Source organism: Erythrolamprus reginae, chromosome 2, assembly GCF_031021105.1.
Source record: "Erythrolamprus reginae isolate rEryReg1 chromosome 2, rEryReg1.hap1, whole genome shotgun sequence".
NCBI classification, from domain to species: Eukaryota; Metazoa; Chordata; class Lepidosauria; order Squamata; family Dipsadidae; genus Erythrolamprus; species Erythrolamprus reginae.
In genome coordinates this window covers 286,746,194-287,034,551 of record NC_091951.1, presented here as the reverse complement: position 1 = coordinate 287,034,551, position 288,358 = coordinate 286,746,194, and the positions used below count along the sequence as shown (strand labels likewise).

The window sequence follows — 288,358 nt, the reverse complement described above, 5'->3', positions numbered from 1 at the left end:
CATAAAGAATGTGGGAGAAATAAAACCTAACAGTAAAAATGTAGATTTTTCCCCCCAGTTAGGACTCAAGCTTGTTCTTCATTAATTCTTTCAGCCAAGTTATGTTTGTTTTAAAAAGAGATTTATTTTAGGCGCTTATGGTAAAACAATCCGTCACTCTAGTACTGTTTCACTATTTTCAATGTATTGAATTTATAGTTTGACTGAATTTGTGTCTGAATAAATGCATTTCAGAATTCAGGCCTTTAATGAAATAAATTATAACTTAATATTATATATTATACAATATAACAGTTCTGAATTGGAAACCACTATATTCAATATAAGCTCAAGAAATTTTACGTGACACAACATGACCATTGCAGCATCCCTGCGATCAGATGATCAAAATTCAGAAAGTTGGCAACTGGCATGTATTTATAACAGTTGCAGTGTCATAGGGTCATGTGATTACTTTTTCTGACAAATTAAAGTTAATGAGGAAGCCACGTTCACTTAACCATGTTATTAACTTAACAACTGTGGAAAGAAAGGTCGTAAAATGGGGCAAAACTGTCTTGGCAATGGAAATTTTGGGCTCGATTAAGAGCCTTGGTGGCGCAGTGGTTAGAGTGTAATATCGCAAGCTAATTCTGCTGATCACCTGCTACCAGCAGTTTGGCAGATCGAATCTCAGTAGGCTCAAGGTTGACTCAGCCTTCCATCCTTCCAAGGTCGGTAAAATGAGGACCCAGATTGTTGGGAGCAATATGCTTACTCTCTGTAAACCGCTTAGAGAGGGCTGTAAAGCACTGTGAAGCGGTATATAAGTCTAAATGCTATTGCTGTTTCGATTGTGGTCATAAATTGAGGGCTATGTGTACTAATTTTTTCCACTTGCAACATTTCCTGCCAGCATAATCTGAAAATCTCATGAAAAAAGGACAAAAAGATTCAGTCCTATTCCTGTAGTGATAGCACAGCATCACTAAACAGACCCCTATATAACTCTCCAGAAAGGCAACAGCCTACCTCATCCATCAGTACAATCAAGGCTGAAGCAACTCCAAAATCATGTTTGTTCTAAAATAGGCTTACCAGTAATTAATTAATTCCTTTTCTCCAAGAATCTCTGCTGTGATCTTTTCTGATATCTTCCCCAAATGTTACTTTCAAGATTTTCCTGGCTTCCTTTTAAGATACTACAATATTGCTCCTTCACACACTGATATATCCACAAAATTGGGTCAGCCCTTTGGGCTATTTCTAATTGGAAAAGAGGTTCACAAAGAGCACGTAGTTAGCCTTGACACTGAGTGCTTCAGATATTATCTATACTATTCATATCCTATTCAAAAGGCCAGATGCTGTATCGAACCCTATCTCAATCTGTCTTATAATGACTTATTGTTGAACTGGACAGCACACATCCGCAGTGGATTATTGAGGACTCTGCACCTCAATTATCCAGTCAGATGTCAGTTATCCCAAATCAGAGGAAATGTTTCATTAGATACCCACTTGCGCTACCGTAAAGTTCACTGCTATGAGGTAGCCATTATTTCCAGCAGCCATTTGTTATTTTTGTAGCAAGATCTTATCAGTTAGGCCTTTGCTATTGTTCAGGCTGTTCCATTGTGCACAATTAATTGCCTACTATAGAAAAGTCACAAAAGGCAATCCCAGTAGCAACTGCAGCAAGGGGGGGGCAGGGGTGGTGGTGGAAAGGGATAGAATTACAAAAGCAGTATTGCAACACAAATAACATTTTTTTATATGTGTTTTGTGACATCACCTACAATAAAGCAGGAGAACTTGCAGTTGATACTGCTTTTGGTATTTGCCAAAAGCAACAAGATCTTGTGGATGTTTGTGTTCCTGAGGGATGACCTCAAAAGACAAATTTTACTAGTAAAATAATTTATTTTTCAGAGGAAGATTTTTGTTCCTTACATATGTTCCATCCTACCTTTTTATTTCACTTTTTACCATGCTTCCTACAATTATAGCATTGGAAAGAATGTTAATTGTATAGTCTTTGCCTTAATTGGCATTTAGTTTCTTGCTTTGTTTGTCTCAGGCATATAGACTGAGGAACTTATGCAGAGCTTGCTTTTTGCTAAATTCTCCCAAGATTGTTTGTCAGGGTTTTCTGGCAATATTCCACAGCTTGGGGGGTATTTTTTTTTGTAAGAAATGCTGTAAGACATTCAGAAAGTATCAGGCACTCATCCCATTCCTTGATCTACAAAAAGGTTAACAACATTTCAATTGGTTTGGGAGTTTTGAAAGTATTTAAAATTCTAAGTGGCCTGAGAGCTACAGCATGGCTGGTAGTGTAGCAGTTCCAGAACAGACTGTTCCAATACTGGAATTTTCCATCACAGAATTCTACACTGGAGTATTGGTAGAAGTAATGAAAGTAAAATTAACCAGGAAGTGGTTGAACAAGCTAGGATCATTGAAAGAGTAAAATTGTTTTGTCATCAAACCATGGTTAAAATAAACTCTATCTTAGTACATACAAATACAATGACCTATTACCTTGACTTTTGAATACATATGAGTTTTATTAATTATTTGTTCCCATACATGTTTTGGGAGTTGAATAATTTCCAGTAATTTTAGAATAAATTCTGGCTCTTTAGATATAAAGTTTTTTAGACCAAATGTTTGCTAGCCACACTGAAAAAGATAAGGATGATTGGGTGTGTATGTGTGAAGAAGCTTCATTTCTTCTAGAAATGATAAAATTTCAGGTAAACCGATTTCCGGAAATAAATATTTATATATTGATTGATTGATTGATTGGATTTGTATGCCGCCCCTCTCCGGAGACTCGGGGCGGCTAACAGCAACAATAAAACAGTGTACAATAGTAATTCAATACTAAGAACGATTAAAAACCCATTAATATAAAAACCAAACATACCGGTACATACATACATACATACCATGCATAGAATTGTAAAGGCCTAGGGGGAAAGAGGATCTCAATTCCCCCATGCCTGACGGCAGAGGTGGGTTTTAAGTAGCTTACGAAAGGCAAGGAGGGTGGGGGCGATTCTAATCTTTGGGGGGAGTTGGTTCCAGAGGGCTGGGGCTGCCACAGAGAAGGCTCTTCCCCTGGGTCCCGTCAAGCGACATTGTTTGGAGAAGATCCACTCTGTGGGACCTAACTGGTCACTGGGATTCGTGCAGCAGAAGGCGGTCCCTGAGATAATCTGATCCGGTGCCATGAAGGGCTTTATAGGTCATAACCAACACTTTGAATTGTGACCGGAAACTGATCGGCAACCAATGCAGACTGCGGAGTGTTGATGTAATATGGGCATATTTGGGAAAGCCCATGATTGCTCTCGCAGCTGCATTCTGCACGATCTGAAGTTTCCGAACATTTTTCAAAGGTAGCCCCATGTAGAGAGCATTACAGTAGTCGAGCCTCGAGGTGATGAGGGCATGAGTGACTGTGAGCAGTGATTCCTGGTCCAAGTAGTTTCTTTGGGTTGTCTTTTGATTTGTATCATACTTTACTAAGAAAGGAAAAAGCTATTCCATACCTTTTTATTAGATGCAATGTACTCAACATTTGAAACTCGTCGAATTTGGTACTCAACACAATTTGACATGAAAATTTTGTCTCAATATTTATTTATTTGTTTGTTTTCTCAAGTATGTATTGGTGGTAGACAAAGATATAATATGTATATACATGACACTGGTAAAAGAGAAACATTACGTTACTGTTTACAAAGACTGAGACAAGAATATTCATTGTTTGCTTTGCACAATCTAAAACTTGTCAGTTTTGGCTACCTTGTAACTCACAACATTATTCCTTATGGGAAAATGTTGGTAACCCATTGTTTTTGGTACTCATCGCACCTCCTATAACCAATTAATGATGATTACTGAGGTATCACTGTACATTTTTTTCCTGAGGCAGCATAGTGACTGTAGGATGTACATGTTCAAATAATAAAATTTGTTCCAGTAATCTTATTTATGCTAGTAATGTAAAACAACTCCAGTTAATTTCATTTATGTTTCAGTTATGTTTATATTTTACAAACAAATCTAGAACCAACAATACAATAAACAACAAATCACACAAACAATTTCTTTAACTTGGTATTCTTCCAGTTGGCCTTCAGTAAACTTAGTCACCATTCCCAAATTAATCCATAAAGATTTTGGGGGGAAAAAGATTCTGGAAGCTGAATTGATGAGCCGGGGTGGCACAGCAGGTAGAGTGCTGTACTGCAGGCCACTGAAGCTGACTGTAGATCTGAGGTCAGCGGTTCAAATCTCATCACCGGCTCAAGGTTGACTCAGCCTTCCATCCTTCCGAGGTGGGTAAAATGAGGACCCGGATTGTGGGGGCAATAGCCTAGCTCTGTTAAAAAGTGCTATTGCTAACATGTTGTAAGCCGCCCTGAGTCTAAGGAGAAGGACGGCATAAAAATCGAATAAATAAATAAAATAAATAAATAAATAACACTAGAGACCACCAAATTTGGTGGTAGTGGTTTTAATCAAATAACAAATGAACTATTGAATTTTTGCTTCACAACTACATAGCAAGTCAGCTTTGTAGGGGTTTATTTTCTTGAAGGTTCAGCTTTACATACACACACACACACACACACACACACATACATATTGAAACTCTGGGTTTTCTGTTCTGCTTATTGTTATAATTTATTCTTGCTATTTTTATAATTTGAATAGCTTTAAAATCCTCCCAGAGAGCTTGTCAATGGATAAATTCATAATATAACACAATCAGATATACATGGCTGAAGGGTAGGAAAGCTTTTCTGTTTTGGAAAATGAAACAAAGGAAGGAAACTACATTTACCTCCTTTTGTTAATTTACAAAATAAATTCAAAATAAAGCTTTGTTAATATATATACAGTGATATTTATTACATAATAAAACTAGAAATACTTGAAGATGGCAGGAAACTTTCCAGAAAATTAGGTGCTTGTGATCAGTGGAAGAGAAGTTTATAATGTTTCACACAGAGGTGGGTTCTAACTTAACTTGCCGAGCCAACATAAACATATCCACAATGCAGAAAACCAAGCTTCTGCATATGTACAAAGCAAAAAAAAAAAAAAGCTTCTGCACATGTGCAGTAGTCAAACAATATGGCTCTCCATTTCGGGGGCGTGGCCAACCAGCGATCACTAAAGGTTCGGCGAGTAGGGGAAAATTCCAGCTATCGATTGTATAGAATTACAGTGGTCCCTCGATCATCGTGAGGGTTCCGTTCCAGGACCCCACGCGACGATCGATTTTTCGCGAAGTAGCGGTGCGGAAGTAAAAACACCATCTGCGCATGCGCAGTTGGTGTTTTTACTTCCACCGCAGCAGCGAGGAGCCGAAGATTGGGGTTTCCCCGCTGCCTCGCTGCTGCCGCTTGTCCGCGCGCGCGCCGGCCGGCCTTCCCCCGCCCACCCCGTTGCTCTTATTGCTTCCCAGCTGGGAAGCGGCCCCCGCGCGCGCGCCGCCCGGCCTTCCCCCGCCCACCCCGTTGCTCTTATTGCTTCCCAGCTGGGAAGCGGCCCCCGCGCACGCGCCGCCCGGCCTTCCCCCGCCCACCCCGTTGCTCTTATTGCTTCCCAGCTGGGAAGCGGCCCCCGCGCGCGCGCCGCCCGGCCTTCCCCCGCCCACCCCGTTGCTCTTATTGCTTCCCAGCTGGGAAGCGGCCCCCGCGCGCGCGTCGCCCGGCCTTCCCCCGCCCACCCCGTTGCTCTTATTGCTTCCCAGCTGGGGAAACTCCACCATCTACGCATGCGTGGCCATAGAAAAAAAGGGCACGCATGCGCAGATGGTGTTGTTTACTTCCGGGTTGAAAACTCGCGATATAGCCCTTTCACGATGCTCGAGGACGCGAAACTCGAGGGATCACTGTACTCCGAACTGGGAGAAATCCAACTCTGGTTTTACATCTTCACATATATACAGTACACTTCTTCTTTCCTCTCCCTTATCTTTTAACCTGTAAGATACATACAATTCTGGCAGAAGATTTAAGAGGCAAGTTAGCCTAAGGAGGAGAAAGAAGTTAGTATGGAATTTGGCACAGGAAATGGAAAGCCCGTGACTCCTTATTCATTTAAAACTCTGATTGTTTTGTGCTGTCTGAAGCTTTGTATCTGAATCAGATCAGAGGGAACCCTCTCTAACTAGCACGTAGGAATATCAAAATACCACATCTTAAAATAGAAAAATAAAGATACTGAAACTAGAATGTTACGTATAATGTAACACAGTACAGTGATACCTTGTTTTACAAACTTAATTGGTTCTGGGACGAGGTTCATAAGGTGAAAAGTTTGTAAGATGAAACAATGTTTCCCATAGGAATCAATGGAAAAGTGATTAATGCGTGCAAGCCCAAAATTCACCCCTTTTGCCAGCCGAAGCGCCCGTTTTTGCACTGCTGGGATTCCCCTGAGGCTCCCTTCCATGCGAAACCCTACCTCCGGACTTTCGTGTTTTTGTGATGCTGCAGGGGAATTCCAGCATTGCAAAAATGAGCGCTTCGCTGGCAATGGAAGTCCGGAGGTAGGGTTTCCCAGCGAAGGGAGCCTCAGTGAAATCGCAGTATCGCAAAAACACCGAAGTCCTTGAAACCCCACCTCCGGACCTCTGTGTTTTTGCGATGCTGTGATTTCACTGAGGCTCCCCTCGCTGGAAACCCCACCTCCGGACTTCCGTTGGCAGCGAAGCCCCCGTTTTGCACTCCTGGGATTCCCCTGCAGCATCACAAAAACATGGAAGTCCGGAGGTGGGGTTTCCCATGGAGGGGAGCCTAAGGGTAATCCCAGTAGCCCAAAAACGGGCACTTCGCTGGCAATGGAAGTCCGGAGGCGGGGCATCCCAGCGGCAGCGGTGGGTTTGTAAGGTGAAAATAGAGGCAAAAAAAATCTTAAACCCCGGGTTTGTATCTCGAAAAGTTTGTATGATGAAGCATTTGTAAAACAAGGTATCACTTTATTACAGATTCTGCTCATGCTGTAGTGAGACAATGATATTTCATATCCAAGTCCTGAGGCATTAAAATTTCTGTTGTGGGCAGTGAGAAATCCAATACGTCTCTCTGACATGATAGTCAGTGATAGCCAGTGAAGGGCTACCAAAAGTTTTACTAGCATACTGTGGGCGTGGCTTGTGCAGGGCGCCCTGCATTTTCTTTCAACATCTTTCAGTGCAAATTGGGTGCTCTGGGGTGGAGATCCATTTTCACTACCTCACTGCATTCCCCCCACCCCCATCTGGACAGTAGCCCACCCCTGGTGATAACTAAATTTACTATACTAAACGTAAAGTAAACCTTAGCATTGCAAAAAACCTAGGATGTTAAACTGTTGTTTTTGTTATAAAGCCTATCAAGCCCATGTTAAAAACATATTGAAAATACCTAAATTTAAGTCACTTTTAGTGTGAGGAGGGGTCCCTTGTACATAGCTTGGGCTCTGTGCATAAATGCATAAATAAAATAAATGTAATAGGTTTTTTTAAAAAAAAATGTGTTTTCCCTTCAACTGCACAATTTGTTCCAGGTTCCTACAAAACAAAAATCTCCCATTATTATTATTATTATTATTATTATTATTATTATTATTATTATTATTATTATTATTATTATTATTACAGTGCTGCTGACTTAACCTCGGCAGGCCATGTAAATCTTGCACATGTTATAGCTCTTGCAGTATCACATCTATTCCGAGGCCCTATTGTAAACCACTTGGGTGCCTAGTGAATATGTTTAGAATGAAACATAATTCTAACAGAAAGACTCTTAGAAGGGCCAAAGGGCAGCTGAGAGAAAACAAGATGAGATACCAAAACTTCAGGATGCTACCAATTACAAATGAAATTGTTTTGAGCCCCCAGGACCCTAGGGTTTTTGTTTTTTTTACAGTTAGAGAGATAATAAACTTCTAAAAACGAAACACTTCCTTGATCTGTTGACAGAAGATCTGAAACAATTCAGTAATGTTTCCATAAGTCCTTTTGACTTTCTGACCTCTGCATACTTCTGGCTTCCAAATGCAAATCCGTATGATAGCAGTGCTGTAAAGTTTGGCCAGTCACAAATTATCTGTTATGTTTCTGACCAGCACTTGAAGATAGAGGGTAGTGCAGATCAGATAACAAAATTGTTCTCTACAAATAGCTCCTAAGTTATCTTGTGAAGCTACTCATTTAGATCATAGATATTCCTCTTCTCTTCAATGTTTAAATAAAACAAAAGCCTAGACTTACACATCCAAGTGTTAAGTAATATTTAAATCTCAGGGGGATTTCTAACTCAAAAGTAATAGTGCTGTATTTGATGCAGATTTGTAAATTTTATGAATGAAAATAATAGGCATTACATGAGGTGGGAAACACTTGCCAAATTGATTCATATTATACCGTGCTCACCTTTATTTTTGCAGCAAAGATATAGTAACCCTAGTCAAGGGACTTATGGGTCACTGCCACATTACTATCATAGTATGGAAACTACAAGACAACAAGACTTTCTTTGAAATACTCTGGCATAGTTCATGAACGAACAAACAAAGTGAAATTTATAAACTCCTAAACTGGAAAAACTGAGAACACCTTGTATTGAATTAACAGTGATTATCATTTAGCAAAACTAACCTAAAATGCTACGGATGGAATACATTGTACATTCATATAGAAATGCATGACTGGATCTGACGTAGTTGATTCACAGGAAAAAAATAATATAAAATGAGAACAGGAGTTGAACTCTTTTTCCTTTGGGTTATACATTTGCTAAGGTCATTTTTGTTGAGAAAGTAGATGAGTCAGTAGTGTTATAAACTTATAAATGTTGCAAAACCTGGATAGATATTTTATATGGCAAATGTGACAAATGTGGAATTTTCCAGCGAAACATTACAGGGAGATTCAAAATGGAAAAATGAATCCAATTCTTCTTCGAATACTGATATCTGTCATTTAGATGGATTTAAAATAAATGTGTGCAAATGTATAGAGAACAGCTGAATAAATTCAGAGTAGTGATAAGCTAAATAATTAAAAACCCTAATGATAGCCAATCTTGGAACCAGGTTACTGGACTACAGTGTTTGTTTGTTTGTTTGTTTGTTTGTTTGTTTGTTTACTTACTTACTTACTTACTTACTTACTTACTTACTTACTTATTTACTTACTTACTTACTTACTTACTTACTTACTTACTTATTTATTTATTTATTGGATTTGTATGCCCCCTCCGTGGACTCGGGGCGGCTAACAACAGTGGTAAAAACAGCATGTGACAATCCAATACTAAAACAGCTAAAAACCCTTGTTATAAAACCAATCATACATACAAACATACCATGCATAAATTGTAGAAGCCTAGGGGGAAAGAATATCTCAGTTCCCCCATGCCTGATGGCAGAGGTGGGTTTTAAGGAGCTTACGAAAGGCAAGGAGGATGGGGGCTATTCTAATCTCTGGGGGGAGTTGGTTCCAGAGGGCCGGGGCCGCCACAGAGAAGGCTCTTCCCCTGGGTCCCGCCAAACAACATTGTTTAGTTGATGGGACCCGGAGAAGGCCCACTCTGTGGGACCTAACTGGTCACTAGCATTCGTGTGGCAGAAGGCAGTCTCTCTGATCTAAGCAGCAAATTTATATATGTTCATAAACCTCCAACATCCACTACTTCTTGTTGTGAAGTCAACCTGCATTCACTGTATTCCAAACTGCCAAATTCATGTTAGGCAGAATGATTTACTCACCTCAGCAGACTCCTTCATGCTTTGGATCATTTTTATCTCACCTTTGCTAAACAAGGTTTTGGACCTTCTTTCAAACAGAGAAGGAAGCTACTGGGTTGAGGGTTGCAAAATGTGAGATTTAGCATTTCTTCACAACCTTATAGTTGATGGATTTGGATTTCTCCAGAAAGGGGATGCAGGGAAATATCACTTCAAGAACTGCTTTTATATGTAATGGTGAACCATTTAGCTAGGAATTTACAATTAAGGTTTTTAAAATATATTTTGAAATGTTTGTACGCTGGATATATCATGACTCCGGATAAAACTAATGAGTAGCAAGTAATTTCCACACTTACATATTTTGAATGGTGTTTATGAATTTGGCTATACAGATGTTAAGACATCACTTTTTCCTTGATAAGCTGAAGCTCTATAAATCTAAGCCAGTGTTTCCCAACCTTGGCAACTTGAAGCTATTTGGACTTCAACTCCCAGAATTCCCCAGCCAGCGAATGCTGGCTGGGGAATTCTGGGAGTTGAAGTCCAGATAGCTTCAAGTTGCCAAGGTTGGGAAACACTGATCTAAGCAACAATCAGTAAAACAAGTAAATGGTAGTGGAATAGCACTATCTAGTGATTTAAGTGCTTCATTACACTGTACTTTACTTTTTAGTAAGCTTACCAGTTGCTATTTTTTCATGAATTAGGCAGTTTTCTTTTTAACAAGCATCTGCATTTTTACTTTTAAAAACAAATGCAGCTTTTACACCGTAATTTTAATACAGTTTTGCTTTGTTTATCTCTTGTGAATTTCTCCAAAGGAGAAAGGAAAGAATCATTCTCCCATAGCTGCATCTTGATGGTCATACTACAGAAATTCATTCAATTTTTTTCCTGACTTTTTTCTTTTTAATTTGCCTATAAAGCAAGATAGATTGTATAATTCTTATCTCAGTTGCATCCTGGGATGAGAGGAAGTATACCAGATGAAATAGCTCGAAGCCGCCCGGCCTCCTCCCCATGCTGCATGCCATCTTCTCAGCAAGGGAGAAGCCACCACACAAGCACCGAAGCGAAAGGTAAGGCAGGCAGCAGGGGCCGGAGCACTTGGGCTGCTCACGGCAGAGCCGCCACTCGCAGCAGGGCAGGCGGTGGGCAGGCAAACTGGCAGGGCAGGCCGGGTCGGGGGAGGGGGGTAACTTACCTGATTTTCGCTGTTTTCTGCTTTTTTACTTCTGCGCATTCACGGAAGCAAAAAAAGCCAGAAATCATGCATACTCATGTGAGATTCGGCTTCTGCGCATGCACAGAAGCTGAATCCCGTGCCGTGTGTGCACACATGCTCCCAGCCCCGTTCCAGTGGCATTGGGAATGGTGGCCCATCGCTGATTGCATCATAGTGCCCAGGTCCATTTTGATAGGTAGGATATAATAACTTGCCTGGTCAAACTAACCCTGCAGGCTTTTCTACATTGGGCCCATCTTCAATCATGCTGCCAGCTTAATTCCTTGACCCTTTCACTTTTGCCCGCAGATTAACCAACACCCCGTGCACGTAGCTCCATGGGAAGGTGGGGAATCCCTCCCTCCATTTCCCTTCAATTCTTCACCTTCCTGCACAGGCTCTCAGGAGCATCAACTCCTTGTCTCTATGATGACCCTCCTTCCTTGTTCTTCGGAAACCTTGCTTCTTAAAGAAGCTGCGTCCAAAAGGCTGAATGCTGTGAGACCAATGTCCAGACAAGCACCCTTCAAAAACCCTTTGTTTTGACAAAAGGTGTAAGTTTAACAACTTATACCTTTTGGCCATTGTGGGAGGCTTGTCCTGCATGTGCCGCAGAGCTGGAGGACGGGGACGGATGGACCACACCTCCCATGACAGCCAACCTGGCTCTAGGCAGTGATGGCGAACCTATGGCATGCGTGCCCCAGGTGGCATGCGGACAGTAATGGGCAACCAACATTTTTACTGCCACACTGTGGGTGTGACTTATTTTGTTGGTGTGGCTTAATGGTCATGTGACTGGGTAGGAGTGGCTTGCCGGCATTGTGATCAGGTGGGAGTGGCTTGAACGATCATCATAGTTCAAGTGAAGTGTTAAGTCCTCGACTTACAACCTTACCAGTGTCGTTCGCTGGGGTGACAATGTGCTTCGCGTTTCCCGCACTCTCCTTCCTGATTCGCCCACCTGCCTCAGGATGGGTAGCTAGGCGAACGGATGCTGCCAGAAGCATAAATGCTGCCAGCGCCACTTCCACCTACACCTTCTGCTTGCACCTCAGGTGGGAGGTGGCCGCATGAGGCTGGAGGGGAGCCGGGCAGGAGAGGGGGAGGCTTGTCCGAGGCCAGGAAGGAGGAAAGAGGAAAAAAGCAAGGAGTGCAGATGCAGCAACAGCATCAGGGAAAAAACAGAGAGCTGAGTCGAGACCAGTAATACAAGAAATGACAGCTGCCAATCAGCTGGAGCTGCGCACATGTCTTTATTTCCGCTGGTGGAACTGCATTCCACCTTGTCCTGCCTGCTGCCCACCCCTGCAAGCGGAGCCATATCTGCTGGCACGCGAGCTGTTGCCCTAGCTCAGCTCCAGTGCACATATGCAATGGAAGAAGTCAGCTGACTTTGGCCTCCAGAAGGCCTCTAGGGGAGGCAGGGGGTGGCATTTTCACCCTCCCAAAGTCAGGAAAGAGGAGCAGCGGAATTGTGTGCACATGTGCAGGAATGTGGGGCAACGGGGGCATTGAATTATGAGTTTGGGCATGTGCGTGTGTGTGTGTGATAGCAGGCACCCGCGCACGCTTTTGGCACCCAAGGACAAAAAGGTTCGCCATCATTGCTCTAGGTAAACCAATTGTTAAATTATTTGAATCCCACCACTGATTCATATATAGAAACATAGAAACATAGAAGACTGACGGCAGAAAAAGACCTCATGGTCCATCTAGTCTGCCCTTATACTATTTCCTGTATTTTATCTTACAATGGATATATGTTTATCCCAGGCATGTTTAAATTCATTTACTGTGGATTTATACAGATGTACACATATTTGCAGATGTTAAATTGTCCTTTTACATTAAGGGCATTCATCTTTATTTTTTGTTTACTAATTGTAGTTTGTTGTTTGATTGGATCAGCAATTTGAATCAAACTGTATACCAATAAACAATAATATCACATTATTGTAAGCTGAAATCAATTTACATTATAGCTTTGCATAAACACATCCACAGTTCGGCGGAGTCTCTTGCGGAGGCCTGGAATACGGCTGCTGCGGAGGCTCTCGACCGGATTGCGCCTTTGCGACCTCTCCGTGGCGCTAGACCCCGTAGAGCCCCATGGTTCAACGAGGAGCTCCGGGAGTTGAAACGCCAAAAGAGACGTCTAGAGAAGCGATGGAGGAAGAGTAGGTCTGAATCTGATCGAACACTTGTAAGAGCTTTTATTAAGACTTACAAAGTGGCGCTCAAGGCGGCAAGATGCGCGTACCATGCCGCCTTGATTGCATCAGCGGAATCCCGCCCGGCTGCTCTGTTTAGGGTGACCCGCTCCCTTCTTAACCAGGGGGGAGTTGGGGAGCCCTTGCAGAGTAGTGCCGAGGAGTTTAACACGTTTTTCGCTGATAAAGTCGCTCAGATCCGGGCCGACCTCGACTCCAATTGTAAAACAGAGTCGACTGACAACGAGTCAGTCGAGGTGACTGGGGCACGTACTTGTCCACCTGTCTGGGAAGAGTTTGATCTGGTGACACCTGATGAAGTGGACAAGGCCATTGGAGCTGTGAGTTCCGCCACCTGTTTACTGGATCCGTGTCCCTCCTGGTTGGTCTCGGCCAGCAGGGAGGTGACACGGAGCTGGGCCCAGGAGATTACCAACGCTTCCTTGGGGAGGGGAGTTTTTCCATCACTCTATAAAGAAGCGCTTGTGCGCCCCCTCCTCAAGAAGCCCTCCCTGGACCCAGCAGTACTTAACAACTATCGTCCAGTCTCCAACCTTCCCTTCATGGGGAAGGTTGTCGAGAAGGTGGTGGCACTCCAGCTCCAGCGGTCCTTGGAAGAAGCCGATTATCTAGGTCCCCAGCAGTCGGGCTTCAGGCCCGGTTACAGCACGGAAACCGCTTTGGTCGCGTTGATGGATGATCTCTGGCGGGCCCGGGACAGGGGTTTATCCTCTGTCCTGGTGCTCCTCGATCTCTCAGCGGCTTTCGATACCATCGACCATGGTATCCTTCTGCACCGGTTGGAGGGGTTGGGGGTGGGAGGCACTGTGCTTCAGTGGTTCTCCTCCTACCTCTCTGGCCGGTCGCAGTCGGTGTTAGTGGGGGGTCAGAGGTCGGCTCCGAGGTCTCTCCCTTGTGGGGTGCCTCAGGGGTCGGTCCTCTCCCCCCTGCTATTCAACATCTACATGAAACCGCTGGGTGAGATCATCCAAGGACATGGGGTGAGGTATCATCAATATGCCGATGATACCCAGCTTTACATCTCCACCCCATGCCCAGTCAACGAAGCGGTGGAAGTGATGTGCCGGTGCCTGGAGGCTGTTGGGGCCTGGATGGGTGTCAACAGACTCAAGCTCAACCCGGATAAGACGGAGTGGCTGTGGGTTTTGCCTCCCAAGGACAATCCCATCTGTCCGTCCATTACCCTGGGGGGGGGAATCACTGACCCCCTCAGAGAGGGTCCGCAACTTGGGCGTCCTCCTCGATCCACAGCTCACATTAGAGAACCACCTTTCAGCTGTGGCGAGGGGGGCGTTTGCCCAGGTTCGCCTGGTGCACCAGTTGCGGCCCTATCTGGACCGGGACTCATTGCTCACAGTCACTCATGCCCTCATCACCTCGAGGTTCGACTACTGTAATGCTCTCTACATGGGGCTACCTTTGAAAAGTGTTCAGAAACTACAGATCGTGCAGAATGCAGCTGCGAGAGCAGTCATGGGCTTACCCAGGTATGCCCATGTTTCACCATCACTCCGCAGTCTGCATTGGCTGCCGATCAGTTTCCGGTCACAATTCAAAGTGTTGGTTATGACCTTTAAAGCCCTTCATGGCACTGGACCAGAATATCTCCGAGACCGCCTTCTGCCGCACGAATCCCAGCGACCGATTCGGTCCCACAGAGTGGGCCTCCTCCGGGTCCCGTCAACTAAACAATGCCGGTTGGCGGGCCCCAGGGGGAGAGCCTTCTCTGTGGCGGCACCGGCCCTCTGGAACCAACTCCCCCCGGAGATCAGAACTGCCCCTACTCTTCCTGCCTTCCGTAAACTCCTCAAAACCCACCTTTGCCGTCAGGCATGGGGAAACTAAACATCTCCCCCTGGGCATGTTGAAGTTATATATGGTATGCCTGTATGTGTGTATGTTAGTATAGGGGATTTTCTTAAACTTATAATATTTTAATCAATTGGATTGTATTGGATTGTTTTTCACTTGTTGTGAGCCGCCCCGAGTCTTCGGAGAGGGGCGGCATACAAATCCAAATAATAAATAATAAATAAATAAATAAATGTATTTTAACTGAAAACTGAACAAAATGCTTATTGATTACGGTACCTATTTAAACAATGAAGGATAAAAGGAGAATGAGGAATGTCAGAAGTCTGCTATTTGTTCAAGTTTTATCTGAACATTGTACTTCAAATGACTATCCTTTAATTAAATTATTTCTTATTTTATATGTTTTTTCTTCACCATAGATTAATTAAAATTACAATGTTATAGTATATCTTGAAAAGTTTGTAGTTTGGCATGGTATAAGATAGATCTATCTTAATTTAACCTCATTGTAAATTAGCATTTTTACCCCTTGCTTTAATTACGAAATATTGTATCCATGCGTATAAACCTATACTGTAAATGCATAAAAAAACCACAAACCTATGAATCTATAAATCCTTTTCCTACGTGGAATGTGTCAGTAAAAGAAAAGCAACTGTGTATCTTTCCTTTAAAGGCTGTAAGTATGAAGAATGAATTATGAATAATTTGTTATAGTATATGTTAGAAACTAGCATATGCACAGCATGACTTTGATTTTTTTGCCAGTTGAAAGAACATTTTAATTAATAGTGTGGGGCCTGAAGTATCAAAGGACTCTGAAACTAAATATTAATGAGTGAAAACGCATATCCTTGCATAAATCCAAAAAGACCCAATGCAAAACTACTCCTTCCTTACTGTCTTTTTCCAGCCTCTTTGTGGAAGTTCCATCACCAATTCATCACCTCAGACTGATTGTCTCTAAATTGTATGTCTTACTTTCAAAGATACAGTAATACCTTGTCTTACGAACTTAATTGATTCCAGAAGTAGGTTTGTAAGGCAAAAAGTTCGTAAGACGAAACATTGTTTCCCATAGGAAACAATGTAAAAGCGATTAATGCGTGTAAAAAGAAAAAAAATTGCAAAATGGCATTCCACTGGGTGCCGCCGCCCGGCTGTCATCTTTTAAAACAGCTGGGGGGCTTCTCGGCGTTCTCCCGAACGCCGAACCCGGAAATTTGGGTTCGGGAGGCCAACGAGGATCGCCGCCGCCTGGCTGTCACCTTCTGAAACAGCCAGGGGGCTTCTCGGCGTTCTCCCGAATGCCGAACCTGGAAGTTCGGGTTTGGGTTCTGGAGGCCGCAGAGAAGTGCCTGGCTGTTTCAAAAAGTTACAGCCGGGCAGCGCCGCTCGGCGGAGCGCCGTTTTTGCAATCGGTGGTGGCGTTTTCGGCTGATCTGGAGCCTGGAAAGGAGATGGGGAATCCCAATAGGGAATTCCATGGGCAGAGCTTTGACATCACGATTCGGGAGAACGCCGAGAAGCCCCCTGGCACCCAGCGGAGCGCCATTTTGCGATCTGCGGTGGGTTCGTAAGCCGAAAAAGTTCGTAAGAAGAGGCAAAAAATTTCCGAACCTCGGGTTCGTATCACGAGGGGTTCGTATCACGAGGTACCACTGTACTTTTATGTTAAGGAACACCACTTTTAAACAATCGGTCCTCACTATTATTCTGCCATTGCTTTCACCATTCAACAGAATTCCACTAGATGGCACTTAAATATATAAAATAAGCCGTTTTTCCTTCTTCACTTCCCATTTTTGCTGAATGGTACTTGTCTTTAGATATGAATAACACCATTCCAATCTTACTGCTTATTCCCCTATTCAATCCGACACACAATTTAAACTATTGATGCTTGGGTTTAAAATCTTTTGGCGCAAACTCCATGGTAGTTGTCAGTTCTTCTTTCTCCACAATCTTGTTCATTCTATTCCTGTGACAAAAGCCTTCTTTTGGTTTCTCATATCAGGATCTCTTTCTGTAGGCTTTTTGGGAACTGACCCTATGACTCAAGAGTCAGCTGACTTCCTCCTGTCAGCTTTATAGAACTTTGATGGGCTTTTAAAATAATTTCAGTACTTATTTATTTAGTAGTATGCTATCTGGTGTTTTCATCTTATTATTTAGCTGTCATTTCCAGGTTAACCTGGTTTGAACTGTTATTAGTGTAGATACACACAAGCACCATTGGTTGTTTCAGTGTTAATGTCAGTTCACCTTTAGTGTTATATTTCTGAGCAAATATAACTGTATTTATTTGAAATTATTGTGCTGATGGTGTTTTTTGTTTCATTTTATGCCACACTCTCGTTAAACTGAATAATAAATAAGTATTATTGCTATCACTATACAACAGTGGTTCTCAACCTTTCTAATGCCCCAACCCCTTAATACAGTTCCTCATGTTGTGGTGACCCCCAACCATAAGTCTAAGGCCAATTCTCCCAACAGAGCTTTAAGCTGATTGGCAGAAAGGTCAGAGGGACACCCCCACCATAAACACCTGATTGGTTGGATTGTAAAAATATGTTCCAAGGCACCAGAATAGAAGCTTTCCTACAGGTTAACTCCAACCAGTGAAGGGCTACCAAAATTTTTACTACCACACTGTGGGTGGGACGCCCTGCATTTTCTTTCAACATCTTGTATTTTACATTGTTTTTTACTATTGCTGTGAGCCGCCCCGAGTCTGCGGAGAGGAGCGGCATACAAATTTAATAAATAAATAAATAAATCTTTTGGTGCAAATTGGGTGCTTTGGGGGAGCTCCATTTTCACTACCCCACTGCATTCCCCCGCATCCGGGCAGTAGCCCACCCCTAACTCCAACATGCACATGATATAAGTGCACAGTGATACCTCTACCTAAGAATGCCTCTACTTAAGAATTTTTCTAGATAAGAACCGGGTGTTCAGATTTTTTTGCCTCTTCTTAAGAACCATTTTCTACTTAAGAACCCAAGCCCGGAAAAATTTCCCAGGAAATTTGAGAGGGGCACGAAGGCTCAGTAAGTTTCCTGCCATTCCCTCTTTAATCCTGGCCATCTCGGGCTTTTCTGGTTAACGGAGGAGCCTTTCGGTGGCGCTTAAGGAGGCTTTGACAGTCCAGAATTTTCATTTCTATGGGCGCTTGGAGAGGGAATAAACCTCTGCCAGTGCCCAGAGAAAAGAAACATTCCGTTCGCTCTGGGCAGCAACTGTCCTCCTCCTCTTCTCCCTCCTTCTCCTCCCACCCACATTCCGAACTTTTATTTCTTTCCTAATGGGTTTGCACGCATTATTTGCATTTACATTGATACACTGATTCCTATGGGAAAAATTGCATCTATTTACAAACCTTTCTACTTAAGAACCTGGTCACAGAATGAATTAAGTTCTTAAGTAGAGGTACCACTGTATGTATGTATTTATGTATTTATTTATTTATTTAATTTTTTAAATGCTGCCCTTCTCCTTAGACTCAGGGCAGGTTACAACATGTTAGCAATAGCACTTTTTAACAGAGCCAGCATATTGCCCCCACAATCTGGGTCCTCATTTTACCCACCTCAGAAGGATGGAAGGCTTGGCTCACCTTGAGCCAGTGATGTGATTTGAACCACTGACCTACAGATCTACACTCAGCTTTAGTGGGCTGCAGTACTGCACTCTACCTGCTGCGCCATCTTGGCTCATTGAGTATATTGCTCAAAACTACATGTTGATAGGAGGACTGATTTACCACCAGTTTACCAGGTACGGAGGAGCCAAGGGTGCAGCAACACAAAGAAACAGCAGCCAACAACCTAATAGCCAGCCATCAAAACTCCAAATAACAACTACAAATCCACACACAAACAGGAAGCACACAAATGCTATCTGCAGAATGGTCCATAGCATGTATAGAGGGTGGGCTCCAGTATGAGTCTGAAAGATTGGAAGACTAAATCTCTGATCCTGGTGACTGACTCAGATGGAATCCTGCAACATTATCCTGGAACACATTTGCCTTCATTGTTTACATATAATCTTTGGGTTTTGGCAATAACACACCCCAAACTATCACTCATTGTAAACCACCTGTCTTCTGTTCCTCCCTTTGCTTCTATTCTAGCTATCAGTTAACTAAAGAAGAAAATTTGTACCACCAACAGAGTATTCAGAGAGGGGCGGCATACAAATCTAAGTAATAAATAAATAAATAAATTAGATTAATGATTTATGATCTGAGAGATAAAAACTGGCAAAGAATGATTCACTAAACCTATTCCATCACTAGCATCTCTTGCTTCCTGTTTTCTTCCACTGAAGTCTGGATAGCAGATGTGCCTAGATTACTACAAGAGGAGACCTAACCATGTATTTGAGGATATTGTTTGCCAGGTTAGCTCATTTTCTTCCTCAAAAAATCAGCACTTTCTTCTAAACACAAAAGTCAGACTGCTTCCAGACAGAAGGGAAAAACTGGATTCTATTTCATTGCCAAAAGTTACTCTGGTGTCCAAACGTTATACAAAGAATGAAGATTTGTTTCAGTAGGTTGTAGCATTTCTTTGTCTTTTTGATAATGTTCCAACCTGGGTCTTCATCTTCTATGGTGTTTTGGAATAATCCCAAACTTTTCCTGGCAAAATTTTTCTTTGTTATTGAATGACTTTTTTCAGTAAAGACAAATGCACCGAGAATAAATGTAAAGACGTTTGGAGCATTTTCCATAGTATTTGATAGAGTAAAGCCATCAAAATATTACAGGTAGTCCTCGATTTATGAGCACAATTGAGCCCCAATTTTATGTTATTAAGTTAGAAATTTGTTAAGTGAATCTGGCCCCATTTTATGACTTTTCCCACCATGTTTGTTAAGTGAATCACTATAATTCTTAAATTAGTAACAAGGTGGTTCAGTGAATCTGGTTTCATCATTGACTTTGTTTGTTGGGCAGTTACAAAAGGGGATCACATGAACCTCGGACACTGTGACCGTCATAAATGTGAGTCAATTGTCAAGCATACTTGTCCAAGAGGGGTGGCATACAAATCTAATAAATAAATAAATAAATAAATAAACAAACAAATAAACAAACAAATAAATAAACAAATAAATAAATACTGTACCATTGTAAATCATGTGACCATGGGGACACTGCAATAATCATGTGTGAAAAATGGTCATAAGTCACTTTTTTCAGTGTTGTTCTGTTGTAACTTTGAATAATCACTAAAGGAACTGTTTTAAACTGAGGACTACCTGTACACAGAGTGCAAAGGTGTTTAAAAATAAATCACGCAAAACAGTGATAGATAGGCAGAATATTTTGCACCCAAGCTATGTACTGTACATCAAGGCTTGGATATTGAGATGTAATATTCCAAGAGAAGATAGCACTCAGGTATATTGATGTTTTGTAACCATTTTTAACAAATGGGAAGTTCCCCTCTCAGCAGATATTTTGCAATATCACCAATATGTTCTTAAAAATAAAGCTGCCTTTTGCAATTGGCTGATGATGATTTTATCAGTGCCAATGGGGTTGAATAAGGTGTTTTGGGTTTGCAGCAAAAGAGCCTATTACTGTTGGTGCCATGTTTGCTTTCTTTTGCCACAGTCGTTCTACTTCTATTTATTGTTTGTTTGTTTGTTTATTTATTTGATTTTTTTTATGCCGCCCTTCTGCTTAGATTCAGGGCGCCTTACAACGTTTGCAAGGTTTTGTATTTTGTTATTTTTTTCCAGTTCTTTGTTTCAACTGTTCAATCTGTTTCAACAAATACATTTGAACAATTTATTCAAACAGTAACTTGTTTTAACTCTTACCCTCAAAACGACACTATAGAGCACTGCACGCCAAAAGAACTAGACACAAGAACAGTTTCCCACCAAATGCCATCCCTCTGCTAAACAAATAATTATCTCGCCACTATATGCGTTAATAGAAATTTACAAACTTCAGCCAGCAAGCGAATTCTGGTACCTATTCTACCAGTATTTTATTTTATGAGCTGAGAATTGGGTTGTCTGTTTTATTCTGGTGCTTGACTGAGAATCTTTTCTAGAAGATAGTGTTCTGTCTGGGTGCCCCCAGACTTCAACACCAACTGAAAAAAGCAGCCAGACACGCTGGTAAAAGCAAAGGCACTTTATAGTTGGAAAAACAAACACAGAGAAAAACCTGTTCTTCCCAACAGACAGGCTATGAGGCTTCACAGCAGTCATGACGGCCAGACAATACAGCAGACTTCTTGCTGGCACACACACCACTGTAGAGAATAAGACCCACGTCTTTCCCTCCAAGGTTTCAGCCTTCAGGGCCACAAGCCAGAGTCAGAAACGCCAAAGATCACAGCCAGGTCCCAGGACTCCCAAAGATAATACTCCACAATACAGGAAGGGTGGGTCTGCCTTTTCAGCCTTTCTGGGGAGAACCACACCCAAACCCAGCTGTTGCCTATTTAGGGCTGGAAATACCTGGCTAATTGTCCCCTTCGTTGTGCTGCTCTTCTCTGCCTGAGATCGATGATGGCTTGTGCATTTTCATCCAAGGACTCCAGGCTGCTTGCTGGGAAGAGCTCCACCCCCGGGGACTCAGGCTGTTCTCCCTCTCCCTCGGCCTGATAGTCCTCCTCCCCGTCTGCCTGGGCCTCCTCCTCCTCCTCCTGTTCCTCATCCTCCCCCTCTGAGCATGGAGCTGGCAGAGGTTCAGCCGTTCCCTGAGGAGCCTCAGACGGAATCACAACAGATAGTAGGATAAGATCACTCTCTTTAAAAAGCAATGTTTGCTCCATTTTTTTCTGCCTCGGTTTCTTCTGAACCTTCTGACATATGCTAAATCCACCAGCCAGAATGAGCTCCACTGGTTCATCAAGAATTTAAAATCTTCATTTGTTATCTGCAGCAGGCTTTGGAATGAATGAATATTTACTGGGATGGGCTGGGGAGGAAACAAATGCTTGCTGGCACCTGCTGAGTTGGGTTGGGGAGCCATATGGGGCTGAGATGAGAAGGCAACTGAGCAAATGAATGCTTGCTGGGGCAGGCTGGGGTTTCCTGTGTTATAATAAGCAGCTCCATAGCTGCTTGTCACCCTACAAGATAGGGCAGCAGGGGGCCAAAGCAACATAGATTGGAAGCAAATAAGCAGGTGGGAAGAGCTTAACTGTCCCTGGTCATAAATGTGTAGACCAGTGATGGCAACCCTTTTTTCCCTTGGGTGCCAAAAGAGCATGCACATGTGCTATCATGTAAGTGTGAGTGCCCACTTCCATAATTCAATGACTGGGGAGGGCAAAAATAGCTTCCCCCCCGGAGGCCCTCTGGAGGCTGTAAAAGACCAATTTCCTGACTTCTGGTAGATCCAGTAGGGCCGTGTTTCGCTCTCCCTAGGTTCCAAAGGCTTCCCTTGAACCGGAGGGTTAAAAAACCCTCCCACATCCTCCCGGAGGCTCTCTGGAAGCCAAACAATTCCCTCCCAGAGCCTCTTGCAAGCCAAAAATCAGCTGGCCAGCACAATCAAACATGCACCTTGGAGCTGAGCTAGGGCAACAGCTTGTGTGCCAGCAGATATAGCACCCATGCCATAGGTTCACCATTACTGGTGTAGACTATCAAGCACATGAATTTTGATCATGTGACTGCAGAGGTGTGACAACCACCAAAACCTTTAAGCACAGTTGTAAATGTTACTCAGCCTTCCAAGGTTGGTAAAATGATTGTTGGAACCAATATGCATTGTGATGTATAGTATATGCTATTGCTTAATCATTTTTTTCACCACTGTCAAGTTTATTGCCTTCTAGCTTCTATCGCTATTCCACTTGCCAATGAAAAGGGGGGAGGGGGTGAAATATGTAGGAAGGATTGATGCCATTCAAACCATGAGAGCCTGCACAGCACCAAGGTTACTGCTGCAGGTGCTCGATGGAGAAGTGGACTATTCCCATAACAAAAATAAGTTTTAATAATTGGACTATATGGACACTTGAGGGGTGGGAGAAATCTATTCTTTAACCAAGCAAGCATTCGCATAAGAAAACCAGAGCAGATTCTGCTTCTTCAGTTCCAAGATGGTGTATTCCATAAAGTTTAAATTTTTTGGAGTCAAAGATCCTGAGAGTTGCTGTTTTGGGGTTTGCTAATTGGATAATTGACAGCCCTTTCATAAATTCAAACAGAATGAGCACTTGTGAGATCATCAATAACATCACCAAACAGCTTCTTAGATGTTCGATTTCATTCTCCTTGCAATGTGTCTTCCACTGTATAAAATATAGAAAAATACAGCTCAACGTCTTTGCTTACCTTCCATTTTCTTTCCAGAAGAACAAGAAGGCTAATGCCAGGGTTCCAGGTAACATCCAAACTTAAATCAAAGTCCAAGACAAGGCATCGCTTAAAATTCCAATTTAATTCTGGAACCATCCTCGCACCTCCCTAGGGAAACCCAAATCTGAGCTTCCCACCCAGTTGAAAATTCACATGCCTTAAATTTCTCAAAAGAATGCTTTGTGCCTGCATCCGCTCCCTCATGAATTCACCCCTACCAAGTTAATAATAATAATAATAATAATAATAATAATAATAATAATAATAATAATAATAATATCAATATAACACAGCAAACAAGATCACTATGCTGGATTTCGTATTTCATCACCAGTCAGGCGCTTCCCAAGCACCTAGGACTGCGTGATGTAACGGCGAATTATGTTTTCCAATCCCAGTAAAGCGGCCTTTTGCAATTGACAGATGGAGATTTTGTCAATTCCAATGGTTTTCAAATGTCCGCTGAGATCCTTTGGCACTGCGCCCAGCGTGCCAAGTATCACTGGGACCACTTTCACAGTCGTTGCAGCTCGATTTTTACATCTTCGTATTTCACTAATTTCTCTAGCTGCTTCTCCTCAATTCTGCTGTCTCCTGGGATTGCAATGTCGATGATCCATACTTTCTTTTTCTCCACAATCAGGATGTCTGGTGTGTTATGCTTCAGAATTCGGTCAGTCTGAAGTCCCACAGTAGTTTTGCTTATTCATTTTCGACCAGGTTTATGATCCCACCAGTTCTTTGCCACTGGGAAATGGTAGTTCTGGCACAAGTTCCAATGGATCATCTGTGCCACAGCATCGTGTCTATGCATGTAGTCAGTCTGTGCGATCTTTTTGCAGCAGCTGAGTATGTGATCGATTGTTTCATCTGTTTCTTTACAGAGCCTGCACTTTGGATCGTTTGTTGATTTTTCAATTCTGGCTTTGACAGCATTTGTTCTAATGGCCTGTTCTTGTGCCCCCAGTATTAGTCCTTCTGTCTCCTTTTTGAGTGTTCCACTTGTAAGCCATGACCAGGTCTTTTCTCGGGACGGGAGTTCCCATAAACATCAGGCCTTCTACAGATAGTGTGGCAAGCCATTGATTCATCCCCAACTTGACAGCTAAATGACCCTTTATTCCTTTGCATTCCATTCGCACCCAGATGGTCACAAAAAACAAAATGCAGCCAGTTGGAGACAGAAGACCAGTGGTGAAATCTACTTATGTCCCCTATTGGTTCAGACGTGTATGCTTTGTGTGCCACTGTCATGTGTGCTTTTTCACCCTCTGTGCATGCACAGAAGGCTTTGTGCATACACAGAGGGTTAAAAAAAGAAAATGGCGATGGAAGGTGGCTCCTCCCAGGAAGGTGGGAGGAGCCTCACGCTGCCATCCCTACTGGTTCTCCAAATCACAAGCGTCCACTGCTACCAGGCTGAACTGGTAGCATAAACTGGGCTGAACTGGTAGCACTTCACCCCTGCAGAAGACACTGATTTCCTTTCATTTAACATCTCCCTTGCCTTTTCTTGAGGGAAAAGAATATTGCATAATAATATTGCATAATGTTATATGAAAACATATAAGGGGGAAGGCATAATCATCCAGACCCTATAAAATTCCACGGGTGAGTCAGGAGAATTGCATAATTAAAAACTTGATCTGGAAGTTCTCGGATCTCAGTCTCTGCAGTCTTCTGGCTTACTGACTGGAAATTCTGGAATTTGTTAATCCCAGCACATCTGGAGAGTACCAGGTTGAGGAGGGCTTATGTAAACAGTTCTTAATGCAAATACAACCAAGAGACCTGCGGCTTTTTACAAACTAACAGTTATTATGATAGAGGTTTCTGTGGGCCAGAAACCATATCATTACAGGCATGAATGTCATTCTCAGGGGCAGATTATATACAGTAAGTACAGATGGATATAAAGAAAAGTGGAAGAAAAATGTTGGAGAGAAATGAAATATACTGCTCAAAAAAATGAAGGGAACACTCAAATAATACATCCTAGATCTGAATGAATGAAATATTTCCATTGAATACTTTGTTCTGTACAAAGTTGAATGTGTACAACAGCATGTGAAATTGATTGTCAATCAGTGTTGCTTCCCAAGTGGACAGTTTGATTTCACAGAAGTTTGATTTACTTGGAGTTATATTGTGTTGTTTAAGTGTTCCCTTTATTTTTTTGAGCAGTGTATAAGAAGTTCAAACTCTACAATCACATTAAAGTGTAGATCCATCTGAAATATATACAGAGACCAAGTAGGCATTGTTGAAAAACATTTTGGCAATGAATAGAATAGAATAGTTTTTTTTGTTGGCCACGTGTAATTGGACACACAAGGAATTTGTCTTGGCACATATGCTCTCAGTGGACATAAAAGAAAAGATGGATTAATAACTGAAATGGAATAAAATGCCCTGGAGATAAAACAGAGCATATATATCAAATAATCATCATGATATCACAATTTTTTCATGTTTCAGTTTCTAATACTTTTAAACAGAAATTCACAAGCGTTGTAAAAGTGTCACTGGCAATGTACTGTAATTCCTTTTTCTTTTTGGACATTTTTGCTCCCAAACTGAGACTATTAAATGCATCACTAGGGGGAGCTATTAATTCAACATCCAACTCCCGAGTCTGGAGTTATACAGTGGAACCCCGACATAAGAGCTGCTCTACTTAAGAGCAACTCGAGATAAGAGCTGGGAGGGGAGAGATATTTTTGTTCTACTTACAAGCCCAAATTCGAGATACAAGCGCCAAGGAGCTGTCTCCTGAAGCCAAACGCTAACTTCCACGTTCGGCTTCAGGAGACAGCTGCGAAGCGGCGCACGTGTTTTAAAAGGTTGCAGCCGGCCTGGGGGGCTCGGGGGGGTGCTTGCAGCTTTCTTTCTTGCTCTTTTTCTTTCTCTCTTTTACCTTCCCTTCCTCTATTTCTTCTTTTCTTTCTCCTTCCCACCTTCTTCCCTCCCTCCCTCCTTTCACTCATTCCTCTCTTACTCTCCCCTTTCATAAGTTTCCTTGCTTCCTTCCTCTGTTCCTGTCCCTTCCCCCTTTCTTTCTTTCTTGCTTGCTTTCTTTCTTGCTCTTTTTCTTTCTCTCTTTTACCTTCCCTTCCTCTATTTCTTCTTTTCTTTCTCCTTCCCACCTTCTTCCCTCCCTCCCTCCCTTCACTCATTCCTCTCTTACTCTCCCCTTTCATAAGTTTCCTTGCTTCCTTCCTCTGTTCCTGTCCCTTCCCTCTTTCCTTCCTTCCTTCCCACCCTCCGTCCATTCATTCACCCATTCCTCTCTTGATCGCTTAAAGCCGGTCCCTGGTGCAAAAAGGGTTGGGGACCTCTGTCCTACAGGATTGGGTGGCAGAGAAGTTGAACATATGTAAATTTAAAAGTTTAAGAAAGTTTACAAGTTAAGTGAAAGAAACTTCATTATTCATTTATATGTACATGTACATTTCTTCATTAAAAACATGTCTTTCTGCATAATTTAGACTAACTTTGTGAGTTTTTTGAGGGCTGGAACCAATTAAAATTATTTACATTAATTCCTATGGGGAAAAGTCGTTCGAGATAAGAGCTGCTCGACTTAAGAGCCCAGGTCCGGAACGAATTAAACTCGTATCTCGAGGTACCACTGTACTTCAGACTGTATATACAGTACTGTACTTTAAAGCTCAGCTCTGTAAATTTTGGTTTACAATTAGTATGCAACGAATGATACAAGATAAACCATTGAACCGCAAGTGAAACTAAACCCAAGTTTTGACTAGTCTGCACTGGACTAGGTCCCTCCACTTAATCATTGCATTAGCTATAATATTTTTTTTTAAAGGTTTTGGTTAAGATAATTCTGGATAGATGTTTATGAAATGTGGCAATTACAACAATCACAAAAGCTTACACTAAAAGTTCTGACTAGTCTGCACTGGACTAGGTCCCTCCACTTAATCATTGCATTAGCTATAATTTGTTTTTTTTTAACATTTTGGTTAAGATAATTCTGGATAGATTTTTATGAAATGTGGCAATTACAACAATCACAAAAGCTTACACTAAAATATGCAGAATTTAAATGCAAAATTAAATTGCCATCTGTTGGAAAAGAAACCATTCTTCTTATAAAGAAAACCTCTTTAGATCACCTGATGTGAAACATTGATGCAGAGTCCTCTAACTTTATGCTATGCCAGGGATAGGCAAAGTTGACTCTTCTGTGACTTGTGGACTTCAACTCCCAGAATTCCTGAGCAATCATGCTAGCTCAGGAATTCTGGGAGTTGAAGTCCACATGTCATAGAAGAGCCAATTTGCCTACCCTGTATGCTCACTGGGAATAATTGGGATTGTAGTACAAAGAAGTTATTAGACTGGCTGTGCTTAAGACTATGAAACAGAGCTTCATATTAGAAAAGCAAGTAGCATAGAATAGAGCTATAAAGCAAGTACAAAAATTAGAGGAATAAAACAGAATAGGATCTTGGAGGACTTCTAGTCTAATTCCCTGCTTAAGCAGGACAGGCTATATAATTTCAGACAAGTGACCTTCCAAGTTCTTCTTAAAAACTTCCAGTGATAAAGCACCCACAACTTCTGAAGGCAAGCTATTCCATTGGCTGTTTTCATGGTTAGGAAGTTTCTCCTTAATTCCAGGTTGCTTCTCTCCTTGATTAGTTTCCAACCAGGTGTGGTCTTACTAAGGTTTTATAAAGTGGTAGTAATATTAATTTTATAGTTTATTTATTTATTTATTTTGTCCAATACACAATGAGGGTTTTAGTGGGTATATATATATATACCTAGTAAATATATGATGAAGGTTATAGAGGAGATACTCATAGTAAAATATATCTAAGAAATAATAGAAAAGAAGATAAAGTAATAGAACATATCAATGAAAGAATAGAAGAAGGGATATAGGAATAGAAGAAAGGTATAGGAGATATAGGAAAGCAATAGGACAGGGGACGGAAGGCACTCTAGTGCACTTGTACTCGGCCCTTACTTAGGAATCTGGATAGGTCAACCGTAGATAATCTAAGGTTAAAGTGTTGGGGGTTTGGGGATGACACTATGGAGTCCGGTAATGAGTTCCACGCTTCGACAACTTGGTTACTGAAGTCATATTTTTTACAGTCAAGTTTGGAGCAGTTAATATTAAGTTTAAATCTGTTGTGTGCTCTTGTGTTGTTGTGGTTGAAGCTGAAGTAGTCGCCGACAGGCAGGACGTTGCAGCATATGATCTTGTTTAAGGCGTCTTAGTTCTAAGCTTTCTAGGCCCAGGATTGAAAGTCGTAGGGTATTCTGTTTCAAGTGGAGGAGTGAAGGGCTCTTCTGGTGAAGTATCTTTGGACATTTTCAAGGGTGTTAATGTCTGAGATGCGATATGGGTTCCAAACAGATGAGCTGTATTCGAGGATGGGTCTGGCAAAAGTATTACTTCAGATGATTTTGATTCTACGTCTGTGTATACAACCAAGGATTATATTATCTTTTTTGGCTGCTGCTGCACATTGCTTGCTCATATTCAAGTGATCATCCTCCAGGACTCCCTCTCACAGTGATTGTTTTTAAGCCTGGTTCAAAAATGGAAAGCTAGTCTGTCAGTTTAGAGTAATTCACCGAACAACAAGTTCGACACCTTTAAAGAATAGTAATTTCGGGGAGATCCAAGTTCATATTGGTGATCTTGGGTCACCTGGTTATTCTTTCAATGCAAGTCCACTTGGAAATCCTAGGGATATTGGCTATACAGTATTACAAAAGATGTTTTAACCTTGAAAGCATCTCATATGGCTTTATTGTGATGAAGAATCTCTGGCCGAGAGAGCCAATGCAACCAGCTGGACTTTTCCATCCATCCTTCTATTTAAACCCACCCTCCCACCTATTGCTTTGCCTCCTTTTCATTTTTCCAGAAAAGTTACTAAATGGTCCTAGATCCTAGGATTTTACTCACTCATCTTGGAGAACTGTGTTTTGTCATAAGTAATTCAGTAACTTTTGTTTCTCGGAGGAAAACTCTGGTTTCTTTGGTACTGATGTGCCAAATGCTTCCAATCTAGGCCTTTTGTGGTGGGCTAAACTAGCTTACAAACAACTGTTTGAAAACATTCACAAACTATTGAAATTGATGCCTCCCTAGTATTTCCTTCACATCAGACAGTAGTTTTCAAGAAGCACCTTGGTTATCACCACCAGCTGTCTTTTGTTACTGGAAGGAATTCTGATGTTTCTGTAATGGAACTATGGAAGATTGATGAGGAGATAGTAGTATGGATTCCCTTTTGCCCATAAAAGATTTAGCCAGCTGGGACAATATATCTGTAAGTTAGCAAACTTGCGCTACTACTTTCTCCACACATGTTCTTACAAAGCATTGCTAAGCAAGCTTTGCTGATTGCATCCATGTATTGTAAATCATTCTTACCTGTAAGTCTTTATCTGTATTTCTGCTTGTAACTATTAAGATAAAGAGGATAAAGTAGCTTCTAATCTAAAATCTTCTAAGAGAGAAGGGATGATGGCTTTACACATGTTCCCATACACTGGTCAACACAAAAAAATCATCAGCAAAATATGTCTGTTTTATGGAGTTCGATGCGCTGATTCCAAAAATATGCTTAGTTTTGCTCTATCACATAACGTTTCTGCTATAGAAGAATTTTTGTTATTATGTTATTTCTACATTTTCAATGTATGTGGTCATTACTGTTTTCTTAATATCACCAGTATGTTTCCTATAATAATGATGCTGCTCCTTGGAAAGTATACCTGCTACAGAAAAACTATATACATTTTTGAAATAAAAAAATGATTCAGAAAAGTACAAAGTCAACTGCGATGATTAGAAAAAAAAGGTTTTTTGTAGATCTGTGTTATTACAATAGGGCTGTTTTTGGTTTAGCTCTTCTGTTTTAATTAAAGTAGTCAGGCATCCTTTTGTGTTTTTAAATATAAACTTTATTTTAAACATATAGTCACTTTACATTTGTCAAGTGGATAATAAAAATGAGATAATAAAACTACAAATATTTTTAAAATCACAACAAGGAACTTTTAATAACCCTTCCCTTCCCTAGCCACTAATCACTACAGAATTTGAATATTTTTACTTTTCTTAATATATTGGAGACATATTTTAAAATTGATCTCTTAATTCCTTTTTTTAAAAAAATATTTCAAATATCTAAACCCACCTTGCTGTGTGGTGTGGTGTGATGTAATATATGTAAGGAAACTATTCCTGCTTGAATTTAGTTAAACTTCTGTTACTAATACAGTGGTACCTCTACCTAAGAATGCCTCTATTTATGAACTTTTCTAGATAAGAACCAGGTGTTCAAGATTTTTTTGCCTCTTCTCAAGAACCATTTTTTACTTACAAACACGAGCCTCCGAAACTGTAACTGCAAAAGGCAGGGAGAAGCCTCTGTGGGGCCTCTTTAGGAATCTCCTGGGAGGAAACAGGGCCTCCACCCTCCCTGTGGTTTCCTTAATCGCACGCATTATTTGCTTTTACATTGATTCCTATGGGAATCATTGCTTCTTCTTACAAACTTTTCTACTTAAGAACATGGTCAAGGAATGAATTAAGTTAGTAAGTAGAGGTACCACTGTATATACAGTGTTGTCATTATATTGTGCTCTCTGGTTTTGGCTTTCAGTTTTGAATTGTCAGCAAGGTTTCGCTTTTCCAACCTTGAGCCAAACTAGTTCTTACAGCATCTACTTTATTTCAGTGTTTCCCAACCTTTTTTGAGCCGCGGCAAATTATTCATATTTTCAAAATCCTGGGGAACATTGAAAGGGTGGGTGGGGGGTGGGGGGTGGGCTAAAGAAAAGTTTGGACAAAAAAACCCTCTCTCTTCCTCCCTTTCGCTCTATTTCTCCCTCTTTCTCTCTTTTCCTTCCTTCCCTTCTTTCTCTCTCTCCATCCCTCTTTCTTTCTTCCTCTCTTTTTTGCTCTTTCTCTCTCCCTCCTTCCCTTCCTCTGTCTTTCTCTCTCTCTTGCTATCTCTTTCTTGCTTTTTTCTCTCTTTCTTGCTCTCTCTCTCTTTCACTGTCTCTTGCTATACTGTATGTCTCTTTCTTTGCCTCTCTTGCTATCTCTCTGCCTCTCTTGCTATGTCTCTCTTTCTCTCTTGCTATGTCTCTCTTTCTCTCTCTGCCTCTCTTGCTATGTCTCTCTTTCTCTCTTGCTATGTCTCTCTTTCTTTCTCTTTCTCTCTCTGCCTCTCTTGCTATGTCTCTTTCTTTCTCTTTCTCTCTCTGCCTCTCTTGCTATGTCTCTCTTTCTCTCTTGCTATGTCTCTCTTTCTTTCTCTCTCTCTCTCTCTCTGCCTCTCTTGCTATGTCTCTCTTTCTTTCTCTCTCTCTCTGCCTCTCTTGCTATGTCTCTCTTTCTCTGCCTCTCTTGTGCCTCTCTTTCTCTCTCTGTCTCTTTCTCTGCCTCTCTTGCTGTCTCTCTCTCTGCCTCTCTTATATGTCTCTCTTTCTTTCTCTCTCTCTCTCTCTCAGCTGACTGCAAGCGGGAGCCCTGACGGCAGCTGGACGTGCTGTTGGACGCCGTATATGCCAAGCCCGCAGCGCCAGCAGTACGGCGTCCAGCAGCACGTCCAATCGCCACCGTCAGGGCTCCCACTTGCAGTCAGCTGAGAGAGAGAGAGAGAGAGCTCCCGCCGCCTGGAGCTCCCTCTCGCCGCCGCCATCTCCCCGCGACTGCCTGCGGCCGCTGCAGCCACACACACCCCGCTCCCCCCGCCAGTGCCCTCCCGCCGGGCCCCAAAGGACACTTGCCGCCGACGCCAGGGCCCGGCGGGAGGGCTCTGGCGGGGGGACCGGGGGGGTGTGCGGCTGCAGCTGGGAAAGGCGCAGGGAGGGAAGCAGCCTGCCCGCCTGCCTCGGGGAGACGCGCTTGCAGCCGCAAACCAAAAGGGCAACCCCCGCGCGCTCCCCAGGCCCGGCCCGCCTCTGCGCCCCCGCCCGGCCCGCACTCTCTCCTGTCCTCTCCTGCCCGATGTCGTGGTTTCCGGCGCTCTCCTGCTGGGCCCCAAAGAAGGAAGGCGGGAAAAAGGCGCGAAGAACGAAGCTCTCCTTCTTCTTCCTGCCTTCCTTCTTTGGGGCTCAGCAGGAGAGCGCCGGAAACCGCGGCATCGGGCAGGAGCCGGGGGACAGCTGCGAGCGGGCGCTCCAGGTCAGCACCGGCAGCGCCCCGCCCAGCTGGAGCTTCCGTAGCTCTGCGGCACACCTGGCAGTGTCTCGCGGCACACTACTGTGCCGCGGCACACCGGTTGGGAAACGCTGCTTTATTTGATGGTGATACCTTTCATTTATGCTGTCTAGAATTTTTTTCTAATAAAATTTTTTTTATTTAAAATTTAAATAAAATAAATAAAAAAGTATATTTAATATTTTTTTTCCAATTTGTTTCCCTCCAAATTTTGTATTCTTCTCCAGGGTTTATTTTGTCCAGGAAAGTTCTAGCAGGACAGTCCATTCTAAAATGTCAAAGCCTTTTTCCATGTCTAAGAATATTACTGTTTTTTTTTTGTTGTTATTAATTTATTCACATGCATTTATTATAAAACTTCTGATACTCTATTGATCAACAGGTTCATCAACCTGGTTGCATTGTATGCATGATTTTATAAATGCACTTCCTTTTGTTCATTTGTGTTCATTTGTTCAGCCTATATTGTAAATATTTTATAATCATTCAATACATAAATTGGTCTATTTTTTTCAATGTATATAGCTGCCATGTCAAACATATGACTCTGGGAGGCTTACAAATAGTTAAAATAATATAAAGACATCAGCACAATCCAATTTAAGAACATTTTCAGTTATTTCAAGGGATATGGAGAGTTAATGAAAACATGAAGATACAGCTTCATCTTGTTCCAACGTCAAGATTATTGCCACTGTCCTTTTCCCTTCTCCCCAAAGAAATAAGAACAAGGAAGCTATTATTTGGCGTTAGGAAAAAGCTTCACATATTAACTATTTCATAATTTCTATAACTGGTGGCACAAATTAATTTATTGTTTATTTACTAGGTGTTGTGGTTCAGCCTGAGGCTGCTCAGGGACCAGCTGTGTCTCTGCTGGGTCCATGCCCGGAGGAGGATGACAGCGAAGAGGAGGGGGCTGAGCAGTCGGACGGTGGAGGGGACAGCCAGGAATGGGATGAGGATGAACAGCATGAGAGCCCCGGGGGGCGGGGCCTCTCCCCAGCCAGTAGCTTGGAATCATTAGGGGATGACGCACAAGCTGTCATTGACATGCGACAGAGACGTTCAGAGCAAAGAAAGGAGCAGTTAAAGAAATATTATCACCATTGAATTAGAAACAGCTGGGTTTGGGTGTGGTCCTCATCAGCAGGGTTTAAAAGGCAGGCAAGCCCTTGAAGCCATGTGGAGTGTTATCAATTGGAGTTACGGTGTCCTGCTTTGTTCTTGGCGTCTCTGTTCCTGGCTTGTGGCCCAGCAGTTTGGAAGACCCGTGGGAGGTGTAGGTCTGCTATCTACAGCCTCGGCATGGCAGCAAGAATTCTGTATTGCTGCATGGACTGTTGCCTTCGTGGATATATCTGAACATACAGCATTTTCCTGTTTGTAAGGACATTTTCTGTTACCTGTGTTTTTCTTGAATTTTATAAACTGCCTTTGCCTTTTACCGGTGTGTTTGGCTTCTCTTTTTGGGTTGGTATTGGCTTCCGGAGTGACCCAGACAGAACACTAGGTATTTAGCATAGATAAGGGGAAAAATGCTCCATCCGGTGGGATGATTCCAACATGAGTTTTGCAATAGTTCACATGGCTTTTTAAAATTTTGGATATTTTATTATGAAATTATAGAACCTAGAATATAAATGTAACAATCTTAATGGAATACTGAGCCATAGCACAGCTTTCTATCTTATAACAGTAGCTTACGGCGCTAACAAGATTTCACTGGGAAAAGCAGGTTAACATTAAGAACATGTACATCTCAGTTAAATCTGCAAAGAATTAAAAAGTTAAAACTGCAATCTGCAGCAGAAGAATGGTAAAGTACAGTATATGGCATTACTGAAACAATCTGAATTCTATCAAAACCTTTTTATCCACATTCATTCTGAGTTTAAGACACAGGGAAGGCTGACAGGAGTTCTGAAACATGCATATTATAACTTTTAATCATGTTCTTAAAAATATTTCTTCTTTGTATAATCTGTGCTTAAGAATGCTTCCAATTTTGCATATATTTTTGTTTAAAAGTTTGGAATTTTTTCTCATTCAATTTATGTAAGAAATGTTTAATGGTCCTGCTGGCAACTGTAGAAACCCCTAGTGAATATTTCTCTAAATCAAAACAATAACCAATTCTGATCTAACATTTTCCACATGTTTTATGCCAGTAGAGCTATTTCCCAAAAGGCACTATAGGCACTATGCCTTTACCACTTTGAGTTAATAACTGAATAATGACAATGCCAGTTAAAACCCTGCTGTTCTGTTTAAGAAAAGTAACAAATCTTCTGTTCCCGGGTCACCCTGACCCGGACCGAAAACTCTTCATTTGCAGTGCTTATGTTTGGTCTTTTTGAAAGCTTTTTTCACTTGGAAAGTAGTCTGAACATTTCTGCACACAATGATATGAAAATTGAAATGAAAAAAGTAAATCTTATTGGTTTATTTTGCGGATATAATGCACGCCCCCCCCATTTTTGTGAAAATTTTTTCAATTTATGGATAGTTTTGCTTGCAAAATGCATTCTATTTTACTAAAGTTGGTATGGGATTGGTAGCTTGAACATTTCTGAACATAATGATATGAAAATTGAACTTGAAAAATTGATGCATATTGGTTTATTTTGTTGATGAAATGCATGCCCCCCCGTTTTTTTTAAATAGTCTTCACTTTATGGATAGTTTTGCTAGCAAAATACATTCTATTTTACTAAAGTTTGTGTGGGATTGGTAGCTTGAACATTTCTGAACATAATGATATGAAAATTGAACTGGAAAAATTGATGCATATTGGTTTATTTTGCACATAAATGTATGCCTCCCCCCGTGTTCAATTATTTCAATTTATATAAAAATTATGCTGTTAATTTCAAACTTACATACTTTTTTTTAGTAAAATGGATTTGTTTCATAAAATTAGTCCTCTGGCTACAATGTGGTTGATTTTCAAAAGGATATTCCAAATATTTCTAGACAAATATGTATAAACAGTGACAATAATGGCACATAGCAAGGCCGGGGGTGGGGGGTGGCCTTTTTGTGGCAAAAATAAACCAATAAGAACCATTTTTTTCAGTTCATTTATATTTTTCTTATATTCAGAAATGTTCAATTTAGTATATCAAACCTTTTGGGGGGAAATTCCTTAGGGATTTGTAGCCTTAAAAAAATAGAAATTGACACGAAATTAAAAAAGGATGGGGGGGGAGGGGCTTTTTGATCAAAATAAAAATATAAGTCTCAATTTTTCCAGTTCAATTTTCATATCATTATGTTCATAAATGTTCAAACTAGTTTTCCAGTTGAAAAAGTTTTCAAAAAGATCAAATTCAAGTACCTAAAAAAATTATTTTTGGTCCGGTCATATACGAACAGAAACAGACTCGAAGTTATGATTTTTTTTTGCCCAGAAAACAATTAGCCACCACCCCAAAAATATTTTTTGATGATCAGCATTGTTAAATTGAGTAAATGAATGCCTAAGATTTTAAAGAATATTTCGGATTTGGAGGATAAAAAAATAAAAAGTGAAAATGGTTGCAAGCAGCCGAGGGGGGGGGGAGGCCTTATTTCTGATATTAAAAAACCAATAAGAATCATTTTTTTCAGTTCCTTTATATTTTTCTTATATTCAGAAATGTTCAAGCTACCAATCCCACACCAACTTTAGTAAAATAGAATGCATTTTGCAAGCAAAACTATCCATAAATTGAAAAAAAAATCACAAAAACGGGGGGGCGTGCATTATATCCGCAAAATAAACCAATAAGATTTACTTTTTTCATTTCAATTTTCATATCATTGTGTGCAGAAATGTTCAGACTACTTTCCAAGTGAAAAAAGTTTTCAAATTGACCAAACATAAGCACTTCAAATGAAGAGTTTTCGGTCCGGGTCGTATGTGACCCGAACAGAAGATTTGTAACTTTTTTTGCCCAGCAAAAACTAAGCCCCCCACCCCCCAAAAAAAATTCTCATAGAGAGAACCCCTGAAGTGATGGATAGTCATGAAATTTCAAGTTTCAGATATGCAGGGAAAATTTTTTACAGGGACTCAAACTTGGCTTCGGGTCACATACGACCCGAACAGAACAGCAGGGTTAAGGACTTTGTTGAAAGTAGAATAGAGGAAAACTCCAATTTAAAAAAAAATGAAGTTCACTAAGGGGATAAAACAAGTTACTACCTTGATCACGTTTTAATTTGATCATATTTGTAAATAAATTTAAGCGTAATACCTATAATTTATGATAAATAAACACAATGCAACTTAACATAATGGATGTAGTATGCTCATTCTGGTTTCCATGGCCTATTAATGGGCACCTTCCCCTTTCAATTAAATTAGACAAATGGCTTTTCAAATAAAGGACAATATCAAAGGGAGGATTGGGTGTTTATTTATAATAAAGTAGAATACCACACTTTTTACATGCCCTGTGTATCAATAAACCAACTACAATCCATGCTATGGTAATACACTGAATTCCAAAATGCATTTATTACTTCTGAAGACAATTGCAAAATTTCTGCTAATGCAGAATGGGTGAGAATGGGTGAAAATCAGATGCAATAACCATGTTACATTATTCTTTTCCTGTCTTGCCTAACTTGTGATAAATTTCTGATTTCCAGCACCAATTCAAGTCCATTATGCTTTGATCAAACTGATTACCTGAAATTTAGAAAATAATCATTTTTTCATTAGTATCTAATATTAAAATTTAAAGATAATGATTATTATTCCACTCAAATAGAAAATCATTGTCTGTTTTTCAAATCTTTTAATATTGATTGAATTGATTTTTTTTTACATTTTTAGAGCTAGTATTACAAAACTCTGTTCATTAAGTATCACCAACTACCACATTTAAGTCCTTTTTACAGTAGCATGTAATAAACTGTTTTTACTGACAACTTTGTTCTTGAATACTGGCATTAATGTGCAATGCCATTTCTACAGTAGTAAAATTCTTTAAAAAAAAAAAACAATTAGTTACAAGAAAATTCATCAGAAGGCAACTGATATCTAAGAAGTATCAGAAAAAACAATTGTTACAAAAGATAAAGTTCTTTAAACCTATGGTCCTTATCCTGATTCATAGGTTATCCTGATAACCTATGATTCCAGGCAGGGGAAGACAGTTATGATATCTGTACCTTGAACTACAATGGATGTAAATAATAACCTGTTAAATTTGAAATGTTCTGCTGATTCTTTTGTGTCTGTTTTATCTATAACTACCAGTAGGAGGACTTTCTGTTTGCCTTCTGTTCTGGATTATATGGATCTGTAAATAAAAGCAGTGGTCTTGTGAATTTAAATAACCTGGCAGGATTCACTGGTCAGCATTTTTCCAGTTGACACATGGATTTTACAAAGACCAAAGCTACTCTGGTCTGGTCTGGTGGTTTGAGCTTCAGCTCTTTGGAATTCAACTTTTAAACAAATCGGCAATACTGAAAATTACAGAGTATTAGTACTGTGGAAAAATCTGAGACTGCATAGTGGTATTTGAAGATTTTAAAAGATGCTGTCTTGTAAAAAACTGTTTACTCCCCAATTCTTTTAATTACCTTTTCCTCTTTCATATAACCCAGGAATCTTTGCAATTCTCTCCATTTTTTTTACAGGACATTTCATTACTAGTGAGTTAAAATGGTACTTACCTAACCTGACACAAAAGAACTTTGTTCTTATTGTCAATTTGTATAGGTAATCAGTGATTTACAACCATTCATTTAACAATTCAAAGTTATGAAGGTACTGAAAAAGAAAAACAACTTCCACCCAGTCCTTGCATTTACAAGTGTTGTACCATCTCCACAGTCTTGTGATCAAAATTTGGCCACTTGGTAACCAGCATGTGTTTTTGATCATTGTTGCATCCCAGTGTCATATTTTCACCCTTTGTGACCTTCCCACCTGTCTTCTGACAAGCAAATTCAACAGGAGAAATTGTATTTGCTTAACAGCTGCATGATTCAATTAACAATTCCATCTGTCCGTCCATAACCCTGGGGGGGGATTATTGACCCCCTCAGAGAGGGTCCGCAACTTGGGCGTCCTCCTCGCTCCACAGCTCACATTAGAGAACCATCTTTCAGCTGTGGCGAGGGGAGCGTTTGCCCAGGTTCGCCTGGTGCACCAGTTGTGGCCCTATCTGGACCGGGACTCACTGCTCACAGTCACTCATGCCCTCATCACCTCGAGGTTCGACTACTGTAATGCTCTCTACATGGGGATACCTTTGAAAAGTGTCCGGAAACTTCAGATCGTGCAGAATGCAGCTGCGAGAGCAATCATGGGCTTCCCAAAGTATGCCCATGTTACACCAACACTCCGCAGTCTACATTGGTTGCCGATCAATTTCTGGTCACAATTCAAAGTGTTGGTTATAAAGCCTATAAAGCCTATAAAGCCTTTCATGGCATCGGACCAGAATATCTCCGGGACCGCCTTCTGCCGCACGAATCCCAGCGACCAGTTAGGTCCCACAGAGTTGGCCTTCTCCAGGTCCCGTCGACTAAACAATGTAGTTTGGTGGGTCCCAGGGGAAGAGCCTTCTCTGTGGCGGCCCCGACCCTCTGTTACCAGCTCCCCCCCTGAGATCAGAACTGCCCCCACCCTCCTTGCCTTTCGTAAAGTTCTTAAGACCCATCTCTGCCGTCAGGCATGGGGGAACTGAGACACCTCCCCCGGGCCTATACAGTTTATACATGGTATGTTTGTGTGTATGCTTGCTTTTAATAATGGGGGTCTATGGAGAGGGGTGGCATACAAATCTAATAAATAATAATAGTAGTAGTAGTAGTAATAATAATAATAATAATAATAATAATAATAATAATAACTGCAATGATTCATCATAATAATAATAATAATAATAATAATAATAATAATAATAATAATAACTGCAATGATTCGTTTATCCACCATGGGGGGGAAAAAGTTCTAAGTTTTAACTTATTAACAACTGCCTTGCTTAACAACAGAAATTCTAGTCCCAATTCAGGCCATAAATCAAGGACTATCTGTATCCCATTCCTATTGTCAATTACTGCCAAGTCACCTTATTTTCCCTCTTAAGAAAAAGAATGACAATGCTCCAGATTTGAAATATTTTGAGGCCATCATTGGATACTGTTGGAATTAAGAGTAAAATATTACTTTTTTTTTCTATAACCAGCAATGATTTAAAGCTATTTCACTTATGGGATGGGGTCAGGATGAGGCTGATGTAATGGCGACAAGGGAAAAACTAAGTCCTTTTAGCACAACTCTGCTGTGATGAAATACACATGAGGACAGTAAAGCTCTTTATAATGACAGGGTTAAACATGGGTGGCAGTCATGACTCACATTTCTATTAAATTGATTCATAATTATAATGACTGTTTCAAAAGGATAAAATATTGACTTATATTTAGATTATATATTTTAAAATTAAATTTTAAATTTTAAAAAAGCTTACATAGAATTGGAACTCAGATTTAGGCCCTTTCAGGTCATACAAATTTTAATTTCTCATTTCCCTTTCTATTACAAAAATAATTTAAGACTAGGTCTTTTTCTCATACAACCAGTTCTTGTGATTATGAGAATATTCATATTAATTTTTTCTCATTTTTAAAAATACTCTGTTCTTCTAGATTTCTATATTACAAGCATTCTACTATCTCATTTAGCTTTGCAGGTTTTTCCTTTTTAAAAATCTATCTTTGTTATCCTTGGAGAATTTTCATACTAAGATTATTTTCATGTTACTTATTTTATCTTTCCAATTAATCTCCTACTTTATATTCTACAGTGCTAGTATGCTTTCTCTGCATTTTATTATGAAATGTAATTCTAAGATTATATCAAGTAAATAACTCACCTCATTCATAAATTATAGAAATTCAAGATATTATTATTTTTGGCTTACAACTTCCCAATATTTTCCTGTTGCTCTTTTTGTCTTTTTGTTTCAACAAAGAAGAAAGACTAAGGGAAAGATGGAATAGCTCTAGAGTGCCTTCTAATTACATACTGTTGCGAATTGACTGCTATTTATTTAGGATAAATAAGTAAGTAAATAAATATAAATAAACTGCCCAACTAACTCATAGTAACTCAGGCGGCTTACAGAAATAAGATTACAAATACAAAACCCAATACACCCCACTCTCTCTGGCAGCAACATTCAAACAAGCCACTTGATTGACTGCTGGAAAGACAATGGCAAAACTGTGCTTTTCAGGCTTTTGGGAAGAGTATCAAGAAGGTAGCCAGACTAAGAATAGAAAATATATTTTCTGTTTTGTACATAGCCATGTGGAGAGAAAAAATAAAAAAATAACCTAGGGAAAAATAAGAAGGTAGCCAGACTTATGGGGAAGATATTCCATAAGGAGGCAGCCACCACTGAAAAAAACCCTTCTTCTTGATCCCACTAGAGCAGGATTGTGTTTTCCCAGTTACATCAACCGAACCCATCAGATTGGGAGTCAGATAATGTTATTCTTTCCCTCATTAAGAAGGTTCCTCTAGTGCAGGAGTAGGCAAAGTTGGCTCTTCTATGACTTGTGGACTTCAGCTCCCAGAATTCCTGAGCCAATCATGCTAGCTCAGGAATTCTGGGAGTTGAAGTCCATATGCCATAGATGAGCCAACTTTGCCTACTCCTGCACTAGAGGAACCTTCTTAATGGGGGAAAGAATAACATTATCTGACTCCCAATCTGATGGGTTGGGTTGATGTAACTGGGAAAACATAATTCTTCAGGTAACCCAAATAAATGGAAGCTTTAAAGGTAATAACTAGAATCTTTAATTACATCTGGAAGCAAATTGACTAATGCAGCTTATGCAAAAGAGATGATATATTCTCAAATCTGTACAGATCACTGCATTTTTTGAACCAGCTGAGGTTTCCAGATACTTTTCAAGGGCAGCCCATGCACATCACATTACAGAAGTCATGACAAGAGTGACTTGGACATGGGTGACTATGAGCAAGGTTTGTTGGCCTCAGGAAAGGGTGTAACTAAGGCACAACCTCTTTGTTGTGCAAAGGCCCTCTAGCACAATATTTCCCAACCTTGGCAACTTGAAGATATCTGGTAATTTTTTCTCATTTTTAAAAATACTCTGTTCTTCTAGATTTCTATATTACTATCTCATTTAGCTTTGCATGTTTTTCCTTTTTAAAAATCTATCTTTGTTATCCTTGGAGAATTTTCATACTAAGATTATTTTCATGTTACTTATTTTATCTTTCCAATTAATCTCCTACTTTATATTCTACAGTGCTAGTATTCAATTAATCTCCTACTTTATATTCTACAGTGCCTTATTCAAAAAGGATGAAATTTATCCAACAGGCTGGAATCTAGCAATAGCCTTTTAAGAGGAAGAATCACAGCCCCCTTAAAAGGTGATGACATCATCCCCTCCATCAGAGAAGGGGTGTTGGTCTTACCTGATGCGTGTCTTCTCTGAGTAATGGATATAGCATCCAGGAATGGGTTAAACCTGTCTGCTGTCTCATTGGACTGAGTCTGTCGAAGCTGTTCACTACTGCCCTTGTTACACAAGGCAACAGATTCCAGTGTGCCAATCCCATTAAATAGTCTTCTCAGGCAATCTGAAGCCAACAGTCGGCATTGACTAAAAAAGGTGGGGCTGGATGCTATATTCACTACTCATTTGCAATCCTACAAATGCTTTCCTAAAGCCTGGAATGACACTACCTGAGGTAGACAGAATCTGCCCTCAAGCACTCAGAACGAAGCAACTCACAGTTCACAGATCTATGAAGCAATCCATTTGTAATAGAAGCAAACCACGCACTGTTATTAAACTAATTCAACTCAGGGCTAGCAAGGTGGAATAACAAGCAAGGATAGGTTAATAGCACAGGAGGAAAGATTGGCACAACTGTCCTTACTGAGCGACTGAGTGAAAAAGCTGTCAAGCATAGTAACAAGGATGGGACCTGAACAGCTTTGACAGACTCAGTCCAATCAGAAAGCAGATGGATTTAACCCATTCCTGGATGCTATATCCACCGTGAGGGAGAATCACCAGAACCCACCCACCTGTTATCTCCAGGGAGGCTTTCACAAGCCAAGTGGAACAAAGATCTAAAATACAGCTGATTGTGTTCAAACTTCCTAAGATCCTGTCCAATTCCTCGAAAGCAAGAGGATCAAATCATTCCCAGACAAAAACTTGCCCACATCTCCACCAGATCAGCTAACTGGAAATGAATTTGAGTGACAGCATTCCACAAAAGTGGTGAATGCCCCAGCATGCCCTCTATATCTTCTTTTCCCAGGAGGAAATAGGTCATCTTAAAATTACTGGGTGTTTCCCTGCAGATGCAATTAGTGTGGAGAAGTATTTATGCTTTGCCATCTAATTGCCACAAGATAGGCTTTAGGCTTCCATGTCAGGTTGAGTTTGTTCATCTTCTGCCAACGCCTATCTAAACATCCCTTAAACCAGGGGTGTCAAACTCAAGACCTGGGGGCTGGATCCGGCCCATAGGATTCTTAGATCTGGCTCATGGGGCTGCCGTGGAAACAGCAAAGGACTGGCCCATGGTGCCTCTGCCTTCTCTGTGGCGGCCCCGGCCCTCTGGAACCAACTCCCCCCAGAGATTAGAACTGCCCGTACTCTCCTTGCCTTTCGTAAGCTCCTTAAAACCCACCTTTGTCATCAGGCATGGGGGAACTGAGACATCTCCCCCAGGCATATACAATTTATGAATGGTATGTTTGTATGTATGTTTGTTTAGTAAATGGGGTTTTTAAATATTTTAAACAACAATTTATATTTGTTATGAATTGTTTTATTTTGTTGTGAGCCGCCCTGAGTCTGCGGAGAGGGGCGGCATACAAATCTAAATAATAAATAAATAAATGAAAATAGAGCTCAGGAGGGTTGTGTGCCTTTTGAGTTCCATTTTTGCAGACAGGCGGTTACAGGAGGCTGTTGCAGCCGAAATGGAGATCAGGCCATTTTTGCTTGCAAAGCACTCAGGCCACCACAGGCATCCCCAACATGAGTGAAATTGAGCTGTCCGCGCCCCCCTCCCAAGGTAAAACAACTCTCAATGCTGCCCTCAATGAAACACAACCCTCAATGCTGCCCTCAATGAAACACAACCCTCAATGCAGCCCTCAATGAAATCAAGTTTGACACCCCTGCCTTTAAATCATTTCATTCCTATCAATTCCTCAGTATATCACAGGTGGCAATGAGTTCCATGGGACAAGTCACATGGGTGAAACCCTGTCCAAAGTCCCAGTCATCTCCCTACTCCAGGTGGCGAGCAGGGATTCAGCATGACTACTAGCACCGATGATGTTACCTAATTTGGGTAACGAAACGCCTACAAGAAAACAACCAAGGACATCTCAGCAAATCCTCAACTATAAAGCCCAGCTCCTGAAACCCATTTGGGATCTTTTTGAATGCAAAGCTTCTATGGGCAATATTTGGAAAGCCCAGGTGTGATTCTGTAGTACAAATCCAATCTTAATCTCCCTTTACCCACTGCCATTACAACTACTTATTTCCTATTTAAAGAGTAACCTTTCTGTGGTTTGTATTCCTGCATTATTTCTCTTTTCACTGCTGTTTATCCACTATCACATTGCCTTTTGCCTTAAAGTCTCTGGGGCCCTTAAGATTAGGTTGCTGGACTTTGATGTAACAATTTCCTACTATTTTCTGAGGAAGGAAGATGCACCTTTAAATACATGTAGCATTGGAAAAACTGTGGAACAAATTCAAAATGTTTGAAGTTTACTTTGTACCTTTTAATAATTATATAATATTCCTGCAGCCTTATTATACTTGCATCCTTTGAAAGTTTTTGTCTTTAAAAAAAGGCACCAAGAACAAAAGTAAAAGAACAGATCTAAGTATTGCTGCAACACCCTGTCAATGATTACTTCAGCTCCAACCGCAACAACACAAGAGCACACAACAGATTCAAGCTTAATATTAACCGCGCCAAACTTGACTGTAAAAAATACAACTTTAGCAATCGAGTTGTCGAAATGTATCTAGACTAGACTATCTACGGTCGACCTCACCAGTTTCCTAAGAGGTCAGTAAGGGGCGAACATAAGTGCACCAGAGTGCCTACCGTCCCCTGTCCTATAGTCTCTCCTATATCTCCTATATCTTTGTTTCTATCTCTTCTATCCATTATATCTCTTCTATCTTTTCTGCTATTCTCTATAGTTATATTTACTCCTATATTTTCTCTTTTATACTGTACTCCATTTGATACATTCTACTCATATATATCCTCTATAACCTTCATTGTGTATTATTGTGTATTGGACAAATAAAATAAAATAAAATAAAATAAAAAAGTTCTGTAAGACTGATATTTGATTGTTGTACAGCATCAGTTGCTTAAATTGTTCATAGCAATTTGTCTTGAGGATGATTCTTAGTGAATTAAACAGGAAATTAAATACAAACTGCTTAACTGGACTAAGGCAAACTGTGCCTTAAAATATCCTGCAGTCTGCAAACCCAGCAACTGTCATAGAAATATGTGGTTGGCTTCTGGTTTTAGTAGAACATTAAACATATTTCCTTCCGAGGTGGAAACGAGAAATGCTTATAGCAATCCCCCCATCCCCACCCCCCCAAAATCCCAAAATTTCAGTGCAATGAAAATAATCCTTTTTTTTTACCAAGATCATTTATTTTTATGCCTTGTTATAGCTATTTTTCCCCTACTGTGCTCTCCCACAGGATTTCCACTCTCTAATCCCTCACTGACCAATTTGAAGTTGATCTACAGTCATCTTAATTTCTGCCAACTTTCCACCCACAAAACACAGAGAAGAGATAACAGGAATTAAGACATTCCCTCAGATCTTCTTCCAGACTAAGTCCAACACTTCACTACATTACAAGAGATTTTCTCCTAGATTAGCCCATTTTTCAATTAATTTGCCTTTCACCTGGTCCTTTCATAAGGATGTCTGCAGTATTTCACTGTCCATATCCAGCAGCTAATACATTATTATGCTTTAATTTATAGCTCAGTTGCACATATCCGAAAACCCGTCTTTCTGTATGATTTACAGAATTAATTGCAATCTGTTTTCTTAAGCAGGACATTTGGTTCACTCTACCTCCCAGGCCTCAAAGGGATAGGTCCTGTTCACAGCTCTCCCTTAGAATAACTGCCAGGGGGAGGGATGCATAAGATCAGACAAATATATAGCAGATATCTGTTTAAAAACTATATGAGATGCTAGCATGAATCATGCTAGCTCGGGAATTCTGGGAGTTGAAGTCCCCATGTCATAGAAGAGCCAACTTTGCCTACCCCTGCTCTGGAATATAAATGTCATCACCTGTGAGTTAGATCAAGATCTGTTTTCTTTGGTCAAGGCCATCCAAGAGATGTCATGTGGATGGATCCATGCAATGAATTCATTCTTCACATGGTGATTTAGAGAAGGTGATTGAAAGGACATGGTGTTGCAATTCCAGAGGATCCTGGATTACGTTTTCTGTCTGAGTTCAGGCTTGGATATGAACTGAAAGGACATTGGTCAAGCTTTTAGATCACTGGTGGCAGCGTAATGATGGTGGTTTCAACTGTGGTCATTAGTTGGTGACTACCCACTCTGGGAAGGTAATGGGTGGTTTCTAAATTTAATAAACAAACAAACAAACAATTTTTCCAGGAAGCTAACGTTATGGATTTTTGTTGCTGTAGGATTCGCATTGTTGGGTCACTGATTAAATTACAGGGTTTTTGTACTCTCATTTTAGCTCTCTGGAAGAGTTGCTCTAGTTCAGTCATAGTATGCTCTGCATTCTAATGCCTCCAGTGATGATGATGGTCACACAGCCAGCTTTAAAACATTTGAAAGGCCTCAATAGTGGAAACAATGCAGATGTGTCCCTGACTGATCATCAGAGGGGATGCTCAGATTCTAAATATGTGATGGCCTAAGTTCAACAACTAATTACCAGAATACCTTTACATTCATGTCTCACAAAATAGAAGCTAAACGTCTCAGTGTACATGAGATTTATTTATTTTTATTTATTATTAGAGTTGAAAGGGACCTTACAGGTCATCGAGTCCAGGAAATCCTACAGCACCCCAGCCAAATGGCATGCCAATCTCCTCTTGAAAATGTCCAAAGTTGGGGAGTTGACAACCTCCGCTGGCAGGAAGTTCTTCCCTATCTCCCGGTTGAATCTTTCCTCGGTCAGCTTCCAACCGTTGTTCCTCATCCGGCCCTCTGATGCCCTGGAAAATAGTGTGACCCCCTCCCCTCCATGGCAACCCCTTAAGTACCTGTATACAGCTATCATGTCCCCCCCCCTAGCCCTTCTTTTTACTAGACTATCCATGCCCAGATTGGGGGGCAACAAATCCTACCATTGGGGTTTGAAAACAGAAATATCTAAAAACATCTCCTCTTGGGAGATCTTAAGTTATACCTAAAGGTAGTCCCTTTTTAACAACATTCACACTTACAATAAAAAAGTAACTTTGCGACCAGTATTTGTATTTATAACTTTCACACATCTTTAAAATGAGTCTACGGAGAGGGGCGGCATACAAATCCAATAAATAAAATAAAGGAAAGCTGAGGTGAGGTCATCAGAACAGCCAAGGTTTCACTTAGCAGTTGCCTTGCTTAACAACCGAGATGCAGATCCCACATGTGATTGCTAAACAAGGACCAGAGGTGGGCTGCTAGCCAGAACGCCTAATTGGGCTCACCGCCACGGCTCTGTAGGTACTGTGAGTTCAAGCGGAATTATGCTTCTGTACCTGTGCAGGTAGCAAAATCACGCACGGAGATGCAGGTGCACCTGTGTTCTGGCAAGAGGTTTTTTTGTATGTGCTGAAACAAAAAACCTCGTTGGAAAACAGGCTCACCTGTGTCTCCGTGCACGATTTTGCTACCTGCACGGGTGCAGAAGCATAATTCCGCTCGAACTCACAGTACCTCCAGAGCTGCGGTGGTGAGCCCAATTAAGTGTTCCGGCTAGCACCCCTGACAAGGACACCTGTATAGGAATCAGCATGAGATATTGGGTCAACTTCAGTCTTATACTAATGAATTGTTTGTGCATATTCTACATGTTTTGGGGAAGAATATCATCCATCAGGCACATAACTGGCTTTGATTTTTTCCCCAATAGATTCTCTCCCCCCCCCCCCCCCAAAAAAAACACCCACCCACACACTTTTGGCTTTGTAATTCAGTTTTGCAAAATGAAAATACAAACTATAAATAGTAATTAAATAGAAACACGAACAGTCTGTAAGAATAAAACCAACCAAAAAGGAAAAAAGGTAGTGCCATCCCCTAACCCCCAACTTTTTACCCTTAGACTATCCACGGTTGACCTCTCGAGATTCCTAAGAGGTCAGTAAGGGGCGTGCATAAGTTCACCAGCATGCCTTCCATCCTCTGTCCTATTGTCTCTCTTATATTTCTTTATTTATCTTTCTCCTATATCTTTTCTTCTATTCTTTCATTGATATATCTTATACCTGTATCTTTCCTTCTACTCTTTCATTGATATATTTTACTACGAGCATATCCTCTGTAACCTTCACTATGTTTTGGACCAAACAAACAAATAAATAAATCTGGAAGGAAAGCTACTTAGAGCCCAGCCATTAAAACGCAGGAATATTTAGGGTAAAATGTAGTCCCACTGGACCAAATAATAACTCTTCACACAATGCCTTTTCTATTTATGCTCATTTTAGCCAAACTGGGAAGGCAGCCTGAACAACAAAGAGTGATATCATAAACATAGTCCAATAAGCACTCCTAACACTGTGTAATCCTGAAAGCTCATCACAGGTAATAAGCTGAATTGCTGGAGGGAAAGTGATGTGTGTCATATCTTCCCAGATGAACTGCAGCTTGAGAATAGCAAAACTCTATGCAGCGTCTATTTAAGTGAGTTTTTGCATTGATGAATGGGAAGAGACTCTTCTTACTTGGGGGAAATTCCCCACTCATGTTATTTATGCCATTCATTTTATCCGAATCACTCTTGCTATTCAGATAGAAATCAGTTTTGCTTCAGGGACATCTAAACCTTATGCTATGTAATTCAGGCACAACTGATTTTATTTCCACAAAGTAGACCAAAGCAGTAACAGTTTTCTTCTGTCCTGGCACTGTTCCTTTTAAACAGATGAATGTGAACATTCTGAAGGTATTCTTTTAATGATAACCAGATTTATTTAAATTATTGCTTATAAAACCAGGCAAGGAAGGGTGTGGCTGTGCTGAAGCCACAAACTGCAGTCCTGTTTCACTACTTGTTTTGCCCTTGGCCACTAGGTGAAATGCATCATTATTCCAGTCCCTCCTCCCACACATATCTGATGTTATTATGAGTGGCTGGAATGAGAGTATCTCACAAATTGCTGAATGTTTTATGCACGACGTTGACACTTACCGGTATATTTTATATTTACTGTGAAATTATTATTATTATTATTATTATTATTATTATTATTATTATTATTAATTATTATGTCAATACAACACAGCAAACGAGATCACTATGCTTGATTTTGTATTTCATCACCAGTCGGGCGCTTCCCAAGCACCTAGGACTGCATGATGTAGTGGTGAATTATGTTTGCCGATCCCAGTAAAGCGGCCTTTTGCAATTGACAGATGGAGATTTTGTCAATTCTGATGGTTTTCAAATGTCCACTGAAATCCTTTGGCACTGCGCCCAGCGTCCAAGTACCACTGAGACCACTTTCACTGGCTTATGCCAGTCGTTGCAGCTCGATTTTTAGATCTTCACTAATATTAATTAGTGAAATACTAATATAAATTAGTATTTCACTAATTTCTCTAGCTGCTTCTCCTCAATTCTGCTGTCCCCTGGGATTGCAATGTCGATGATCCATACTTTCTTTTTCTCCACAATCAGGATGTCCGGTGTGTTATGCTTCAGTCTGAAGTCGGAAGTCCCACAGTAGTTTTGCTTGCTCATTTTCGACCACTTTTTCGGGCTTATGATCCCACCAGTTCTTTGCCACTGGTAAATGGTAGTTCTGACACAAGTTCCAGTGGATCATCTGTGTCATAGCATCATGTCTATGCTTGTAGTCAGTCTGTGCGATCTTTTTGTAGCAGCTGAGTATGTAATTGATTGTTTCTTTACAGAGTCTGCACTTTGGATCATCTGTTGATTTTTCAATTCTGGCTTTCACAGCATTTGTTCTAATGGCCTGTTCTTGTGCCGCCAGTATTAGTCCTTATGTCTCCTTTTTGAGTGTTCCACTTGTAAGCCATGACCATATCTTTTCTTTATCCATATGGCATTGAGTTACAGTTTTTCTGTATTGGTCCTTAGTTTGCTTCACCTTGAGAAGTTTCCTATTGTTGACCTCCATTAATGCTGACTCTTTGCTCTCCTTCACATAGCCAGCTAATGCATGCTTCTCTTCTTCTCTTCTTTTGCTTTATTTGCAAAAGTCCTCTGCTGCATTATTATTATTATTATTATTATTATTATTATTATTATTATTATTATTAAATTTTATTTGCAATCTATCTCGCCATGGGGTTACTGACATGTAAGGATAAGTGGATAGAGGCAAATCTCATCTTGTGGGATAAGATGTTCCAAAGGGCAGGTGCTATGGCAGAGAAGGCTCTCTCTGGAATCCTGATAGTCAGAAATTTTTGACCAATGAGATCCACATTCAACCCTCTCTGCTGGCACAAGTGAAGCAGGCCTATCCTAGTGGGATGAGTCATTCATCATATAGCTGGGCCTATGCCATTAAGGGCTTTTTACAGGTCTTAAACAACACTTTGAACTGCACCTAGTTCAGAAACAGAATGAGAGCTACTACAGCTGCTGGAATAGAGGTATAATATGGGCTATACTAGGGGCCCCAATACTTCTGTACCCAATACTTTGGTATTAATACTCCAATACTTCTGTACCAGAAGTACAAGCAGGATTTCAAAAAGGCAAAGGAACTAGAGATCAAATACGCTAAATCAGGAGAAAGCTAGGGAGTTCCAGAAAAATATCTACTTCTGCTTCATTGACTATGCTAAAGCCTTTGATTGGATCACAACAAATTGTGGCAAGTTCTTAAAGAGATGGGAATACCAGACCATCTTATTTGTCTCTTGAAAAACCTATATGAGGGTCAAGAAGAAACAGTGAGAGCTGGACACAGAATTACTGATTGATTCAAAATTGGTAAGGAGTCCATCAACCCTACCTGCCTGAAGATATCTATTATAGTTCCAGTCCCCAAGCAGATGGTAGTGGTGTCCCTTAATGATTATAGACCAATAGCTTTGACATTTGTTGTCATGAAATGTCTTCAGAGATTGGTGTTGAACTATATTAAGGCTAGTCTTCTTTGGACCCTTACCAATTTGCATATTGGAGTAATAGATCAACTGATGATGCTATGTCTATTGTTGGCCATACTGCATTGAATCATTTGGAACAACAGAGAACTTATGTAAGGTTGTTATTTGTGGATTATAGCTCTGCTTTTAACACAATTTTACCCAACAAGTTGTTTCTTAAAATGTCTAATTTGGGTATAAACCAGAAGATTTGTTTTGGGATAAAGGATGTTTTGATAGCTAGGCCGCAGTCAGTAAGATGGGATCACATCATTCTTCCATTCAGATACTAAGCACAGGGAAAAAAAAACCCTCCCCAGGGTTGTGTGCCAAGCCCTTTCCTTTATTCTTTGTACACACATAACTGCATCCCACTCTGTAACACCAACACAATTATTAAATTTGGAGATGATATGACAGTGGTGGGGCTCATTAATAAGCACAATGAGACTGCTTATAGAAATGAAGTACAAGGGCTGACATTGTGGTGTAAAGAAAATAATCTTACACTTAACACCCAAAAAACAAAACAACTGATAATTGACTTCAGGACGAAGAAAGATGTATGCTCACCATTGCACATAAATGGCAAGGAGATGGAGAAGGTTGGTAGTTTCAAATTTCTGGGCACTTATATCTCAGTGGACCTCTCATAGACTATGAATGTCAACATGCTTGTGAAGAAGGCACAAAAGAGGCTGTACTTGCAGCACCATTGAGCGTGTCCTGACATACTGCGTTCTTGCATGGTATGGGAATAGCTCTGTAGTGGTTAAAAAAACTTTACATATAATTATTAAAACTGTCCAGAATATCATTGGGCTCGTTACTCGCCCTGGATATCTTCAGAACTCGCTGTTCTAGGAAGGTACATAACATTCTCAGAGACTCTTCTCATCTTGCTTACAATCATTTTGAAATGTTGCCTTCTGGCAGAAGATGCAGAACAATTAAAATTTGGACCACACGTTTTCTGAATAGTTTTTATTCCAGAGCTATACTTGTGCTTAACAATGAACTAAAGCGTCACCATTAGTGAGCTGTTGGACAATATCACTTGGTTTGTTGTGTAGATGTTTCGGTTGGTTCAAGATGGGGCATTTTTTGGGGGGGATTACTATGTCTGTTGGGACTGGTCTCTAGCATCATGTGACTTTTGTTGTATACTGTGAATACACATACAATGAAAATAAAGTATTTATTTATTTATCACTGCATAGGACGGCAGCCAAGAAATTAAAAGATGCTTGCTCTTGGAGACAACATACTAAAAAGCACAGATATCACCCTCCCAATAAAAGTGGGTATAGTCAAAGTTATGGTTTTCCCAGCTGCAATGTATGGCGTGAAATGTATGGCTGAGAGCCATAGAATTGAGGCCTTTGAATTATGGTGTTAGAGAAGACTTGAACTGTAAAGTGATAAAACCGGTCAGTCCTAGAGGAGATCAACCCTGACTGCTCTTTAGATGGCCAGATCCTGAAGATGAAACTCAAATACTTTGGCCACCTAATGAGAAGGAAGGATTTACTGGAGAAGAGCCTACTGCTGAAAAAGATTGAAGGCAAAAGAACAGGACTACAGAGAATGAGGTGGGTGGATGGAATCACTGATGCAGTAGGTGTGAGCTTAAATGGATCCCAAAGGATGGCAAAGTTAGCTCTTCTATGACACATGGACTTCAACTCCCAGAATTCCTGAGCTACCATGATTGGCTCAGGAATTCTGGGAGTTGAAGTCCACAAGTCATAGAAGAACCAACTTTGCCTATCCCTGGCCAAGAGGAACGTTGTCTATGGGGTTGTGATGGGTCAGACATGATGTCACAACTAACAAGGGGCCCCAAAGACTGCACTCGCTATTGCATTTTCAACCAGCAAAGCTTCCAAATTTTAGCTACAATCTGACATGGAAATGGTCAACCAAGTGACAAAACACTGATGAGGCCACATTCTGTTTTCATGTTAAAAGAAAAAAAAACCCCTCCTAATCATTGTTGTTTAGATAAACTGTTTCAACATGCATTTGCAAAATTATTAATCAAAGTCAATGTGGAAAGTGAAGATGTCAATTTATCTATGGTATATCTGTAACTTGATCTTGTTTATATTAATGAAAATAATATAAGCTGAAGGATGCCTACTGCCAAGTTTTAAGATGCTTACTAAGGATGTATAGGATTACAAGCAAAATCATGTTGAAACAGTTTATCTAAACAACAATGATTAGGAGGGTTTTTTTCTTTTAACATGAAATTCACTTAACAAATGTCTCACTTAACAATAGATTGTGGACTCAAAAGTTGAGGACTCTCTGTACTCTGCTCCAATGCGATTTCCCAGATTCTCCTCCCCAGACAACACTTAAGTCAACAGCCCAGAGTTGTTGGAAACCCACATACATGTTTAATTAAATACCTTTGTGTGTAGCCTAGCAATGTTCAGACAGGTGTCTCTGAAGTATTAAACTACAGTATTTGAAAAGTATCTTAGCCTCAGATAAAGATCATTATATCTTGCATACAGTAGAAGTTGAAATGTTTCCCAAGTTTTCTTCTATTTATTAAAAGTCATTTGAAGAAAACTTGGACTATTTGTAAAAAAAACATTAGAGCTATCCATGGGGAAACAAGCCTTATTGCTCCGTTTTTCGGTACAATGGAAGGAAAAATTGCTTCTCCTTTGTCAGAAAAAAGAACATTTCAGTTCCTAATATGATTTGATTGTTTATGTTTGTTTTTTTATATAGTTTATATATTTATATTCAGCGACAGAGCGATCAATGCCTAGAATGCACTACCTGACTCTGTGGTTTCTTCCCCAACCCCCAAAAACTTTAACATTAAATTGTCTACAGTTGATCTCTCCCTGTTTCTAAGAGGTCTGTAAGGGATGTGCATAAGCGCATCACTGTGCCTACCATCCCTGTCCTACTGTCCTCTTTTAGCATTACTTTTTATTTATGTTATGTTTATGCAAACTACTATCCTATACATGTTTGATAAACAAACAAACAAACAAACAAAACTATATTTAAGTGTTGTACCTCATGATTCTTGACAAATACTGAGAGCATATGCACCAAGACAAATTCTTTGAGTGTCCAATCACACTTGGCCAATAAAATTCTATTCTATTCTATTCTATCAGTTCTAGAATACAGCTCACCTGTATGGAATATCCATTGCATATCAGACATTAATACAATTAAGAGTGTGGAGAAATATTTCACAAGAAGAGTCTTTCACTCCTCCCACAACAAAACACGTAACACCAGACTTGAAATACTGACATTAGACAATTTGCAGCTACATCGCCTTCGAACTGATCTAACCATAGTTCACTAAATCATGTACCAAAATGTCCTTCCTCTTAATGAATGACTACTTCACCTTCAACTGCAACAACACACGAGCACATAATAGATTCAAACTAAATGTAAACCGCTCCAAACTAGACTGCAGAAAATACGACATCATCAATAGAGTGACCAATGCCTGGAATTCACTACCTGACTGTGTGGTTTATTCTCCCAACTCCCAAAATCTTCAACCTTAGATTATCTACAGTTGACATCTCTCCTTTTCTAAGAGGTCTGTAAGGGGCATGCATAAACGTACCATTGTGCCTACTGTCCCTGTCTTATTGTCTTTTTTATCATTACTTTCTATGTTATGTTTATATACACTATCCTTTACTTGATTGACAAACAAACAAATAAAATAAATTATACTCTATTCTACTTACTTTACTCCAGTGTTTTCCAATCTTGGTAACCTGAAGATATTTGGACTTCAACTCCCAGAATTCCCCAGCCAGCTTTGCTTTGGGACTTAAATTGGCTATAACCAGTTTTGCTGGCTGGGGAATTCTGGGAGTTGAAGTCCAGATATCTTCAAGGTGCCAAGATTGGGAAGCACAGAACCTTATTATTGGGCAACGACATCCGCCCTGTTCCATTCACGTTGGACTGACAAACCATCACTTTCCACACCCGATTGCAAGCGCGCTATGACAACCGCCCGCCTCGTTCCGTCCTCGCTGATTTAAAAAAAAAGAAAAGCCGGCAAGACCTGTTCCAACCGGAGCCTGCTCTCGCGCGCTCTACGTCACGGCTCCTCCCGTTCACGCTCGGCGACGAGATTTCTCCCTCCTACCCGGAAGGAACTGAGGGCGATGGCGGCGGAGCCTATGGGACAACAGTGGGTGCTGGTGGAGATGGTCCAGGCCTTCTATGAGGTGAGCGGCTAAGATGGCTGCGCTGAGGGGAGTTTGGGGAATGTCACCTTCGGCCTCCCCCCTCCCCCCGCGCATTGAGGGGAGGCCGAAAACTCAGGCGGAATTGCATGCCACCTTCCTCTCCACCCCTCCCGCCCAAAATAAGAGTTGTGGGTGGAAAAGGCTCGGGTCTTATTTTTTTTATTTTTTTATTTTTTTCAAATTTACAGGGAAGGGAAGGGGAAATGGTCGAGTGCCTGTTATGGACGGAGGGAGTTTAAAAAGGGGGGGGGGTTGGCTGGTGGGGCGAAGGCACTGGCTTTTGTATGGCGCGGGGAAATGTATTGTGGGGATTCACTACCCCAACAAATGAAAACGGACAGGGAGATTTATTTACTCACTTGTTGCGGTTTTGATGTACGATATTGTCCGCTTCTGGGATTAGATTTGGATAACTGTCTACATTTTATTTATTTATTTATTTATTTATTCATTTGTCCAATACACAAAAACATAGGAAGAAAATAAACATGAAGTAATATATATAAGGATAAAAGTGAAAATAGAAGAGAAGATATATGAAAGGAAGAAAATATATATAATATATGAGATAAAGGAAAGACAATTGGACAGGGGACGAAAGGCACACTAGTGCACTTATGTACGCCCCTTACTGGCCTCTTAGGAACCTGGAGAGGTCAATCTTGGATAGTCTAAGGGAGAAATGTTGGGGGTTAAAGGTTGACACTATTGAGTCCAGTAATGTGTTCCACGCTTCGACAACTGGATTGTTAAAGTCATATTTTTTACAGTCAAGTTTGAAGCGGTTCCTATTAAGTTTGAATCTTGCGTGCTCTTGTGTTGTTGCGGTTGAAGCTGAAGTAGTCATTGACCGGTAGGACGTTACAGCATATGATCTACCTTTCCAGTATCCCTCTCCCCTGTTTTTAATTTTATGGGTTTTAAACTGTTTTTATACTGCTTTTATATTGTTGTACACCAGCCAGAGTCCAGAAGGATTTGGCTGGGCTATAAATTTAACAAACAAACAAACCGCCTATAAATGTAATAAATAAATAAATTGTTTCGATTTTGAAGGAAGCCCATCATTTGCATAAGTGTAAAACTATTTTTCCGATATTGGCCTCTTTCCAAATGCATCTTGATTATCTTGGTTTTACATTCCTTTTTGTAAGCAGTTGCTCAAGTAATAATTATAATAATAATAATAATTATTATTATTATTATTATTATTATTTATTAGATTTGTATGCCGCCCCTCTCTGAAGACTTTTAAGTATTAGTAGTTGTGGTATTGAGGTAGACTAAATGAATTCTGAGTGTCTTCCTACATCAGTTCTTGTAATGCCCACTGTAGCTTAAAAGAAGTATGGGCATTGTTTTGAAATTTCTTGTTTAGTTTTTGCACAGAATTTAAATATCTCTTATTTTTATGGATGTGTCATTAGATATCTCTTAGAATAAAAATACAAAAATAATTAGGTAAGTTTGTAGGATGCTTCCTAGAAAATCTCATGCTTTGTGTTTTACTTGAAGGGATACTTAAATACTTATTCTGATTTAGACTGATTTAATTCTCTGAATTTTGTTCGTGGGATATACTGTCTGTTGCTGATTCATGTTCTAATGTTGAAAGTTCATTTAAAAGTAAGATTTATGAGTTTATACAAGAAAACTAGAACTAGAACCAAAAAACCCTGCACTTATGTCATCCTCAACCAAGAAAACTCTCTAGATGCCTTTGGATCGGTCATTCACGTTTGCTCTCATCTACCTCATGGGATTCTTATTTTGGAGAAAAGTCAAGATAAACTATTATGGAGCCTTCCCTTGGTTCTTGTAGGAAAGATAGAAAATAAATTCATGCATACAAATGGACATATACATGCATATATACACAAACATAAATTGCGCGTGCGAGAGAGAGACAGACAGATGCAGAGTAGTTATTAGGTTAGGGTGACTTTTATTTTCAAAAACATGATCATATGATTTGTACTGTACATATAAACTTAATGTTCCACTTGTACATAGTTTGTTGGCTGAGAAATATATGCTTTAGGAATGGAGATGTTCATTTAATATGTTTAGTCCTACAAAGTAAGTATGGTATGAATTCATTTAATACTGGTCAGCACAATCCTGCATGAATTACTGAAATATATATTTGAATTGTATACATTTCTCCTTTGTGATTTTGGAGAACATTACATGAGAGGACAAAGATCAGAAAACATGTGTGCACTCACAGTGGGCATTCATTCACAAACACAAAATTGTTTTCTAACCAGGCATTCGGTACTGAAGTTTTGGCAGAGGCCTGAAATAAAATCCATCAGGTTCATAGGGTTCTAATTCTGTGATTCAAAATTTAAAATCATATTAGTTTTATCAGCCTCAAATTAGAGTTCCAACTATAAGCAATTTAGTTTGCAGCTTCAAAGTTATAGATGTTTTTGCATCACAGTGAGACACGCATCAGAACAGATGAAGTCATTTTTAAGTATCTCTAATGAATTTTTCTCAGTCATATCCTGTCTCCAAACTAATTTTTGCATAGTCATATATGTTGCGTTTCAAATAGAGCTTTCAGCACTGCAGAAATTGCCTGTTTGTTATGTATACTTTTTGAAATAACTTCAGTTATTAATTAATAATTTCTCCTTTTTTGTTGTTTAATTTCTAGGCTCCAGCATACCATCTTATTTTAGAAGGTATTCTGATACTGTGGATAATCAGACTGCTTTTCTCAAAAACGTACAAACTTCAGGAGCGATCTGATCTTACACCTAAGGTCTGGATTTCTAAACTTCTCTTCCCTCCCCCCGCGCCCCCCCCCCCATCTATCCACACAGATAGACAAACATATATGTAGTGGTTATAGAAAGTCTACACACCCCTGTTAAAATGCCAAGTTTTTAAAATGTAAAATAATTGGATGAAGATAAATCACTTCAGAATTCTTTCCACCTTTTTTTTTCAAATCTTTTTATTGTTTTATAGATACATATATCACAAGTTGTTTATTCAATTTACAGATCTTATCCAGCTTTTTTTTTAACCTGTTACAGTTGTTATATAAATAATATTGTCTTAATACTATGCAATATCAAACAAGATAAGAACATTCAGATGGTATTTTTAATTTTTTGGGGTTTGTACTGCTATTTTGTAAAAAGTTATATAAATATTTTCTTTTGAATCCATTCGTGCCAATTGCTCCACATATGTTTGGATTCGTTAATTCTGTTTCCCTTAAGTAGGTTTGTCATCTCGTCCATTTCTGCACATGTATATATCTTGTCTATTATTAAATTTACATTGGGAGTCTGATCATTCCTCCATGTTTGCGCTATGGCGATTCTTGTCGCTGTGTTTATGTGAGTCAATAAGAACAGAGTTTGTTTAGAGTATGATCTTTTCAAATTCCGAGAAGCATGCCCTCGGGAGAGTATTCTATTTCCTCCTTTGTAATTTCCTTTAACCATTTGTGAATTGTTTCCCAGGTTTTTTGAATTTTAGGGCAGGACCACCACATATGGAAGAAAGTACCTTTTTCTTTATTACATTTCCAGCATATGTTTTGTAGTGCTGGGTAAATTTTGGCTAATCTCGCCGGTGGTAAATACCACCTGTAAAACAATTTGTAATAGTTTTCTTTATAGGCTGATGATAAAGTGATTTTAGTTATTGCATTCCATGTTTTTTCCCATTCTGCTATATGAATTTCTCTTTGTATGTTTTTCTCCCAGGCTACCATTGGATTTTTAATCATCTCTTTTTTGTTCTCCTGCTCTAGTAAAATCTGATATAATTTAGTTATCTGTTTTCCCTCACATCCTGTTAAGATCTTGTCCAGAGTTTGGATGGAATTTGCTGTACCTGGTGTTTGCTTATCCTTATTAAATCTGGATTTTATTTGCATGTATGTCCACTCATCAATCCTGTAATTTTGTAATTCCAATTCTTGTTTGGTTTTTAGTTCCCCATTTGGGTGTAGGATATCTTTATATTTAATAGTCTTGGTTGGGTCTATCAGATTCGGGTATACTATGGCTTCCATAGTAGATAGCCATCTAGGAATTTTATTGTAAAATTTCTTTTTAATATCATACCAGGCTTTAATGAGAGATTTTCTTATCATGTGTTTGTTGAAAGTAGTTTGTTTTTGTTTTTCGTCACTTCCTAAGTGGGCGTGCCATCCCATCTGTAAATCGTGACCTTCAAGTACCAGTGTTCTTTTATTTGTGAGATTGATCTACTCTTTTATCCATGTTAGACACGCTGCGTTGTAATATTGTTTTAAATCAGGGAGTCCTAGTCCTCCTCTGCCTTTGGTATCTTGAAGGTATCTAAGTCGGATTCTAGGTTTCTTATTTTGCCAAATGAATTTTGAGAAGATTTTATTAATCTCGTTGAAAAATTTTTGTTCAATATTAATGGGGACAACTTGGAACAGGTAGAGAAATTTAGGCAAGATGTCCATTTTTATTACGGCAATTCTGCCTAACATGGATAGTTGCAGGTCCTTCCATTTTTCTAGGTTTTTGTTAGTTTCTTGTAAAAGTTTATCATAATTGTCCTTTTTAAGAGATATAATTTTATTTGATAGTATTAGTCCCAAATATTTAAAAAAAAATGTTGTTTGTAAGACAGGGATGCCCAATGTCTCCATTACTATACATATTAATACTGTACAGGAAATACTTTGTAAACAAAATCCGACTTAATAAAGAAATAAAAGGAATCAAGATAAAAGATAAAGAGTACAAATTACAGGCATACGCTGATGATATTGTATTTTTTTTAGAAGACCCTATAAGATCTGGCCCAGAATTAATTAAAGAAATAGAAATATGTGGGGAATTCTCAGGACTAAAAATTAATAAGCAAAAAACGATGCTTATGACAAAAAATATGACTATAAAACAAACCAAGAAATTGGAAGAGACCAGAATTCTTTCCACTTTTAATATAACATATAAACTGAACAATTCAATTGAAAAACAAACTGAAATATGATTAATGCCAAAGAAAGGGTCATTTATTATAATTGCTTGCAAGAAGCCCTGAGGATATAAACAGATGCATGCCTATCATTGACCAGTCAGTGCCAAGCATCTCAGCATCTAAAAAAGAGGATTAACTCCTTTTTATAGTATAATTATTTTGTAGTTTCTAGACATAGTTGGATTTTAATGTTACATTACATGCTGCTCTGTATGTTCATCAAAGATTGTAGTAGAAGAAATAATTCAGTTTAAAAGAATTCTGACTAGTTAAATTACTAATGTGTTCTAAAGTTGTGCAAAAAGTTTTGTAATTGATACAACAACCAATCAGTATTCCTAATATTCTTAGGAAAACTATGAATTATGTAAAGGAAAATTTGATTTAAGGGAATTATATAAAATTTCCTTTAGTAGATTTAAAATATGATTTCAATCTCACTACCTTAATCTCTTTAACAAACTAACTTTAACAAAATGTGTGTATGTATTTGTATATCTCAATTGTTTTGATCCAACTTTCCATTCTTTATTATTCTATAATAAATTGGGGTTAAATTGTTGGACCATATAGGACAAGAGAAATCTAACTTGAAGTCCACTCTCAGTTATAGGTGCTCAGGGAGTGATCTTGGACTACAGTAATGTAGGAGGAGAAGGGGCAAATCATGAGGACAATGTCAAGAGAGGAATCAACTAGGAGTTATTACATTCCCACAACCAATTTAAGTGCAGCCCCACTTGAATTCCATTAACTCTTACCTGGTGTCTGTTGCTGATTGTTAGTTGAGCAGATTTTTGTCTCTAGACATGAACAATAAATCGGCTCAACTGGAACTTAGCATGTTGTGATCCTGATTCTTCTCACCTGGCAAGTAGTCATTCTCTCTCAGGCCAACTTCGTTCACAGGATTGTTGTTGTAAAGGAAAATTAAAGGAAGATCTGTTATATCTGCCATCTTGAGCTCTCGGAGGAAAGGCAGGATACATCTATCTAGTGAATAATACATTGCTCAGTACTTATGTTTCTATTTGTAATAGGAAAAGGAAGAGTTGATTGAAGAATGGCAGCCAGAACCTCTTGTTCCTCCAGTACCAAAAGATCACCCAGCACTGAACTACAACGTTGTAAAAGGGTAAATTTGAATTATCATAATTTCATAGTATACTTACAGCCCAGGTTTTTTGTACATTTTTACATGAAATACGACTGCATTCAAAAGTATATACTTCAAACAGATGTGTTTATGATTATGAGCTTGATCAGTTTGTAGAATAATTATGGATCATTATTTAGCAATTCAGAGAACTGGATTCAGCACAAATTTCTAATGTTAGATTTGGGTTGTAAAAGATATGAAGTAAGCATTGTAAATTACTTCATTTTTATCATTCTCCTTAACAGATAAAATAAGCATGCCTGATGGTTCTTCAAAGTCCTGGTGAAATGAAAAAAATCTGTTTTCTTTGGAATTGAACAGATTGTCTCAGAAGTTGAGCTAAATTGTTATAGGTAGGCTGTGGTTTGGTTAAACTAAAACTGAACACTTTTTAGTTGTTCCAAATATTAGCTAAAAAGTTTGAAGGCACCTCACAGGGCAAGGAAGACCATCCTGGTATGCTTATCAATCTTTCTATTTGGTTATGCCTTGCTTCAAACATGGTGCCTAGCTGCCTGCTCCCCTCTTAATTTCTCTTTCTAGATCAAGTGGGCTAGTTGGATACCAATCGTCTGAAACACTTCTGCCTAGAATTCATATATTTTGGAACTGTTTTTGGTCACCTGGAATCAGCTGTTCTGGACACTGAATCCATAAAACAATTTACATTTTTCTGTTATTAATTTACTCAAACATTAGAACTAGTAATTCCAAGTTTACTTAATTTTTTAAATTTTTCAGGCATAATCCATCTAAATTGTATTAAATCAGAAGATAAGACAGGTGATTTTAGATGAATGGTGTTTTCTGTTCCATGCTTACTTCAACACTTCCCTATTAATTGAGTGGTAAGACCTGTGCTTTGCCTGCAGGACATGTGAGATTCAAAATTTGCATATAATGCTGCAAAAACTACAATCCTGACAAGATGCCCTCAGTCAATGTAGACTATGTTGGGCTAGATGAATTAAAAAATATGACTTTGGTAGCTTCCTGCTTTTTTTCTAATAAAAATTGAAAAGGCAAAATCTATTTATTTATTTATTTATTCGATTTTTATGCCGCCCTTCTCCTTAGACTCAGGGAGGCTTACAACATGTTAGCAGTAGCACTTTTTAACAGAGCCAGAATATTGTCCCCACAATCCAAGTCCTCATTTTACCCACTTGGCAAGGATGGAAGGCTGAGTCAACCTTGAGCCAGTGATGAGATTTGAACCGCTGACCTACAGATCTACAGTCAGCTTCAGTGGCCTGCGGTACAGCACTCTATCTGCTGCGCCACCCGGGCTCATTGAATGAATGAATGAATGAATGAATGAATGAATGAATGAATGAATGAATGAATGAATAAATAAATAAATAAATAAATAAATAAATAAATAAATAAATAAATAAATAGATAGATAATCTATTTACAGTAATGTTTAAAAGGACAGTTTCTATAATAAAGGGAGATTTTAACTGCTGCTTGTTTCTTAAACTAATTAATTCTCTACCATAGGCATCGAATATTTAATGTGTCCTCTTTTTTCCCTTTCAATTTTGAATATGCCCACTTAAATTGAATCTAATTTCTGAAAAAATGCTTAGATGCTATACTTCCTAGCTCAGAACCTAATCCAATTGAATTAATGGAGTTTCATCATAACTAAGCATAGGAAGGATTATTCCTTTAAACATTAAATTTTGAGGATGCTTGTTCATTGTGCCCTAAGTTTAAAAAGCCACAGGCATTTCAGTATACTTCTAAGCACTCTTACTGTTGTAATGTTAAAGAGTAACATTACAACAGAAAGAGTACTTAGAGGTACAGTATATCTATCAGGAAAGTTTCTCACCAATTTATGGTTTATTCACTCTTTAAGTGCCAAAGTATTTTTGAGAATGACATTTTATGTAGTAAATGGTATGCATGGAATACATCATGATAAATATAATATTAATATTAATTATGACATATTCTCTTTCTGATTACAGTATATGGCTAGATTTATTCTTAGCGGAATAAATGCCTTTTGATGCAGGATTGTATCATGTCTTAAAAAAGAAAAATACTATATTCTTTAAAATAGTGTATAAATGATTGCAAACAATAAATAGCAGCATGACAAAATTATATTATTTTGAAGAATTCTGTACTTATATGGAATACCATAATAAATTGCTGTGCTGAATTAGTGCTAATTTTCAGACATAGTATTTTTAAGTTATAGGGAATAAAATGCATTTTCATATTTTATGACACAGTACTTCAAGCAGTGTGGTCTTCCAAACATCTTTAATGAGATTGGTATACTTAAATTTTCATGAATGATTTGAATAGTGAAATAGACCAAACTTAAAATTTAGTATATTTTTGTTGTATTTCCAAAAAAAAGATAACTGACAAACATAAAAAAACACTAAAACATTAAGTGAAATGAAATTATCTTAAAACTTAATATAAAAATAAAATTTAAAAATCACATTTAAACATGCTGCAGACATGCACACACTGGATGAGTTTAGCAAGCTGCTTCTATGTCAAGGAAGAGAAGAGTTGTTGCAATGTCACCCAAAAACGCTGCCTTGTCAACTTTCTTCTGACCATAAGTCTGCCCAATTTTAGTGATTCTTGTGTCTAACAAAACTAACTGGAAGGCACGATTTTTTTCCCTTGGGATCAAAGCCATAATGTGTGACAATAAGTGTTGAATGGCACTTTAATAAATTAATGTAGAATACAGTGATCCCTCGATTAGTGCGGGGGTTACGTTCCAAGACCTCCTGCACTAATCGATTTTCCGCGGTATAGTGGTGCGGAAGTAAAAACACCATCTGCGCATGCGCGCCCTTTTTCCATGGCTGCGCATGCGCAGATGGTGGAGCCGGGGAGCGACAAAAGTGCGGAGGCTAGCAATGGTTGTTTTTAATGTCGGCCACCCACCCAGCGCCTCCGGCCTCCTCGCCGCTACCCCCGTCCGCCCGATTCGCCCCTCTCACCGGCTTTCTTGGGGCACGAGTCCTCTTGCACCAGTGCTGGCGGCAACAGCTTCTCGGCGTTTAGAATGCCCGCCTCCTTCCCTCCCTCCTTCCTTCCCTCCCTCCTTCCTTCCCTCCCTCCTGCTTCTTCTCGCAGTCTCTTGCTAGATGACTGCTTTAGAATAAGTTTTCTCTCTAGTTTATTTGCCTGACTGTATTTCTTAGGTTAAGAGTTTTAATTAAAATTAACTCATCCCTTAATCCTTGAATTAAGCAGTGAAACACATCGAATTTTTTTTTTAAGTGGCAGGATAACTTCCTTAGGATGTGATTTTGATATATATTTTCTGATAGAATTATTGTTGCTTAACTAAAACACTTCTCTTTCAAAAAAATTTAAAAAATGAAATATGTTCCCCAAATTGTGGAAAGTATTCCAAGAAAACTATAAAGTATCACTATCAGCAATGAAGAGGTTCTTTTGGAATTCAACAATAGATAAATGATTCATTTGAACAAAGTTGTTTGTATTAATAGCATAAAGAGCAAGTATTCTTAACTAAGATATAAATCTCTACACTGAACAGTACCAGATTGGAGAATACTACTGTTTTTTATATTCAACAATACTTTGAGCTTCTAAATCTGTGCTAGTCCTCCAAATTTGTTCACTTTGCATTTTTTTTCACACTTTAAGGCCTCCAACTCACAACATTATCGTGAATGACAAGGAATGCATAAATTTTGCATCATTTAATTTTCTTGGGCTTTTGGATAATGAAAGACTTAAAGTAAGTAGCCTTTGTGTTAAAAGGGCTGTTTGAATAACCCATGGATGCTTATAATCTTTTAGAATGTGATTTTAACTAATATTTCTCCTCCTTGTATTTAATCTGTGTTAATTTCTCTTAGTATTTTCATTTAGAAGGCGGCCTCTAGAGCGTACATGCCCAGAAAAAAAAATAAGGATAATTTGTAGTAATAGGAAGTATTGTGCTGAATTAAAGAGAAGTTAGAGTGCATATCATCATTTTAGATTATGGAAAATCAAGTCTCATTTTCAAAATAGTCCAAAAGCCCTGTGGCAGTGAGTGTCCATAGCATGCATGCCTGTATACATACATGATTGTCATGTTACTACTTGTTGGACAAACAATATTATATGAAGTGAGGAAAAGGAATTAGATGTAGTAAACAAAAAAAAATCCCCTTAAGTATAGAAGATAAAAGAAAAAATGTAATTCAATCTACATTGTAACGATATGCACTGTACCTCTTTGTATGTTTTGCCTTTTCAAACGTCTCTTCTGCCCTATCTGTATTAATACATATAATAAGCAATGCGCATTTTTTTTTTTAAGTATCATTAAAAATGTAGTTAGAAAATACAGTAATGGAAAAAGTAAAGGAACCAAAATGATACTCTTTTAAGGCATCAGGCAAAAGATTTATTCTTTACACACATAAGTTATAAGCTGTATGTTATATGCAATAAATTACATCTTCTATACCTGCAACTTTATCAAATTAGGGTTCTCAGACATTTGTGATTTCCTTTTCATCAGCATTTTAATTCTGCTGTTCAATATTAGGGTGCCTTCACAAATTTTTAGAAATATGTCTACCAACAATTTCAAGTCAGTTTTATCCCAAATTATTTTATTTGTTTAATATGTAGTTTTATTCACTTTACACACCTTACACACACCCACACCCACTTCTGGAACAATTTTTATTTCATTCATCTTTTTCTTAAAGATTGTCAAAATTCAATCCACACATGTTATGTGAGATGATAGGATGTCAGAATTTTTAAAAAGTTATCTCTGCTTCCACATACTACCTTGTATGAGCTCCAGGAGATTACTGTAGTCTTTGGGGAATGAAAAGAGAAGTTCTGTATAATAATAGTGGTGATACAAAAGAAACAAAGTAATATATGATAACAATGTAGTAAAGATTGTAGTCTACAATATAATTACATGTAATATGATTTCTTCTTATACCTCTTTAAAGAATGCAGCCCAGGCATCTCTGGCAAAATATGGTGTTGGCACATGTGGCCCGAGAGGATTTTATGGCACTTTCGGTAAGTATTGCATCTTTTTCAATATAGATTTGAATGTAATAACTACAGTATCTTGATTTTGACTTTACAAGAAAGAATGGAAGCTGGGAAGGCCTGGTGTTAAATTGTTCTTACAGTTTAAAGAGATGTTTCTGAAGTTCTTTACAGTAACTTTGTTTTTTAAGCAACCTGAATAATTTAGTATATTTGTAAACTTGGGCAGTTTGCTGCTTTTTCTAAAGTCAGATTTTTTTTTATGAGCAAGTTAATAAGGATTGGTCCTTATTCAAATTCTTAATCAGGCAGCATAGAAACTTAATAAATAATTATTAGTTTCCATTCTTAACCTCCCCCCATTTAGAACATTGTTTATTCCTAGGATATTAGTATAAGTTGGTCACAGAATCAGCTAGAAGTTTAGACTGGATTTGATAGCTGGATTTGAGACAGGCGGCGGGGGGGGGGGGACTTCATTGAGGCTTTTTAAAAAGATTAATGATTCATACACTCCGCCATCAGTTGACATGTAACTTTCTGCATACTGCGGTTTAGCCAAAAAATGCTGGATGATATGCTGGAATTTAATTATGCCTCTTTATGATCTTGATGAAGATTTATTTGTTTTTTGTTTAATTTCCATAGCTGTCGAAGTGTTATATAGGGAGATTTAAATGTGTTGAAGATTAAAATCTTTAATATTGCAGTATTGTGTTCAGAGAGACCACAAGAGGGCAGTCCACTGACTGACCTGTCTTTAAATTAGTTTTTTACATAGTAATGCAAATACTTTAAAATAATATACATTTGTGATGATTATGGTATTTTAATTTAGACCTGAAATGTAATATTTTTGTAATTTAAAATCCCAATATATCCTTCATCACAAAATCCCCTGGACATCTGTTTAAAGATAATACTATGAACTTAAACATTCACTTTATCTTCATGGACTGATTCTCTGGAAGTCTAAGTCTTGCAATGCATGGCTAAAATGGTTTCCATGATATCATGCTGAAATGTTCATGTCTTATTGTTCAGTCGTTAATTGTGTCCGCCTCTTCGCAATTCCATGACTATAGCATGAGAGGCTCTCCTTTCTTCCACTGTCTCTCGGAGTTTGTCCAAATTCTCATTTATTGTGACACTCCTCTAACCATTTCTTATTCTTTTGCCTTTAATCTTTTGTTCAAGTTTTACATTGGAGTTATTCATTTTATGGTATTTTGGCACTACATAGGAATTGATTGCTTATTGTTTAAGAATTGCCATGATATGTGTTCATGACTAATTAGTTGATCTGTGAAAGCTAGCCAGGTTCAGATCTGATTAATTTGTAGATAGAACTTTAAGAAAAATATCAGGGCTAGTCATGAGGTTGTGGGAGAGGGGGGGGGGAGAATCCTAGAAAGTGTCAGGAGTAATCACTTCCACATTTTTGCCAAGAAAATTATTTGGATGTTTTTGTGAAGTCATTAAGAAGTTAATTTTGTCAAATCAGTGGGTGGTACAAAACTCATTGAATTCTCTTGTTGAGATTAGAATTTGGGATGAAACTTGATTTTTAACTATGTTCAACATTATTGCATCTCTGTCAAGAATAGACAACTTTAAAAATATATAGTTTCAGTATGGGATGATTTACATGCCTTCTGAGGTTAGGTATTGGGGTTCGGTAATGAGCCTTAGGTATTGGGGTTAGGTAATGAGCCAGGGTGGTGCAGCAGGTAGGGTGCTGAACTGCAGGTCACTGAAACTGACTGTAGATCTGTAGGTCAGCAGTTCAAATCTCATCACCGGCTCAAGGTTGACTCAGCCTTCCATCCTTCTGAGGTGGGTAAAATGAGGACCTAGATTGTGGGGGCAATATGCTGGCTCTGTTAAAAAGTGCTATTGCTAACATGTAAGCCGCCCTGAGTCTAAGGAGAAGGGCGGCATAAAAATCGAAGAAATGAAATGAAATGAACATGAATTATCTAATCTCTTAAATGTAAATTGTCATCATCTCAACTTCTGATGGGTCTTTGTTTCATAGGTTAGTGCAGGCGTAGGCAAAGTTGGCTCTTCTATGACTTGTGGACTTCAACTCCCAGAATTCCTGAGCCAATCATGCTAGCTCAGGAATTCTCAGAGTTGAAGTCTACATGTCATAAAAGAGCCAACTTTGCCTACCCCTGGGTTAGTGTCATAGTGAAATATGAAGTGTGCAGATTTTTCCTCGATATGTAATAATCCAAATTGGAACTGAAATCAAGGATTGTGTGTTTATTTTGAGCATCTAAAGGAATAAAAAAATGTGCAGGAATCACAGTGATAGTTTAGGATTTCTGAAGTCACTTGGGTTCGTTAACGTAGGGGTAGGATACCTCTTCCAGATATATACAGTGGTACCTCTACATAAGAATGCCTCTACTTAAGAGCCTTTCTAGATAAGAACCGGGCATTCAAGATTTTTTTGCCTCTTCTTAAGAACCATTTTCTACTTAAGAACCCGAGCCAGGAAAAATTTCCCAGAAAATTGGAGAGCAGCACGAAGGCCCGGCCAGTTTCCTGCCATTCCCTCTGGGTTTCTCTCTCTGGCGCAGTGTATGGGAGGCAGCCTCGCGCCGTGTGTATGGGAGGTGCGTGGTCCTCCTTGCCGCCTCAGAGTCCCACTTTTTTTTCGCCTCACCTCATCTTCTTCCTTTGGCAGCGACTGTCCTCCTCCTCTCCTTCCTCCTCTTCCTCCCACACAAATTCTGAGCTTTTATTTCTTTCCTAATGGGTTTGTACGCATTATTTGCTTTTACATTGATTCCTATGGGAAAAATTGCTTCTACTTACAAACTTTTCTACTTAAGAACCTGGTCACCGAATGAATTAAGTTCTTAAGTAGAGGTATCACTGTATTGCATGCCTCATTCAGACCTATTTACCCCCATGCAGTTGCCAAGTGTAGAGGAATCCCAAAGTTCAAGCCCCTCCACACATTAGAAGAAGGGGTTGATTGGCATGTTCATGTCCCACATTCCTTGCAGTACATGCAAACAAAAGGCTTATTGAACTTCTCACATGCTCTGGGTTAATGATTGGGGGGGGGGGAATTGTCTTCCTATTAGGAATCTTTAAGAAGGGAAGTGAAAATAAAATGGCTTCCTTACAGAAATCAATGATACAAATGCATCTTGAATACTGGGTTTTGTTCTTGTTGACACATGAAACTTGGTTCTTATATATTTATTTGCAGTCCTGGAGTTTATGTTTACTTTATTAATGGTAGCGTTTAAGGGACAAAAACTGAACACTGAATGAATGTTAAGCATTTTGTTAACTGTAACTCATAGTATGTGAATGGTCTGCAATCTGGATAATTCTGCTATTGTTGCATGGGGGATATTTTTAAAAAAGGCCTCCATAAATTTAGCTGTATATATAGATGACATCACCAGAGCCTGGACCTTGCATTAGTAATAATATGCATATAAGCTTCCTCTAAACATAGAAATGATTGCAGAAAATATTTGTATAGTAAAGACAGCACTGAACAGAATGTTGACATGGTGAATGCTCTGGTTATTGTAAAAGGTAATCAGGACTTTGGTGTGAATTTGAAGAATTGGATTAGTGAGTATATGTTCCTTTACTTTCTGTAGGAAATAAATAATACTAGTGTCGTCTATGGAGACTCTCAGTCATCTAGATCAGAGGTCCCCAACCGCCGGTCCGCGGACCAGGACCGGGCCGTTGGGGGTTTTCAGCCGGTCCGCGGCGGTGACGCAGCCCTCCACACTTCTCCACAGGGCGGGGAGAATCAGGAGGCTCCTTTGGCGGCTGGGGGCTGCCTGGCTTTGTGATTTTGGCTGGGGGGGGGGAGTTAGGAAGGTCCTACTTCTCCTCCCCCAGCCAAAAATTCAAAGCCTATCTGCTGGATACGGGCGATGAGTGGGACAGAGCGGCGCAGAAGCCTCTTGCAGCAGCTGCCACAGCCACTGGCTTCGGCGCCGCTCGTCCCGCCCATCGCCCGTATCCAGCAGAAGCTACTACCCGAGTGCTCTTGGCCGGCGGGATTCAAAGTGCTGGGGTGGGGGGTGTCCTGACAGCCCCCCCACCCCAGTGCTTCGCCTCCCGCTGGGCGGGCTAGAGGCGGGCAGCGGCGGGGGGCGCGATGGATGAAGGTGCGCCGCTCCCCCGAGAAGCGCATTCGGCAGAGGAAGACTCCGCGAATCCCTCGCGGCTCTGTCGCGAGCGCGTCCTCCTGAGGAGGAAATGGAAGCGAGGGCAACGGAACGGCTGTTCGTCGCGGCCCCTGGTGAGTTATGCAGGGCAGGGCAGGGGCGTCGTTTGCCCGCAGTAAAGATGGTGGTGTTTCCTGTTTCGGGTTTTTTCCCCTCACTCATGAGAGAGAGGAGTCCCACGATTCTGGCCGCTCTTTACTCGCCGGCTTTTTGCCTGTCCCTGATCTCTCTCTCTCTCACACACACACATACACCCCTTGCAGTGTCTTTGGGACACCTCCGTCTCTCCTTCCCCGAGCTGCTTCTCCTCCCCCCCCCTCAAACCTGCTGCGTCACTAAGCTCCACCCCTCCATAACCCCACCCCCATATGACCAAAGCCCCCCCCCCCACCGGGCCGTGGAAAACTGGTTTAACTTAAAGCCGGTCCCTGGTGTAAAAAAGGTTGGGGACCTCTGATCTAGATCATGGTTGTCCCAAATGTACTTTTCAAAAGGCAATTAGATTTTCTTTGGTTTTTTTCCTTGAAGACCTTTCACTTCTCATCCAAATAGCTGCTTCAGTTTTTAACAGCATCTTTGAGATAATAATAGTGTCCCATTTCCAATACTAAAGAACTTTGAAACTTGAATGGGTTTTTCATTGTGTTAGTAATCTTTAATACAGTATTTGTGAGACTTTAAAGCCAAAATTCTGGTCATAAATGTATGAACACTTCCTAAACAGATGTGCATTTGGAACTGGAGGAAAGACTTGCCAGATTTATGGAGACTGAGGAAGCTATCCTATATTCCTATGGATTTGCTACAATTGCCAGTGCTATTCCTGCCTATTCAAAACGGGGAGACATTTTGTTTGTGTATGTACACATTCTTGATATTTTTAAAAAAAATCTGCAAAGAATTCTAATGGTTAAAGATTAAATGTTTAAACATCCATTTTATTATCAAGTTAGATTACTGAATGCATTAATTAGCATATGGTTATTTAATAAGATTTTTTAAATAGGAAAATGGTTTTAGTGAAATTGTGGATAATTTTTCAAATCTCATTTAAATTATTTAAGTTTTATTTAAGAACTCATTTGATCTTGTCAGTTTCAAAGCAGTGCCTTGATATTTTCAGATGCTTGTTAAACTACAATTTTAATCATTTATGAAATACTTTTAAAATGACTATTATTTAGAATAGATTGCTGTTTCAAAATAAACTCTTTTAAAAATTACTAACAGCTGTTCAAATGCTTTGTCAGTATTCCCATAGGATATAGTCAAGGAAAAAGTGCAGTTGACAAGACTGATTAAAATAAATTAATATCAGACAAGAATTTCATCTAGGAACTTTTTGTTGAATTGCTTATGTTTGTCTTGAGTCTGTAATTATAATCTTATGCATATTCTCAAAAGTAAATACAACTGAGTTCAATCAAGTTCTTAAGGAGGTGTGTAGGATTGCAACTTTTTTATGTTTTTTGTTTTGTGATCTGTGAAACCTAAGAATGCACAAACTTTGCTGGGCCTAAGGGTAGTACTTTGAATGTTGAAGGGAACCTCATTCCAAAAATACTGAAGCTAGTCAGATACCAGTAATTCATCCCCCCCCCCTTCAAACTCCATCAAATTCAATAGATGTAGGAGGCTTAAAATAAAACATACTGTAATAACTGTATAACTAAAACTCAATATAATATCAGTAAATCAATTAAAATTAGTAGTAAAATTGATTAAAATTAGAATTAAATTGAAAAAAAAAAGACCCAAAGGCACAATGAAGTATTTATAAGGAAAGGACAAAAAGTAAATTTGGTTTATTTCAAACTAGAAATAAACTAGAATTCATTATAGTCAAAATATTACTTCTAATAGATTTAATTTGTTTTTGTTAAAATTTCAGTTGTGGAGTTATATTTGGGGAAAGTTTGAGGGGGAACACTTGGGGGCTTTGGAGGCAGAATGTGACCCTTGTTGCAGTTCATTGCATTGAATGATGCAAGAATTCCCCAGTAACAATAATTCATCCTTGCTCATAGTCAGAGAATAAAAAGAATAAAAATAATCTTTAAAGTACAGTATATATTTAATTTACTGTTTGTGAGGTCCCACTCTCATCTCAGGGAGAAGAATGTTCCATAGATGGAAGGACCTGTTGCGTAAGGCCCATCAAATGTAGCTTCCTAAATGGCATAACCCATAGCATACCCACTCATGATATGAGGTATAATACCATATATTACATCATAAACTTGGAAAAATATGGCTTTTATGGGAGGAATTTTAAAACTGTTTCCTTAAGAGCTCTTCAAACTATAAACTTTAGGTTTTCCTTTTTTAACCCAACTAGACCACACTCTGATTTGCCTCTGTAATATGCCAACATGTTAGAGCAAAAGTTTTCCTTTAAGAACTTTCTGAAAAAACATAACAATTATGTTTTAATTGAACATAGTTCAATTAAAAGTAGACATGCAAGTATAGCAAGTAGTTAGACAATGCATCAATAACTTAGCATGCATGGTGGAAGAACATCAATATTTTAAGAGTTAGTCTAACTGATCAAACTGAGATAATTTATTGTGTATTTGCAGTGATGAAGCAGCCTGCTTTGCTGTTCAGAAAGGGTTACAAGCATCCAGAAGTAACATTAAGTTTTTTAAACATAATGATATGGCTGATCTTGAGCATCTACTACAAGAGCAAGAGATTGAAGATCAAAAGGTATTGGAGTTTTGGAAAAAAAAATAGCGTATAACAAGCAACATTTTTAACTAGATAGCATATTTGAATAACTTTATTTTTTATTATTTATTTTCCAGTGATAACCATCCTGAATAGTAACATTAGAAATAGTTTCAGGTGGTGTTTTTAATTTGGTGATTGCATTGTTTGGAAAAGGCAGTGGCATAACAAACAGGAAAAAAATCTGGCAGTAGAATTGGATGCAGTTTCCCTTTTTATTTTATACATGAATGCATGTGCTCAGCTAAAGTACCATTGATCATGCAGTGTAAAAATGCTCAGTAAATTGTTTTGCTCCTGAGAAAAATAGTAGATAACAATTCTTTGTGCTTCTCCTCTGGATAAAATGTTTATTGAAGTAAAACTCCATCAACATTTGTTTTATAAGGTCAAGGGAAAAATAACAAATAATTGATATATTAATGTTAAAACAGTTTATTACTGTATATATAGAGAATATTTGCTCAGTTACAAATATGTTTATTGCAATTCTAATAAAGTAAACAAGTTGATTTTCAGCGTTCTATCTGGTTTTGATAACATTTGAAAATTAAGCTAAAAAGTTGATATATTTTCATTATTAAATTGTTTGTTTTTCTGCAGAACCCTCGAAAAGCCCGTGTAACACGAAAATTTATTGTAGTGGAGGGGTTGTTTATTAATACTGGGGATATTTGTCCTTTGCCAGAATTGGTAAGTAATTCCTTCTTTTAATATCTAGCTAACTTTTACGGCATATAAATCTAATTAATAAATACATTTTTACAGGCTGCAAACTAAAAAAAATTAAAAATGGTAAATTGCTTACTAAAAATGGAATCAAATTTCTATAAAAAGATATAAAGTGTGGTCTTCCCTTTGCCAGCTTTGATGCTGGTGGCTGATGCAGAGGGCTGAAGAAAAGATTTGGTAATGGCATGTCAGAAGATAATATTTCTTGTTCTAGTTCTATATTTCATTCTCTTCTCCTGTTGGAAAATATCAATTAATGTTCAGATGTTTGCCATAATTTAAAAACTTGGGTCTATGACAATTTGCCACATCCAACTCGCCATGGGAAAACTCGCCAGGGACAAAAGTTACATTAATATCAAAGAAATGGTGGAATAGAATACCAGTAATTAAATAATAGATGCAAAAGGAGGGGCAAAATGAAGTATAAATGACAAACTTTTAAAAAAAAAATATTTATTTATTTATTATAAATAATTGAATTGTTACATTGTCCTGTGGTGAGTTGTCCTACAGTCAGTTGGCCATTGCAAATAGTATCACAGTGTTGGCCATAGAGAGTTGGCTATGGCAAGGTAGCCGCAGTGAGTTGTCTATGACAATTTGTCCCATTCTATGGATTATGAGGGTCAATTCCTGGACTTTATACTATTGTAGGCAAACCAGTAAACCTATTCTATAACCATATGCTAAGTGTTCCACTAAAGAAAAGTCAAAGAATTCAGCATTAGAAAATGGAATACTTATTTACGAGTTTGAAAAATCAAGTTTAAAATCAAAGCTACTGCAACACGTGAAAGGATGATTTCACTAAGGGGTTGTAAAGTAATGGGAGAATGTGTCAATAGCCTCTGTAGCCTAATACAATTTCCACCATCTTGAAGCAGCAGCAGATTCCACTAATTAAGAAAACGCTTTCACAGTTGTCAAGTTTATGTAACATAAATAAATTCAGTTTCTTGGCAAAGGAATATTTCTTCATAGAATATAAACATTGAAATGTCTGCATTCCTGGGGTCATTTTATATTGAGGATGTTGGCTATAAATGGTGCTTTTAAAAACATCTCCTATGGTTAGCTACTCAAAATTCTACTTTTTTTCCATTAGACGACATGTTAGTGAGAAAATGTGCTAAAATGTATGTGCATTTTGAAGGATGTCCACTCAAACCTCAAGGTGGCTGGCAAAATAGAACAATTAAAAGTATAAGCATCATAAAAGGCAATTTGTCTTACTAAGCAAATAGCCTTGATATTATTTTACAACAAAAAAATTGTTCTAGAAGACATTCAGTGGAAGTCTACACCTAGTAACTAAAATGCATGAAGGTTGAGTGTCCAGGAAGATTCTCAATCATCCAAATCATGGTTGTCCCATGACAACCAAAAGGTGGCTAGACTTTCTTGGGTTTTTTCCCCTTCAAACCAAGGATACAGTGAATGTTGAGCTGAAGATAGTCAACAGTAGAGTATTTTGAGGAGGCCTGGTGAATTAATAGTTAAAATGCAGTATTGCAGGCAAAGTGTGCAGTTTGATCATGATGGGGCTCAAGGTTGACTCAGCCTTCCAACTTCCGAGGTTGGTAAAATGATCACCCAGATTGTTGGGGGCAATATTCAAATCACGCTTCCACATTGTAAATCACCTATGGAGTGCTGTAAAGTGCTATTGGGCGGTATATAAGCCTAAAAGCTACTGCTATTGCTATTTTGATAAAATTTTCCTTCCTGAGCATTCATTAATCATGCATTGCTTTGTGTCATTTGTTAATGCATAATCTACAGGTAAAGTTAAAATATAAATACAAAGTGAGATTGTTTTTGGAAGAAAGTTTATCCTTTGGAGTATTGGGAGAACATGGACGAGGAGTTACAGAACATTTTGGAATAAGTGTAAGTCTATGTTATATCTAAAAGAAACAGTTCTTAATACTAGCAGCCAGAAAGTAAAGTTTTGATCCAGTATCTTTTTTACATTAATGTCTTCAAATAAATAAACACTGTGCAATAGCAAGAAATGACATATTACAAGTTGCCAGAAAATCCTGTTATGCTGTTTAACTGAAATTGTGGAACCCACGGTCTGATTTTTCTGTATATAATATTCTTTTTTAGAGGAGAAGAGGAAAATAAATTGAGGTTAGACTAGTCTCAACAACACTTAGCTATTTTTGATGGTAGAATAAGAAATTTCAAAAAGATACATGTGGTAACAGAAATGTGAACTTTATTTTCTTTTTCTTGTAATGTACTTTCATTCATTAAATATTTTAAGTATTATGTATCTGTACATGACCCATTGGAGAGTTAGGATTTATTTTCTTACAGTTACTATGCTTTCACATTTTAACATTACGTAATTGGCATTTCTTGTGTTAGATTGATGACATTGATCTTATAAGTGCAAATATGGAAAATTCCCTGGCTTCTATTGGAGGATTTTGCTGTGGACGATCCTTTGTTATTGACCACCAGGTATGTGAAGGACCTTGAAAGACAAACTATGACAGAGTTATCTTTTTGTCCTCCCCGGAGATATCTTCCCCAGTGCCAGCAGCACTTATGCAGCTCCAGACCATGACATTCCCCTATTTCCCACCACCACGCTGGACTGTAGGCAAGACACCCTTGTCTTTATACTTCTCATGGTTGCCACCACATACGCTTGACAGCACCTGAACTAAATAAGTTTATCTTGGTCTCATCGGACCACAGGACATGATTCTAGAAATCCATGTCCTTAGTCTGCTTGTCTGCAGCAAACCATTGGTGGGCTTTCTTGTGCTTCATCTTTGGAAGAGGCTTCCTTCTGTGATGACAGCCCTGCAGACTAATTTGCAGTGTATGGTCTGGGCACTGACAGGCTGACCTCCTCACCCCTTCAACCTCTGCAGCAATGCTGGCAGCTCTCATACGTCTATTTCCAAAAGCCAACCTCTGGATATAACGCTGAGCATGGGCACTCAACTTCTTTGGTTGACAGAGTGGAACCTGTCCTGTTAAACTATTGTATGGTCTTGGCCATTGTGCTGCAGCTCAGTTTCAGGGTCTTAGCAATTTTCCTACAGTCTAGGCCATCTTTAGGTAGAACTACAATTCATTTTTTTCAGATCCTAGAGAGTCCATTGCCATGAGGTGCCACGTTGAACTTCCAGTGACCAGCATGAGAGAGTGAGAGCAATAACATCAAATTTAACACACCTGTTCCCCTTCATACCTGGAACCTTCTACCACTAATGAGTCACATGGCATCATGGAGGGGAAACAGCTACTTAGGCCCCATTTTGACATTATCACTTAGGGGTGCACTCACTTTTGTTGCCCCAATTTAGATATTAATGGCCGTGTGTTGCATTATTTTGAGGGGACAGCACATTTACACTGTTATACAAGCTGTATACTCACTACTGTACGTTGTAGCCAAGTGTCATTTCTCCAATGTTATCAAATGAAAAGATATACTTAAATATTTACAAAATCTGAGGGGTTGCACTTCTGTGACATACTGCATATCTAATGACTGATTCTACATTGTAAGCACTCCGTGAAAATTGCTGTTTTTAACATTTTCATGAATTAGGAAGGTGGCCACCTTGCTAGAAGGCTGTGCCAGGGGCCTCCATTGAAAAGCAGCATCAGTTACTTGAACACTTGCAGGTAGTCCTTGACTTACAACTACAATTGAATCCAAAATTTTCATTGCTAAGCAAAATGGTTGTGAGTTTTGTCCCATTTTACAACCTTTCTTGCCAGAATCCTTAAGCAAATCATTCCAGTTGTTCAGTCAGTAACAGTTGTTAAGTGGATCTGGCTTCCACATTAACATTTATTGTCAGAAGGTCACATGAGCCTAGGACAGTGATGGCTAACCCTTTTCTTGTCACATGCCAAAAGCACGTATATACTGTATGCTGTCATGAATCAGTGTGTGCCATTAACCCATAATGCAATGCGTTTGTGACCCCCCCCCTCCCATGTATCCTGCCCCTCACTACACACCATATTTCCACCCCGTGCTGCGCTCAAGGCCTCTCCACCCCCCGTTTTGTACCTAGCAGTCCTCCCTGCAGCCTCCTGGAACCAAAAATGCCACTGGGTAGTGCACTCCTATATCCCATTTTGGGTCTAGCAGGCCTCCCTGCAGCCTCCTGGGACCAAAAGCAGGTCTCGCATACCTCTGCGTTCTACCCGCTCATGCATGTGCAACACTTCCATGCATGTGTGCACTAATCCTGCATGTGCCCCACCATCCATCTTTGCAGCAGATACCCAAAATCAGCTGGCCAGTGGGAGGCGTGCGTGCATGCATGGTGGAGCTAAGCTGAGTGATGACTCACGTGCCCGCAGAGAGGGTTCAGCGTGGCACCCGTGCCATAGATTCACCATCATTGGCCTAGGACTTTGCAACCATCATAAAGGCATGCCGGTTGCCAAGTGACTGAATTTTGATTACACAACCAGCAATAGTCATAAATGTGAAAAATAGTTATGTCTTTTTCAGTGCCATTGCAATTTGGGACAGTCACTACCTGTACATCATAAAAATGAGATTGGGGAGGCTTATTCCAGTAAGAAGTTTTAGATAATACACATTATCTCAGTTTTGTACATATTTTCTACAAATTGCTTGCTCTGCATGTTGTCAAATCAGAATTATCCATTGTTGGCAGGCCCTGAACTTTGGGGAAATACTGTATTAATATCAGATGCTGAGAAGTAGCTTTTATTTGGTACTGAAGAATTGATGCATCTTCCTTGCCAAGAATGAATTTGCCTTGACATGTTGTAGCTGATAGGTGATGGGTGGGGACAAAATATCACTAGAAGGATATTAGAATAATTGTTCTCCTATGTGCTGCTAGAGAGAGTCCAAGCATGGGATCAAACTTTGATCGGTTGTTAAGGACTGAGTTTAAATTTAGCTTTCAGTGCGCCCTCTATCTGCTTCACAAGTCAGTTTTCAAAACTCAGTTGAGTAGAAGGGATGTTTGTAATTTTTCTCACAATTATTGCTGCCGGAGGTGTGCAGGCTAGCTTGTATGTTGTATTTACTTCTCAAATAGTTTTGAAATAGAAAAGTTAAGTTATATTTATAAAGTGTTAATGCAATCATATAAGAGCCAGTTTAGTGCAGTGGTTCAGGCTGGAAATCAGGGGAGACTGAGTTCTAGTTCCCCTTTAGGTATGAAGCTTGCTGGGTTTGGACTCTGACTTTAGACTGGTCACTCTCAGTTTTAGGAAGGAAGCAATAACAAACCACTTCTGAAAAATGTCTATGTAGATTCTCAATCATTCAGGACATGGTTGTCCCACGGGTGCTTTTTTTCAAGAGGGAACTGGACTTTTTTGTTTTTCTTTGAAAAAGTTTTGCTTTTCATCCAGAGCTGAAGAAGCTTGTTGGATGAGAAGTGAAACATCCTCAGAGAAAAACAAGAAAATCCAGTTGCCTCTTGAAAAAAAGCGACACTTCTGAACAAACTTACCAAGAAAAACTGTCCTGGCAATCCCTGAGAATCAGACATACTTATTTATTATTATAATGTATAGGTTGCCTAAGCTAGCAAGAACCGAATTAGATAAAATACATAATTAAGTGATTGCTGTCTTTTTGGATAAAAGGTTCTTAAATTTAGTTTTCGCTTTCTTTCAGTTAAACAAATAGTTGAATATTTACCTGTAGCTTCTGTATATAACACTTGGAATATTAATATTTAATATTATTACTTTTGTTCTCAGAGGCTATCTGGTCAAGGCTATTGCTTTTCAGCCTCTCTGCCTCCCCTCCTAGCTGCTGCCGCCATTGAAGCTCTCAATATCATGCAAGAAAATCCAGGTAATTTTTATAGAATTTAATAATTTTAGAGAATCAAGTTATGTTTTGAAAAGTACTTTTGAGCTTTGAGAGATACGGACTCATACACTGGCATGGGTTTATTGGGTGATTCTGATTGACAATCACAGTTGCCTATAAGGTAGTATGGGATTGCATTTCATATTTGACTTGAACTGAGAGTTTTCAGAATGATGTCTATATTTCATACATACAAACTTATATTCACTTATGTCTTTTCTAATTACAGTGAGTAATTCATAATGTAACAAAGATTGCAGATGATACATGTTTATATAAAAAAGTATTCCTAGCAATTTAACTGACTGCAAGAAATGTTCAAACAGCTTCATTTCATGTGTTGCACCATAAAAGACAGAACAGTGATTTTTGAAAAATACTATTACCATATTCTTCACACTGTAAGACCTATCTTATCATAAGACATACTCCAATTTTTGGCCTCTGTGCCTCCAAAATGAAAAATATGGTATGTCTCCCACTCAATAACTTGCCAAGATTAAATATACCCAAATCTTTTGTCTTTTTTCAAAGAGGTTAATTTTTAGTTCTATGAACATCTGCATCACCCTGTCTTTGAACTTGGACCATTTTCTCTGAATCCTTATTGAAAGGTATTCAAAACTGTTCACAATAGACAGAGTGTTACCCATCTTTCCAGAAATCAGATCTCTTCTGTGAAAGTCACTTATGTGACCTGTTATAGATCTATAGCACAGGTAGTCCTTGATTTATGATTACAATTGAGCCCCAAATCTCTGTTGCTAAGTGAAATATTTGTTAAGTGAGTTTTGCCCCATTTTACAATCCTTCTTGCCACAGTTGTTAAGTGGGTCACTGCAGTTAGGTTAGTGGCACAGTTATTAAGTGAATCTGGCTTCCCCATTGACATTACTTATCAGAAGGTTGCAAAAGGTGATTACATGACCTTGTAACACTGCAACTCTCATAGATACGAGTCAGTGTCTTGAATTTTGATCACATGACCATGAGGGTGCTGCAATGGGTGTGAAAAGTGAAAAATGGTCATAAGTTACTTTTTTCAGTGCTGTTGTAACTTCAATCTGTCACTAAACAAACCTGTAAGCCAAAGACTACCTGTATTCCCTTTTTGGTCCTCTTTCTATAAGTTTAAAGGATGGATGAGGATATTACCTGCACACACATACCCAGAGTATTGAATTTAAAGTTTGATCTTTAAATGTATCAGCAGGAAGAGATAATTTTTTTCTAGATTTGATATGTTTTGGGATCACATTTGGTCTTTAAGCCTTAAGCTGGAAGTCATATTCCAAAAATAGTTGGATGGAACAAAACTAAATGTATTTATTTTTTAACTTTATATTTAAAGTAATCAAATTTATAAAGCCATTTGTCTTACCAAAAGCAATTCTGGGAAATGCACAAAAATCAGATAAAAACAACAGAAACCAAACTCTTAAAATATAAAAATCCATTTTAATAAATATAACTGCAATTTGGCAGTTCAAATCTCACCAGGCTCAAGGTTGACTCAGCCTTTCATCCTTCTGAGGTGGGTAAAATGAGGGCCCAAATTGTTGGGGTGAATAGGCTGACTGTAAAAATGCTTAGAGAGAGCTGTAAAGCACAGTAAAGTGGTATATATGTCTAAGTGCTATTACTTTAACAGTGTAATAGGGAAAACAAAAATGCCTACCTCATCAGGGGACCTAAACAAGTCATAGCACAGAGGGCTTTTCAGAATATCCAAAGACATGAGGCTGATGGAAAGAATGGGCAAATAATCTTAAATAGCTATTTAAACTTATATGTCATGTTTAACTAATTAAACTGATATTCAATAATGTTTTGTTTATTTTCTGTTTAGGCATTTTTCATGTTTTAAGACAAAAGTGTAAGCAAATATACAAAGCTTTACAAGGGTAAGTAAATTCATTGTCATCTTATTTAAAACTTGACTTTAAGGCGAAAAATGGCTTTTAAAGAGATTACTGCTTTTTACTAAAGCCCTAGAGGGGTGTAGCTTAAAAAAAAAACTCAACTCAAAATATTTTTGAGTTGAAAACAGTTTATTGTAGTGCCGTGTATAGACCAGTGATAGCGAAAGTTTGCCAAAAAGGTCGCATGGAAATGCGCGCACTCGTTGGGGCTGTGCTCCCAAAAAACTGAGCCTCTAGGTTCTAGAGTGCATGCGCGCCCAACAATAAGCTGGCTGTGCATGTGCTGGCTGGTTTTCAGCACTGCAACGTGCGCACAAAAGGAATGCATTCCAGAAAAGCCAAACTTCTGGGTTCTGGTGTGCATGCACCCCTGAGAATCAGGTGGCCGGCACGCGTGCTCACACCTGTTTTCTGCAATGCTGCGCATGCATGCCAGAAATCTGGAAGACAAACAGGCAAGGCCGTGCGTGTCAGACAACATGGCTTTGCATGCTACTTTGGGCATGCATGCCATAGGCTTGCCATGGGTATAGACCATATTTTCTTGCTATATTTAGAAATTTTCTAAAATATGTATTTCAGATATTTTGGTGATACTGTAGACATATATTATAAATTGTACAGCATAATAAACATTATATAAAAAGGGGTTTTCAGGCAACCACAGTTCTCTTTGTGCATTATTATAAAAAAGTTGCATTATTATAAAAAAATACAATATTAATAACAGAAATGCAATAGATCTTAAACCAAAGTTGGGACACAATTAAGACATAATTACTTTTTAAAAAAGGTTTCTTACTCCTAAGCACCTTTACTATCTTGTTGAAAAATATCCCTTTTGTATTAAGGAGGCTTAGCTCCTGTATTAATGCAGAGACTATTGACCAACCTCTCTCCTTGTCTAAAAATCACATCTGCATATTCCAATATACAGTGGAACCTCGGTTAACGAATGCCATGGATAGCGAACATTTTGGATAACTACCAAAATTTTTGTTAAAACTTTGCACCGGATACTGAACAAAAATTCAGATAACGAACAGAAATGTTTGGTTGTTATTTGAAATGTTACACCCATTGTCCCTTACTCCCCCCACCTCCTTACCTCTGCCTTCATCTCCTTGCCAGGGGAGCAGCAAATCGTCGCTTTGGCTATGACAAGGCAGGTGCAGAGTTTGCTGGTCCCAGTGGCTTCTCTTTGAGGATAGCGGTGGCAGCAGTTTCTCTTCGAGGACAGTGGCAGAAGCGGGGGGGAGGCGGGGGGCTGGGCATGGACATGACGTTCCCGGCACTGCTGCTCCTCAAAGGGAAGCCGCCGGACCTGCCTCAGCAGTTGCTGCCACCAACGCCACCAGCTGGTCCTGGTGGCGGCAACTGCTGAGGCGGCTCTGGCAGCTTCCCTTCTAGGAGGAACAGCACCAGGAATGTCACATCTATGCCCAGGCCCTTGCTGCTGCCGCCGCCACTATCCTCAAACAGAAGCCGCCACCACGACCAGCAAACTCAGTGCCTGCATGCTGAGGAGATGAAGGCAGAGAAACAAAAGGTAAAGAGGTAAGAGCGGGTGAGGGACAATGGGGGGGAGAGAAAAAAATCCTTTATCGCGGGTGGTCCTGGAATGGAACACCCACGATAAACGAGGAATCCATTTTCCCCATAAGAAATAAAGGCTGGGAACCAATTAAATCCATTTCCTTAATTTCTTATGGGGAAAATTGTTTTGGATACCAAACATTTCAGCTAATGACCAGCATTCCAGAACGGGTTGTGGTCGTTAGTCGAGGTTCCACTGTAATTTAAACAAGAGATGTCATGTTGCAGTCTTCTGAGTCTTGATAGGATCTTGGCTGTTCTTCACCATCAAAGTGTACTTGGTTTCTCCTTTAAAGCTCTAAAACAAAACAAAAAACATTTTGTTTTGGACCCAAAACCAAATATTCCAACTGTTCTGCAGGTATATTCTGGATCAATCATAGTTCAGCAGGAAAAACACCTGGAATCTCTCTCAAACTCTCTCTCTCTATGTGTGCGCGCATGTGTTTGTGTGTGTGTGTGCATTTGTATGTATATGTGTGTGTTTGTGTGTATGTGTATTATACATTTATATATTATAAATGTGTGTGTGTAACATATTTTTTGCTGATAATGAAAATGAAAGGAGACTAGTATAGATCTATTTTGAGCTTATTTTCTCTTGCCAGCTTGCCATTACTCGACAAAAAATCATACACACACCTGTCTGTCTGTCTTTCTGTCTGTCTGTCTGTCTATCTATCTATCAAAAATTTATATTCCCAATTATGCATGAAATCATACTTGGAAGAACATTGCCATGATTTTTATGGGATAGTGGAGCTCTCTCCCCTGTTATATTATTTATTTATTTATTGGATTTTTATGCCACCCCTCTCCAAGGACTCAGGGCGGGGTATATGATGTAACATATCCTAATAAATGGCCATACCCTTCATCTTCCCAAATATCCCTTTATCTTCATTTTCCCCTTCCCTGTGTCTTATCAGCCACATGTTCCAGCCTGATATAACTTATCATCTCACCAGCAGCTCAAACTTCCCAATAGCTTTTTCTTTTGTGCTATCCTGCCTCTTCTCAGTTACCAAAATACTCTTGGTTTTTCTCACTTTTACTTTTCTCCAGACACTTCTTCCTGGAATTAGGGGGTTGCAGTTTTTATCCAAAACAAAACACTCCTGCTTTGTTTCACATCCAGACTAAATATGCATGTCCCAGCATTAACCACCCACAAAACTATCTGTTCTGTGCCACGCACAGAATTATCTGGGCATAAATCATTTGGCATATCTCTATTCTAACCCCAATTTTTTGATACATTTTTTTGTCTCACATATGTTTTCATTATGTAAAAAATATGTGGATTTTTACCGTGTTCCTTAAGAACCATGTTTCTCAAACATTTTGGCCTCAAGACTCCTTTCTTAAAATTCTTAAAAATGATTGAGAAACCAAAAAGGTTTTATTTATGTTGATTACACCATTGATACCTACTGTATTAGAAATTAAAACTGAAAAATGATACAATATGTATTTATTTCACTTCTTGACCTCCTGAAAGGCTCTCAGGGATCTCCAGGGTTTTCAGACCACACTTTGAGAACCGCTGCTTTAGAATATGATCAGCTTGCTTATAAAAAGCTAACTGCTGTTCTCTCACGCACTCTAATTGTTTGACCTTTTGTCTGAAAAGGCCTGTGTCTGTCTCTTTGCTTTGCTTATTCTTTTCTGACGAGATGTGTATTTGAGTCAGATGACAGTTTATTTTAAGTAACTGACGAAAGTAACATAGAAATCAACTTGAGGTTTGTATAGCAGCCTCTAGAAATTCAGACTATGTTTATTACAGAGTGTTGTTTGGCCAAAACCTGAAAATGTCAAAGCTTTGATTTGGCTGAGGTTCAAAGGTGTCTTCTCACATTACCCCAGCTGTTCCTTTTACAACCATTATTTGAGTTTCTGAAATATTTTAACAGATTGTTTTGTTAGAAATGTCTGACTGAATTCAACAATACGCGTGCTTCTGAAATAGTATATTGATTTCACAATTTTTATGGTGTTGTGTATTGGTAACAGTGGCCCATAATAAAATAGGGTTTTTTTTGTTATTTAATATGTATTATTTTAATTCTGGATCTGTTGTTTTCTCATAATCCAAAAAAAAAAAAATCACATCTACTGAACCAAGTAGCAGTTTGGAAAGGTTTAATAATTTCTATAATTGCCAATAGCACTCCATTAGGATTATAACTTCCCCCATTATTACAAACTGATCTCTATTGATTGCATGCTTATTATGAGATTCTTGGATTCCAAGTTGCTATTAAATTTTTCTTCTTTAAATAGTATACTATTGTAATATGTAAATAATTGAGAAATTTATCTTGTATGAAAATCCAAATAATAAAATATATGTTAGGCTCAGAATTGCCTAAATTTTAGATTATAATAACATGCTTATATTGTGAACTTACATTATAGTCTTAATGTAGATGCTGGTTCTCCCTTGATAATGGCTCTCTATTAATAAATAGCTCTCATAACAAATGACTGCTATATTGCAAAATTGTAATAAATATACACTGTTAGCTTTTTTACTTCTGTTGTCTTTGGAATTAAGATTTTCTACAGGTTATCTCAACCCCTTTCTAAAATAATAATGCATTGACTTTATATAATCAATTTAGAATGATGTCCACTTGCTCTCAATTTTGATTTCATTGATTTAATTCAGTTAATTAGATTAGAGCTTCTGAGTTGGCAATGCTTTTGTGAATAATTGGTAGCAGTAAAAATACATTTTAGGAAATTTAGGGGAGGGGGAATTCTATTCAGGTTAGAAGTATATTTTTGGCATTTATGCAACCCTTAAGTGACCCAGTGGGGTCAAGGCTTTCAACTTGTCTGTCATAAGCTAGAGCAATAGCTTGTGTAGCAGTGGGAGAAGAGATAAACCGCAGGAACAATGCCAAATAATTCTGCTTCATGGAGCATGTCCAAAAGTAGCATGGTATGCCCCTTAAAATACCTAGAATTAGACGGTATCCTAGGAAAATTACCATTCATCTAATCTAGGAATGTTTTCCTTTTGACGCTTAACAAGTACATATAGAAAAATATTAATACAGCTAATTTTGAACAGGAACAGAAAAATAGATCAGGCAGGCTAGATGGAAGATTCATGGTTATCTGTAGCTAACATTAACAACCTGCTTTATTACATGCTGTTTGTTTCAATTCTTATGGAAGATTATGAGTAGTGATCTTAGTGTTCAGGTAATCTGCCTTGAGATGAAGTGTGCTCTAGATTATATAATTCCTGCTTTGCTGCCTTGCACAAAACCCAGCACGTTCAGTTCACTGTTACAGCAAAATTGTTTTTTTCAGTGACCCTGAAAAAATATAACCCTGTGTTTGATTTAACGTGGTTGCTTTTTGTAGGATTCCTGGTCTACGACTAGTGGGACAGTCGTTTTCCCCAGCATTACATCTCCAGTTGGAAGAAAGTACTGGATCTCGAGAATGTGACATGAGGCTACTGAAAGAAATTGTAGATTATGTAAGATTTCTTTTTAAAATGTTGAATCCTTCAAAACTGAACTTTATTTGTTTATTTATTTATTTATTTGTCAAACAAGTATAGTATTATAGTACATATTAGCATAACGTAACATAACATAAGTAGAATGTCGTAATAGAAAGGATAATAAGACAATAGGACAGGGACATTAGGCACAAAAGTGCACTTATGCACGCCCCTTACAGACCTCTTAGAAAAGGGGAGAGGTCAATTGTTGATATTGTAAGGTTGAAGATTTTGGGGTTGGGAGAGGCAATGAGGCAATCAGGTAATGAGTTCCAGGCAGTGACCACTCTATTGCTGAAATCGTATTTTCTGCAGTCAAGTTTGGAGTGATTTACATTCAGTTTGTATCTATTATGTGTTGTTGTTGTTAAAGGTGAAGTAGTCACTGACAGGGAGTACATTATGATGTATGATTTTATGAACAACAGTTAAATCAGTTCGGAGACGACGTAGTTGTAAATTTTCTAGATTTAGTATTTGAAGTCTGGAGGAGTAGGGTAATTTGTTACGTGAGGAGGAGTGAAGATCTGCGCTGAATTCAGCAAGGAATTCAGCACCGATTCCTCCCAGCAAGCTGTGCACTAGTTAGGGCTGCAGGTCAGTCTTTCACCAGAACCCCCACCATCCCAAAATACTCAAAAACCAGCACTTGCCGAGCTGAGTTAGGCGCCAACTCGTTCCCGCGGTAACGTTTGGCACGAGGCTCCCAATCTTACAGCCGCCGCTTCCTCGGATCCTGCCTTTTGTGCAAGCGGGGTGGGGCAGCGGCAGCACCTTTTCTAAGCATGTGAGGGCGGACAATGGGGAGGGCAACCGAGATGGCTCTCATTGCAAGCGCCACATTGCTCTCTTCGGAGGCCGGAAGAGGAGCCTGCAAACGGGTCCAGGAGTCTCTAATAAGGGATTGCAGAGAGGCGGCTTGCCACCACCGGACCACGGGAAAGCCTCTACCGCCACTGCTGGCCACAATCTTCGGCCAGGCAAAAGACATGGCGGCGGACGTTCTTAGGCGTCCTCCGGCACCACCGTGTCTTTTGCCTGGGAGAAGAATGCTGGAAGCGCCTCTGTTCTCCCCACCCCGATAGAAGACCGTTGGTACTAAAGGGAGGGAAAAGCGCTTTTGGAGCACCAGATGAAATGGGGAGGGGGGGCGAGATGTCCCCAAGGCTGCCCATCTGCAGATGAGCTGTTGGGCAGAAGAAACGACGCTGGCTCTACTGTGCGGAGTTTGAAAAACTTGCACGGAGTTTGTTGAACAGTGGCCAGTAGCACAGGATGCAGACGCTCACCCACAGGCCGGATAAATGGCCTCAGCAGGCCATAGTTTGGGGACCGCTGATCTAGAGTCTTTGAGTTTATTGTTTACAAAGTTATAGAAGGCACGAGTTGATTTTGTACGTAGGAGGTTTTCTTCTTGATTAATGTGATAGTTGGTATACATTCAGTCTTTATTTGATGACATAAATTTTTATAGCGGTTTTTAAAGTTTGCAACATAGCCTGTTTTATTTTTACACCAGAGTAATCTTTTTTTGGATTGTAGCTTTCTTATTTTTATGGGTAATTTATTTTTCTTGGTTTGGGTGAATATTAGAGGTACATAGAATTTTATGACTCTTTGGATTTTGAGCAAAAAAATATTGTAATAGTCATCTACAGTGATACATCCGGAGAATATTACTTGAGCAAGAAACATGGCCCAATAGTTTCATGCTTTGTCATGAGACTTAAACTAATTTTCATCTGTCTTCAATTACTGCTAGTATATTAATACAAAGAGTGGACAACAAACCAATATTATGTCAACATTGTTTTGTTTCACAATATTGGTTGGTTTCAACAAAACTCACATTACATTACCTATATTTTATTATTAATTGAGCTAAGGCATGAAATCAGAGTTGTTACTAGAAGCCACAAAAGTTTCTATATGCTTCAAATGCCCCACAGAAGTGAGATGTGGATTGAAGCAGGGTATTTTTACTAATTGGAAGAAAGGAATAATAGAGAGGAGGCTCTGCGCACAGTGATTCAGGCCCTCATCACATCCCGTCTTGATTATTGCAATGTGCTCTACATGGGGCTACCCTCAAAAAGTGTTCGGAGACTCCAAATAGTCCAGAATGCAGCCACGCAGGTTGTCGTGGGTGTACCTCGGTACACTCATTTAACACCTATACTCCATGGAGCTGCACTGGCTCCCTATTAGTCTCAGGGCACAATTCAAGGCGTTGGTTATTACCTATAAAGCACTATATGGCTCAGGATCAGATTATTTATGGGACCGTCTCCTGCCACATACCTCCCAGAGACCAATTAGAACACACAGAGTCAGCTTCCTCCAGGTCCCATCAACTAAATAATGTAGGTTGGCAGGACCATGGGGGAGGGCCTTCTCTATTGCCACCCCAACTTTATGGAATCAACTTCCCCTTGCAGTCCGTACGGCCCCCACCCTGCTGGCCATTCATAAGGCCACAAAGACCTGGCTATGCCGGCAGGCCTGGGGGCCCTAAACCAATCTACTAGCTTCTCCATATATAGTATATGAATTTGGTATGAATGATTAGTGCGTGTTGTTGAATCGTTTTTTAAATTTAATTAGGATTTTAATAATTTCTCGTTTCTTCTTTCACTTTATTATTTTCATTGTCATTGTAATTTTATATTGTTGTGAGCTGCCCTGAGTCCTTCGGGATTGGGCAGCATAGAAGTCAAATTAAATAAATAAATAAACTGATAGAAGAGAGGTGCATTATTGGAAGGGGTATGTGTGAGGAAAGAGGAAACAGAAATCGTAGAAATTAGGACCAGGGAAAATTTCTATATGTTGCCAGTATTTCAGGATAAAAACATTAATGGGCATTTTGTATACTTAATTGTATAACTGATTCTATGTCTTTTTTCCAGTGTATGAACAGAGGTATTGCTTTAACTCAGGCTCGCTATTTGGAAAAAGAAGAAAAATATCTCCCTCCACCTAGGTTAGTAACTACTTCCTTCTATTAAAATAAAACTTTTATCAGTTACATGGTATAGTTGTGGCAGATTGTACTAGAATTGATATATTTTAAATATTTCTAGTATATTCCTAGATTGCCATTAAATATAAGACAAGGATTCTTTTTTTAGTTCATTAACTGAACAATGGAATGTTCAAGAAAGATTTTTTATATGAAGCTCCCTCATTAAATGTATTAAGGTATGGTGGATACAGAGTGACTCTATTAGCCAATTAATCCCAGTATTATCTGTATTAAGTAGCAGTCCTTTACAGATTAACTGTCCCATTGATGTATATTTTTATCCATTAAAAAAAAAAATCTGCCTTTCTACCAGTAGAAACAGAAAAAGCAACCAGCACAGTCCAGTGAATATAGTAAAATGACAACAATTTGCATTATTATAATTACAAGTAAAATATCTACAACGTGTACAGATAAAACAAACCTTTCCAATCTATCAAACAATGATAAAGTTGGAAGGTCTTCTAGTCCAAGCCCCTTATACCAGATAAAATGATTATCCAATCTTTAAATGTCAATATTTATAACAATACAAAAACACAAGATAATAAAAGAGAGAAATCTTAAACTGGAAATAGAACCTAAATGGAGAAAACAATTTACATTCTTAGGCTACATTCATTTATTACTACTCCGTGCCCTAGAACAGGGGTGTCAAACTCACAGCGCATGGGCCGGATGCCTCATGTGCTGGCCACGCCCACCCCTGGTTTAGCAAAGGTGGGAAAGTCATGATACATCACATGATGACAACATGATGATGCAAATTTGACACCCCTGCCTTAGAAGTTCTCGATAGATTAAAAAAAGTCTAAGGATTGATTTTAAAAGTTTGAGGATACAGACAAATGTCATTTCTCAAATAAATTGTGGGCCTTGGAAAATAACCACACTATTGATTGCATTAGGGGAAAAATCAGTAGCCATTTCAATTGATGTCATAAATCTAATTACAGCTTTTCACTTCATTCAATATGTACAGGTCTAATTATACCAATTCTAGATTATTATTTTTTTAAAAACTGTACAGCAAATAGATATCAATTGACTGTTTTTGTCCCTTCCAGCATACGGGTGGTCGTGACAGTTGAACAAACAGAGCAGGAATTGGACAAAGCTGCCTCCCTTATCAGAGAAGCTGCAGAATCTGTACTAAACTGAGGTTGGATTGCTTCGATTTTTGTCTCACACAACACTAGGGATGTTGGTGTTTTCACAGTGTGATGACCTGCACTTCAGAGATTTAAATTATTTGGATTATAATTTGATGGAACTGAAAGTTGGACTTTTATCGGGCCATTTCACACACAAAAACAGATATACAAATACTGGAACACTAAACATACACTATATGGAAGTTTAGGTCTATCTTTAGATTGTTTAAACTGGGACTCACTGTTATACTGGTATTTCACATGAGCAAGATGTTGTCTCCATTCTCAAAAGTCTTTCTTTCCCTAGTTTTCTAAATGCATACCAAATTTTTGACATAAGTTAAAGTACATGAAAAAAAGAAAATTTTACAGAATACTCTTTCAGAATATTCTTAATTTAATCATTCTTAGTAAAATATACTGTTTTGAACATTTTTCAAAATAACCTATCAGAATTGATACTTAACATGATATTATAGGATCCTATGGAATTAAGTATTTAAGGAGCTCTTGTATGTGAATGTATGTTTAGATCATTCCACTTCTGGATTTCTTGAAAACATTAGCTTTTTAAAAATCTTTGTTGAATTTAAATTGCATATCTCATTTCATTCCAGTTTCCATTATGAGTTGCCATTTACCTTTATTTACTATGTACTTAACCTTTATACCAGTGCCCCAACTACTGATAATGTGCAGTCATTTAAAGCCATAATATGGACATAAAGTTACCTATTTACACTTCAGGTGGAGTGTGAGTTTGTATATTAAAAGAGTTTTACACAAGGTTGATGTCTTGATGAAATACAGTTGGAGCCGGTGTTTGGCAGCAAGAATAAAAATTGGGCACAAAGAGGATACAACAGTAATTTGGTAGGTGCTTTAATCACTGGATAAATTAGTTTAGTAAAGGGTCTATGTTTTATATATATACTTACTGCTAATTTTTTTTAACTAATTAGAAATTTGTACATGTCATTGCATGGAGTTCATATCATCTGTACTAAAGTATTTCCAAACTTTATACCTAGAATGTAATTGCTTGAGATCGCAAAGTCTTTGGCATAGATTTTCAAGAGATTACAGTAAAACAACAGTCAGTTATACCAAAGAAATTACAATATGCCATTATTCTTGTAACCTTCAAGGTAGCTGAGATGTTGTGATATATGTAATGTGAATTGCCACAAGTAGGGTTCCAAAGTCATGATTAAGATCATGTTTAAGATTTTCTAATATGTCCAGGTTGGATTCTTTACCCTTGTGCCTTCTTTGGTTGCTGCTAAATTGATTCCATTGCTATATTTGGACATATTTTTTTATTAAAAGCATATATTTGATCCAGTATTTCAGTTATTTCTGAAGTCTTTGTTACATTGTACCCAATTGTGTGCATCAATTACAAGAATTGTTTCTGATTTTAAAAAAAATTGCTGAATATGATTCGAAATGATTTGGAGTATCTTCTATTAACAAAATTAAGTATCCTTTTGACAGTTATTTTAAATCAATAGTTGGCTTCAATTTTGTTACCTGCTAGTAATTAGTTGATATTGTCAAACTTCCTCTTCTACATTGTCCCCCTAACCCAGCAGATAAATATCAATATATGTGGTAATTGAGCCCCAACTCCTATTATCTTCAATAAGCTAAATTGGCTCAAGAAAATAATTACAGTACCAAGTGTTCTTCGAATTTGAGTCAATTTAACAAATATGAAGACAGATTTATGATATGCAAATTGAATACGCTAAAATGGACCGAAACAGAATCTCCAGGCATTATTTGGCAATATAGAAAATGAGAAGAATTAATTTGTATATAACACACTTGAGTGTGCAGCACCTGATTTGGTGTTTCTAGTATCTCTTAAGCCACTGGTATATTACCTGAATATATTGTCTGGAAATATTTGCAGTGTAAACCGTTGTTTAAAGGTGACAGTATGGGAGCATAATTTCAGTCTTCAATTAGAACCAATCCTAATAGTCTTTATTGTGACACCAAAAAATCATCTGTATCAATGCAGCTCAGGGAAATCAAACATTTTATATCAATAGTACTTATTATGAATCTGAATCGCATTAATCAGCCTTCTGAGCAGGTGATGAAGGGTTTTAATAACAGAAACAGTATTTATTTATTTATTTATTTATTTATTTATTTATTTGGATTTGTATGCCACCCCTCTCCGAAGACTCGGGGCAGCTCACAACACATGGAACAAATCATAAATAATCTGACAAATTTAAAATATTTAAAGATTTTTTTAAAAAAATCCCATATACTAACAGACACACTCACAAGCATACCATGTATAAATTAAACATGCCCAGGGGGAGATGTTTCAGTTCCCCCATGCCTGACGGCAAAGGTGGGTTTTAAGGAGTTTACGGAAGGCAGGAAGAGTAGGGGCAGTTCTAATCTCCGGGGGGAGTTGGTTCCAGAGGGCCGGTGCCGCCACAGAGAAGGCTCTTCCCCTGGGGCCCGCCAACCAACATTGTTTAGTTGACGGGACCCGGAGAAGGCCCACTCTGTGGGACCTAATCGGTCGCTGGGATTCGTGCGGCAGGAGGCGGTCTCGGAGATATTCTGGTCCAATGCCATGAAGGGCTTTAAAGGTCATAACCAACACTTTGAATTGTGACCGGAAACTGATCGGCAGCCAATGCAGACTGCGGAGTGATGGTGAAACGTGGGCATACCTAGGTAAGCCCATGACTGCTCTCGCAGCTGCATTCTGCACAATCTGGAGTTTCCGAACACTTTTCAAAGGTAGCCCCAGGTAGAGAGCATTACAGTAGTCGAACCTCGAGGTGATGAGGGCATGAGTGACTGTGAGCAATGAGTCCCGGTCCAGATAGGGCCGCAACTGGTGCACCAGGCGAACCTGGGCAAACGCCCCCCTCGCCACAGCTGAGAGATGGTTTTCTAATGTGAGCTGTGGATCGAGGAGGACGCCCAAGTTGCGGACCCTCTCTGAGGGGGTCAATAATCCCCCCCCCCCCCAGGGTAATGGACGGACAGATGGAATTGTCCTTGGGAGGCAAAACCCACAGCCACTCCGTCTTATCCGGCTTGAGTCTGTTGACACCCATCCAGGCCCCAACAGCCTCCAGGCACCGGCACATCACTTCCACCGCTTCGTTGACTGGGCATGTTTTATGTGATGGAATGAAATGTAATACAAACCTAAGGGGAAAGGGTTGTTGAAATAGTAAAAATTGTAAAGGAAATCCTCCAAAGCCATTAAGAAAACACCACAGTGCTATGAAAAAAAGTATTTTTCTTTCTGCTCAAAACCCTGAAATGTAGAATTGGCTAATGCTAGACCACAAGAGTGTAATGCAGTGTAATGTTCAGTTTTGTATGCGGGGAAGAGTGTAATGAGATATTCTCTTTTAACAGCAATAAAGACAGACGTCTTGATATCAAAAGAATTTTAAAGAGAATGTGGGGAAACCTAAAGGCAACATTCCTAAAAAGAATGCTTCAGCATATATTGAGAAATCACAGCAGAGAATATACCTGGAGTAAGAGCACCTTCTATTTTCCACTTTTCTGGAAGATAAAGGGTGTGAGAGGTCCAAGATCCTGTATGTAATTGTATAATAAAAGTAGCATCAAGATTCATAACATAGATTTCCCAATCTGGTCTACTTCAAAAGGTTGCAATCCATCTTGAAAGGCTGAATGCACTTCTCCATCTTCAAGGGAACTTGGGAGGGTGAAATCTTGAGGGGTTTCTCAAATTATTTCTGCCTTGGTCTCCTATTTCTTTTGTCTGACCATTGTCTTTATTGCAGCTCTTCCTCCTGCACCTTGACATTATTGCTATGACCCTTCACAAAGCCTCAGTTCAAGTGGAATTGAAATAGGCACTGCTACCTTTCCAGATAATGCTAAACTGTAAAACGTATGTTTAAATGGGTTAGCCCAGTGTAGGAGTAGACGGTGTATCCCAGTCACCCTATATGGCTGGCTCCTCCTGATGTTCTTATCCTATATGACTAAAATAATAATATACATTAATGTGCAGCTGGTAGGTTGAAAGGACAGTGCCAGCCTCTAGCATTATCTTTATTTCAAAGATTGCCTTTAGGGCCTTTAGCTGCAATGGTGTTCTGAGAAAATAACAGGGCTTTGTTTGAAAGGATCTTAAGTGTGACCACCTGCCTTCAAAAAAGATACCCGGAGGTAAATATGTCCACAGATTCACTGTTTTGTGTTTGAATTATGCACTCGCAACAGGAAAACTACAGGGAAAATGTTTGAAGTAGTGCTATTCTGCCCAGATGAGCTGGTGCTAAAACAGTCTTTATGCAAATATGCAATTACAGTCGTATCTTCACCACCTCGAAGACTGAAAACTAAACCAATGGAAGTATTTAGAAAACAATGTGTGAAAAGTGAAATCTATCTCAACTTACAAAAATATGCTAGACATGGATGTTTACTAAGCATATTTCTCTTTTGTGCTTTTGAAATGTGATCCTGGTGAATGGTGGACTGTTTTTATTGTCCGCCCCCGCCCCCTCCTTCCATCTGGAGTTTATTACTTCAAAAGGACCTGTGGAGTGTTGGCATTTACTTATATCTGGCTGCTACTGCACACCAAGATTGCATCCTTACAATATTTAGAAAATGTACTACAGCGGCAAAAAGAAATATCTTGCCAATGTCTTCAGCACATATGAATGCAGTGGCGTTCACGGAAACAGAAAATGGAGGTGTCTGTTCAGGTGAGTATATGCATATATGTGGTATATAGAGCGCTGGTGAGACCACATTTGGAGTACTGTGTTCAGTTCTGGAGACCTCACCTACAAAAAGATATTGACAAAATTGAACGGGTCCAAAGACGGGCTACAAGAATGGTGGAAGGTCTTAAACATAAAACGTATCAGGAAAGACTTAATGAACTCAATCTGTACAGTCTGGAGGACAGAAGGAAAAGGGGGGACATGATCGAGACATTTAAATATGTTAAAGGGTTAAATAAGGTTCAGGAGGGAAGTGTTTTTAATAAGAAAGTGAACACAAGAACAAGGGGACACAATCTGAAGTTAGTTGGGGGAATGATCAAAGGCAACATGAGAAAATATTATTTTACTGAAAGAGTAGTAGATCCTTGGAACAAACTTCCAGCAGACGTGGTTGGTAAATCCACAGTAACTGAATTTAAACATGCCTGGGATAAATGTATATCCATTGTAAGATAAAATACAGGAAATAGTATAAGGGCAGACTAGATGGACCATGAGGTCTTTTTCTGCCGTCAGTCTTCTATGTTTCTATGTTTTGTTTCCTCACAACATGGAGAAATATGAGCCCTTTTCCACTTACCCCCACCCATGGCCCTAGTAAATCATGACAATATTTTTTTTCCATATTCCCATGACATTGCCTTTATCTTGGTCCAACCTGAAATGAAGAATATCAAACTGGCTGCTCTCTCACAGTTCTGAGGAAGGTTGAATTTTTAAAAATGTCCTAGAATAATTACTGAAGGGAAAATCTCTCCATCTATGAATTGTAAAAATGTACAGTATGTCTATCAAACTATAGGTAGACCTCAACCATGAGAGACAACAGGAGAAAATACATCCAGAAAATCATATTGTCTGATTTTTAATGAATTTATTTCCAAATTATGGTGTAAAATAAGTATTTAGTCAGTAACAAAAGTTCATCTCAATACTTTGTTATATATCTTTTGTTGGCAATGACAGAGGTCAAACATTTTTTGTAAGTCCTCACAAGGTTGGCACACACTTGCTGGTATGTTGGCCCATTCCTCCATGCAGATCTCAAGAGCAGTGATATTTTGGGGCTGTCGCTGGGCAACACAGACTTTCAACTCCCTCCAAAAGTTTTTTATAAGGTTGAGATCTGGAGACTGCCTAGGCCACTCCAGGACCTTAACATGTTTTTACGAAGCCACTCCTTCGTTGCCGTGGCGGTGTATTTGGGATCATTGTCATGCTGAAAGATCCAGCCACGTTTCATTTATTTATGTTATTTATTTATTTTATTTGTCATACAAATATAGTATTGTATTGTAGTATATTTAACATAATATAAGTATAAAGTAGAGGTAGAAAAGATAAAAAAGACATTAGGACAGGAACGGTAGGCACAAAGGTGCATTTATACACGCCCCTTACAGATCTCTTAGAAAAGGGGAGAGGTCTATTGTAGACAACCTAAGGTTGAAGATTTTGGGATTGGGGGAAGAAACAACAGAGTCTGGTAGTGAATTTCAGGCGTTGACCACTCTTGCTGAAATCGTATTTTCTGCAGTCTAGTTTGAAGCGATTTACATTTAGTTTGTATCTATTGCATGCTCTTGTGTTGTTGTTAAAGGTGAAGTAGTCGCTAACAGGGAGTACATTGTGATGTATGATTTTTATGAACAACAGTTAAATCAGTTCGGAGGCGGTGTAGTTGTAAATTTTCTAAACAGTAATTGAAGTCTGGAGGAGTAAGGTAATTTGTTGTGTGAGGAGGAGTGGAGGACTCCTCTTGTGAAGTATTTCTGGACCCCTTCAATTGTATTAATGTCTGTTCTGCAGTGTGGATTCCATACAGGTGAGCTGTATTCAAGAATTGGTCTGACAAATATTTTGTATGCTCTGGTTAGTAAATCAGTGCTTCTAGAGAAGAAGCTGCGTAGAATTAAGTTTGTGACTCTTAGTGCTTTTTTGGCAATGCTGTTGCAGTGGGCTCTGGCACTTAGGTCATTAGAAATGAGTACTCCAAGATCTTTGACTGAGTGAGTGTCTTCTGCGAGTTCCATTTGTCCAAGTGTGTCCATCATCTTCTGTACCCTTGCTGATGGAAGGAGGTTTCCACTCAAAATCTCACGATATATGGCCCCATTCATTCTTTCATGTACACGGATCAGTCGTCCTGGTCCCTTTGCAGAGAAAGCACCCCAAAACATGATGTTGTCACCCCCATGCTCCACAGTAAGTATGGTGTTCTTTGGATGTAACTCAGCATTCTTCCTCCTCCAAACACGACGAGTTGTGTTTCTACCAAACAGTTCTACTTTGGTTTCATCTGACCATATGACATTCTCCCAATACTCTTCTGGATCATCCCAATGCTCTCTAGCAAACTTCAGATGGGTCCTGACATGTACTGGCTTAAGCAGGGGGACACGTCTGGCACTGCAGAATCTTGAGTCCCTGGCGGCGTAGTGTGTTACTGATGGTAGCCTTTATTACGTTGATCCCAGCTCTCTGCAGGTCATTCACTAAGTTCCACTGGGTGGGTCTGGGATTTTTGCTCACCGTTCTTGTTATCATTTTGACCAACGGGATGAGATATTGTGTGTAGTCCCAGATCAAGGGAGATTATCAGTGGTCTTGTATGTCTTCCATTTTCTAATTATTGCTCCCAGAGTTGATTTCTTCACATCAAGCTGCTTGCCTATTGTAGATTCAGTCTTCCCAGCCTGGTGCATGGCTACAATTTTCTTTCTGGTGTCCTTCGACAGCTTTTTGGTCTTCACCATAGTGGAGTTTGGAGTATGATGGTTTGAGGTTCTAGACAGCTGTCTTTTATACTGATAACAAATTCAAACAGGTGCCATTACTACAGATAATGAGTGGAGGACAGAGGAACCTCTTAAAGAAGAAGTTACTGGTCTGTGAGAGCCAGAAATCTTGCTTGTTTGTAGGTGACCAAATACTTATTTTCCACCCTAATTTTCTGATAATGAAAAGGGAGACTACTATAGATCTATTTTGGGCTTATTTGCCTTCACACCCGTACTGGAATTTGAACCTGGTGTCTCTGCCTTGTAAGGCAGTGACCTTAGCCTCTAGGCTACAAGCTCATCTCCTGCATCAGATTGTACCAGGGAAGGGTTATGTGTGATTTTGTTGTTGTTGTTGAGTCACCCTGATATATTGAAGGAGCATCATAGCTTCCTTTTTGCGTCTCAGCCCCACCAGAGAGGCAAAAAGTATAATGGTGTGCGTGTGTGTGTGTATACCGTATTTTTCGCTCCATAAGACGCAGTTTTTTTCCTCCCAAAGTAGGAAGAAAAATCAGCCCCGTCTTATGGAGCGAAGATGCAGGCAGGGAGGGGGGGGGCTGCGAACTCGGAAGCGCCATCCCGCCGGCTGGCTGGCTAGCTGCTGCCTGGCCCCCTCCCTCCCGGAGGAGGGTCTCCCTCTGCACCACCAGCGGCGCTCTCCCCGCCAGCCAGCCAGCCAAGCCCCGCGCCCGCCAGAACCGGCTTCTCGCTCTCCCCCCACCGCCCGCCGCATTTGCAGGAGGTGGGGAGGGTCGGGTGGCCCGCCAAGGCCAGGAGGGACGCTGCTGCCCCCCCTTCCCTCTTTCCGCCCGCCGCTGCGCCTCCTTGACGCCGAGAGGAAATGCCGGCAAAGGTTTTTCTCAGCGGAGGTCTTCAATGTCGGGGGCGCACGGGCGGTTGCGCGCGCTCCCTATCTCCCTACTAGCCCACTCGGAATATTCAAAATAAGAAAAGCCTTTGCCGGCAAAGGTTTTTCTTATTTTGAATATTCCGAGTGGGCTAGCAGGGAGATAGGGAGCGCACGCAACCGCCCGAGCGCCCCCGACATTGAATATCACCTTCGCCGGCCCCGCCTCTCCTGCAACCCCCTTGCTGGGAGCCCGGGACGAAAGTGCTCTCGGCAAAGGTGAGGCGGGCAGGGCGTGCGCGCGTCACCGCTGAGAAGAACGGAGAGAGAACGAGAGTGAGTGAGAGCAACAGACAGCAAGATAGAGAGAAAGTGAGAAAGAGAGAGTGAGAGAAAGGGGGGGAGAGAAAGAGATAGCAAGAGAGAGAGAACAAGAGAAAGAAAGAGCATGAGAAAGAAAAAAAGAGAAAGAGTGAGAGAGAGAGAAAGCAAAAGAGACAGAAAGAAAACAAGAGAGAGAAAGTGAGAAGAAGAGAGAAAGAGGGGGAGAGAGAGAGAAAGAGATAGGGGGAGAGAGAGAAAGAGAGGGAGAGGGAGAAAGAGAGAGGGAGAGGGGGGAGAGAAAGAGAGGGAGAGGGGGGGAGAGATAGCAAGAGAGGGAGAGAGAGAAAGAGGGAAAGGGGGAGAGAGGGGGGAGAGAAAGAGAGAGGGAGAGGGGGAGAGAAAGAGAGAGGGAGAGGGGGAGAGAAAGAGAGAGGGAGAGGGGGGAGAGATAGCAAGAGAGGGAGAGAGAGAAAGAGAGAGGGAAAGGGGAGAGAGGGGGGAGAGAAAGAGGTAGGGAGAGAGAGGAGATAAAGGAAGAGGAGAGAGAAAGGAAGAGAAAGAAAGAAAGAAAGAGGGATAGAAAGAGAGAGAGAGTGAGAGATGCTCAGTGAGCCTTTCTTTGAAGTTGCCTTTCTTTCTCTCTTTCTTTCTTTTTCTCTCTTGCTCTCTTGCTCTTTCATTCTTTTTTCTTTCTCTTGCTTTCTTTCTTCCTCTTGCTTTCTCTCCTTCCTTCCCTCCTTCCATTTCTTTCATTCCCCCTCTCTATTTTTATTTCTCTTTCATTTTCTTTCTTTCTCTCTTTCTTGCTTTCTTTCTTGCTCTTTTTCTTTCTCTCTTTTACCTTCCCTTCCTCTATTTCTTCTTTTCTTTCTCCTTCCTACCTTCTTCCCTCCCTCCCTCCATTCAGTCCTTCCTCTCTTACTCTCCCCTTTCATAAGTTTCCTTGCTTCCTTCCTCTGTTCCTGTCCCTTCCCCCTTTCTTTCTTTCCTTCCTTCCTTCCTTTCCTCCCTCCATTTCTTGCTTTCCTTTTCCTTCCTCCCTTCTTTCCTCCCTCACTCCCTTCTTTCACTCCTTCCTCTCTTCCTCTCCCCTTTTTGGCTCAAAATATTTTTTTTCTATTTTCCTCCTCTAAAATCTAGGTGCGTCTTATCAGCAGGTGCGTCTTATAGAGCGAAAAATACGGTATATACATATATACATATATATATATATATAATCTAAATTATTATTATTATTATTATTATTATTATTATTATTATTATTATTATTATTATTATTATTTGTATGCTGCCCCTCTCCGAGGACTCAGGTCGGCTCACAACATGTCAAAAAATACAAAACAGTATGCATCTCAAAAAATCCAATTAATGTGACTAAAAGAACTTAAAAACTCCAATATAATTTAAAACATTAATCACCATTCACTCCATAAATACACTAAAACACTCACTGGACAGGGGGCTAGGATCTAATGGTCCCAGACCTCGTGGCATAAGTAGGTCTTTAAACTTTTTCGGAAGGCAACAAGGATGGGGGCACTGTGCATCTCTGGAGAGAGCTGATTCCAGAGGGCTGGGCCCCCCAAAGAGAAGGCCTTTTCCCTGGGCCCCGCCAAATGACATTGTTTAGGTGTTTCAGTGTAAATGTGTGTGTATGTGCACATACCTATATCTGCAAATACTTGATGGGATTTAATACTGTGATAAGCCTTCCTATGGCTTGTTCAGTTTTAGCTTAATAGGCTATGTTCATCCAATCCTTTGGATAATAAACAAGGATTTGTGGTTTAATGCTTACAAACTAAGCCAGCAGTGGTTTATTCAAAAAGCTAGGGGTAAGCAGGCCTGGCTTAATAAAATGTTTCAGGAATCATATCAGGGGTGGGTTCCTCCCAGTTTAGACTGGATCGCCCGAACTGATAGCGACCTGCTGGTGAGGTTATGATGCCATCACGGATCCAGTTTAATCAGTACCAGTCCATGGGCGCTGCCATCTTTTTTGTTTGGATTTTTTAATGAATTTTTTACTATTTGGAAGTTTTTTCCACTGCTGCTGCTTGAAAAAAGGCCCTCCCGCCTGCCCCCCGGGTTTATACTTACCTTTATTTCTTCACCTGAAGCACAGCTGATGAGCTCCTCAGCTGTGTTTCGGGCTGATTATAGCTACTGAGCATGCACGGAAGCAGAATTGCATGATTGAACGCATGCACTTGCGCACGAGCATAGCAATCACATGCGTGAAACACCACGATGTGAACTGGTGGCGAAGGTAAGTGGCACCCACCCCTGAACCACATGCCTACAATTTGGCCAAAGGATCTACTGACATGCTTCCTTGGAATCAGTTCAGACCTGGTGAAACTGATTCCTTAGAATCAGTTCAGCTCTGGTGATCCCTAAGAGAAGAGATCACATGTGCATATTCTGTCCGGCATAGAATATTAGTTCCAGACAGTAATGAGCAGCCAAATTTTTTACTGCCGCACTGTGGGTGTGGCTTATTTTGTGCATGTGGCTTAATGGTCATGCGACTGGGTAGGAGTGGCTTGCTGGCCATGTGACCAGGTGGGAGTGGCTTGAATGATCATCGTTCAAGTGAACTGTTAAGTCCTTGACTTACAACCTTACCAGTGTCGCTCGCTGGGGTGACAATTTGCTTCGTGTTTCCTGCGTTTTCCTTCCTGGGTTGTCCCCCCGCCTCAGGCTGGGTAGCTAGGCAGACGGGTGCTGCCAGAAACAAAATGCTGCCAGCGCTGCTTCCACCCACACCTTCTGCTTGCACCTCAGGCGGGACGTGGCCTCGTGAGGCTGGAGGGGACCTGGGCAGGAGAGAAGGAAGCTCGTCCAAGGCCAGGCAGGAGAAAAGAGGAAAAAAGCAAGGAGCGCAGATGCAGCAGCAAGGGAAAAAAGGAGAGTGGAGCCAAGACCAGTAATCCAGGAAGTAACAGCCGCCGATCAGGTGGAGCTGAGCACACATCTTCATTTCCGCCGTTGGAACTGTGTTCCACCCCATCCTGCCTGCTGCCCACCCCTGGATCCAGAGCTCCATGAAATAATCTGTCTCTTGGCCATGTCTTCTCCCCCACTTCATCCCTTTCCAGGGGGTTTGTTCTTGCAAAGTGCAACTCTGGAATGTATTTAAATAACATTTAGTACATTCAGGAGCACAGGAAACAGAAACAATCTGCCTCGCGGCTTTACCAAATATCAGTGAAATCACTGGCAGTAGGTTAAAAATGTTCATTTGGTCAGTAGTGCACAGGTGCTATTTTCTAACCCAAAATAGATTAGAGAAAATTGTTCAAGGGAAAACTATTTTCATGCTGTTTTAGCAGCCAGCCTGCTTATATTTCGGTTGAACTGCGAGAGAGATACCCCCACCCCACTCCCGCAGTGTGTTTTGTGAGGAATAAACTGAACAATTTCATTCTCCACTTGGCCTAAGACCTAAAATATTTTTTTTCCTAAATTTTGAAACAGCCTTGCTAGCTCTTTCTTTCAGCCAAAAGGCTGACATGTTAAATTACACCTCGTCACAGTGAAATTAAACACTAACTCTCTCAGAATCTTTTTTCCTCTATGTTAGGCATCTATGTATATGTATACAGAGCGTTTCTCTCTACAAGCAACATATGACTATAAGGCAGGAGTCTGGAGATTGCAGACAAACAGCTAAGTTGAACCTCATTTTCACAAGCTCCAAGATCAGGACCAGTAATGGACTGCTGCCCCCACAGTGGGGGGACGCAGGGGGTACAGTGGTACCTCGACATACGAGTTTAATTCTTTCCAGACCCGAGCTCGTAAGTCGATCAAATCACATCTCGAACGAATGCCTTTAGACTTTGTTTTTCACACCGAGATAACCGGAAGCAAGGAGATTCTTGCACCACCTAGCGGAAGCTCGGCTCGTATCCCGAATTTGAGCTCAGGTGTCGAACAGAAATTTCGCTCGCATCACGGCTCATAACTTGGAATACTCGCATGTGGAGCAGCTCGTATCTAGAGGTACCACTGTATAGTAATTAATGCACTATTTATTGAATACTTAATAGTTTTTTATTGTCCTTCCTTCTCCAGTACCTTAGTATGATCCTTAATTACTTTTAAAATAGGAAATAATTAAATGGTATGTTTTTACCCATAAATGCTTTTATCATTTTAATCATCATCTAGACCTGAACTTTTATAGCAATTAAAGAAAAGTGACCTATTTGCTTAATCTGTTATCATATTGAACCTTGTGGGTTCAGTATGAAACCTTAAAATGTTACTGTGCTCCTCAACAAATAATGCTGTCTAACATTTTTACTTTTAATGACTATTGAAATTATGTGACGTAATCAACTGAAAAAGAGTCCAAGCACCTATTTCAAAACTTATCTGGGTTGGTAAGCCACTCCCACTAGTCACATGACCTTTGAGCCTCCCCCCCCGGGTCACATGATTGTCAAGCCACTCCCAGCTGGTCCCATGGCCGGCAAGCTACTCCTACCTGATCACATGACCATCAAGCCACATCCACAAAATAACCCACACCCACAGTGTGGCAGTAAAATTTTTGGCAGCCAATCACTGATCAGGACCTTTACAAAAGGCATACAGTGGGAAGAAAAAAATGTATTATCAAGATTGAAACTCTGACACTTTTTTATATGATGCACATTAAAAAGGAGTAGAGGTTTGATTATTCAGTCATGACTATCATCTTGCCATCCAGCATGAATGCCAGTTGTATTAATTTAAAACTCTCGGAGAGGGGTGGCATACAAATCTAATAAATTATTATTATTATTATTATTATTATTATTATTATTATTATTATTATTATTATTATTATTATTATTATGTCAGTACAACACAGCAAATGAGATCACTATGCTGGATTTCGTATTTCATCACCAGTCGGGCGCTTCCCAAGCACCTAGGACTGCGTAAAGTAGCGGCGAATTATGTTTGCCGATCCCAGTAAAGCGGCCTTTTGCAATTGACAGATGGAGATTTTGACAATTCCGATGGTTTTCAAATGTCTGCCAAGATCCTTTGACACTGCGCCCAGCGTGCCAAGTACCACTGGGACCACTTTCACTGGCTTATGCCAGAGTCATTGCAGCTCGATTTTTAGATCTTCGTATTTCACTAATTTCTCTAGCTGCTTCTCCTCAATTCTGCATTATTATTATTATTATTGTTGTTGTTGTTATTGTTCTTGTTGTTATTGTTGTTGTTATTGTTATTATTATTATTATTAATTTTGGATCTGCTATATACAGTTGCATGGTAGCAGAATTCATCACAAGTCATCTGCAAAACTTTCTTAGCTTCCCAGACTTGAAACCACTCAAAGCAGCGAAGTACAAGTAGTCAACTTACCACCATAGTGAAGCAATGAAGTACAGGTGGTCGACTTACCACCACAACTGAGCCCCAAATATCTGTTGTTAAGTGAGGCATCCATGAAGCGAGTTTTGCCCCATTTTACAACATTTCTTGCAACAAGTGTTCAGTGAATTACTGCAGTTGCTAAGTTAGTAAAAAGGTCTTAAAATGAATCTGGCTTCCCCATTGATTTTGCTTCTCAAAAGATTGGAAAAGGTGATCTCAGGACCTTGGTGATCACAGAAATGATGATAAGCATGAACCACTTGACAAACATCTGAATTTTGATCACATGGGGATGCTATAAAGGTTGTAAAGGTGAAAAAGCATCATAAGTCATGGTCTCAAAAAGTGAGTGGTGGGTTGCTATCGGTGCGGTAGCGTGTGGCTGCCAGATTGTGCAATTTGCGTGCGACCACTCCAGTGGCAGTCCTATGGGTGCCACCATCTTTTTTCATTTCTTTTGCTTTGGGTGCATGCGCAGAAGCAAAATCTGATGAGGAATCACACATGTCCCTTTGTGAGATTTCAGTGCATTTTTGCTTCCTGCATGCACTGGAGATGTGTATGCATAGCGCACACGCGCACACAAAACATGGGAAGCTGCACACACAGTGCACCGGTAGCGGCGGGAGCAGCAATCCGCCCCTTCCTGGGACATCATAGATATGTGTCAGTTGCCGAGTGTCTGAATTTTGATCATGTGACAATGAGGATGCTTTAACTGTTATAAATGTGAAAAACAGTCATAAGTCACTTTTTTCAGTGCAGTTGTAACTTCTGTCATTAAATGAACTGTTGTAAGTCAAAAACTACTTGTCATGAAGTTTTTGACTCCTCCAGAACAGCTGTCAATCCAGAACTGTGTATGAAGTGAGAGTTGTAACTTAATATCACTGTAAGGCAAGTTAGACTACATCTAGTCCTCGGAGAAGGATGGCATACAAGTCTATAATAATAATAATAATAATAATAATAATAATAATAATAATAATAATAATAATAAAATAATAATAATAATAATAATAATAATAACAATAATAATAATTATCTCTCCTGTGAACCAAAGCAGAAGCTGGCAAAATATCTCTTGTCTCTTAGCAGAATTATTTTTTATTAGTAGAATTGCATGATCAAACTTCTTAGTTCCAATATTTCAGACATATAGTATATCAAGAGAAGATCCTACATTGAATTGCTTACCAGTTTAATGAATCCAGCCAGCCAATTATGAAATCTGTTTAAGATCTTACAGGGTTGTCTTCTAACTATAGTAGTCAGAGACCCCATTTGGAATATTGTGTTCAGTTCTGGAGATCTCACCTACAAAAAGATATTGATAAAATTGAATGGGTCCAAAAACGAGCTACAAAAATGGTGGAAAGTCTTAATATTATTATTATTATTATTATTATTATTATTATTATTATTATTATTATTATTATTATTATTATTATTGGACTTGTATGCCGCCCCTCTCCATAGACTTAAGCATAAAACATATCAGGAAAGACTTAATGAACTCAATATGTATAGTCTGGAGGACAGAAAGGAAAGGGGGGACATGATTGAAACATTTTAATCTGTTAAAGGGTTAAATAAGGTTCAGGAGGGAAGTGTTTTTAATAGGAAAGTGAACACAACAAGAACAAGGGGACACAATCTGAGATTAGTTGGGGAAAAGATCAGAAGCAACGTGAGAAAATATTTTACTGAAAGAGTAGCAGATGCTTGGAAAAAACTTCCAACAGACGTGGTTGGTAAATCCACAGTAACTGAATTTAAACATGCCTGGGATAAACATATATCCATCCTAAGATAAAATACAGGAAATAGTATAAGGGCAAGATGGTCCATGAGGTCTTTTTCTGCCGTCAGTCTTCTATGTTTCTATGTTTCTAGTACTAAACTAGCTTGCAGCTCCTATTTTATGCTATGCATATACATTACTGTGTTTTTGCAGATGGAACATCTTTTGGGTGCAAAATTATGTATATCTGCATTCTTTGAAACAAATCTTTGGTAAATTTATAGATGGCTTGGACGTGGAAAGGGATTTATAATGGTCATGAAAGAGCTTTCACATACAATTTTATAATTTATGTGACAATTTTATAATTTTAAAACTGCATTATCTCCTTTGTTCTCTCTTACTTCCTATCCCAGTTCCTCTCCTCTTTGAAACAATACATATTATGCAAGAAAAATGCAAGGTTCTATAGCGAGAATGTCAAACTCACTGCAGCATCACATGACATATCCCCTTCGCTAAACAGGGCTGGGGGGAGGCAGCCCGGGATACATCTGGCACACAGGCCACGATTTTGACACCCCTGTTCTATAGAGACAAAAAATCAACATGAATTGGTATTTCAGAGTTCCAGAAGGCTGCACAGTGTTGAGTGAACGAAACTAGGCAAACATATTGTGTTTTAAGAATTTGAGTCGAAAGGTGCAGTTGTGATCATTTGAGTGAGAATGCAAAGGAGACAAAAACAATGTGTGAATCAAAGAAACAACCAATAGCAGTAGCATTTAGACTTACTGTACAGTGATCCCCCGTTTATTGCGTCCCCAACCATTGCGAACAGGGTACTTCGCTATTTTTCAACCCGGAAGTCAAAATACCATCTATGCATGCGTGCCCGTTTTTTCTATGGGCACGCATGCGTAGATGGCAACCGGCTTCCCTGGGTCTTCCCCCTCTTGCTGGCGTCAGTGAGGAGTTTCCCCACCGCCCACGCAAACTCCTCGCTGCCGCCCGCCCTTCGCCCGCCCACGCGGTTCATTCTCGCCGCTTTCGAGCTGAGTCCGGAAGAGAATTCGCTCCCGGACTCAGCTCGAAAGCGCCGATAGCCAGCGTGGACAAGCCATTCGCTAGCGCTGGCTATCGGCGCTTTTGAGCTGAGTCCTGGAGCGAATTCGCTCCCGGACTCAGCTCGAAAGCGCCGAGAGCCAGCGCGGAGGAGCCGTTCGCTAGCGCTGGCTATCGGCGCTTTTGAGCTGAGTCCTGGAGCGAATTCGCTCCCGGACTCAGCTCGAAAGCGCCGAGAGCCAGCGCGGAGGAGCCGTTCGCTAGCGCTGGCTATCGGCGCTTTTGAGCTGAGTCCTGGAGCGAATTCGCTCCCGGACTCAGCTCGAAAGCGCCGAGAGCCAACGCGGAGGAGCCGAAGATTGGGGGCGGCGCGGCTATTTTAAAATGTCGCCGCCGGCATGGGGGGCTTGCCAACACCCCCCGGACCCCCAACCCGGGTTTGGGGGGCTGCTAGGAAGCCCCCCATGCCGGCGGCAAACAGCCGCGCTGCCCCCAATCTTCGGTTCCTCGCTAGCGCTGTGGGAGTAAAAACACCATCTGCACATGCGCAGATGGTGTTTTTACTTCCGCAGCGCTACTTCGCGAAAACCCGCTCGTTGCGGGGGGTCCTGGAACGGAACTCTCGCAACGAGCGGGGGATCACTGTATATACCACTTCGCAGTACTTTACAGCCCTCTCTAAGCAGTTTACAGAGAGTAAGCAGTCCCCAACAATCTGGGTCCTCATTTTACCGACCTTGGAAGGATGGAAGGCTGAGTCAACCCTGAACCTACTCAGATTCGATCTGCCAAAAGCTGGCAGCCAGTGATCAGCAGAAGTAGCTTGTAGTACTGCACTCTAACCATTGCACCACCGAAGCTCTCTAACTCCAATAGACTTTTTATTGGCCAAGTGTGATTGGACACACAAGGAATAAGAAGAACTGAATAATATCCTCCTGAACCAGATTACAGAACTTTCAGAGAAGTGACATATAGTAAAAATGCAATACTATTTAGAATCAATTTGGTCAAGATTTCAAGGCCCCCCCAAATTCCTCAATGGACTTCATTTCATTTATTTCATTCATTTCATTTATTGGATTTATATGCCGCCCCTCTCCGAAAACTCGGGGCGGCTAACAACAGTCATGAACAATGTACAGTAAAAATCCAATACTAAAAAAACTAACTTAAAACCCCTTAATATATAAAACCAGCATACGTACAAACATACCATACATACAGTTGTATCAGCCTAGGGGGAGAAGAAGTCTTAATTCCCCCATGCCTGGCGGCAGAGGTGGGTTTTGAGTAGCTTACGAAAGGCAAGGAGGGTAGGGGCAGTTCTAATCTCTGGGGGGAGTTGGTTCCAGAGGGCCGGGGCCGCCACAGAGAAGGCTCTTCTCCTGGGTCCCGCCAAGTGGCATTGTTTCGTTGACGGGACCCGGAGAAGACCCACTCTGTGGGACCTAACTGGCCGCTGGGATTCGTGCAGCAGAAGGCGGTTCCTGAGATAACTTGCCAATCGTTTCATTGTGGAGGACTTGGTGCTCTTTGAGATTTGTTGAATGCTTGCAGGTATTTCATTACCCTACTAGCTAATAGCTTCAGCGTTAAAGCGTGTGTAGTTTGTTTTATTTTCTAGAGTACTGAAGAAGGCATAAGGAGATATCTTCCTCCTTAACTGACAAGGAAAAAACTCAGTGAAAATGTGAAACACGTTACAGTACAATTGGCAATTTCTCAGAAATAAGATACTGAATGGGCACTTGCACACTATTTCAACACAGAAAAAAATGGAAGGAGGGCAACTTTTTATTGAGCTACAAGATAAAGGTGAGTGTGCATCAATACCTCATTATCAAAGTGAAGGGAAGTGTTTGGAAACTTCAGATCGTGCAGAATGCAGCTGCGAGAGCAGTCATGGGCTTCCCAAGGTATGCCCATGTTACACCAACACTCCGCAGTCTGCATTGGTTGCCGATCAATTTCCGGTCACGATTCAAAGTGTTGGTTATGACCTATAAAGCCCTTCATGGCACCGGACCAGATTATCTCAGGGACCGCCTTCTGCCGCACGAATCCCAGCGACCAGTTAGGTCCCACAGAGTGGGTCTTCTCCGGGTCCCATCAACTAAACAATGTCGTTTGGCGGGACCCAGGGGAAGAGCCTTCTCTGTGGCGGCCCCGGCCCTCTGGAACCAACTCCCCCCAGAGATTAGAATTGCCCCTACCCTCCTTGCCTTTCGTAAGCTTCTTAAAACCCACCTCTGCAGCCAAGCATGGGGGAACTGAGATACTCTTTCCCCCTAGGCCTTTACAATTTTATGCATGGTATGTCTGTATGTGTGTTTGGTTTTTATAATAATGGGTTTTTAACTGTTTTTAGTATTGGATTATTATTATATGCTGTTTTATTATTGTTGTTAGCCGCCCCGAGTCTGTGGAGAGGGGTGGCATACAAATCCAATAATTAAATAAATAAAAATGAAGGACTACATAGCTCCTTTGTAGACCTTGTGCTGTTCAACATGTTAAAGATCTCCTCCTCTAATTGAAATGAAATGAGAAGTGTCCGTTAGAAAAATTTAAAAAGAATGCTGTAATTTTATGATGTGCAGAGTTTATGTGGACAAGAGTTTATTTTTGCTCTTTAGTAATTCATCGAAGAATATAGGAATATGAGAAAGTGTTTAATTGTTTTTTATGATCTGAAGAGTTGTTCAATTGTTGATTTACAGAATGTGCACAATAGGTTTGAATTAAGGATGTTTTGTGCAAATATGAAGTTGGAAAATTAGTTGCTAAATGTGGTGACATTTAAATGATGGGGAAAAAGCATGCATGAAAATAAATGGAAATCCGTGTGTATGATTCAATACAAAGCAGGGAATAAACCTCTATGGTTTGATATTGTTATTTAAGGGAAATAATACGTTCATTGAGAATGTGAAATTGTAGCTCTGTACGCAGAGTATGTTGGTGCCTGAAAGCCTCAATTATTTTTCAGTAAGTATTAATTGCATTGGATAATGAAATGAGGAAGATATATTTAAAAATTAGTCTCCAGACCAAAGTAGTTGCATTGGATATAAAAATGGAATGAGCACACATGCATGGCAAAAAGCTTAGAGCAAGAACAAGACTCAGCAGCCCATCTGCATTTAAAAGACAAAGAAAGCAAAGTCCACCTTTTTGACATAGAGGACCACTGGTTTGAAAGAGGGGTCAAAGATGCCATCTATGTCAAAACTGAACATCCCTCTTTCAACAGAAGGGGAGGAATAAGACATCTATCTCCAGTCCATAACACAGTTCCAAGAAAGCTCCACACCCATTTGCGCTACTCAGGTGACCCTGATGATACAGATAAACCTCCAGGTGACCTGAATGACCCACTAAAAGAATGCAGATGACCAGGATGAAAGGAATATAAATCCTTCCATTCCCCACCATCCAGTCAGAGCTGAAGAAACTTCTTGGATGAGAAGTGCAACGTCTTCAAAGAAGAACAAGAAAGTCCAGTTGCCTCTTGAAAAAACACCTTTGGGACAACTATGTCCTGGTTATGACTCCATATACACCTAGAGCAAATAAATAAACAACCAGTGCAACCTGAGTTTTGTCAGCTATTTTTAAAAATACATGTATATAGTAAAACAGAGATAGGGTTATGAATGTGAATTGATTACAAAAGTGAATTAAATACTATGACGAATGAGCCAGAGGGAGTGAATGAGAATAAAATCTCAAAGCAAATACAGGAAAATAGAGTGAATGGGTCACAAGGAAGGGAAAGGCCAGATAAGTCCTAGGTGGATAGATGAGAACTGCTAAAAGAAAGAAATGTAAATACCAAAGGACAATACAGAGTGTACAGACAAGATGAAGTAATGACAGTTTATTCATTAAATTTGTTTGCCACCTTTCTCAACTGCAAGATTGCAAAGTTCTGAAGATATGGAGCAGTATAGTGAGTAGTATTAGTGTAAAGCAGTGCTTCTCAATTATTTTCCGTTACATCCCCCTAGGAAGAAGTAAACATTTCATGCCCCCCCAACTTTCCACTGCAATTCTAAACAGTATCGCAGCCCACCCTGTCTGACCTGCAGTGATGGGCTACCAAAATTTTTACTACCAAACTGTGGGCGTAGCTTATGTATTTTCTTTCAACATATTTCAATGCAAATTGGGTGCCTTGGGGTGGAGCTCCATTTTTGCTACATTTCACTGCATTCCCCCCCCCCAATCCGGGCAGTAGCCCTCTCCTGCTGACCTGCCATCCCCAAATTGCACCCCACCACAAGGCGTCGTCCTACCTAACACTTGTAATGGTACCTCCACCACGTTCCTCTGCGTTGTGTCCAGGGCAGCCTGTTCTAAAAGAAAATGTCTCCTGAGTTTGAGAAGTTTGATCGAATTTGCGGGATGTTTTCTTTTAAAGTGGACTGCCTTGGACAAAACACCAAGGAATGTGATGGAGGTACCAATACAAGTGGGTGGGCTACTGCCTGGACCGGCGGGGGGTGGGGAATACAGTAGGGTAGTGAAAATGGAGCTCCATCCCAGAGCATCCAATTTGCATTGAAAGATGTTGAAAGAAAATGCAGGGCGTCCTGCATAAGCCACACCCACAGTGTGGTAGTAAAAATTTTGGTAGCCCTTCACTGGAGTGTCAGGTACAATGTGTGTCCTACTCCCTGTAGCAGAAAAAAAACCATGTTCCACGGAGTCACGCGCCCCTCCTCCCATTGCCCCAGCCCCCCCCCCCCACCAGGATGGCGTGCCCCACTACTAGTTGAGAAGCACTTGTATAAAGTAGGTTTGTTTAGAGTTCCATGTCTTCTCTATAATGCCCTGCCCTATATGGTGTAGTGTTTTTCACTTTTTTAATTGTAGAATACTATTTATCCTAAAAGGAATGGCACAATGTGGGTGTATATGTGTCATGTCTGATGAAACGTTAGTATCCATTTCTTGGATCACATAGAGTTTGATCCCTTCTTTGTAACAAATTATTCCCAGCCTTCCCTGGCAAATCTTTTGTTTACTCCAACTTCATGGGAAGATAATGTGGTCTGGGAACTACTAGATGTAAATCCTTCAGGTATACATTTCTGATGAATCTAAATGCCCCACACCGAAGAGATTAAGTAATTTGAACAGAAGATTCTGTTTCCTACCTAGTTCTAGCACTAGAATTCCTAAAAGGTCTACTCTCACAAGTTAGGAACACAGTAACTAATGGTTACCTTTAAAGTAACGCTTCCCTCCTCCAGGCAGGTGATGATTTTTGACCTTTTTATACCTGGAGCAGCTTTAATCATTTAGATATACAGTAGAACTAAGAAGGTTCCAGATGGAAGCTGAACCTATGACCCTATAACATAAAAACATCCCTGACACCAATTACACCATCTGTTGGTCATAAAACCGCATTCACTATCTTCCCTGGTCTCTTGTGTTTTATAAAGCTGAAGGTTGAGATTGGGGACTGTTCAAGTTTATCCAGGAACTTTAATACAGAACACATTTCTACCCAGAGAGAACAAAGCACAAAAGCCCTGTACTTAAATGTATGTTCTTTAAGTCAGTTGAAAACAAAACAAAAATGAAAATAAGAAACAGTTGTTTAAAGGCAATTATTTTTTACCCCAAAACTAGCGTTTCAGATGAGTACATCTCATTCTTCTTGCTGATTGTACTACATATATTTACATAAGACAGATAAGATTTAAAATCTGAAAATAATTTAAAAAAAAGTTTTTCTTGTGATATAAAAAAATAAACGTAATTCGCTATATAAACCCCAATTCAATTGACAAGTATTAGTTTGTGCTTCCTTTTCTCCTTATCCATTCTCTCTCTCTTTTTAATACTTGTCTTTCCGGAATTTTGAATGCATTGCAATAAGTATCTTAGAAACATAGAAACATAGAAGTCTGACGGCAGAAAAAGACCCCATGGTCCATCTAGTCTGCCCTTATACTATTTTCTGTATTTTATCTTAGGATGGATATATGTTTATCCCAGGCATGTTTAAATTCAGTTACTGTGGATTTATCTACCACGTCTGCTGGAAGTTTGTTCCAAGGATCTACTACTCTTTCAGTAAAATAATATTTTCTCATGTTGCTTTTGATCTTTCCCCCAAATAAAGTTTATTTTACTTTATTTATTTTCTATTTGAATTTAAATGCTATTGTTTTATTTATCTGTTAACTGTTTTCTCTTGTCTAATAAATCTAAACTTCAATAATTTCCTTATATCCTTACTCATTCATTCATATTTCTTAACCCTTATTTTCCATAGTTAAATGCCCTTTAAAAATGTACTTATATTCAAACAAGAAGTATCAAATATTGACTATTTTATAGCTTATGTCTAACTAATATCCTTTACAATTCAGGGGAAAATAAAAAAATATTCAAATTACAAAGGCTTGAACACATGAATTGCTATCATTATACTATGTCTTCCCTTATCATGTTACAAGATATTCAAATGGCGCTCAGCATAATAAATAGGAATATTCATTAATCAGATAAGCGTCAAATAATCTTATAACAGTACAATAGTATGTATCTATTCTTTTTATTTTTCCACTGTAAATTAATTAATTAATTTATTATTGCATTTATATGCTGCCCTTCTCTGAGGACTTGGGGGGGCGCCTTACAACATATAAAAGTACAAAATACAAAAACAGATTTGGATTCAAAGTCCAATATGAAATAATTTATTCCCCTAATTAGTAATCTAAAAACCCCATTTAAAAAACTATACACTCACTCATTCATACCACTGTGTCCAACTGTAATAATCAGTCTACGGAGAGGGGTGGCATACAAATCCAATAAATAAATAAATAATAAATAAATAAATACCCTAATCTAGTTAAGCATTCACTGTAAATCCCATATACATCCACTGTAAATCTCAATAATTATACCCGAATATATTTTACATTCACTGTTAATCCCAGCAAAATAATAATGCCCTATTCTTTTTATTTTTTCCCACTGTACATCCCAGTGTAATAACCATACTCTATTTTATTTATTATTTTCCCACTGTAAAACCCCATGTAATAATCATACCCTATTCTTTTTATTTTTTCCACTGTAAATCCCAGTGTAATAATCATACTCAGCATGACAAATAGTAATTTTCATTAATCAAATGCTAATCAATTAATTTTGTAGCAATATGTCAATATATATTCTCACCCTTTTATTTTTATCCTGTAAATTTGTAGTAATCATGCCCTATTCTTTTTATTTTCCCCACTGTGAATCCCAGTGTAATAGTCATATCCTATTCTTTTTATTTTTTTCCTCCTGTAAGTCCAAATATAATCATCATAAAATTCCAAATATCCATTAATCGTTCATGTTGGAAATTCTCTTTAAACAAAAATTCTTCAAATCACAAAAGCTTAAATGTATTAAATTTCTTTCATTACTTAATCATTATGCTATATCTTCTCTTTTCCTGTTACAATTATATCCTTCTAAGTATCCCTTCAAATCTCTTTAATCCCTTCTCCCTGTTTTTTCCCCCATTGTAAATCCAAATATAATAATCATAAAATCCAATATAATCATTAAACTCAAACTGATCATTTCTATCTCCATTTTCAAAGTCTTCATCCTTTATAATTTTATCATTGTCCAAATCTTCTTCCACCTGTGCTTCTTATTTCAATTCTTCTTTGCCAATGTCAACATCAGCATGCCAGCTCTGGAGCCAATGCATCTGACGGGCAACAGCCACTGATCCCATGGCTTGAGTGGCAAATCGTGTGATTTGTAGGCTCGAATCAGAAGTAAACTGAGCAGTAGCAAGTAGTTTAATCAGGTCTTGATGGGCCTATATGTTCTCTGCCCATAGATGTTCTAGTAGCACATGCAGCAATTTAAGAGATGAACAACAGAAGAAGAATGTTGTGATGGCGGCTCTAACCACCCAGACAGCCACTTGGCAAGACCTCTGCAGGGCTGTTTCGGTTCTGCGGTCCTCTGGCCAGAGGAGCTCTTCTGTATCACCAGGCATCAAATAGATTTCATAGTTGCTGAATCCAAAGAAAAGAAAAAGGTGCTACCCTCTTGCACCAAGAAATCCACCGCCAGGTCCTCTCCCTTTGCTAGGTAGGCCCCAAGGGTACCAGATTCCTGCTATGGGTATCAAAGGCAATTTTGGGGTATATAACAGCCATCCCCTGATCAGCCATTCAGGGGTTCCCAGTTTAGATGGCCTTTCGAGGAGCTGGTGGTCATCTCTTCTGCCAGAACAAGTAAAGCAGACCTGGAGCCTCCCATTGGAGGTTGGCTGGCGCTCTTTGCCAGTTGGTTGGAGGCAATCACCATCAATAACTGGGTGCGGAAACTGTGGCATTTGGTCTCTCACTTGAGTTCCTCTCCATCCTGTTCTGCCGGGCTCTCTGGTAGGAGCCTCCTGAAAATTCAAGGGTACAAAATTCAGACACACACATGTTTGAAAATTCAAAACAATGTTCTTTATCACAAAATTCAAAATAAACAAAGCACTCTTTTTGTATTGCAAAGAGCACTCATCCCAAAACAACCGGGTAGTCTGTACAACTTCCCTTAAGCAGTCATTAAGTACTTAGCTAGCAGCTGTGAAGAAACTTCACTCACCTTCTTCTTCTAACAAAGTGAGACACACACACACACGTTGCTCTGCATTGGTTTTAAAGGCGTGAAAAATGAACAAAGTCCAGAAAACAGCAACACACAATTCCTGAAGAACTGCGATCAGATACTCTTCCACAATGGCCAAACCCACACGCTGCTATTTATAGCAGCATCCCTAATTACTGGAGCCCCACCCAAACACAGGTGGCCTCTCTTATCTCCTGTAATATGTCCTTACTTGGTCTCTTCTACGCATAATTCCGCGCTTGCGTGGGTCCAAGACGTCTTCATCCGAATCAATGGAAGATTGAGTCTTCGGAGAGGGGCGGCATACAAATCTAAATAATAAATAAATAATGGAGATTGACTGCCTGGGCTGTGTGCCAAGCCCCCCCTCTTCCAAGTCACTCCCACCTTCTTCGTCGTCTGAGGAAACTAAACTCTGAACTGACTCTGTCGGCAATAACACAGGCCTATGACATGTTGAAGTTTCCCCTGCATCCACCTCCAGATTCCTTGGGGCAGGAGCTGGGCCTGAGACAACCACAACACATTCCAACCTTGAGGTGCTGCCCCCTACCTGCAAGTCCCACCAACAACGTCCTCATGAGAGATGCCATCCAGTACCTGCTGGATATTGAAGCCGTTCAACAGTTGCCCGAGGACCAACATGGGCAGGGGTTTTACTCCGTTTTACTTGTGGTACCGAAGACCTCAGGAGGGTAGATTGATTAAAAAATGCCTTGTCAGGTACAGTGGTACCTCAAGATACGAACCCCTCGTCTTACGAACAACTCGTGATACGAACCCGGGGTTCAGAAAATTTTTGCCTCTTCTTACGAACTTTTTTCGAGTTACGAACCTGCGTTCGGAGACTGCTGGGAAGCCGCGCGGCTGTTTTAAAAGGTAACAGCCGGGCGGCGGGGCTTCCCAGAACCCGGGTTCGGGGTTCGGGGGGGTGCTGGCAAGCCCCCCAGGCCGTCTGCGACCTTTTAAAACACCTGCGCCACTTCGCAACTGTCTCCTGAAGCCGAACGCGGAAGTTCGGCTTTGCCGTTCGGCTTCAGGAGACAGATGGGAAGCGGCGCGGCTCTTTTAAAAGGTCGCAGCCGGCCTGGGGGGCTTGCCAGCACCCCCCAAACCCGGACACACAGACTCACAAATGTATGCCCCAAACAAATACAGCACGTAAATAATTCTGCAAATTTGAGGTGCTTCCTCCTTTTCCTTCAGCAGGGAGACAAATGAAGCATTTCCTCATTAAAGTTCTCCTTGGAAGACTCTTGAGAAAGCAACTGAGACCAGATTTGGGCTGTTATTTGTCAAACTATTTTTTTCTTTTCCCAGAAAGTGGTTCATCCAAATTAAAATAGAAACAACATGGCAGGAAACTTTTCTGAAAATTCCAAATAGAGGGCAAAAGTTTACTAAACCAAGATTGAATTTGCATCCTCATTATCAGAATTTGAGTTAAATCACAGTACATTAATTAACTTGCAATAAATTCAAAACCAAGAAAAAATCATGAAATGTCTTATTGTGTGATAATGTCTCACCTTGACTTTTAGTTTATTCCCATCCTGACGACATGTAATGTCATATCCATACATCATAGGCTCTCTCTTCTACAATCAACTCTGCATATGACCTGAAGACTATTTGGGATAGTATCCTCTAAGGTGTGAAGAGCTTTTTCTAGAAAGATTAATGTACTTTCCGCTGTGAAACCTCTTTTCAGCTAGGTTTAGAAATTAACAGCTATATTCTGTCTGCAATTTCCTCATTACTGTTCCAAGGTATTATTTATTTATTTATTTATTTATTCATTCATTCATTCATTTATTTATTTTGTCCAATACACAATGAGGGTTTTAGTGGGTATATATCTATATACACATAGTAAAATACATGATGAAGATTATAGAGGAGATACTCATAGTAAAATATATCTAAGAAATAATAGAAAAGAAGGTATAGTAATAGAACATATCAATGAAAGAATAGAAGAAGATATATAGGAATAGAAGAAAGGTATAGGAGATATAGGAGAGTAATAGGACAGGGGACGGAAGGCACTCTAGTGCACTTATACTCGCCCCTTATTGACCTCTTAGGAATCTGGATAGGTCAACCGTAGATAATCTAAGGGTAAAGTGTTGGGGGTTTGGGGTGACACTATGGAGTCCGGTAATGAGTTCCACGCTTCGACAACTCGGTTACTGAAGTCATATTTTTTACAGTCAAGTTTGGAGCGGTTAATATTAAGTTTAAATCTGTTGTGTGCTCTTGTGTTGTTGTGGTTGAAGGTGAAGTAGTCGCCGACAGGCAGGACATTGCAGCATATGATCTTGCGGGCAATACTTAGATCTTGTTTAAGGCGTCTTAGTTTTAAACTTTCTAGGCCCAGGATTGAAAGTCTAGTCTCATAGGGTATTCTATTTCGAGTGGAGGAGTGAAGGGCTCTTCTGGTGAAGTATCTTTGGACATTTTCAAGGGTGTTAATGTCTGAGATGTGATATGGGTTCCAAACAGATGAGCTGTATTCGACGATGGGTCTGGCAAAAGTTTTGTAAGCTCTGGTAAGTAGTGTGAGATTGCCAGAGCAGAAGCTATGTAGGATTAGGTTTACAACTCTTGAAGCCTTCTTGGCTATGTTGTTACAGTGGTGACATTACACAATCCAATTTAACCTAATTCAGAATTAGGTCTGAACCCAGTCTGTGTGGCTTCTGAGATAACTTATTCTAAATCACGGGTGTCAAACTCACCATCACATTGGCATCATGTGACATTTCATGATTTCCCCATTTCCCAGAGCCCACAGTCCACCCCTGTTCTAAATGAAGCAAAATGATATGAAATTTATATACCAACCAGGCATTATGGTGGAGAAAAATGTGAAATAAGAATTATAAAAATTGGTCCAGTTGATTTTGCACTTTTCACTAATACATTAAAATACTGCTCATGGTATTGTTTGGGAGACCAACCATGAAAAATCATGCTTCAATAATAACCCATATCGATAAGAACATCTTGTCAAATTCAAGCAGAAACATTGGGTGCTTTTGTGCAAAAAGAAGAGCCATTTGTAAGGAATTATAGCGCTTCTTCCTAAATGTAATGATACATTATAAATGGAGTAAGGTCAAAATATAAGGTCAAAATGAAATCTAACTCAAGGTTTCAAAAAAAAAAATGTACCTCAGTTGCTCAGCTCATCTACTAGTTCAGGGACATCCAACCTTGGCAACTTTAAGGCCTGTGAACTTCAACTCTGACTAAAGAATTCTGGGAATTGAAGTCCACAAGTTTTAAAGTTGACAAGGTTAGAGACCTTTGTACTAGCTGACCTAATTCACAAAATAGCAGCACAACAATGCTGATAAGGTATTATGGATACCTCATTTAGGCTATAGTTGTGTGAAGAATGAGGGGAGTTGATCACAAAGATGATTCTGATCTGAGGGGAACTCTTCATTCATGTATTGAGGATTTCCATCCCCCAGAGCATTGATTTTTAGGGTTGTAGTTTCAACACCACCATTCTCCAGATTCCTGGAAAAAGAGAAGAGCCATGGAGTTTCCCTTAGATCCAGAATTAAAATAGGGAGAGTTCAGACTTGAACACTTTAGCCAAAGGAATAAAAATCAAACACACACTCCCTGATATATATTGGGTTAAATGGGAAAAAAGAGAGTTTTTCTCAGAGATTAACTGCACTTTTTTTATTTTAAAAAAAGCTTCCAAGAAATAAGCAGCCAATCATTTGCACCTTGAGGGTGGAGATTCATTTTCTGAGCTCGTGGTTTCCTAAAGTTTTGTTTCTAGGCTAGGTAACCTTTAAAGCTGAGTTTAGGGGATGTCGGTGACAGTGCTGTTCTGTTTATAAGGGCTTGGGGTAGGGGGTAGGTCAAACGAGATTATGGGTCAGGCATGAGTCATCAGTGAGAGTCTTGTGATGGGTCTTGTGATAGGAAGGCTACATTAGGTCAAGGTCTTTGAGAAGTAAACTGGTTGTAGGTGTTGTGTGGGTTGGTTGAGGGTCGGTGCTGTCTCTGGTTGGCTGTGCTTTGATTTAGATTATGACAGGTTTGTAGGCTACTGCCCGGATTGGGGGTTGGGGAACGCAGTGGGATAGTGAAATTGGTTGTAAGTCAATGTGTCTGTTGATGGAGTTTGTTTATTATTTTATTTATTTATTTATTTTGTCCAATACAAATTGAAAGTTAAAGAGAATAAAAACGTGTAGTAGTAAATATCAGGGAAGGGATAGAATAAGAGATATGAGAATAGAATACATCAATGAAGAGTAGAGGAAGGATATATGGATGGGAGAAAAGATATATAAAATATAGGAGAGACCATTGGACAGGGGACGGAAGGCACAGTAGTGCACATGCTCGCCCCTTACTGACCTCTAAGGAATCTAGAGAAGTCAACCGTGGAAAGTCTAAGGGAAAAATGTTGGGGGTTTGGGATTGACACCACGGAGTCAGGTAATGAGTTCCACGCTTCAACAACTCGATTGCTAAAGTCATATTTTTTACAGTCACGTTTGGAGCGGTTGATATTAAGTTTGAACCTGTTACATGCTCTTGTGTAATTGCGGTTGAAGCTGAAGTAGTTGTTGACAGGCAGGATGTTGCAGCATATGATCTTGTGGAGTGCCAGGCTTCAGTGGACACATAAGCATGGTGGATGGTAGCATGGTCAATGATTTTTGGTCAGCTGGTTCTGTTTGATGCCGGTGTGGGTAGAGATTAAGGATTTGGGATTGTGGCATTTAACTGCCAGCCAGTGTAAATTAACGTGATGTTTGTGCCTCAACTGCATGGCCAACCAAAGACAGCATCCACCCTCAACCAACCCACACAACTCTCCCCACCAGCAGTTCATCGCCCCATAACCCAACCTATCACAAGACCTATCACAAGACACTCACTGATGATTCACACGTGACCTATTACAAGACCCTAACATGACATGCCCATATCTGAAGCCCATATAAACAGAACACTGACACTGGCATCCCCTAAACCAGTGTTTCCCAACCTTGGCAACTTGAAGATATCTGGACTTCAAGTTGCCAAGGTTGGGAAACACTGCCCTAAGCTCTGTTGAAGATGTTACCAACCCACAAGCTCAGAGGGGTTCACCCTCATCCTACATCTGAGCTACAGATATTTGCCACATTTGCACTGTGCTACCATGTCTGTTTTGATACTATATCCTGAGTTTATTTAGAAAATGCCCAGAAAATGAGGGAATATACTGTATGTAGCCATGACTATTTTATTAGTGGCGGCTTTTACTTGAACAAGTAGAAGTAAAAAAAAGTATGAATCTTTACAACGCAGCCCAACAAATAGCCCCATGACCTTTAATCCAGGACTATGATGGGAAATGATGGAGCATAAAATTAATCTTAAAAAAGAAAAAAAAATAGCAAAGGAGACATACAAAATCTGCCAAGAAAGCATTTTAATAGATAGCAGTAAAATATGGCTTGACAAAACAAAGCATACATCAGCAATATATGATAAGATTAGCTGTTAATTTAAGTACATGAAAAAGCAGCCCAGTGGTGGCATAATTGTGTGATTTATGGCAGTTCTTGAGTTCATGCAGTTGTTTATTTGCTGGCATTGCAAGCCTTAAACTAAGGCCAAGGATTGTTGAGTGCCAACACGACTTAAATGGTTACTGATTTTTGTTGTTTATGTTTTGTCTGGTTGAAATAATTGTTTAAAGTAGACATTTAGGTCCAAAAGCCACATCTGGTACCCACTTTGGGGTTGGGGGGATGCAGACATTTGTATACATGCATTGCGCCTACCAGATCTGGGCTGCAAAAAACCAGGTGGCTACTATTGTTGATGTTGTTCACTTGTTCGGTTGTTTCCAACTCTTTCTGACCCGATGGATATAATTTTGCCAAGATTGGCAGAAATTGCTTCTTTGAGTTCCTGTAAGCTCATGCTTATTTCATTTGGGCATGTGTAGATCTATTTTGTCTTCTATTGGCCTCTTTTTTGATGGCCGTTGACTTCTCCAATAACTCATGCCTTTTTGTTACATATCAGTAAGATTAGAAATCTATCTGCAGCAACCTTATCTTTTATTTTTTATTTATTTATTTATTTTATTATTATTTATTATTATTATTTATTAGATTTGTATGCCGCCCCTCTCCGTAGACTCGGGGCGGCTCACAACAATAACAAGAACAGTGTAAGAACAAATCTAATAATTTAAAAAACGCTAAAAACCCCATTATTAAAAGCAAACAAACACACAAACATACCATGTATAAACTGTATAGGCTCGGGGGAGATGTGTCAGTTCCCCCATGCCTGACGGCAGAGATGGGTCTTAAGAACTTTACGAAAGGCAAGGAGGGTGGCGGCAGTTCTAATCTCCGGGGGGAGCTGGTTCCAGAGGGTCGGGGCCGCCACAGAGAAGGCTCTTCTCCTGGGTCCCGCCAAACGACATTGTTTAGTCGACGGGACCCAGAGAAGGCCAACTCTGTGGGACCTAACCGGTCGCTGGGATTCGTGTGGCAGAAGGCGGTCCCGGAGGTATTCTGATCCGATGCCATGAAGGGCTTTATAGGTCATAACCAACACTTTGAATTGTGCCCGGATAATGATCGGCAAACGTACAAGATAGCAAATATAGGTATAAACATAAACATAAGCAAAGTACGTAGAGATAATTGAGGACAATAGGACAGTAAGACAGGGAAGGTAGGCACAATGGTTCACTTATGTACGTCCTTTAGAGACCTCTTAGGAATCGGGTCAGATTATTATAAAACATGGAATTCTTTTTATGATTGGTTCAAGAGAAGGAATGAAAGTTCAAATTAAAACACGATAATAACAATTTGTTATGTTTTTTTCTTTTTGGTATAACAGATTTGGTACAATATTTATACAGTAGTTACATGAAAAGAAAATTTTTAGGAAATTAAATATTTAATAAAGAGTGTACAGAAGGCGGCTAAGAAATAAATGATAATAAATAAAATATGGATAACTAAAATGATTAATAGTGAATACCGATTGTATTTACCAGAAAATAATTTGATAACAGAAGAAATTGTATTTTCCCTCCTCACACAAGGATATAAATAATACATTTTTTGTTATTTGTTTTTATTTGGTATTGTTGTTATTGTTGTTTTTTGTGATTTGTTTTTCTTTTCTTTTTTGGTTTTTGTTTGTATTTTTGTACTTTGTAAATGTATGCATGTTTATTTTCAGTTACTATATTTTTTAAGGAATTCAAATATTTTTTTATTTTTTTTTAAAAAAAGGAATTGGGTCAGGCCGACAGTAGATAGTCTAAGCTTTGGGGGTTTGGAGAAGAAACCACGGAGTCAGATAGTGTATTCCAGGCATTAATCACTCTGTTGCTGAAGTCGTATTTTCTGCAGTCGGGTTTGCAGTGGTTTACATTAGGTTTTCAATCTATTGTGTGCTGATGTATTGTTGTGGTTGAAGCTGAAGTAGTCATCGACAGGTAGGACATTGTGGCAGATGATTTTATGAACTACATTTAAATTGGTTCCAAGGTGACATATTTCTAAGTTGTCTAAGTCCAAGATTTGAAATCTGGAGGCATAAGAAGAGGGCCGCTATATAGAGCGCTGGTGAGAGCACATTTGGAATACTGTGTTCAGTTCTGGAGACCTCACCTACAAAAAGATATTGACAAAATTGAACTGGTCCAAAGACGGGCTACAAGAATGGTGGAAGGTCTTAAGCATAAAACGTATCAGGAAAGACTTAATGAACTCAATCTGTATAGTCTGGAGGACAGAAGGAAAAGGGGGGACATGATCGAAACATTTAAATATGTCAAAGGGTTAAATAAGGTCCAGGAGGGAAGTGTTTTTAATAGGAAAGTGAACACAAGAACAAGGGGACACAATCTGAAGTTAGTTGGGGGAAAGATCAAAAGCAACATGAGAAAATATTATTTCACTGAAAGAGTAGTAGATCCTTGGAACAAACTTCCAGCAGATGTGCTTGGTAAATCCACAGTAACTGAATTTAAACATGCCTGGGATAAACATATATCCATTGTAAGATAAAATACAAAAAATAGTATAAGGGCAGACTAGATGGACCATGAGGTCTTTTTCTGCCGTCAGTCTTCTATGTTTCTATGTTTCTAAGATATTCTGTTGCGAGTGGAGGACTCTTCTTGTGAAATATTTTTGGACTCTCTCGATCGTCTTCAGTAGCTATCAAGATATCTGTCAGAGAAATATAAACAGGCATTTGTCACAAACTTTTATTGGCACTGGAGCTTTGTATTAAAACTCTACCTCCAACAATATAGGCTTTGTCTCTCTAAGGACTTTAGAAAGGCAAAAGTCTCCCAAGAGATTTCTTATCTGGAGAAAGCGATAGAATTGCCTTGTAAATGTTAATGTGATGAGTATATTCCTCTTCACTATTACATAACAAGTCAGTAAATGATGTCTTGATGAAAAAGAAGTGCCTTATCAACGGCTCTTTCAACTGTGGATAATTCTTGCTCCCAACTCAGTGCCAAAGAGTTGGGGTTTGTATTTCTATATATGGTAATTGTGAAAAATATGGTAACGTTAAAATGTAATCCTTTCGTTGGAAGTGGAAGGTATGTATGCTTGTTGTTTATATAGAAACTGGTTATGTACTTTTGTTACATGTGTCTGATTAAAACTTGCCAAGAAGGTTGTAAACTTGCTTTCCTGGGAAGACCCCATTTCTTTTTCTAGCATTGGAGATTTTATTATTTCCATAAGCTTTCCATCTTATTCGGCTCTTTGTTTCAAATCTCCCCTCCTCCTATGCCAACAAATCCTACTTGTTATTCTTCAAATCAAGTTAATATATTGCATCAGATTTTAAAATAAATGCTGACAGCAGCAGGACTGGACCTAAATACCAGGCCAATAACACATGGTTTAAATCAGAATTCTGGGAGTTGAAGTCCACACGTCTTAAAGTTGCCAAGGTTGGAGACCCCTGGTTTAAATAACCGACAGAATCTTACATATGGAACGCTACAAAGTGGGGATCAAATCAAAATCCTTCATTCAAATCTCTGTCTTGAAAACTTCTCCTTGATTTTTCACTGTAATTGAGCTGGGGGTGGAATATATCCTTTTCTGCATATATTTATATGATAGAATTTTGCAGTGAACTGACTTTTGTGTTTCTTATTTCTTTATATTACACTCTGGGTGTATATAAATATAACCATCAGAAGATACTCTAAGTGCAGCGCTAGTAAAATCGGGTAAAATAGAACATTTATTTATTTATTTATTTATTTATTTATTTATTTATTTAGTTAGTTAGTTAGTTAGTTAGTTAGTTAGTTAGTTCAATTAGGGTTTTAGTGGGTGTGTATATGTATATATATATATATATATATATATATATATATATATATATATATATATATATATATATATATACACACACAGAAAAATACATGATGAAGGTTATAGAGGAGATACTCATAATAAAATATATCTAAGAAAGAATAGATATAGTAATAGAACATATCAATGAAAGAATAGAAGAAGAGATATAGGAATTGAAGAAAGGTATAGGAGATATAGGAGAGCAATAGGACAGGGGACGGAAGGCACTCTAGTGCACTTGTACTTGCCCCTTACTGACCTCTTAGGAATCTGGATAGGTCAACCATAGATAATCTAAGGGTAAAGTGTTGGGGGTTTGGGGATGACACTATGGAGTCCGGTAATGAGTTCCACACTAAGTGAATGACATTTATAGAAACTAAACGTGCATCAATCAAACATTAATATGAAACTAGCTTAGTCTTTTGATATTAAATCTAGCCATGTAAAATTCTATTGCTCCATGTGTCAATACAACATTTTGACACAGTGATATTTATGTATTGCCATTGGATCAATAATATAAAAATATTAAGGCTTTTTGAGTTCTCTCTCTAGTTGGTGACTTACATAAAGTTCGTCTAGTTGACTAAGCAAAGTTTTTATTAAAGACAGACACAACCTGAGGATTCATTTGCACTTTCTGTTATCTCAGTGCATGCATGGGTTAATACCATTTACTATTTTAGGAGGGCAGGAGGAGAGGATGTTCTCATTAGCTCACTGTTGGCATATTGAGAAGGTGATCTTCATCTGAATGTTCTTGCCATACACCAAAAGAAGCATTTCCCCCTTTCTTTTGACAAGAGTAGGACAGTCCATTTCAGTTTGTATTATTAGATCCAGTGTTGTACAAATGCCTCCGTTCCAGCTAGTACATGCTCTGGCAGGCACACTCTTCCTTTTCCTATTTCTCTGCCTTCAATGGTCATTTGTACTGCACAAATACCCGTCAATCCCATCATCATCACCTACTTAGAATTTGATGCACCAAATCATAACTGTTACCTATATGTTAAGTCTAGATAACCGAGAGAGTATGCAAAGATTTATGAGAGGACTATGTGGTGACAGCATCACCAGATGTGCTGTCCCACTCACTCACGTAGATGTATAACTTTGGTTAAGTGAGTGTATTAATATTCCCCAACAATTCCCTTCAACTAAAACCCAGAACTCGCCTGATTGACCAGCCACAAGCAGACCAATGCTGGCCACAGAGCAATGGTAAGAGTCTACAAGGCACTTGAAAGTTTCTCAATCAAAATAAATCCACCAGGTAAACTTAAATCACATCATGAGAGAACTCACATGCCAAGAACAGTCCAGAATTTCCAAGGCATGATCCAAGTCAAGGCATGGTGTCAGTCCAAATTGAGGCAGGAACCACAAGTAGTGATGGGCGAACTGAACCCGCACAATTTGGGTCCGTACCAAATTTTTCAGTGATCAGTATGCCGAACATGAACCCAATTTTTTTTCAAACTTCGGGCAAAGTTCAGGGTCGTGTTCGGTGTTCGGAGCTGTGATGTCACCGGCAGGTTGCTAAGGATGCCAAGGTGATCACTTCCTGGATTCCATGGAATCCAGGAAGTGATCACCTTGGCGTCCTTAGCAACCTGCCGGTGACGTCAAAGTTCCGCCCCCGGAATCTCTTCGTGGGAGCGATTCCCTGTTTGGGTTTAGTTCGGGTTTGGCCGAATTTTGCGTAAAGTTCGTCCAAACTTGCCGAACCCGAACACCGTTGGTTTCGCCCATCACTAATCACAAGAACCCAAACATGCTGTTCCCAGCACCACCTCCATCTGTCTGCTCTGCTAAATAGCTGGCTTCTGGTGCAGCCCATCAAGAAGGACAAGGCTTTCTCAAGTAGTCTGACTGGCCTTCTTTCTTCCTGTCTTTTCTCTGCCCTACCTGTTCTTGGATCATTTGCAGAAGGCAGTTCCTCTTCCTCCTCACTGACAGGCTAAAGCAGCATGCTTTTGCCACCTGGAGCCTCTGCCAAACCCCTCACAGATAGCTACTCAGAACCATCAATCAACTCAGCTCCTGATGTGCCGGAATCAGTTCATCCTTCCTGGAGCTGACATTTAGAGAAGTATCTTAGGAATCATCACACAAGGTGTTCTGGTTTTTGGTAGAAATTTAGTAATTACAAATAACTCTCATTAAATGCATCATTTCATGAATAAAGCAATTCCGTTTATTTCTCTGCTCTTTTGTACTTCAACACATTCCAGACATCAATCAGTCCATTATCTCTCTTCTAGCCGCATTCCTCACATTCCTTTTCCTGCTTCACTTGGACAAGATTTATTTCCTAACTACATATCTATAAAAAACAGCAACACTGAGCAAATACAATACAAAATACTTTGGCTTACTTTAGCGTGGCGAAAAACCCCCTCCACATTTCTTTTTAGCAACGTTGAAACTCCACCCTTCTTCTCCACTAGCCCCCTGACATGCCAAATACCTCACTACAACATTTAACCCACTCCTCTCCTTAATATCTTCTTCCAGACCTTTGCTCTCTACGTTTCTGAATCCTTCTGAATTTAGGGTTAACCCAGCGTGCATCTGATTCTCCCTCGCTAGATCCTGAACTCATAGCCCCATCCTGTGGCTGGCCTCCCACCTGTTCTACTACCTGTAACCCCGGGCCCCCCACTACTTCATAAACACTATCTGAATCTGAGTCCTCAATATCTTCATCATCCTCCAACTAATCAAGAGTATGTACAACACAAGGTGATTCTATCAAATCATCCATATGAGAAACTGATTATCGGCCTATCTGTCTGATCAACTATCATCTAGCTATCTCTTCACCTGCCTACCTGTCTATCTCCCTCCCTCCCAACTTTCTATTCTAACCTGTCAAATATATTTGCATGCACCTTTTAGCAATGTCATAGGAATCTTCTGCAAGTCTGTTTTGATTTTAGTTAATTAACTCTGATGTGCAGACGATGTTTATATCTTATCAATCTAGGCAATTTTCAATTATCACAGTGTATTTACAGCAGCTGCTTACTATGTGAGAAAATCTTTTTCTATTTGCACTTTAAGGAAATAACGGTCTGGATCTCAATTCCACCCCTAAATAAATATCTAAAGTTCTTATTTTCTGTTGGAAGAATGAAAGCCTGATAACTATCCTGCCATAAAAAAACCTCCTGCATCCTGTGTCAAGATGTAAAAACTAGACAAAAGTTGAACTAACTATAATCTTCATATCTTCATAATGTAAAGAAAGGATAGTAATGATAACAGCAGTATCCATAAGAGTTTGCTGCTTTCAATATTTCTGCTCATTATCTGGATTTCCGAAGCTCAGTGCTGAAACCCTGCTTTCTCTTTTTAGGCATCTCTATTTTTAACCAGGCTTGGCCTGGAAAAACTATTTCGAACTTCAGTCCAACTGAAGCTCAACCCTCTTTATGGTACATTGCTCTGCCCATTTCTTCCGATTTTTAGCCCTTTAAAAGTGGGGAGCTAATTATATTAAATTCACTTCATCTTTTCATCATGGTTAACTGAGCCGTGGTGGCGCAGCAGGTAGAGTGCTGTACTGCAGGCCACTGAAGCTGACTTGTAGATCTGAAGGTCAGCGGTTCAAATCTCATCATCGGCTCAAGGTTGACTCAGCCTTCCATCCTTCCGAGGTCAGTAAAATGAGGACCCGGATTGTGGGGGCAATATGTTGGCTCTATTAAAAAGTGTTATTGCTAACATGTTGTAAGCCGCCCTGAGTCTAAGGAGAAGGGTGGCATAAAAATTTGAATGAATGAATGAATGAATGAATGAATGAATAAATAAACAAACAAACAAACAAACAAACAAATAAATAAATAAACACCAGCTTTTATAGTAAGAAACCAGGAGAATTCTCCATAAGAGGGCTGTGGATCATGGCCATTATTCTTGTGTTTTTAAAAATCAGTTGATGTAGGTCTTAGTAATTGTGCCTGAGTCTATCCAATGGAGGGGTGAAGCAGGTTCTAACAGGTTCTGGAGAACTAGCATCAGAAATTTTGAGTAGTTCGGTGGCAAATACCACTTCTGGCTGGCCCAAGAGTGGGGTGGGAATAGAGAATTTGCAATATCCTTCTGCCAGATGTGGGGAGGGAATGGGAATATTGCAGTATCCTTCACCTGCCATGCCCACCAAGCCACACCAACCAAGCCCACCAAGCCACACCCACAGGACCAGTAGTAAAGTCAAACTCTCCTATGCCTAGATTACACAGGTGTAAGCAGGTATACAATGAAGACAACAAATGCCAGTGATGGTGAACCTATGGCACCGGTGCCACAGGTGGCATGCGGAGCCATATCTGCTGGCACACGAGTCGTTGCACTATCTCAGCTCCAACGTGCATGTGGGTGCTGGCCAGCTGATTTTTGGCTTACACAGAGGCACTGGGAGGGCATTTTTGGCTTCCAGGGAGTCTCTGGGGGGGATGGGGGAGGGCGTTTTTACTCTCCCCTGGCTCCAGGGAAGCCTTTGGAGCCTGGGGAGGACAAAACACAAGCCTACTGGACCCACCAGAAGGGAAACAGGCCATTTCCAGCATCCAGGGGGTGGAGGAAACTATTTTCACCCTCTCCATGCATTGAATTATGGCTGTGGGCACTTGTGCATGTGCAATAGTATGCATGCATTGCTCTTTTGGCACCTGAGGGAAAAAAGCTTCACCATCACTGACATAGACTGTTTGCCTGTGTGAATCACTTTTGCATGTGCATTATATCCTCACTTAGGACTATATCCATCCCACTCCAGCAAATCATGCATTTTATTTACATTTTGCAATTGCTTTTTGGTAGTACAGTTACTATTTCTTACTCCACTTCTTTCTTACATAAGGATTTCTTATCTTTCTTACATAAGCACAAGCAAAATTGTTGTGTTATGTACATTCAGGCTAACCTCTTTAAAAAAATTGTGATGCCTCCATTTGAAACATTCAAAATTCATTTATTGCATGACAATTAACACTAATAGCACATGTGTTTATTAGCTTTCAGAACCCAATGGTGGGAGACTTCTCTTAAAATATCTACCAAAGGAAGAGACTTTGGTTTTGAGTCACAACTAATTTTATACCTTCCTTTGAAGTTGCTATTACTTTATGTTTTCATCTTTAAGTCTGTCAAAACCTGCTTCTAATACATCTGAAAATTGTTCCATATTTAAATGCGGAAACAACAGTCACTGGAAAATTATCCTGGGTTTTTAAAAGTAATTTTAGTTTATGAGGGTCAGAGAGTTCAGCCTGCGAAATGCTACAAAGGATCTCATTAATGCTTTTCACTGGAGAATTATGGGAATGAAATCTGTTCCTTTGAACAGATTTGGACCGTTTCTTTTCTGTTGCAAAAATAATAAAAGAGTAAGTGTTGAGTTTTGATTTTGTTTTCAGGAAGGGGAAATGCCGCAAATATTATAGTGTGTACCCTTTCCCACATATCACTTCTTATGACATGAAAGCTCTCCAGCATCTGTCTGATGCAAAGGACTGTCCAACATCTGTTCCAGGAACATGTGGTATGTTTACAGAGGCAAGAGAAACCCAGAGACAGATGTTTTGTGTGCATACTTGAAAGAGAAGGAAACAAGGAGAGAGAATGCCTTCAAATATTTTTTTTAATGATCTCGGAAATTACTTTGGGAAAGTACAGTATATTAAGGGCCTTTCTAAAATATTCAGTATACATGCCATTAGATGTCTCTTAAAGCTGGTATCCAGTGAACCACTCAATTGGTTCCATGTGCCCAATGGGACTTTGGACATGATTTTTCAAACTGCAGCCCCTCACCCCACAGAGCAAGTCTCGCTTGAAACAGATGAGATTTCAAAAGCAGTTTGTGACATGAAGATTGCTGATCAAAGCATGGTGGATTGGGGAGGGGGTCAACTCTACTTCTAAAGGAGCTCCTTCAATGTTTAGCTGGTGAACCTAAGTTGCCAAATATCTAATCACTGCTTTTGGGGGTGTTTCCAGATAAATTGGAAATCCAAATTGTACCAGGCATATCTTTATTATTTTTTGTTCCAGAACTAAAAAAAAGGAACAAAAAGAAGTTTTCAACTTAAAAAATGAATAGATGTATGTATTACAATGAAAACAATGTTTGATGAAAATATGCTATCTCCTGAACTACTACAAGTAGAAACAGAAAACAAAAACCGATTCGTCTAGATTCTAATGTTAAAACAGTGAAAATATCTCTATAGTCTCATATTGAGTAATACATTTCTAAGTAAAACAATTCAATCTGGTAATATAAGAATTAATCTTTGCATAAACTTATGAATAAGGTGCTTAAATGCTTCTTTTCTTGTGAACCAGTACAAAGTTGCCTTAATTTTTTTAAACCTTAAAATGAAGCTTAAAACCTTATTACAACAGCAAATTCAGCAGCCATCTTGTGAAAAGAACATTAACCTTGTAAACTCTCAAGTTTCCTGTGTGTATATGTGTGTATATGTGTGTGTGTGTGTACATACATACATGCATATATACACACATACATATACACACATATACATACATACATACTGGTACGGTACACATGTATGTACATGTGTGTAGAAAAACATCCTCAAAATATGAACAAGCGGGATGATACCTCCCGCCTACCAGACATCTGGAAACCAGCCCTGAAACGTAACCCAGCCATAAAAACAGAAACTAGACTCAGAACACATATTGCAAAACAATCAAGTAGCCTGCAAGCTCCAACTACTCTGGATATCACGCCTAATCAACAACCATTAACTAATCAGCATACTTCAGCTACATCAACGACCCCAGATGTTACCCCACTGACTCACCAGGAAGTTTCTACACAGCAGGCAATTGCTGAGCCATCAAACCACACCCAACCACCAGTATTTATAGAAGGAAGGCAGCTTAGGTCTCGCAGTGTTCGCCTTAGAACAAGGACAGAAACACCAGCCTGAAGATGATGAGTGGGACCTCATCGAAACGTCGCCAGAAATTTCCAAATCCTACATATATATATATGTTTTCGTAGATTTTGACGGGTACAGATATGACGGTCTTGGTATATTCGGGTTTCTCCCCGTGTAGGATTTGGAAATTTCTGGCGACGTTTTGACGCGGTCTCACTCGTCATCTTCAGGCTGGTGTTTCTGTCCTTGTTCTAAGGCGAACACTGCGAGACCTGAGCTGCCTTCCTTCTATAAATACTGGTGGCTGGGTGTGGTTTGATGGCTCAGCAATTGCCTGCTGTGTAGAAACTTCCTGGTGAGTCAGTGGGGTAACAATTGGGGTCGTTGATGTAGCTGAGGTATATAATTTGTTTTTGTACATATATATATATATATATATATGTATATATGTATGTAAATGTATGGATGTACATAGTATGTGTATAAGTATGTTATGTATGTGTATGGATAGCTATATACTTTCTTTTGAGAGGAGGCAACAGAATTTCATTTTTAATGCAGGCCAGTGTACTCACAGTAAAAATGATGATAAATGTTGTCTTATTTTGTGAGTATGGATGTCATAAGCAGAATACAGAATAACAGATTTGGAAGGGACTTTGCAGTTCCTAATCTAAATCCCCACTGGAGGAGGAGCCCTGTACTGTTCTGGACAGAAGGCTGTCCAATTTTTTCTTGAAAACCTCCAATGAGTTATGAGGATCACCCATGGTTTCTGGAAGGAAGCCATTTCACTGATTGTTCTCACCAACAGGAACTTTTTCTTTAATTCTAAATTGGATCCCTCTTTGATAATCTTTCATTTGTTAATTGGTTTTAATAATGTTTTTTATGTGCTTTTTTAATATATTGGATTTGTGATGTTGTATTCTGTTGTGAGCTGCTCTGAGTCCTCGGAGAGGGGTGGCATAAAAATCTAAATAATAATAATAATAATAATAATAATAATAATAATAATAATAACAACAACAACAACAATAATAATAATATAACAATAATAATAATCATCATCATCATCACCTCGAGGTTCGATTACTGCAACGCTCTCTACATGGGGCTACCTCTGAAAAGTGTTTGGAAACTTCAGATCATGCAGAACGCGGCCGCAAGAGCCATCGTGGGGCTTCCTAGATTCGCCCATGTTTCTACAACACTCCGTGGCCTGCATTGGTTGCCGATGAGTTTCCGGTCACAATTCAAAGTGTTGGTTATGAGCTTTAAAGCCCTACATGGAACCGCCTGCTACCGCACGAATCCCAGTGACCGATAAGGTCCCACAGAGTTGGCCTTCTCCGGGTCCCGTCGACTAAACAATGAGATTTGGAGGGCCCCAGGGGAAGAGCCTTCTCTGTGGTGGCCCCGGCCCTCTGGAATCAACTCCCCCTGGAGATTAGAACTGCCCCCACCCTCCTTGTCTTTCGTAAATTACTCAAGACCCATCTATACCGCCAGGCATGGGGAAGTTGAGACATCTTTCCCCCAGGCTTTTTTATATTTATGTTTGGGTATGTATGTGTTGTTTGCTTTTTAAATATGATAGGGTTTTTATGTGCTTTTTTAATATTAGATTTGTTTTCACTAGAATATTGTTTTTATTATTGTTGTGAGCCGCCCCGAGTCTTTGGAGAGGGGCGGCATACAAATCTAATAAATAAATAAATTAATAATAATAATAATAATAATTCTTGTCCTTCTTCAGGTGCTTTGGAAAATATAAGGTCGTTGCAATTGCCTTATTTTTCAGAATTTGAAAAATTAATTCACATGTCTTGCTCTGGATCTGTCCTACTATCATGTTATTTCTAGCTGAAATTCATATAAGATTGTTGACTAAGATTGTACCTTCGGTAAAGTTTGGGGGGGGGGGACAGGATGGATGACGGACGACTGAAAAATCTCTACAGACTTTTACCTCAACGGTTTTTTGTGTGTATTACTTCCCAGTCTGGCACTTCCATCAATTTATTATCTTTCCCGTTTTTGAAAAGCATAAAAACAGTAAGACAAGGGAAGAAAACAAAGTAGCTTCCTTGTTCTCCTTTCGGGCTGCTTCTTATACTGGAAGAAGCCCCCCCCCCAAAAACTCTCTCTCTGGCATGCACAAAGCAACCCAAAGCTTTTCCCAGCACCCAAAGAAAAGAAACACTTTATTCACTCTGGGCAGTACAGAGAAAGGAAAATCGGGACTTTTTAAAAACCCCGCAGGACGCGGGACAAATTATTAAAAATTGGGACTGTCTCACCAAAAGCAAGATGTCTGGTCAACTTATTGTTGACAGGACATCAGATATTGATCATATTACCAACAACTGATACATCTAGAACTGTAGAATACTGTGTACACAGTAGATGGGCAAAATAACATTGGAAGGTCACTGATTTGAAACAATGGATTGTTTATTGATATGAGTTGTTATTTTTCAGAGAAGGGATAAAATGTGTTCAATTATTTAGGAATAGTGTTTTTTAATGAGATGATTTTCCAATCCTTTTATTCTGGGGGAAAGGATCCTTTGGATATAACTTTAAACACAGCTAATTGACCAAAGTTCAATGTATCTGGGATCAGTCATTTCTGGAGATGGAAAAGGATACTTTTAAATTCCACATGTCTGAGCACTGGTAAAATACAAATATTTCTACATTAGAAATATTATTTTGAGGGAAAGTATGTTTGGTTGTTGTGAAATCATAGTGTCAGAAATGAAGAAATTATCCAGCAAGGGTTTTTCAACAAGGGGATTTCCAGGACTCAGTTTTCTAAGAGTTTTTGAAGGTCTTGACAAACTACAATTCTTAGGATTCTTTATTTGTTTTGTTTTTTGGCTGGGTGAGGAAACCATTTAAAGTGGTAAAAAGTCAGCAAATCTACAAAGTGGTTTTCTTTTATGAGCACAAATCTCTGAGTCATTTTTCCATTTTATTATAATCCAGAGAATGAAATTCTTCAATTTGTGCACTCTTGTTCTGCACTCAGAACTCAGATTTTATTAAATCCTCTGATAGAAATCTATCACCTTTTTAATAAAAAAGTAATTTTATTCTAAGATGAATAGTAAAAGTGCTTTTGTAGATCCCAAGACAAAGTAGGGCATGACTGAAAGAGTGGGAGATCATATTTGAAAATAAACTGAAAGAATGGAAGAGCATACTTGAAAATAAACTAGTGTTTGACCAGTATGGAAGAAGCTGTTTTTAATTATTGTGGTCATACTTTATTCCAAGAAAATGGACTTGGACTACTGATTAGTCTCTTGGTCTCAGAATTCCTCAGAGCTCTACTTTGCTTTCTTTATATTAACACCTGCATAAAGGCTGTCCAAAAAAATTAACCCAAATTATAAAGTGAAAGACTCAGTCTCAATTGTGCCTTCTTTATTCCAAATAGTGCCAATACAGTTATGAAACTACCATGGGGATTGACCCATTGACTGGACATAGCAAAGGGTGAGCTAATTATGAGCATGGGTATTAATTCTTCCAATCAGAAGGAAAGACCCTGAAATCAGAGGAGCCTATTACTATAACAAGGCAACTGTTCTTACTCTTCCAAAGAGAAAATTGCCAAGATTTGAACGGTGATGATGGGGCTGCATTTTTGTCACGTAGTGAGGCACAAAACCATATCTAAGTCACAGACAATCGTAGACATTGTCTTACAAGTAGTCAGCCATTTGATTTTTAATTTTTTGATTTAACAGCTACCTGATGAGATAGATTGGACTGAGAGATCGTAAAGAGATCAAAGAAAGCTTTCTTGATTGAGTTTGGAGTTGAACTTGGCTGTCCTCAATCTTAATTCAGTGGTGGGTTCCACCCAGTTCAGACCAGTTCATCCAAACTGGTAGCGACTTGCTAGTGATGTCACTGAATTGGATTGGTTGGTGCCAGTCTGTGGGTGTCACCATCTCTTTTAAATTCTCTCTCTCTCTCTCTCTCTCTCTCTCTCTCTCTATCTCTCTATCTATCCTTTTTTGAAAGTTTTTCCTGTTCTGTCACTTGAAAGAGGGCCCTCCTGCCTGCCCCAGGTTTATCTGACCTTAATTCCTTCTTCCAAAGCTTAGCTGATCAGCTCAGCTGTGTTTTGGGCTGATTTCAAGCTACTGAGCATGTGCAAAAGCAAAATTGCAGTTAAGGACACACGTGTTTGTGTGTAACTGGGGCATGTGTGTGTGGGTGCATGTGCAAAATGTGCACTTCAATCATGATGCAAACTGGTGGGGGAAGGTGTCTGTTGGGAGAAAAGGAGGTTTTATTCCTTTAAGAAGTTAGCACACAAGCATAAGCGCCGCCATGTTTTTCTGTCACCATTTTATATTGTATAATCAAGTTGAACTTTTGTAAACTTCTATAAAACTGTAATCCTGCAAAAATGCATTTTTGCCTGTCAGCTATCCCTCACTTTCCAATAAACAGGATAGGTTTGTATGGAGAGGGCTGAGACAGTGCTGAGAGAAGATACAGAGAGGAAATGCGTAGATGGCAGAAGGAAATGTCAGATTCTAGTGAATTTTCATACTGACAGGACGTCAAGGGATGAGTATGGATGATGAGATGGGAGGAGATGGGAAGAGTTGGTTGGAAACATGCTGTATGTATAAATACCCAGTACCTGAATAATTTCCCTGCCCATTTGATTCACAGACTGTATTCTCTGTCCATTGATGGGACCTTTGTGCAAAGAATAAAACTATTTGTTATTGTTCCTTTGGACTCCTATGAAATTATTTGGTGAATTTTTTATCACACCTGTCTTAATTCAAAGTCTTAGCACTACATTGTACTTAGTCTCCTCTAATATTGCCTGTCGTTGAAAGAAATGTATATTCTAATTAACACAAAGAATTACATTTTAATAGCAATAGCATGTAGATCACTTCATAGTTCTTTTTCAGCCCTCTCTAATTGGTTTACAGAATCAGCATATTGCCCCAACAATCTGTGTCCTCATTTTACCCATCTCAGAAGGATGGAAGGCTGAGTCAACCTTGAACCGGTGGTGAGATTTGAACTGCTGAACTGTAGCTAGCAGTTAGCTGAAGTAGTCTGCAGTGTTGTACTCTAACCACTGCACAACCCCGGCTCTTACTTAATCACTATAAATAAGAATTGTGTTTTTATAAAAGATCATAGATTCAGTTGTTTTCTGCATTGTCATAAGTTGCATTGGAAACCGATTAGATCTCAACCCCCAACAAAGTAAATCCTTCTAATTACTATATGATTTCAAATGAGTCTGCTTACTCATTGGGTTAATCAATAAAATATCACTTTCATTTCCTGCCACTGATAAAGATTGACTTGGTGAAATTAGATCTTTTCAATGGCAGTCTTGGGATTCCTATTCTCTTCCTTCTCTAGTTCCTATGTTTAGCTAACTTTTTACTTTAATATTTTGACAATCCATCTGGTAAACTTGCAAGATTATTTTTTCTCATCATGTGCATGTATATATCCAAACTATACTCTGTCTGTGTCATATAATACATGTGGTCATATGTATATTTATTTATTTATTTTTGGTCAAGTTTATGTAGTGTATATTGGAGCTGGTGACCCTTTGAAAGCTGTATGCAACAAAATTTCATTTTAATGTATGCTGATTAGTGTATATTTAAAGTAGCAACAAAGTTATTCTAAATTTAAGTCTAATGGATTGGAGGATTTTAAGAGTCAAAATGGATATTGAGGCTTCTGTTACTAATACGTCAATTTTAAGTTTTATTTTACAGAAAAATAGCTTGCAGGTTAAAGTTGCCATTAAAGTAATGATACCAACTGGGGGCTGCTATTAAATTATGCTGATTTCAAGATCTTCCGATCTTTGTATAGTAAGCTCCAGGGCTTTATTGAAATTCATATTTAAGAGGGGATACACCAATATGAAGCAATTTGTTAGCTATTGCTACATACCATCTAGATTTAAAATTACCACAAACTAGAAGCAGAAAAAGTCCCACAGGAGATAAACAGATTCTAAACCAGTAAGACATAATTAGTTGCCAAGTTTTTGGATGTGGCTTGCTTCCAAGCACATATGAGCATTTGAAGCTGAAGCTACCAAAGAAGCTGAAAAAAATCAAACAGCAAATTGGTACATAGTAGGGAGAAAAAGTGATGGAGTAAAAGAGAAAAAGGCCAGTCAGTAAGAGAAAAAAAGAAAAAGAAAGAAGGAAGGAAGGAAGAAAAAAGGAAAGGTCATTAGGGTAGGAACAGTACGGATATCGGGGGGTGGTTGGTTCAATAGAGCCAGGGCAGCCACAGAGAAGGCCCTCCCCTGTGGTCCCGCCATCCTGCATTGCTTTGTCGAGGGGACCTGGAGGAGGCCAACTCTATGGACTCTTATTGGTCTCTGGGAGGTATGTGGCAAGAGATGGTCCCGTAAATAGTTGGGGGCATCAATCATTTGGCACTGAAGTAGAAGCAGCTTTGGTGGTGGGGAAAGCTAGACTTCTTTGTCAGCCTCCCATCTGGCAAAACATAAATTTTCACCATGGTCAAGGGGGAGGGGTGCACGGGCCTGAAGCGGGAAGCAGCTTGTCCAGGCGGCTGCTGCAACAGCTATGGGAGGAGCAACCCTTCTCCCCTCTGATGGACCTTCCCTGCTGTTGCAGCCATAGCACCACGCTCCTGCTGGCACTGAGGTAGAAGCAGCCATGGTGGTCGGAAAAGCGAGGCTTCTTTGCCAGCCTCCCAGCTGGCAAAACAGAAATTTTCATTGGTTTTGTGGGCGTGGCTAAGTCGGGAGGCATGTGACTGAGTGGGTATGGGAATGAGTGATGTCAAGTTGGCCCCACCCACTCAGTCACATGCCCCCTAGTCACACCCACAGAACTGGTAGTAAAAAATTTAGAACCCACCGTTATTGCCTCTGAAAGAAAGAAGTTGCATAACTTCAGTCTAAGGCTGGTTTACTTTATGTACAGCAAACATAAAGTAAAATGCTAAATGGTTTCCACAATTTGGATGTCCAACAACTTAATTCATGCTAATTATTATAGGGTGCATTTTCATTTATAAAACAGTAGCCTAAATTTCAGAAATAGTAAAAGCAACTTGGTTGCAATTAAACTCCTCTTAATGCAATGGAACTGACTTATGTGTGTGCAGAGAAAGAGTTTAGGCTAAATCAGACTAGGCCACATTGCATTTTCTTCCAGTGCATTCTTTAAAAAGTATATTCTATTTCTGCCAGATTTTTTTCTGTTCCCTAACCAAATACATGTTACCAGATCTAAGCTACTTTTTCCACGAAGAATCTTGTAAAGCGATTCATCATCTGCAAACTTAAGTTGCACAAAAATGAAATGAATTAAAATGAATAAAACCTCCTCTTTTGTTTTGTTGTTATCTTCAAATATATATTATATATACCTGTGCTATGACAAAAAAATAAATAATCAAGGATGAAACATTTTTCTGTGCAAAACCTTTTCCTTGCCTTGTCCTATTTTGAGATTTTAATAGCAACATAAGAGAGGCCTGTGCCATCTCCTGCCTTTCCACATCATGATTGATTTCACCACAACTTGAAGTCAGCAGTAAAAAAAAAAAAGTTTCCATTTTTACTTTAAGAACAAGGTCATATCCCACTGAATTTTACACAATGCCTTACAAGCCTTCTATAATATTTACAGTGTTATGCCACTCCGGGAATATACAATTCTGGAGGTATTCAGGTCTTTCAATATATTGTATATATTTATGGGACTCCTGTAAACGGATGGTAACATAGAATGGATTCCCCCCCCCCCCCCCTTATTAGATATATATCTCACTTTTTATTTTGTTCATCTCAAGGCAGGGTGCATCGGACCAGAATATCTCCGGGACTGCCTTCTGCCGCACAAATCCCAGCGACCGATTAGGTCCCACAGAGTTGGCCATCTCCGGGTCCCGTCGACTAAACAATGTTGTTTGGCGGGTCCCAGGGGAAGAGCCTTCTCTGTGGCGGCCCCGACCCTCTGGAACCAGCTCCCCCCTGAGATTAGAACTGCTCCCATCCTCCTTGCCTTTCGTAAACTCCTTAAAAACCCACCTCTGCCGTCAGGCATGGGGGAACTGAGATAACTTCCCCAGGCCTATACTGTTTATGTATGGTATGTTGTGTGCATGTTTTTTTAAAATTATGGGTTTTTAGCTTTCTAATTATTGAATTTGTATTATATATTGTTTTCTGTTGCTGTGAGCCGCCCCGAGTCTGCGGAGAGGGGCGGCATACCAACTAACTAACTAACTAACTAACTAACTAACTAACTAACTAACTAACTAACTAACTAACTAAACAAACAAACAAACAAACAAACAAACAAGTAAACAAACAAGTAAACAAACAAACAAACAAACAAACAAACAAACAAATAAATAAATATTTCTGCTTCCTATTTTTCCCATAATATAAACAGCATTCCTGTGAGGGAATTGGGTTGAAAAAGAATGACTGGCTTCCATGCCTGAGAGAAGACTTCCCATTTAACCACTACTGGTTCTCAGGGCTCTGCACTGGAAATAAAAGATTGAATTGCTAAGTAACTTATGCCTTGAATTGGGGTGGGTTCCACTTACCTTTTGCTACCACTGCACATCACAACGGTGCACACTCGCTACATTTGCATCCTCTCGTGTCCTCTCACATGATTTCAGCGCTCTGCATTTGCGCAGAGGGGCAATTTTACTTCTGCGCATGCACAGAGAGCCAAAAATTATGATTTTTTTTTTAAAAAAATGGCGACACCCATGGCCCGGCAAAGCCGTCACGCACGCAATTACATAATCGTCAGGCTCCTACTGGAACGTAGCACCAAGGCACACCATTAGGAAACCACCACTGCCTTGAATGCAATTTTGTACTCCTAAATTTGCCATTTGCAACAAAAATGAACACCTTCAAATAAATTCTTTAAAATAACTTCCTGTACTGAACAGTACTTTCAATCTTTGGAACAAGCTAAGGCAATTTATTGCAACATAATTGTAGTGAATAAAAAAGGACAGTCTTGAAAGACAGGATGAAGATCTGCTACAAGGCAACAATCAGATGAAGAAAAACTTAACCCAGGCCGAAAGTGTTTGTTTGTCAAAAGGCATAAACTTTCCTCCTGTAGCATCTTTAAACTGACAATATTCTGTCATTACATGTATTCCTCATTTAGTGACTGGTTCATTTGCAGTTATGATAGTGATGAAAAAGTAACTTAGCAAGCAGTCTTCTCATTTAAGACCTTTGTAGATCTATACAAAAAGTTGAAGTAAGAATGTAAAATCATGTTTCACTTAGCAAACACTTCGCTTAACAACTCAGTTGGTGGTCCCAATTGTGGTTGCTAAATGAGGACTACCTGAATAGCTGTTCTAACAAAAGTAGCTTTTGGCCTGACTGTGTCTGTGACTTGGTCTGGCCTGCTTGATAGAAGTGACCATTACAATAATAGGAGGCTACACTCCGCTTTATCCAAGCATGGAGCATTATGTTGAGAAAGAACGATAGATATCCACCCACACTTGTGGGAGAAAATAGTAACAAAGAGAGGTCGAGTGGAAATGAAAATTAGGAGAAAACAATGGCAATGATTAACCAACAGGTTTATGCAATGCATTGGGAAGAAGTATTTTAGAAACATAGAAACATAGAAGACTGACGGCAGAAAAAGACCTCATGGTCCATCTAGTCTGCCATTATACTATTTACTGTATTTTATCTTACAATTGATATATGTTTATCCCAGACATGTTTAAATTCAGTTACTGTGGATTTACCAACCACGTCTGCTGGAAGTTTGTTCCAAGGATCTACTACTCCTTCAGTGAAATAATATTTTCTCACGTTGCTTTTGATCTTTCCCCCAACTAACTTCAGATTGTGTCCCCTTGTTCTTGTGTTCACTTTCCTATTAGAAACACTTCCCTCCTGAACCTTATTTAACCCTTTAATATATTTAAATGTTTCTATCATGTCCCTCCTTTTCCTTCTGTCCTCCAGACTATACAGATTGAGTTCATGAAGTCTTTCCTGATACGTTTTATGCTTAAGACCTTCCACCATTCTTGTAGCCCGTCTTTGGACCCGTTCAATTTTGTCAATATCTTTTTGTAGGTGAGGTCTCCAGAACTGAACACAGTATTTTAATACAGAATGTTGTTTATTTTATTTATTTATTTATTGGATTTGTATGCCGCCCCTCTCCGTAGACTCCGTTATGAATGAAACCATTCTTTGATGCATTCAAGCAGCTTTTCATCACAAATGAAGAGAAGGACTAGGGTTGACATGATAGCAGTGTTCCAATATTTCAGGGGTTGCAAGCTATGTCAATAAGAAGAGGGAGTCAAGAAGCAATGGGTGGAAACTAATCAAGGAGAAAAGCAACCTAGAATTAAAGAGAAATTTCTTGACAGAACAATCAGTGGGACAACTTGCCTCCAGAAGTTGTAAATGCTCAAACACTGACAGTTTTAAAGAAGAGATTGGATCACCATTTGTCTGAAATGGTATAGGGTTTCTGCCTAAGCAGGGGGTTGGTCTAGAACAGTGATTTTCAACCTTTTTTGAGCCGCGGCACATTTTTTTACATTTACAAAACCATGGGGCACATTGGGGGGGGGGGGGGCGGCGGCTAAAAAAAGTTTGGACAAAAAAATTCTTTCTTCCTCCCTTTCGCTCTATTTCTCTCTCCCTCCCTCTTTCTCTCCCTTCCTCTTTTTTCTCTCTCTCTCCATCCCTCTTTCTTCCTCTTTTTTGCTCTCTTTCTCTCTCCCTCCTTAGCTCCCTCTCTTTCTCTCTCTTTCTTTCTTTCTCTCTCTTGCTCTCTTGTTCTCTCTCTCTTGCTCTCTCTCTCTTTCTTTCTCTCTCTCTCTTGTTCTCTTTTTCTTTCTTTCTTTCTCTCTTGTTTTCTTTCTCTCTCTCTCTCTTTCTTTCTTTCTTTCTTTCTTTCTCTCTCTGAGCTTCACGGCACACCTGACCATGTCTCACGGCACACTAGTGTGCCCCGGCACACTGGTTGAAAAACACTGGTCTAGAAGACCTCCAAAGTCCCTTCCAACTGTGTTATTCTGTTCTATTCTGTCTCTCATAGAATTGGAAATTCACACACAAACTCTTCAAATTCCAGTGAAGCAAGAATCAGCAAAGTGATGAGGCAAAGTTAGGCATTTGTTGTTCCTGCTGTGAACTTTTAATTGTCTCCTGATTAACACCAGCAAAACCTGTACCTGCATAAAATTATTGGAAGGATAGAGTCCTTAAAAACCAGTTAATTTTGTTACAGATTTAGTGTGTGGAATAAAAATAACTCTCCCAGGAATCTAGAAGCAATTATGTAGCCACTGAAAATTTATGAACTAAAGCCTTAGCAAGACTCACGCTCAACAGCATTTTGAAAGAAAAGTCAACTTATTGGTATCAAATAGCACATAGTTAAACACCAAGATGATCAAAGACCTTTAATCATTAGGCCACAATTTCCTAAGCATACATGCTTGGAAATAAGTCCCACTGAACTTAGCGGCACTTGTATCTACAATTTATGGCTCCTTGCACCAGTCATATTTTTTACAGATGGCCTTGCAAACAAATCTTTGACTAGATCTTGTTTCATCAAATGGAAAGCAAACAATTTTTTTGTGACCAGATGTTTAAAAACCTTAAGCTTGCATTCTAAAGATGTAAAAGAGTAGATTAAGCAGCCCAGAAGCTGTTTGCTCTTTTGTAAGCCTCTATTATTATTCCCCTAGCCCCCAGGAATGTGTATGTTTTACTCCTCACTGTAATAACAAAGCATGGATTCTGAGAGGGTAATGTGATAGCTCCACACAATATGAACATCAGATGAACATCCAAAGTTTCCTGGTACAAAGTGGAATCATTCAAGCTTCTGGTCTGTATGTGCAGTGATTAAGCCGTTAAGCTAAGAGTGAATACACCTAGAATCAAGTTCATCTTCAGCCAAAGAAAGAGACTAGGTCAGTGATGGCGAACCTATGGCACGGGTGCCACAGGTGGCACGCAGAGCCATATCTGCTGGTACGCGAGCTGTTGCCCTAGCTCAGCTCCAGCATGCATGTGTGTGCCGGCCTGCTGATTTTTGGCTCACACAGAGGCTCTGGGAGGGCATTATTGGTTTCCAGAGAACATCTGGGGGGATGGGGGAGGGTGTTTTTACCCTTCCCTGGCTCCAGGGAAGCCTTTGGAGCCTGGGGATGGTGAAACACGAGCCTACTGGTCCAACAGAAGTTGGGAAACAGGCCATTTCCATCTTCCAGAGGACCTATGGGAGGGTGTGTGTGTGAAAGAAGCTGTTTTTGCCCAGCCATTGAATTATGGGTGTGGGAACTCGTGCCGGCACGATAACCCTCGCTCACGCTCTTTCGGCACTCAAGTAAAAAAAGGTTCGCCATCTAATCCCGGAATTTTATTTACTGGGCATAACTAATCAGAAATATAAGAAAGAAATTTTACACCTAGTTATTCATATTTTGACCGCGGCCAGGATAATTTACGCGCAAAATTGGAAAGGGGAAAATATCCCCAAAGAAGGGGAAGTTATTAAGAAAATATTATACTGCGCTGAAATGGATATGATGACAAGACGGTTAAAAGATCAAGAAGAAACAGAATTTTATGAGATATGGAACAAAGTGTATATATGGGTAAACAAGGAGAAATATTAAAAGTAAAAAAAAAAAGAGATGTATTAGCAGAGATATGATTTAAGACTTATGTTAGAATTAGCAGGGATATGATTTAAGAGTTATGTTAGAATTAGTTTATGTATGAAGATTTATTACATAAGGTAAAACAAATTTCTTCTTTTCGTTTAAAGTAATAAGTTGATTTTAAGTATTTTTTGAATGTATTCTTTTTTCTGTATTGAAATTTTACTTCTAGAATAAGCGGGGAAGATACAACCCCATTTTTATGTTAAATGTATGTTTGTCAGTTTTATCTATTTTAAGAAAATTAATAAAATATATATTTTTTAAAAAAGGTTCGCCATCACTGGACTAGGTGATTCTGGATTATTGAGTATCTCTTTGTCCAATTTACCTCTCAGGTTTGATATGAGGAAAAATTAAAAGAAGGTGGGTTTGGTATACTGTCCTGGAGAGAAAAGAATTAAAATAAATTTATTTAATAATGGACAGCAACTCTCCAGGTTTCATCCCTAACGTCATTTACAGACAGATATGACAGATATACTGTAGTCAGTGAAGGGCTACCAAAACTTTTACTAAAACAGTGTGGCTTATGCATTTTCTTTCAACATCTTTCAGTGCAAATTGGGGGCTCTGGGTGGAGCTCCATTTTTGCTACGCCATATATATACATTTTTAAAATCAATACTTGGCTCTCAAGCAGAGATTTCTCCCAGACTGTGAGCAACTTGGAAAGTAACTGTAAATTAGTTGCTGCAGGAAAGGATGTGCAAAGCACATGTTTGATACAGCTGAATGACCTCCCCTCAATGTAGTAGGAAACACAGTTCAGACTTAGAGATAGGAAGAAGCTTTTAGGGGGGGGGGCAGGAATTTTAACAGTATTTATGCAAAGAAAAGGAGTGTAACCTTGGAAAGCTTACATAGAGATGAGAATCTTTTCCTTTAAAATGCCACAAATATCTATATCTCAGTTGCAAAGATGTCCAGGAGGAGGAAGCTCTGATGTCAGTGAAGGAGATCTGATCTTGCAAAAGCCTCCAAGACTTTATCTCAAGTGTTAATGGCTCTTTCTCTAAATTCAAAGAAAAAGAAAATGTGTTTTGCTATATTAAGATGTGGCCTGGAAGTGCAAAATTTGCAGCCTTTCTAGTTCCTGACCTGGAGTCGCAGCAAATATAACACCTTTACAGCTACCATGCCTAATGTCGCCCTACTGCACTAAGAAAAAGCTTTTGGAAACTATAAAGAAAAATTAAGTAGTAAATTCTTTGCTTAAGAGAGCAACTGTTTTCATACACAGACACACACAGACACACAGAGTATGATGGATTTGCCTGTTGTTATTTCTTAACAATGATGTCTCTTATGCCAAATTTACAGAACAGTGTTCTCAGTGTGTCTCTTGGTGTGTGGGAAAAATATATATATTTTCTGGTTTTCTGCCAAGCACTAAGTCTAAACATGTTCGGTACGCAGCGTACGTTTTTATTTCGGTTAGCCTTGGTGGTAGGAATAGAAGGCTGTGTGTTAATAGCCATCGGGTTTTTTTACACTGTATTCTATACTGCTAGGAGACTAGTGATTGACCACTGAGAGGGCAGGCTGCAGGACTAGATAGGACAGGGGCCCAATCCACCAGGCAAGGTTTATGATCTTATACAATTGTGAGGGGAGGAGGAGCTAAATATATAACAAGGACAAAATCTCTTTACTCCAGGGCAGTGTTTCTCAACCTTGGCGGTTTGAAGATGGGTGGACTTCAACTCCCAGAATTCCCCAGCCAGCGTTGCTGGCTGGGGAATTCTGGGAGTTGAAGTCCACCCATCTTCAAACCGCCAAGGTTGAGAAACACTGCTCCAGCCGTGTCCAACTCAAGATCCAGGGGCCGGATCCAGCCAGTGATGCCTCTGTCAGTGAAAACAGAGCTCAGAAGGACCATGAGCAGCCCTCCTGGCTTCCGTTTTTGGCTGTGATGGCCTCCTGCAGCCCTCCGTCAGTGAAAACAGAGATAGGGAGGGCTGCAGATGGCCCTCCTGGGCTCCATTTTGACTGACAGAGGGCTGCAGGAAGCCGTCATGCAGAGGTGGGCTGCTAGCCAGAACGCTAAATTGGGCTTGCCACCACGGCTCATGAGTGCTAGCAGGGCCAGTGCGATTTTGCTTCTGCATCTGTGGAGGCAGCAAAATTGCACATGGAGCCGCAGGTCTGCCTGTGTTTTAGCGAGGTTTTTTTGCTTCCGTGCATGCCAAAACAAGGCAAACCTGCGGGTCTGTGCACGATTTTGCTACCTCCACAGGTGCAGAAGCAAAATTACGCTGGCACTCACGAGCTGTGGTGTCCAGCCCAATTTAACATTCTGGCTAGCAGCCCACCCCTGCCATCATGGCTAAAAACGGAGCATCATCATAATAATAATAATAATAATAATAATAATAATAATAATAATATATTAGATTTGTATGCCGCCCCTCTCCGAAGACTCGGGGCGGCTCACAACAAACGATAAAACAATATATATAGGCACAAATCTAATATTAAGAAAAAAACTAAAAACCCTATCATAATTAAAAACCAAACAGCACATACATACCAAACATAAATTATAATAAGCCTGGGGGAAAGGTGTCTCAAATCACCCATGCCTGGCGGTATAAGTGGGTCTTAAGTAGTTTACGGAAGACAAGGAGGGTGGGAGCAGTTCTAATCTCCGGGGGGAGTTGATTCCAGAGGGCCGGGGCCACCACAGAGAAGGCTCTTCCCCTGGGGCCCACCAGATGACATCGTTTAGTCGACGGGACCCAGAGAAGGCCAACTCTTTGGGACCTTATCGGCCGCTGGGATTCGTGCGGTAGCAGGCTGTTCCGGAGGTATTCTGGTCCAATGCCATGTAGGGCTTTAAAGGTCATGACCAACACTTTGAATTGTGACCAGAAACTGATCGGCAGCCAATGCAGGCCACGGAGTGTTGTAGATACGTGGGCGAATCTGGGAAGCCCCACGATGGCTCTCGCGGCTGCGTTCTGCACGATCTGAAGTTTCCGAACACTTTTCAAAGGTAGTCCCATGTAGAGAGCGTTGCAGTAATCGAAATGAGTGATGTCGAGCTTCCACACCCACTGTGACCATGCCTCTCCCTGGCCCACCAAGGTCAAACACAACCATGATGTGAACTTGAGTGAAATTGAGTTTGACACCCCTGCCTTACACTTTCTCTGCATGAAGAGATAAGGAAATTATTCAAGGGCACGGCGTAAATAAATTAAAAACCATTTAACTTTCATATACTGTAGATAAAAAAGGATACTTGTACCTCCTCCTCCTCTTCTTCCTTCCTTAGCCTTTATGAACTTAACACATTTAAGAATAGCTCAGAAGTAGCTCAATACAGAAATGTAGCTCCAAATAAGAAGAGACCTAAAAGCGAAGAAAACTTTCTCTTCTCCCAGGAAAGTTTTCCGCTCCCCAAAGTACTGGGGGGGGGGGGGGGAGCAAATGTTTTGTAAAACATATGGAAAATTTATTATGTTTTAATCATGTGTTATTTATTATTTAGATTTCAGAAGAGAAACATAAAGAGGTCTCCTCTGACAATTCATTGCAGTAGTAAATGGTTACATAAGGAATGCCTTAATGTTCCTTAATGTAAAGAGTTTTGTGATTTCATAGGAGGAGTGATAATATGTATTCCATGTTTTCCTGAAAATGCTTTCCTTGTTCTTTGAGAGAGAGCGTGTCCTTGGAACTAAATGAAGAATGGGATTGCTTGTCTTGATAGAAACATAGAAGTCTGACGGCAGAAAAAGACCTCATGGTCCATCTAGACTGCCCTTATACTATTTCCTGTATTTTATCTTACAATGGATATATGTTTATCCCAGGCATGTTTAAATTCAGTTACTGTGGATTTACCAACCACAGTAACTGAATTTAAACATGCCTGGGATAAACATTGATAGTCTTGATATGTAATTCTCAAGACATATACTGCAGATTTTATTTTTGAATGTTTTAATTAAGAAAACTTGCACATAACTATATTCAAATCAGAGGTGGGATTCAGCAGGTTCTGACCAGTTCTGGTAGCAGAAATTTTGAGTAGTTCGGAGAACCAGTAAATCTGACCTTTGACTGGCCCCAACCCCATCTATTCTCTGCCTCCAGAGTACCAGCTGATTAGGAGGAAATAAGGATTTGGCAGTAACCTTCCCCTGGAATGAGGAAGGAATGGAGATTTAACAGTATCCTTCCCCTGCCATGCCCACTGTTGTGGTTAGCTCTGGCCCAGCTCCTGCCCCAAGGACTGTGGATGTGGGGGAGACATCAACATGCTGCAGGCCTGTTTTGCCCCCGGTGGAATCTGCTGATGAAGGCTCCTCTGACCAAGAAGACATGAGTGACAGGGAGGAGGAGAGTGTGGCAGACAGCTCAGAAGGAGATCAATTATCTAGCTCCTCCTTGGATTCAGAACAAGAGTTAATGATACAGCCATGCATGCGGAGAGCGATGCATAGGCAACAACAACTGAGAGAATATTATCAAAGAAAATGAGGCCACCTGTGGTTGGGTGGGGCTGTGGTAATTAGTGAGGCTGCTATAAATAGCAGCCTGTGGGTTTGGCCATTGTGGAGGATTAAGGAGCCGGGGTGGCGCAGCAGGTAGAGTGCTGTACTGCAGGCCACTGAAGCTGACTTGTAGATCTGAAGGTCAGCGGTTCAAATCTCATCACCGGCTCAAGGTTGACTCAGCCTTCCATCCTTACAAGGTGGGTAAAATGAGGACCCGGATTGTGGGGGCAATAGCCTTGCTCTGTTAAAAAAGTGCTATTGCTAACATGTTGTAAGCTGCCCTGAGTCTAAGGAGAAGGGCGGCATAAAAATTGAATAAAATAAATAAAAAATAAATAAATAAATTATCTGATCATTGTGTTTCGTGACTGCTTTACTGACTTTGACCTTTTGTGTGCTGATTTTTCCCCGTGTTGAAACTAAACCAGGGCAAAGTGTGTTACACTTTGTGAAAGAAGAAGGACTGTGAATTGCCTCACAGCTGCAAGCTAAGTATCACAGAACTGATAAGGGACTTTTACAAATTACCAGTTTGTTTGGAGACCAGTGCTCTTTGCTATACCAAAAGAGGGCTTGGTTTAAGTGAATTTTCATTATAAAGAACATTGTTTTGAATTTTCAAACGTGTGTGTGTCTGAAATTTGTACCTGTGAATTTTTGGAAGGATTCTACCAGAGAGCCCAACAGAACACCCACCAAGCCATGCCCACCAAGCAATGCCATACCCACTAAGCCATGCCAACATAATCAGTAGTGAAATATTTTGAATCCCACCACTGGTACAAATCAATTAAAGTTTACATTAATAACCACAATCTTTCTATCAGGTTCTTACAAGAATGGATTTTTTTTCAAGAAAGGAAGGAAAGTAATGTTGCATCTTTATTTTGCACCTTCATCTTCAAAAAACAGGAAAATAGTGAAAATTTTTGGATCTCTTTGTTGTCCTCCCTGCTGTCTTAATTTGCAAAATGCAGTGCAGTCAGGACGATTTTTAAAAATCACATGCATTTGGTAACATGACCCTTTGTAGGTTTTATAAGTTTGTAAACATTTGTGCAACATTTGGGGTGTTTTGTGTTTGAGTGCTTGAAGCCTTAAATCAAAGAGAATTGGTTCTTGAAATAGTTTCCTCATCTGCATAAAGATACTATTGTAATTTTGGAGTTACAGTATCTTAGAAAATAAACCTACACAATGGGCCCTATTCTTCCCAGGCTCCTACTAATCAATCCATGCATGTGCCACAAAAAGTCTTTCCAGGAGATGACCTCCAGTCTTCCATGTGCTGTGAGGAAATTGGCACTGCTTGATGAATGTTTCCAATTTTGGAAAACTTCCCCGTCCCTGATTTGCTGCACTTTGAATGGCTTTGTTAATCCTTCATTAATACAATCACAAGGCAACCCTGTGCATTTTGGAACTGTGATAAGGACTTCCCTGTTTCCTGTCTTCCTGCCCATCGTAACTGCTAGTTTTAAGATGTAATTCTGTCAAATTCCCATGCAGTGGTATCTTCATTCATCCTGTACTGTGATCCTACCTTAGTTCCTGGATGATGCATTCAATTTTTCCCTTCCTATTGCTCAGAACTTCATCTACCTCCACCCCCCTCCACCCCCACCACTTCTGTTTTCTCTGTTTGTCATCTTACATACTTCTATGACTTAATTTCGACCTTCAGCTCCCAAAATAGGTACATCAAAGTCTCATTCTCTCCCTTCCACTCCAACCCATTTTGGTGTTAATCTACACATTTCTAAATGGCAGATAAGAACTTTTTGGCGTATCATTTATCTAACCTTCCATCAGCCATGTTGCTGTGCTTACAATATATAGAAAGTTGAATTGTGGGTGGTGGCATGGGAGAGAAGGAAGACATGCCTGTAATTTGCTTTTTATGTAGGCCAAGTCGCTATACAGGCAATACACTGTCTCCACCCTCACTTCCTCAGGAATTCTGGAAACGAACCCAAGGATATATACACTGAAAGCTAGTGAAACACTGTTCCCAATGTTGCTAGATAGACTTATAATCATATACCATTCATTTTTCAGTCACCTGAGGTAGGCAGGGTAGTGCCTGGGAAAAAACTCTTAAAGTGCTCTCCTTGATTCTCCTTCTCTTTGCCCACAACAGTTTTTAGATGTTCTTTTTGTTTCTATCAACGCAGTGTAGCCACATACAGTCAGTGAAGGGCTTCAAAAATTTTTACTATCATACTGTGGACGTGGCTTATTTTGTGGGTGTGGCTTGCCGGCGATATGACCAGGTGGGAGAATATAAAATATACTATTTAATTCTGTTCTGTCGGGCTCTCTGGTATACTCCTCCCAAAAATTCATAGGTACAAATTTCAGACACACACACATTTGAAAATTCAAAACAATGTTCTTTATAATGAAAATTCACTTAATAATCTCTCAGTTGTTGTTGCCTATGCATCGCTCTCCGCATGCGTGGCTGTATCATTAACTCTTGTTCTGAATCCAAGGAAGAGCTAGATAATTGATCTCCTTCTGAGCTGTCTACCACACTCTCCTCCTCCCTGTCACTCATGTCTTCTTGGTCAGAGGAGCCTTCATCATCAGATTCCACCGGGGGCAAAACAGGCCTGCAGCATGTGGATGTTTCCCCCTCATCCACAGTCCTTGGGGCAGGAGCTGGGCCAGAGCTAAACACAACATAATTCTATGTATATATGCCATATGTGTACATACATATTACACAGGCACACAAAATATACATTATCTACTATATAAACTGTATACACACACGCATGCACAGTTCTTATAAAATTATACACATTCAACCTCATTTACTGCACTAGGTAAAACATACCCAGAGCCTAGAAGGAAAAGGAAAAAAAAATATCAATTTTTTTCTACCGTTTCTGTGGACCTGACCGTAGCTGTAGGAGCCCATCGCTGCATACAGTACATAAGAAGGACCATACATAGAAATAAGTAATGTATCAGTCAAATGTACTATGATTAAAAGTTTTCTCCAAGTTGTTGGGAAATTTGGACAAGAGCAATCCTTCGTGGAAAAAAGGTTTTGTAGCTCAGCACCCTTACAAAGTCTAGAAAGAGTGTTTCCATGTTTTATGGAACGAGTCTTTTAGACTTCTTCACCTATATAGAAGACAGAATAACCTTAATAAGAAGGCTACGTACTGTTTGGGTTCTTTTCCAAATGACTTTGACAACTGCAATAAATCACTCTTGAAATGTTTTGCAAATTTCAAAGGCCAATCAGAAAGAATGTTAGTCCCTCACTGGGTAACGTTACTCAATTTACTTTTAACACTGAATTGAGTGAAATGTAATCCCATGTGTTTTCGAGAAAGGCTCATGTTCTCTGGGACAATCTGATCTTAGACTGTGTATTACTGCTATAATCAATCTGGACAGTTTGTTAGAAAGAGCAATTGGTTTTTGATCACTTTACTTAAAAGTGACATAGATGTTCAGGTTGCAGCTAAGACTAACAAAAACTTATCAATGGACATATTTTCCTGTAGACAAGATTAATGGACTACAAGACCCTTTAAACATTTTGTTTCTTCTCGCCACACCTCAACATTGCTGAACTGTTTGCTACACAATGCCTATGACCTTGTTTTCAAACAGATTCATATCCAAATGTGCATTTTTCTATGCATATTTAAATAGTTAATATTTCTAACTTGCTTTTCTATCCCACAGACTTATAAAACTAACATTTTGAGTCTGCGTGCTAACTATTACATAATTTAGGAAAAATATAATCTACAGTAAATCAAAATGGAAAATCATAATATTTTGTAGGGATTGATTGCCAGGCAAAAGGAACTATATAACGTATATCACATACGTTTAGATTTGATGGACATGTGCTTTAACAGACCCCTTCCTTCAATTTTCTGTAAAATTGAGGTTTTATGATCTCGTATATATTATCTCTCATTTGTTCTAAATATTAAATGAAAACCTACCTGAAACGTTTCCTTGTCCCTACTTTATTTATTTAATCTGATAAAAAGCTTGTTGATCCTTAAAACTCCCTATTATTTTTTACCCAAATCTATAGTAACCAGGGTTTTTGTTAAGCAATAAAATATAACATCTATTAAAAAAACATTTTCATATGGGAACATTGAATCTCATGAATTGCTATACTTGCAATATCCTATTTTCCCCTTTAGTACATAAATACCTTTTCATTTTATTTTACTATCACCAGGAATTAGCCAAGCCTTAAAATTTAGTTTATGTTATCACAGGAATGAGGTCAATATGTTACGATTTCAAAATGAATTTCAAATTGACAATTAAAGAACTGACCAGTAATTGGATTGGATAGCACATTATTGATAATGTGCTGGAAACATATAGACACGTGAACATAAGCCAAAAAAGAGAAAGGCTTTTTGGCTGATCCCTAGTTCCCCCAGGTATGTAACAATCTGTCCTGGAGGGAACAATGAATTAAAATGGAGGAAGCCATTCCATTCATAGGAGAGAAACTCTGGATGCAACTCAAAATATATTCTTGTTGCTTATTTCTGAATTACTGACTCAAGAGGCGGCTGTAGAAACAAATAATCTTCAATCTTCTTTCTTCTTTATTTCTCTTTATTTCTTTTTCAGTCCATCAAACAAAGCTTTTTCAAGGGATTAATAAGACTCTTTAAAACCCAATAGGAAAAGAATAATCCAAGTCACTCTCTTGGTTTATCATTTGTATTTCCCTTTTAAATTTTATAATCAGTAAGATAGCAAAGTAGATTTATTTTCTTAAATCATTTTCTAAGTCATTCTTTTGGCCTGTCAATTACAAATCAATTTTCAATACCATCTCTGTCCTGTTAGACAATAAAATTTGTCATATATCTATCATTTCTTCAAAACATATTGTGGACAAAAAATGACCATAAAAATTGTTTTTATTGCAGACATTGTTGATACTGTAGCTAATATTTTATAATTTCATTCTTCAAAAGTCTCCTTCAGTATTTTTGTTATAATATTTTGCAATATTTACAGGCTTGTAAATTTTTTCTACTTAAAAACTTTAGTCCCCTCTATTATCATTTTTGAAATCATGAAATTGCTCGTCTTTGTTTTGTCTTCTAGAAACCAAAACAGGATTATTTTCATAAAAGTTGTTTGTTCCATATAATTAATCTTATTGTAAACATATCAATATTCCAAATTTATTTGGACCCTTATCTGTTATAATTTTCTATAAATTTTGCCAGACATCCCTGGAAGACTGACATTCCATTGTCATTCATTTGCATACTGTCAGATAAATATCCTAGATATTATCATTCTACCTTTAAGATTACAGCAGTGATACTGGCTGTCTTGATTATTATGCTATCACAATTAGTATTTATTTCATTTTTATTTATTGATACTATGCTATATTTGTGTCTGTACTTTAGGGGGGGGAAGCCTTTTCACTGCCTTACCCTTAGGAAAACATATATCAAATGGTGACCCCAAGGCAGGGACTTGTCAGAGCTAGCCATCTTGGAATGGTCTTTGCAAAGTTCAGTGACTTTATTAATATTTTAATTTCTGTATACAAACAATTTATGTACTTTGATATTTATTTTATCTTGCGACATCTGTAACAAATGGTGGAATCAAATAATTAAAATGCTTTCAGATTCTACGAACTATATTTGCAGTATTTATGATTAAAACTGTTGAAATTACCACATATCACACTTTTAGATGGTCACATCCACTTGTTTTTATGCAGGAATACTTTTATTTATTCATTCATTCATTCATTCATTCATTCATTCATTCATTCATTTATTAGATTTGTATGCCGCCCCTCTCCGTAGATTCAGCATATGACAAATCTAATATTAAAATAACTAAAAAACATACTAATCAAACATACACACAAACATACCATGCATACCATGCATAAATTTACGCAGGGATAGTTTTAATCAGGCCTTGAATGATTCACAGCTTTTCCTTCTCTATGTACAACTGACTACACACTCTATTGCGTTCTCTAAGTCTAACTCTTAGATTAAGTGTGTTTAAATTTTCAGCTGAGAGAACAATCCTATCAGTTAGGATAGAGAACTCTGAAAGCAGAAGGACCATAGCGTTCAGATGAGTAACAGGAAAAATGTCCTCTTCATACCTTGTAAATCAACATGCACAATTTGAGGCTATGTGGTAAACATCACATCCTCTCATGAGGGATTATGGATTTGGTTTGTCTGGATCATCTCCAAATGAATAAAGAGGATTTGACTGTCTTGATATATTGGGATATTCAATAGATTTTGGATTCCACGGACTGTGGGATTTTAACCTGTAGGCAAACTACCAGGCGAATGGTAACATTATTTCAGTTCCTAAAAGTGGTGCTGAGAAACTATTATTTTGTACTGTAGCAACTGTTTTATGTGGTTCACCTTGAATCCATTTTGGAAATTGTCCTACATGTTATTCAATAAGCATATGAAAAAGTTGGGAGCGGTTCTTAAGGAACTTGGGATGAAGCATCACCAGAGTGCTGAAAACACCCAACTCAGATTTCTCCTTTTCATCAGAGCCAGGTGTAGTAATGAGCTTTCCAACATTTCTACTCAAGATAACTTGTGTATGGAATAGGCTGGGCTGACTGAAACTCAATCCTGAAAAAGTGGTTTTTGTTATGCTGAAAAGCCAGGAAAACCAGGCAAGCTGTGATTTCAGCTATCTGCAAAAGGGATCAAGGATTAGTGCTGTCAATTCTAAGTTATCTATATGCATTTAAAATAATCCCAGACAGGGAAAAGATTGTTTTTGCTTTTTAAGCAGAAATGAAGTATTTATATAAATCAGCAGGGATCTAGCTCACTAACCAAACTTGGTATTTTTTGCAGAAAGTAAAATTTATGTATGTTTTCATTAGTTATTGTAGAGAGGTGTTTTTTAAACACCTTAAAAATATTTGTATCCCGTTCCACAGATGCAGCTTTTCCCTCAGAAATATCGTTCCTACTTCAGTGCGATTTTGCAGTTGCAACAATGCAACACGTCCAAGAAGCGACTGTTGTGCCTACTGGGGAGTTAAGACCCACCAAACTTATTTATTTTATTTATTTTTATTTATCTATTTTATTTATTTGTCAAACATGTATAGGATAGTAGTAATTTGTATAAACATAAGTAAAAAGTAACGATAAAAGAGGACAATAGGACAGGATGGTATCCACAGTGTGCGCTTATGCACACCCAGTGATGGGTTGCCAAGATCTTTACTGCCACAGTGGGCGTGGCTTATTTTGTGGGTGTGGCTTGCTGGACATGTGACTGGGTAGGAGTGGCTTGCTGGCCAAGTGATCTTGCAAGTGTGGCTTGACAATCATGTGATGGGGGATGGCTTAAAGGTCATGTGACTGGGTGGGAGTGGCTTACCGACCAAGATACATTTTCAAATAGGTGCTTGAACTCTTTTTCAGTTGATTTAGTCACATTATTTGAATAGCCATAAAAAGGACAAATGATAGACAGCATTATTTGTTGAGGAGCACAGTAACATTTTAGGATTTTGTACCGAACCCACAAGGTTCAGTATGATAACAGATTAGGTAAATAGGTCAATTTTCTTTAACTGCTATAAAAGTTTAGTTCTAGATAATGATTAAAATGATTAAAGCTTTTATGGGGAAAACATACTATTTAATTATGTTGTATTTTAAAAGTAATACAAAAGGTACTAAGGTACTAGAAAAGGAAGGACAATAAAAAACTGATAAGTATTCAATAAATAGTGCATAAACCTACTACCCCCACTGCATCCCCCCCCCCAGCAGCTAATTACTGCTCCCCCTTTACAGATCTCTTAGAAAAGAAGAGAGGTCAACTATAGACAATCTAAGGTTAACGTTTTTGGGGTTGGGGGAAGAAACCTCACATAGTCAGGTGGTGGGTTCCAGGCCTTGATCACTCTGTTGCGGAAGCCGTATTTTCTGCAGTCGGGTTTGGAACTGTTTACATTTAGTTTGAATCTATTACATGATTGTGTATTGCTGCGGTTGAAGTTGAAGCAGTCATTCATTAAGAGGAAAGACATTTTGGTATATGCCCGAGCTCGGCAAAACTGGCTCTTCTATGACATGTGGACTTCAATTCCCAGAATTCCTGAACTAGCATAATTGGCTCAGGAATTCTGGGATTTGAAGTCCACAAGTCATAAAAGAGACAACTTTGCCTTAAACCCCATAGACTGTATGCTTTTACTTGCTAGGGTTTGACTTGCTAGGGTTTGCTTCCAACTTGGGCCTTCCAACGAAGCCGCAAAAGGCAACACGAGCTGCCCCGGGTGGCATCCAACCTTTCTCCTTCAACGATTGGTTTCTTGAAGTCCCTGACGGCGCCTTACGCTCGGGGCCAGGCCGGGCTTTCTGCCGTCCTTTCCTTCGCCGGACGAGGGCTGCCAAAGATTCGAGAGACCCTCCTCCACCAACTCCCCGCCCGGCCGCTCCCTCGCTTTGAGACCGCAGGTCGGTCATTTGGCGCCGACGGGCTTGCGGGGGTAGCCCAGGCAAGAGGCCGGTCGGCATGAAGGGACGTCCGCGCCCACCAGGCGGCCTCAGCTCCCGCTTCCCCTTCGCCCGCTGCGGCCACTTTGCAGGGCGCGGATCCCGCTCGGAGAAGGCGGAGCGGCAGCTCCTCCCTCAACTAAGGAGCCAGTCAGTGGGGGCTGGTCGGACAGGCAACCTCGTCGGGAAACTCCAGTCCGCCCGCCGCCGCCAGTTAGCCCTGAGGAGACGCGCGCGAGGCCACAAAAGACCTCTTTGTGCAACCGGGCGGCCGCGGGCCCCTTCGTCCCTCGTTTCTTGGCCGGCGCCAGCATGGGCGCAGCCAGCGCCGCCTTCTTAGTCCTGCTGGCAGCGTCCGGGCTCTTTCCTCTGACCGCGGCAGGTAAGCCCGAAAGAAAGTTCCGACGGCTCAGGGCTGTTGCGAAGTTGGGGGGGGGGAGGTTTGGAGCAACGCCCGCCGTTCTTCATACCCAGAGCGAACTGGGGGTTTGCAAGAGGAGGTTGAAAGCAAACTGTTGAACGCAAACTGTTGAACGCGGTGGCGGGACGCTCGCGCCTGTTGCTCGTTTTGCACCGAGATGGAGCGGGAGCCTTCGGGCGGGAGCGGGAGGCGGGGTGGGGGAGAGGAAGGGCGCCGCCGTTACTCCCCTCAGTTCTCCCCACCCCCACCCGAGACTTTATTATTTATTTATTTATTTATTGGATTTCTATGCCGCCCTTCTCCTGAGGGCGGCTCACAGGAGAGCCTTGCGTCGGGGACGAGGCGTCTTCCATCTCTGCCCTTTACTTGAGTACGCCGAAGCTCCCGGCGACGGGCTTGTCCTGCCGACTGCCTGGCTACCAACAGCCTTCGCTGAGGTCTTAATTAAGCACACCTTGGGAAGCACGAAGGGCTTTTCTCCGGGGGTCATTCTAGCCTTTGTAGGCTTCCTCGGAAATCCTGAGGAGCCTGCGCGCGTGTGGACTCACTCGCCTTCAAAGGAGCCTGCGCGCGCGTTTCTGAGGGGCTTTCACCACCGATCTTGGCTAATTCTCGTGAGGGATTGGGGGCTTCAATAGACTTCCATAGATAAATGCAGCCCCCCCCCCTTTCCAGCCGTTTCAAGTTGGGTCTGCGTGGGGAGAAAGAAACCGTCCCGAAGAGACCGAGAAAATTGGTCTCTCCCTCCCCCTTCCTTGCAAAGCGATGCGTGCCATTATCAAACGCCGGAGGCTCCTTTTATACGATGCCAACGGGACCTTGGGTAGGGCTTTGTAAACGTCGTCGCCGCCGCCGCCTGAACGATTTGAAGCCCAAAAAGTCTTAGCCGGGGGTGAAAGATAAGGAAGAGAATCCTCCCCCCTTGTAGATCATCAGACACGAGGGATGGAAAAGTTAGCCGCTTTTCCTCCCGCCCGACCCTACTCTTGATGTGAAATGGCTACTGGGGATTGCGGGGTTCTCCCCCCCTTTTTTTGGCTGGAGTGGGTGGAGAAATACAAAGAAACCCCCTCTTCCTTTGATTACACGGTGTTTCTCAATTGCAGTGGGGGGTATGACCAGTCCCCCCTTTTTTTTAAAGGAAGGGGGATGTCTTCTTTGTTTCAATGAGCACTTCTGCTGCCTCTTCTTTCCATCTGAGTGTGGTTGAGTGAAGCCAGAAGCAAACCCAGGAAAACTACCAAGGGAAATTCTGCCTTGAGTTTGAGTGGCTCAGTTGGGTTGCTCTCCCCTTTGTTTTTTGGAGGAGGAGAATCCTATTTCCTGTGCCTTTCCCTGGCTTGGCCCAAGAAACGTCGGGGCTCAGGAAACATTAGGACTCGGTTCAACAAGCTTTGCGATTGTTTAGAGGACCTGAATGCAAGCCGCCCTATTAACATCTGACCTTGCGCCATGGCAGGGTGGCGGGCTGACTGCTGCGGCCAGTTCATCCTGCGTTTCTTTCTCTCCCCCCCTCCTTTAATAGCAGCAAGATTTATGAGAACAAGGGAGGGGGGCCAGGAAGAGTCTGAAGTGTGTTTGAGGCTCCAGTAGAAGCCTTAACAGCACGTAAAGGCAGTTGCCTGATTGTGCGTTCGACTGTGAAGAAGTGGTGCTCCTCAGGGGGAAGATTAAACATGTCTTACATTTGGTGTCTCTCACATCCTCTTTGCCTTCCTGATGACATGAAGCAGGCAGAAAGGTGCTATTGGGCCATGCTTTGATCCCTGGTATAAATCATTCCATGCATAGCTGCCATCTAGAACTCTTCCAGTTCCAAACTAACTACTTGGTTTGCCTTGCACTCTAATTGAAAGAAGACATGGCATGCTTCATCACTTGAAAATGGAATAGTTTGCTCCTAAGCTTACATATTTAATAAAGACATAAATAAACAAATAAATGGATGAATCCGGCTTGTCTTGAATAAGAACGGGAGAATCTGAGTTTAGTGGAGAAATAAGAGGCTATGGGCCAGATTAGAGAGGCACTGTTAATAAACTAGATGCTTAAAAACAATGTTTCTTCCTTTTGTTTATCCACTCAATCTCTTTCTTTCACCCCAGGAAGTGACAGATGCTTAGATTTTCTGTTATTTGGCTTCAAGGGTTTGCCATTTGTTGCTTTATTATGGGATGGGAGATAACATTTCTGCGTTCATTTGAGGGAGGGACAGGGAACCTTATGGCCGCATGGGGACTGTGGTTGGAGGGCAAAACAGCAGTCAAGTTTCCAAAAAGTTATATGTATTTTCTGTTACTTCCGTGGCTTCTGCCCTAAAGGGAAAATGGAACTGAAACAACCTCAGTATTAGGAGTTAGTTGCAAAATGATAGAAAATGGAAGGAGGGTGTTGGTGATTATATATTTTTTCTTGCAAAGTGAGAATGTCAGTCTCTCTGAATAGAAGTTGCAGCCTAAAATAACTTTCCCACTGAGCTCCAATTTTCTTGCAACTGCTGGATTTGTTTAAGGTGATTAGAAGTAAATAGCACAGAAAGTTGTTCTAACTACTTCCAGTGTCATAATGGAGCCATGCTCCCCTTTTAATAAGAATTATTCTTTGCTGTAATAACTTTGCAGATCTTGCACTATTGTGATTGAAATATTTTATTTTCTTTTTTAAGAGAAAGAAGAAATAATAGGGTACTGATATGTTGGCCAAAAACTAGAAATTCTCTAATTCCCCTTTATTTTCCTTTCCTTCCTCATGCTTAAGAAAAATCCATATCTTTTCTTTCTGTGGAAACCTTGAATTTTTCTGACACAGCAGTCTTTATATTATGATTGTTATTATTATCATGTCAAATTTATTCCGCTTCAGGATAAAACTGTCTTCACTGAACATTATGGCTTGTAAACTACTACACTGATCCAGTGTAGATTGGTAGATCAATATTTTCCATGACAGGCAGGCCCAAAATCACCCAAACAACTTCTGTACCTATGTGAGGACTAGAATCTTCCTGTTTCCAGGCAAGTGCCGTAACTGCTGCACCTTATTGCTATACACTTACTCAGAGTATTCAGTGAAAAGTTTTTATAGATAAATGTGCCTAAAACTCAACTTTGTACTAGCCAAGTAGTCTTGCATGATTTGACTATAAAAATATGAATTGAAGAAATTGGCAGATGCAAAGAAAGTACAGTATTGTCTTTCTTCTTTCTATTGTATAGTTTTTAATGAGATACGACTGAACGTTTTTATTTCAAGGGACAAAAAGTGCCAGCTAAACTGTTAGTGAATAGCATGGAAAACATCCACACATATTTGTGGCTTACTGTAATAGAATGAATTTTACTTTGACCAGCCTCTTTGCATTTTTCTCAGAGAAGATACAATAATAATTTTTAATGACCAGCCATGGGGCATTGCTTCTGTTCATATTTGAATGAGATAAACTTCAGTGGAAGCATGGGAGGAGGAAATCAATACAAGGCCTTCCTCTTTACTATAGAGACAATATTTTACAGCTTCTCTGTGTACAGTATGTTCTATCATATTTACAACATATTTGAATGACATCTCCTACCCTATTTTTAGGAGCATAGATGGTGTTTCTAAATCAACTGCTTTTGTGGTAGTTCTAAGGGTGACTATAATGGGAACATTAGAGATTAGATGATATGCTTGTCAAACTTATTCTTGATAAGGTTTTTGAAAACATTTCATTCACTTCTATGGGAATTCCGTGCTAAAATTGCTGATTAAGTTTATGACTCTATTTCTATACACTTTTATTTAGAAGTATGACATTTCTTTATTCCTATACCAAAATCACATGGAAGTTGCTGCCTTGTGGTATAATTTCAAATAGTTTCAATATGTATATGAATGCCATACTACTTGGGTGGGTCTGGTTATGTGGTTTCTTTCAGGTTTAGTAACTATTTGCTATTCTGGTAGGCTAAAACAGATTTGGGAATGGTGCTTTCCAAATATTTTAGATCATCCCGTAATATTGTGAGATGTAATCTGGATATTTTAAGACTTAAGGTAATCAAATTGTCTGTTACACACAGGGATAGGCAGTCTTAATTAGTCCCATTCACATGACTGCATACATGATCCTGTAGTATCTGAATTATTCTTATACTTCATATGTAGTTTTTATTTCTTAATGATAGATGTGTAAGCTAAGTTGACTAGAGTCACATTAATCTATAATCTGTGGTTAACAAATTAAAATAATTTATTTGATACAATATATTCAGGGAAAACTTGATAAACTATATTATACTTGGCTACAACATATGAGCCCAGTCATTCTGTAGAAAGGAGACTTAATGGTGCATTATTACATATATGTATATCATATTAAATTAATGCGTTTGAAGACTAAATCAAATAAACAATGTTTCTAAGGTAGATTTTAAAAAGTTATGTTTCTAAACTCAGTGGTGATAAGACTGACTGCGCCATCCCTTAAAAAAATGCCACTCTACTAAGCATACTTAATGAGGCTACATCATTCTATGCTCATGTTACATTTTGATTCATTATAGAATGTTATTCTTTCTACAAGAAGTATTATTATGGTAAGTATCTCAGTTGGGAAGTAAAAAAAACCCCCAATCTCTATTATTATAAAAATTGGCATGTCCATAAATTAATAAGAATTGTTGATTTTGAAGAAGGTTGATTGATGCTACTGTCTTATTTATAACAGAGAGAAAATCCAGAAATAAATGTGTTCTACTTTTGAGTAAACATGTAGAGAATGTTTTGATTAAACTTTCCTTGACCCAGCCAAACACTTTCCTATAGTCTCACCTCCAGATAAATGGAGAGGGTTGATGTAACACTTGGTAACTTGCCTTGTAAACATCTTATCCAGAAAATGTTATGGAAATGCTTTCACGTGAATTAGATATAGCGCCCACTGCTAGGATCCCCAGACTGGAAAGTATCCAACAAGTTATTGAGGAATGATCTGCAGTGAGTAGTCAAGGCATTAACAATGTACCACTCTGACAAATTTACTATTACTCAGGACATGACACCAGGAAAACAAATGGAATGGCATCTATCTTCAGCAAGAAACTCACCCAGGCAATGCTTCTCAATGGTTATTGGCAAGTCTATGCCCCAATAATTTAGATGAAACCATCAGAAGAATAGCCTAATGAAACACAATTTACTGCTTATAAAAACATCAGAAACAAGAGAAAGAACTGTCTGACCAACAAGGTGTCAAGAACAGATGGCGGGAATATACAAAAGAGCTTCTCTTTGGGGGAGATAGATTGTTTAGAAATGTGAAATTCAAAACAAATAAGCTGTATGTACAAAGAGACAAAGTCTCCTTAGATGATGAAAGGGAAACAGAAATAGAATTAGTTATTTTTCATGAGGAGATGGGTGAGCAATGAAACAACTACCAATAACAAGTCCCCAAGTATTGATGTATCCTGCAGAAATGCTGAGGCCCGACCTTTTCACAGTCATCACTTGCTTTTCCCACAAAATTTGGGAAATGGCCACAGGATTGAAAATATTCATTTCATTACCAAAAAGGACAACTTCAAGGATTGCTCCAATTATCTTTCAATTGACCTTGTTCCTCATTTAGCAGAATCCTTAACAATGTCTGGCCCAACCATCAAAAGAGAATTACCAGATGCTCAAGCTGGCTTACAAAGGGGTCATTTAACTCATATTCTAAATCATGAAAAAAAAAAACCCCACAAATTCGTGGATTATTGAAAAGTTTCAGTATCAAAATAACATCAACATCTGCTTTATTTGTTACAAGAAAGCCTTCAATTGTATTGATCATAGCAGACTCTTGAAAGTCCTAGAAGACGGGGTGCCAACACATCTGATCAAGTTGGTGCAGTCACTGTAATCAGGAAGCCATTGTGCAAACAAACACTATATGGAAACACTAATTGGTTCAGTATAGAAAAAGGAGTATGGCAAGGTTGCATTCTTTTACCTTTGTTATTTAACCTCTATGCTGAAATGATCAGGAGGAAGATGGAACTTGAAGAATCAAAGATTGAAAAGGAGGAAGGAACATCAACAAGCTTCATTATGCTGATGACCCAATTCTCCTTTTGGAAATCAAAGAACTGAAACATCTTCCAGCAGACGTGGTAGATAAATCCACAGTAACTGAATTTAAACATGCCTGGGATAAACATATATCCATCCTAAGATAAAATACAGAAAATAGTATAAGGGCAGACTAGATGGACCAGAAGGTCTTTTTCTGCCGTCAGACTTCTATGTTTCTATGTTTCTATCTTACCAAAAGGTTTAAAGAAGAAAACATGAGATTTAGCTCCTTCCTAAATGTCAAAAAGACCATGCTTGTAACTACTCTGTGGAATGATAGCAAAGTGATTGAATATGTGTAAGAATGCACTTTCATGGGATCACAGATTGATCAAAGCAGTAAATACATCCAGAAATAACGTGTTGAATTGTATTATATTGCACATCAATGATGAGCATGAATTGAGTATAAAAAAGCAAGGACATGAATGTGACAATTAAATGCAGATTAGTCCTCACTATCACGATTTCCACAGTTCCATAATTTTATGGTTGTGAAAGTTGGACCATAAAAAAATTAAACAGGAGGAATATCAATTTGTTTGAGCTATGGTATTGGAGAAAGCTCCTTCACATTTCTTGGAAAGCAAGCAAGTACTGGAGCGTATAAAACCAGACATATTGCTGGAAGGGAAAATCATAAAATTCTACCTTGCTTATTTCATCCAGGTCAAGCAATGAAACTCACTGAAAAAGACAGTTATAATCAGAATAGTCAGCAGTAAAAGGAAACAAGACTGCCAAAAACATGGTAGCTAGACATCAACATATCTAACACCAACCAAAGCATAAAACAACTGAAAAAAGCCATACAAAATCAAAATGTGGAGAGATCTGGTTCACAATATGAATTGCTTGCTTTATGTTGGCTCCAAAGCTCAGCAGGATGACACCTTGAGAGACATCCAGGGAATATCAAGAAGAGTTTAAAGACCTCCCACAAGAAGGCAATGGCTACTGTTTCTTGGGGTTACCAAGAAAATGGTGTGGATGAGGAGCATGGGTGGGTTCTACTTAACTTCCCTACCAGTTCACATCACGTCGGAAGTGCGTTTTGCGCACAAATAGCTGCTTCACTCATCACATGCCTGCATTACATTGTGGAAATGATCCACAAAGAGGGTTCTTTGCCAGCTGTTTCAGATCGGAGGACCAGTCTGAAATGGCCAGGTGGCCATCGCTACCGGTTCAGCAAGCATGGGGAAATTCCCGCCACCGGTACGGGATAACTGGTCCAAATGGACAGCAACCCACCATTGATGAGGAGTGTGTCTTCCAGGAGTCAAGCTGATAGCGACCTTACTTTTGAATAAACATGACTAGCATTGGACTGTCGATACTAATATTATGCTGATTGAGTGAAAAGTAAGTATACTTCTGTTAAGTAGATTTATTTTCAGACTAGCCCCATGATGCTTAACCAACCCCATGGCAAATACCACAGGATGGTTCCATGCATTTTGCAAATCTCCTGCCTTTAAAATGAAAAGGTTTTCTTTAATTTAAAAAAATCTGTCCCTTTTATTTACATTTCTATATAGCTAATGGGAGTTATTTTTACTCTGTTCTTGGGAAAATCTCTGATTTTGTAAAAAAAACCCCCAGTTTTCTGACACAGATGCAATCTCAGTCTGTTGTCTTGTTCAGAAAGCATAGAAATGCAAGAGGTGGGGGTGGGGACCGAAAGGAAAGGAAGATTGACAAACTTGAAGGATTAAGCCTACTTAGGCGCTTTCCACTGTTTGCAAGAAAGCTGATCTTCCTTAATATCTTGCACTTTGGGCAAGGTGTTAATAGCATCCACATTTGTCATTGGTATGGAAGCAATTTGGTTACTTAAGGACAAAGTGAACCTTTGAGCCCTCAAGAGTTAGGATATGGAAAAATGGTTTGTATGTGTTGTATTGAGATCTTCCATGCTTAATGTTGACTAAATTAACTCTTATTCTGTGAATAAGATATATTTGTAATGTGTAACAGTTAACGCGTGCTGTTAAATGCCAGAAAGTTTTGCTATCTGCTGGAATGACAAGTCTGTCATATATTCCAAACATTAAAAATCTCATATATAACAACTTAAGTTATATTATTCAAAATACATTGGCTTATATATGTTCTACATAAAAAACAATTGTCTTTGGAAAAGTAAGAGTTGGGTGTGGATGGGTTGGTTAAAAAGAAGATGCAATTTAACTTTGGGACGATTTCTTTCTCTGAAGGAAGCTGCCTGTGTTTTGGAAAGTATGCAAGAGCTCATGTTTTCTAATTCAATGGGTACACGTCAGCTAAGGCTTCAAAGAAAAGGACTGAGAGGTTTTTGCTGCAGAGAAAGAAAAGGCTTTGTTTGTTAATTCTGTCTTTTATTGTTATTTAGACTCCTGGCTCTGGTAATATACCCCCTCACCACTTGGGACAAACAGCAATTTGATGTAAATGATTGTCTTCCTTTTGTTTCTTGAGTGAACCATGTGAGAGATTTAAAGTCAGTGCCTCTTTCTTACTTCACTTTTCTGTCTTATTTTTTAGTCTTATTGTTTTTAAGTCTCCCTCCTAATCTTTTAAGTGTTTGGGGGAAAACACCATGTAAGTTGTACAGTCTTTCTTCAGCCTTTCATTGACACATAAAATTGAATGGTTTTAAAAATAATAATTAATTAAATTAATTAAAGGAACATTTATTTTTTATGAATTGGTTTGAAATTTACATCAGGAAAGCAAAAAGTACATCCTGGATTTTGTGCCTTAATGTATGTTTTTTTAAATATACTGTATATTATATGTTCAGCAAACTTACCATTGTTATACTAAACAGTCACTAAGAACTATTTCAATTAAAAAAGTTATATTCTAAATTCTATTTTATTCTATTCAACTGACTTACATTACAATATATTCTATTGACTTACAGTACATTTTTGGAAGTACATTTAAGGCAGATGAAATTTATAAAATTCATGTGCCTTGCTGGCTAATGCAAATGAAAGATTATTAAAAGGAATAGCAAAATATTTTGAGAGGAAATACATTACTGTAATTTGTTTAGGTTTTTTCCCAAACTTTTTGACAAAGTGATTTGTAGGGACGAGGTTTATACATATGAATAAGAGTCAGTAGAACTCTAAAACTGTTAAACAATGTGATTATTTTGATCAATATTGTGCTTTAAATTCGTTCAGCTTATTTATTTATTTATTTATTTATCTACTTGTTTATTTATTTATTTATTTATTTATTTAAAATGGATTTGTATGCCGCCCCTCTACATTATGCTATTATTGAGCAGTTTGTTAGCAAAAGGGAATATATTGTCTTAAGACACATTGCTTTTTCCCTCATATTCTTCTGTATAATCTCAGTTTATATCTTGTCTGGCTTGCCTGCCTGCCTGTCTTTTCTCCTCAGCTTCTTCTCCTCACAAGGTATAATAATTTTTTCTTTCTTTTCTACCATATGGTGTCTTTGTCCCTGTAGCTATTTCTCTTCCCATTTTCCTGCTAGCTTCAGTGGGTGGCAAGCTGAGACTTCGCTTTTCAAAAGCCACAAGACTGGCAACAGGGTGGTTTTTCTCACTTTTTTTTCACAGGGACCAAGAAAGTTGAAGAACAGTGTGAAAGAATTGTCAGAGACCACATCCTACTTCTTTTGAGGGGCTTAAGGATTTGCAAAATGTAGGAATGGCACCGTTATCTATTTCACTCCATCTTTTACCTATGACATCTAATCCTTTGAATCCTGGTGTGGGGGGACATTGCTTCCTGCAGATTTATTCTTCTGGAGCTTTCGTTGCTGATGCTAAGTTGTGAATAGCTGTGAAAGTTGCTGTAATTTTGAACAGATAGTATCGTTTTCTATAAATTTATATCTCCGTGAAGATATAAATTTATCTAGACACGTGTGTGTATAACATATTTTTTTCTGATAATGAAAATGAAGGGAGTCTAGTATAGATCTATTTCAAGCTATTTAGCTCTCATCAGCTAGCCATACTTTTACCAGGATTTGAACCTGGGCAGTCTGCCTATACCTCTTCCCTGGTACAAGCTGAGACAGGAGAAGAACCTATATATATGGCTAGTACTGAAAATATAGACAGAGAGTGGTGGGTTTTCTAAGTTATAGCTTTGGAAAGCCAGCTCCCCTTGTAATCTCTTACACATACAAAGAATGATGCGAATAAACAAACTCTTAGGGTGTCAGATAGTGTACACACTGAAAGAATGGTATTCTGTTGTATAACATTCACTAAATGTAATTGGTGCAGATTAAAGAGACCTTTCTGTCTAGTGATCTCTGTAAAAATAAATAAAAAGACATACAATATAGGATTTCCTATGACAGATATGAAATTTTGCCCACTTCATGTTAGAAATTTTCCCTGTATTGTCATTTTAAATGTATATTTAAATACAGTGGTACCTCAAGATACGAACCCCTTGTCTTACGAACAACTCGAGATACGAACCCGGGGTTCAGAAAAAATTTGCCTCTTCTTACGAACTTTTTTCGTGTTACGAACGCCAAACCCGAACTTCCGGGTTCGGCGTTCGAGAGGCTGCTGGGAAGCCCCCCGGCTGTTTTAAAAGGTGACAGCTGGGCGACGGGGCTTTCCAGCAGCCTGCGAACGCCGAACCCGGAAGTTCGGGTTTGGCGTTCGTAACACGAAAAAAGTTCGTAAGAAGAGGCAAATTTTTTCTGAACTGTTCGGAGGCTGCTGGGAAGCCGCGCGGCTGTTTTAAAAGGTGACAGCCGGGCTGGGGGGCTTCCCAACAGCCTCCGAACGCCGAACGCGGAAGTCCGGGTTTGGCGTTCGGCTTCGGGAGACGGCTGGGAAGCCGCGCGGCTGTTTTAAAAGGTCACAGCCAGGCTGGGGGGCTTCCCAGCAACCTCCCGAACCCCGAACTTTTGCCGAACTTCCAGGTTTGGGGTTCGGGAGGTTGCTGGGAAGCCCCCCAGCCCGGCTGTCACCTTTTAAAACAGCCGCGCGGCTTCCCAGCAGCCTCCGAACGCTGAACCCGAACTTCCGGGTTCGGCGTTCGGGAGGCCGCCGAGAAGCCCCCAGGCTGTTTTAAAAGGTGACAGCCGGGCTGGGGGGCTTCCCAGCAACCTCCCGAACCCCAAACCTGGAAGTTCGGCAAAATTTCGGCGTTCGGAGGCTGCTGGGAAGCCCCGCCGCCCGGCTGTCACCTTTTAAAACAGCCTGGGGGCTTCTCGGCGGCCTCCCGAACGCCGAACCCGGAAGTTCGGGTTTGATGTTCGGCGTTCGGGAGGTCGCTGAGAAGCCCCCAAGGTGACAGCCGGGCGGCAGCGGTTTTTTTTGCGGGTTTTTTTTTTTGGTTGCATGGATTAATTGACTTTACATTGTTTCCTATGGGAAACAATGTTTCGTCTTACGAACCTTTCATCTTACGAACCTCCCCCTGGAACCAATTAGGTTCGTAAGACGAGGTATGAGTGTATATATTTAAAATGGATAATTAAATATACAGAAAGTGATATTCTGTAATAACTCTTTGAATTAATTAATGCATAAATCAATATTTTCAGGTATCAGTTAATATAATCTAGTTATTCCCCCCAGATTATAAAATTTAACAAGGTTCAGCTTTGCTTATTTTTGATCTGGCATCACCTGCCTGAAAAGTGACTTCAGTGCATTAAATAGAATAAATCCAATATAAAAATAAACCTGTAGTAACCACAACAACAACGTATATAAAAAAGGAATTAAGTAAAACAGTGAATCTGGTCCTAAAATCCTAACACTGTACAACTTTTATGTATTATAAATGCATTTTTTGGTATTGTTTTATTTTCTTAAAATGTTCTTGGCTTTTTAGATGTTCTTGCAATGCAAGTAAGAACAAGTGAATGCTAAGCTAGGATTTTCAAGAAATGTGCTCTAGTGTTTTGAATGTTTTTTTGGCTTCCCTGTTGTTTCCTGCACTTTTGCTACATATGTTGTACTGTGTTTCCCCGATAGTAAGACACCCCCGATTGTAAGACGTATCGGGGGTTTCAGGGGGGTCGGCTAATATAAGCCGTACCCCAAAAGTAAGACATATGTCTTACTTTCGGGGAAACACGGGGGTATTGCCGGGGGGGAGCCCGATGACCTCGGGAAGACCCAGGGAAGGTTTCTTCGGCCGCCCAGCAGCTGATCTGCTCGGCAGCGCGGCAGCAGCCCTGGCGGAGGTTTCCTCGGCAGCGCGGTGGCAGGGAGAGGCTTGTGGCCGCCGAGCAGGTGGGAGAGCTCGGCGGCAAGGCACAAAGGATTTCCCTCAGTGCGGGTCGGTTGCTGGGACGAGCGCCTTCGCTGCAAGCCGCCGCCCGCTCGGCTCACTTCGGACCAGCGCCGTCCTTCGCTTTGCCAAGCCGGGGAAGAGGCGGTGGCGCTGCGGCGAGGCAAAAGACGGCGCTGGTCTGAAGCGAGCCGAGCGGAGGGGAGCGCCGTCCGCCTCACCGCCACCGCCTCTTCCCCGGCTTGGCAAAGCGAAGGACGGCGCTGGTCCGAAACGCCACAACCCCTTCAGCAGAAGATGGAGAATTCTCGCTTGCAGGAAAAACAATCCAGGCTCGCCAACCCAGAAATGCGGGGTCACTCGGAAAAACGGAAGTTCTACAACTTCGGACCAGCGCCGTCCTTCGCCTTGCATTTCCGGGTTGGCGAGCCTGGATTGTTTTTCCTGCGAGCGAGAATTCTCCATCTTCCGCTGAAGGGGTTGTGGCATTTCGGACCAGCGCCGTCCTTCGCTTTTCCAAGCCGGGGAAGAGGCGGTGGCGGCGAGGCGAAGGACGGCGCTCCCCTTCGCTCGGCTCGCTTCGGACCAGCGCCGTCCTTCGCCTCGCCGCGGCACCACCGCCTCTTCCCTGGCTTGGCAAAACGAAGGACGGCGCTGGTCCGAAGCGAGCTGAGTGGGTGGCGGCTTGCAGCGAAGGCGCTCGTCCCAGCAACCGACCCGCTTCCCCGAAACGCGTCTGGAGGGGAGGAGCCGCTCTGCGCAGTTGGGCAGCCCCACCTGCCTGCTGGAAAGGAGGCAGGCGAAGGAGGGCGCAGCTCCGGCCGCCTGCTCAGCTCGCTTCGGACCAGCGCCGTCCTTCGCTTTGCCAAGCCGGGGAAGAGATGGTGGCGCCGCGGCGAGGCGAAGGACGGCGCTGGTCCGAAGCGAGCCGAGCGGGCGGCTGGAGCAGAGCCCTCCTTCGCCCGCCTCCTTTCCGGCAGGCAGGTGGGGCTGCCCAACTGCACAGAGCGGCTCCTCCCCTCCAGACACACGCTTCCCCGACACGCGTCTGCGGCTCTACGCGTGCACCGAGGGAAATCCTTTGTGCCTTGCCGCCGAGCTCTCCCACCTGCTCGAGCAGATCAGCTCCCACCTGCCGAGCAGATCAGCTGCTGGGCGGCCGAAGAAATCTTCCCTGGGTCTTCCCCGCCGCCCACGCAAAGGGGAAACCCCAATCTTCGCCTCCTCGCTGCTGCGCCGCTGAAAGAACCCTTTCAATTTTTTTCCAATGTAAGACATACCCCGAAAGTAAGACGTAGTGGGGCTTTTGGGGGTAAAAAGAAAGTAAGACACTGTCTTACTTTCGGGGAAACACGGTAGTTCTGAAGTAAAACAGCTTCTGACTTCGTTGGTCAATAGTGGATGATGACAGCTTCATTTTTCTCAAATGATGGAACCAATAGATTTATTGGAAAATAAAGAAGGAAGGTTGTGTTAATTTATGATATCCAAACATCAGGAAGTGTCATATAAACAAATGTTAATAAATTACTGGTAGTCCTCAACTTACGACCAAAATTGAGCCCCAAATTTTTGTTAAGTGAATTTTCTTAATAAATGAACTTTGCCTCATTTTACAACTTCTCTTGTCACAGTTGTTAAGTAAATCCCTGCAGCTGTTACATTAGTAACATGGTTGTTAAGTGAATCTGACTTCCTCATTGACTTTGCTTTCAGAAGGTTGCAAAAGGGATCACATGATCTCAGGACACCGCAATAGCCAAAAATATGAGTCAGATGTCAAACATCTGAATTTTGATCATATGACATGGGGATACCACAGTGGTCATATGTATAAAAAGCAGTCATAAGCCTTATTTTCCAATGCTTTTTGTAACTTTGAACAGTCTTTAAATGAACTGTTGTAAGTCGAGGAGTACCTGCAATCTTAATTTTATTTAAATTTTTGTACTCTTTTGGTACTTTTATGTATTTTACTAGATGCCTTTGTAGATAAAATTCATAAAACTATAGTAGCTTAGACTTGGGATTGACTATGGTAATTGACTTTTCAATATACATTAATATAATTGCTCTAGTTGAATTGAACAGCTGTTTTAGAAAACTTTTTTGGAGGCTAGGATGGGTCACTGTGAAGATTGAATTCTTCATTGAGCACAGATACCTGTACAAATAAGTATATAGAAGGAGATAATAGTGGTGATACTTTCCCTAGAATAAATGCTCTTTTGACGTCTTACAACTTTTAGTCTAACCACACACAACCATGCTTTCTCTGGTTTGTTGATGAAATTAAGCTAAACAGACCAAAGTGAAATCTTTTTTCATGAGAGACCACATAAAGGGAGCATGTGCTGGTGAAGACTGTAATCCTGTTGTTTTCTTTTTGTGGTGAAGTTTATTTGTTTATTAATCAAATTTGTATAGCCACCCATCTTGCAAAAAACCGCTGGGCATTGTACAAGAATTAATAGTAGCTCAAGATTGAAATACACTTCATACCGGTGATGGCAAACCTTTTCAGCACTGAGTGCCCAACCTGGAAATGCATGCATATGTGTGCACTGGAGTGCTGAAAACCCCCAAACCAGCTGATGCATGCATGCTTGTTTTCCAGGTGGTTTTCAGGCTATTTTCAGGTCATTTTTGGGCCGTTTTTCAGTGTTTCAGTGCCCGTGAAGACCAGCCGGCTGGCGCATACACGTGTGCTGGAAAACAGAAGTGCAATTAGCAATGGCACCCTTGTTCACAGAGAGGGCTCTGCGTGCCACCTCTGGCGTGCATGCCATAGGTTCGCCATCACAGCTCTATAATATACTGCTGTACTGTTTGATGGACCTATGCATTTACCGGTATTATATTGATTTCCCAAAATATAACAGTATGATGGCTTATTTCACAAGTAAAGCACAAAACCTTGGAGTTGATTCTTTTTTAATCAATAGCACTGGAAAAGGTTATTTTAATTATTATTTAGTTATTTTAATTCCTAAAGCTGATTTTTCATCATTTTTGCCTGTCGGTTTTGGGTAGAGGACAGAGATTAGGGCTAAAGTTTGATGGGTTCTGTAATCTACTATGTTGTATGGTATTTGGGGAAAAGTTATGTCTTAACCTTACTAACCTCTGGGCTTAGTTTAGCAGTTAGGAGCGTAAACAGGCATCTGTGGCCTCTCAGGTTGCTTGCCCATATTTTCCATTTAATTAATAAACTCGGAGTTTTCGGTCATCAGGCAATCAGAGATCCTTTTGCCTTTTACAATCACTTTCATGAAGCTACTTTTAGGAAAGTTATAGCATATTTTTTCTTGCATTTCTTCCCCCTATCTTTTTATGTGGTTGCAAGAAAATTTTGTCATTATCTTAGAGCAGTGTTGAGGAACCTAATAAATAATCGTGCATGTTCAAGTGCCCACACCGGTAATTTAATGCCTGGAGAGGGCAAAAAAAGCTTCCCCCCTCCCCGTAGGCACTCTGGAGGCTGGAAACGGCCCATTTCTCAACTTCTGGTGGGCCCAGTAGGTTGTGCTTCACCCTCCCCAGGCTTCAAAGGCCCTCCCCCAACCCCCTAGGAGCTCTCTGGAAGCCTAAAACACACTCCCAGAGCCTCTATGTTAGCCAAAAATCAGCTGGCTGGCCCACACATGTACGCTGGGGCTGAGCTAGGGCAATGGCTGACGTGCCAGCAGATAGAGTTCTGCGTGCCACCTTTGGCATCCATGCCATAGGTTCACCATCACTGACTTAGAGCAATGATGGCAAACCTATGGCACATGTGGAACCATATTGGAAGGCACATGAGGCGTTGCCTTTTGTCAGTTCCAGCGCACAGGCATGCGCTGGCCAGCTGATTTTTGGCCTCCTGAGGCTTCAGGGAAGCTTTCCTGAAGCTCTGGAGTGCAAAAAACTGCCCAACAGGCAAACCTGAAGTCTGTTTTTCCAGTTTGTTTGTTTGGCTATTTTTTCACTATCCCTCATGTCACAATCGTTCTTCAATGGCTTTTTGTTTTGAAAATGTTATTTGCATTGTCTGGCCAAATAAAAACTAAGAAAAAAAAGATAAATTCCATACATTTAATATTCTGGGTTGTGTTTTTTTCTGAAGTGTCTTGTTTCAAGATTCCAGTTTTCTGGGTTGTTTAATATCAGAAGTTAGGGAAGAAAACATAAAGCAGTATTTTTATGATGCTTCAATATTAGGGCAAGATTCAATTCTATTGAACGCAAAACATGTTTTTGAAGCTGAAATTGTAAGTTAATTTTACAAAAGAAAAACATTGAATATTTTCATACAGAGATGTTAAATAGCATTATATTTTAATAAGTCTCTATTTGAAAGCCCTGTGATATAGATCAGACTAAGAAACAGATGTGGAGCAATCCCAAAGCTATTTTACTAGGACAGCTACAGTAAAAGCATCTTGCTAGTCTGAATGTTCTATGCCCTAATCTCTTCCATCCTTTATCATAACTGGGAGGAGGGCACCCTCTGAAACATTTTTGAAAACTACATTCCTCACTTGGGTTCACGTTTTGTTTATCAGATAGTTGTCTTGGCAGTGAATCTTGCCTTTGTACTTTAAGGCCATATTCTTTATTCATTACACAAATAATGCAACATTATCGGTACTTTTATTTTCATAATTAAATATTTAATAAGTAACGCCTAACACTGTGGGAATATGAAATGTTATGCATCACTTTGACAATAGTCAGAACCTAATTAGGGATAGGCATGAGGTGGTCCTGAAGTTTTTGATCACTAGTTTTGGTGCCTAAGTCAGCATGGCTAATGATAGGGGTTAATGGAAAGCATGGTTCAAAACATTTGTGCTCACACCCTTGTTTCCACAAAAAGATGCGCTGGTAGGTTTTGATTCATTGATCACTTCCTAGATTACATGTGATTTTAGACAGTAATAATACATAAAGCAGTTTCTTCATCGTTGTCTGGGCTAGGCTGTTATTTACCTTTGTATTTTTCAAAACTATGTTTCAGTTTGAATATTTTTGGCTAGAAAAATAGTTGATTTACTTTAAACATAGACCTCTTCAGTAGCTCCAGCCATACTTGGCAAGAGAAATGTAGAACTTTTTAAATTTAATTTGGGATGGTTTCCTAGCTCTTATTTTACCTCTACATTTCTCAGCATGCAGTGCTCATGCTTTTAATTTTACTTTCACATGCTGTTACTGATAGGATATTCCTGAGTGAGAGAAATAAATGATTTGAAAAAGATCCTGCTTGGATTGAAATGAAGTATTAATCCCATTTCTGTTTTTATGTGGTCTTTTTAAAGAAAACAGATGGATTTTTAATGCAATGAATTTCTAATCTTATTTTTTTAATAACTATTTTTATTATACATTTTCTTCATTATAATACGTCACATTTACAATTTTGCAATGGCATTGTACTGGCTGTATCTAGTCTTCTTCAAATATACATAGTACTATGCACCCTGATTATAAGCAGTATCGTCTTGATCATACATTATAGTCTCTTTTCAGTACATAATGTTGTATGTCATTGTTATAACCATAATTTTCATAACTATTCCATAACATTCTATATATTTATCTCTCTCTCCTTTCCCCTCTCTATTTCCTTCTCTTCTCTTCCTTTCTTCCTCTTCTCTTTCCCCTCTCTTCTTATTCTTCTGTCTCCTTCCATCTCTTCTTTCAACTTTTCTCTCCTCCACTCCTCCGCCTCACTCCACTCCACTTCCCTCTCTCCCTTCATCTCTCCAGTTCCTTCTCCTTTCATCTTTTCCTTTTCCTTGTTATATATAAATTTCCATTTCCCTACACAGTACAATGTATTTTCCAGATTTTTTTCTAATCTTATTTAGAATTGGAAGTTGCTATGTGTCCTCATATTTTAATTTGCCTAGTGGAAAATTGGCCCCATATTTCCTCCATTATCAGTTGCAAAGTCTACAAATAAGAGTTTTACTAAGCTTTTGCATGCATATGTTGGGAGTCAACCAATGGTATTAAAAGACTATTCAGAGAGATAAAAATATGACTGCTAGTAAAACAAAACAGTTCAGTCTATGCAATAAAGTGCTTTTTGGGTGGTCTGCTCCTGCAAAGAAATATAAATATATAAATGTGGTAGATAGCAGAAAGAGACTATATATAGCTGAGGCATCTATGTGATCTTCCATATAGATTTCTGCAAATATATGAATTAAACATGTTTTATTTTATATAGTGTTAATAATCTAAAAAATAATCCAAATATTATAATTTACAAGGGGAACTTCACACATGTTTCATATCTTGCACAGATATAATTGCAGGAATAAAATATTATATGCAGAACATGTGTGATAACAGTACATGGTGTTCTGCCACATGTTTCCATGGTTTTTCATTTAACTAAATGATTTTTTAAATTTTTTTGATACACATTAATATATAAATAAACAATATGGTGCTATCTAGATCTTTTGGTCTACATACAAGTTCTATAAATCATAGTTAGTACACCAGCGATTCTGGGAGTTTATTTCATTTTAGTTACATTTCTCACCTTTTTGTTCATTGTACAGTGCCTGGATCTTATCTGGTTAGAAACAAGATATGTATGTTTAATGTAGCGTTAGTGTGCTGTATTCTGCTTTTGTTTATCTAGAATGTGTTCCTTTGTTTAGTTTCTATACATGAATTGTTAGAAGTACAGTGTTCCCTCGATTTTCGCGGGGGATGCATTCCGAGACCCCCAGCGAAAGTCGAATTTCTGCGAAGTAGAGATGCAGAAGTAAATACACCATTTTTGGCTATGGACAGTATCACAAGCCATCCCTTAAGACTTTAAACCCCTAAATTACCATTTCCCATTCCCTTAATAACCATTTACTCACTATTATTACTGGTACTCACCATTGAATAAGACACTTAGTGATCCTAATATTTATAAACATAATTATTTATTAACTTTTTTTGTCATTTATTTGCAAAAATTATTAGTTTGGCGATGACGTATGACGTCATCGGGTGGGAAAAACCATGCTATAGGAAAAAAAACGTGAAGTATTTTTTAATTAATGTTTTTTGAAAAACCGTGGTATAGGCTATTCGCGAAGTTCGAACCCGCAAAAATCAAGGGAACACTGTATATGACAATTAAATGGAAGTTACAGTACAACTTCTATAGTCAAGTAATAACTATAAAACCAAAAATGATGTCAGAAATCCCCATATTCTTCCTATTTCAAAAATTTGTCAAAAGGCCTTTCATGTTGTTTCTCTTGATAAAAACTGTACCAGTTGCATGTCTCTGCTGCTTCATATTAATTTCATGTCAGAGTTTAGTATGTGGCTTCAGTGCGTCACTGATTTATCTTGCTCCTTAAATATTGTGACAATTTTGTGTTAAGACATTTACTTCCTGTATCTCTTTCCCATCCTTTCATTCTGTCTTAGTTTGAATGGATTTCCCCCCCCCCACACTCTTATCTTTTCAGATAGTATTACTTATTTCAGTTTTCGTTTGTTGTTCCACAACAGAAAATCACAGGCTCTGTCATTCAGCATTTCCCCGTCAAGATAGCCCCTTTTGGTCTGATAATTTTGTCAATATGCAATATGCAGGACTCAGAATTTTGGATAAGTCTCAAGTTATCAAGGCTGAAACTCCTAGGCTGGGAAATTACATCATTTAGCCTACAGAAAGGCATTCATTTCAGGCATTTGGGATTTTTATTATCAGTGGGGATATCTTATCCCTAAAATATTCCTGCCAGATGGTTTTCGTACCTTCTCTCAGAAACTGAAACAAGAATTCTCTGGGCCTCTCAAGGCAGTGTATTCCCAGTACAGTATTTGCATTGCTGCTGCCCTTATGCCTCGATTTACTTCTCTGTAACTTAAGTCCAATTTTCCTGACATGTTTTAATACAAATTTCCTTGCCACTTAACATATAACTAGGTTTTACAATTCTCCTATAGCTATAGGACCCTGATAAAATTAAGAAAAACAAAAAGTCTCTGCTTTATACCCTATATCCTTTATTATTTTTGTCTTGTTAACATGCTTAAGAATTGCTTTTTTCTGTGCCCCAGGGTCTTATTTAAGCAAACCTCATTCACTGCACAAAAGCTTTCCTCTTCTGGCAGTTCAAGAATAGATATCTGAATCCTTGCTTTAGTTCCTGCTAGACTTCCTGATTTATTTTATTTTATTACTATTTTATTTATTTTATTTTTTAAAAATACTATATGACAGATTCTAGACATTTCCTTTGAAAAAAAATACATTTAGGCCCAAAATACATTTCATATATTCTTTGTTTTTAGAAACTAAAATGTAATGTGTCTGCATTTCAATATTTGGTTTGAAAAATCACCTATATGCCCAGGTGAGTAAGGCAACATTAATCCAGTAGTAGCCATTCAGTAGTAGCCATTATTGTTAGCATTATTTATTAAATTTATTTGCCACCCATCCTGCCATAAGGAGACTGTATTGATAACCTTTCTTGTATGATATTGTTGAGTAACTTGCTTTTCTATATATAACTTTATTTTTTAAATAAAAAATAAAAATAACAAAAAACAATAGCTGAGAGAGAATAGAAGGAAGAATAGCGAAAGAAATAGCGAAATAAAGAAAGAAAGAGATGCAATAAAATAAAAAAACATTAAGGCAAAGATATGCACACAAAAAACAACTTCTGATTTCTTTTACCACAGATATACGTGAAACTTAAATTCAACTCTTGCTATCCAATTAGAATGTAACTCCCATTTTATACAATAATTTGTAAGTATTACTAATCCTCAAATCAATGTGTGTGTATGTATGTATATGTGTGTGTATGTGTGTGTGAGTGGGTGCATGCGTTTCCTGTAAAACTCCAAAAGACTTTTAAAATTGATATTAGATTTATTTATTTATTTGCACCCCCCCTTTCGTACATCAAATAGTTACATCACCATAAACAAAGCATAATAAAGAATCACAAAAAATACCTTGCTTTGGCTTCAGTCTAAATATTTGTTAAAATTGTCACTAGATTTAGCCAATGTCTTTAATCTAAACTGTCAGTTTCCCCAGAATCTGAAAAAGCAGAAATTTTACATAGACACATATACCATACACATCAATAGAAGCCAAAATCAAAAGATTATCACTGATTTACCTTGGGGGATGGTATGCATGCAAATTCTTTGGAGAAGGCAATTATGCTAGGAATAGTTTGTGGAGCAAGAAGAAGGGTCAAGCAAAGATGTCTCTGGTTTGATACCATCACAGTTGATATAAAGATCAACATCTAGCAACTGAAAAAAACCCTAATGTTTGACATGGTAGCATGCAGAACACTTGCCTGTAAGATCACAAAGAATCGGACATGATTGAACAGTTAAAATATTACTAAAAGGTAAAAATAAGGTTCCCCTCGCACATATGTGCTAGTTGTTCCTGACTCTAGGGGGCAGTGCTCATCTCCGTTTCAAAGCCAAAGAGCCAGCACAGTCTGAAGATGTCTCCATGGTCAGGTGACTGGCATGACATCTCCAGGACCACCTTCTGCCGCACAAATCCCAGCGACCAGTTAGATCCCACAGAGTTGGCCTTCTCCAGGTCCCGTTGACTAAACAATGTCATCTGTCGGGACCCGGGGAAGAGCCTTCTCTGTGGTGGCCCAGACCCTTTGAAACCAGCTCCCCCTGGAGATTAGGATTGCCCCCACCCTCCTTGCCTTTCGTAAACTTCTTAAAACTCACCTCTGCCGTCAGGCATAAGAGAATTGAGACATCTCCCCTGGCCTATATAGTTTATGCATGGTATGTTTGTGTGTATGTCTTGCTTTTAAATAAGGGTTTTTAAGATTTTTTAAATTATTAGATTTATTATTGTATATTGTTTTTTACTATTGTTGTGAGCTGCCCCAAGTCTACGGAGAGGGGCGGCATACAAATCTAATAAATAAATAAATAAACAAACAAACAAACAAACAAACACAAACAAACAAACAAACAAATACTGAACACCAAAGCTGCAAAGGTGGTGCCTATTTTTCTACTTGCATTTTTTAATATGCTTCAAACTGCTAGGTTGTCAAAAGCTGGGACAGGTAACAGGAGCTCAACCCATTACACGACACTAGGGATTCAAACTTCTGAACTGCCAACCTTTCAATCAACAAACTCTGCATCTTAGCTGCTGAGCCACCAGGTCCCTAAATTACTACTACTACAGTGTAACGTACAGTGTTATAGAGAATGTTAAACATTAATATTGAGAAAACTGCAGAATATTTTTGATTGGGACTAATGTATAGCCAATTATGAAATACTCATGGAAAAGAGATACCAATATGGCAGGATTATTATATGCACAATGATGTAAGAATACTGAAATTCCCTAGATGGAGAAATGGATGTCAGAATTGGCAGCAATGCAAAACTGATCAAGTTGGTCAGAGACAAACTATAACTATTTTGTAAAATAACAAACAAACTGGAAACCTTTCACTGACTTTTTGCTAAAAACAGAAAAAAGTGAAATGATGGTTTTTGAATTTGATGATTGAAAATAATTAAGGGGCTTAAGAGATTTCAATGCACGTAGCCTCCCAGCTTATGAATGGGTGTTTAATGACAGTTCAGAGTTACGGTGGACTTTCCTAGGTGGAGTTACGACCCAGATTCCAAATTTGGATGGTCTGCCTTCCCCCCATTATTACACTTAGGATGCTTGGCAACCAGGCCACATTCATAGTTATTCTCCAGTCACATGATGGTGTTTTATGACAGTATTGCTGAAAACTAGCATTTACTTCAGGTTTCTAACAAAACTGCACCCATAAGGAAACATTGGTTCGCTTAAAAATTGTGGTTTTTGCTTAATGACTGCTGTGGTTGCTTTATAACTTCCATGTTCACTTAATGACTGCCACATATGTAATAAAATCAGGAGGATTAAATGGGTGACTGGATTTATGTCATCTTATGTTACGTTACAACTACCACAGGTATAACTGAAAAAGGAAGTAGGTAGTACTATTAGAGAATGAGTAATATAAAAGAGGGTAATGTCCTTATAGCTGTTGAAAATAAGGTCAAAAGTCACTTTTTCCTTTTCTGATTCTTGTTTCATTAATTACCTTTATACTTGTTTGTTTCTTTCTGCACTGCCCCCTTTACCTTTTGGGGTTTTTTTCTACAATTTTTTCTTTAGATTTGTCTTTTACTTAGGAAAAATTGTTAAAAGTTATATTAAATTTTTTGTTTGCTGCATAATTTGCATTTTTAGACAGCAGTGTTAAAGATAATTGTCGCTTAATCAGTCTTCTTTTTTGAAATCTGTTTGCTTGGATGTGTTTTCACGGAAGCAGCAGATTGCAGAAACAAATTACTTTTGCTTTATTGGTTTTGTATGTCCTTTGGAGGGAAGCACTACATTGACTGGGACAAGCATTCAGCCAAAATGTTTCTTCTGTCTCATATAGCTATTTTTATAAAGTATACTCAATTTGAAAAAATGCTTCAAAAATCCCCAAAGTAATACAAGTGTATATTCACTCATTCACAAGACAGTGATTGATTAATTCTGCCTTGTTTCTGTCTCAGCTAATTCAGAAAATGTATTTTCTCATGCAGCTGCAGAAAACTGAAAAGTCTAATCCCACTTTGCTATGAGAAAATCAGCATATACATATGCAGTAACAACTCCAACAAGTATCCACTGTTTCAAGTCCAGAAAGATGTTCTGGATTTATTGTTCTGTTCAAAATTAAACAAAGGGATACATTTCACATTTACAGTTGTTCTGTTTCATGTAAATATGTCTTGTCTACATAAATAATAAGTTTAGTTTTTGTTGCCATATAACATAAGAACATAATTGAAAGTACATTTATGTGGAAATATGGGAAGAAATGAATCTCTTGCATAGTTTTCTCTTTAAGTGAGCTCTCAGCTTGTTGGTGTTTAGATATCTCAGGTTTTTTTCTGCAAAAGGACAAGGAAGCTTGAAAATGGTTTATACTGTATAGCTGGTTTACCTTACATCACCCCTTTGAGGTAGGCCGAGTCAACTAACAGGCAGTTAACTGTGATGTTATAGGATAAAATAATCTTGAAAATATTTTGTCTAAGTTTCTGTCCGCCCCATCTTATGCTAAACCAGATCAGGGTGGGGTTATTTTGAAATTTCTTTTCCTAAGGAAGTATTCCTTATACTTCATGATTCAGTTTTGAACACATTTGGAATGTATTACTAAATGAATAAGTTTCATTTTATCATTTATATTTTTGGCAACTTATGTTATAGAATGCAGGTAAATTGAGTTAGCTATACTGCTAGTATTTTGACAGCATTGTCTCCCCCCCTTGTTTATTTAAATGTTTTAGATTTTCTTTAGAATGGCAAATATGTTTCTAGCTTGCCATCCTATATGCCTCCTATCCAAACTTTGTAGGTGAGTCTTGCACTCCGACCATCTTTTCATGAAGGCAAACAAGAAGAAAATTTTAAATATTCTTAAAACCTTTATTAGTAGGACTATGCATTATTTTATTATAATAATATATTCAGTGTTGTGTCCCACCAGCAGCCTGTGCTGCCAGGGGCTTTGGAACCTCCAGCAACCCTTGGCAGTGATGAGAAAGTAGAGACTGCTCCTTTCCTGAATGTAAGAGCACGCAGGGCTGCCAAGAAGAAGGAAAGTTTACTCTGGAGGTGGTCTCGAGAGTAACACTGGGGGCTAATTGGGCACTACCCCCAGTCTATTTAAGAATGATAGAGGCAGCTGGAAAGCTGGAGGAAAACTTTTCATTAAGACTCGGATCTCTGTCATGTATTGTGAACTCCTGTTTTTTATTTATTTATTTATTTATTCATTCATTCATTCATTCATTCATTCATTCATTCATTCATTCATTCATTCGATTTTTATGCCGCCCTTCTCCTTAGACTCAGGGCGGCTTACAACATGTTAGCAATAGCACTTTTTAACAGAGGCAGCATATTGCACCCACAATCCGGGTCCTCATTTTACCCACCTTGGAAGGATGGAAGGCTGAGTCAACCTTGAGCCGGTGATGAGATTTGAACTGCTGACCTACAGATCTACAGTCAGCTTCAGTGGCCTGCAGTACAGCACTCTACCTGCTGCGCCACCCTGGCTCCTCATTGGATTTTTTATCAAGAAAAGCTCCTGGGCATTTGGCCAAGCCTTCGGAAATTACGTGAGCTAAGGCTGACTGAGTTTACACCATCTGCTAATGAAGACTAATTAGCAGCTGACTTTCTGAATGAAAGGATTGAGTCATTTCTAGCTAGCCATCATTCCAAGAATTCTCCATGTAAAAAAGTCAGTGATCTGCAGGATTTAATGGCTAAAGCAGTGATGGCGAATCTTTTTTTGCTCAGGTGCCAAGAGAGCGCATATGTGCTATAATGTGTGCATGCATGCCCACACCCATAATGCAGTGGCCTCCCCTCCTTTGCATGTATGCACAACTTCCCCCCCTGTGCATGCATGCAAGGCTCACTGAAGCATCTCGACTTCTAGTAGGTCTGTTGGGCCATTTTTTGTCCTTCCCAGGCTTCGGGAAAGCCGCGTGAAGCCTGGGAAGGGTGAAATATGGCCCAACGGCACAACTGGAAGTCGGTTTTAGAACGTCTGTTCTGTTAGGTCTGTTTTTTGCCATCCCCAGGCTCCAGAGGCTTTTCTGAAGCCTGGGGAAGGCGAAAATGACCTCCTCTCGCCCCCCCCGCCCCCAGAAGGCTGACAATCAGCTGGCCAAAATAGCTATAGATTCACCATCATTGGGTGCTAAAGTATTAGACTAGAACTGGGAAGACCCAGGTTCATATCTATCCTCAGCCATTGAACTTACAATTTGACTTTGGGCCTGCTACTCACCTGCTACTGACACAGTCTATTATTCACAAGATTATTGTGGAGAAAATGGGAAGAGAATTACATATGCTGCTTTTTGCTTTTGAAGAAAAGACAGGATGCAAAAGAGATATAATAAATAAATTGTAGTTCTGGATATTTTCAATTTGAAATTATTTTGCTATGAATCCATGAGGCTTTAACAGTGTCTTTTTAGCAGTGGAAAAATTTCTGTGGAAACTCTGTAGGAACATTTATCATTCCATATAATTTATATAGAACATAATAAAACATACTGTGCCTTTGAGACTGTTTAGTAGGCCTTCTAGACTCTTCATATCCAGAATTAGGAAATATGTACTTGGGATACAAAAGAATAACTTTCAAGCAAGGATGGAACTTGGACATCTCTTCCTATGGGTAATAAATACTATGTGAATCCAAGAAAAATATTGCTCCTGAGCCAACTGTATCTTCTCTAGTTGAATCCTATGAAAAACTGTAACTATGTGAAATAAATATATACTCAAAGGGAAGAAGAAAGTTATGGAAGGAAAGGTCAGCAGTTCAAATCTCATCACTGGCTCAAGGTTGACTCAGCCTTCCATCCTTCCAAGGTAGGTAAAATGAGGACCCGGATTGTGGGGGCAATATGCTGGCTCTGTTAAAAAGTGCTATTGCTAACATGTGAGAAAGTTGATGGATGTTTGGAAACTCAAACAGTTTTGGTGTGTGCAAGAAGGAGACAAGAAGGAGTCTTTGTGTGGCTTAGCTCAACTGTTCTGTAGTAAAGCTGCTTGCTGCTGCGAAAGCAAAACCGAAACGGAAACTCCTCTACTTGTGTTTTGCATTTGGATCAGATTTCTTTTCCGATGGGGAGTGGGGAGTAGCATCAGGGCTCGTTAATAATAATGTAAGAAATACTTATGGTCTGATGGTCATCATTTCTTAGTGAGCACCTAGAAAACGAGAGGAATATACACGACAAATTTCAAGTTTGTAGGCTTTACGGTTCTGGAGATTTTGTGATTAATGGGTGAGTGGTTTTCACAGACAGACAGACAGACAGACAGACAGACAGACAGACAGACAGACAGATATATATATATATATATATATATACAGTATATATATGTATATATATATATATATATATATATATATATATATATATATAGAGAGAGAGAGAGAGAGAGAGAGAGAGAGAGATACTGCTCAAAAAAATAAAGGGAATACTTAAAAAACAGAATATAACTTCAAGTAAATCAAACTTCTGTACAGTGATCCCTCGATTATCGTGAGGGTTCCGTTCCAAGACCCCTCGCGATAATCGATTTTTCGCGATATAGTGGTGCGGAAGTAAAAACACCATCTGCGCATGCGCGCCCTTTTTTTCCATGGCCGCGCATGCGCAGATGGTGTTTTTACTTCCGCACCTGGGAAGACCCAGGGAAGGTTCCTTCCGCCACCCAGCAGCCGATCTGCTCGGCAGCGCCGCAGCAGCGAGGAGCTGAAGATCGGGGTTTCCCTTTTGCGTGGGCAGCGGGGAAGACCCAGGGAAAGTTCCTTCGGCCGCCAAGCAGCTGATGTGCTCGGCAGCACTGCAGCAGCGAGGAGCCGAAGATCGGGGTTTCCCCGCCGCCCACGCAAAGGGGAAACCCGGATCTTCGGCTCCTCGCTGCTGCAGCGCTGCCGAGCAGATCAGCTGCTGGGCGGCCGAAGGAACCTTCCCTGGGTCTTCCCCGCCACCCACGCGCCGCTCGAGAGCAAGAGGGGGAGAGATAGAGAAAGAGAGAGAAGGAAAGAAAGAGATGAGAGAGGGAGGAAGAGAGTGTGAGAGAGGAAGAAGCAAGAGAGAGAAAGAGAGAGAGAAAGAAAGATGAGAAAGGAAGAGAGTGACGTCATCGGGTGGGAAAATATTTTTAATTAATATTTTTTGAAAAATCGCGATATAGTGTTTCGCGAAGATCGAGATCGCGAAAATCGAGGGATCACTGTATATCAAACTGTCCACTTAGGAAGCAACTCTGATTGACAGTCAATTTCACATGCTGTTGTGCAAATGGAATACAGTGAACCCTCGAGTTTCACGTCCTCAAGGATCGCGAAAGGGCTATTTCGCAAGTTTTCAACCCGGAAGTAAACTCCACCATCTGCGCATGCGTGCCCTTACACGCAAGCGTAGATGGTGGAGTTTCCCCGCCGGGCAGAGGCTTCCCTGGGTCTTCCCCCTCTTGCCCCCGTAAGACCCCAGCGGCGGCGCGAGCAACGGCGTGGGCGGGCGGGCGGCACGCGCGGGGACACCCCAGCTCGGCTCCCCAGCTGGGAAGCGGCCCCAGCAACAGCGTGGGCGGGCGGGCGGTGCCCGCGCGCTTGGGGACATCGCAGCTCCGCTCCCCAGCTGGGGAGCCGAGCTAGGGAGTCCCCACCGCGCGCGCGTTGCTGGGGAAAGCGCGCGCGCTTGGGGAATCCCTAGCTCCGCTTCCCAGCTGGGGAGCCGAGCTAGGGAGTCCCCACCGCGCGCGCGTTGCTGGGGAAAGCGCGCGCGCTTGGGGAATCCCTAGCTCCACTTCCCAGCTGGGGAGCCGAGCTAGGGAGTCCCCACCGCGCGCGCGTTGCTGGGGAAAGCGCGCGCGCTTGGGGAATCCCTAGCTCCGCTTCCCAGCTGGGGAGCCGAGCTAGGGAGTCCCCACCGCGCGCGCGTTGCTGGGGAAAGCGCGCGCGCTTGGGGAATCCCTAGCTCCGCTTCCCAGCTGGGGAGCGGAGCTGCGATGTCCCCAAGCGCGCGCGCTTTCCCCAGCAACGCGCGCGCGGTGGGGACTCCCTAGCTCGGCTCCCCAGCTGGGAAGCGGAGCTAGGGATTCCCCAAGCGCGTGCGCTTTCCCCAGCAACGCGCGCGCGGTGGGGACTCCCTAGCTCGGCTCCCCAGCTGGGAAGCGGCCCCAGCAACAGCGTGAGCAACGGGGTGGGCGGGCGCGAGCAACGGGGTGGGCGGGCGAAGGGCGGGCGGCAGTGGAAGCAAAAACACCATCTGCGCACGCGCAGATGGTGTTTTTACTTCCGCACCGCTACTTCGCTAAAAATCGATCATCGCGTGGGGTCCTGGAACGGAACCCTCGCGATGATCGAGGGTTCACTGTAGTTGTGCAAATGAAATATTCAATGAGAATATTTTATTAATTCAGATCTAGTATGTGTTATTTGAGTGTTCCCTTTATTTTTTGAGCAGTATAAATATATAGATATATGGCATAATTTTTTTGAAAAATTAATAGGAATAAAAAGGGGCTACATGTGGCATGTTTTATTCTATTTAAGTGAGTATTTAGCATTTCAACCCCAAACAAATAAAGTTTACATTTGCTTAAACCATTGGTGATTTAAAGGCATCCATTAAAAGAAATTGGAGCGTCTATCTCTTTTAAGAGAAGCAAAATGTTCTTTACTTAAGATGCAAAAAAGTTAATCTTCCTGGGGTGAGGCAAGCAGCCGTAGATCTGCTCAGAGTGCAGAGTGTCCAAAAGGTCAAAGAGAGGGTAGTGATAGATGGGTGGCAAGAGTTGGAGATACAGTAATCTCAAACTTTACCAAGGCTTGGAGATAGGTGGGAGCAAGTATAAAATGGCTTGGATAGGAGTTTGTAGTTGTTTAATGACCTGTGATTCGCGGTTAATGACTGCAGTGGCTGGAACCGGGATTGTCATCTTAAGTCTTCACGGTAACATGATGTCTCACTTTATGGCTGCATTGTTTTATTGCAGAAGTTGCAGTCTCAATTATAATCATGAGTCAAGGGCTGTTTTTTAATTTAAAGTCTCTAAAAATTCTCATTTTCAGAGACAGTTTACAGCTGCCATTGATGACTCAACAGTTTCCACTGGTAAATCACAAGCTTCTTTCTGTGCTGCCTAATCTTATAAGTTAAAAAATGCCCCTTTAGATGAATATTCCTTGGCAAGCCAGTGAATCAGTTCAGAAGGACCTCTTAAAAGTTACACAGAATTTTATTTGAGCAAAACAAGAAAGTTACACAGAATTTTATTTGAGCAAAACAAGAAAGTTACACAGAATTTTATTTGAGCAAAATAAGACTTTTTGCTTTTACACTGTTAACTTGATTGATTCACTTGAAATAGATACACTGCTTTGGGCCATGGAATGAAAGTTTTACATATATACTGTACATATTTCTTCAGTTCAGACTTCCAATCCAGCCTGCATTAACTATGATTTTATTTGCTATATTCGCTATCAATTACATATGGCTCTATATTGCTAACTTTGATGTAATCTGAAATAACCTTGGATTCATTAACTCTGAGATTTTTTCCTTCCTCCTTTGACACATTCACAGGAGATGGGGTTTTGCATTTGAGCTGTGTTTTTTCTAAGAGATGTTATGAGATAAACTGAGGATAGAGCTCAGTGGGTTTAAAGAAACAGTCAATGATCAAAGATTATAGTCTGAAGTAGGCTTTTTCCTAAAATTATAATTATGTGGAACCAAAATTCTGTATAATTAATTATTTAGATGCTAAATGAGTGAAAGACAAGAAGTACTGTAAAATTTTATACCTGAACAAAGAAATTATTTACAGTCATTTGCTTAATTTGTCAATTAAAAGAAGTAATAAAATAGTGTAATTATAAAATAAAATTACTACTGTTTTTTCTAATATAAAAATATGTTTCAGAGGATCTGACCTGTAGTATCACTATCTATTTGTTGTTCTGATATATCACCCTCTAACTTATCCTCTATTAATGTAAAATATTTCTTACATTTGACTTATATCTGGTTTTTTTGCATTTAGATGTTGTGAGTCACATGGTCTACCTTTTACCATGGGGATAAACATTCAGCAATGTGGATACTAGTATATATCTGTGTATGGCCACTAACTAGTTGCGTTTCAAACTTGGGGTCTAGAGTGTGAAGCAACAAGTTGATTCACAACCATAAAAGACTCAAGTAAATTCATTTATGGCATTTTTGTCCATTTGTGAGAAGTGTCACACAGTGTAAAGCAGTGTTTCCCAACCTTGGCAACTTGAAGATATCTGGACTTCAATTCCCAGAATTCCCCAGCCAGCATTCGCTGGCTGGGGAATTCTGGGAGTTGAAGTCCAGATATCTTCAAGTTGCCAAGGTTGGGAAACACTGGTGTAAAGTACAGGTGGTCCTTGACGACCAGAATTAAAACCAGAATTTCAGTAGCTAAGCAATACGGTCGTTAAGCAAGTCATCATGTGACTGGGACTGATTTTATGATCATTTTCACCACAATCATTAAGTAAATCATGATTGTTAAGGAGTTGTTGTTAAACAAATCCAGCTTCCCCAACTGATTTTGCTTGCTGGCTGGGAAAGTCACATTGTGATCACATGATTGCAAGATGTTAGAAACTAGCTAGTTTCTAAGTGCCTGAATTGTGATCACATGCTGGTGGGGTTATGTGACTGGAGTAGTCTTTACTTTGACGATGGGTTTTTCCAAAGCTATTGTAACTTTGAACTTTGTCTTTTACATGTTGTGAGCCGCCCCGAGTCTTCGGAGAGGGGCGGCATACAAATCCAAGTAATAAATAAATAAATAAAACCATAGTTAAATGAATGGTTGTAAATTGAGTAATACAGTAGTACCTCTAGATAGGAGTTTAATTCGTTCCAGAAGGGAGCTTGTATCTCGAACAACTCGTATCTGGAACAAATGCCTTTAGCCTTCGTTTTTCCCTGCCGAGATAACCAGAAGCAAGGATTCTTACGCCACCTAGTGGACGCTCGGCTCGTATCCCGAATTTGAGCTCGGGTCTCGAAAAGAAATTTCTCTCCCCTCGTGGCTCGTATCTTGGAATACTCGCATGTGGAGCAGCTCGTATCTAGAGGTACTACTGTACCTGCATTTCAGAAAAAGAAATTTTTCTTGGGAGTACTGGAATGCTATATTTAAACATATTGTTTTTATTTAACAGAGCAGCGTTATTATTACTGTAACTATGTGTTGTGGTTCCGTCTGAGGCCCCTCCGGGAACGGCTGACCTTCTGTCGGTTTCCAGCTCAGAGGGAGAGGCTGAGGAACAGGAGGTGCAGACAGACGAGGAGGAATCCCAGGCTGAAGAAGAGGGAGGACAGCCAGAGTCCCACCAGGGGGAGCTCTCCTCAGCAAGCAGCCTGGATTCCTTAGAGGAAAGTGCACAAGCCATAATTGATCTGCGACAAGGAAGAGCTAATCAGAGACGGAGTCAATTGGCTAAATACTTTCAGCATTAAAGTGGCAGCAGCTGGGTTTGGGTGTGGTGCTCTTGGGAAAGGCTAAAAGGCAGACCCACCCTTCCTGGCTTGTGGAGTTTTATCTTTGAGAGTCGTGGGACCTGACTGTGAACTTTGGTGTCTTGGAATCCTGGTTTGTGCCTTTGACTATTGCAACCTTGGGGGTGTGTGCCAGCAAGAAGCTTGCTGTATTGTCTGGACATCAGGACCCTGCTGTACCGTATTATATCCTGTCTGTTGGGAAGAACAGGTTTTCCTCTGTGCTTATTTTTTCCAGTTATAAAATACTTTTGGCTTTTACCAGAGTGTCTGGCTGTTTTTTCCAGTTGGTGTTGAGGTCTGGGGGAACCCAGACAGAACACTATGTAAGCAGACTGCATAATAGGAAGCAGAAAATGAAATGCAATCAAGCGGGAAACGTTCAGGTGTAGGCCACAGATTATTGGAATGAAATATATGTTGGGTTAAAGATAATAAGCAGATCAGCCAGACTTGACTGGGAGAACATAAAATCAGAAAATCAACATAAAACTGTTTACTGGGCTTTAATTATGTAAAAATGACTGAGGAACAAAAGGAAGTAAGCCAGGAAGGAAGGAAGGACATTGTGAAAGCCAAAGGAGGAAAAAAAACTTCTGAAATTTCAAAGATAAAACTTTCAACTAATTTTCAGGACCAGTTGTCATGAAGATTAAAGAAAAACCGTGTCAAAACCTTGAGCAACAATAATGATTACTGAATACAAACAGTGTCAAGCAAAAAAAGGAAAAGGAAAGATAATTCATTAAAAATAGAGGAATACAGCATAATCTTTTTTAAAAAGGGCATAAAAATCTGTTTTTTTTTTTCCATTGGCAACCTTCAGTCTTGAAAGACTATGGTATCGTGCTCTGGACAGAGTTCCTAGAACAGCATCTAGTGTGCTAAAAAGGCCAATCCGAGAGTGGCAATCCCTTCTACATTGAGTGCAGATCCATTCTGTCCCCTGCCTGGCCCCCCGGATTTCATTGTTTCCTGAACTGCCCCTTTGCCTTTGCCTGCCGAACAAGTGTCTCCTCGAAATGGAGAAAGCCATGCTGCATCTTTAGCCTCCAAGGTTTCCCAGCTGTTAATGTCCATTCCCAAGGCCTTTAAATCCCTCTTACAGATATCCTTATATCACAGCTGTGGTCTCCCTCTGGGACGTTTCCCTTCACTAATTCACCATACAGGTGATCTTTTGGAATCCGACTATCATCCATTCTCACAACATGCCCAAGCCGGTGAAGATGTCGCTGTTTCAATAGTGTTTACATGCTAGAAAATCCAGCACAGCACGTTTCAAGACTGCTATTTGGATATCATGCCAGGTGATGCCAAGGATACTTCAGAAGATAGCAAATATGGAAGGTATTCAACTTTCTCTCTTGCCGTGCATATAGGGTCCAAAAACTGCTGCAGTACAAGAGTGTGCTCAGGACACAGGCCCTATAATAACTATACATTTAACTTTGTATGTTCTGTCAGCTTCTTATTAAGCCATACTCTCTTTCTGAGTCTAGAGAATGTGGTGGCCATTTTACCAATAGTAGCTTTATTTAGCTCAGGTGTAGAGAGAGAGTGGCGATGATGGTTGAACCAAGATACACAAAGTCATGGACGACCTCCAATTCTTGTGCAAAGATTGTAATATAATAATAATAATAATAATAATAATAATAATAATAATAATAATAATAACAACAATAACAATAACAATAATAATACAAATCAATAAATAAATAAACAAACAAACAAACAAACTATTAGATTTGTATGCCGCCCCTCTCCGAGAAGGTGAATCCACATCCTGACCCATGACTTGCATTTTTTTCAGGCTGATTGTTAATCCAAAATCTTGGTAGCCCTTGATAAAACAGTCAATGAGTCATTGAAGGTGTTCGGCAGAATGAGCAGTAACGGCAACGATGAGGAACTCAACATCAATGATGAGGAAATCTCATAAGCATTTCAAGTGGATTTTAGATTTTACGATCAATTGAAAGAGGCTAAAGAGTTTTCTGTCTTATCTGGTCTGGAGATAGACTCCGTCTGTTACATTTCCAAAAGCATGCTTCAGCAAGCCATCAAAAACTACTGTGCTCTTTGTTTCCTCCTGAAAGGACCTGATATGTGGAAGAGTTGGGGAGGATTTTATAAAGGCCGTTCCTACTAACCAGATCAAAAGCTTTTGCCTCAAGGTTTACTCCTGAAGCCTTTTCCAGTAATGGATATAGCTACAAGGCAATCAAAGTTTGGAATCACAGTTTCCCTTCTCCTAGAAGATAGTTTTGCCACTTTATCTGCCCTAGAGCCTTCTTCTGCCTTCAAAACTGTTAACCGTCTTCTGCAACCCTGGAAAGGTGTTTTATGAGGTGCTACCAGCTGGGCCAAAGTTTTTTAATGAGCTATTACTCCTCCAACATGATGGTGTAACAGATAATGGTCGTTCAAGCATCCATGTGGATTTGGACAACTTCTCCCACAATACTTTTCCTACTATAGTGATTCATGTGGTAATTCTACAATAACTGGGATACCTATACCTTATGGGATCAGGAATTGGCGGTGGAGTTCCCCGGACTTATCGTCCTGGGGGACTTCAATCTGCTGTCGCTCGGCGGTTCCTCTGGACTGGCACAGGAGTTCATGGCCACCATGACAGCCATGGACCTGACTCAAGTAGTTCAGGGTCCGACTCACGAGGGTGGGCACGCACCCGATATGATATTCCTCTCTGAGCAACTGAGTAATGATCTGAGATTAAGGGGCTTAGAAGTGCTGCCTTTGTCGTGGTCAGATCATTTCCTACTGCAGCTTAACTTCCTGGCTCCAATCCTTCCCCGCAGGGAGGCGGAACCAATTAGGAGGTTCCGCCCCAGACGCCTGATGGATCCAGAAGGCTTCCAGATGGCGCTTGGGGTTATTCCAGATACACTTGTCCACAGTTCGGCAGAGTCTCTTGCTGAGGCCTGGAACAAGGCTGCAGGGGAGGCTCTTGACCGGATTGCGCCGTTGCGACCTCTCCGCGGCACTAGACCCCTAGAGCTCCATGGTTCAACGAGGAGCTCCGGGTCTTGAAGCGCCAGAAGAGACGTCTGGAGAAGCAATGGAGGAAGAGTAAGTCCGAATCCGATCGAACACTTGTAAGAGCTCATATTAAGACTTACAAAGTGGCGCTCAAGGCGGCAAGATGCGCGTATCATGCCGCCTTGAGTGCATCAGCGGAATCCCGCCCGGCCGCTCTGTTTAGGGTAACCCGCTCCCTTCTTAATCAGAGGGGAGTTGGGGAGCCCTTGCAGAGTAGTGCTGAGGATTTTAACACATTTTTCGCTGATAAAATCGCCCGGATCCGAGCGGACCTCGACTCCAATTGTGAAACAGAGTCGACTGACAATGAGTCAGTCGAGGTGACTGGGGCTAAAAGTCTTTGTCCATCTGTCTGGGAGGAGTTTGACTTGGTGACACCTGATGAAGTGGACAAGGCCATTGGAGCTGTGAGTTCCGCCACCTGTTTACTGGATCCGTGTCCCTCTTGGCTGGTTTCGGCCAGTCGAGGGGTGACACGGAGCTGGGTCCAGGAGATTGTCAACGCCTCCTTGGGGAGGGGGTCCTTTCTGCCACTTTATAAGGAGGCGGTTGTGCGCCCCCTCCTCAAGAAGCCTTCCCTGGACCCAGCCGTGCTTAATAACTACCGTCCAGTCTCCAACCTTCCCTTCATGGGGAAGGTTGTCGAGAAGGTGGTGGCACTTCAACTCCAGCGGTCCTTGGATGAAGCCGATTATCTAGGTCCTCAGCAGTCTGGATTCAGGCCCGGCTACAGCACGGAAACTGCTTTGGTCGCGTTGATGGATGATCTCTGGCGGGCCCGGGACAGGGGCTTGTCCTCTGTCCTGGTGCTCCTTGACCTCTCAGCGGCTTTCGATACCATCGACCATGGTATCCTTCTGCGCCGGCTGGAGGGGTTGGGAGTGGGAGGCACTGTTCTTCAGTGGTTCTCCTCCTACCTCTCCGGTCGGTCGCAGTCGGTGTTAGTGGGGGGTCAGAGGTCGACCCCGAGGTTTCTCCCTTGTGGGGTGCCTCAGGGGTCGGTCCTCTCCCCCCTGCTATTTAATATCTACATGAAACCGCTGGGTGAGATCATCCAAGGGCATGGGGTGAGGTATCATCAATATACCCAGTTGTACATCTCCACCCCATGTCCAGTCAACGAAGCGGAAGTGATGTGCCGGTGCCTGGAGGCTGTTGGGGCCTGGATGGGTGTCAACAAACTCAAACTCAACCCAGACAAGACAGAGTGGCTGTGGGTTTTGCCTCCCAAGGACAATTCTATCTGTCCGTCCATTATCCTGGGGGGGGAATTATTGACCCCCTCAGAGAGGGTCCGCAACTTGGGCGTCCTCCTCGATCCACAGCTCACATTAGAAAAACACCTTTCAGCTGTGGCGAGGGGGGCGTTTGCCCAGGTTCGCCTGGTGCGCCAGTTGCGGCCCTATTTGGACCGGGAGTCATTGCTCACAGTCACTCATGCCCTCATCACCTCGAGGCTCGACTACTGTAACGCTCTCTACATGGGGCTACCTTTGAAAAGTGTTCGGAAACTTCAGATCGTGCAGAATGCAGCTGCGAGAGCAATTATGGGCTTCTCCAAGTATGCCCATATCACTCCAACACTCCACAGTCTGCATTGGCGGCCGATCAGTTTCCCGTCACAATTCAAAGTGTTGGTTATGACCTATAAAGCCCTTCATGGCACCGGACCAGAATATCTTCGGGACCGCCTCTTGCCGCACGAATCCCAGCGACCGGTTAGGTCCCACAGAGTTGGCCTTCTCCGGGTCCCGTCGACTAAACAATGTCGTCTGGCGGGACCCAGGGGAAGAGCCTTCTCTGTGGGGGCCCCGACCCTCTGGAACCAGCTCCCCCCTGAGATTAGGATTGCCCCCACCCTCCCTGCCTTTCGTAAACTCCTTAAGACCCACCTTTGCCGTCAGGCATGGGGGAACTAAAACACCTCCCCCTTGCCCATGTTGTTTTGTTGATTGATTGACTGTGTGCCTGTTTTTTATATATACTGTTTTTTATGAGATTATTAATTTAAATTGGAACTGGATGGGTGGGCATTGGATTTGGTATTGTGTACTGTACTGTTTTTTATTATTGTTGTGAGCCACCCCGAGTTTGCGGAGAGGGGCGGCATATAAATCCAATAAACCTAACCTAATTGGGGGTGGGGGGAAGCAGGCTGACTGCCTGCTGATGGCAGAAGGATAAAACTAAAAATCATAAAAATCACAAGAATTTTTAATTCTAAGGCATAACTATAGTAAAAACAGAAGAGAACTAATAAAAGCAAATAAGATTAAAGGAAAACTGGATTATAAGATGATAACATAGAAGATATATCCGCTGAAGGAGAAGAGGCAGATCAAATACAAACAGCTCTGTAGTAAGATGGTGTGGTGTGATTCAAATATCAGAAAAGATTATTATATATACAGTACTTAAAAGTGAAAAGGGGAATAGAAAAGAAGGCACAAATATATCAAATCAGTTCAGTAATTTGCCCAGCAAGCCAAGATTTGGATAAAACTTTAAAAAAGCATACATGGAGAGAAAAATAGCAAATAAATAGGCAGGCTTCAGAAAGAGGTAAGGGATGAGATGAGACAACTACTATAAAATATTGATGATTATAAAGGACAAAGTAAGAAAATGCAAAAAGGTTTCATTGTTAGATCTTCCAAGCAACAATCAACGCTGGATCTTTGCAAACTGATGGATAACACTTGTTAAAAAGAACTTTTAACTGAGAACACAATGCAAGTATAACATTGATTTCAAAAGTGGGCTTATTTACAAGGAATGTATAGTTGTTGGATTTTGACTCTCTTCCTTTCTCATTTTTGGTATAATTGTTAAAACAACAATGTCATCCGAGAAAGCAAGTTAATCTGCCCATGGGTTGCTAGAGGCCTTATTAGTGTGACAATTCAGCTTTGTTTCATTACTTGTAGCAAGATCTTTCCCTGTAGAATTGAAATCACAATATGGAACATTCATGGAACAGAAGGTTAATGGATGTAACCAAATGCTTAATCATGAGTTTTTACAATCTCTCCAGTGCTGTACACAAGATGGGAGGATCTGGTAGATTGTGAAATCAGAAAAACTGACTAGACTGTGAAATATAATTTATGAAAGTTTTCTGGAGACATTTTCCATGAAGCTTAATTTTACTTGAGTATTTAAAGATTGGGTGTTTGAATTGAAATTACAACTGGAGGCCTAGGGTCTCTGTAAAGACTAATAAAATCCAAAATGTTTCCCTGTACAATTTGAGATTAGCCAGAAATCATCTGAGTGATGAGAATTGGAAAACTATATTTTTGGCTTTCAGGGGGAAAAAATTGTGGGATTCATACAAGGTACAGTAGTACCTCTAGATATGAGCTGCTCCACATGCGAGTATTCCAAGTTACGAGCAGAGAAGCAAGCAAAATTTCTGTTCTACATATGAGCTTAAATTCGGGATACGAGCAGAGCGTCCACTAGGTGGCGCAAGAATTCCATTTTTTCCAGTTATCTCCGGGCGAAAAGCCAAATCTAAATGCATTGGTTCGAGATACGAATTGATTGACATACAAGGTCGGCTCTGGCACAAATTAAACTCGTATGTCGAGGTACCACTGTACAGTGTTCCCTCGATTTTCGCGGGTTCGAACTTTGCGGAAAGTCTATACCACGGTTTTTCAAAAATATTAATTAAAAAATACTTTGCAGGTTTTTTCCCTATACCACGGTTTTTCCCACCCGATGATGTCATATGTCATCGCCACTTTCGTCTGCCTTTAATAAATATTTTTTTTAATAAACTTTAATAAATAAACATGGTGAGTAATAATTGGAATGGTTGCTAAGGGAATGGAAAATTGCAATTCAGGGGTTTAAAGTGTTACGGGAAGGCTTGTGATACCGTTCATAGCCAAAAATAGTATATTTACTTCCGCATCTCTACTTTGCGGAAATTCGACTTTCGCGGGCGGTCTCGGAACGCATCCCCCGCAAAAAGTGAGGGAACACTGTATTAGGAATTGGTATTAGGTATGTTTGGTTTCTTGGTAGAAGTCCATGCAAGTATTTATAGTATCCCAAAGCATTCATCCACTATACTGTGTTTTCCTATGCCTCTGTCTGAGATAGTTGTTTATTGACTGGGCACAGCTTTTACAAAAGTAGTTACTAATAAATATTAAATAGAAGCAAAAATCACTGTAATGAAAAACTGAGGGCAATTAAGAGATTCCTCATCCAGCTACCACAATCAAACTAACTACAAGTGTGGTGACCACATATCTGAATATTTTTTGGATAATACTTTGTGCACCTGGAAAAAAACACGTATGCACATGAACACCAGGTTTCATTTAAAATCTGTTCCATGACTATAGCCAGAAGCAATTCCATGTTCCCTGAAATAATTCATTCCCGATACATAAAATTAAAAAGAATTTCTTTCTTTTGATAACCATATTTAATATTTAGTTGAACTGTTCTGTAAATGCTAAAGTGTTTTCTAATTGAACAAATAAAGTAAAAAAAATATCTCAGGTATAAAATTTATAGAAATAAAATATAAGTGATAAATTTGGAAAACAGCCAGGCTCCTTATATTTGAAGTGGATAGTGAAGCAATTTTCTGTCTAAGTTTGCTTTAACATGATTGAATTTATTCTATAATATTTTCTGTTGGTAAACATTTTAACATTGTAATTGATGCTTTATGCCAGAGTTTTTCAATTTTTTCAGCTTTGTCCACTAACTCAGACATTACTTATCTGAGTTAAAGTGAATATTATGGATATTAAATCTTTTTATTATATTAAAAAAACCAGAATTAAATAAGATGTCTTTTCAGGTTATTAAAACAAAAACCATTCACACCCTGATCACGAAATCTCCAGAACCGTAAATCCTACAAGTTTGAAATTTGGCACGTTTGTTCCTCTTAGCTTCTAGGTGTTCACTAAGAAAGGAGTTCTCAAAACAATCATCAGATCACTAGTATTATATTAGTGTTAATATGCTCTGATGCTAATTAGTTAGAAGTTCTACTCCCCTCCCAACCTGAAAATAACTTTGGAGACAATGGGATAGCATAGGAAAGGTTTCTCTGGGGCAAGCCTGAGGGAGTGAAGGGGAGAGGAGAGGCCAATTGTAACTACTCATAAATTTTCAAGCCGAAGTGTCAAGCCCGATCACATAGTTTTGTAGCGAAGGAAGGGTATTCAACTAATAAATTAGTGTATTTTTCGGTGTATAAGATGCACCTTTTTACTTCAAAAAGGTGCATCAAAAATGGGTGCATCTTATACACCGAAAGTTGGGCAGCGGCTGTCCCTGAGGCCGCCCGACAGTCCTCAGCTGGAGGCCGGCGGCTCGGCCCCAGGGATGAGTGGGACGCATGGCAGCAGCTTCGGAGAAGCAAGCGGGTGTCCCCTCAACACATCCAGCCGGCAGAGGATCCCGCTGGGCGGCTTTGATCATCCAGCAGGACAGGGCTCGGCTCCATCAGCCCTCAGCCCAATCTCCTGCCTTGGGGGTGCCTTTGAGAGGATGCAGAGGTCAGCAAAGGCGCTCCGAACAAAGCTGCCTCAGCTCGGGAATTCCAGAGCTGGCGCCCTCTGCTCGGAGCACCTTCACAGACTGCTGCAACAATCCAAAGGCGAGAGATTGGGGTGAGGGCTGATGGAGCCGAGTCCTGTCCCGCCGGATAATCAAAGCCACCCCGCAGGCTCTTTCGCCAGCTGGATGAGTTGAGGGGACGCCCGCCCTCTTCTTTGTAGCTGCTGCCACTCACCTCACCTGCCTGGCAGTGGGCGTTCCTCCCAAGGTCCCAGCCGACACCACCCCCAGTTCAGATGCCCGCCTCGGAAGCCCAGGATCCGCCTGCAAGCCTGGAAGACAATGCACCCCTCAGGAACAGCCTTGACATGCAGCCCTCTAGCCTGGGAGCTGCCTTTCCGGACAACTGTTTTAATATTGGATTGTCATATGCTGTTTTACTACTGTTGTTAGCCACCCCGAATGTACGGAGAGGGCCGGCATACAAATCCAATAAAATAAAATAAAACTGAGCTTCTCCAGCACGAGCAGGTAGAATGAGACTGCTTACTTCACCCAAGAGGGAAAGAGGCAGGGTGGTACTAGAGGAGGAGGAGGAGCTGTGGCCATAGCCACAAGTTACTCTCCCTTTACCTGCCAGGCCGGCCTGGGATCTCTTCTGATCCCTGGGGCTGTATCCCATTTTATTTCCCCAAAGTTTTGGGGCGAGGTGGGGAGCCATTATTTCTCTGTAACCCTCCGTTCCCCTCCCACTTTCTTGCCCTTTTTAGGAAACTTTCATGCTGGAGGAAAAGTGAGCTACACACACACACACCTCTGGCAACCTTTTCCAACCTCAGCAAGTGTTGTGTGTGTGTGTGTAGCTCACTTTTCCTCCACATGAAGCTTTCCAAGAGGGGAAAGAAATAAAAACTCTGGGGAAATAAAATGCCTGCCTGATCCAACGGAGGTAGGTACTGTAGTTGCTTCCCCATAAGATGCAGGTTGGCACTTGCAACTCTTTTTTGAGGCATTTGAGGTTGCTACAGCAAATGAGGTTGATTCAAGACCGGGGAAAAGATTTACAAGTGCTGAGCTGCTGTATTGCTCTCTTCGGTGTCTCTCTCCCTTGGTAGGTTAGTCACGCCCACCTTTCCTTCCCCCTCCCGCCTCCCCTACTCCTGACATGGAAAGGCGGCCGATAGATAAGAATAGATAAAGGTGGGGGATAAGATGTGTTCCCAGTTTATAACTTCCTGGTAAATCTTGCAGCTTCTTAAAGCCTTCTCTCTCAAGGAAAATGGGAGTTTAGCTGAATCTTTAGTGCTCTAAAACGGGGGTCTCCAACTTTGGCAATTTTAAGACTTGTAGACTTCAACTCCCAAAGTTCATCAGCCATCAAAGGTGGCTGTGGTACTCTGGGAATTGTAGTCCACAACTCTTAAAAGTTGCCAAGATTGGAGACCCTTGGTCTAGAAACACTCCTTTTAAGGATTATTTCAGGTTTATCATCATCACCATATATTTCCATGCACTTCATTTGTGAAAATTAGAGTAGTCAAGATAGGGGTCTTTGAAAACCTCATGGTATAGTAGTAATAAGGCAACCTCAGCAGGGAACTGTAATTGTAAATGATTCTATCATTAGCCATTTCTGTGACTAAAGGAACAACTAACAAAATGAATTGTCCTTGTTTGTTTGTTTTGTTTGTTTGTTTGAGTTAGGGGTTAGGAGTGCAAGAGTCTTCAAATCTAGCAAGTTTAAGGCTGGTGGACTTCAATTCCCATTTCTGAGCTAGCATGACTGGTGGAGGAATTCTGGGAATTGAAGCCCACAAGTCTTGAAGCTGTCAAGTTTGAAGTTTGTAAAAAGTATACATGGTTTTAAAAAGTATACATGGTTATATTTTATTAATCAATATAATACTACACCATTTGGTTCAGAATACTTTCCTTGTTTTCCCCCTCTAAAATCTAGGTGTGTCTTATACACCAGTGCATCTTATACACTGAAAAATACGGTAATAAGCAATCCGAACTAAGTTTTAAAGACATATAAAGTTGGTGTTACAGGTGATTGTTCTGAACTTCTGTAGAGTTGGTGAAAATATTAATTGATGGCTGCAGATTAGCCATCAATGACGTAGGCTGGATCACCTAAATTGAAGCATGATATTAAGGAATTTAGTCAGTCTAATTTCCATGAAATTAACAAATATTAATGATGAAGTATGCCTTACTTCTCTATATTTGAGATCTATATTTGAGATCAATGATAAAATGTTTTCTTTTATTTTCATGCTCTTATATTTATTTGTATATGAAACTTAAACTAAATTTATTTTAAAATAAGATCCACAAAATTTGTTCTTTTAGACTAGACCTCCTCTCCTCTCTCCTGTCCATCTCTTATGTCAACTTCCCATCCTCCCAATGTTTTTCCATCACAATCCTGCAGGATATCACCTTCATAATGCTACAGTCATAGTATAATGAAATTTAAAAATTAGTTGAGAGGACTAATAACATGGGGGGGGGGGATATCGCATTTTTCGGAGTATAAGATGCACCTTTTACAGCCCAAAAGAGGGTGAAAACTTGAGTGTGTCGTATACAGAGAATGTGCCCCCACCCAGCTGCCCCCACCCTTTGGCCTCTGCCTCCCAGCAATTTACCTCCTTACAGCAAACAGAACAGAGCCTGTTAAACCAAACAACTGATTGTCAGCTTCCCAACCCTCAGCTAATTTGAGGCTGCAGGCAAGTGAAACTAAATCTGTAAGGAGGCAAAGTGCTTGGAGGTAGAGGCAGAATTTTTTTCTTTGTTTTCCTTCCCCCAAATTAAGGTGCATCTTATACTCCAGTGTGCTTTATATTCCAAAAATACGGTAAGTTACTCTTATTTTAATGTCATATGAAGTACATACTTTAAGATTCTTAACCAACTTTTATACACTTTTCTATATATTACTATACATGATACACTAATGATATATTATGGATATGAATAATTGTGAATACTTAACATCAGAATGTGGGCGTAGGACAACAGTTGGTCACTGTTTTATTGATTTTGCTGCCTATTAGATTATTTCAGTCTGAGTTGTCTGTTCAATTTAATCTTTTTAGCTATTTTTATATTTTCTCTAGTTGTGTACCTTATCCTGAGTCCACTGGAATGGGGTGGCCAAAATATTTTAAAAAAAATTCTAAATCATAAGGCTACTTAGTTAATTGAAGCAAGTCTCATATGCATACTTCCTATAACATCAGTGGATCTATGCAAATATGTCAAATATAGTGTTTATTTCTGGTCTCCTAAATACCTGAGCATGATAATTCCAAAGAAACATTATTCATTTTTAAATGCAAATATATTAAATTGTTTATATTGGCTATTTTTAAAGCTATGTTCCTGTGGTAAGAAGCTTCAGAATAATGCATTTTTATTGATGAATTGGAAATAATCTTTTTAAGAAAAGGAGAATCTTCGGACTTTTCTCCAGTTTTGGATATCTGTTATGATAATAAGAATTTTATCACTCCTGATTTTTCATTGGACCCACTTTTTGACTTTATTTCCTTGTGGAATTTAAGTAGAGTAGTCCTCAATTTATGACCGTAAATGGACTGGATAATTCATCATTAGGTAGTATGGTTGTTAACAGAGACATTGTATGAACATGCTCAATTTTATGATCTTTTTTTAGCACAGTCGTTAAGCAACTTATCATGGTCATTAATTGAGACATCACATGACCACAACTTGTACTCTTCTTTGCTGTGTTCTCCGTTGACTTTGCTTGTTAGAAACTGGCTGAGAAGATTTCAAATGGCAAACATATGATGATGGGATGTTGTAACGATCATGTGATTTCAGGGATGCTATGACAGTTGTAAGTGCAAAGGTCATTTTTTAAATTACTGACATAACTTTGAATAGTCACTAAATAAGTGGTCATAAGTTCAGGACTACCTAATCTAAATTTTTAAAATATAGCGGGCATCTCTTTGTTACAATAAGCAGCCTTGATGCCTGATTTTTCATAATCATTCATTCTAGACTATTGTGTAAGATAATTCTAGAAAATGATGCAATGGAAGTATAATTTTGTCTATTATTTTCCATTAGAGAATTGCAGGTTATTTTTTTTAGAGGCGGAGATATTTCAGAGTTATTACCAATCAAGTTTTTAAATGATCTGAAATATTCTAGGAGTAATAGTTAAGTAGGTTTTAAACAAATATTGGTAATAGTATTGTTGGTTATTTATTGCAATGTTGAAATAAAATTGGAAAAAATGATATTAATAATTCAATTAAATTCAATTTAGAGTAGAAATTTCAAGATTATCCTTTCCTCCCATACAAACACAAACACCTCCACAAAAAATAGCACACAAGACTCCTTTGGGGCAGGGAGCTTTTAAGTCAAGATTTAAGAGAGTAAAGTGGTGGGCAACTTTTGCTGGAATTTTTCTCATGGAACAATTATGTTGGCTTTTACTTCTTGAAATACCGTATGGACAGACCTCCTTGGTTTTCTTGAAAATATGATATGTTAACATTGCAGCCCAATAATAATATGGAGCCCACTTTTCTCATTTGCTTTTAATTATTTTAAAAAGTTTTTTCCAAAGCAAAAAGTCAGAATTGTCCATTTATATGAATGATTACATTTTTCTTAAAGCATGTTTTTTTTGTAAAAGGGAGGGAAGAAATGTTGATTCTTTAATTGTAACGGCAGAGGTTTGGGATAAAGAAAACCAATTTTGTGAATGTTTCATAGTAATGTATAGTCAATAAAAGAGAGAGAAAGGCCACCTGCATGAATATTTTTCTTTGGTTTTTTTTATGTTCAGTTGGGTAGGATTTATGCTTGATTAAGTTACTGTCTTTTATCATAATTAAAGAAAAATGTTGTGGAGAATGAACTGAAAACATTGCTCAATGAAAAACAGATTGTCCGAGCCGAAGTGAAACAAAAGGTATCCTGTCACACATGTTGCCTCCTTTTTACTGAATAATGATCAATCAGAAAGATTTATCTGCTGTGAAAATGAAGCAACTATCTTTTAAGAATAGGTAGAAAAAAGGGGAATGAACATACTTTTCCTCAGAAAAGATACTTTCATCATTTAATTGAAATGACACCCATATTTATTACCAGTTTCTTTTTAAAGTTTCTGCACTCCCTCTAACCCAACCCCCCCCCCAATGCCCCGGAAAGTTGCTTGATTTCAGCCGAATTTACGGGCTTACATTGTGTACATTCATCTTGGCTTAGCAAGGAATTAAGTCTTTAATATGGTGCCTTAGAGTCTCCCTTTTTGAACAATATACGTGCTTCTCCCAAATATAATTCCATAGTTCGCTTGTTCATTACCTACAGTTACCCACTAATACTAGCGTGCTGTACAAAAATTGTATAGTGTTTTATTTATTTATTTACTAAATTTTTATATTGCTATAACACTCCACAAGACGCATGGCAGCCTACCATTACAAAAAAAATCATAAAAATAAACTCTGGAACTAAATAGAAAACATGAAATTTATTAAAGTCATTAATTCCACTGAACAATTTGCCCTAACATCTTCCCACTCTTTGAGAGATTGTTTCAAAGGGTAGATGCCATATTCATTTACGTTTGATGGCACACCTTCAAGACATTGTGAGCTCCTGGCTAGTGTTGGGCGAACCCAACGAAGTTCGGGTTCGGTGGGTTCGGACGAACTTGGCGGCGGAGTTCGGGTAAGTTCGCTGAACATGAACCCCAACACTTCTGGCCCCGCCCACCCATCTTCCGCCAAAGCAGCCCGCGGCAGTCTGTCTCCTTTTATTTCTTACAGAAAAGGCTTGGACGCCGCAGCCATGCCTTTTCCGTAAGAAATAAAAGGAGACAGGTGGCCGCTGGCTGCCCTGGGCAATGGGCGCAACAGCAGGGGAAGAACCGCGCCGCCTCTGAGACCAAAATTTCCCCGCCTTGGGAATGTTGCTGCAAGCAAACGGAGGCGGGGAATCCCATTTGCTTGCCACCCAGGAGGGGATTCTGGGGGCAGGGCTTTGACGTCATGGAGACTCCTTCCTGGTCCATGGCTTTATTTCCTCAACTGCCCTGTTTGGGCAGGAAGGAGTCTCCGTGACGTCAAATCCCCGCCCCCGGAATCCTCCTGGGCTCAGAGGCGGTGTAGCTCTCCCTCCCCATTGAGCCCATTGCCCAGGACAGCCTTAGCTCACCCTGGCACTCTTTGGGAAGGGGAAGGGGGGGGTGGCACGCAAAGGGGAATCCCCCCCTCTCCCAGCCTCCGTGCTGTCGCCCGGCTGTCATCTGCTGAGAAGAGGAGGAGGAGCCGGGCGCCGGTAGCGGTGGAGGAAGGCAAATGCCAGGGAGCTGTCAGCCGGTCGGGAAGCTGGGAGAGAGACTGGAGGAGGAGGGCTTTTAAAGGGCGGAGGAAATCTGGACCACTGTAGCAGAAAGAGAGAGGGAAGGTGTGGATTTCCCACAGATGGGGGGGGGGGTGTACCAGCTGGTGGCTTTCAGAAGTGTATGTGTGTGTGTGTGTGTGAGAGAGAGAAAGTTGTGTGTGAGAGAGGGTGCTGTGTGTAGGTGTGGGGGTGTGTGTGTGTGTGTGTGTGTGTGTGTGTGAGAGAGAGAGAGAGAGATCACGCAGGGAAGGAAGGCTGGCAGGCGATGGGCATTTCCCCCCCCTCCTTTTTCACCTGCTGCGTGCCTTCCTCCATCGCTTCTCACTGGGGAAAGGGGGAGGAGAAAGGCGGGCATAACCCAAAGCCGGAGCAGCGAGAAGGTTGAAATGATGAGGGGTGAGAAATAAATAAAGAAAAAAAAGAGAGGCAGTCACCCCCTCTCTCTCTCACACACACACTCCCCCCTCTCTTTTCCCCTTCCTCTCTGTCTCTTTCTGATGGGCAAGAGGGCCGCGGAGGACTCGGAGCGGTTTCTCCCGGACAGAGAAGCCGAGTAGGTTTGCCCGGCTCCCCAGGATCAAACTGTTTCCGTTCCCTCCTCAGGCAAGCCTCTAGATAGATGGATAAATGGATGGATGGATGGATTCATTTCTCACTATCCTGCACATTGTATGCTTCTACCGAATTCCAGGTCAACCTGTAACAAGGTCTCCCTCATCCATTTTTTATTAGTGGACAAGACCGAACTGGTATACATTTTCAAGACTTGGTTGGGTTTGGAGATGTTTCAGTGGAACTTCAGGTACAACCTTTGCACAGGGAGGGTAAAGCAAATGTAGTTACCCAAGAGATTTTGGTGGCTTTCAGATGTGCTATCCCACAAGTCATAAGGCATTGTTTCTAAAGTTGGGTTCTAGGTATCAGATGTACTGTTTCAGCTTTCTGCTACGGAGTTGATTTCTTATCTAAACCACTAGATGCTGTTTAGATTAACAGCAAATTTCCCAAGATTGATGATACTGGAGGACCTCTGCCTTCTTTGGGCTGAGGTTCAGAGCAGTGATCTTTCTGGCTTTCATGGCAATTATAAACACTGACACTGATTAATGTGGCTTTAATTCACACTTTAGACAAGGTTATTTTATGTTTCATATGAATGACTCAAATAGCTGCAGAAAGAAAATAAAAGGGAAACAAGATCTTCAGATATTTGTTAAGCAGTGGAACAAATATCGTTTGGATAATACTCTACTCTTTAGGATTGATATGTCAAGTTTATCTACTTTGACAATGGTAAATGATAAGACACAGTCTTATCTGATTATCTGAGAGGAGTTCAAACTGATGAAGTGGACAGTGGAAAGATCATGAGTTAAGCCACCTTTATTTAGATCCCAGCCCCTACTGGTTGATTAAACTTTCTTGAGAAATGACAGGTCACTGGAGTTAGGTGAGCTAATGAAGATGTGGCTTTTTGTTTGAGTGAGTGTTGTTTAATCAGGTCATCATTTGTTATGTAGGCTTATAGGCATTTGTTATAGAATAGAATAGAATAGAATTTTATTGGCCAAGTGTGATTGGACACACAAGGAATTTGTCTTGGTGCATATGCTCTCAGTGTACATAAAAGAAAAGGATACATTTGTCAAGAATCATGTGGTTGAACACTTAACGATTGTCATAGGGGTCAAATAAGCAATGAAGAAACAATCAATATTAAGTAAAATCTTAGGATACAAGCAACAAGTTACAGTCATACAGTCCTAAGTGGGAGGAAAAGGATGATAGGAATGATGAGAAAAACTAGTAGAAATAGAAGTGCAGATTTAGTAAAAAGTCTGACAGTGTTGAGGGAATTATTTGTTTAATAGAGTGATGGCATTCGGGAAAAAACTGTTCTTGTGTCTAGTTGTCTTGCTGTGCAGTGCTCTTTAGCGGCATTTTGAGGGTAGGAGTTGAAACAGTTTATGTCCAGGATGCGAGGGGTCAGAAATGTAGGTTTCAATCTTTGTACACCATCCAGAGTAACTGCTATGAATTAGGAGTCTCTATAAATAATTGAAATAACTACAGTGGTACCTTGCTACTACTCCATTGTTTTGAAACTTACAAAATTGGGTGCTCAATGCGTTCTGACTCGCAAATTTTGCCTGTATTCATTGCTTGCTTGGTACTCAGTGCAAAAGCTAGAACTTGTCTTGGGATTTAAATAAAAGTGGTTTAACTCATGATATTTCCACTGTCCACTTCATCAGGAGCAGCCTTGTGACTCATTACATTATTCCTTATAGGAAAAATTGTTTGGTATTCATCAGTTTGATACTCATCGCACCTCCCAGAACCAATTAATGATGCGTAGCAAGGTACAACTGTAAATGTAGTTGTTGTAATTTGACTCTACTTATCAAATAATATTAAAATTTTATTAATTTATTCTGTGATCCTTTTAATAATGTTTGCATAGTACATAAACATTTCATTTCTTTCTACCTACCTCATATGGAATGAATATAACACATCCAATAAATAAGACACATGTAATTACCATAAATTCTGAAGAAACCATAGTTTGTTTATATTGTTTGTACTGTAATTTGCGCATCAGAATGCATTGTTTTAACAGCATTAATAAACATATGAGCAACAAACATATGAGCAACAAAATGACATTCTTATTTTATAAAATATGGTCTAATCAGAAATAATTTTTTTTACTGACAATTGCTTTTTCTCAAATCCTACTACTTATGTGTTAGTATTATAAGCAGAACTTTGGTACTGAAGAAGAACTATAAGAAAGAGAAGTAAGAGAGGAAAGTGGTACAGGACCACAGGCAATGAAAGTGAAGGAAGTGTAAATGAGAGAAAAGAAAAATGGGAGAGGAGGAAAAAATGGAATATGATGAAAATAAACTTAAAGAACCAAAAGAGACAAGATCAACAAGGGTGACAAGACCTAGATGTAGGTAGAGACATGCAGGAAGAAGTGGTGGTTTTATCTCTGAATGTGAATGGACTGAACTCCCCTTTAAAGAGGAAAACGTTCCTCAACAAACAATAAGATGGATTTGGGCACAACTATACTGCTCAAAAGTACTATACTGCTCAGAAAAATAAAGGGAACACTCAAATAACACATCCTAGATCTGAATGAATGAAATATTCTCATTGAATACTTTGTTCTGTACAAAGTTGAATGTGCACAACAACATGTGAAATTGATTGTCAATCAGTGTTACTTCCTAAGTGGACAGTTTGATTTCACAGAAGTTTGATTTACTTGGAGTTATAGTGTGTTGTTTAAGTGTTCCCTTTATTTTTTTGAGCAGTGTACAAGAAGCACGTACAAAGAGACAGCATGAACCTTTATTAGCCTAACCAAGTTGTGAAACATGTTTTCATCATTATCACAATATAAGAAGGGAGGAATAGTGGCATACATCAAAGAGGAAATACCCGGCAAGACAGATCTTTAAAGAAGATGAAGACAGGATATTATTAGCAGAGGTAATATTAAACAAAAAACGGATTGTCCTCAAGGGTATCTATGCTCTGAATGAGGGACAAAAACTATTGTATAAGAAGTTAGAAGTTCATTGGAGAGATGGAAAATGATAATATTTGCATATCGGGAGACTTCAGTGCAATAGTGGACAGAAATGTAGACTATAGCAGTGATAAAATAAAAAAAGGAATTAGAAGAATATTATCTAACTTTTTTTAAAGATGGCAGAGGAATTGAATATTCTGCTATATTCATAGTTGGAGAGAAAGAGGAACTTACAGGAAAAGCAGTATACATATTACCTGGGCCAACACTTATCATGGTCTAAAATTGATATGGTTTGGATGCCAGTAGAATTAAATTTTGCCTCTTCTCAAGAACCATTTTCCACTTACAAACCCGAGCCTCCGAAACTGTAACCGGAAAAGGCAGGGAGAAGCCTCCGTGGGGCCTCTAGGAATCTCCTGGGAGGAAACAGAGGCTGCACCCTCCTTGTGATTTCCCCAATCGCACACATTATTTGCTTTTACATTGATTCCTATGGGAAAAATTGCTTCTTCTTACAAACTTTTCTACTTAAGAACATGATCACAGAATGAATTAAGTTCATAAATAGTGGTACCACTGTATAAGATGTTTTTTAGATGGCATCTCCCACCCACAAGACTAGCCAAAATGAACAAAAGCTTTTCACCAGTGTGTTGGAAATGTAAGGTAGCACCAGGAACTTTTTATCACACGTGGTAAACTTTCCCAAAGCTAAGGCTTTTTGGCTTCAGATAAGAAGATGGCTGGAAGAAATGTTAAATCAAAGCATGGATTTAAAAAGCAATGACATATTTTCTATGTTAGTTTTATATCACAATGCTTTCATATGAGGGACAATTCTCCCATGACAGCCATCTTATAGCACAGCTTCCTTTACGTGTTATTAGGTGAATGTCACAAAATATTTTTATAAGCATTCTTCTAAGTGATGCTGGGGGAAAATCATTGCCCACATCATTGACTTAAACAAACAGAAATTGTTCAGTTTTGCAGTTCTCCTTTGGCTTTTAGGTCTCTGTCACCTACTGCAAAGACAGAAAGTAAAGTATGATTATTGAGTGGCACACAGCAGGCAGGCAGCAGAGCGGTAATTACTAGCTTTCAGTACCCATTAGTTTCAAATGTAGATTAATTTTTCTTTGGGGAACATTTCTCATGCCTTTTGGTTAAATAAAACCAGTATAAGGTATAGTGATTGACAAGGTGCATAATTCTTTAGCATTTTTGTCAAATGTGTATAAATCAAAGGTGCCAAGTACCCTTGATGGCATTTTGTTTCCCTTAACTGTGTGCTGGAAAGTTGCTAGGAAACATACAATCACTGCTAAACCACTTTTCTGCTGACTTCAAACCAGTTTGTGGTTTTTTAACAGCAGACTAAGGGGAACCAAGAAAGGCCCTCCCTTTCTTAAATTACTGGCTGATGGTATGTGTGTGTGTGCGTGCACGCCAATTATAGTGAGGAATTATATAAGTATGATACTGTTCTTTCATCTAGCCAAAGAAGTAAATGATACTGAGAATAAAATGGGTTGAATATATACAATTTAAATTAGTTTTGAAGAACAGTGTTATTTGTTTCAGACTCCTGCAAAGTAGCCAAGTAGGTTTGTTTGTGGGGAATAGATATTTGATTTTTCTAACTGAAAACTGAGCTGATATTTCTTGAAATCAGAAATGGAATATCATTTAAACTCACCTCGCACCTCTCTCTAGATCTTAGATATACTTTTGGCAATAAAAATTAACTAAGCAAGAGTTAGAAGAAATTGCCATCACTAGGCGGAATACATTGACAAATTCTTTCATTTTCTTTTCTTTTTCCTTTTTAGTTTATTATGCCAGTCTAGTCAGGTTTAAACAAGGCTTGGGGGACAATTACATCTTTTGTTAAGTTTGTGACAAGCCACTAAAACCGGATTGGTAGCTATTCAGGATTTAGTATCATTCATGATGTGATGGATTCCTGCACAAAGCAGGTGGTTGAATTAAGTGATCTATAACAGTGTTTCTCAAAATGTGGTCTGAGCACCTCTGGGGGTGCCTCAAAAATTTCAAATAATTTGCAAGTTTATGATGAAAAATAATATATTATTCAAATCTTCTGAAACAATTATGAGAAGTTGTAGTGACGGCTTATATATTCGTTTTAATTTTTAATATTGCAAATATTATTAAATATGGTCCATGTAACAAAAGCTGTATTGTTTAAAAGTAGGAAGCGATCTTGAGAGAAAAAAGATTAAGAAACTAATCTATACAGTCCCTTCCAACGTGCACACTCTACCATAATTTGCAGTTTATGCTTTGAAAGAAGCTTTATGTGTCGTTTAAGGAGCTTTGAAAAGAGGAAAAGCTTACATTGTCCAAATTAATTTAAACAGAAAGATGCATCTTTATTCTTAAAGTCACATAACCCTGATGAAGTGAGCTTGTAAATGGATTGGAGTAAATAGATAGTTGCCTGCATCAGCTACTGGCTCATGTAGTCTGATTTGAAAGTTTGCTGTAAATATAATGTCCTTGTGGTTCTCTTTTAAACCAGTGGCGCCAGAAATCGGTTGCAGGGTTTTACTCCCCCCCCCTTTAAAATGTTTTATATTTTATTACATTATTTTTTTTTAAGTGCTATTGTTCCATATTTGGATCATTAAAAACTTTTACGGCATGTACTCCTACATTCTTATAAGACGTATGCACGTCACCAGGACCTCAAACTATGTATTTTATTCCCCCCGTATCTTTACTTTAATGTCGTTTTTGACTCTCTGCCCAGGTTTGGATTATTAGGTTTTCCTTTTGCTTAGAACAGAAATTAATCTACTTTCCCCCTCTGAATGCACAAAGGAGCCTTCTTTTCAGTTATAGTAAATTAAAGTTTTACTGTAAGTAGCATAACTGTATATTCTTCTCCTACTCTCTGTTTTCTTAGGAGTAGGAATAGTCAATTTATTTTTATGAATGGTTTGGTTGTAAAAAGGTGCTGTGTCTAATTATGAATTATTATGTTACATTTTGAGCTAATTTTAAAAAGATCTTTTGTGACATGTTCGGTCCCTTGTGCATGATGATTTTTAAACATATAGTATGGTTGAAAAATATAGATCAATAATCTCTATTCTTGAATGCATACTTTTATGTCCTGGCCAGGTAGAAACATGAAATGAAGGGAAGGTGCAAGTTTTACTTTGCTAGATTGACAGAGAAATAGATCTCTGGGGAATGCGAAATATACAAAAAAAATTGAAATAAAGTAGAATATAAAAATACATGATCTTAAATATAAAACATCTACTTAATTTGCAAGAATTGACAAAATAATTAAAATTGCTGAAAAGCAAAATAAAAAAAAATCTGGTGATCTATCTAGAGATGTGCTTAGGAATTTCAACACCCCCACCCTTCCTCATACATTATAGTGAGAACAACACCATATTTAGAAGGCACCAAGTTGAAGATAATTGCTTTAAATTATAGAAATGAATCATGTAATCTAGGCGAAAGTTGTACGTTTGCTTAATTCTTTATTTTATAGCTTCTTTCTGTACTTTCTTCAGGCAGGGTGTGAGGGCATATTCACCATTGAAGTCTGGAGTAATTACTATTCACTGAAAATGAATTTTCCTATGAAGTATTATAATATGAAAATGTAACGTATAAGGAACAATAATGAGAAACATGTTTATGTCTATAACTTATATATTCCTCGAGATATTTAGAAAAACATGATTAGATATCACATATGTAATCAAAGGCGGTAGAGAGCTTTGTTTTGTCCCAGTATTTAGAGATAAAACTAGGTGCTTCATGTCAGGCATATTCGCCACCTTCCCTTCCACATTTGTTTTTCCCAAGATAAAATTGCTTAGTATATGAGCATGCACAGAGGATGAAAGGAAAGGGACTGAACATTTTCTCACTTTAAGAAAGCTGTGGTTCATTATGTCTTTCTATCTTAGACACATGAGTCATATGTGAATTTTAAAGCCAAATGGTACTAACCACTCTCTTTTGGTCAACTTACAAGCACCAAATCCTCCTTGTGATAATTACTTACTCGTTCATACATGAATCACACAGACCAGAATGAAGAAACTGACTATAACCATCTTTCCCAACCCATTTGGTGTTCTGGGTAATCTCATTATTTCTTTCTGGGTCTGCTATAATGATCTAAGAAGCTGGACAAATTCAACAGGAATTTGACCTTTAATCATATACGTTAAGCAAGAATTGAGACACTCATCCAGACATTTTGTACATAGATTTATCAGACGTCCACTGTTTCTTTTTTCCTGAAGTTGAGGATATGAAAAGGAAAAAAAGCCACAAGTCTAACTTTTTTGTGTGTCTGTAAGCACCTACAGTATGCTGTAATTGCTTTAAGTAAGAACCACCACTGCAGTTCTATGGTTAACCATAAATTGTGGAGTATCTTTTCTTCCTTCTGTTTTTTTTCTGATATACTTGGAGAAAAGACAATAATAATATTAAGATTAAGTGTAGGGAAATAAAACAAAGAAATATAAAAATAAAAGCAAGACAGGGAAATGAAAAGTAAAAAAGAGAGGAGATAATGGAGGAAGAAATAAAGAAGAAAAACTTTTTAAAATGTGATTTCTCCTCCACACTATGTCCTCCCCTGCAAAAGATCAATGGGGAGTGGATCAAGCTTTCTCAGAGGAAGGGCAAGAGAATTTTTTCACACTTCTGCTAGGCATGTCATTTTGACATCCCCTCATGATAGCGAGGCCAGTGTCAATTGCAGCTGAGTCAGTCCAGTGTCTTGGGGCAGAGAGAAGGTTGCGCACCTCCCCAAGCAATCGAGGCATGTTACTGAAGCAGTGGAAGTTATGTGCTGGTGCCTGGAGGCTGTTGGGGTCTGGATGGGTGTCCATAGGCTCAAACTCAACCCTGACAAGACAGAGTGGCTATGGGTCTTTCCTCCGAAGGACAATCCCATTTGTCTGTCCATTACCCAGGGGAGGGGGAGTTACTGACCCCCTTGGAGAGGGTCCGCAACTTGGGCGTCCTCCTCAATCCATAGCTAACATTAGAACGCCATCTTTCGGCTGTGGCGAGGAGGGTGTTTGCCCAGGTTTGCCTGGTGCACCAGTTGCGGCCCTATTTGGGCAGGGAGTCATTGCTCACAGTCACTCACGGCCTCATCACCCCGAGGTTTGACTACTGCAACACTCTCTACATGGGGCTACCTTTGAAAAGTGTTCAGAAACTTCAGATCGTGCAGAATGCGGCCGCGAGAGCTATCGTGGGGCTTTCTAGATTTGCCCACATTTTGCCAACAGTCCGCAGCCTGCACTGGTTGCCGATCAGTTTCTGGTCACAATTCAAAGTGTTGGTAATGACCTATAAAGCCCTACATGGCATCGGACCAGAATACCTGCGTGACTGCCTTCTGCCGCATGAATCCCAGCGGCCAATCAGGTCCTACAGAGTTGGTTTTTTCTGGGTCCCGTCGAATAAACAATGCTGTTTGGCAGGACCCAGGGGAAGAGCCTTCTCTGTGGCAGCCCCGGCCCTCTGGAATCAACTCCCCCCCCCAAGATTCGAATTGCCCCACTCTTCCCGCCTTCCGCAAGATGTTGAAAAGCTATCTATGTTGCCAGGCATGGGGGGGACTAACTATCTCTTCTCCCCCACCACCTTTTTTCTGACTGTAATACTGTACATGAGAATGGTTTTGATACCAATTGCTTTTAATATTTATGGGTTTTAAATTTAGCTTTTTTGTATTTGTATTTGTATTCTGTATATTATTGTTGTTGTGAGCCGCCCCAAGTCTTCGGAGAGGGGCAGCATTCAAATCTAATAAATAATAATAATAATAATAATAATAATAATAATAATAATAATAATGTCCAGCACCAACAAGGACTGAAGAAGCTCCAGCAAGAATGAGACCCCGCAGAACCAGCCCCAGTCACTTCTCCATTGCTCTTAACTTCTCAGGCTAGGCAAGGAATGACTGAGAGGAGGGTGAGGGGCGGGGCCTGTCATCCTAGGAAGCTACAGCAGAGGACCCAAAGAGCCACATGTGGCAGATCCCCAACCTATTTGAACTTAATTTAATTTATATCTGTGATTTGATTTATCAAAAGAGTAATTCTGTCTGAACTGTACAAATTCTAATACTGTATTGTGCTTTGTGAAAATGATACATGCTCTATTTATTGTAAAGAGAGGAAAAAATGTAGTTATAAGATTTGCTTTTTGAGAGTTAAGTCTATCCTTAGAATAGATGGTGACCAGAATTATGGGTAAATTGCTGTAGAAGGAGGTGCTGAATCAGGTATTTTGGCGTAAGGGATGCAGATCTTTAAAGTTAAATTGGGCTTGGAAATTGTCTAGAAGCCAATGAAAATCTGTCAATACTGGTGAGAGATACTGTCATCATAACAGTTCCTAGAAACAAGCTACTGATTAATGAAATGTGTGAATGGTTTTTAAAAGTAGTCCAATCCACCAGAGTTCTTAAGAGGTGGAAGCATGTAAATTTAATAGATGATGGCTGCCATTTCTTTAACAGGTGTTGACCTTCATATACATCAAGTTCTTCCCCAAAACTAGGATGTCTTAATTTATTGGTGTAGTTCATGCGCAGATCTAAACATGTGGCCTTCTGCAATTGATGTTAGAGAAATATCTAGCATGGTCCTTGTTGACCCAGGCAATGACTGACCTGGTATATGTTTCTCTAAATTTCAACTCATCATATGATTTATGGGAGAGACACTCTTCATCTGGCTCCTCTGATGAGACTTGTTCAATATGGTTGAACCTCTGTCATACTTCATCAGAGCACACAAAACCCACAATCATGTCAAGGGGGGATTATTATTCCAATATAATTCAGAAGATTTTTTAAAAAAACAATTGGATAAATCTGTTGATTCCAAAACAGCAATAATTTATATGATTTGTTATTTGTGTCAATTTATGTTGCATATAGATGTATATGTAGTTCCATTAAGTGTGGTTTGTTAATAAATCTATTTGGTGGATATGCTGTCTATAAGGTAATTTGGTTGTATGGGGGAAATGTAGGAGATGATAGTAAAGACAAGAAAAATTAGCACGTCAGAACAAATAGAATATTTGTTGAAAATATTGAACAAAGTTAAGAGGGAAGGATAAACCTTAGGCAGAGAAGGGGCACTTCGGCATGGATCAAAGAGAAGAACAGTGTTGTTTTTATTAGGTTAACAGAAAAAAAGGAACAGATAATATTTTTAAAGCTGAAAAGGTTAGCTAGCTCTCTATTTGGCTTATGGTGACATTGTATAGTATCAAATAAGACAGAACTGAGGTGGCGAATTGTATCAATCCTATCCAAACACATAACTTTCTATATGAAAGGAAGGAAATGTTACCAGTAAAACTTATATTGTTTCAATTACACATGGATGTGGATAAACTTATTTGATAAACCAAGATAACTTATAAAAAAACCTGTTCAATTGACTATGCCTTCCTTTAAAATGAGAAATGCCATTCAACTTACAAAATCAAAGTACTGTAAATAATTTTATTGAAATGAATATAAATACAAAACATTCTGCTTTGGAATGATCTAGTTATATTCTATTTTTCTGCCATAAGGTCCTTTTTTTCCTTTAAAATTGATTGATACGTAATTCGGTACTGTGTATTCTGCATTTTTCTATGTTATCAAGAAGTAGGCTGTGGTCTACTTTGTTTTTCACCTTACTAAAGTCCAAGTATATGTCCACAGCATTTTCCTGATCCACTAATGTATTCAACTTTATCAAATAAGATTTAACTGCAATGATCTGTTTTTAACAAATCAATGCTGGCTTCCAGTAATTACCTTGTTTGTTTCTAGGTGCTCACAAATCTACTGCTTGTTTTATTTTTTCCAAGATTTTCCTGATATTGAGATCAAGGTGATTAGCCCATAATTTCCTAGAACCATTTTTTTTCAGCGAGCAGTTAAAAGTTGTCACAATAGGTGCTCCACAAACCATTGTGGAAAGAGCATACATAAAGAGGGCACCAATGAGCAAGCTTCTTACAAGTAATTAACTATAAGATGATACTCTTCAGTTTTGTGTTTACATAGCAGGACCTAGCAAGGACCTATTGCGCCAATCACTCTCTCAATCCAACTTACTTCTCAGGACTGAAGTTGTGGGGAAAAAACAGGAGACAGTATTATATATGCCTTTCTCAGCTGCCAGGAATAAAGACAGCAATTAAATCCAAACAGTCAAATCAATTAATAAAGAGATTAATGGAAAGTTTCTTTAGATTGGGGTGTCAAACTAGATTTCATTAAGGGTGCATCAGGCCACATGTGTTTGACCTCAGAAGACCAAGGTGTGTATGTGCAACTGGAGTTGGGCATAGTCAGGTGGGTGTGGCCATGGGCGTTTGACACAGGCTCAAGAGGCATTTCCACCCCCTTCTTTCTTTCCACAATTCTTTACTACAACCATTTCTCTATCTCTTCTACAAGTTATTATTGGCAAACATTTATTACTTATTCTTCATATTCCACTAAACTTTTTATTTCTAAACTTATACCCCATTGTTTATTAGTAAATTACTTTTCCAGGCAGAACAGCTTTTTATACTATTGTATTTTTTATTATTCAACTAATAAATAATAAAAATTCCATAGCATAAATAACATGATAACACAAGATCTAAGAGCAGAGGTAAATTTCCAGGATAGTAAATAAAAACTGCTGCCAATTATACATACAGAATAAAATACAAAATAGAATACAGAATACAAAATATAGAATAGATTGTTGATTGTATATCACATGGACCTATATTTTAACCTCCTAAAATGCCCCCCCCCCATGTGGCCCAGTTTTTGGCTTCTAGGGACTCCAGCATTCTGCTAGCCAAAAATGGCCTGCAGGGGGCAAAAAACAGCCCCTGCAGCCCATTTTGGCCAGCAGAGGCAATATGGGCTGGTCCTTTGATATTTCCAGGCCAGCCACATGGGCTATATCAGCGTTTCCCAACCGGTGTGCCGCGGCACACCGGTGTGCCGCGAGACATGGCCAGGTGTGCCGCCAAGCTCCGGCTGGGTGGGGCGCTGCCGGTACTTCCGTCCTGGGGCTCCCGCTCGCAGCTGTCCCCCGGCTCCTGCTCGATGCCGCGGTTTTCGGCGCTCTCCTGCTGGGCTCCAAAGAAGGAAGGCGGGAAAAAGCCTTTTTCCCGCCTTCCTTCTTTGGAGCCCAGCAGGAGAGCGCCGAAAACCGCGGCATCGAGCAGGAGCCGGGGGACAGCTGCGAGTGGGAGCCCCAGGACGGAAGTACCGGCAGCGCCCCGCCCAGCTGGAGCTTCTCTGGCATCCACGGCAAGTGTCCTTTGTGGCCCCGCGGGAGGGCACTGGCGTTGGGAGCGGGGGGGGGGGGCGGCCGCAGCGGCCGCAGGCAGTCGCGAGGAGATGTCGGCGGCGAGAGGGAGCTCTCTCTCTCTCTCTCTCAGCTGACTGCAAGCGGGAGCCCTGACGGTGGCGGTTGGACCTGCGGCAAGTGTCCTTTGTGGCCCGGCGGGAGGGCACTGGCGATGGGAGCGGGCGGGGGGGTGGCCGCAGGCAGTCGCAGGGAGATGTCGGCGGCGAGAGGGAGCTCTCTCTCTCTCTCAGCTGACTGCAAGCGGGAGCCCTGACGGTGGCGGTTGGACGTGCTGCTGGCGCTGCGGGCCTGGCATATACGGTGTCCAGCAGCACGTCCAGCTGCCGCCGTCAGGGCTCCTGCTTGCAGTCAGCTGAGAGAGAGAGAGAAAGAAAGAGAGACATAGCAAGAGAGGCAGAGAAAGAGAGAGAGAAAGAGAGACATAGCAAGAGAGGCAGAGAGAGAGAGAAAGAGAGACATAGCAAGAGAAAAAGAGAGACTTAGCAAGAGAGGCAGAGAGAGAGAAAGAGAAAGAAAGAGAGACATAGCAAGAGAGACAGAGAGAGAGAAAGAGAGAGAAAGAAAGAGAGATAGCAAGAGAGGCAAAGAGAAAGAAAGAGACATATAGCAAGACAGTGAAAGAGAGAGAGAGAGCAAGAGAGAGAGAGAAAAGCAAGAAAGAGATAGCAAGAGAGACAGAGAGAGAGAGAAAGAGAAAGAAAGAGAGACATAGCAAGAGAGACAGAGAGAGAGAAAGAGAGAGAAAGAAAGAGAGATAGCAAGAGAGGCAAAGAGAAAGAAAGAGACATATAGCAAGACAGTGAAAGAGAGAGAGAGAGCAAGAGAGAGAGAGAAAAGCAAGAAAGAGATAGCAAGAGAGACAGAGAGAGAGAGCAAGGGAGAGAGAAAGACATAGAGGAAGGGAAGGAGGGAGAGAGAAAGAGAGAAAAAAAGAGAGGAAGAAAGAAAGAAAGGGATGGAGAGAGAGAAAGAAGGGAAGGAAGGAAAAGAGAGAAAGAGGGAGAAATAGAGCGAAAGGGAGGAAGAGAGAGGGTTTTTTTGTCCAAACTTTTCTTTAGCCCGCCCCCCCCGCCCCGCCCCCCTTCAGTGTTCCCCAGGATTTTGAAAATATGAATAATGTGCCGCGGCTCAAAAAAGGTTGGGAAACACTGGGCTATATCTAAGCATCCTGCAGGCCTTTAGTTTGACACCCCTGGTATAGATGTTTCCACAGCTGGAAGCTTTAGATCAGTGTTTCCCAACCTTGGCAACTTGAAGATATTTGGACTTCAACTCCCAGAATTCCCCAGCCAGCAAATGCTGGCTGGGGAATTCTGGGAGTTGAAGTCCAGATATCTTCAAGTTGCCAAGGTTGGGAAACACTGCTTTAGATAATGGGAATATTAACAGCCAAAATATTGTAGGAAAATAAAAGTTTTTAGATACAAATTTTAATGTGTACATGCCTATTACCAAAGTTATACTTTCACGAAATTTTCTGCAATGATGCTTCTTTAAAATTTAATCTGCATTTACAAGACACAATTGCTGTGGCTTAATTATCTTAATTGTATATTTGCTGGTCTTTTTCTTTCTCCTTCTCAAGATCCAAATCTCTTTATTTGACAATAGAGAAGAAAAATTTCTGCAGTTTGAGCTGCCTCTAGTTAATCTACCCTTGTGGGTGAGTTTGCAGTAATAGTACCTGATTAGCTGTTGCATGGTGAGGAGTGGAACTGTGTCTCAACTAAAGGTTAGAAGTAATAAAAACTAAGTGTGTTTTTCAAAAACATTATCCCAGCATCACCAAGGAACATAATGCTCAATAAGATTAGGAACTCGTTTGTCGCATCAGTGAGGGATTTAAATTTCTATTTCATTCTAAATTATCAGGAATTTTTCATTAATATATTGTCAGACTTAGATAGGCATTCATGACATTATTTTTTTAAAATAAATATCTTATATACAAATGCTTTGGAATAAGATACTTGCCAAGCTCTTCTTTTTGGCTGGATAACAAGTTGAATGAATCTTAGATGTAATTAATGTAATTATAGTCTAGGATGCTACAGTACATCCTGCATTCCAAACCAAGGATGCTAATTTTCTCCATGTAGAGGAGACCATTGCCGGCTAGGTAATTTTAGGCTCTGTTTCCTTTTAATGGCAGTTATGATTTACTCTATTATATTTGGAGGTTCTCCTCAGGTTTCTGCTATGTAGGAACTTGGGTTTTGCTCCCAAGTCTTGGCCTGATGGTACCATATTCCCTTTGGTGATCAAGACACCTGGTAGTTAAAAACATTTCGTTACACCCATTTAAACAGTCAGTTTCCAGGGCTATGCTGGTCAGCACTTTACTGAAAGTTAGACTACTTTTAGACAGAATAGTTTTTAATTGAATGTAAGTTGCTATTCCTTTATATCAGGGTGGGGCATATTGTTCTAAAATACTTGCCTAGTCCTCTGCAATTATTTCCCAAGACATTTCACAACATCTACTATTTGTCAAACCAGACTAAAACAATCCTATAAACCCTATACAGTATATCTTCCATTCTTATATTGTATAGCAATTTTCAGCAAAGCTTATTGCACTTTTTTTTACAAGAATTTAGGTCTGTAATGAAAAAGTACTTTTTAATTGTTGATCACATAATCCAGTTCTGTCAAACCCTCTCTCTGGACACCAGCTGTTGTCCTACTCCAGCTGCACTGCGCATGCACACACATCTCCTGCCGGGCAGCTGGTCTTCGGGTCTCGTGTGTGTGAGGGTGAGGTGCACGCGGAGGATGTGTACAAGGGTGTGGGGGATGTGTGCATGGGGTGGGGCTTGCATTGCATTTTGGGGGCCTTATGCAGCATGCAGCCCCCCTTATCCCATTTTGGCTTCCAGGTTGATGCAGGAGGCTTTCCAGGCCCAAAATGGGGCACATTGAAGGCGTCCAGGAAAGGGGATGAGGCCTGCTGACTGATCCACAGATTTGATTAGGCAGGTTCTTCTTGAATCCGGACTATAATAGTCATTTTCTCGCTCAGAATTTCTACGACAAGCAGAAAGATAAGTGCTAATATTCAAGAACAAGTTATATATGAGTGAAAAATGACAAATTGGTCAGGAACCACCCAAGCGTTGGTTATTAGATGATTAGTTATATAAATCTTAAGGAAGAAAAAATGAAAAAGGAAGAAAGAGAGAGAGAGAGAATGAAAAAGAAAGAAAGAAAGGAGAAAGAAAGAAAGAAAGAAAGAAAGAAAGAAAGAAAGAAAGAAAGAAAGAAAGAAAGAAAGAGACAGGTTTGGATTAATTATTCCAAATAATTGAATGATTTTATGTTGGAACACAATTATTCAATTAAACAATTTTATTTATTCCTTTGGATTTGGAGTCTGTCTCATGAAAATTTATACTATAAATGTTCGGTCTGAACATATTTCAGTCAGCCATGAATGTTTTACCCCTAAAGCCTAACTAATCCATTAAGCATTTATTCCTTTTACCACATTTTTTAAATATTACCTAAAATGGACAGAAAACTTGGGTGCTTCAGTCTTCCTAATAATTAAGAGAATATCAAACTTCTTGAGAAAGGAACAAAATTTGTCCCATTGTATAACTGAAACAGGCAAGTTCTGCTTCAGCAACAGTGTTCAGTTTGTTTATCTGGGGATTAGTGAAAATCCCATAATTCATCACTGGTCTGTCAGAAGCAAGCTTTAGTTGATTTAGTGCTTCATTCTACATTGCAAATGTATACATTTTTACTTTAAATGTTTAATGTTCTTTCTCAAATACTACTTTGTGGCTTCGTGTTCTGTTTCAAATGGCTTCAGTTTACTTTTTGAAATGACAGCTCATATTAATGAACTAAGGAATGCTATATAAAGTATTGCTAGGAAGATAACCTCTATGAGCTAAGAAACTGAATGCAAGGGATAGATCTAATACTGATTTTTACTGATATTATGATTTATTTTTACATATAGACATATAGACTGAGGTTGTAATTTACTTCCACATACTGTATCTGATACACTAGGCCTATATAAAAAGCTTTTGAGGTGATTACTGTCTTAGATTCAGTTTTTTCCTCACAGTGGACTTAACAGTTACTATATTTGATATTATAGCCTTTGAAATCGACTATTAAACATTTTTGTTCCAAGAAACCTCTCTTGCTTTCATTACATTTTAATATTTCAGTATATTTAGTGTTGCCCTTTGGATAAACTGAACTACAACTTCAACCATTCCAAAGCCCAAAATTTCTGGGATTTTTAGAATTATGATCCAATTTTAATAGCGTTCAAGTTAGAAAAGATTTGTTTAAAGGAAAGTAAGGTAAAGATAAGTTGTATATTATATTGTGATTCTGGTGTATAATAGATTTGCTTTTTCTTTTGTTAGGAAACTGTCCTGTGAAAGAAGCTATATTATCTTGTTGGACTGTAGATGAATAATTTGTCATCTCTCTTTCTTATCCAATTGTATTATTATTATTATTACCATTATTGTCTTTGTTCTGTCTTGACAAATATTTTTTCTAGTCACTACTTCTGTTCAAATGTTAAGAACATTCCCATTAAATCTTGGCTTTTCAGAGGAATTCCCATCCCACTAAAGTCATAAACACCGCCATGCTGGGTGGTAAACCCTACTGAGTGTAATTATGAATTTGATGGCATCTGTAGATGTAGACTAAGACCAAGTTCATAAAATCTTGCCTTATGGGATGTTTAAACCACTGGGTCAATTTAAAAGATTTCCTTCACATCAAGGTTTCAATATAATAGCTTACAATATTATTTCTAGGCTTATTTTTCCCTTTGTGGAATTACAGAATTCATTCGTTTAAAAGGAAACAAAAGAATAAATCCAAATAAGAAATAAATACGCTTTGGTACTACTGTATAGTTATCTCTGCCAATACAAAGGAGAATGGTTAATTTGTTTTGAATTCTGAAAGCCTAAAAACATAGCTAGTCAGTGGTAGCTCTTTGGTGGCATGCATGTAATGCGAATGCAGTGTCATGGTTTTTGCTGTTCATTGGCACGACCACAGATTCAAAGGAACATCTTGTATATAGTTTATTTGAAAATGTTTTCACATTCAAAGTTACAGAGTTTTTTCTGTCATTGCAGCTGTTGAGGTTTAATCTCATGTATGCAAATGCACAAACCTTAAAACAGGCATATTACTGTTTAAACAACTAGTATAAATAATGAACTGCTCCATTACCAAGAACATAAATAAATCTAGACAGGTAAGAGTTCTCTGGAGTTGAAAGTTTAGGTTATGCAAAAATTTCAACAGCTGTTATTTGTAGGTCCTTGTAGACTGAGAGGTGTGAGTGATATGAACTGTGGAAGCCAACATTTAGGGAATGTGTATGTTGTCATTTTGCCAAAAGACAGGGTTTTGCTAATGCTGCTTTTGCAGTATCCAATTTTTGAATAAGGATGTATTTAATAATAACTAATTGTTTTTAATATACATCCATTTTTATTCATTGAAAGGCAACATTCATAAATAAGAGCCTTTGTAGATAATGTAATCATATTACTTAGTAATAATTGTAAAGGGTAAAACACCTGTATTGTGATATAAACATTTTTGGACTAAACTCTCATTTTGTTAGGTTCGTGAAATATGTTTGTGTGTTTGTGTGTGTGTGTGTGGGGGGACTGAGACATCCTCCCCCAGGCTTTTATATTTTATGTTTGGTATGTATGTGTTGTATGGTTTTAAATTGCTGGGGTTTTAGATACGTTTTATTTTAATATTAGATTTGTTTCACTGTTATATTGTTTCTATTACTGTTGTGAGCCGCCCCGAGTCTTCGGAGAGGGGCGGCATACAAATCTAATAAATAATAATATTATAAAATAATACATACATGTACACATACAAAATGCATATACAGTACTGTATACACACACTAAGAAAATAACAAAAAAAAACAACCCATGAAGCCAAACTAAGATACATGAAGTATAACTGGATGACAGATAGTCTCAGAAATGGTTACCGGTAAACCACCCAGAGTCATTCTGTAAGTGAGATGGGTGGTATCTATTTTTGATAAAGAAATAGAATGATCCTGGCAGGAAGTTAAAAGCCTCAGGTGTTGCTAGGTGGAGGGAGGGAGTGAGTGAGATGGTACATGTGAATGTCAGAAAGAGTATGCAAAGGCCTCTGTACTGCTTGGATTTTCAGTTCCAGAGTTGAGAGGTTTCTGAGGTTTTTCTGCCTTGGGTCTGAAATTCCACCCTGGGTGAAAATCTTATTTGGATTTCAGAACAGAGAATTTCCAACTCCAGAGCGGAAAGAGTTCAGAAGATTCTTGACACTGGGACTGAAAATACTGCTTGGATTTTGGCAGAGCCTTTTCAGACAGTGGAGAGTGAGAAGCCTGTTTTGACCACCTTGTACACAGAAGATAGAATATCCCTCACACTCTTACAGAAGGGTCATCTCCTTGAGAAGATTTAGCTGGAAGAGTCTCAAACAGGGAAACTAGCATTGCTTAGCAACCAGGAGAGACCAGCAGGGGAAGGATACTGCAAAAACTCTATTCGCTCCCCACTCTAGGGGAAGGTTACTACAAAATCCCCATTTCTTCCCCATCAGCTGGGACTCTGGAGGCAGAGAATAAATGGGGGTGGGGCCAGTCAGAGGTGGTTTTCCAAACTATTCAAAATTTCTGCTATCAGTTCTCCAGAACTGATCAGAACCTGCTGAAACCCACCTCTGGTCTGATTTCTGTAGGACAAGCCAGAACAAAGCCTTTTGACAGATGCAGTAGCTTGCAGCCTTCCCTTGTGGTTTCATCTTCAGGCACAAATTGTAAATCCCTTCATTTAGCACTATCATAACTTTGAATAGTCACTTTAATGAATAGTTGTAAGTTGAGGACTAGTTGTACCAATATTTTGTAAAGTTGGCAACTCCTGATCTGATCAAGAGAATGTGTGGTATGTATTTTTCAGTTACAAATTAGTTCTATTAATAAGTGGATGCCTTTGCCTTATATTGAAATTAATCCATTTCCGTTGGAGTGAGAGCCTCTTAGAATTCTGAATTCTTAGTGTTCTAAATTAGACCATTTCACTTCAAGTGAGAGTTTCTTGGAGCCAACAGGGTTACTGAATTACCAAATTACAGTCAACTATTTAACAGCAGATGATTCAGTGCCAAACCTCAGTCTATCATATTTCTTTTTTTCCAAATATTAACTTTTTAATAATACTTTTGCCTTTTTTAAAAATGGGCATATTTTGTGGAAATATATTTCTGTAAACTTTTGGGTTTCCCTAAAAATGTTCATTCTTTGTTGTCTTTCTGTGATGTATCATTTGGTATCATTGTTTACAATCCTACCAACAAATCAATCCTAAATTATTGATTGGAATAAATTATGAAAGTGAAGAAGAAAACTTTTGAAGTCTACCAAATTGTTTCTTCATTGCTTATTTGACCCCTTTGACAATCATTAAGTGTTGTATCACATGATTCTTGACAAATGTATCTTTTTCTTTTATGTATACTGGGAGCATATGCACCAAGACAAATTCCACTGTTACCTGAATTCTCTTTTTTGGTGGCTTCAAGGACATGTCCATCTAGTTTTCTCCATTCTGTAATAATGTTTCATCTCCCTTACTGCCTTGGTAATTCCTGCAGGTCTTATAAATACTATTCCTACCTGGCTTCTGAACCTGGGCAAGGTTGTTATCTGTTGAGTTCTTTAAAAAAATATTTACAAACAATTCAAGGCAGGCATAAGTGCTTTCTCCCATTCCATACTTATATGCTTCCCTTATAATCAACTTCATGCAGATCCTAGTACTGCACTTGAACATTCACCTGTCCTCCATTGGTCAGCCTTTCTTAAAAAGGGGGGTCTTTCAGACATGGGGATTTCAGTCTCAGAATTACAGTGTACTTGTTGGTAATTCATTCTGGAAGAAGCAACAAATACTAAAAGTACTGACTTAACCACGTGACTTGCTATTCCGGCTGGAAGAAATAGTGGGTCATGAGGCAGCCAATATCTGCCTCCTTGCGTGCTGACTACTGGGAGACAGACAAATGCCAGGACAAGATTTCTGCTTCAAAACGCATCAAATACATAATCCAATGGGTTTAGAAACAGTCGAGTGCTGAAGTATGACTGTACCACATAGAATGGCTGAAAATTCTGTGAGCTGAAATTTTCATGTATGGGGTGAATTATAGACCGCCTTCGGCCACACGAATCCCAGCAACCGATTAGGTCCCACAGAGTTGGCCTTCTCCGGGTTCCGTCGACAAAACAATTCGGTCTGGCGGGACCGAGGGGAAGAGCTTTCTCTGTGGCGGCCCCGGCCCTCTGGAATCAACTCCCCCTGGAGATTAGGACTGCCCCCACCCTCCTTGCCTTTCGTAAACTCCTGAAAACCCACCTATATTGCCAGGCATGGGGAAATTGATATACCCCTCGGCTGTTCCGTTTTATGTATAATTTGTTTGGGCTGCATGATTGTTTTTAATAAGGGTTTTTAAATTGTTTTTTTAAAATATTGGATTTGTACTTCGTATTACTTCTTGTGAGCCGCTCCGAGTCCTCGGAGAAAGGAGGCATACAAATCTAATATATTATTATTATTATTATTATTATTATTATTATTATTATTATTGTTATTATTATTATTGTTGTTGTTATTGTTATTATTGTTACTATTGTTATTATTATTATTGTTGTTATTATTATTATTAATAATAATAATATTAATTTGTGGGAGATAATTTGTGTTTTTTCTTTTTTGTATTGATCTTAAAATACCAAATAACATACCTTAAGGTATCTTAAAATACCTACCAAAGGCTCTTAGCAATAACAATAGCACTTAGACTTATATACCACTCCCAGTGCTCTATAGCTCTCTCTAAGTGGTTTACATATCGCCCCCAACAATTTGGGTCCTCATTTTACCCATCTCGGAAGGATGGAAGGCTGAGTCAACTTTAGCTACTTTTCTAAAAAAAATGTAATTAATTTCTATTTGATTATTTAACCTCCTATTTTCCCTTTACCTCTTTTAACCTTGTTTTGAAAATTGTCATGGAAAGGCAGGATGGACATAAGTTAGAAGTAGATAAATACCACATATATAAAATAAAGAGTACAGTGGTCCCCCGATTATCGCGAGGGTTCCGTTCCAGGACCCCTCGCGATGATCGGTTTTTCGCGAAGTAGCGGTGCGGAAGTAAAAACACCATCTGCGCATGCGCAGATGGTGTTTTTACTTCCGCCGCAGCAGCAAGGAGCCGAAGATTGGGGTTTCCCCGTCGCCCACGCAAACTCCTTGCTGCTGCCGCGTCCGCCACTTGTCCGCCCGCCGCTTGTCCGCCGCCTGCCTGCCCGCGCGCCCGCCCTTCGCCCACCCACGCCGTTCGCTCGCGCCGCTTCCCAGCTGAGTCCTGAAGCGAACTTCCGCGTTTGGCTTCAGGACTCAGCTGGGAAGCGGCGCTGGGGTTTCCCCGCCGCCCACGCAAACTCCTCGCTGCTGCCGCACCCGCCGCTTGTCCGCCGCCTGCCTGCCCGCGCGCCCGCCCTTCGCCCGCCCACGCCGTTCGCTTGCGCCGCTTCCCAGCTGAGTCCTGAAGCGAACTTCCGCGTTTGGCTTCAGGACTCAGCTGGGAAGCGGCGCTGGGGTTTCCCCGCCGCCCACGCAAACTCCTCGCTGATGCCCGCCGCTCGCCCTCCCGCCAGCAAGAGGGGGAAGACCCAGGGAAGCCGCCCAGCAGCTGATCTGCCCGGCGCCATCTACGCATGCGTGGCCATAGAAAAAGGGCGCGCATGCGCAGATGGTGTTTTTACTTCCAGGTTGAAAAATCGCGATATAGTGTTTCGCAATGATCGAGATCGCGAAACTCGGGGGACCACTGTATATTGGTATTAACTCTGTAGAGTATACGTAGACTCAGGAAAGAAAACACGGTAACTGGATCTGTAAGCTAAAATCAATTCTGTATTTTATTTTCTGAAATCCGCAATTTTAATGATGAAATGTTTTTACCAATACTGTAGAAAAAGATACAGCTCAACAGTGTTTTTTCAATTCAGCTTTCCCTATGTTTTAGTTCTAATCAAAATGTATTTTATAATTTGATGGAAATTATTATTCTCTGCTTTCAGTAAATTAACATTTTAGAAAGATTGCTTTCATTTATTTTGCTGATTCCTGTTATCATAGAAATCAGCTGCAATTTATTAAAAGCTAAAGGGTTTGTGATCTCAGTAATATTACCTTGGCATGTATATGCTTGGCTTAAGCATTGCTAATTAATGCCATCTTTAGAAACTTTCTCTGTGAATACATATTTCAACATATTGTTCATTTTAAGGCATTTTAAAAAGTTGAATAGGTGGACATTTTTCTTTTGTGGAATAGGGTTTTTTTTCTTCTTCTTTCTATAACTCTCTAACTGTGGACAGTTCACATGGGAATCACTTTAAATTGCTTAAATTTATTGATTTCTATTCTCTTAAAAATAGACCTTAAAAACCATTTGCTTGCCTGATTTATGCAGTGCCAGGCCGATAAGTAAGATTATTATTTTTTGGGTGGGTGGGGGTTGAGAGAGAGACTAGATTTATGTGTGTTCCTGTTGTGTTGCTTTCACAGCCAGAAGCAGTGAAATAATCAATCACACAGTAATGTCATGGATAATGATTATGTTGCTGGGTGCACTTTAAACTGCAGGTGTGTTCACTCCTGTTCTTGAGTGTATTTAGGCACTGATATTTACAGCTCAAGCTGTGAAATAGTTTTTGGAATGTCTCCTCATTTTTAGGAAGTATTTTTATTTGGTATAATGCTTTATTGACATTTACCATCTGTTGGCAAGAAAGTATATGTTTCACTGTGTAGCTTAATACTAATCCTCATTCATTCATTAGCTTCATTTTTTTAAACTATCTTTTTCCTAAACAAAAGATTAACAACAGATGTGGAGTCTACAAATAGATGTGTGTAATTGTTATCTAGACAGTATAGTTAATGCTTGGGAAGTAAAGGAGAAGAACCTTGTATTGGAAATGACTCAGAATGCTGTACCGTTAACCAGATTACCATTTCTGTTTAAAGTACTGAGACACAAATATTACAATCCTCCTTTGCCATTATTTATTAAGTAATAAATTAAATTATTATATAATTAAAAAGGAAACTGCGGGATAGTAAGAAATAATTCAGTCATCTGCTATTTTGCAATTAGGAAAGACTGTTTTAGAGAAATCTAGTTGTTGTTGAAGTCGTTGAGTCTGCGGAGAGGGGCGACATACAATCTAATAAATTATTATTATTATTATTATTATTATTATTATTATTATTATTATTATTATTCTTCCTCCAAATCCTAAACATCTTTCCAAAAGTAATCAAAACTGTAGGAACAGCAGAAATGTCTTCAGTTCATTTAATCAAGACTTGATCAGAAGAGGTCAGAATATTCGGGCTCTGCAAATCATTCCAGAAATCTCTTGAATCTTCAGTTTACTAGTAGTCAGTATTATTACCTGTAGAGCATACAGAGACTCAGAAAAATAGGAAAAATTGTGCCAGGCCTTCCAGAGAAGCTAATTGACGGCATTTTGAAACCAGGGTTGCAGTTGTGGCTTGGTTTGTATTATTGTATTATAATTTCCATCATGATACTCAGTTCTGTGCACATTGAGTTCTCATAAAATATAGGTAAAACCCTCTTACATCTTTAGCAGATGTAACATCCTATATTAGTTACAGGATGGCCCTAGATATTCCTTTTATATTTATTAGATCCAATATTCTTTTAGCAGTTTAAAAATAGCATATCCAACTTTCCTTTTGAAGGCTTTCACATAGCCTGGGCTTATGCAATTTACAGGTCACTTTAAAATCTTTTGTATGTCATGTTATCTTCTTTCAACAGGCAGTCAAGACTAATTTTTGTGGTCCTAATAGCTAGCTATGTCCTCAGAAACCTGAAATATGAGCAAATATGGTTCATTTGCTACACATTTCCATTTCAAGATTCAAAATTCCTGCATAAGTTAATTTGCTTCCCAGATCTGAATTGATTTGCCCCAACCGATCTGATTTTCTAACATATATACACATAAACACTGTTATTCTTCAAGATTAACTTTATGTAAAGCAGGAGTCCCCAACCCCTGGACTGTGCAGCAATCTGTGGCTAATTAGGAACTAGGCTGTACAAGCAGTGGGTAAGTAAACCTTCATATGCGCATGCACAGGATCTAGGTTCTGTATGAACCATCCACCTCCTCTACCTTTAACTGGGGAAGACAATTTTTCTTCCGAATCTGGTCCCTGTTGCCGGGAACGTTGGGGGCTGCTCATGTAAAGGACAGAAAAGGAATGCAACTTAATAAGAGAAATGAATCAAAGACATAAGATAAGGTAAACATAGCTAAATTAGTCTACACAGGGGTGTCAAACTCACATAGTCACAAAGACATCACCTGACGTATCAGGACTTTTTTCACCTTTGCTAAATCAGGTGTGGGTGTAGCCAGTGTGTGCTGCACCCAGTCTCTGGTCCGGGAGTTTGACAGCCCTAGTGTACACCATTAACTATACCTCCCAAACCTTTTTACTCTTGTAAATCATCTTGTTGTGAGCCGCCCCGAGTCTTCGGAGAGGTGCGGCATACAAATCTAATAAATTATTATTATTATTATTATTATTATTATTATTATTATTATCATCATCATCTTTGCTTCTTCCACATTTACATGCCATTTCCAACATTGCCTTTAGTTCTTTACATTTTTCAGATTTCTCTTTTTGATAATGTTATTTACTCCATGTAACAATATATTTCTCGGTCTTGCTCCTGATTTGCTCCTCCTTCAATATTTGTTTTGCAATCCGATCTACATTCTTTTTTTTTGCATGACCAGACTATGTACTATTGCAGTTATGACTATCCTTTTCATAGCTGCGTGTTGAAAGCGCACATGCGCGCAGCACTTGCACCCCTTCCCCATGCATTAACTTCTGTGTGTGCCCCACATATGCACATGTGACCCCCTGTGTTTCCTGCCCTCACATATGCATGTGCAGTCTCCCACATGCATCCCACCCTGCACATACATGTGAGCCATGACTCCTGTGCATGCAAGTGCTCCCCTGCCCACCCAAAAACTAGCTGGCCAGCGGAAGGCACTCGTGGTGGACCTGAGCTGGGGTGATGGCTTGCATGCCTGCAGAGAGGGCTCTGCATGCCACCTGTGGCACATGTGCCATACGTTCACCATCACGGTATTATTGTATTGATCACTAACGTTTATTTAATTTGCATCAATTCAGCATTTTCATTCCTGCCATTATTTATTTATTTATTTATTTATTTATTTATTTATTTTATTTATTTATTTAGTTATGAATGAAGGTTAATGAGATTAACCATGTGGTAACACATATCAAACAGAGGAAAGAAAGAAAGAAAGGAAGAGGAAGAAAGGAAGGAAGAAAGGAAGGATAGGAGTGAAGATATACGAATAAAGTACAATACATCAATGGAGGATAGAGGAGGAGATATAGAGAAATATTAGTGGAAGAAATGAAATATGAGATATAGGAGAGATAATTGGACAGGGGACGGAAGGCACCCTAGTGCACTTATGCACGCCCCTTACTGACCTCTTAGAAACTTGGAGAGGTCAATCGTGGAGAGTCTAAGGGGAAAATGTTGGGGGTTAGGGCAGGGGTCTTTTTAAAATTTTATTTCAAAACATTCATTTACTGCATCTCCACTGCATCAGTGTGCTTTTGCATGATATAGTCAACTTTTGTTTCCACACAACAAAGTAGTCAGAGGCATGTTGGCCTACATAGCCATTTTAGCTTCTGCACACATGAAAAGATCCATTTAAACGAATAACATATGTTTTGTTTAAACTAACTGCAGCAATGAAGAGTGTAGTGCTAAAGTGTTACAGCCCTGTAGAATTTAACTGTACGCTCTTTTCAGTTGCCTAGGTCAAGAGTTCACTTTGCATACCTGTCTATGTATAGACTTTATGACCATTGTATAAATCAGCCAATGAAGGGAGAGAATGGTCTTATCCCACATTGCTATCTTTCAGATAAAGGTCTGAAAAAGAAATTATCAGTCAATTGTGTTTGGGATACTTTGATGGGTTAATATATCGACCCTTTCGGTTTGAGTAAACTTTTTTTTATACCAATTTTCAAAGAGATTTATTGACTTCTGGATACCAAATTCCACAGCAGCATTTGTGCAGTTCAACCCTGTGTTCAATTCTCACAGTTCAGTTCTTGCAGATTAGCATTCAAGTCATGTTATATGGCATTTAAGTGTTTGCCATTATTCTAACAAATATTCTAGACAGTTTGAGTTATTTATAATTATTTAAGGCTAAATTTCAGTTATTAATAAGGTAGCTTTTATCATAGTGCTCTAATTTGCTTGTATGAAAGATCAATGAATAAATCATTTCATTGCTGAAGATGTAATGAGAATAATGCTTCATTAAAACACGTTTTTGCAATTTTCTGAAGTTTATGTGTTCTGATAAGAAATAATTCCATATTTTAAACTTTAATTTAAGGTTAATTTTAATATTTTGAAGCATATTCTTTTGAATTTTATAAATATTAAGTTAAAATTGGCAGCTGCATTGCAAAACTTAATTTTCCATGTCCTTCTTGTTCCGTGATTCTGATTAATTTTTTCTAAGTCCTTAATCTAGCTTTTCCCAGCCTTGGTGGTCTCCAGCTTTCATATTCTCTACAGGGGTATTTTGGTGGGGGGAGCTCTGTAAGTTGAAATGGACACAACTAGAAGGTATTCAGTCAGGAAAGTCTACTGTGCTTTTAGTTTTGCCTTCTAGTAAAGAGATAATTTATATTATCTCTTTACTAGAATTGGCTCCATAGCTAGAGGTATAACAAGCAGGAAGAGGGAGATTATGATCCCGCTATATAGAGTGCTGGTGAGACCACATTTGGAATACTGTGTTCAGTTCTGGAGACCTCGCCTACAAAAAGATATTGACAAAATTGAACGGGTCCAAAGACGGGCTACAAGAATGGTGGAAGGTCTTAAGCATAAAATGTATCAGGAAGGACTTAATGAACTCAATCTGTATAGTCTGGAGGACAGAAGGAAAAGGGGGGACATGATCAAAACATTTAAATATGTTAAAGGGTTAAATAAGGTTCAGGAGGGAAGTGTTTTTAAGAGGAAAGTGAACATAAGAATAAAGGGACACAATCTGAAGTTAGTTGGGGGAAAGATCAAAAGCCACATGAGAAAATACTATTTTACTAAAAGAGTAGTAGATCCTTGGAACTTCCAGCAGATGTGGTTGGTAAATCCACAGTAACTGAATTTAAACATGCCTGGGATAAACATATATCCATCCTAAGATAAAATACAGAAAAAAGTATAAGGGCAGACTAGATGGACCATGAGGTCTTTTTCTGCCGTCAGGCTTCTATGTTTCTATGTTTCTATATATTCTTTCCTCCTTTTTATAGAGTAATATGAATATTCAAATTGTTTTGGAATCCAGTTGTTGCTTTGATGAGTAAAACACTTTTTAAGGCTGCATTTTTACTAATAAGGAATGTGCAAAATTCCATGGTTATGTTGCCAGTTATTATTTCTTATTATGTTGGTCCATAGCAAAATATCAGCCTCATGTATGTAATGGCTGGTGTTCTACATATTTTTTTCCTTATGCTTTCTATTATGTAACAATTAAAATAGGTGGTGTAAATAAAATGACACATTAAAATTATAGTTGGAATAGGGTTACTCTATTTGAATTGCAGGAATCCTAATAACCACTAGATGACAACAAAGAGGCACAGAAAATGTCTTATAAAATCGTATGAAATGAATACTTGTCACTCAGAATATAAGGCAATAGAATACTGACACCAATCTTACCTCTTGCACTACTTATACTTTCTGTTTTGATTTGAGGGAATTTGAAATGTGAAATGAGATAGGGAAAAAGACACACACGCACATGCACACACTGGCTGTTTTGTGTATTCCTCTTGTTTATTTGTCTTTAGGATTTTCCACCTAAATTGAGAAATTATTTTAGATGGCAAGCTAGAGGTTGTATTTTTACCTCTATCAGCAAAGCCATTTATGACGCTATTTATTTTAATTTACTAACTGAAAGTTACATTTAAGTATTTGACCTAGTCTGATGATTTAAAGCTTTGGGGTATTAAATGTTTTCAGTTTCATGTCATACCTTAAATACAGCTTGCAGCCCAGGCAGTGAATTTAGTACAACTCAAGACCATTGGCCAGTTTCTTACATGTTATTTCAATCTACACTGCACTGAACTCTTGGCATAATTTAATACTCACTTGAGAATGGAAATGCAATCTTTTTGCTTTTTCTTTTAAAGATATGGTTAAAAGTATCAAACCTCCAATTAATATGTACATATTTTCTTCACCCTGATTTGGTTTAATCAATAATATGTTTTTGGAACCTTTTTAATGTAAAAAGTAAAAGCCAAATAACATTTTGAGATCTTGATGATGACATATGGAAGGAAATTCTGATTCAAAATTATTTTATAAAAACATTTTAGAAGCAGTAAATCAAAAATGTTTCTCCCCAAGTACCTCTAGTGCAAGATCTTTTCAAGATCTAAATAGATGTGTTTTTGTTATCCATTGGGACAATATACATCAGAGAACACACAACTGTTGATGGAATTCATAAGTTACAACTTATGGAAATAATGAACTCTAATTTTCTAATCATATCATTTTTTGAAACATTTTAATCAATGTTAACCATTGGTATTATACTTAGATAACTTGCCTCCTATAAAAGCATCTTTGGAACAGCCGTGGCCTAGATGATTGTGAATCTCCATAGACTGTAAATGGGAACAAATACGAACTTATGCTGGGGAGAAAAGTGGTTTTGAGAAAAGATGTTAAATTGAACATCATATAACTGGGTTGTAAAATCTATCAGGGTCAGCATTTACCACTTCAGCAAGTTTTAGTTTCACTGTTTTTTGATGTTTAAATTATAATTAAACACCCGAGGCATACAAATCTAATAAATAATAATAATAATAATAATAATAATAATAATAATAATAATAATAATAACAACAACAACAACAATAATAATAATTGGTCTAAAATTGTATTTATAAAAGTACATTGCAGTTGCATGTTATTGTATTGCCTTTTGCCAAGTATTGACCCCAGTATTCCACTAAAAGCCATTTCTCCCTCCACATGTTACTTTAAATGTACTGTCCAAGCCTCATAAAATAGCCTACATATTTTTTTATAAAATGATGTCCAAATTCTTATGCAGATTATTGGATTATGATAATTTAATTTAATTTATAATAATTGGCACAGAATCAGAATTGTCCAGAAAACCCAATTGGCAATCAGTTTTATGTTATGTACTTTATATTGTTTTCATTGTCTTATACAGGTGAAGTACAGATGCCAGATTCTGATGATTCTTTAGGCCAAATGGATGGACATGTTAGACCCGTTCCAACACACAAAGGTATTAAAAATATTTTCACTTTTTATGACTATGTTGTTAAAGTATAAGATCTGAATGTTTTATTTTTATGATGTACTATTACTATTACTTATTTATATATTCATATGATCTATAAAAGCAATATACCTCGAGAAGTTCTATCTAAGAGTCAACCCAAACTTGATGCCTCAACCAATCTATTCTATAGTGGTACCTTAGTATTCAACAGTTTTGAATTTCATCAGAATTGATATTCAGCACATTTTGATGTGAATATTTTGTCCTGGTACTCACTACATTATTCCTTATGGGAAAAGTTTTTGGTACTCATTGTTTTTCATGCTCACTGCACCTCCCAGAACTATTTAATGATGAATATTGAGGTACCACTGTAACTGAAAATTGCTGTGTGTTCAAAAAAAGAATGGCATATATAAAAAAAGCTATATTTCTTTATTTCAATAGGAGCTTTCAAGATGTTTATTATTTTGGTAATTGAATAGGAAGTCCATCCTATGCCAAGTCCTAAATAGGGTTTGTTTCTTTGCGGCCTCATTTTCCAAAATACACTTAATTAAAATGGAGTGTTAATAATTGAAATGAAGAATTAAAATTCTTCTTTGGAGAAGAATTAAAACAATATTTTTCCTTATATATTCTTGCCTTTACTACCTTTTTGTGAAAAGGGAGAAGCAGTTACCTCTGTTGTAGAAAGTAAACCAAGATACCTCTTCCTCTCATACATGTCAGGGGACTTCAAGAGTTGAGGTTTTTTGGATTGGGGGGAGGGTTGTTGCCTGCAACGAAAGAAGCAAATCCTGGAAACTGGGGGGAACTTTTTTTTTTTGGCATCCCAGATAATTAATTGGTTAGAACAAGGATCGACAAACCCAGGCGCCTGGTCGCCAGTGGCGCCTAGAAAATGTTGTCTGGCGCCTAGAAAATGTTGCCTGCTGTACTGTATGTATACAGCAGTGTTTTTCACGAGGTGGCTCCTGCAAGTGGGAGCTCCAGGGCTGAGGCTTCAGCCCTGGAGCTCCCACTTGCAGAAGCCGCCCCCCGGCTATTGCCCGCCGCCGCCGCTACCCGCGCACCCCAAAATACCCCCCCTGCGTGCCCTTTTCCATGGGCGCGCAGTCCCCATTCCCCTGCCTGCCTGGGGGGGGGCGGGGAGGCGCCGGCAGTAGAAGGCGCAGCCCCCGCCCGCCCGATCCGCTCCCTCTCCTCCTCTTCCGCTGAAAGAAACGCGCGGAAGCTGCCTGCTTGAGCCTCGCGTTGCTCCACCCCGCTTCATCCTGCTTGTCATCCTCCGTTGCCAGGAAAGCCGGGTTTGTTTTCCGTGAAAGCAGCACGCCTTTTAACACGCTGCTTTCCTGCACCAGCGACGTTTGGCTGCCGGGGGGGCGGGGAGGAGAAAATCCCCCCCCCCCAGGAGCAGCAAAAGCCTAAGCGGTGGGGTGCGCCGTTTGCCTTCCGGCTCAGTCGCAGAGGCTTTTGCTGCTTGTGGAGGGGGGGAGGGTTGGCGGTGCCGATGCCAAATGCTTTCCCTCCGTGGTGGGGGGTGCAGGGCAGGCGCAGTCAGCCCCAGGAGACAAAGATGGAATGAGAGAAAGGAAAGAGAGAGAAAGGGAGGGAGAGAAAGAAAAAGTGAGAGATAGAAAGGATAGAGAGAAAGGGAATGAGAGAAAGGAAAGAGAGAGAAAGAGAGGGGGAGAAGGAAAGAGTGAGAGATAGAAAGGATAGAGAGAAAGAGGGAATGGAAAGAGAGAGAAAGGGAGGGAGAGAAGGAAAGAGTGAGAGATAGAAAGGATAGAGAGAAAGAGGGAATGAGAGAAAGGAAAGAGAGAGAGAGAGAGAAAATAAGAGAGAGAGAGCAACAGAGAGAGAAAGAACAAGAGAGAGAAAGCATGAGAGAGAGAAAGAACAAGAGAGAGAGAGAAAATAAGAGAACAAGAGAGAGAAAAAGATAGCAAGAGAGAGAGAAAGCAAGACAGATAGGGAGAGGAAAGGAGAGTGAGAGAAATGAGAACAAAAAGGGGAGAAAAAAGGAGAAATGAGAAAATGATTGAGGCAGAGAATGAGAGGAGAGTGAAACAAAAGAGAGAGAGAGGTGATTCTTGAAGCATATGGTAAAAAGCACCCAAATAATAAGAAAACCCCCCCAGCCCACACCTGTTTTTGAAAAGGATAAAAGAGAAAAAAACCCCAGCCCTCAACTGGTTTTGGAAATGGTTGGAGTGTGTATACATACACACACATAAGGGGGGGAGAGAGACAGGGATGGAAAAAGAGGAGAAGTGAGAGGGAGAAGGAATGAGGGAAAAAGGGAGGAAGAGAGAGAAATGAGAAACACGAGAGAGAAAAGGGGGAAAGACAGGAGAAGTACCCAGAAATGAGACAGTGGTATAAATTTCAGGAGGGATGATTGATGATTGACTGTATTTATAAGGGGATGTTACATGGGATTGTATATATGAGGGGGTTATTTATGTATGTATGTATGTATGTATGTATGTATGTATGTATGTATGTATGTATGTATTTATTATTTATTTATTTATTAGATTTGTGTCATTTTGGTTGGTGGTGTGCCCCAGGATTTTGTAAATGTAAAAAATGTGCCGCGGCTCAAAAAAGGTTGAAAATCACTGGTATACAGTATATTTTTCCCGCCTTGTGTTTACGCCCAGAAATGGTACATCTTGGCTTCCGTAGCTCCGCCCATCAACCTCGGAGCGAGCTGCTTTCCCAGCGTCCCCTGCGCTTGCGTGCGTCTCTCCCTCCCCCCCTTGCCTCCATTCCGCCTCCTACTCGAACCCCTTCACTCCCCCCCACCGCACACAGACGCTCCGATCTTGGCCGCTCACCCGCCTTCGGAGAGAAGCGGAAGCCCCTCCCCTCCTGGCGTGAGGTTTTGTTCATTCCTCCTCCGGCCGCGTGCGCGGTGACTTCCGACCAGTAACCCCTCCTCCCCCCTCCCCCCCTCACCCGCGTCCCCGGCCCGGTCTCCCTTTCCTTCTTCTCTGTTTCGGTTTCTGACTAACGGTCTCCCCTCGGATCCCGACGGGAGTACAGCAGAGCCGGCTCGGCGGAGCCAGGCCTGCGCCGGGGGGGAGGGGGTGAAAGCGATGTCAGGTGGAGACTCGGCAAAAAACCAAGTTTGCTTAAAAAAAATTCTGGCTCCTAAATTTTTTGGCTGGCTCCTAGATTCTGAACAACTTTGTCGACCCCTGGGTTAGAATAATTTTGGCTTTTAAGATCATTAGTTACATCTTGGTTGAATGTTGTTATGAAGTATGCAGTTTTAAAGGTGTTTCTAACTTAGTTTGGCTCATCCAATCTAGTATTTGAGATATCATAAACAACAAATAGCACGTTTCTTAATAAAAGACCAGGATTTGCTGTTCTTCCTCGCAGTTATTGGCAATTGACTAAATTTATCATGGCTGTCTCCAGAATAATGGCAACTTCAGTTAAACTACAGTTACATTGTGATATGTCTTTCAAGAAAAGTATCTCTAACTCTGTTCAGTCATTCACTTGCCCAACTGATCATCCAAACCAATTATTCCAGTGTATATATACATATACATATATCGCACTGGAATTTTTCCATGTCACTAACCAAGAAATATTTTATGTTGACAATCTGTGTACAAATCAGCCACTATCGAAATCCCTGGGAATATTTATATTTTTGGCAGTGAGTCTTATTTAAACGTTGTAGTTTTTAGTTTACATGAAGGAATAAAATAACTCCAAAATAGAGCCATGAATTTAGGTTATTATACTAGAGTATCTACAGTAGTATCAGCATACTCATTTTCCATTATCTGGAATTTGAAATGTTTAAACTTTGTGTTCCTGCACTATCTCTGACATGTATTGGCATTGTTCTAGCGTCTGAGAACTCAACTCAGCCCTTCTCTTTATAAGCTATTTTGAGCACATACTACAATTTGGAATGTTGTTCTATGGAAATTATGCTTGGCTAAATGCCAGCCAACTTGCCCTCTCATAGCATAATATCTACTCACCCAGTTTAAAATCAACCTGCCAAAAATCTGAGCAGTTTAGAGTACTGTATCCAAACTATCGAAGCACATAATTTGAGGTTATTATTCATACAGCTCAATATTTATTTAGAAATTCTAGTAAAGATCTCTTGTTATTCATGTAGCTTGATATTTATTTAGAAATTCTGGTAAAGACCTCTTGTTTTGGAATACAGTACAATATTTTCTTGTCCAACTTGTTTGTCTCCAATGCATAACTGTTAATTCAATGCATTCCGTGTGTTGAATCCAGTTAGTCTACTTTCTCTTAGGTTCCTCCTTAAATAGGTAAACAAACTATAAATACAAGAACAATATGTCAAATTTGTAACAAGAACAACAACGAAAGAAGGAAACTGAAACTGAATGCAGCAGTCTGTGAAATTAAGCTTTGTGTGTGATTGTTGTGGAGAAATCATTGTGTCTGAGTGTGAATATATATATATATTGGCATACCTGCCCAGATAGAAAAGGGAATGATGAAATACTGTAGATCTAAGTGTAAGATGATTTGGTCATGCCTAGTAGAACTGACTGATACATGCAGAGAAGTGAAGGTATTGCTGTAATTATGAAGGAAAAGACTAAAAGGTGCAATTATAGTTCTTGCTTAATGACTACAATTGGGATTAGCAACTCCCTCGCTAAGTGGTGCAGTTGTTAGGCAAAACACCACATGACCTGCCCTGGATTTATCACTCACACTCACACATGGTTGTTAAATGACTCACCCACAGTTGTTAAGTGATACATAATATGACCACAATTTCCAGTTGTTCTGCTGACTTCACTAATGGCTGTGCCTGTTGTAAGCTGGTTATGAAGCATGCTGTTGGAGATCATTTGTATAATGCTATTATAGTCATAATCTTTTGCAATTCCACAAAAGTTATGAGCAAGTTATCTCTCTGAGAGGCTACCATAATTGAGTGATATATTGTATTTGGCATGGAAAGCTACAAGTTGTTTAGACTTGTTTAAAATTAATGGGCATTGTGTAATTGGGACGCACCGTTTTCTTCTGTATTTAATATAAGTAGTGTCAAAACAGCATGATGATGTTTGGAATTTCACAAGTACAGCATCATTCAATTTCCTGCCCCTTCCCCTGCATCTATGTCGGAATTATAATTTCTAGAATTCTGGATGAAATTTTTGGAATCAAATCCCTGAGTCATTTTGAAAACGCCGAAATCGAGAAACTTTAGTTTAGACTATACAATTCACCTTTTAAATCATGTTACAGCTGTTACAGCTTTTCAAATTAATCCTGCCTGCACCCCACTAACTCCGGCTTGTGCAGTACTCTGACATATATGTCATGATATATATCAGAATTGAAATGATTCTGCTGTAGAGAAAGAAAAAATGCCTGAATAAGTTTTCATATAGGGAAATTAATTATTGAGTATGCATGCTATATATTAAAGAATAATCAAATATGTATCATACTAGTAAAGAAAAGGAAGTTGTTGGTCAAAATATTTATGAAACCAATTCCGGCATTGAATTAAACTTAACCTTTTTTTCAATAATTGCCTAACTAGTAGAACTAGGCAGTTAGGCAGTAGTTCCACTAGTTCTACCAAAGGTATCCCTTTCTCATGCTACATGAGAAAGCTTAACAGATCTCAAAATACATTTGGGTATGGAAATGGAGATTGAGATTGTCAGCTCTTAAAGAAATAATGAGTCTAATATCCAAGCTTTGGAATGCTTCTAAAATAGCTTCTTGGATTTCGGCCAATCAAGTTCATAGTCAAACTAAAAGCTGTAACATAATCATACATGATGCTCACTTCTGACCAAATCTATCTATCTATCTATCTATCTATCTATCTATCTATCTATCTATCTATCTATCTATCTATCTATCTATCTATCTATTTATTATATATAAATCCAATAATTAAATAGATAGATAAATAAATAAATAAAAGATAAATAAATAAATGTACAAAATAAGAAATTTTGTAATAGCATGGTCAGTAATTATTAAGTTGCATTGATTTGTGTAGAATTATATCTGAGATTATCCAAAATACTGGTAAAGTATAAGTAAATATTTATTTAGTCAGATTTCTATGCTGCCCTTCTCCTAGGACTCAGGGTGTATGTATCTCAATTATTTAAGGGTTGCTTTTTAGATAATATACACTACAAATTTAATCTGATCAAATTGTCAATACAAACTTGCATTTAGATCTGAGAAATTTTAGTATAAACTAGTACCGTGATGGCAACCCTAAGGAACACGTACCACAAGTGGCATGTGGAGCCATATCGGTGGGCATGTGACTCAGGTCCAGGCGCGCATGCACGCTTTGGCCAGGTGATTTTCAGGCCTTCTGGGCCCACTGGGAGTCAGAAAACATTCTGTTTTCATCCCCCAGAGGGAGGGAAGGCCCATTTTTTGCTCTGAAGCTCCAGAACCTTTCTAAGAGCCTGGCCCTCCGGAGGCCAGAAATGTCACACTTTCCAATTTGAAATGGGCCATTTCTGGTCTCTGGAGATGGGCCATTTCTGGTCTCTGGAGGGCTTCCAGGAGTGGTGTGGGAAAGGCTCTCATTTTCACCAGGCTCCTAGAAAGGCTCTGGAGCTTGGGGAGAGTAAAAAAAAGGGGGCCTTCCGGTTCAACCGGAAGTTGGCAAATGGGCTATCTTCCGCCTCTGGGGGTGGGGGTGGGAAAGGCCATTTTCACCTTCCCCAGGATCCTAGAAACACTTTGAATCCTGGGGAGAGCAAAAAATATGTGTGCCATCACATGCGGGGGCCGCATGGAATTATGGGTGTGGCCATGCATGCCTGCTCCTTCGCCGAGCTTCTCACATTTTGGCAAGTGAACCAAAAAAGGTTTGCCATCACTGTATTATTATATCTGTTACGTCACTTGGTTTGCATATATTTTGTAAAAAAAAAACATAATTAAAAATAGGTGTAGTTAAATTAACTAATCTTAAAGAAAGCTAAACAATATTGGGTTTAGTTAATACTTAGAGGATATACTAAAATTCCCAGAAGTGCTTTGCCCTTCCCTGTTTCCAAGGGCTGAGAGAAAGTGACTGGCTCAAGATAACTCGGCAGCCTACATCCTTAAAACTCATAGTCGCCCAATTTCTAGTCTGAGGTCTTAGCTACTACCTGAAGCAAATTAACCGAGGGAAGACTTTCCCTACTAGAAGCTTATTTCAGAAGTATCATTGAAGTTATAAATGTAATTCAATGTTCTCTCTCCTTTTGGTTTTTCAGAAGTGAATACAGTGATCCCTCGATTTTTGCGATCTCGATCTTCGCGAAACGCTATATCGCGATTTTTCAAAAAATATTAATTAAAAATATTTTCCCACCCGATGACGTCACTCTCTTCCTTTCTCATCTTTCTTTCTCTCTCTCTTTCTCTATCTTGCTTCTTCCTCTCTCACACTCTCTTCCTCCCTCTCTCATCTCTTTCTTTCCTTCTCTCTCTTTCTCTATCTCTCCCCCTCTTGCTCTCGAGCGGCGCGTGGGCCGCGGGGAAGACCCAGGGAAGGTTCCTTCGGCCGCCCAGCAGCTGATCTGCTCGGCAGCGCCGCAGCAGCGAGGAGCCGAAGATCCGGGTTTCCCCTTTGCGTGGGCGGCGGGGAAACCCAGATCTTCGGCTCCTCGCTGCTCCGGCGCTGCCGAGCAGATCAGCTGCTGGGTGGCGGAAGGAACCTTCCCTGGGTCTTCCCAGGTGCGGAAGTAAAAACACCATCTGCGCATGCGCGGCCATGAAAAAAAGGGCGCGCATGCGCAGATGGTGTTTTTACTTCCGCACCACTATATCGCGAAAAACCGATTATCGCAAGGGGTCTTGGAACGGAACCCTCGCGATAATCGAGGGATCACTGTAAACATCAAAATAGTCCCAGGGGCATCAATTTCTTTGGGATAAGTTAAATATGAGATTAATTTGATGATTGTAATTAATCTGATTCAGTATGGATCAATAACTACTACAGAAAGGCCAGAAGAGAATCAGAATAATTTTCTTCCTGGGGCTAAGAGTTTTCCCCCCACATATAATATGTGTTTACTTTTGTGCTTTGTAGTGCAGATATACTATATATCTAGCAATATCTAAGAGCTCTTTTTAATTAATTTCATGGACATAAATGATCAAATTATTTCACTTCTCATCTTTTTGACTAGAATCAAGTTTGTATGTTCACTAGCTGAAGCATTACTTCTTGTCAATTGATATTTTTAACATATAGCAGAATGGTGTGAATGAAGAAACTTGACTAAAATATATATTCATTTATTTATCAAATTTATATTTGTGATACAGTGGTACCTCGACATAAGAGTTTAATTCGTTCCAGACCCGAGCTCGTAAGTCAATCAACTCGTATCTCGAACGAATGCCTTTAGACTTTGTTTTTCGCACCGAGATAACGGGAAGCAAGGAGATTCTTGCACCAACTACCGGAAGCTCAGCTCGTATCCCAAATTTGAGCTCGGGCGTCGAACAAAAATTTCGTTCATGTCGTGGCTCGTAACTTGGAATACTCGCATGTGGAGCAGCTCGCATCTAGAGGTACCACTGTATATATATATCACAGTGTTAAAATTCAACATGAAATTGTTGATTTACTGGAAGGAACAGGAAGATGGGGAGGGAGGAAAATTTCTAATGCTCCCTGCCAGCTTCCCACAAGCAAACTTGATGGGGAAGCCAACAGGATGATGGAGGTCACTCCCACTCCTCGCAATTTTTGGTAATTCTGTTTCTCTGTTTCAGTAAGAAACTATTTCTGAAATGTTGATCCGGCATGGCATAAGTTCCTAATCTTTTATAGCATTCTTATCACTCTTATGCTTATGACTTTAGTCAAAGCTGAGTATTGAATACAAAGTAGAGTATAAACTGAGGGATGTGATGGCTCAGTGGCTAAGATACTAAGCTTGTCTTTCGAAAAGTTGGCAGTTCAGAGGTTCGAATCCCTAGTGCTATGTAATGGAGTGAGCTCCTGTTACTTGTCCCAGCTTTTACCAAAGCATTAAAAAATGAAAGTAGAAAAATAGTGACCGCCTTTGGTGGAAGGTGACAGTTTTCCATGCTTTTTAGTGTTCCACATGGACATGGAAATGTCTTCAGACAGTACTGGCTCTTTGGCTTTGTAACGGAGATGAGCACCGCTCCCTAGAGTTGGAAACAAGTAGCACATAGTGCTTTGTGAGGGGAACCTTTACCTTTTTAGACTATAAACCAAACTTTTTACATAAGTTATATTAAGTAGAAAAATGTCTCCCCAATCCTACCTCTTCAATCTAGAGGTTGGTATAAAAATGGAAGTGAGGGCATTTTTATATACTTTGAAATATTGACTAAATATTAATTTTCCCTGTCAGGGTCTTCTATATTTTATTTTGGTAAGTAAATATTTTTGGAAACAGCAAATAGAAGAATGAAAATTAATGAGATTCTACCCTCGGGTTATGTTGGTTTCCAGGTAAAGGATTATGTTATTATATTATAACTGAACATAATTAATTCTCATAAAGACTACAACTGGGTTAACCTCATTTTATTTTAAAGGACCATTCTGCCTTAACCATCTTACAAGTTATACATTTCATAGGGTTTTATACCATTGTGATTTGATACCTACCGTAGCTATCAGTTGTGCTGGAGGATACATTTTTCTCTTACAGTGATCCCTCTATTATCACGAGGGTTCCGTTCCAAGACCCCTCGCGATAATCGATTTTTCGGGATGTAGTGGTGCGGAAGTACAAACACCATCTGCGCATGTGCGCCCCTTTTTCCATGGCCGTGCATGCGCAGATGGTGTTTTTACTTCCGCACCTGGGAAGACCCAGCAGCTGAGGAGCCGCCTGCCTGCCCACTTGTCCGCCGCTTGTCCGCTTGTCCGGCCGCCGCTTGTCCGCCGCTTTTCCGGCCGCCGCTTGTCCGCCGCTTTTCCGCTTGTCCGGCCGCTGCTTTCCCGCTTGTCCGCCCGCCGCTTGTCCGCCGCTTTTCTGCTTGTCCGGCCGCCGCTTGTCTGCCGCTTGTCCGCCACTTGTCCGCTTGTCCGGCCGCCGCTTGTCTGCCGCTTTTCCGCTTGTCCGCCCGCCACTTTTCCGCCACTTTTCCGCTTGTCCGCCCGCCACTTTTCCGCCGCTTTTCCGCTTGTCCACCCGCCGCTTTTCCGCCCGCCGCTTGTCCGCCGCTTGTCCGCCCGCCGCAGCTGATCTGCTCGGCAGCGCAGTAGCAGCGAGGAGCCGAAGATGGGGTTTCCCCGTTGCCCACGCAAAGGGGAAACCCCATCTTCGGCTCCTCGCTGCTACTGCGCTGCTGAGCAGATCAGCTGCTGGGCGGCCGAAGGAACCTTCCCTGGGTGCCGCCCGCCGCTTGAGAGCAAGAGGGGGAGAGATAGAGAAAGAGAGAGAAGGAAAGAAAGAGATGAGAGAGGGAGGAAGAGAGTGTGAGAGAGGAAGAAGCAAGATAGAGAAAGAGAGAGAGAAAGAAAGATGAGAAAGGAAGGGAGTGACGTCATCGGGTGGAAAAATCGCGATATAGCGTTTCGCAAAGATCGAGATCGCGAAACTCGAGGGATCACTGTATATAGAAATATTTTTCCCCTTGTGGGGACAGGAATATTGAATCATTGGCTCATGTTTTATTTCAGTACTAATATATCTTTTTAATTCATTTCCTGAACAGACATAATATTTTTGCATAATTTTTACAGCTGAAAAAGATGCTAAAATAATCCTTACTGTGCTCTATTTGTAACTGTAGATGGTACAATTTATGCTTGGCTAATGGTAAAGTGGACTTAAGTGCAGTCACATAAATAGCTATCTGCTTATCTCAGTTCAATTTTTAACGCTTCTGCTTTCTGTTTAATTTCTTTTAGGGTACTTTTTGACCTTTTTGGAACCAGTAAACAATATTACCATTGTCCAGGGCCAGACAGCAATTCTACACTGCAAAGTAGCAGGAAATCCATTACCCAATGTTAGATGGTTAAAAAATGATGCACCAGTAGTTCAAGAGCCAAGAAGGATCATTATAAGAAAAACAGACTATGGCTCACGATTACGAATCCAAGATCTTGACACAACTGATACTGGTTATTATCAGTGTGTAGCCACAAATGGGATGAAGACAATAACTGCAACAGGAGTTCTTTTTGTAAGACTAGGTGAGCAACTTTATTTTAAATTTTTTGGGGGTGATGATTTATGATGAGCTTTGTTGCTTTATAGACTTTTAGTTTTCACAATCACGATATTTATTTATTTATTTAATTAATTAATTTGCTTTATATGTCACCCAATCCTATATGAAAAAAATACTGTTTTTCCTTATTTCCTTAAACTTTATAACTTGCGATATGAAAGAAAATCAATAAAGTCCTTGCCTGGAGATTTCTTCTCATTATGTCTATGTTGAATTTGATACCATAAATTAGTAATAAAAGAAAGTAGATAGTAGGCTTACTGATTAGTGTAAATTGGACTGTTGAAAAAAATGACTAAAGATGGCAGTAGCAAACTAATTCTGTACTTTTGTTAAAAGCCTCCATAATTATTTTCTAGTAAGTAGTAGTAGTAGTAGTAGTAGTATGCTTCTTTAATTATTGTTTATTTATTCACAGGTCCAACACACAGTCCAAATCATAATTTTCAGTAAGTATTGTTTAAGATTTATTTATATATTATGTAACTTTGCTAATTTTAACTGAAGGATTTTGCTAAAAAATGTTGAACTTTAGAACAAGTAATATTTTCTTACGTTTGTTTTTCTCACATGAAGAGAGGCTATTTTGGAAGAGCAGTTACATAGAGATAGCTTTTTGTGTCATCATATCCAAGCCAGATTTACCAAAGAATGGCCTTCACTCACTGCAGTTTTAATTTTCACCAGATTTAGTATACAATAACTCCGAAGGTCAAGAATTGGAGTGATTGTTGTAACATAAATAAATTGCATTCCAAGGTCTTGGATTTTTTTATTTTTGTTGTTTATCTAAGTCTTAATCTGATATATTGGTTATAATTGTATCTTAATTTTAGACTGGCTGGGAATTAATATGAATGTCCTGTATATTTATGCTGTTTATGTAATTTATTTGTATGTCTTAGAAGCAAAACTATGCAGATTTGGAAAGTGAAGAAGTGATATTTAGTGATGTAAACTTGCTATTGACAAAATTGTTTTAGGACATATTGAATATTGAAATAATAGAATGAGACCAACAATTGTGTGGAGATACTCACAGGTATTCATACATAGTCATCTAAGAGTGCATTTACTGCAGTCAGATATCAAATCTTGCTTTATAATATTTTATCAGGAATAGGACTTAAACATGTGTCCTTTTTCAGCAGAGCTCTTAAGTAGGTTACATTTCACTTTTGATTTACTGCAGTTGAGTGTTCTGTTCCAACCCTAAATTACAACTACGGTAATCTTAACAAGACAGTTTCATTAATTCATCATAGTTTTAAGATTAAGTAGTTTGTCAAGTTGATAGAAAGCAAATTGTGATGAATCTTAACTGTAACAAAAGCTTCTTTTCCGGAGAAGAGCTGATTACAAAAATGTTATGAATGGAACTCACCTCATGAAATGGCCCTGCTGCCAGATAATTTTTAAGATAATGTTGTAATGTTTAAGCTTCCTTACTTTCCTTTTGCGTCCTCTCAGAAGATGGTTTTCCCAGAATGACAAACATATTGACCTAGGAATTTTAAGAATTTATTTATTTATTTATTTAAATTTATAAGCTGCCCTCTCCTAGTGGACTTGGGGTAGCATACAACAATAAAAAAGTACAAAGATAAAAGATACAATTTAAAACCCCAATATGGAACATTCATACATCATTAATTCAAACTACTGGCTGGAGCAGAGTACAATGCTCAATTGAAGTTCAAACCTCTGTATACCAGAAGGTTACCCAGATTGGGAAAAGATGAGGGCTAGGCTATGAGGAAAACCATGTATTGGGAAGAGCTGGGTGACAAAACTTCCCTTGTAAGTCCCTTAAAGAAAGGAATTCCAGATTCCCTTTCAAATTCTATCAACCAAGGTGTTCAAATTTTAGTAAGTTGTGCTAATAAAAGAAATCAGACAGACCATTTCAACAGCACCAGTTGCTCCAAATAATTTTGACGATCTGCCTTGTAGGAACAATGGAGATACACTTCGGTGTGTGAACGATATTTTAATACCAGAATTGTTACAAATATTATTGAATTCATGTCAAAGATGAAGTGTTTATTTCTAGTACTTGGGTCATTCTTTGTCAAGTGGAACAATTTTCAGAATCTTCCCCACTCGACCACCTTCAATTTCAATGAAATTATATTCCTTATGGCAGTGTTTCCCAACCTTTTTTGAGCCGCGGCACATTATTCACATTTACAAAATCCTGGGGAACATTGAGCGGGGGGGCGGGGGGGCGGGTGTGTGTGTGTAAAAAAAAGTTTGGACAAAAAATATCTCTCTTCCTCACTTTCGCTCTATTTTTCTCTCTCCATCTTTCTCTCTCTCCCTTCCCTCCTCTTTCTTTCCCTTCTCTCTCCATCTCTCTTTGTTTCTCCCTTCCTCCCTCTCTTTTTTGCCCTCCTTCCCTCTCTCTGTCTTTCCCTCACCCTCCTTCCCCCCTCTTTCTCTCTCTCTCTTGCTTTCTCTCTCTTTCTCTCTTTCTCTCTTTCTCTCTTCCCCCTCTCTCTCCCTCTCTCTTTCTCTCTCTTGCTATCTCTCTTTCTCTCTCTCTCTTTTGCTTTCTCTCTTTCTCTCCCCCCTCTCTCTCCCTCTCTCTTGCTATCTCTCTTTCTCTCTTTTGCTTTATCTCTTTCTCTACCCCCTCTCTCTCCTTCTTTCTCTCCCCCTCTCTCCCTCTCTCTTTCTCCCTCTCCCTCTCTTGCTATCTCTTTCTCTCTCTCCCCCTCTCCCTCTCTCTCTCTCCCTCTCTTGCTATCTCTTTCTCTCCCCCTCTCTCCCTCTCTCCTTCTCTCTCTCCCTCTTGCTATCTATTTCTCTCTCTTTCTATCCCCCCTCTCTTCCTCTCTCTACCTCTCTCTACCTCTCTTGCTATCTCTTTCTCTCTCTCCCTCTCTTGCTATCTCTTTCTCTCTCTTTCTATCCCCCCTCTCTTCCTCTCTCTTTCTCTCTCTACCTCTCTTGCTATATCTTTCTCTCTCTTTCTCTCCCCCCCTCTCTTCCTCTCTCTTTCTCTCTCTACCTCTCTTGCTTTCTCTTTCCCCCCTCTCTCCCTCTCTCTTTCTCCCAGTAGCCGTGGGGCGACGGCAGGGTGATCAGCTGTGAGGCGGAGCTCCAGAACGGAGGCGCAGACGGCAGTGGCTAGACGCCGTACATTTCTGGCGTTGCGCTGGGCATGGACGTGGGGCTTGAGCCTCCGTCCTGGTCCAGCCAGCAGGCAAGTGCCAGCCACGCAATTCCAGCATTTCCAGCCGCCGCCGCCGGTGCCTCTGTTCCTCTGTTCCGTAGCTCCGCCTCACAGCTGATCACCCTGACGTCGCCCCACGGCTACTGGGAGAAAGAGAGAGGGGGGGGAGAAAGAGAGAGGGAGAGGGGGGGAGAGAGAGAGGGACCACCCTGCCACCGCCCCACGGCATGGCTCCTGCCCGCTGCCGCCGCCATCACCCTCCCGCTGCGCGCCGCCCTCCCGCTGCCGCTGCCCTCCCACCAAGCCCCAAAGCTCACCTGCTGACAGGGAAGCTCCAGCCGGGCGGGGCGCCGCAGCTGCTGGAAAACTTGGAAGGCGCAAAGAAGCAAGCTCAGCTTCCGGTCTCACAACTTTTTTCTCTTCGCAAAAAGTTGTGAGACCAGAAGCTGAGCTTATTTCTTCGCGGCACACCTGACCATGTCTCGCGGCACACCAGTGTGCCGTGGCACACCGGTTGGGAAACACTGCCTTATGGTATAAAACTGAGGTGTGCAAAATTTTAGGAATATGGACCTAACATTTTGCATACCTCAGTTTTATACCATAAGGAATATATGTGCAAAGTTTCATTGAAATTGAAGGTGGCTGAGTGGGGACATGTGGTCCACTTGACAAAGAATGACCCATTTATTAAACTAACTGAATTGGATCTACCTCCACCTAAAAACACCTCTACTTACGAACTTTTCTAGATAAGAACCTGGTGTTCAAGATTTTTTTGTCTCTTCTCAAGAACCATTTTCCACTTACAAACCAGAAACTGTAACTGGAAAAGGCAGGGAGAAGCCTCCGTGGGGGCTCTCTAGGAATCTCCTAGGAGGAAACAGAGCCGGAAAAGGTGGGGAGAAGTCTGTGGGGCCTCTCTAGGAATCTCCTGGAAGGAAACAGGGCCGGAAAAGGCAGGGAGAAGCCTCTGTGGGCCCCCTCTAGGAATCTCCTGGGAGAAAACGGGGCCTCCATCCTCCCTGTGGTTTAGAAACATAGAAACATATAAGACTGATGGCAGAAAAAGACCTCATGGTCGATCTAGTCTGTCCTTATACTACTTCCTGTATTTTATCTTAGGATGGATATATGTTTATCCCAGGCATGTTTAAATTCAGTTACTGTGGATTTACCAACCTCGTCTTCTGGAAGTTTGTTCCAAAGATCTACTACTCTTTCAGTAAAATAATATTTTTTCATGTTGCTTTTGATCTTTCCCCCAACTAACTTCAGATTGTGTCCCCTTGTTTTTATGTTCACTTTCCTCTTAAAAACACTTCCCTCCTGAACCTTATTTAACCCTTTAAAATATTTAAATGTTTTGATCATGCCCCCCCCTTTTCCTTCTGTCCACCAGACTATACAGATTGAGTTCATTAAGTCTTTCCTGATATGTTTTATGCTTAAGACCTTCCACCATTCTTGTAGCCTGTCTTTGGACCCATTCAATTTTGTCAATATCTTTTTGTAGGTGAGGTCTCCAGAACTGAACACAGTATTCCAAATGTGGTCTCACCAGCGCTCTATATAGCGGGATCACAAACTCCCTCTTCCTGCTTGTTATACCTCTAGCTATGCAGCCAAGCATTCTACTTGCTTTTCCTACCGCCCGACCACACTGCTCACCCATTTTGAGACTGTCAGAAATCACTACCCCTAAATCCTTCTCTTCTGAAGTTTTTGCTAACACAGAACTGCCAATACAATACAATTTCCCCAACCGCACACATTACAGTGATCCCCCGGTTATTGCGTCCCCGACCATTGCGAACAGGCTAATTTGCGATTTTTCAACCCGGAAGTCAAAACACCATCTGCGCATGCGTGCCCTTTTTTCTATGGGCACGCATGCGTAGATGGCGCCGGGCAGATCAGCTGCTGGGCGGCTTCCCTAGGTCTTCCCCCTCTTGGCGGGCATCAGCGAGGAGTTTCCCCACTGCCCACGCAAACTCCTCGCTGCTGTCGCTTCGCTCGGCCGCTTCCCAGCTGAGTACTCAGCTGGGAAGCGGCCCGAGCGAACGGCTTGTCCGCAGCCTGCCTGCCCGCGCGCCCGCGGCTCGCGCGCCCTTCTCCCGCCCACGCCGTTCGCTCGGGCCGCTTCCCAGCTGAGTACTCAGCTGGGAAGCGGCCCGAGCAAACGGCTTGTCCGCAGCCTGCCCACGCCGTTCGCTCCCCCTCTTGCTGGCGGGAGGGCGAGAAGCCCTCCCCAGCACCCGCTCGCCCGCCCTTCGCCGCTCGCCCGCCCTTCGCCAGGCCACCCGCCCTTCGCTCGCTGCTCGCCCGGGTTCGGGGGGGGTGCTGGCAAGCCGCCCATGCCGGCGGCGACGTTTTAAAACAGCCGCGCCGCTTTCCAATGAGTCCCGAAGACAAACGCGGAAGCTTGACGTTTGTCTTCGGGACTCATTGGAAAGCGGCGCGGCTGTTTTAAAACGTCGCCGCCGGCATGGGCGGCTTCCTAGCAGCCCCCCAAACCCGGGTTGGGGGTCCGGGGGGGTGCTGGCAAGCCGCCCATGCCGGCGGCGACATTTTAAAACAGCCGCGCCGCTTTCCAATGAGTCCCGAAGACAAACGCGGAAGTTTGACGTTTGTCTTCGGGACTCATTGGAAAGCGGCGCGGCTGTTTTAAAACGTCGCCGCCGGCATGGGCGGCTTCCTAGCAGCCCCCCAAACCCTGGTTGGGGGTTCGGGGGGGTGCTGGCAAGCCACCCATGCCGGCGGCGACGTTTTAAAACAGCCGCGCCGCTTTCCAATGAGTCCCGAAGACAAACACGGAAGTTTGACGTTTGTCTTCGGGACTCATTGGAAAGTGGCGCGGCTGTTTTAAAACGTCGCCGCCGGCATGGGCGGCTTCCTAGCAGCCCCCCAAACCCAGGTTGGGGGTCCGGGGGGGTGCTGGCAAGCCGCCCATGCCGGCGGCGACGTTTTAAAACAGGAACCCCAATCTTCGGCTCCTCGCTAGCGCTGCGGGAGTAAAAACACCATCTGCGCATGCGCAGATGGTGTTTTTACTTCCGCAGCGCTACTTTGCGAAAACCCGATCATTGCTAGGGGTCCTGGAACGGAACCCTCGCAATGATCGGGGGATCGCTGTATTTGCTTTTACACGGAGAAGCCTCCATGGGGCCTTTCTAGGAATCTCCTGGGAGGAAATAGGGCCTCCACCCTCCCTGTGGCTTTCCCAATTGCACGCATTATTTGCTTTTACATTGATTCTTATGGAAAAAATTGCTTCTTCTTACAAATTTTTCTACCTAAGAACCTGGTCACAGAATGAATTAAGTTCGTAAGTAGAGGTACCTCTGTATAAAAGAACAGCAAAGAGACTAAGGATTTCAATATTTTTGGGTAACAAGAGAGATTAAATGGGAAACTCCATTTTTTTCTAATTCATAAATGAGATTATATTACTCAAGTGACAGCAATTACTTGTAGAAATGAGCACCCAGTTGACACAAGAAATTAGCCTTGTATCTCAAATAACAATCCTGGTGGTCAAACAGAGAGCAAGCAAGTATAAGAAAAAATGTTTTTTCCACAGTTTATCATGTCTTTTAATATAGTAGTTTAAGATTATCTCAGTTGACTACACTCAGGACATTGAGAAACCATGTGAAAGTAGTATATGTGGTGATAGGAAAAATAGTAGTGAATCATTTTACAAAGGCTCTCTTTCCAAGTTGTATTGTGCTTCATGATCAGAATTTTTGTGTATCTTGTTACGATATCAATTACAGTAGAAGTAAACGCAGTTGATTAATATTATAATCTATTTTCAACAAAATCAAAACAACTGTATTTATTTTCCATCCTTGTGCTCTCATGAATTTCCACAAAAGGCTGGCTGTATGTTTTCAGCAAATTCAATGATTAGAAGCAATTTATTTTCAACAGTGGAATAATTTTATGATGTATGTTAGGCTAATTTTTTTCCAAGTCAATTGCTATTCCCCAACAGCAGAAAAAAATAGTGCTTTTTATATGGTTGCAACATAGAAAAACTGAAATATATTGCATTATGTTGCTGGTTCTAATTAAGTCTTATTACTCTGAAAGAATATAAAGGCATTTTCTTGTAACATTCCAAAGATGGGAGTTAGAGTAGGAAGAATAAGGAGTTATCCAAAAACTAAATACCATACCAAACAAGATGAGTAACATGTGCAATGTTTGGATATTGTTCAAGTTATGGCAGTGAGATTCATAGTACTACATGTGTGCCAGTGTAGATGAAAGTATGTGTAGAAATATTGTAGTGTGACTTGTATCCAACTGCAGTGTGCAAACTCAAACAGATGGCCCAATTGAGTTAAGGACTTTCACAGTTCCGTGACCAGGTTCTTAAGTAGAAAAGTTTGTAAGTAGAAGCAATTTTTCCCATAGGAATCAATATAAAAGCAAATAACGCATCCAAATCCATTAGGAAAGAAATAAAAGCTCAGTATTTGGGTGGGAGGAGGAGGAGGAAGAAGAGGAGGAGAACAGTCGCTGCCGAAGGAAGAAGGTGAGGGGAATAAAAAAAAATCCAAAACTTTAAGGCTTAAAAAAAAAGAGGGACTCTGAAGCGGCAATGAGGAGCACGCGCCTCCCATACACCTGGCGCGAGGCTGCTTTCCATACACTGTGCCAGAGAGAGAAACCCAGGTGGATGAGAGGGGGAGCGACACTGAAAGGCTCTGCTGGCAGCCCAGAAAAGCCCGAGATGGCTGGGATTAAAGGGGGAATGGCCAGGCCTTTGTGCTGCTCTCAAATTTCCTGGGAAATTTTTCCTGGCTCGGGTTCTTAGGTAGAAAATGGTTCTTAAGAAGAGGCAAAAAAATCTTAAACACCCAGTTCTTATCTAAAAGTGTTGTTAAGTAGAGGCGTTCTTAAGTAGAGGTACCACTGTATTATTATAGAACAGTGTTTCTCAGCCTTGGCAACTTTAAAATATTTGGACTTCAACTCCCAGAATTCCACAGCTAGCCATGCTGAAGTTCACGCAGCTTAAAGTTGCCAAGATTGAGAAATATTGTTATAGGGCATGTTATGTATTAGGGTTTGTTTTCTATTAGGGTTTGAGTTGGCTAATTGCAACATCTGGCTCTGTTTGCCAAGTGGGAGGATGGAGATTGCTAATTGGTCAGCCTAGCCAGCAACCCTGTAGTTAAAGAGAGCTTTGCCAGGCTTGTTTTAAGCTGGTCAGTTTTTACTGAATAAAGAGCTGTTTTGAGTCACTTTACTGCTTCCAGCTTCTTCAATCCCAGGAACTAACATTGGTGATGAAGAGGAAAATCTGAAGACGCTGAAACTTAGCCAAGGGCAGAACTATGAATAATTACTATTTTAGCATCTTAACATTTTAGCATTTAGCAATTTAATAATTAGCATTTTAGCATTTTAGTATTTTAGCATTTTAGAAAATTAGCATGTCAGCATTCCACCCACCAACTCCATTTGATCCAGCCAAGGAGAATGGAAGGTCTTACATGGCAAAGTTCCAGTGCTTCCTTGAAGCTAATGAATTACAAGGACTCTGATAATTGGAAGCAAGCATTGTTTCTGAACCACTATGGGTATGAAGTCTTTGACATGGTTGAGTCACTCACCGAGCCAATGTTAGTAGAAACAGTTCCCTGGCAAACACTACAAGAAATGCTTCAACCTCACTATGCACCAGTGCCAGCTGGTCTGAAAGTATGAATTTCGCCAGCAGCTGCAATGAGATGGAGAGACAACAAATCAGTATCTCGCAGAAGATACTCTTAAGGAAGGCGGCTATGTATTGTGAATTTCATGATCTCAATGATGTTTTGTTGTACCAGTTAATCTGTGGGGTCCAAGACTACAGAGGAGACTCTTGGCCAAGTCCAATATCACATTACAAGTGGCAGTGGACGAAGCCAGAGCCACAGAATCTTCCAACAAGGCAGCTGAGTCGCTACACCATTAAAACAGTCCAATTCCAGAAGGTGACTCCTGAAGCTCATGAGACTTGGTGCTACGAGGACCTGAATGATGGTGAGGACAAGAAGGGTTTTAGAACCAATCGGTGCCAAGGGGTCAAGGTGTGAAGGTCAATGCCATGCCTTAGTTGTGGGGGACCACACATGAAAATGTTCTGCCTATTTAGAGAAGCCATTTGCGGCAGCTGTAACAAGTTTGGGAACATTGCAAGGGCTTGCAGAGCAGCACTGCTGCCATCAGTCTATGGAGAGGGATGGCATACAAATAAATAAACAAACAAATAAACAAACAAATAAATTAAAATAAAATAAAATAAATCAAGAGCTAATGCCAGAGATGCCAGCCACCACAATCGAATACAAATTCTTGACAAAGCAGAACTAAACCATGCAATGAGCTGGCTACTGTCAACCACCAGAGACTAACTAAACAAGAGTAGGCCAAGCGAGCACTCAGAACAGCAAGAAGTTAATTATCATGGTGCTCTTGGATGGTTCCCCTTGTGAAATGGAGATAGACTCCTGCTCCTCTATTCAATAATGTCACGGGCTGCCATGAAACCAGCATTTCTGGGCCTTCATCAAGGACAACTGAGGAAACAGCCGCTTCATATCACCAATTACTAAGAGAATCTGATTCCGGTGATGGGCTGCGGTGACTTCAATATCACGTTGTCCATTATGAAGTAAGCTTGCCCCTGACCATCATTCGTGATCGCCTGCCAAGCCTGCTCGGTCTAGAATGGTTCATGTCCTAAGTATAGGGGTGACTGGAATCAGCGCCATCTCCAGCAATTATGATGACCTTCTCCATGAATTTCAGGATTTATTTGATCAGTGACTTGGCAAGTATGTGGGCACTCCAATTTCCTTTAGCTTAGACCCTCAGGTAGCTCCAATTAGACTAAAGCCCCATCGAGTCCCTTTCATGCTTAAAACTAAGATTGCTCAGGAACTAGACAAACTTATTAGTCAGGGAATACTTGAGCCTGTTGATCATGCAAAATGGGAAATGCCTATTGTAACTTCTGTGAAGAGCAACTGGTCTATTTGCATTCGTGCGGACTACAAGTGCATAATTAACAAGGGTCTTCAACAGAGTGCATATTCGGTGCCTATAGTACAGCATTTGTTGCACACACTAAGCCCAGGCATATTTTTGCAAAGTTGGATCTTGCACTGGTGTATCAGCAATTACTGGTGATTGTGAGATGGATTAGGCACAAATTATTTATCTATCTATCTATCTATCTATCTATCTATCTATCTATCTATCTATCTATCTATTAAATTTATGGGATGCCCTTCTACAATGGACTCAGGGCGAATAAAACAAAGATACAAAATTTAACATTCACCCATCACTCATCCATTACCACTAGCATACTACTAGCTGGAGCAGAGTCTTATCGCTCAACATATCATGGGGTATTTAAGTGTAATAGGTTCCAGTTTGGCATTAGTATAGCCCCTAGCATTTTTCAAAGTATCATGGAGTGAGTGTTAAATAAGATGCCGGATGTTTTCCCATATTTCGACAACATTTTAATAACTGCCTAGAATGAAGCTCAATTGAGGGAAAGGCTTCATGAGATGCCAACTAAGGTTTAGGTAGCAGCCCTGTATTTAAAGGGAGCTTTACTGGGTTTGTTTTAGACTGTTTTGAGTCACTTTATTGTTTCCAGCCTCTTCAATACCAGGACCCAACAGGGCAGTTCCTTGCAGTAGTTCTTTAATCCATGATCTATGCAAGAGAAATGAGAAAAATGCTCACAATTAACTAATTGAAGTCAGTTAATACATTTAGATACTTGTTAACTAATGTAAACTATGATGAGGCAGTGGTTCAGCCAATCAATAACCTGTCTTTGCCTAATTTTTATTCGATTATGCAGAAAGAATACAAGCATTGATGATAGTTTCCATCCATCATTATTCTTAATTACATCTAAGTATTGGTAATAATTTTATACTTTAAAAGAGGTCTCCAATCCTTTCAGTTGGGATCAGTTTCAAGAAGACAGTTTTTCCATGGACCAGGGGGATGGGTGATAGTTTTTGTTTTGCTCACTCACACTCACCCACTGCTCACCTCTAGCTATGCCGTTCAGTTCCTAAAAGGCCATAGACCAGTACCGATCCATGGCTAGGAGTGCAGATCCTGCTTTAACACACTTTTGTTTGTTCAACAAGTTAGTTATACAAACAAGGATTTGTCATTTATTTTTTTTGCCAATTATACTTAGCTTTCAACTATCATTATGATTCATTCCTAACAATGAGCCTGGAATAATAAAAATTGAAACTAAATCCTAGTTAAGCCTTTCTTCTAACCCTGTTGAACATGAGCCTGAGGCGTTGTTTAGTCTCACAGAAGATGATCCACACAGAGCTCAATCAAGGCTTAGTTGTGTGGTGCCTTGCTTGCACACAAGACTGCTCTTTCTGAAATTAATTCGTCTTGCAAATTCTGTTCTGCAGGTACAGTTGTAAACTGAAATAGGACAGATTGTGGGGAGAGAGTATAAACTTTTCAGTAAGTTTCCTGCTGCTTAAATCTAAAGAAAAAAATGACTTGTGTCACGATAGGGAGCAAATAGTAAATGCAGGAAGCATTTTTTTTACAGACAGTACAGAAGAGAAGGACACTAGCAAGTGCTAAGCAAAGTAATGTTTGTCAGTAGAAAATTTCCAAGCCTATTGGCTCTTACAAGACTGACCAGAGATTAAGAACAAAAATGTGTGTGTGTGTGTGTGCAGATAATCCTCAAGTTACGAACCATTCATTTAACGACCAAAGTTACCAAGGCACTGAAAAAAGTGATTTATGACTGTTCATACTTACAACTGTTGCAGTAAGCTCATGGTCACATGTTCAAAATTTAGCATGTGTTAATTTATTATTTTATTATTTTATTTATTCGACTTCTATGCCGCCCAATCCTGAAGGAATCAGGGCGGCTTACAAAACAGTATAATACAATTACAAAAAGATACAAAGCACTAAAAAGAAATTGAATATAATATCCAAAACTAAAACCCCGTAATAAAACCCATTTATTATTTAAAAAACCAGCCATAATCGCATGCATACACCATTCATACAGTTTGGCCATTAAAGATGTACAATTCATGGCCCCCAGGCCTGCCAGCAAACCAGGTCTTCGTGGCCTTATGGAAGGCCAGTAGGGTAGGAGCAGTACAGATATCGGGAGGTAGTTGGTATGTATGTATGCATGTTTTGATTTCATTTGTTTGCCTGCCCATTTAACATGCATGACCTTGGCAGTTAGCAATTAAACAAAATAAACACAGGATAAAACATCAGTATAATAGAATAGCTGCCAAGGACAATCATTATCCCACATTCAAATCAGCCACAAAATTGCTCCCTCCTCCTTCATTGCCAGGCCCCAGTTAAATGGCAACGCCAGTGTTGGTCATCACCTATAAAGCCCTTCATGGCACCGGACCAGGGTATCTACGAGACCGCCTTCTGCTGCACGAATCCCAGCGACCAGTTAGGTCCCACAGAGTTGGTCTCTTCCGGGTCCCGTCAATTAAACAATGTCGTTTGGCGGGACCCAGACGAAGAGCCTTCTCTGTGGCAGCTCCGTCCCTCTGGAATCAGCTCCCTCCAGAGATTAGAACTGCCCCCACCCTCCTTGCCTTTCGTAAACTCTTTAAAACCCACCTCTGTCGTCAAGCGTGGGGGAACTGAAACATCTCCCCCTACCTATGTAGTTATTTGTGTATGATATGACTGTACAGTATGTATGTATTTATATATATTGGGGTTTCTTGTTTTTTAGACTTTTTAAATGTATTATTGTCATTTTAGAGTTTAACTATTAGATTTGTCATTATATATTGTTTTTATCATTGCTGAGCTTCCAGTTTCTGGCATGCACATGCGCACAAATCACCTGGTCTTTCAGTTTTTGGCATGCACGCACACATGAAAACCAAGTGACCAGCATGCATACACGTGCCAGAAATCGGAAGCTCAGCTTCCTGGCCCACACATGTGCCCCAGGGAGCTTCTCTTTCAGTTTCTGGCACTCCTGCACAAGGGAAGACCATCTGGAACCCAGAAGACTAACGAGCAATGGCTGGTGTGCCCGGAGAGATGGCTTTGCATGCCACTTCCGGCAGGTGTGCCATAGGTTCACCATCACTGCTTTAGGAGGAGCTAGGAGTTCAATAGAATATAATTTAAATATAATTTAGGAGTAAACTATTCTGAAAGATCAGATTTTTAAATTATCTAGATTATACAATCATTTCTAAGAAGAAGCTTGTAAGATTTTAAAAAATGGCTGTTATGTATACTTTCATTGTAGAGTTCAGCCAATAACTGCATTCATATGTTCTTTGATTTATTGATGACACCCTATTACAGTAGATGTGTTAGGCAATTAGCAAGCATATGGTCCATCTCTGTTTAATCTGACAGTTAATTTATTAGATTCATAATGCTTGGTTTATTATTACATTTGTTTTAGATAAAATTTTCATCCCACATATTTAATTCTATTTAATCCTCTGATCTTTCTAGCATAGATCTTTGCCAACTTGGTAACCTCCAGACGAGTCTGCGGAGAGGGGGGGCATACAAATAATAATAATAATAATAATAATAATAATAATAATAACAACAACAACAACAACAACAACAACAACAACAACTTGTTAGGACTGTGATTCCCAGATTTTTGTAGTACAAGACATATTTTTAAATCATAGGTGTTTGATCGCTGTTCCATGTTTTATTGGACTGTTCTTAAATTTCTGGTTGTAGGGAATTAATAAAGTTACTGTATTTTTTGGATTTTAAGATTCACTTTTTTGTTTCCCAAAAGGGGGTGAAAATGTTTTGTGCAACATATAGACAATGTTGCTGAAGCTCCACCATCCGCTACCAGCTTTTGGCCTCAACATGCCCTGTTTTCAGGCCTTTCCCAGCCCATTTGGGGACTTTTTCTGGCCCTTTTTGAAGACTTTTCTGATCTGTTTTGAAGCTTTTTTCAGGCCATTTTTTTTAAAAAAAGTCTCAAAAATGGGTCAGAAAAAGCCTCAAAAATGGACCAGGAAAAAACTCAAAAATGGACCAGGAAAAACCTCAAAATTGGGCTGGAAAAAAAGTCTTGAAAAGGGCCCAGAAAAAGCCTCCAAAAACAGCCTAGAAAAGCTTTGAAAAGGAGCTGGAAAAAAAAACCTGGGCAGGGAAAAGGCTGGAAAAGGCCCAAAGAAAGGCCTGAAAATGTTTGAGAAGAGTTCCCTTTCCTTTTGTTTCAGCTCTGGATGATTTGTCCTGGTCATGTGAATGAGAGTTATGTATGCATCCTTCTCTATACTTCAACACACACATACACACACACACACACACGGGCACACACACACACACACACACACACACACACACACGGCTATGTTGGTAAAGGCAGTGGAAAGAATTCCAGAAAACATGCTCTATGTTCTTTGTATTTTTAACACTTTTAATAATAAATACAGCATAGAAATAGTCCTAGTCAAGACATGCAAAATTCTGTAAAATACTCTGAATGTTCGCATAGCAGAGGAAAGAATTCAAAATAAATACACAAGCATTCTTGCAAATACAGTATCTATTTCAGTATTAGGTATGCCTATCTTTCTGTGTTGTTTTCTGATTAAAATGATTTATCTAAAATGCAAAATATTCTGAAATATTATTTACCTAGTCTTATAGTAAAATTCTGAAACTTGCCCTTGATTTTCTTTGCAAAGGAATCCATTTTAGGTCATTGAATGAATCCACCTGACATTTCTTTATTAGGATCTAGCTTGCATAACAGCTATACTTGGGTTTAAACCAAGTGAATGCAATTCTTCTAATGAAGAAGTACATGAATGAGCACATGAATTCTGCTGAATGAGCACATGAATTCAGAGATAAAGGGCTTGGGTTATCTACTTTCAGACTTGTATATATTCAGAAGAAGATTCAGTGAGCTCTTATATCCTAGTTGCTTTCTTCTTTAACCTAGTTACTTCTTCTTAAACAATAACCAAAGAGTGCTTAAACAATAACCAAAGAGGCCAATAGTAATTTGGGATAAGAGAAATATTTTTTCTCCCAACTAAGGGTTTCTTTGTAACTTATACTCTTGAAAATATGCTACTGTTATTACCATACCGGACAACTGCCTAATAATTTCTTGGTGACAAGTACAAATTTGATACTTAAGTTTTAAAAAAAATATTTCTAACAAACTGTTTTTTGAATAAGCTGTAATCAATTTAAACCCACTTTTATAGACTTTTTATTAGACCATTTTGCATTAGAGGTTCCCTGAACAGGGATTTCAATTATCTTATCAACAACTGCCACCTAGCACTAAGTATGAGAAACTCAAAGCAAGCTGTTGAGATGCAGAGCATGTGAGAAAAAATAGCATCTGTTTCTGTGGCTTTAAACTGCAGAAGGCATAATGGGGGAGGTGTGTTGACAATGAGCCATCAACTGCTTAAAGCATCTTCATTGTAATGTGCAATAAAGATCCTTATCTAACAATGCCTTATTGAGTGTCTGGGTAACTTCAGCTGAATTCAGCTGAATTCAGGCAGGAGTATCCTGATAGCAAGAAGCAACTGACTCATTCATTGGACTACTCATTGGACTATTCACTTTTTAAATCTTTTAAACAAATTATTTTCTCCTATCAATTTGAAAAAAAGGTAGATCCTCAGCTGCTGCTACCTAGCATGGCTCAAATAAAACATCTAAAATCATTATTAGAAGCTGTAGTCCTTGACTTATAACAGCTTGTTTAAGAACCATTCAAAGTTTGAATGGCCCTGAAAAAAAATGACTTAAGACCATTTTTCACTCATGTAGGTCACATGATTTACATATGGATGCTTGACAACTGACTCACAGTTGTGACAGTTACAGTATCTCGGAGTCATGTTATTCCCCTTTTGCGACCTGACAAGCAAAGTCAATGGGGAGACCAGATTCACATAACAACCGTATTACTAATTTAACAACTGCAGTGATTCATTTAACAACTATGGCAAGAAAAGTTGTAACATGGGGGCAAAACTCACTTAACAAATTTATCACTTAACAACATAAATTTTAGAGTCAATTGTCATAAGTTGAGGACTACTTATACAACATACTATTAATATGAGGAACAGATGGAATTCTTTCTGGATGGAATACCATCCAGATCTAGGACCCCCCCCCCCGCCAAATAAATCTTTTACACACTAGTTTGGATCTCAAATATGTTGGGTTGGAGTAAGGGTAAGCAAAGTCGGCTCTTCTGTGACTTGTGGACAGCAACTCACAGAATTCCTGAGCCAACCATGCTAGCTCAGGAATCCTGGGAGTTCAAGTCCACATGTCATAGAAGAGCCAACTTTGCCTACCCCTGGGTTAGAGTATAGCAGGGATTGAGGCCAAAGGCAAAAATAATCATCCAAATTAATGGATAAAGTAAAGTAAAACAGCAAAGGTTTCCCCTGCCACTCTTGCCAATTCTGGGTGGGTGGTGGTGGTGGTGCTCATCTCCAATTCTCAGCTGAAGAGCCAGCAATGACCCACAATACTTCCATGATCTTGTGGCCAGCATGACTGTGCTGAAAGAGCCTGGAACGCTAGTGTGTGAAAAACTGAGCTCCCGTTACTCGCGCCAGCTCCTTCAAGTCTAGCAATTTGAAAGCATGTAACTGCGGTTAGATAGACAGATACCACTAATTCCAGGTGGGAAGGTAACTTAATGGATACCCTGGATGAAAAGGCAATTCCTAAGTATGAGGGCCACTTGTCTTTCCAGTTCTTAATATCCGGCTATCCAAAACATTAAGAAAAGGGTTTTTAATCAGTGCTGTTCTGGAGCAACTCAATTTAAGTCGACTGTGTTAAACTCATTTTGGACAGAGTTCAGCCAAGATAGTAAGTGAACATATGACTTAGATTCTGTAACGGAAAAGGAATTTGACATTAATGTTACTTAAAGAAAATGCGGGAGAAAGAAGGTAATGATTTCATTCCATTTACCTAATCCCTAGTTCGGTATTATGCCATATTTTAATTACATCTTGACAAGATTTGTTTTGCTGTCCATTGTAAGAATCGAAAACTGCAGGACAAGGTGGGAGAAGAGAAACAACTTCTTGTCTAATTGCTTAGCTTGATATTTAATACCAGCAGTGTACGATAGGTGAAACATGATACATGATGCTATCTTTTTAATAAAATAATTTGTCACTTTGCATTAGCTTAGTCTTTCTAGGATAATACTTGTTTTCACTTTGCAGATCCACCCCTTCAATTAAAATGTTCCTTGGGGCCTTTTTTATTTCCGAAACAATGTCAAGTCAAACTGAAAAGAAAATTGATGTCTGAGAGAATTAATAGTGTCAGTTGATCACCTATTTCCTTTTAAAAGCATTCTTTAAACTCAGTAGGGACATAGAAACATCCGTAGACATAGTTATAGGCTTCCAATTTGTCTCTTGCAGAGAAGATTACCACGAAGATGGGTTTTGCCAGCCTTACAGGGGAATTGCCTGTGCGCGAATCATTGGAAACAGGACTATTTATGTGGACTCCCTTCAAATGCAAGGGGAAATTGAAAACCGAATTACTGGTAAGTCAGTTCTACCTCTCTTCATATGAGGGAATATTGTATTTCATGCATAAACCTAAATCCAATTTTAACACCATTATAAATGGAAATGAAGCCAGGCAATTTTTGGAAGAAATTGATGCAATGTTGCTTTCTTATAATGTAGTATTATTTTTCAGTGGGCCCCAATTTGATAATCCTTTTTGAGAATTAGGGCTGTACTTTTTAGAAAAAGTTAAAAAAAAACCTTTTTAGTAAAATAAATTGTATTTACTTAATGGCTGCATAACATTGTAGGACATTTATAGTTGGGTGGGATGAGTGAAGAAATGAATGATACATCTACTTCATCTTTTACTATGTCTGAAAAAAGGGGGAAAAAGTATTTCTAAAAAGTGTACGATCTACAAGTGATATTTTGGCTATATGAACCCTATGACATTATAACTTTTATAAAGAAGAGATTTTTCTTACCCTGTTAGTTTCCACTCTCATGCATAAGGAATGTAAATGACATTCCTTAATATTTATAGATATTCAAATTAGAACATTAATTCTCTTTCTTTGTTCATAGTCTGATTGCTATTTTCAGAGTTGTAAATTTTAAGCAAGGATACTTGATTTTTGTAAAGGATTTTTGCCTTAGTTAGATGATACTTTGATGCTATCTCTTTTGTTAAACGCTTAATGGAATATAATCATTTCCTGTTTAGAGCTTGTTATATGCATTCCCAACATGCATTCGGTGGATTACCTTTCAACTGTTGTGATGGTTATATGATATCAAATGCTTTTTATATGAATATATTTATATCTATGTGCTTGCAAAGGGGGTTACATAGAGTGGAATAAATGAGCGTGATATTTCGGCCTTCCTATCTGATTTTTCCAGTTTTAAGTTCATATCATCTTGGCCTTGAATCTGTTTTCTGAGGTAGAATGGGGCATTGTCTCCACAACACTGTGTGTAAATGTTATTGCATTTCTCTTCTTATTTATGGACTTTATGTGTAGTACAAAAATTCGTATAATACACATTTCCTGCAAGTAGTTCTCTATACATTTATTCTGTATTCTGTATGTGGCCTTTATGTACACCTTTTTTATATCTAAGTATTAAGTAATGTAATTCCCCCCAAAATAAAAGTATAACCATATAATGTTGTGGGTTATTACCCAAAGGCTGCTATTTTATGATAATTCTTGAGGCTTTATGAATGCCAGAGCTCCAAGTATCACATATAGTGCGCTGTGATCCATAAACATGTGCTGATAATTATGTTAGTTTTACAGATGCCACAACTAAATTATTTCTATCAGGATAAAAGTTTGCTGTTTACATTTTTTAAAAATTTTAATTACCGTAAGTATAATTATATTGTGAGCTTTTTTTTCTAGTAATAGATTAGAGTCACAAAGGAGAGCTGAAAATTAAAACACTAGTTTTTTTTTTTTTTAAAGGCTAGATTTCCTCTCTACCTGAAAGTTGTAGTAGTGATTCTGTGAGAGAGGTTCTTTTTCCTTTCAGTCCAGGAGACCAGAATATTCTAAACCTTTATTTTTACACAATGTTACTATATGGTTTCCATTGGTTTTTTTACATTGCGAGTATATTCCGTCGTGGCTCTCTCTCTCTCTGGAACATCGTTCCCCCAGATATTAGAATGGCCCCCACTCTAAAACTCTTCCAGAAGGTGATGAAAACCTGGTTCTGCCGGTGGGCCTGAGAAACCTAGAGAGGGATGGAACCCATTAAATGGCTTGTGTGATCTGCTGTCGCTGGGGTAGGAGGTGATTTTGTTTTATTGTACTATATTAATTTATTTGATTCTTTTTTGTTTGTTTTTATTGTTTTAAATGTGGTTTTATATTTGGTAAACCACCTTGAGTCGCCATGAGCAAATAGGCCGCTATATAAATCCAATAAATAAAGAAATATTTAATGCTTATTATAATAATGATTTTATAGCAGACACACTTAGATTTATAGTTACTGTCTTTCCCACCTGCCACCCTGATTTAGGAGATGAGTTTGTAAATACCGTCATTATAGCTATATTTTGGTACTTTTCATCAAAGTTAAGTTCTTTTTTAGTAACAGATGGACTGTTTCCACTAAATTTCCATTCTTATGCAGCTCTCGGTGTCAGCTACTCCACCTCTGGGATAAATTTTCAGGAAAAATGGAATGGTAAATCAACAAAGCTGCATACACGAGAAGCCTATAATCTAAGGAGGTTTTATGTCTGTTATAAAGAAACAAAATATAGGCCTTAAATCATTGCCATTGCAGGTTCCATTGATAAACAGATGAACAATCTTTGCAATAAAAAGTTAGTGCTATATAGGCACAGAAATATCAGTTCATTATACGTATCTCTTTGGATATATAAAATCTTCCTCAAGTGGAATCGGGGAAATTTCTCAAAAACATTTTTGTATGAAGGGGAAAATTATCATAAATGAATGTATTCCATTCCCTAATTTCCTTCTTGGTTAGCCCAGTGAGATATATAATTCTGAGAATGGAAATTAGTGACATCTACTGTCCAAATAGGAAAATTAGCTAAAAGATATTATGTTGAACCTGATGGTATTAAAACCTTTCAGTGGGTGAGTGAAACAGTTCTAATAGCTTTTGGAAACACAAATATAGTTACAATTGTACACCCATTTCTTTTCTCCGTTTCTACTTTGCTACTTAAGGCTGAAGCTTCCTTTACTCCTTTGTAGTTCAAAACTTTGTACCTGGTGATAAGACGGTATCTTTTTATCATCCAAACTTGTAGAATTCACTTGTATAATATTTCTCTGAGGACTCAAACTAGTCAACTCAGCTTCTGAGGGTTCCTACATGAGGGTTCCTACATGCACATGAATTACGCATTGATTCCTACATATGGCCAACAATCATTGGGGCTGAATGAAGGCCCAACACTTACAGTCACAAAATTGTTTGTCAATTTCCTTTATCTGGCAAAAAAACCAAAGTTGATACACAGTTTCTCATGAATCAAATTGTCTGACAGAACATTTTTATCCTGTGGTGTGTTTGCATGTGCATGAAAGAAACAGGAGTTCATTATTTTCACCTGTGTTGGCTTTTTCTTTACATTCATTTTAAAAGACTGTTTTGCTCAATAATGTGTCATCACTGATTAAAGTGAGTTCAGTAGTCCATTATGCCTTTTTAGCTCAGATTACAGGAACCATCAGCAACCACCTAATTATTTTGCATGTGCTCATTTTAAATTAAAAATTCATTACAGAGAATGCTAATTAAGGCAACTTAAGTACTAACAACAATTGCCTTTATTTTAGCAAAGTAATACATTCAGGATTTTTTAAATTCAACTGTTAGTTTATTTGAAACATGCCCCAAAGTTTTCAGACTTTTATGGAGAAGTAGTATTTATGCAGAAATATTGAAAATTGAAAAGGGTTCACAGATGTTTAAGCACCAGAATACATCCGGAACCGCCTTCTACCGCACGAATGCCAGCGGCCGATAAGGTCCCACAGAGTTGGCCTTCTCTGGGTCCCATCGACCAAACAATGTCATTTGGCGGGCCCCAGGGGAAGAGCCTTCTCTGTGGCAGCCCCGGCCCTCTGGAATCAACTCCCCCCAGAGATTAGAACGGCCCCCACCCTCCTTGTCTTTCGCAAATTACTCAAGACCCACCTTTGTCGCCAGGCATGGGGGAGTTAGGATATTCCTTCCCCTAGGCCATTACAAGTTATGTATGGTATGTTTGTGTGTATGTTTGGTTTTTATAATAAGGGTTTTTAGTTGTTTTATTAAATTGGATTGTTACATGTTGTTTTTTATCATTGTTGTTAGCCGCCCCGAGTCTGCGGAGAGGGGCGGCATACAAATCCAATAAATAATAATAATAATATTCATGAAAACTCAAATAACAAATACCAATACCTGTTGCTGAGACAGAGTAGGAGGCAAAGTATGTCAGTATTCAAGACTCTGGCTTTAAAATATGAATTAATGTTAACTATAATCAAGCTGAATAATACCCATCCCTTCTTAGCAAAATGCCATGGCCACCCAGTGATATGTGTTTTAGAGTCAAAAATGCATCTTTAATACTTATCCAATATAGTAATGAAAATAAGCGATTTAATTTTAGATAGAGCTAAGTATGATTTAGTCCTAAAACTTGCAAGAACCCAGCTACAAAACATATGAAGTGACATTACAGAAATGCATGCTTTGAATAAACACATTGTGCTTTTATCTTATGACTCAATGAGCACAGTTCATTCCAACACATTTTGGATTAGACGAGTACTTACATGTGGGATTCTCAGGCAGGTTTGAGCCTCTTTTTTTTCCAATTAGTAGAATACTGTAAGTCTCTTCTTTTGTAATTCAAATCAGTGAAAAGCTGTATAATAGAAACTTACAGTAGGTGATTTGTGAACTATCAATGGGCCCTGGTATATTGCCAAGTTTTTGGAATGAATAGATCAATACCGATTTCCTGGGAAGTCAAATTTATGTAACAGACATGTAATCTGATAATAAATTTCCTCCTCCCCATTACTTGGGAGGCAAGGCTAAGAATTTTGAGAGGGTTTAGCCAATTCCTCAGTTCTAGAATGATGCTACAAAAACAAAGACAAAAGACTTAACAAATTTAAAAATATGTGAGAAAACTATATAAAGTTTGTGCTAATTATGTACGAAGCCCTGAAATATTTCCTCATCTCGATTCTGACTGAGTTGGCTGGATGCTAGAAAATTGATCTTCACAGTTAGTACCCATATTCCATTTTCCTTCTGCAGAATCTTGTTAACCTTATGTGTCAAAATATATAAAGACTTTGGACAGTGCATTTGATTTCTGTTGCAGATAGATTTTTATTAATGCCCTTAGCAATTTGGCTTGAAGTCATTTCAAATATATAAAAAGCAGTAGTAATGTACTGATGTTCAGTTATTATAGAAACTTGATTATGGAGACTTAATGGATCTTGATTTTTGGCTTCTCTGTCTTTTCAGCTGCATTTACTATGATTGGCACATCCACCCATTTATCTGATCAGTGTTCCCAGTTTGCCATCCCATCTTTTTGCCACTTTGTATTTCCACTGTGTGATGAGCATTCCCGGATACCTAAGCCTAGAGAGCTCTGTCGTGATGAGTGCGAAGTTCTAGAGAACGATCTCTGTCGGCAGGAGTACAACATTGCTAGATCCAATCCTCTCATTCTGATGCAGCTCCAGCCACCTAAATGCGAAGACTTGCCACTGCCTGGTTCTCTGGAGGCTGCCAACTGTATAAAAATTGGAATTCCTGTAGAACGGCTCAATAGATGTAAGTTATTGTCACATTTCCTTATTGCTTTTCTATTTGTTTAATGCGGAAATGGGGAACAATGGCCCCCTTTATGACTTGTGGATTTCAACTCCCAGAATTCCTGAGCCAGCAGGGGAGTTGAAATCCATAAGTCATAAAAGGGCCAGAGATGCCAACTTCTGGTTTAATGCAAACTTAGTGTGGATTTTTCATCAGAGTGCCATTTCTGAATGTATGTATTTGCCAAAATGTAACGTATTTCAATATTTTGCCTTTCGACTGCTTGGAATTAGCTTGGAGCAAGGATACAATGACGAGAGAGAGGAATAGCCCAGGTGAAATCTTTTCCCCAGCTTCTCATCTATACAGTGTAAAGGAATATTGCCAGAAACATGGAGAGGGTGCCTCAAGCACCTGACCAGTTGCCAGACCTCCCTGAAAGCAAGGAATGCCCTTCTTTGAGCTAACTGCTTTAAGTTGTGCCTGCATCAGAATAGAACCCTCCAAACACAGTGCAGTGAGAGTATAATTTTTCACTGTTTTTAAACACTCAAGATGTTAAGACTGCAATGAAATAAATTCGGTGGAGAAAATGGAGATAAACTTTTGCAACCAGACGAGATACAATATACAAATAAAAATGGTACTTGGTAGTACAGTGTTCCCTCGATTTTCGTGGGGGATGTGTTCCGAGACCGTCCGCGAAAGTCGAATTTCTGCAAAGTAGAGATGCGGAAGTAAATAGAAACATAGAAGACTGACGGCAGAAAAAGACCACATGGTCCATCTAGTCTGCCCTTATACTATTTCCTGTATTTTATCTTACAATTGATATATGTTTATCCCAGGCATGCTTAAATTCAGGTACTGTGGATTTACCAACCATGTCTGCTAAAAGTTTGTTCCAAGGATCTACTACTCTTTCAGTAAAATAATATTTTCTCATGTTGCTTTTGATCTTTCCCCCAACTAACTTCAGATTGTGTCCCCTTCTTCTTGTGTTCACTTTCCTATTAAAAACACTTCCCTCCTGAACCTTATTTAACCCTTTAACATATTTAAATGTTTCGATCATGTCCCCCCTTTTCCTTCTGTCCTCCAGACCAGTGTTTTTCAACCAGTGTGCCGCGGCACACTAGTGTGCCGCGAGACATGGTCAGGTGTGCCACGAAGCTCAGCAAGAGAGAGAAAGAGAGAGAGAGAAAGAAAGCAAAAGAGAGAGAGAAAGAAAGCAAGAGAGAGAGAAAGAAAGCAAGAGAGAGAGAAAGAGAGAGAAAGAAAGCAAGAGAGAGAAAGAAAGCAAGAGAGAGAGAAAGAGAGAGAAAGAAAGCAAGAGAGAGAGAAAGAAAGCAAGAGAGAGAGAAAGAGAGAGAGAAAGTAAGAGAGGCAGGAAAGGAGGAGAGATAGAAAGAGAGGAAGGAAGGAAGGAAGAGAGAAAGAAAGCAAAAGAGAGAGAGAAAGAAAGCAAGAGAGGCAGGGAAGGAGGGACAGATAGAAAGAGAGCAAAAAAGAGGAAGGAAGGAAGAGAGAAAGAGGGATGGAGAGAGAGAGGAAGGAAGAAAGAGAGAGAAAGAGGGAGAGAAATAGAGCGAAAGGGAGGAAGAGAGAGAGAGATTTTTTTTGTCCAAACTTTTCTTTAGCCCCCTACCCCACCCCTCCGCTCAATGTGCCCCATGATTTTGTATATGTAAGAAATGTGCCGCAGCTCAAAAAAGGTTGAAAATCATTGCTCCAGACTATACAGATTGAGTTCATTAAGTCTTTCCTGATACGTTTTATGCTTAAGACTTTCCACCATTCTTGTAGCCCGTCTTTGGACCCGTTCAAATACACCATTTTTGGCTATGGACAGTATCACAAGCCATCCCTTAACACTTTAAACCCCTAAATTACCATTTCCCATTCCCTTAACAACAATTTACTCACCATTATTACTGGTATTCACCATTGAATAAGACACTTAGTAATCCTGATATTTATAAACATAATTATTTATTAACAATAATTGCTATTTATTTGCAAAAAATATTAGTTTGGCGATGATGTATGATGTCATCGGGTGGGAAAAACCGTGGTATAGAAAAAAACCCGCGAAGTATTTTTAATTAATATTTTTTGAAAAACCGTGGTGTAGGCTATTCGCGAAGTTCAAACCCACGAAAATTGAGGGAACACTGTAATACATTTGCAAGAGAAAGCTCTAACAGGAAGAGAGCAAAAAAGAAGCATGAAACTAAATGGGAAGGGAGGGAGGAAGACAGCTTCAAGATGGTGAATCCAGTAGAATACTTTGAGCAAGTCAAGTAGTTGAGACAGAGCAGTGTTGACATGAGTGTGCTAGTTAATTTATGGACTTTTCCTTAGGCATAAAGCTTATCTGAAATCATCCTTCCTGGCTAGGTTACCCTAGCTTATTTTTGCAGGCTTGATTGTTGTTGTTTTTCTAATTTTAGAAAAAGCAGCTGATCTTATCTCAAACCAAAGGAAGGAATATTGTAGAGCAGAAGCTTTATTGTATATGTAGCACATTATATATGTAGCAAACATATCTATATATAACTCTACACATTGAGCGTTAGAAAGAGCGGTGTGGTGGCCTATAGGTGGAGCTCATGCCTCATAATCAGGAGGCTGTGAGTTTGATCCTAGGCAGAGACAGATATTTCTCTCTCTGGGCACACTGAGAACATATCTGATGGAAACAATTCCGCATTGACAAAAGGAAGGGCATCTGGCCAGTAGACACTCAGCTCCATTCAGTTGTCCAGACTCCACCCTACAAGGAATTAGGGGGTCGTTAAAAAGAGGATTTTACATTGTATGTAGCAAAAAATGCAGAGAGAGAGAGAGTGAGAGAGAGAATGGGAACATTTCTTATTGTTTTATCTGTCTCTTGTTAAATCAACTTCTCTTTTGCAGATCACCAGTGTTACAATGGCTCTGGTGCTGATTATAGAGGAACTGTTAGTGTCACAAAGTCAGGCCACAATTGTCAGTATTGGGATTCCCAACATCCTCATCCCCATGACTTCACAAGTACAGAGTTTTCCGAGCTTGGAGGTGGGCATGCTTATTGCCGCAATCCTGGAAGCCAAATGGAAGGACCTTGGTGTTTTACTCAGAACAAAAACGTACGCATGGAACTGTGTGAAGTACCTGCATGTAGTATGTATTACCATTTTTTTTTACCATTACTGGAATAAAATTAATTCAAGGGTGAATTATTCTTGCTTTGTGTGATGTGCAAAAAATGCTTTTTGTTGCTGTTTTTAGAAATGAAATCAATTCTTTTCCTAGCAATGTGTAACACATATATATTCATTGACACTGACGCTAAGAGACCTGGCAGGTGACCTGGCAACACCTGATTTTTTCCAAGTCTTTGGAAATTTTGCCTGATTTTTCCAAGTCTTTAATCTCTATCTCCTTTAAATAAAATTGTGTATATTTATTAAAGGAGGTAGAGACTGAAGACTTGGGAAAAATCAGGCAAATTTGTCATGTGGGGCAGTGATGTTGTCCAATAATTCTTCTGGACTAATGTAGCAGTTATTCATCTCTGCCACTGATATTTCTTTATTGACATAAAAAGTTTGGCTGCATTTCTGCCCAGTGGATAAGGCTATTTAATCCAAGTTTTGCATTCTAATCCAGGGACAAATATTAAAGTTTTTTTTTAAAAAAATGTGGGGACTAAACATGGCTACAATCAGTAGTGGGCCACTAGCCAGTATGCCTAATTGGGCTCGTCTCCAGGCTCTAAAGCAGTGAAGGGCTACCAAAACTTTTACTACCACACTCCGGGTATGGCTTATGCAGGAGCCCTGCATTTTCTTCAACATCTTTCAGTGCAAATTTGGTGCTCTGGGGTGGAGCTTCATTTTCGCTACCCCATTGCATCCCCCCCTCCCCCTGTCCGGGCAGCAGCCCACCCCTGCTCTGGAAGTACTATGAGTTCAAGTGGAAAGCAAAAAACCTCGCCGGAACATGGGCGCACCTGAGTCTCCATGCCCAGTTTTGCTACCTGCATGGGTGCAGAAGCATAATTCAGCTCGAACTCACGGTACGTCCAGAGCTGCGGAGACAACCCAATTAGGTGTACCAGCTAGCAGCCCACCACTGGCTATGATGCCTTTAAGATGTGTGGGAGGTAATACAATTAAGTTACATTGATATAGTTGCTCATCTTGGAAATACAGAACTTACAGCCACGTCTTTGCATTTTTTATTTATATATGGTTTGGAAGGATGAGTATGCTTTGGCTGCTGTCCTTTAGCATAAGGGCACTATATATGTTATGCAGGCAATGGTAAGATTTTATGTTTTTTAAATTTCTGCTAGTTTTTATTAAAATGAATTTCTGGCCCTAAACTAAAAATAGATGGAGATGGTAGAATATGAGGTTGTAGACACTTATATTGAAATAGTCTCTTACACTGAATGTTTTAAGTTTTTCACTGAGCCACGAATGGGTTTCTAGGACTATGGAGAGATTAAATTATGATGTAATATTATTTCCAAATGCGATCAGGACTGATTCTTTGTACTGTGACTTTTAAAAGATTCTTTGTGTGATGTGCAAAAACAATAATAATATGCATTTAGTGGGGTTTTTTTTCATATTTATTGCACAAAAACGTGGAACAATAGGAAAGTCCTGTCAGCTGCCATTGGTTTATTTTGATGCTGAACTAGACTATCAGATCTTTGGGAATAATAATAATTTAAAAAATGGGAATGAGGTCATGGCTTCATTGACACATTCATTATGACTAAAATCAATTTATTGTTTTGAACTTTGCTTTAATTACATTTTCTTTTTTACGTCCTCTTTGCTGTTTTCTAAAAGAACAGGATATAAATATTAAAGTTGATGTGGGTCAAATAAAATTGTACCACTGTAAATGAATATTTATTTGAATGCTGGGTTTGCTCTAGCCTAAAATCCACTTAATTTTGCGAGAGTATAGCCACATATCTCCTCAAAATCTTCAACTGCTTTTCATTCACTTTTTGCCTCCACCCATTCTTCTCTCTATCCTTCTTTACTTTCTGTTTTCCCTTCCACGTGCTGGTATTGTACAGTCCAAGACAAGGAGCAATTATTCCCTTCCCTTTTTCTCGGGAAAAGACACTCCGTGCAGAAAAAATAAAATGTAAAATCAGAGTTTTAAAAGGCCATTTAGATCATCAAATCCAAATCCCTACTCAGTGTAGAAGGCCAAGACATTCACTGGAGGGAATCTCTCCAGTTCTTAAGGTAATTGAGCTTCACTGTCAGACTGTTTTAACCAATAAAATGTTTTCTTAAGGTTTGGTTTTCATTCTGCACAACGAGATGATGGAGAACAGATCAGAGTTTGTTCCTGTTTTCTCCAAGCACAGTATGCCTTCTGTTTTAGAGGAAGATGGTGAAAGGAAGCAGTTATTTTCTTTTCAGTGCAGAAATGAAAAGAGGGAGTGGAATCAGGTCTAATTGGAAAGCAGAGAAGAGAACAAGTGCTCCTTCATTTTAAGTGAAGGAAAGACTAGGAGAGGGGGTACAACTCCATCCTACTGTTCAGTGGTGGGATTAAAAAAAAAATTCATCTGCCAGTTCTATGGGCATGATATAGTGGGCATGATGTGTCTTGGTAGAGAAGGATACTCCAAAATCTGAATTTCCACTCCACTCCTGGGAGATGGATACTGTAAAATCTCCATTTCCTCCCCCCCCCCAATAATTATTATTATGTCAATACAACACAGCAAATGAGATCACTATGCTGGATTTCGTATTTCACCACCAGTCGGGTGCTTCCCGAGCACCTAGGACTGCGTGATGTAGTGGCGAATTATGTTTGCCGATCCCAGTCAAGCTGCCTTTTGCAATTGACAGATGGAGATTTTGTCAATTCCGATGTTTTTCAAATGTCCGCTGAGATCCTTTGGCACTGCGCCCAGCGTGCCAAGTACCATTGGGACCACTTTCACTGGCTTATGCCAGAGTAGTTGCAGCTCGATTTTTAGATCTTCGTATTTCACTAATTTCTTTAGCTGCTTCTCCTCAATTCTGCTGTCCCCTGGGATTGTGATGTCGATGATCCATACTTTCTTTTTCTCCACAATCAGGATGTCTGGTGTGTTATGCTTCAGAATTCGGTCAGTCTGAATTAAAGTATATGACTTGGTAACAGAAGCAGAGGTGGTATTCAATTGGTTCTGAGATGGAAATTTTGACTTTGGAGAATGGAAATACCACCTCTGACTGGCCCCATCCCTGATCAATTTGCTGTCTCCTGAGTCCAATAATAATATTAATAATAATAATAATAATTATTATTATTATTATTATTATTATTATTATTATTATTATTATTATTATTATTATTGGACTCAGGAGACAGCAAATTGATCAGGGATGGGGCCAGGCAGAGGTGGTATTTCCATTCTCCAAAGTCAAAATTTCCATCTCAGAACCAGTTGAATACCACCTCTGCTTCTGTTACCAAGTCATATACTTTAATTCGGAAAGACCGTTTGTCTCATAAGAAAGTTTCATTTCCGATTCCTGCTGTCTTTCCAACATCTATTTACTTCGACAGGTTGACCCACAAATCTAAGCTAAAGATTAGATCTTAGATTTTGGGTTTGTGTGTGATATTATTTATTATTATTTATTTGATTTTTATGCCGCCCTTCTCCTTAGACTCAGGGCGGCTTACAACATGTTAACAATAGCACTTTTTAAACAGAGCTAGGCTATTGCCCCCACAATCCGGGTCCTCATTTTACCCACCTTGGAAGGATGGAAGGCTGAGTCAACTTTGAGCCGGTGATGAGATTTGAACCCCTGACCTTCAGATCTACAAGTCAGCTTCAGTGGCCTGCAGTACAGCACTCTACCTGCTACGCCACCCCGGCTCATAGATAGAGATAAAACCTCTTTCTTTTCTAGCCTTTTCTACTTTTTAATTAGTGTTTTTGCTCTTCTTGTATCCCGTTTTGCTTTTTAATGATTGTACTCCATATTTCTTATGGACATTCCCTCCTTATGCAGATTTATGACTGCAATGGTTTGATTTGATTTGATCTAATACTTTCACAGGGGATCAGTTTTGGATGCTTTTCCACCGTGAAATCTATGAGCAAAAAAAATCATGTGTGCATCATAATCTTACAATAAACCACTTGACCCCAAGAAAGATCTGTGTGACTTAATGATAAGCTTTGGGGACACGATCCATATAGATAGTGTTGAAATTCATACTAATCGTTCAATCCCCTGCATTTTATTTAAGATAAGCTCTTTGTGTCCACTGTGGATTACATCGCATAGATATGTATACATTTATATTATAGACAGTCCTCAATGAAGTGAATTTTGCCCCATTTTACACCCTTCCTTGGCACACTTGTTAAGTGAATCACTGCGGTTATTAAATCAGTAACAGAGTTGTTAAGTGAATATGGCTTTCCCATTGACTTGGCTTGATGTAGATTGCAGATGGCGACCACATGACCCTGGGAGATTCCCAACTGTCATAAACACATGCCATTGCCCAAGCATCCAAATTCTGATCACATGACCATGGGCATGCTGCAGTGTTTGTAAGTGTGAAAAAGTGTCATAAGTCAGTTTTTTAGTGCTATTGTAACTTTGGGAGGTTATTGAACAGATGCTTGTAAGTTGAGGACTACCTCTACATATTGCCATGAGCTATACATTGTCTCTAGCCTGTGACTTTAAAATTATTTGTATTGCTTTTGAACACACAATCCTTTTTAATCTAACAGGCCCACGTGACAGCAGCAAAATGGGAATCCTCTACATCCTGGTTCCAAGCATAGCCATCCCTTTAGTTATTGCCTGCCTTTTCTTCCTGGTCTGCATGTGCAGAAACAAGCAGAAGGCGTCTGCCACCACTCCACAGCGTCGTCAGCTGATGGCCTCTCCCAGCCAAGATATGGAAATGCCTCTCATTAATCAGCACAAACAGGTATGCGTGCAGTATGCACAGGTTATTTTACAACATAAACATAGCATTTACTATTAATTAATTCTGGAGTCTTCTGATTTGACATTTTAATTGGAAATTTCTTCACCGTATCCAACCTTCCAATATGTTCTTCTTCCAGCATGTATTCATTTCTCAGTTGTTTGACTTCAGACCCGATGCAGAAATATTGCCAAGGTAGTAAAAGCCCTTGAAACGGATTTTGTGCATTTAAGCAGGGTAATATAAATGTGACCAAAGCCTTTAATTTTAACTAGGATTTTTATTGCTGATTTGCTGCTTTGGGTTTTTAATATAGTCAGCCATCTTATCCCATTACCTTTTTTTTTACTTCCAGAATAAACTAAAAGAAATCAGCCTTTCGACTGTGAGATTCATGGAGGAGCTGGGTGAAGACAAGTTTGGAAAGGTTTATAAGGGTCACCTGTTTGGCACAGCTCCAGGGGAGCAAACACAAACCGTTGCCCTCAAAACACTCAAGGATAAAGCTGACCTAACTCTCCGAGAAGAATTTAAGCATGAAGCAATGATGAGATCAAGATTACAGCATCCCAATATAGTTTGTTTACTGGGAATAGTGACCAAAGAACAACCCATGAGCATGATTTTTAGTTATTGTGCTCATAGTGATCTTCATGAATTTCTTGTGATGAGATCTCCACACTCTGATGTTGGTAGCACCGATGATGATAAGACAGTGAAATCAACATTGGAGCCAGCTGATTTTTTTCACATTGTAACTCAGATAGCATCAGGAATGGAATATCTCTCAAGCCACCATGTGGTCCACAAAGATTTGGCCACCAGAAACGTGCTTGTGTTTGATAAACTCAGTGTGAAAATATCTGACTTAGGTCTTTTCAGGGAAGTTTATTCTGCTGATTATTATAAACTAATGGGAAATAATCCTCTTCCTATTCGATGGATGTCCCCTGAAGCAATCATGTACGGCAAAGTTTCAGTTGATTCAGACATCTGGTCTTATGGCGTAGTGCTGTGGGAGATTTTCAGCTATGGCTTGCAGCCTTACTGTGGCTATTCCAATCAAGATGTCATTGAAATGATTAGAAATAGGCAGGTTTTGCCATGTCCAGATGACTGTCCTGCATGGATGTACTCACTGATGCTAGAATGTTGGAGTGAGTTTCCCAATAGAAGACCAAGATTCAAAGATATCCACAACAGATTGAGAACATGGGGAAACCTATCGAATTACAACAGTTCTGCACAAACATCTGGGGCAAGCAACACTACACAAACCAGTTCCCTCAGTACAAGTCCTGTTAGTAATGTCAGCAATACCAGGTATGTTGGGCCAAAGCAGAAAACTCAAGCATTCTCTCAGCCACAGTTCATACCAATGAAGGGACAAATAAGACCAATGGTGCCACCTCCTCAACTCTACATTCCTGTCAATGGTTACCAACCAATGCCAGCTTATGGAGCATATTTGCCCAATTTTTATCCTGTCCAAATCCCTATGCAGATGGCTCCTCAACATGTAGCTCCTCAGATGATTCCAAAACCAGCTTCCCATCATAGTGGAAGTGGTTCCACTAGTACAGGATATGTAACAACTGCCCCCTCCAATACTTCCATGGCTGACCGAGCTGCTCTCCTGACTGAAGGAGTAGAAGAGATACATAATGGGACAGAAGACATTGCTCAGAATCTGGTCCAGGAAGAGGAGGGAGAAGGAGGCTCTGTGCCCGAAACAGAATTATTGGGTGATAATGACACTCTTCAGATGGACAACACCGAATTTCAGTCAGAACCTTAAGGCCGTTGCCTTGTCACAGCGACAAATCAGGACTTGTTTTTAGTTTGCTGAACACTGTCGTTCTTCTGATTTATACAATCAGTGTTTTACTTCAGACTCCTGTCTACAACTGCTAACCCCAAATCTACATAAAGGCAGCAGTATTGAACACATCGTTTTGATGGATTATTTTTTCAGAATAAATTTGCATACATAATGTAGAACAGTTATTTTAAAATCTAGGGTTGATTACAGCTCTTGCAGGGAGACTGCTTTTATAAAATACTGTTGCTGTGCAACATATAGTAGAAATACATTGCACCTCGTATATATTTGAACTCTGATTGTATTTTTAATGAATCCTGGTTAAATTGATAACCAAGCAAGTAGCTGACATGGAACTGGTCTGCATGTGAAGAGATGGCCAAAATGTTTCTTTAAAAAAAAAAACAGGTTTATCTTGCTGATACATTAAACTTTCAAAAGAATTATTAAGAAATAGGTAAAGTACAGGTAAAAGCAGAATGACAAACAGTTTTTCTCAATGACCTATCCTTTCATAAAGAAATCTAATCATTATTTTTTATAATTAAATGGAAATTTGACCTGATTTAATATCGTATTTTTTGGAGTAGAAGACAGTCCCGATTATAAGACGCACCGATCTTTTGCGGGGATGAAAACAAGAAAAATATCTGCCTCCCAGCAATTTGCCTCCTTGCAGCAAACAGCCTATTTCAACTTCAGCACAGCCTGATTAGCACAAGGGGGGGGATCTGCCCCTGCCTCCCAGCAATTTGCCTCCTTGCAGCAAACAGCCTGTTTCAGCTTCAGCACAGCCTGATTAGCACAAGAAAAAAAAAATCTGTCTCTGCGCAAATAGGCAATGGCAATCCCTGCAGCCTGAAACAGCTGATGGTTGGGAGGCCATCCAAATCAGCTGTTTGTATTAACCTGTGCTGAAGCTGAAATTAAAACAGGCTGTTTGCTGCAAAGGAGGCATATTTCTGGCAGGCAAAAGCTGGGGGTCGGTGGGTGGGCAGGGCTACATACAATGTATAAGAAGCACCCAAATTTTTACCCTGTTTTTTTTTTTTCGGGGGGAGTGTGTCTTATGCTCTGAAAAATATGATATATTTTGCTCCCCAAACAAATGATAGGCATAAGCTATGTTGGAAGTTAGGGACTTCCCAGGTTTGACTATAAGATGGGCGGTTATATAAATGTTTTAAATAAATAAAAATAAAATATTATAACTAGTGTTGGGTGAACCCAACGAAGTTCGGGTTCGGCACCTGAACTTTTGCCATAAAAGTTCATGTTTGGTGCCGAACCCGAATTTTACCCGAACCTGAACTTGAGCAGCAGCAGCACCGCTGCAGCATCCTTTTCTATAAAAATAAACAAGGAGTTTTGCTTCCTTTTATTTTTACAGAAAAGGATGCCGCAGCGGCGCTGCAAGCAAAAAGGAGGTGGGAAATCCCATGATGGGATTCCAGGGGTGGGGCTTTGACATCATGGAGACGTCACTTCCAGGCCGGCTGAAACAGGGAGGAAGGAGTCTCCGTGACATCAAAGCCCCACCCCCGGAATCCCATCGTGGGATTTCCCACCTCCTTTTGCTTGTAGCGCCTCTGTGGCATCCTTTTCTATAAAAATAAAAGGAAGCAAAAGGAGGTGGGAAATCCCACGATGGGATTCCCCACTCTCCTCCCAGGCGGCGGCGTTTTGCGGTGTTCGACCGAACCTGAACCCAAACTTTGCCCAAGGAATATATAACCACATCTGGTCCTTTAAGATGGTGCTAGAGATCAGAGTGGTCAGTCAGAATTGTCAATTTATTTTATTTTAGATACTAGACATATGCACATACATTCTTCTTTTTTTTAAAAAAATAGTGATTGTAGATTCTTAACCAAAATAAGTGACTTTGTACAGAATTTTTTTGTGTGATTAATGCCTTATTGTGACATGAATCATGTACAAATTTTGAAATGTAATTTATGTTTTCGTACATTTTGTGTTTTTTTTCTAATTGTAATATTTTGATATTTTAAATGCTTATATAATTATGATCAATAGTATTTTATTGGGATTGGAATTTTGTACACTTTGGTATGCTTTTAAAACTGGTCCATACATTTCACGAAAAAAAAATTTGGATGAGTACTCCCTCAATATTGTATGAAAAGATAAATTAATGTATTGGGCTGTACATTAAGTACGTGATCTAATCAAGCAACCCATCAGTGATTAATACTAATGGGGGGGGGGTTGGGGGGGAGTAAAAAGTAAAAATGGAAATTCACATTTTTGTTACATTTACTTATTAAACTGTATTTTTCCTAAGAACATTTGGACTCCCTTGAGGTGTATTATAATAATCTAAAGCCAATGGTAGCAACAGGAGCTATTTTACTGGATTGTAGTTTCTATTGAATTGGCTTATGCACTGGTAGTTTTGCAATGAAACTATATCTTGCTTTTTAACGTGTGAATTGGAGACTATTAATAAATCATTTAAATTAAATTAAATTTACTTTTTAAATTGGGTTGAAATCTGATATTATAAAATCAGGTGAACTTAAGAATTCAATTCAAAGGAATTTGAAACAAAGGATCCATGAAATTACTTTTTCACCTGTCCATATAAATAATGCTGAGACTGTGCCATCCTATTTTTTACATGCCGTGCAGCTTTATTCTCTGGTCTGAATTTCTATATCCCTAAAATTCCATATCAGAATATCACTATCAATGTTATAAAAGTGTAATCAGTGTAAAAGAAGGTGGTATAAATAATTTTTGGCTTCCTGGTGCTGTATTATCTCAAAGTAATCTTGTGTTTTGTTTTGTTTTTAAAAAACAGAAAAATATGATTGCTGGTATACTGGATTACCATCATATCATATTTTTCAGAGTATAAGAAACACCGGACTATAAGACGCACCTAGGTTTTAGAGGTGGAAAACAAGGAAAAAAGTATTCTGAACGAAATGGTGTAGTAATATATTATTTAATAAAATATCAGTGTAGCAGAATTTTTACAATTTTTTACCAAGTAAAAATGAATGTTTACTTTTTACCGGCATGTATACTTTTTACAAACTTCAAACTTGACAGTTTTAAGATTTGTGGACTTCAGCTCCCAGAATTCCCCCTCCAGTCATGCCAGCTTAGAAATGGGAGTTGAAGTCCACTAGTCTTAAACTTTACAAGTTTGAATACCCTTTGCATCCCTAATCTCTAACCCAGGGGTCTTCAAATTTGACAGCTTTAAGCCTAATGGACTTCGACTCCCAGAATTCCTCCTCCAGTTTAGATAGGGTAATTAGAAGGCAAAACTAGTTCTATTTTAGCAAAAAATGGGCAGTTTTGGGGCATTTTTTCACAAAAATTGGCTTGGTAAAGGGTCTGGGAAGCTGCAAGGAGCTCCTGGGTGTTGGGGGATGTCAAAAATGCCCCCATTTCCCACAAAAACTGTTGTGATTAGCTCTGGCCCAGCTCCTGCCACAAGGACTGTGGATGTGGGGGAGACATCCACATGCTACAGGCCTGTTTTGCCCCCGGTGGAATCTGCTGATGAAGGCTCCTCTGACCAAGAAGACATGAGTGACAGGGAGGAGGAGAGTGTGGCAGAAAGCTCAGAAGGAGATCAATTATCTAGCTCCTTGGATTCAGAACAAGAGTTAATGATACAACAACAACTGAGAGATTATTATCAAAGAAAATGAGGCCACCTGTGGTTGGGTGGGGCTGTGGTAATTAGTGAGGCTGCTATAAATAGCAGCCTGTGGGTTTGGCCATTGTGGAGGATTATCTGATCGTTGTGTTTCCTGCCTGCTTTGCTGCCTTTGACCTTTTGTGTGCTGATTTTTCCCCGCTTTGAAACTAAACCAGAGCAAAATGTGTTTCACTTTGTGAAAGAAGGACTGTGAATTGCCTCACAGCTGCAAGCTAAGTATCACAGAACTAATAAGGGACTTGTACAAATTACCAGTTTGTTTGGAGAGGAGTGCTCTTTGCTATACCAAAAGAGGGCTTAGGTTAAGTGAATTTTCATTATAAAGAACCTTGTTTTGAATTTTCAAACGTGTGTGTGTCTGAAATTTGTACCTGTGAATTTTCGGGAGGAGTCCGCCAGAGAGCCTGACAGAACAAAAACGGAGCCATTTTTGCCAGCACTCAGGAGCTCTGTGCGGGCTTCCCAGACCCTCTGCCCAAAAATAGGATGAGGGGCTTCAGGGGAGCAAAAATGTCTGTATTCAGTGTATAAGACACACCGACATTTCCACCCTCTTTTAGGGAGAAAGGTGCATCTTATACTCGGAAAAATGTGGCAAGTCATTTGTGGTTTTTTAAATTATTCACTGAATGTCTATTGAATAAATACTGTTCATTCTGTAAATGAATGAAAGAGTATCCATGTTTAAAATATTATTCAATTTGCCAGAAATATATTTTATTTGCTGTCTCCATGGGAAAATTTGCCAGTCAGAACATATATATTCTAGCAGGTTGTCATAGCAAACATAAAAACAGAACCAGAATTATGCATTATCACAGTTTTTAAAGCAAGCCATTAATCCATGTCAACATTTTTTTCTTGAACTGACTACACTTACACACCTAAAGCAGGAAGAGGAAATTGATCGAAGACCTGTTTGATTTCCTGCTGTTTTTGAAGGTGTAATGGGGCTATATGTGTCCACTTGTATGAAATGTGTGGCTTGGGTCCTCTAATTCCCTTGAGGTGCCCTCTAAACTTCCCTTCCCAATCCTGATTTTCATAAGCATAATTCCTGTGTCAGCCACCAGCCGCTGTATCCCGGGTAAAGTTTTTTCTTGTCATTCTATTATTTGCAGGGAAGGCAGGAAGTGATAGCTTCCTATTCTCCATAACCAGACAACAGGAAAAGTACAGGTAGCCCTCAACTATATAACTGCAGATTTAACAGTTCACCTTCACAATGGCCTTAGGAAAAGTGACTTAGGACCTATCCTCAAACTGACAACCATCGCACCACTTCCATGGCCTCATGATTGCCGTTTAGATGCTTGGCAACCAGGATGCTTGGCATCTTGCATTCGTATAATCCCAATTTGTGACTTTCCCTGCTAAATTCCAACAAGCAAAGCCATTTAGGGAAGTTGGAATCATTTAACGATCCACTTAACCAAGGTGATTGCTTAATGATCATGGGAAAAATTATGAAATCAGAATCAGTCATGATTGCTTTACAATCACACCTTCTTAAAATTGAAATTTCAGGCCCAATTCTGGTCATGTCAAGAACTACCTGTACATATGAAAGGCTATATCCTTTTCTCAGCAATTAAATTTTAAAAATTACTTTTCATTTTATATATACGATAGTAATGTCAGAGCCTTAGTAAAAATGTGAAAATTTCATCTCTAACCAACTCATAAGACTTGTGAGAATTCGTATTTGATCCATACTAGCCAAGTGATCTCTGCCTCATAATTTTACAGTTGGGTTTCCCCCCCAAAATCATCCTTTTGTTGTATGTATGAATTTAAATGAATCACATTACTCATTTAGGTTAATTCAAAGAGTTGACTCGGCACAACTTTATTACGTCAGTTCAAGAGCTTGTGCTATCACTAGCCATGCTTAGAAGCTATTTCATTTATCCATATTCCATGTTTATGAGCTTTCAGATCTTCCAGCTGTTGTTTGCAAGCTCTTCAACTTTACATTCTTATATACAGCATTATAAAGACTATTAAATTCAGTTTCGGTCTCATAACTCCACAGCTGCTTAAGGCATTCTGTACTGGGAAAAAATAATACAGGTGAATTTCATTATTCATTTGTTTTATTGTATGCTGGAATGATGGGGAAGTTTCTTTTTTGAAATCATTTAGTGACATTGGCTGAAGTAGCTTTACCTATCGTACTTTCATACTCCTTCTGTAAAATAGACTCGAATATCTGAACATGCTTTTTCACAGCTGGATCCATGCCCAAATAAGCATTATATTCTCCAACTTATGTAACTCAGCTACTTTTAGAAACCACTTTAGTCCTTAATTTTAACCGATCATACTACTTTTAAAAAAAACCAACCTTAAACCTGACACTTAAAAGTTCAAACTATTAGATTCCATTATCCCCAATGAAAGGAAGTCCAAATATCTGTAATTTAGGGAGTTAGAGATCTATCAGAATCTATCAGATTTGTTTCATATGACTTTTATGAAATTATTTATTTATTGATTGATTTGATTTGATTTGTATGCCGCCCCTCTCCGCAGACTCGGGCGGCTAACAACAATGGTAAAAGACAATACGTAACAATCCAATTTAATAAAACAACTAAAAACCCTAATTATAAAAAACCATACATACACACAAACATACCATGCATAACTTGTAATGGCCTAGGGGAAGAAATATCTTAACTCCCCCATGCCTGGCGACAAAGTAGTCTTAAGTAGTTTGCGAAAGACAAGGAGGTTGGGGGCTGTTCTAATCTCTGGGGGGAGTTGATTCCAGAGGGCCGGGGCCGCCACAGAGAAGGCTCTTCCCCTGGGCCTCGCCAAACGACATTGTTTAGTCGACGGGACCCGGAGAAGGCCAACTCAGTGGGACCTTATCGACCGCTGGGATTCGTGCGGTAGAAGGCGGTTCCGGATGTATTCTGGCCCAATGCCATGTAGGGCTTTAAAAGTCATAACCAACACTTTGAATTGTGGCCGGAAACCGATTGGCAGCCAGTGTAGGCTGCGGAGTATTGCAGAAACATGGGCAAATCTAGGAAACCCCACGATGGCTCTCGCGGCCGCATTCTGCACGATCTGAAGTTTCCGAACACTTTTCA

At 39.8% G+C, this 288,358-nt stretch overlaps 2 protein-coding genes across 2 annotated transcripts; both read left to right on the top strand.

Annotated features, from left to right (window-relative positions):
* Positions 1 to 54,875: 54,875 nt before the first annotated feature.
* SPTLC1 (serine palmitoyltransferase long chain base subunit 1) lies at positions 54,876 to 92,538 on the top strand. The gene is made up of 15 exons (XM_070742833.1): positions 54,876 to 55,241; positions 57,928 to 58,035; positions 61,292 to 61,386; positions 65,071 to 65,164; positions 66,390 to 66,462; positions 71,377 to 71,509; positions 73,235 to 73,364; positions 73,989 to 74,078; positions 75,903 to 76,010; positions 76,497 to 76,592; positions 79,854 to 79,950; positions 81,818 to 81,872; positions 86,868 to 86,985; positions 89,922 to 89,995; positions 91,105 to 92,538. The coding sequence occupies exons 1-15, from the start codon at positions 55,179 to 55,181 to the stop codon at positions 91,196 to 91,198; spliced, it is 1,428 nt and encodes a 475-aa protein (XP_070598934.1). The 5' UTR covers positions 54,876 to 55,178; the 3' UTR covers positions 91,199 to 92,538.
* A 66,703-nt stretch (positions 92,539 to 159,241) lies between these two features.
* Positions 159,242 to 282,267, top strand: ROR2 (receptor tyrosine kinase like orphan receptor 2). The gene is made up of 9 exons (XM_070736301.1): positions 159,242 to 159,309; positions 237,334 to 237,411; positions 248,330 to 248,617; positions 249,074 to 249,104; positions 266,335 to 266,462; positions 271,459 to 271,773; positions 274,675 to 274,920; positions 279,533 to 279,735; positions 280,091 to 282,267. The coding sequence occupies exons 2-9, from the start codon at positions 237,345 to 237,347 to the stop codon at positions 281,531 to 281,533; spliced, it is 2,721 nt and encodes a 906-aa protein (XP_070592402.1). The 5' UTR covers positions 159,242 to 159,309; positions 237,334 to 237,344; the 3' UTR covers positions 281,534 to 282,267.
* Positions 282,268 to 288,358: the final 6,091 nt, after the last annotated feature.

Bases quoted from the DNA above. Each gene is read 5' to 3' on its own strand.
- ROR2 (XM_070736301.1), top strand. From the start codon at position 237,345: ATGCCAGATTCTGATGATTCTTTAGGCCAAATGGATGGACATGTTAGA. The intron at 248,618-249,073 runs GTGAGCAACTTT...ATTTATTCACAG, and splicing joins AGTTCTTTTTGTAAGACTAG to GTCCAACACACAGTCCAAAT. The intron at 249,105-266,334 runs GTAAGTATTGTT...TGTCTCTTGCAG, and splicing joins AGTCCAAATCATAATTTTCA to AGAAGATTACCACGAAGATG.
- SPTLC1 (XM_070742833.1), top strand. From the start codon at position 55,179: ATGGCGGCGGAGCCTATGGGACAACAGTGGGTGCTGGTGGAGATGGTC. The intron at 55,242-57,927 runs GTGAGCGGCTAA...TTTAATTTCTAG, and splicing joins TGGTCCAGGCCTTCTATGAG to GCTCCAGCATACCATCTTAT. The intron at 76,011-76,496 runs GTAAGTCTATGT...TTCTTGTGTTAG, and splicing joins CAGAACATTTTGGAATAAGT to ATTGATGACATTGATCTTAT.